Below are 279,669 nucleotides of genomic sequence, written 5' to 3'. Positions count from 1 at the left end.
TCATTAAAAGGGGTGAGAGGCAGGCACATATGCTGCTTGTTATTACTGAAAAGTAGAAGCTTGCTCTAAAATAGATAATTGTCACACATTGAAAGTACAATTACGTGCTCACATCAGTTTCCGGTGGTGGTGTTAGATGCAGGGAAACATGCAAATGATGATTTTGCACAAGTGGCATTAAATGAATCGTACGCTCAGATTCTGCAGCTGCTTTGTTTTCATGTTACATGATGTCACCTCCTGCAGTTTCTCCTTTGAGGTTAAAATGCATGCAGACAGTGCCAGCGGTATTCTTACTTTAAAAGTAAAGGATCAAGTGTAGCCTTCATGACCTTCTTAGCAGTAGGTGAAGCAGCTGTATTAGAATACAAATGCTAAAGCCCAGACATTTATGGATTGCATTGCCCATTTCCAAATGTAGTCATTCAGTCAGTCCAGAGGTTTGGTCAGGTCTTTTTGAATTAGCATTTAATTATTGTGTAAAAACCCAGATCCTTAAAGAAGAAAAAGATTTCCGTTGCTGTATTTCCTGCTGTGCATTTCCTGCTGTGTATTTTAAAGAGGTGGGGAGTCGACACACTAATCTTCCATTCCAGCAGTTCATTGACGAAATTACCACAGTGAATTAGCGCTGATGAATCTTAATTAACAAAGAGAATGATGGGAGAAATTATGTGTTTTGAACATTTTTCCGGATCTTGACATTAAGTCAGTTACGGAGACAAAAAATCTACAAGCTCTGCGAAGAGGGAATCAATCTGAAGCTAAAAACCTAAAGGCACTGAGGAGAGGTAAAGCTCAAAATACAACCTAAGTCAAGATGAAATTCTTACAGTTCAGCAAAATATGAAAAATAAATCAGCTAAAAATATATGTCGGACTCCCATTTCACAGTCTCACCAATAGACTGCAATTTCTTGGGCCATATGTGTCATGTTGAGCAAATACAAAGATAAAATATGTATTTTTTATATTTAAATACTAAAATGTACACCTTTTTAGAACCATGCTATCTGTGGACATTGCCAAAGTCATATCAATCTCTTAAATGGCAGAAATATCTGCATATTTGATCATACAGATACAACACAATGTCACCACAACAACACAAAGAAAGTAAAGGGCATTTCATGCTAGACTGCCTTTCCTTTGCCCTTTTATCTGCGACTTATTCAAAGATTAATTACTAAATTTACCTATGCAGCGGAGTCATTTACTGCTGTGTGTGTGAACAGTATTTTGCATTAATAAAAAACACACAAGAGAGACCACACCGCTAATTGTTGTGTGCACGAAGTAATAATCACAAAAGACAACCATCCCGGTGTTAATGGGGGAAAGCATGGAGAATGGATCCCTGATCATCTTCTGAAGCACTGCGATGCTGTTTTCTCCTTGAGATGGGCGATTTGATATGCAGAATGCAAATCATCCATGACAAGCACTCATCCACTAATGAAGCAGCTATAATTTAAACAGCGCTTCCAAGGCAGCATTAAAGTCTGCATTCGAAATGCAAAGTCAGGACCTTTGACCTTTGTATACCTAATTAAGTCACTTTAAAAACTGAACTATAAAAATCAGATTTTCTGTTTTGAAAGACATTTGACCTATCGCGCATACACAAGTGAGGTCTACACTGTGAAGCCTCGACATGAGCTATTTCAGACCCTTGACAGCTCAAGGCTTTTGTCTTTTATTCCCCAGCACAAGGCTCTGCAATCTGGTATGCCTGGCAGATAAGATCCAGTACGTGTGTCTCTGTCTGGACCACATTTTAAGACTTTAAACACTTGATTCTACAAGTCCCATAGTTTCCAATACTTTCCCTAAAAAGGAGCAAACATATTCATCTGGAATTTTTTGTGTGATTTGGCACTTCCACTGAGCAATTTACAGTTATTTGCCAGTGTAGGTTGCAGAGTTTCAGAGCACAGCAGGTCATCTGGACATGCAAAAATGTTTTATTTTTTCAGGGGGAAGTGTACAATTTGACATGTATGTGTCCAATTATGAATAATTAATGTACATATATTACATTGTGTATAACTAGCATTCCTCTGCAAATCCTCAGCTGCTTTTAAACTTGTTGCAACTACCTAACCTGTCGGATTCTGTGCTTCTGTTTGCCCTGTGCCTAGGACTAAAGTACAAATTTCTCTCCAAGAAATATCCTAGGTTGTAATTAGGAAATTACACACTTGTAAGATAAAGCTTCATCAATTTAATATGCAGCCATAATTATGCACATTATATCTACATAACACCACGTACAGATAAATAGTTTTTCCATACAATACAGGGTATCCACTCGTGCTGTATTACATGACGCACAGCAGGTGGCTGCAAAGAGCTTCAGTGTGTTCTACCCCGGCTGCTCTCAGGCCTGTGTGTTCTCTGTGTGTGGTGCATTGAGATGGTGGGATTGAGTGTGGCTGCTGCAGCTGGCAGCACTGTGGCACTCATCACGCAGGTATTACAGGTCCTGGGGGGGGAAGAAGAGGACTTTTCTTTGCCTGGATCAACGGGCCCAGAGGGACCGCATGCTCAAGCAAAGCAGAAAGCTGATTGGCTACACATACTTAGTGTGTTTGTGCCTGTTTGGGCCTCTTTTTTCCCCTTTCCTTCCATTGAGGGAAGAGCTTTTACGCTGAGCCTAATCTCTACAGTCGAGCATCACGGGGGTGGAGAATAAGATTGGAATGTGCAGAACACCTGGGGACAGTTACTTCCCCAAATAATCTGCTGGACATAATCTAACAATTGCCCTAAAAGGGCTCCGTGTGGCACAGACTTGGCTTATTTGACTGAAAATGTGCACAGCGAGTGACTCTTTTTGTAGGTTTATGCTTTTTGCTGCTGTATCTAGACCTATATAGATTGTGAACTAAACTACCATGAGATGCAGCATGTATCTAGGCCATTAATTCAGAAGAGGGTGCATCAAACTGACTTCAGATTTTTGCAAGATGCATAAGGCTAAACACGATTCTCTACCCAGAGAGCGGGAATACATTTCTGTGACAGAGGAAACACTGCAGCCGAAAGAGAGAGGGAGGTATTTTTGGTCAGCAAATGAATCCAGTTAAATTTCAACCTTGAACATGAATAGGAACATTTCTTGCCTATTTTGAGTCACACCTTTTCAAACAGAGCACCTCATGTCAAAACCGAGTAAGTAATTCCAGAGTTATTAAAGTTTCAGTTCTTAAAAGTCTCACAATTCCCCCCCTAGGAGGTACATTGTCACACAGTGACACGCTTACGTTTGATGTTTGTTTCCCTAGAAGCAAGCCTTTGACAGCACAATATTTCCTTTCCTTCCTATTTAAAATCCAAATGCACTCCCGTTCTCTCAGGCATGCGGGAACTCACGTGAGGCCTTTGCAACAGAAAAAACAGCAGTATTCTAATTTGGAGCTGCTTGTGCTTGTCCTGCACACTCTCTTGCTGCCTCTGTTTGTTGCTCTGCTCTGCTCTGACAGGTTGTTGATAGAATAATGGGGGTGTTGGGCATGCTACAACGTGGATACTACACAGATTGATGGGATTGCAGTGTAAATTACACACAGCAGCCCATATCCTAGGCTTTAACCCATGAAGTCATTAACCAGCAGCCTGGAAATAATAAAGTGATACACCATGGACAGATGAAGATATGTGGTTGTATATGAAGCTTTGCAAATTAACATGTCCTGCAATTTGATGTCAGAATGGAGGTGTGTATTGTAATGTGTTTGCACAAATGGACTGTAATGGAGCTACAGATAACACAGATATAATTATAGATAAGCATTGTTTATGTGAGGAGAACAGTTAATTATAATAACCCTTCACAATGACGACTAAAAAGGCCCATGCATCATTGATAAAAGGCAGGGGAAAATGTGTAATTGCAGAAATGATATATCGAATTGTATAACTCCTGCTCTCTGTGACTAATTATGCTCTGGCACGATAGTTGCAATGACCAGTGTGTTACAACAGAAAAGTACAAATGAGAAAGGAATGTGGAGACCTTGCCAGCATTAGCAAGAGTCATTCCTCACAACGGGCACCTTTTAAACCCAGTGATATTTTAAATTTGTCATTGTCCATTCTTTTAAGTTTTTGTCACAGAGTGGATCCATTTCATTTGCAGGGGAACATGTTGGTGGAGCTCAGGCAATGCAGTTATCTGTAATCAAATCACACAAACCAGAACTTGAATCAGCTCTGTGGTCTGCTAGTTGTTTGATGACCTGCCTTTGTACGTTATTAAAGTGAGTGCATTTTATTTGGTAACCTTGTGTGTGTGTGTGTGTGTGTGTGTGTGTCATTATTGTAATTACACATGTGACATGTCAAAATGTCACAGCGGGAAAATGTTTAAAAGTGTTTAATTCACTTCACTCTTCTTTTTCACATTATTGCTACATCTGCTACATTTTCCTTATTTAGCATGTCTAACTGTTTTCAGAGCAAAGTCTCAATCATGACATTGTGTGATCTGTACCTGTAACTGCAAAATTGGATTGGTTTGGTTTATAATATGACAATATGTAGGCCTACCTAACATACACACATAACACACACACTACAAGGAACATAGATACCAAAAACGTACTTCAACACCATTGCAGGTCTTATTCATCCTTGGCACCTTTCTGCACCATGCAGGAGCATGCACTGCATAAATCTATCACACCTTTGTGCAAACAGATGTTGCCAAGAACAAATGAGGATTTGGTGGTGGTTGAATTAGAAAATGGCTCAGCTTTTGTTTGTGCCTCTTGCATAATTTTACAACTTAGATTTTTACATTAATGACTACAGTTGAATTCCATAGATGTGTAGCAGTTGGCTATGCAATTGTTTTTCTTTGAGATACATGGCCAGTCTTGTAGAGATCTCAGACCTCTAGCTCGCTCAAAGACTTTCCTACCGTTCTGAAATTAAAATAATGTAATCCTTCAATTTCTTGTATGTCCAGTAATGTCAGCTGGAAGTAAGGATGTAGGTTTCCTCCAGGTTGGGAGTGGGTTACTCCCCCAAACAAAGGAGTTCAAGTATCTCAGGGTCTTGTTCATGAGTGAGGGTAGAATGGAGCATGAGATGGATTGGCGGTTTGGCGCAGCGTCTGCAGTGATGTGGGCGCTGTGCCGGACCACTGTGGTGAAGAGAGGGCTGAGCTGGTCCATCTACCTCCCAACCCTCACCTATGGTCATGAGCTCTGGGTAATGACTGTAAGAATGAGGTCGCGGATACAATTGGCCAGAATGAGTGGCCTCAGATTGGTGGCTGGGCTCAGCCTTAGAGATAGGGTGAGGAGCTCGGACATCTGGAGGGAGCTCAGAGTAGAGCCGCTGCGCCTTCGCGTTGAAAGGGGTCAGTTGAGGTGGTTTGGGCATCTGATCAGGATGCCTCCTGGGCGCCTCCCGCTGGAGGTGTTCCCACTGGTAGGAGGCCACGGGGCAGATCCAGAACACACTGGAGGGATTACATATCTTGTCTGGTCTGGGAACGCCTTGGGATGTCCCAGGAGGAGCTGGAAAGAGTCACTGGGGAGAGGGACGTCTAGAATGCTTTGCTCGGCCTGCTGCCCCCCCGACTTGATTTCAGATAAGTGGTTGAAAATAGATGGATGGATGGACATATGATAGGAGGGGTTGAAAGTTTTGAGCATTGAACATTTAATTTCCGGCACCTATTTGTGCATGTTCTGCATCAATGTATGGTCTAAATGTGTTTAATTTTGTCCAAATAAACATCCTCTGCTACGTCCATATTTTTACCGGGCGGAACAAATGCACGATGTAAGTACTGAGGGGCACGTGTCCCCTGCACGTCCCCCTGAAATCTACACCTATGGCCACCTTGCACATTTTGTAAAGCAAAAAAATATTTTAAGACATTATTTTACATGAAGTACTACAAGGAATAGATATGACAAAATTGATTCAGTTAGGTATAACAATAAAAAATGCTGCTTAGGTGATGCAGGAAGGTGAGCAGTCATCTCATAACTGGACTTCCTGCTGCCATCTTTGTTTGGAGAAACAGTAAACAAACGCTTTTACACATCCCAGGGGATACTGTTGCACCAAATCTATGGGGGCTTCTAGAAACGTCTTCCTAAAAAGCAGTAGGTGTTTTAAGTGTTGTCTTAAGGTTTTGAAATTTCGGGTTGTGCTTACCTGCATGTCTCGAGCTAATTACGCATGCAAGTATCACGTGCGACCTTAAAAGCGGTACTTAACGTCAGCTGCGTGAGCAAGAGGAGTTTAAATCGCAGCTACCGACTAAATATTACAACTTTTATTTTGTTAAGAGGACACCGGAAGCAAGGAGAGACACAACGGGACACCTGTTGTTAGTGAGGAGCAGCAGACCAGCTCCATGGGACAGAGTAGCAAAGAGACTTTCCTCTGGTTTTACTGCAAAGTCTGTCCTCCCCTGAGAGTAATGGACTGGATTGTTAGATAAACGCCACACTTTTATAGACATGCACTATGGAGAAGGCAATACTAATGCCTCTCAGAGAGGAAAAACAATCAGCACAAACAGAGGTGCTCGCAAAGCTGCACAGCACACAGGATGGACAATTTATATAATGGGACACTGAGGAAGATGTGCTACTGCATATGATGAGGTGAAGCACTTAGACCCTGCAGAATTCACAGGACAAAGTGAGTAATTATTTAAAACATACCTTGCATCACTGCGCTGTGTGCTGACTGTATTCTGTTTATTAGGTATTCAGTGTGTATGTATGTGAGGCTTGTGCAGCAGCTTGCTTTGGTTTGTTGATCAGCATCATACTTGTGGTTATTGATTGCAGAGCGAGGTCACATCTTGGGTTTAGTTCAGTTTGTCTGGGTTATGGATTTTTGTTTGTACTCTTGGTTGTTGTTAGTATACATCTGCCTTATACTAAAGCTGTGTGTGCTGTTGGTTGTTGTTTAGACTGGTATAAAATATGATTGCATGTGTAAAATTAAGCTCCCTCGCTATATTCAGAGCTGCACCACCATCCAAATATGCACACTGGTAGTGCAAAAAGAAAACCACACCTCTTTTGTGCCGTTAATGGAAGCTATGGTGCCTGTGTTAACTGTCTGCTTCCTCAGTGCCTGTGGTTGCTTTAGGCAAAGTTTTTACCTCAAAGTAGGCCCCATTCTGTTAGGCGTGAGACATGAGTGACACATGTTGGGGAGTGAGCTTGCAGGAGACTCCAGGGGAGAAAGAAGTGGGGGTCTTATAATGCATTTCTGCCTCAAAGCAGAAGGCCTGGCTTTAACCATACTGCTAGTAGCTGATACGTCTAGCATGTCAAGTTGTTTTCCTATTAGTGATTGATGTATTTTTGCAACGCACGTGTCACTCGGTGGATAGTTTTTTTTTACCCCTCTGTGTTCCAGTTAATATATTACCAAAGCTTACTCAATCAAACCTGGAAAAAAGCAGACAAACATCCCAGCCTGCTGAGTAAACTGATTTAGGAGAAAAATTTGCCGACTCAACTACTTTTAGTTTCAGTGAAGTGAAAAAGACTACAGATGCACAGGAAAGGTAATGGCTGTGGAAACTCTGTAGATAGACATTAGATGGTTCTGTAATAATACGCACATGGATTTCAAGGTTCAACAACTCTTTGTTTACAGACTACAGTAACACAGCAAAATGGGTCCTCTCCAAATCTGACAACATGGATATGTAGATCAGGGTACTTCCAATTAATTATATTCACTGGGCATAGCAGGTGTGAAATAGTCTCTAATTGTTTCTACAATGGAAACCAGCAGGAACCTGGCACTGGGGTCTCAAATCACTCATTCAGCATGACTGATTTTCTCATCTACTAAAGGTGAAGTTTTGCATCGGTGGATATTTATCAAAATGTAGTGTACATGCCACGGACAACAACGATGGGAAATCACTTAGCTGAGTAGTTAGAGCACAAATCTTTAATCTATAGTGGCAGGGTGTCACTCGGATGTCTCAGTCCTCTTATTACAAGAGCAGAAAGAGCCAAGATCCCACCCCACTTCTGTATTAGTTTGTGTTCTACTAGCCTCCATTGCACAAGTTTCTTTAATCCATCCTCCTGAAAAAAGCTAAGATGATTTTGGGGTTTTGAGTCCATAAAGGCCTCTTTCACTGAAGACATTTTTACACTTGGAAAAAACAGTATAAATGATAAAATTAATGATGGCTGAATTCCATTTAGTGGGATACCTGAAATGGACACGACTTCTTAACAACATAATATGTGGTGGTGGGCATGAAATGTGTTAAAATTAAGTGCCGGCAACATAGTTTTATTGTGAAATGGTCATGGTTTAGTTAGGTTCGGAGAACAAAAAACCCCCCACTTGGTTAAGTTTAAGATAAGATCGTGGTTTTGGTTAAAATAACTTTGTTCGGGATATAAGTAACAAACTTGCGTACTTCGTGATATTACGTTATATTCACATTGTCACGCAACTACAATCACCGGCCACTTTATAAGGTACACCTGTTCAACTGATAGCTTATCACGTGGCAGCAACTCAGTGCATTTAGGCATATGTAGACATGGTCAAGACAAGCTGCTGAAGTTCAAACCGAACATCAGAATGGGGAAGACAGGTGATTTAAGTGACTTTGAACATGGTATGGTTGTTGGTGCCAGACGGGCTGGTCTGAGTATTTCAGAAACTGCTGATCTACTGGGATTTTCACGTACAACCATCTCTAGGGTTTACAGAGGATGGTCCCAAAAAGAGAAAATATCCAGTGAGCAGCAGTTCTCTGGGTCAGAGGAGAATGGCCAGACTGGTTCAAGATGATAGAAAGGCAACAGTAACTCAAATAACCACTGGTTACAACCAAGGTCTGCAGAAGACCATCTCTGAACCAACAACACGTCGAACCTTGAAGCAGATGGGCTACAGCAGCAGAAGACCACACCAGGTGCCACTCCTGTCAGCTAACAACAGGAAACTGAGGCTACAGATTGCACAGGCTCACCAAAACTGAACAATAGAAGATTGGAGAAACTCTGCCTGGTCTGATGAGTCTGGATTTCTGCTGCAACATTCAGATAGTAGGGTCAGAATTTGGTGTAAACAACATGAAAGCATGGATCCATCCTGCCTTGTACCAACGGTTCAGGCTGGTGTAATGGTGTGGGGGATATTTTCTTGGCACACTTTGGGCCCCTTAGTACCAACTGAGCATGGTTTAAACAGCATAGTCTACCTGAGTATTGTTGCTGACTGTGTCCATCCTTTTATGACCACAGTGTACCCATCTTCTGATGGCTACTTCCATGTCACCATGTCACAAAGCTCAAATCATCTCAAACTGGTTTCTTGAACATAACAATGAATTCACTGTACTCCAATGGCCTCCATAGTCACCAGATCTCAATCCAACAGAGCACCTTTGGGATGTGGTAGAACAGGAAATTTGCCTCATGGATGTGCAGCTGACAAATCTGCAGCAACTGTGTGATGCTATCATGTCAATATGGACCAAAATCTCTGAGGAATGTTTCCAGCACCTTGTTGAATCTATGCCACGAAGAATTAAGGCAGTTCTGAAGACAAAATGGGGTCCAACCCAGTACTTGCAAGGTGTACCTAATAAAGTGACTGGTGAGTGTATGTTGACTTTTGATTTCACACGGGACATGTACAGCTGTCTCCTGGATAAAAGTCCATGTTTGCTTGACCCATCCATCTGCCCTGCGTGGACTTACTCGCTCTTTGTACCTTATTTATGTGTCTACCAAGACAAAAGATCCTCAGTGACTTTGCATTTGCATCATTTTTGTGTTGCCAGTACATCATTTTAACCTTTTGTGCCCACTACCGCTTAATGAGCTGTTAAGACTTCGTGTTCATGTCATGTATTTCTATGAGACCGGGCTGGAATGTAACAGAACCATTGTTAATTCTATTAATAGCACCGATGTTATGACAGGTGACAATGTCTGCTTGAAAAAAGCTGACTGTGAGGTGAAAGTCAAGCCATTACTAGCATGGAAAGTTGAAGCACATCATTCAAAGGTGCAGGTGTGTTCAGTTAACCTGGCTGATTAGACCTCCGGTCAGTTGGAAGTGGGGAATGGGTATGATGGGAATTCCATCATGTCACCTAATAATAATGATAATGGTGTAAGTTGTCTCACCCTATCGGGTTCAACAAACTCAATAGAAGAGTGAAGGACATTTCAATCAATCACAGCCTGTACACACCCACACAGTCCTGGGGAGAGGTTTAATTCTGTGTCAGAGTGGATGCTGTAAAATATTATCTTGGGTAATATTGCAAAGTGCTAACATTTCACAAGCAAGTGCATTTGTTACCTTTTTATCTCAAATAGACAGCTTTGCATGGCATATAGGTGCAAAGCAATGAAAAATGATCACTAAAAGAGAATGAAAAAAACAACCAGCTTTTCAATAAACTCAACTAAAGACTAATAGACTTAAACCGTCTTAATAGAGTAAATGAAAAACAACATAGTGCCCACACAAAACAAATGACATTGTGGTAATGGTTGTGAGTATGTGTGAGTGGTAGAAACTGGAGAATAGAATAAAAAAAAATTAAGGCTGTTAAAAAAAGGCTTCACACTGAACTGCGAAGATAGACTGTTTCACAAAAGGGAGCTCCGTGGGAGAAAGGTTCAGCATTAGTTTGTCTTAATCTTGGAATTACAAATGCATCAATAATATGGGACCTCAGCGTACATGCAGACTTGTAGGGGTGCATATCATTTACTGTATATATGCCTAGGCAAGGGCATGCTGTGATTTATATGTAAGGAGTATTTGCATTCTGTGCAATATTTAATTGGAAGCTGGTGCAGAGTCCGCGGGTTGCGGTTAATTTAATCAATTTGATCGTTTCTAGTCAGAGTCTGTCAGGCATGTTTTAACCAAATTGCATACTTTTGATGATTCACTGACACCAGCGAATATAGTAATAAAATCTAAATTAAGTTTAGAGTTGTTGGATTTTAGAGCAGTTCTCGTGGTTGTTATAGAGGTGAATTCTTTCCAATAACATTAACATGTGGGGTGAAAGGTCAGGTCAGCATCCAGGCTAGAGCTGGACATAATGGAAAAAATCAGGTATTACAATATTTTTGACCAGCTGCCTCAATATTGATATTGTGATGGTATTTTAGGGTTTTACAGAATATTTACACAAGATTTTGATAAATAATCATTAGTAATGTGGATATATTTCACTAAGTGGATAAAGGCAAATAACAAAACAGCTAGAACAGTCTGGTAAGTTCTAGTCTCTATACGGACTCTACATTCAGTGAATGTAGAGTCTGTAGGCAAACCCCGGAGATCTTGCCTCCGGAAGAAGAGTGTAAGAGCCCTGGTTTCCGGTGCGAGGCTATTTGTAGTCCACGTGATATTGACCAATCACTTTTGAGCAGGCTGCAGTTGTTGCCAGGTTAAACGGTCCGTGCGGTGAACTAACAAGGCGTAACATAATTGACGTCACTGCAAACTCTGAATCCATCGCAGTGGTTCAGCATATTTACTTATGTATAAACGGAAGTCGGAAACGGAAATTCGCCTCCTCCGCTCAAATCAATCCGGAATGCCAAAAAATCGGGGGTCTGCCCCCACAGGCTGGATCGTCGTCTGCTAGAAGTCAGACATCAAATACAGCTGATGGGTTCCAAGAATGCGTACGTTCAGACAATTACATCATTTCACTGCAATGCAACCTTTAAAACCAGGAAAAGACAACTCCTAAGATATTGAAAATCTAAGACAATACCTAGACTAATATCCTGGTATTGATAGAATACCGATAAATGCCCCAATCCAGGAACACATTTGGACAGAGTAAGGACAGAAGTCATGGACTGTATAAAAGAAGTGGACGTAACCATCGTGAAGTCACCCACTGGTTTGTGGAGTTTCGTTTTAAAGCCCAAGTTTTGCGTTTTGGCTAACGTTATCTATCTTCGTATCTTAGCATGGTGGTGCAGCGGTTGGCATTGTCACCTCTTAGCAAGAGGACACTTCGAATCCAAGGTGGGGGGTTCGAACCTTAGAGTAGGGGAGCCTTTCTGTGCGGAGTTTGCATGTGCTTTCCGTTGACAGGTTTTCTGCGAGTGCACCGGCTTCCACCAACAGTCCAAAAACATACAGGTTAGGTTAATTGGTGACTCTGAATTGGGCATAGGTGTGAATGGTTGTCTGTCTTTATGTGTTAGCCCTGCCTAGTCTGGTGACCTATCCAGGGTGTACCCCGCCTCTCGCCCAATGTCAGCTGGGATAGGCTCCAGGCCCACCGTGACCCCCAACAGGATAAGTGGTTAAAGAAAATAAATGAATGATTTGTTTTGGATGAAATGGCGGTGCTGTGGTGGTGCAGGAGGTGGGGACTTGTCAACCACAATGTAGCCTAAAAACAGGCAAGTCCAAAGTCTGGACTGGGGGCCTATTGTGGCCAGCAGATTTGTTCTTAAACAACCTGCGGCTTGTCTTTGAAAATACACCATATGTGGTCTGGTAATCGAGCAAGATCACTTCGCATTTTTCCGTTCACTGTATGATGGCAGGACTATCATACACTTTGTGGACATGCACCAAGTAGGAACCGCACAGGAACCAATGTGCTTTTTCATTAACAGATGGTAAACAGGCAAGTGATGGAATGCTGAATACTTTTGCATTGAGAAATGAAACTCTTGTGTTTGTCAAATCTACGTGGATTCTTTTTTTTTCTTTTTTATATGATACGAGATGGAGATGGCTCCCACCTATTTTCACATTGTCTAATCTGGCTCCCATTCAGAACCGTTTGGGCACCCCTGCTCTAAAGCATACCCTGCCTAAATGTCTATTTTACTCTAAATGGGACCATAATTTACAAAATGAACATCTTGCTGTATTGGAGGAGACTTGAAACTAGCGACTGAGACCATATATACTCATTAGAAAAATGTTTACTGAGGTAATAATTCAAGTGAGAAGTAGGGTCTTTTTTTGTATAGACTTGAAAATGATGTTTGATGTTTAACTAATGGAGTTTGCCCAAGGATTTGGAAAGAGGCTAAGATAATTCCAACACCAAAGGACAATAAATCTAACTTCACAGGTGCAAACAGCCATCCAATAAGCACTCTCTTGGATGATCAGTTATCTGTCTGAGAGATCGCAGAGAGTCTTTTTTAATGGTAGCCTTTCTGACTGTAAGCAGATCAGCTGTGGAGTTCCACAAGGGAGCTGCCTTGGCCCTTTACTTTATTCTATTTACACAAATGATCTACCTTTTGCAATACAAAATTCCACTGTCGTTATGTACGCGGATGACACAACACTGTACAGCACTGCCTCAACTATAAATGAACTAGAAACCATTGTGAATCAGGATCTAGAGAGGGTATCTAGCTGGGTGAAAAATAACAAAATGGTCCTGAATATCTCTAAAACAAAATGCTGTCATGGTCTGATCGCACTGATAGTACTGTGTCCAAAATGGGAAGAGGCTTAGCATTGATTAGAAAATGCTCTCCATATTTGTCATCCTCTATGATCAGTCAGGTAATACAGTCCTTGGTTTTCTGTTATCTGCAATACTGTTCCGTTATATGGTCTGCAGCAGCTAAGAAAGAAATACATAAATTGCAGCTGGTTCAAAACAGAGCGGCTAGACTGGCACTTCACTGCTCAACACGTACAAATATAGCTGATATGCACACCCAACTTTCCTGGCTCACAGTTGAAGTTAAACTCAGCTACAACATCCTGATGTTTTTTAGAAACATCATATTCAATCAGACACCTGAATATTTTTTTAACCAATTACTAAATACTAGAGACAGACATAACCATTACACCAGAAATGCCAGCTCTGGATATCTGATACCTCCAACTCCGAGAACTAATCTACTCAAACACTCAGTTATCTACCGTTCAATAATGTCCTGGAACTCGTTACCTCCTCACATATCTCGATCACAAAATAAATTAACTTTTAAAAAATGACTTAAGGCTCATCTAATGCAGCAGACTATATGACTGGGAATTTATTATTGATATTGAAATTGGTAGAATTATTATTATGATAGTAGTGACTGAAAATATGCTACTAATGTATGGTATTATTGGTGCTATTATAGTGTATTAGTATAATTATAGTGTTATTAATATATTATGATATTATGCATACATAATTGGTGTGTGTGTGTGTGTGTGTGTGTGTGTACATGCATGTGTATTATTGTTGTTGTTATTGTTGTAAGTGTAGTTATGCTAGGAATGTATGACTATATGTATTTATGTCTTGGATGTTATCATTTATGTTATATTTTATGTACTTTATGGACCCCAGGAAGATTAGTGGTCGCCAAGGCGGCAGCTAATGGGGATCCATCCAATAAACAATAAACAATACAATTGGACTTCCCCCTGCTGTCAGAAGTGTCGCCCCCTGCTGGCCATTAGAAAGAATGCAGATATAAGGCACTTCCGCATTGGCTTCATTTTCAGACCTGGAGATAACCCCTTGACAGAAATGTAGCCCTTCAGTTTAAATGCAAAATAATATTAACAGCCAGAATGTAATCGTAACCCGCTTTTAGAATAACCAAGTAGGTAACATTAATCTTTATGTCTGAACGACATAATTGAGGGCAGGAGAGCTGTGACACCCCAGCATCTTTCCCTCATATCTTTTCTACTAATTCATTGTATGGCTGCACTGAAATTGACAGCTAGTGTTAAGTTTCAGAGCAGGGGTTAAAGTACATTTTTGAATAGCTAAAGAGGCTGTTGGCTTGTAAACAGAGCCAATATTTTACTGCCTCTTTTGCTTCAGTTTTATTGGTATGCTTTGCCTCCAATTGAAAGCAATATGGTTCAGCTAAGACTTAGTGAATGCTGCATAATGGCTTGTTCAAATTCTGTTATAATACTGACCTTTTAAGTAATTAAAGTAACTACAGTGAATACTAAGCGTGTGTCGAAGAACCCAATTTTATTCGGTTATTACCAAAATGTAGAACAAGGACTTTCAACACACAAATTAAAAAGATCAATTTTGGAAAAACGCTGAATTGGACTAGTATTGGTTTTGTTGAGGAAACTGGATTTTTGGCAGGAATAAGATACTCCCAAAAGTAATAAATTGAATGCAATATAAGGAATTGGCCCTATACCCTTGTTATTTAATACATTTTTTCACAACAGATTGTGCTCTGCTTTGCACAAAATTGGTAAAAAGCTAATGATTTGTTTGTGAGGGACTGTGGCCGCAATGCAGCAGTTTGTGGTTGCTTGGCATACAAAACTTTGGAAACTGCACCAGGCAATGCCCAGATGGGTGGAGACCGATAAACTGTACAGTGGCTCTGTGGAGTAGGTGTGGCAAAGCAAAGAAAGGCAGATTTGATCACATTATGGTTTGGCTTGGTGGCATGTCTCTGGCACACACAAGTCCGATCCAGCTGCCAATTTCTAGCTCCTGTGGTCAGGCAGGACCAGTGGCAGCAAATGGTCCTGGCACAGAGGATGTATTGTGTTTTACCTATTAGATGAACAAAGAAGAGAATTGTGCAATGATGTGGGCTATTATGGGTTTTACTGGGTACGGTGTAGCGTGGCTGGCACAGCTCTGCTTTTCATCTGAACTTGTTCAGAAAATAGATGCAGCAGCAGAGTTATGGGTGCTTTTTGGTAAGGGCCAAGTTAAAAATTTTACACAGTGATCAATATATTTTATTTGTATACATTATTTCTAGCACCAGGACACACCACAATTGTGCAGTGATGAAGGCTTTTATGAGCCACTTTTTTTAGAGTTTGCTCAAGAAATTCTCCCCCCTCTACCAAATATCATTTATATAACAATTATTCAACCGTGTTACATTGAATTTGGAAAGAAAATGTTTTTCTTGCATGCCTCCACAATGAATGAAGGATTCGAAAACGGGGAATTGATGTAAAGTGGGACTCATTTAACAGCAGCAAATATACATCAAAACATCAATTTACAAACTCTCACACAACTCCTGCTGTGTAATCCAAGTCTCATTTATCCAGTTGTATGCTCAGCACTTCCCAGACATGCATTCTTGCTCAAACCCTTACTATTTAAAACACTTAAGCATAAATAGAGCAGGTGTGTGAGACTGTTTATGTATCTGCGTTTTGATTAGCATACTATAGCAAAATTGCATGTGTGAGAAGTACTAACGTATGACTGAATAAATGAGAGCTGGAAAATGCTGCGTGAGTTCTGTGAGAGTTTGTAAACAGATGTTTTGACATAGATTTTCTGTCGTTAAACATGGACCCCCATAACTTAAATTCATCAACAATTTTCTGTTTTTGGATTCGTCATTCACCATGGATGAATGCAAAAAAGACAAAACTTTCTTCACAAATTCAGCATAACACAGGGCGACTAATTGATATACAAATGATCATTTGGGGGGATAAAGTATTCCTTGAAAGTGTTATGTTTTAAGACTGGGAAGGGTTTTTTTTTTTTTAAACATGTAGAAAATATCAATTCCATCTCATCGTACAGGCCTCCACATCTGTCAGACTTTCATCTGGCTCCTGAATAAACTACAGGCTACCTTATTTAAAGCCTCAGTGTGTAAAAATGGTGAGCGGTTAAATTCTAGATTGCAGCACTCACCCGCGCTCACTCACTCACCCCTCCCGTCAGGTAAGCCTTGCGCAGACAGCAGAGTTTTTCAAGTTTTTCAGGAGTATCTAGTGACGAGGTGAATATTTATTTAGGAATCTAAACCATGTTACGATATGTTATAGCTTACCAGTGAGGTACAGGTTTGTTAGGAGTGTTTTATTTCTAATTGTTTTGGTAACACAAGCATTAGCACAGTAATGCTAAAATTACACGTTTTATGTGATAGTCACGGCACAGTGTGGCAAATATAGGTCGGTACGAATATGCGTTTCCAGAGTGTTCTTCCACAGGACACAGGGAGATGAGGAAGAGGAGGAAGACCAGGGAGAGGAAGGCGGCAAGGGGGTAGAAGCGGTGCAGGAACGGCCAGGCGAAGAGCTGTGTCTCGGCTACCCAGAGGGAAGAGGAGGAGGAGAGGGTGGCAGCCTTCGCAGCAGCGTGAGAGGAATCAACAGATTAGGCTGTAGGCTAGGCTAACCACTTAGCTGTAGCTCTGGGATAACGTTAGCCAAGGCTAGGATAACGTTAGCACGTAAACGTAGCCGTCACTCGAACTTAGATGAGAGGGAAAAGTAGCTGCAAACATGAAGCCAAAATGATTTTAAAATATCAGATTGAATTAACTGTCTAGCAGAAAGCAGGCAACATCCGCATCCTTTGTGAAACCCTTCTTCTTCAGGAGTTTTTTTCCACCTGGAATAAGCAACGCCGATATTCACACGCATTTTGTCATGTCCTCGCTTATCTGATCTTTTTCTTTTATTTGGTGGCGTGGTTTCCCTCTTACGGGGCAAAACATATGTGTGGTCCTCCATTTAAAGTGCGACAGAATCATAAAAGTACAAAGCAGGTTCACGCAGAAGCGCCCCGGATTGAGCTTCACCTTCTCCGTCTCCAGTGACAGCAAGTTGTTGTTAAACGTGAAAGGTGAAGCGCATATATCCCTTTCGGCCACTGTATTCAAATGTGGCGACGCAAGAAGGCAGCCTCCAGCATACCGCGCCCTGCCTGTGTATATATAGAGAAATCATTCTAAGCCTATGAGAAAGCTTCCATTTGTATGTGAATTGCATTACACTTTAGTAAATATACAGTACAGGCCAAAAGTTTGGACACACCTTCTCATTCAATGTGTTTTCTTTATTTTCATGACTATTTACATTGTAGATTCTCACTGAAGGCATCAAAACTATGAATGAACACATGTGGAGTTATGTACTTAACAAAAAAAGGTGAAATAACTGAAAACATGTTTTATATTCTAGTTTCTTCAAAATAGCCACCCTTTGCTCTGATTACTGCTTTGCACACTCTTGGCATTCTCTCCATGAGCTTCAAGAGGTAGTCACCTGAAATGGTTTCCACTTCACAGGTGTGCCTTATCAGAGTTAATTAGTAGAATATCTTGCTTTATCAATGGGGTTGGGACCATCAGTTGTGTTGTGCAGAAGTCAGGTTAATACACAGCCGACAGCCCTATTGGACAACTGTTAAAATTCATATTATGGCAAGAACCAATCAGCTAACTAAAGAAAAACCAGTGGCCATCATTACTTTAAGAAATGAAGGTCAGTCAGTCTGGAAAATTGCAAAAACTTTAAATGTGTCCCCAAGTGGAGTCGCAAAAACCATCAAGCGCTACAATGAAACTGGCACACATGGGGACCGACCCAGGAGAGGAAGACCAAGAGTCACCTCCGCTTCTGAGGATAAGTTCATCCGAGTCACCAGCCTCAGAAATCGCAAGTTCACTACCTCTTGAAGTGAGCTTCAAGAGGTAGTCACCTGAAATGGTTTTCCAACAGTCTTGAAGGAGTTCCCAGAGGTGTTTAGCACTTGTTGGCCCCTTTGCCTTCACTCTGCGGTCCAGCTCACCCCAGACCATCTCGATTGGGTTCAGGTCCGGTGACTGTGGAGGCCAGGTCATCTGCCGCAGCACTCCATCACTCTCCTTCTTGGTCAAATAGCCCTTACACAGCCTGGAGGTGTGTTTGGGGTCATTGTCCTGTTGAAAAATAAATGATCGTCCAACTAAACGCAAAGCGGATGGGATGGCATGTCACTGCAGGATGCTGTGGTAGCCATGCTGGTTCAGTGTGCCTTCAATTTTGAATAAATCCCCAACAGTGTCACCAGCAAAACACCCCCACACCATCACACCTCCTCCTCCATGCTTCACAGTGGGAACCAGGCATGTGGAATCCATGCGTTCACCTTTTCTGTGTCTCACAAAGACACGGCGGTTGGAACCAAAGATCTCAAATTTGGACTCATCAGACCAAAGCACAGATTTCCACTGGTCTAATGTCCATTCCTTGTGTTTCTTGGCCCAAACAAATCTCTTCTGCTTGTTGCCTCTCCTTAGCAGTGGTTTCCTAGCAGCTATTTGACCATGAAGGCCTGATTCGCGCAGTCTCCTCTTAACAGTTGTTCTAGAGATGGGTCTGCTGCTAGAACTCTGTGTGGCATTCATCTGGTCTCTGATCTGAGCTGCTGTTAACTTGCGATTTCTGAGGCTGGTGACTCGGATGAACTTATCCTCAGAAGCAGAGGTGACTCTTGGTCTTCCTTTCCTGGGTCGGTCCTCATGTGTGCCAGTTTCGTTGTAGCGCTTGATGGTTTTTGCGACTCCACTTGGGGACACATTTAAAGTTTTTGCAATTTTCCGGACTGACTGACCTTCATTTCTTAAAGTAATGATGGCCACTGGTTTTTCTTTAGTTAGCTGATTGGTTCTTGCCATAATATGAATTTTAACAGTTGTCCAATAGGGCTGTCGACTGTGTATTAACCTGACTTCTGCACAACACAACTGATGGTCCCAACCCCATTGATAAAGCAAGAAATTCCACTAATTAACCCTGATAAGGCACACCTGTGAAGTGGAAACCATTTCAGGTGACTACCTCTTGAAGCTCATCGAGAGAATGCCAAGAGTGTGCAAAGCAGTAATCAGAGCAAAGGGTGGCTATTTTGAAGAAACTAGAATATAAAACATGTTTTCAGTTATTTCACCTTTTTTTGTTAAGTACATAACTCCACGTGTGTTCATTCATAGTTTTGATGCCTTCAGTGAGAATCTACAATGTAAATAGTCATGAAAATAAAGAAAACGCATTGAATGAGAAGGTGTGTCCAAACTTTTGGCCTGTACTGTATATTTATGAAAGCAATAGTTGATATTTGCTAATAAACAACCACGTAAATTACACATTGTAACTTTAAGCACTACATTTAAATCATGCATGATCACTGAAAGGATAACATTATGTGCCTGGAAACTGTGGTTCATACTTGCACTTTTACATTTTCAGTGATAAATAGAAAATGTATTTTACCCTGCATGATACATTTGTGTTTTGTTGCATTTGATTTGATGCTTTATTGAACAATAATGAGTCCCACAGTGCACCTGTGCTGTAGCCTGTAGTGTTAGCCATTCTGTGTCTGTTGAACTAAAGGGAATACTTCTATAAAATGTTTGTATTAATAACATATCTCCTGACTAAGAGGTTTCACTGTTCAAAGAGAACTGAGTATTCATTTATGAACAGCAAATTGTCCCTAGAAACATCTTGCAGGAAAAGAAGTCATTCCTTATGTTCAGTAAACACGTGTATTTGACTACAGTATTGCTGAATAAACTACTTCCACAAAATCCTCCTTCAGCCTGCCACTGGCTCGGTTATTAGCCAGAAGTCCTGTTCAGTCGTAGCTCACATTGACCTGACACAATGTAGCTGAAGGGTAGCCAGTGACTGACTGTCCCACGTCGTATCAATGGGGGGATAGTGACAGGCTGTGTCCATTTAATGTCTAACGATATGTCCATGTGAGACGTACAAGCCAAATATAAGGCTAGTTTCATTTTGTGAACTTGCTTTGTTCTGATAAATGTTATAGGCGACCGTATTGAGTGTAAGACTCAGTAAATTGCCATTATTTTCTGCGTGTTTAATTTCCTTTCTTGTAAAATCAATACAACTGTGTCCAAGGATTTTTCCTTGCGGCAATCAGCTGTACCCAAATGTAGGACAGCATGCTTAGTAGTGTTTATTTCGGGGTCAAAGAAGTGAGAAATACAGAAAATGCTCTGAAATATAATGAATAATTACAAACTTGAGTTCATTCAAATGCAGTTCTTATGGAAATAAAGTGGAATTACAGGCAGGAAGAATGAACTGTCCCAGTCGTTCTTTTTTGCTTGTTCAGTGGCATCCTGAGAGAAAATGTGCCCACAGACTACTTATGAAAATCCCTATAGAAAGATATGATTTCAGAAACAAGCCGGTCTGAGAAATCCTCTACCTGCTAAGAGCACTGGAAACTCATTTGCATGTTCTACCCATAGTCTGTATTTAAAGATGGACGGCACGTCTCCACTTCCTTCCAGTCTTCAAAATTGAAGCCAAAATATCCCTGATACAAGTGCCTCTGTCTTGGGATTGTGATGTCATTACCGGCTGGAGTTTGCACAGTAGTGATAGGGGGATGGAGCCGTGGTATCAAGGTCTCACCCATACACCTGTCCGACTCAATCGTAAGTCCATCACAGCTGTCAGTCATGACATCACAGCCTCTTTTTATATCATCAAATAACTTATTAAAACCAGACTTATCAGAAAAACACTTGAACGTACATCAATGTGGTAAGAACTACCTAAAATGACAGAAACTATCTTTGGGAAAAAATACATTTGACATGTACTGTTATGTTTTTTTTTTTTATGGCCCATTCCCTAACATGGAGGAAGCAGGCTTTATGACCTCTGCAGCCAGCCAACAGGGGTTGATTTAGATGGTCTGGCTTCACTTTTGGGGAGCTGTCATTATACAGTCTATGGTTCTACCCAACCATGGCAAGACGCCATCCTGTAAGAGCTAAATAAATGGCCCTCTTTACACCTCCAATTAGCATGTGGCATTATTTACGGATCACAAGTGGACAGCTCTCTAAGTACAGGTACTAATGCACCCAATGCATCCTCAAAGCATTTTGAGATCCAATCACTAAGACCAGAGGTGGCTGGCCAATAGAGGGCGATAGGGCTCCGCCCCTCCTCGAGCCACAAAAGAAAAGAAAGATGATAATAAATGTATGATTATCATCATCATTATTAATTATTATGATAATTTTCACTTGAAACAGCTCGTCCTGCCTCTAAATATCCAATCAGATGCAGTGTGAAGTCACGTTCCGGCCCTTTGGGGCGATATCAGCCTGGCTGGAAATCGCCCCGACTCACTCTCATAGACTTCCATGTAAAATGCTTTTTTTTCCCTAAATGCAGGAACTCCAATGCAATCTCTGTGGGTTCTGGGAGGGCTTGCCCCAACGTGTTTTCGTCATACATAAACCACCAAGTATCATTCATGTGCTCCTCAGATGGTCCGATTTTCCATGTGGGGAAGTCGTTCTTACTTCATTGTGTGTTCATGAGCATGTAGGTGGTAATGTGGAGACGTCATGGACATTACAAAGAAGATGTGTTGTATTTTATCACTCAAAATATTTAAAAAACTCGTCGTCGACCGTTTCCACTGAAATATTACTTTACGGTCGGAAACTCATTTTTCCGATTATTCTGACATCACATGAGGCAGCGCCACTGCGCAGCGGTCACATTCAAGATCAACATGGCTAAAGTTTCCAGCTGATCCAAGAGGCTTTTTAACCATATAGGTTAACCATATAGGTTAAAAAGGAACAACACATAGTGCGCCCAAATTCACATCTGTTCATTCCTCTCTATGGATTTTCTCCGCGACCGTTAGCGAGAAGCCACTCATATCACATGAAACAGCGGAACTGCAGCTTTGTCGGATACTTGTCGGTAGTCCAGTGTTTTCACAGCGAAAAAAAATGCTAAAGTTACACTAAAATTATGTATAACAGAGCTTTCATACAGCTTTGCACACGCATTACTCTTGGATTGATTACTCACGAATGCAGGGTTGCACAGAAATGCCACGCATATCACATGAAAGCGCAGGAGCAGAGCTTTCATGTGATACCACACACATCGTTGTGCTGTCATCCCATCACGCTATGCATACAAATCAATTGTCTACAAAATAAAAAGCTGACGAATTTCTTTACAACCCATTATACAGATCTTGTTATCAGTCACTTCATATAGTGAGGAATATCGTAACTTACCACGTCCTAGGCTTGCGTGTGTTTCTCCCTGTCTATCCACATTTGTAGTCCGGCTTTCAAGATACAAATATCTCCATATTGTCCAGTTGACACTCCATCAAACTTTGTATGACAAGATCGGCCACTTCACCTTTGCGCATTATGCATGCTGACAGGGCCATAGTCACCATATACACTGAGGGGGACATGTCCCCCCCCAGTGCCCAAAATGTCCCCCCAATATATAACTGAAACTGAAAAACAACAACAAAAAGGTCAAAGAGCAGTGATACAATGTGATGTGCATTGTATTAAGTTGTAGGGTATGCCTGCATTTAATTCTTTAATCAGAACACAAAATGAATTTCCACTTAGCTATAATAAAATGTTTTCTGATTAAGACTGACAATGACTCAGTGAATACCTTACTCAGTTTTATTTGATTAATGGTAAAACAGGTCTCTGTTTACATTCAAAGGTATTTGTGTGGGCAAACCGATGAAAATTAATCTGTTGATGACCACAGTGGATTGTTCAGTCATTGCAGAGCCAAATTAATTCAAATTTACCCATTGAACGGGTCACCTCAGCCATCATCACAACAGTTGCCCCCCCCCTCCCTGAGAAATTTGGCAGGAGCCGCCACTGACTAAGACAACATTTGGAGGTGGTCTGGGCTGCATATGGCCATATTCTCTCAGTGGTGTGTACACTAATAGCCCTTTTTCCACCAACATTTCCAGGAACTTTTATTTCCAAGTTTTTATTTACGTGGGTAAAATAATTCCTGGTAATCTGTGTGGTTTGCGTTTCCACCGCACCTCAAAGTTCCGGAAAATGTATTCAAATCAGGCTGATGACATAGATGATTCGATGTGTGCCCTTTATTTAGCTCCGCTAAATGCTGGTAGAGAGAGGAGGGGCTGTTTGTCTCAGTCAGCAGCTAAGTTTAAAAATATTCTAAGGTAAGTGTCAAACTAAGTTAGGCTTCATACAGACAGTTGTCATTTGAGCTTATTAGTAACAATTCACTATGAGCTGAACTAGCGTGCTGTCTAAACTAGCGTGTAAGATATAACGTTGGTGTCAGTGGATGAGAGACTATGGACGGAGCATATTGAATATCACTGTCTGCATGTTCATGCTTGCTGAACATATGTATTGATAAAGTATTGGTTTCTTACTCGCTAAGGTTTAATTTCATTTACAGTAACGAGTGTAGCTGCCGTCAACTCGAGTAATTTTCGAGTTATCCTCACTTGGTTTCCACCGGGGCCGCTGGGCAGTTCACCAGTTACCGTGTCATGTAGGTGTGGAGGCTTGCTTATCTGACTCCCTCCTAGGTAGGCAAACTTTCTGTTGCTGCTGTTACACAGGTTAGACACAGTTGAAGGGACATTTTTGCAGCTGCTGTACCCCCTGGTGTATGGTTATTTTAATGTCTGCCCTGGTAGCAAAAGCTAACACAGTAGCAGCTGATAGCATTTCGACTCTGTCATTAAACCTGTTAATAATCATTAGGTAATGTTAGCAGTGTGATGCTAATGGTTAGCCCTGTCACTGTGTGCGCAGGTGGACTCTCACCAGCTGATGAATGAAATGTTTGCAGACAGAGCAGCTAAGTAAAATTAATTAATTCGATTACAAGTGGTCACTCAAGTAATAATGCCAGGTGCCCCTGAGCTAGGACCTAAAGCCAAGTCAGCACATTGAGTGTCTCACTAGTATCTACATACAACTGTCAAGAAATGAGGCACCAAACTTGTTCTTCTCGTGTTTAACAGGGAAACCAAAAGACCTACAATAGTGTTGTGTAATATCAATGCTGCGAGTAAGGACAGATATAATGGTTTGTGAGTTTACTAGAGCTTAAAATTAGGTGACGGAGTGAGTTCTCAATGCAGTCTTTAAATGAAGGGCAAAATGCAGACTCAGTAACACATGAAAGTACCAAGAACAGGGGGTCAAAGAGAGAGGCAGTGAATGAGCACAGCTTATGAAACAGTAAACAAAATCATAAGACCATGATTTTGACAAATATCAGATGATAGATCATAAGACCACATTATGTTATTGTTTAATAAATTAAATTGTCCAAGCAAAGTAATTTCCAGGAATATTTAATCTGTGATACAGTTGTGCAGTGTGTTGGTGTGTTGATGGAGACTGTGTGTATATACATAAGTGCAAGATATAGATGTGTCTGACAGAAAAAAGGAGAAAGAATAGAGTGAAGTTTTTCCCATTGTGATGCATTATAGTGGAACACTCTTTGACTGTAATGCGAAACATTGCATTGTTTCGAAAACAATAATAGTAACATTTTCATAAATTAAGCTTATTGTGACACCAGAAAAATATTCTTATTAACACTGTGATATTGATTCCATTTACATTATTACTGAGTCTCCCTCAACTCATTCGACAGCACTGGCAGAAAAATGCAGTTCAGCTGATGGACACTTCCACTATATTGGACTGTGTGTGTGTGTGTGTGTGTGTGTGTGTGTGTGTGTGTGAGTGTGTGTGTGTTAGAGAAAAAGATAGAGATAGAGAGAGGTTTTTGTTCACTTTGGTGTATCAAAGCTGAAAACCAGTTGTTGGCTGGATTAAACAAGTCATGGGGAATTATGTTGGATATTGGAGCCGGAGTTTATTCTTTGATCTAGATTCATGAGATGAGAGTGACAGATAATGTCTATCGAAAAAAGAGTAGCGGTCCTCATTTAATGATTCACCCAACTTGGACCGAGAGTGAAGACTTTGTTAAAAGCATGGTTGTATCCTCTTTAGTAGTAATCCACTGCTGAAATGTGGTGAATTTGAATTGAATCTTTGTTGTTTGCATCAATAAAGTATGATTGCAGGGCTTACTAAACATTTGTGTGTGTGTGTGTGTGTGTGTGTGTGTGTGTGTGTGTGTGCCTGTTTAAATGCTTAAGTGTGGTAACTGCCTTGATTTTTTTTCCTTGCTAAATGTTGCACTTTGTGGTTTTGTTTTCTGTGACTTTGACATTCTCCACAGGACAGAAAACATACAATTAGCTTGTCCGAGCTCCTGCTGTACCGCATAGTTTTACATAAGGCTGCATTATTATGGTTTTGTCTGTCCAGAAACCAAACCAGAATGCTTAAAGAGCCGCAAAGCTTTGTGTACACTGACTCAGTGGCCACTTTATTAGGCACACCTGTACGACAGCACTGCCAAAATAGGCCGTCACAAGGCTTAAAATGTTCAGTCTTTGGCATCGTTTTCAGAAATGTGTAAATTCCATTATATGTTTATTATTGAGCTTGAATTTTGTTTTGCTAACACTGGATGCTGTCTGAGCTCCAAACTACAGATAATTACAGGGGCAGGGTGTTTTTAGATAAAAGCTAACATTTAATGGGACAGTGGCAGTGTGACTCAATATTTAGCCGCCTCTGGGCAGGTTTGGTGCTTATCTCTGACCTCTTTTGTGTGGAATTTGCATGTTGTTGTGTCCCAACAACACTGTTATCTGGCAGATTGGATTAGAAGTGCTCCGTAGATAGAAATGTTTGAATGATTATCTGCTGTGTTTCAGCTTCACGGTGGACTGCTGTGTCTCGCAAGGTGTCTCTCTTTTATCCATCGTGGGTTTTTCATTGAAGAGGAAATAATTAGGCTGGAAGAGAAAATGAATGTTGATTGTAGTTGGCTGGAGTTTGTGCTCATTTGCTGAATTCCTCGACTGTTGCATAGCAGTTTCTACAGATTTTTGTGTAACTGCTTTATAAACTTCTATCACATATTTGATCTACTGAACATCAGTTAGCCATAGCTAACTGCTAATGTCTGTGTTGCATTAGTGTTTATTGCTGCTTGTGGAAACACACTAAGCTTTAAGTTCCCATGAAATGAAAAATACATTTTCCCAGTTTTAATCCTGTGGTTTTTCGTGTTAATTGATCGTATATTTCTCGCCATGTGCCAAATATATGTTTAAAAAATCTGTATCAGAGTATTTTTATATCAAATTCCTAATTTTCTGTTTCTGTAAAACCACGTAAAATGGTTTTAAATGTTTGATGTCACATCAAGCACTCTGGGGCGTTTACAAAATTTCATCCAATCAAATGAGACTTGGCTACAGCGGTCATATAAAACCGCACTTTAACACTTGCTGGTTGTATGAAGAGAGATAGGAAGAGATTTCTGTTGAGATATCAGTGAGGAAAACCTTTAGACTTTTTAGATAGGAATTGGCAAAATGCCACCTACCTACTTTTGTTTACAGAATGCGCCTTTTTTGGGGCAATGGGGGCGTGAGCAAGTAACAAAACGTGTAGCTCAGCGTGTGATGTAAACAGCGACGTACTGCGAGAGAAGCCACGGCTGGTCAGTCCTTCGGCGATTCTCTCGTAAGTCGGCCTGTCCTTCACCGTTCCTGTCATTTGACGGTTAATCAGGGCCGCCCCTCCCTAAACGCAGAACACGCGCTGTGCGTAGGGCCTCATCTTCCATGGGGGACCACATTTTGCGCGAGGGGACGCATTTGCGCAAATGCCCAATGGATGCGCACGTGCGCTACCGTGAGGCGTGCGTACAATCAGCTCGAGGAAGGAGAGAAGAGACCTGACCTCCCATGCGTCGGTGCAATGATTGACAGCACTCGACATCTGAACAATCAGAGGGGTGCGCTGGCAGGCACTTGCAGAGCTGCAGCAGGTGAAGAGTTGTCGACATGTTGTCCAAAAGAGCCTCAGGGGTATGTGCGGGGATGGGAGGGCGAGGGGGCTCCATGGAGGGGGAGACCCGAGCCTCGGGGGTATGTGCGGGCCGGGAGGTCGGATGCTCCCAGAGAGGGGAGAGGGAGAAATATAGCTAAATAAGATGAATATAACAAAATAAGATTAAATAGGAAAAACCTGTCTCCCTCTTTTATTTTATTTTCAGTGTTTAATCAAGGGTGGGGGATTGAGGTGGTGGAAGCTACTTTCTTTTGATGAGTAATTGATGGCTATTTGTGACTCAGATTTGTTTATTTATTTATTTCAGTTTGAAGTTATTTTTATTTAATATTTATTTATTTATTTCAGGTTGATTTTTTTATTTTATTTGACTCATACAGCCAAACTACTGTATCTACAGTACATTTGTTATTGCCAATAAAGGTTGTCAAGTTAAATGGCAAGTTGTTGTACGGTCATTTTGTACCTATGATACATTTGGGATGGGGACCTCCAAATAAAATTTCGCTTAGGGCCCCAATTTGGTCAGGGGCAGGCCTGCGGTTAATGGCCTCTTCGTTTGCGAGGACAAGGAGGGTGCTCAATTCTTTGTCTCCCCAGTTGCTCATCTTTACAGTGTCTGTCAGGTTTGCGTTTCCCTCTTGCTACTAGCTGCTCGCTAATTCCTGCTATCAGCTGTTTCCTGTTTATCCACCGCCAGTAGCTCGCACGTGCGGTGTCATCAACAGCTCCTCCCACAAGTCATCAACAGCCCTTCCCGTTGCGGAAGGCCGACTCGGTCTTTGTAAACCAATTCCACCAATATGTCTACCCTACGAGGCGGAAAATTGGGCACCTTGGATCAACTCGCCAATCCGGCTCTGTGTGTCGGAACGCTCGCAGCTTGCTGGCGAAACAGCCCAACATTCACAGAAAATCTGGCAGTGTAAAAGGGGCTTCAGTTTTCATTTCCAAAACAATGTGGCTGAAGCCTAATGTATTCATCTCCCCCATCCTCTGTATTGCGTTAACCTCTAAGATTGTTGGTATTTAGCAGTCCAATCAAATGCAAAGGATCTGATTTAAATCCCTCATGTAACTGTGCACTGCTCAATTTTTCTGTATTGTTGGGAAATACGTCACAGTACAGAAGCTATCTTCTGTTTCATGGGAACGATAACGAATGATAACGATAGTCATGCTGCATACATGTTTAAACCTTTTTTAATTATTGTTAAAGGGCTAAACAAACATGTAATTGAAGAACAGTTAAGAAACAGTTAAAATCAAAAAAGGAAATTGCCCTTGGTATACAGACACCCACTGCCACTAACTAATCTAAAACTAGATGACATATTAAATTACATCTTAAACATCTTGCCTGTGTGTGTGAGTGTCGTGTCAAAAAATCTGAAGAGTTACAAACTGATTACATCTCCTGACAAACTTTGTGATGCATGAACCTGACACTCAGTTTATCTGATAAGATTACATTTCAACACAGCAGTTTAATTTCTGTATCTGCAAGCTTTTGATTTGCATCTTCCTTTGAAATCCGTCTTTTAATAACAATTTTTGTCCTTTAGGGCAAGAAAATATATGAAGCTGACGTGTTCGGTCGCTTCGCTGTGATGCTGTGAAAATGCATTGTATGGGTGAAATATATAAAAACATTCTTTAAAACACATATATCTCATGTGTAACCCGCTGAACAGCTGTTGTTGTGTTACAATGTTAAAAATTGGTGGAGTAAATTAAAGTAAGAATTTACCAGCAATAAACGCCAACTCTGTGACATAGCAGAAATGTAATATTTCATCAGCTAACAGTTTCCAATGATAATGGTATGTAACTATTATGCAGTACATCATAGTGTAGGCTGTTAGCCAGGAGGCAGTGGCAGTCTCATTAAAATGGAGCTTTAATTAATGATCTTGTCTGTTTATTACAAATGTCACGATGTGCATGGGTGCAACCCCTGCACAGTTACACATTGTCAACATGACAGTACACCCTGATGGCTATCTTTGGTTATGATCTAGAAATCAAGACAGTGTTTAACTCATCAAGAAGGGGAGGCTAAACTTAGAAGCCGTCATGGAGCCTAATTCTTCCCACAGAAATACTGACAGAGTGCCTGAGGGTCTGGTCACTTTCATTATAATGGACAGCAGAGAAGATTTGGTTTCTGCTGCAGTCACCAGGCAGCTGCAATCAGGAGCGCCGCTCTCTCACGCTCTCACCCAGTAATTAGAAACAGGGAGGATGGAGGCAAGAGCTCGCATTTAACCTTCACATCCCCTTGTTTTATTAGAAGTGAATTTCCACATCCTATTCGTGTAATCCTCCTGCACAACTTATGTCTTGCTTTATGCAATTTTCCCTTACGGGGTCAGGGTCCTCCTTATAAGCGTTACAAAACATTTGGATTTGTGCACTTTCTCATTCCACTTATCAAAAGGACTTTGCAATTGAAGTTCAGGATAATGAGTTGTGAGGTGTTTGCTGCTTATCCATACCACAACTAATTTTGTATGCCAACTGGGATGCTTGGCTTGCTGCCCTTCACTGCGTGCACCGAGGGAATCCCAAATTCCTGTCGTAAAAAGCACAGGAAGCTGTGACCTCTTTTGAAAGACTATGAATCATCCTGTTATCTCCATCTCTTTGGCGGCAGGGACTCTCATTCGTATCACTGTCGAGTCAGGGCTCAGTAATGAAGTGGGAAGGCAGTAGTAATGACATTGCAATGGCATTCTCAGAATTGAATTAGGAAATGAAATTTGCATGTCATCAGATGTGCAAACAATATTATGCATCAAACTCAAGAGAGAGTCGATGCAGGGTTGAGATTGAGTCATACAAAAGGTTGCATGATAGAAAGATCTGTTCAGTAATGCTCTGTTCAGCAGTGCAGTCCCAGGCTGGGGTAATGAAGCGCAGACCATCATTAGCATGCCCTATGTGTGTCTAGTCAAATTACCTCTTGGCCTTGCTGCTGCGACTCAAAACAACCAGCCCTTCAAGTCAGCTGATTAAATGCAGCAAATCCCTGTGTCGGCTGATTTTGTCTTAATGGGTGTTGAAACCTCAAGCCAAGTTCACGCTAAAAATATAGTTCTTGGGATTCCCATCTGATATTAGCCATATCTCATCTCAGCAGGGAGCTTATTGATCTAGAAATTGTTGGAGTTAAATGCTAAAATTTGAAAGACAGTCGCAAATAAAGAAGGTAAACTGTTTTTTTAGGGCAGCAACAGCTCACTTAAATTCATTTGAGTTAGAATATCCACACTGCAGCCTCATGCAGGGATTTGACGGTTTCACTTTGATCGGTTTTAGTCTTTCTGGCATGCACATGAGGTCTGTATCTGTCCCCCACATTCCTCTGGATAGAATATGATTTAGACCACTGCATGTCCCCGAATAAACAAACAGTCAGACTCTGGTAGAAGGAGTTATTTTAGGCGCGTGAGAACGGGGTTGCAGAGTTTGCTTTTCCTATAGCATTTCATTACAGCATGAATCCTGTTGTTCAATTATTCAGGTGAGTGAGACCTCACAAACATGCAGGACATTTGATTGATAAATGGAGGAATTTGTGCTCCCTTTTCTAATCTGTGTGCAGGAACAGAATGAGTTTCAAAGGTCACTTCTCTGCCTCAGACAGACATAATGGATATGTCACTTTTGTCTATGTTTGTTGTGGCTAGGACTGGAATTTATACAAGTCTCACGCTACGCATTAGCTCTGAATCCTGTAGCATAAAATGATATTCCCTCTCCTTTAAGTAAGGCACTGTAACAAATTATATTTGATAGTTTTAGTGTAGAATAGTTGCAGCAGTGACAAGGGAAGTGTCTAAACTGCAATTTTACTACCCGGAGATAATAAATAGTGCTTCGCCTTTTTTTTTTTTTTTGGCTAGCGCAGAATTAGACAACAGCAACACAGCACAAATTCATGGTCAGAAATGTGTCACCAGCAAGCCATTTGCAGGTATAAATGATTGTGTTCATACGTGCTCCCAAGGGAAGGACGCAGTAAATCACGGGCATTGTTCACACGTGGCATAAAGCCAAATTGAATTCTTCAACAAAAAATAGGTTTAAGCTGGCTCTCTGCCAAAACACTAAGTAAATCTTGCTTGTGCCAAATTACAGTGTTATCCAAGCTGGATTTGTTATGGCTTATGCTGTGTAAAGATGGCTAATAATGGCTGTTATAGACAAATTAGAAGATTCTGGATTAAGAGGGTGATGAGTGCTGTACTGTAAAATCTACAATATCACTTCATGTGTGCTTGCCTCTCCCTCCCCACTCCCCCCCCCCCCCCCGAAGAGGGTACGTTAGGTCGGATTCTCGACTGTTAATGACTGTGACATTTCTAAATGTCTTGTAAAATAGGGCACATTGCCTGTCTTTGAAAGGGGAGATGGGACACCTGGTGGTCCAGAGCTGGCCAGAGGCCCAAGAGATGGAGAAAAGGCTAACCTTTGAAAATAAAATGAGATTAGGTCATTCATCCTTGTCTCAGCATTTCTATTGTACTGTTTGGTGCCGAGAAGAGATGAAATCACAGCAATCTGAGGGGCCTCTCGCACCAAACCTAAACACTAAAATGAGGTTTCATACAGCCCATCTGCAGCATATAGCACAAACATATAGTAAAGCAGTATACTGGAAAGACATGCATAACAGTTTCCCAGGCATGCATTCGGTCCAGTCATCTCCTACAGTGCAAGGTCAGTCCTTATCTCAGTTAGCATATTGATTCTGTCATTGTGGGGAGAAAAATATCTAGAAGGCATTTCAGACTTTCCTTTAGGTCCTCCGTCTGGATTAGAGCTATATACAGTACAGTGTGTTGCATTGCATGTATTCAACATTATCTTTCTACTGGCATGTTGTCGCCCCAGAAGTCACAGTATTAATGAAAATAATCCTGATTGCGCAGAATATATGCAGGTGATAATTAATTCGTATTCTCTATCTTACTGTAGAACCACCAGAACCATTTTAGTTTCTTTCTTCTGACTTTCTTCATGTTTCCTTACTTTGATCACAATGCTGTCAGTAGGAAATAACTCATGATGGGGTGCTGCTAATCCCCAGAATCAGTGTTTGCAGTGATTTGTATTCTCCAGAAGTGAATATTCATATTATTTAAATTCATAACTACAACTGTGCTCAAATAAAGCACCTGACACTGGAACAGGACTAGACTACAAATTTATGATATTTTAATTTTTTTACTCTGGGCTTGCATTTAATTCCCACATGTGTCACTAAGTGACTGCTACAATAATTATCACCTGACTAAATATCCCACAGGCAGTGAAGGCAGCGATGAGCTAATCCTGTGTCAGACTGAAAAATAAATAAATAAATATCAGAGCAGAAATGTCAACATGTAGCACAGATACTTCTGATGTGCTGTGATTTAAATTTGCAATAATTTTCTCACCGCACTTGGTGCTCACTAATAACATGTTGCTTATTATTGATATTGAGGTTACAGACTCTATATTTGTATATTAATAGGATACTTTGAAGATTTACTAATCAGCTTTGGATCACAGCAAAGTGGGTACTAGTATGTAAAAATAAACTGTGGTAAACTTTCCTCCATATTAGCATTCATTCATTCATTCATTCATTCATTTTCCGTAACTGCTTATCCTGTTGAGGGTTATGGGGGGCTATTGGGGTGAGAGGCGGGGTACATCCTGGACAGGTCACCAGACTATCACAAGGCTGACACATTGAGACAGACAACCATTCACACTCACATTCACACCTACGGCCAATTTAGAGTCACCAGTTAACCTGCATGTGTTTGGACTGTGGGAGGAAGCCGGAGTACCCAGAGAAAACCCACGCTGACATGGGGAGAACATGCAAACTCTGCACAGAAGGGCTCCCTCCACCCTGCGTTCAAACCAGGAACCCTAACCACTGTACCACTGTGCCGCCTCGATCTTTGCAGTGCACAGATTTCCCTGCTCATCTCTTAGCTCAGATCCACCAGATGACAAGTTTTGTGTCATCCGGTTGTTGCTCGATCTACATATTCTATTTCCACGTTATGTACGCCCACTACCATGGACGCAAAGAGTAAAGGAGCGGCTCTAGAGAGACCTGCCCCTTTCTTTCTCTCTCTCAAACGTAGACAGAACAGATTTATTGTCAGATCAAACTGTAGGACTAGGCAGTAATGACAAAAGATAAAACCAAGGTTCTGTTACTGTATCGCCCATTTCTAGCCTGCTGTTTCTCAAAACAATGAACAAGGATTTGTGAACAGGAAGTAGGCACCATACTGTTTCCTGTATCATAAAAGTTAATGTTATAGCCTTTTTTTCTGTTTAGTACCAATTTCAAAAGTAGTTGCATCTTTCTACTGCATGGACAGCCATGTTTTATTAAAGACCATCATACTATCTTAAAGGTCCAGTGTGTCAGATCTTGAGCAGGGTTGTCAAACTCATTGTAGTCCACGTGCCACATACATCCCAACTTGACCTCAAGTGGGCCAGACCAATAAAGCAACTGCAGAATAACCTTTAAATAACAACTGGTCCAATTCTTTCCATTTCTTTTCATGTAAACAAGCACAAGTACATTCTACAAATGTTCATCCTTTTATAAAATAGATGAACAACCTGAGATGTCCTCGGAGAAATAAGTGTAATTTCAATAACATGCCTCAGATGACTACATTCAGTCAGTAAAAAATGTGGAATGACTGAAAAGTAGACAAACAGGGTTCCACATATATTGTTTCAAGACAGATATTTGATACAGATTTTATACTGCAGCTGCTGATTGACAATATTTCACACAATGTTTAAGATCTGAGTATTTAGTGGGGTTTTTTTTTTTTCAGAGAAGTATATTCTGGTCAGGGTGGAAAGGCCTTTTGAAGCAGCTACTCACTGTTTAACTTGCTCCTAAAACCGTACACCTCTCAGCCTCGTCATCCAGCGGGCTGGATTGGATCCTTTGGCAGACCGGTTCCTTTTGTTTGACACCCCTGATTGAGGGGGATATATTTGCAGAAATGGACTGTAATTTAAAAGGCATGTTTTCTTTAGCATATAATCGCGTTAAAATAAGAATTGTCGTGTTTGTGTTACCTTAAAATGAGGTGTTTATGTCCACATACAGAGCAGGTCCCCGTCTACGGAGTCTGCCGTGTTGCACTGCCAGGTTTGTACAGTAGCCCAGAACAGACAAACCAAACACTGGCTATAGATAGGGCCATTCCTGTGTTTGCGTTTCCACATTGGCCAACGGGGTTCTTCTACATGCTTGGCACACAGGAGAAGTTTCAGTTGATTGCAATCTGCAACGTCACAGCTAGATGCCTCGAAATCCTACAAACTATACCTATAATTAATGCTAGACTGAATTGCCATTTTGTTTCATAACATTATTACTTAATTACAAAATAATCTGAGAGGTGGGCAGGAAGTCAGACTACCCAGGGTAAATTGTTGCATGAGTAGGAACCAAATGTAGCACGTATGTTATCCATAATTTAAGTCATAAACTAAACTAAAACTTTCTATGAACTCGCAATGTCAACTTTATTTTCTGAATTGCATTGAAAGGGTATATTCTGTAAATACTTTACTGAAATAGTCCAAATTTTAATGCTTAAAGATGCAAATGAAAACCTAAAGAGGAAAACAGCGTTTGATTCCCAAACTTTGTACTTTGACAGAACCAAAACAGCTGCAGGGAGTCAGAGCCCTGGTCTACATCGGTGAGTCAGAGGCATCAGAGCCTCCAGTTTTAGACCTCATGTCATTCCCATTTAATATTTTCATTAAAGTGATTACACACAGAACCCTTTTATAAAACTCGTGTCATTGTTGAAACAAATTTAAGTCTCTGCCCCGAGGAAATTAACTGGGTGATGTTAACCTTTGGTGTGATAAAGATAAACCCCCAACTTGGGAGATACTTCTTTTCATGAGGACACCACCATCCCGAAAATAGAATAAACCCTTTTATCATGCTTCAGTGGGGCTTAAATGGTAAAACAATATTGCAGTTAGTGCTCTGTGGTCCACATCCACTACCTCTTTATTCTCTCTATACTTTCACATCACAACCTACTGCTAATGCCCACGGCATGTCCCCAGCTGGAATATCAAATGCTGTGTTCTGATTTGGGACCAGTCGAGTCAGCAAGGAAGTTCTGAGACACTGCAAAACCCTGTAATATGATCTTTATAATCACTACTTTGCTCAGATTTCGGGGGCTATAATCACAGTGGTTCTGGCCTCAATCTCCCCCTTGCTTTGTGTGATGTCATGAGTGTTTGATTTTAAACTGAGGGACTTCTTTCTTTCACTTAGTGTTTGTGTGCTGATACCCTGAAAGAAAAGTTTAGCCCACAGTATTCAGAATTTTTTAACATTTAGTAATTGGGCGCCTCATGCAAAGAGGGGTTTTAATTAATAAGGGAACTAATTAAACAGCTTTCCACAGACTGGTGGCTTCGTAGCAACCAAATTTCCAATAGTTAAACCTGGTCATTAATGAGCAACAGCCATGTAGAATCAAAGGAGCAAAGAAAAGCAGTAAAAGATACCTAAGGGGGCTACTTTTCTTCAAACGTTAATGGCTTTATCCAGTTAATAAGCCAGAAATCACCAATGTCAAGTGTGTCGTAATAGCTTGTTGACAAACATGATGCCCTCATTCGCTTTGATGGCAACCACTTCAAAACAGGAGGTACCTATCTACCACGTAATCTTAGTTTTGCATTTTGGTGCACTGAAGGTCGGCATATGCTGAACGATTTGAGCCAGATTCTGACCCAACTTCTGAGCCACATGGGCCGAATTTCAGCTTTGTTGGGTGTCATTTGCTGTGTAGCATACAAGGTGGTGTAAAAACCAGTCATGGGCCTATTAGCCAAGCACCTGTCAGAGGTTCGGATGAATTTCTGACATGTCAGAAATTTTGGTTAGCCAATATAGCCTCTTGCACAGTTGAAGCAGAACCACAAGCCAATTCCCAAAATGTTTTTTTACTTACTCAATCAATCATTTGTACAGTGTAGCCTAGGCCAGTGTTTCTCAAATGGTGTGCCGCAACACACTGGTCTGCCATGTTGCCAATCCAGGTGTGCCGTGAGATTTTGTGATAACCACACATTTTTATTGCAGTATTGAACTGGGCCTAAACAAAAGTTATGAATGCATTTTAATTGACTGTATCAATATGTCGTGTGTATCCATTCCTAATAAAGAGGCAAACTCTAGCTAAAAAAATTTGATTTAATTTAATTTAACTTCTAATTTACAAAAAACCTTCACAGGGAACCTATTTGTTGCCATTTACGCGTGGGAATTATGAGTGTGTGACACATCAAAAGTCCTGATTGGCAGCCAGTGTGAGGGATTATAACAGTTAAGCAGAGAAGCCATGAGTGGGACAATGGATGGCTTTATTGTATGGAACAAATTACAACAAAGCACCAGTGAAGACAACTTACCACCAAAAGTCAGTAGACAGTATCACCAAAGCTACCTGTCTAGTTTTTCTTATTTTCATTGTCTCATGTTGTGATAAGATTGCTAACAAACGTTTTAGAAGCTGTTGTGCACAGATATAAATACAGGTATTCTTTGATATTTCAGCTTGCCCTTTGAAAACCACTGGCCTATACCCAGCTAGTTTGTTGGTGCTGCTAACATGCTAATTTGTTTGTGTGTGTGAGAGAGAGATAAGGAGAGAGAGACAGAGAAAGACAGTTTAAACTTGGACTGACCCGTTTTGCAGAAATTGACTTTTATGCTCTTTTTGAGACGTCTCTACCATAGTATGGATAAAATAATGGCCATAGCTACCGTGATGTCACCCATTGGTTTGTGGACTTTTGGAGCCTCAAGTATGGTATTTCACCCGTTACCATCTTGTTTTTTTGGAGCCACAGGTGACCGTATGTAGACAGACAGCCTGTCACTCAAGTGGCCCCGCCCTTAAATATTTGCAACTTTAAGCCATGGTAAAATGTAAACAGAAAATCTACATCCTGTACAGGTGTGATGAATGTTGAAATTAGCCATAGAGGGTAAAAAAGTTTTTGTAAATGTGTCAATTTCAGCTGTAAAGTTGGGCATTTTAACATGGAGGTCTATGGGGATTGACTCTATTTTGGAGCCAGCCTCAAGTGGCCATTCGAGGAACTGCAGTTTTTGGCACTGTGCATTGGCTTCATTTCTCAGCCTCTGAAGTTGCCACTCTACATTATTGTGAACTGTATCTCTGCTAGTAAATAAACTTGTATATTCCTGCAGCCTTGGAGCTTTCAAACAAATCTTTATTGACAATTGTTAATAGCCAGAACAGTCCGTAGGTGCCGATGGACTGTTTTATTATCTAGTTTACACGTGCAGTGTAAGCGCTGTGGCTTGAGGATAACACCGCACAGTGTGAGCACATAAATCTTGAGCTTTGGCTTTATATCAAAGAAAATTTACTTGTACAGTGTAGGTTGGAATTGAACAACAACATTTATAAAACAGGGTCAAATTGTGCAGTGTATGCCCAGCTTAATGTAGTGTTTTGTCCTGTTCCTGTAGAGCCACAACATAGTTTACAATAAATGATTACAGTAATTCCTGTGGAGACAACATGGTGGCCAAAGAACAACAAAGAACTGGACATTAATGGGCTCTAAGTGAATTCATGATGAAGAATGGCTTTTGGCTCTTGCATTACCAAAAATTATTCAAAGTAACAGGTTTATTATCTGAATTATGTTGCACCATAATCACTTTAAGTGTCTTTGTACCTTTGCCTCTGAACATTTTGCCAAAAAAAACAACTATTATTAATTCTTCAACATAAGTGCAGGAGGCCCATTACTGTGGATGTTGACATCACATTTTTTCAACACATGAATCCATTTCACCGAAATTGCTCTTGAAATATTAGCAGTGTAGACATGAGCAAATGGAATCGTGAATAACCATTAACCATCCACACAGTCTAAATCCATTGTGGAAAGTCATCTGAGAGGGTGATTTAGACAAATGGATGCATGCATTAGGAATTCTGTATTTAATTGTGCATTTTAGTCATAAGGATACGGTCGTGTCACATGCAGTTAATTGAATAATTACATCTATTATACACTGCATGCAGGTTGAATATAATTATGGATGTTACCATTTTTAAAAGTGTAATGTGTATAATCTATAATAATAATAGTTATTTGTTCTTTGAATGAACAATGCATAATTTAAAATCCAGTCCGGCTCCTACCCTGTCGGAATCACTGCGGGGGGCTTTGGCGATAAGTACCGTTTTGATAAAAACCAGTGTAACTTGGACTGTAAAATAAAACCTTTCCTGTCAAGTTTCTCATTACTACATCACCATTTTAAACCTGCTAAGGATACAGAACCAAAGGAAGAGTCATAGCCGTTGGTAGCAGCATCTGCAGAGCCAGATAAGCTTAGTCTAGGTGGTGTTAGTGAATCAAGACCCTTGACTATCTCCTGTTGCAGTGGCCGGTTCCTAGATGTGGTTCTGGATAAGCTGTGGCCCGCACATCATTTACAGCTTTCAGGAAGGGATAACCAAAAGGATAAAGAGAGAAAATCAGTTATGATACATGTTCCACAGGTCACCACACCTTGACAGTGAGACCACAGACCTCACCCCCCCTCATTCTACTGCTTTGTATCCTGCTTTAAAATGTGGCACACTGAGTCTCTCGCCTCTGCAGCTGCAACATGCCCTCCAGCAGGTGTGATGATAGGACAGTGTAAGACAGGATTTTCACAGACCTCAAATGCTAGTTTGTTGACAGCGTGACATGGTGTTGTGTAAGGGGGTTCAGGCACGGTCAGCCTTGGGCTCAAATATGTATAAACAGCTTCTGTTTGTGGCTAAAACTGACCCAGAACTTTTTTTGTGGCTAATATCTTTGCAAAGTGTGTGGCATTAAAAGGCAAAATTGACTTGATGGATTACATTTCAGTTCTGGGTTTGTTGCAGTGTTGTTTGTTTTCTTATTGTCTCAGTTTTTCTCCCTCAAGTACAACCCCTTATTAGACATCAATATACTAAATTTAACAAACTGAATTGTTTTCGTTTTCTTCAGTGGCAATACTTTTTCGAGTCTAGAAAGTGCTCTGTTCTTGGACCACACAGTTGTAGGAGGGAGGTTGGTCAACAGTGGGCATACAAAGCAGGGCCACGTACAGACCTTTAGAGTTGCAGGTCTTCATAGCAACCCGTATTCAAACAGATTATAACACGGAATTTTACAACAAATGTCATCATACTGCTGTCATTGGCCCCCACCTGATGAAATCAACTGGGAATTATTATAAATAAAAATGAGAAAATTATGAATGTTGTACTGTAATTTTAGCTGACTGTCCCTTTAAATGTCTTAAAAACTGTACAGTAAAATCACATGAAATTTGACATGATATAGTCAGGGCCTGCTGACCAGGAATCCTGATCTTGATTGAATTTTGCATAACTAATGAGGGATTTTTTTTAAAATAGAATTCCTAATGTAGGAAAATTATGAATGCATTATAATGACATTAAAGGTGACTTTTCCTTTATATTTCTCAAGAACTGTCACTGTCAGGGTTATCCCCTCAGGCAACCCGTGGAAGGATGGTCAAAGATGAGGAGGGTATCTGATGATACTGTAAAACTTCAATTAGTTGCCCAGCTATTATGTTCTTAAATCACATAATTTAACAGGCCTTTATTTTTTTTGGCCACTCCAAGCACCCGTACTGTAACAGACATGCATCAAAATCCCGAAAGTGTTCCCGAAAGACATCTTACTTAGTCTCAGTAAGAAGCAGTACTCAGAACCACTATTATACCGATGTTGCATAACTGATGCATGATTTGAAGGTGACACTGTGTTAACACTATAAATATAATGTGTTTATCAGTTACACAAATGAAACTCACCATCGCTGAGTTACTGTCTGCATGATGCATGGATGGCCTTTCACCTGTGGCAGGTGGTGGCGGCGCAGTTATTTTTTTTATGCCTTGGCGCCGGTGATAGCTGTAGACAGAGGTATTTTGTTTGCGGGTTGTCTGTCCATTCGACCCTCTGTTCTTCTTGTGAACGCAACATCTCAAGAATGCTGTGAGAGAATCTCTTCAAATTTGGCACAAACTTCCGATTGGACTCAATGATGAACTAAGTAGAGTTTTGGAGTTTTGAGGTCACAGGTCAGAGGTCAGAGGTCAAGGTCACTGTGACTTTGTCCACCTCATTCTTGTGAACATGATATTTTAAAAACACTGAGGGAAATTCATTGAATTTGGCACAAAAATACACTTGGACTCAACAGTGAATTGATTAGATCTTGGTGCTCAAAGGTCAAGGTCGCTGTGGCCTTGTGTTTGTTTCAGGCTTGTGAATATGATAACTCTTGAAGGCCTCAAGGGATTTTTTTCAGATTTGGCACAAATGTCCAGTCAGACTCAAAGATTAACTGGTTAGAATTTGGTGGTGAATGGTCAAGTTATTCTAATTTATAGCTAATTAATTGTCAAAGTTGACAAGGGCCACAAAAAAATAGAAAAATGAAATGCCTCAACAAAAGGGCACTTTGGACATCAATGGAAAAGTGGCAGGTGCTTGAGCTCCCTCAGCCTCCCTTTCTCTACATGCTTGATACAAAGCAAAGAACTTTAACAGAGGAAATCAGGGTTTGCATCCTGCATTACTCATAAGGTTAGATTAAGGCCACTAAAACACTTCAAAGGTAAGAGAAAGATCGTGGCTTATTTGAGGTTGTAGGTAAAGGAGATGGCTTGGTAAAAAATAGAAAAAGCAAACACATCCTGTCCATGAGATATGCATGTAAATGGCCTCTAAATATATATCCAACAATTCAAGAAAGCAATTTAAAAAGAATCTCTATTGCTTGCCACTTATCTCTTTGAATAGATGTACTGAATATGTCCCTGGTACATGTTTGTACATGCTTTGCTCTTTCTGCAGTGTCTTGCTCAGAGACTAGAAGTAAAAAAAATAGCAGGAGGCCAACACCGACATAGATAATTATATATAAAGTAGATTGGCTAAGGAGTGCTAGTACACTTATGCAGGAATCAAAAAACAGGTGCTCTTTGAATCCAAGGACATATGTGACCAACAAAAGAGGGAGAGGTGAGACTTACCTTGCTTTGTGCTCAATAAGTCATAACCAGAAAATACCAAGGCACACTGGTTTGCAAAAATTAAAGAGCCTTTAATAAATGGGCTTTGTGCCTGCGCGTTTCATCTCAGAGTCTTCATCAGGGTTTTTGCTCTGTCTGCAGTTTCTTGCTCGGGGACTACAGGTGAAAATTAGAAGGAAGCCAACACTGGCATAGATGATGTTGATCAGCGTGCAACTTCCTCATAAAAAAGATCATAACAAACCTAGAATTCAAACTTTGTACGCAAACTTAATCACAAGAACCCATCATTTATTCAAGATGAACCAGAGGCAAAGAAATACTCATTGTGTATGAGAAAAACAACGCTGCCAATGAATTCTTCTTTCACCGTGGCCTGCAGCATACACCTGACATTTGAAAAGGTTGAGTTGTATGTGACACCTCAGAACAAGTTAAGAGAAAGACCTGGAAGTCAAATACAGCCTTTTCTTCACACTTTAAAAAGTGAAAAACAGATAAATCTTTCTTCCACATTGTTTGTTGTTTTCCATCATGCCACATAGATTAAAGTGAGTTTTAAATTCTATCTTCATTGAGATGTTGTTTGGTGGTGGGAGATGGAAAAGTTTGTATCTGGAAGAAAAATAAGTCTGAGGCATAAGTGGAAATTGGAAAACAAAGCAGTAGCTCCGCTCCATATTGCAACTATACCAGCCATCACCACGTAGGTAAGGTTATCAGTTTACTGTTCATATTGCTGGTATGAATGTGGTTTCCTTTTATATAGGTATTTTTTTGAAGTCACGGAATATTTGATAGAGTTGTTTCATTTAGTGTCTGCAAAGAGTTGAATAACAATGCTATTACCTGCCATAAACGGCCGCGTTTACTGAGATCAAAAAGTATATGCTTTGTGCTGTGGGCAGGGCGCAATTTCTCCAGCAGTATAATGCTGAACAGTGGCTGTTTGTGTGCAGAGGCGTGGGTGTGTGCATATGTGTGCTAATGGGAAGCTAAATCACGGTGCCTTGTCTTCATCACTGCTCTGTGAATTACCTCAGAGGACGGTAGTTTTAGAGCAGCCTTTTTGCTGTCCGATGAGACTCGTCGGCCGCACATCATCTGGTGCAATCTCTGCTACTTTCTATAAGCTTTCCTAGTGCATGTCAGATAAACATTTGGCACATTTGTTTGTCTTTTTTTCTATTCTGAGGTGTGCTTTGTCAACAAAACTACTTGGGCATCTGCTCCAAAGATGAACAGAGCCTGACTGTAAAGACTTAACAGCTGTTATTAGTGTTTCATCACAAAGGCGTTAATGAATATTCATCTGCATATTTTTACAGTTATTAATAAATTACAGCAGCAGTCGCCATAAGAATTACTCTCAGTAATTAGGCTAATGTTGAACATCTTTTTTCTGCATCTTTGGCCTTGTTTTGTCAATGCAAGAGTGGATTTAATAAAACCTCTATGAATTCTGCCATTGGACTATTTGTTGTTGCAAAAAAATAATAATATTTAAAGTGGAAGAATATTGCTGTTCATCTTTCAGTGTCATTCAAACGGCAAAAGAATTTTTTTTAAAAATTGGTTTCAAGGTTTTTGTCTTGCACTTTAAAGGGTTAACAGTAAAGCCATCCATACATGTATTTAAGTGGACTCTGATTGGGTGCATCCACTGCGGCACACAGCTGCAGTGCATTGTCAGGTTTGTGCTACCTGGTCTCTTGGAAACAAAGTCCTCACTGCTTTTTGTTGTACCGCATTTCCCTTCTTCAAGGAATCAGGTTTGTCATGGTGAAGCTGTAATGAGCTCTTGTTAAAATGACACAGCAAGGCTGCAAGACTTGGCGCAGCATTTCAGCTCTCTCACAGGGAAAATAGGGCCAAAATTATATAACTGTTGTGTCATGTAATAATCAAGCTGACATGACTGCAGCTGCACAGAGATAGAACATATAACACGTATGGGACAGTGGCAACATGTTGGTCTGGATTAGGAATCGACTGTTACAGATTGTTCATAATCAAGAAGACCGATATCCATAACTAATAATTTGCAAAAACAAAAACGTAAAAATATGTCAAAATTTAGAACACCACAAACCCCACAACTCCGTCCCAAAGCTTGTTTAAATGCTTTTGAGCATATGTTCAATTAAATGTTACAAAAGAGAGAGCAAGAACCTTTCAGTGCTACCTTTAAAAGAAGAGCCATGTAATTGTCTGGTTTATCAGTGTGGTGTAAGAGCCACACTGCAGACTGAAGTCTGTACCAACAGTGACAGAGTGACAGCTAGGACTGCCCCCTGAAAGATGTTTCAGAGATTTAAATCATCAGTCAAAGACTCCTCAGTCGACTCAGTATGCTTGAAGTGGAGCAGACATTAATAGTGTGCAGTGAAGGCTACTTCTGGGGATGCTTTGTTCCCCCAGATTTTGCTGCAGAGCGAGCGCTCTTCACTTTCACACTGCTTTGCAGTACAGGCTCCTGCAGACACAGAGGCAGGTGCCTGGAGGAGTAGAGGCTTTGCACTGTAAGGCTCCGAGATAACGTCTTTGGCTTTGGTTTTATGTCTTGTGTCGGCAAAAAAAGTTGCACATTTTCCATCCGTCATCAGTGTAGTTGGCTTGTTTACTATATTATGTGAATGTCACTGTTACACTGAACGTCCCACCGAATCCCTTTCAAACTCTTAAACACTACGTGGAAAAAAAGGAACGAATAGTCGAGTATTGACTGACATAATTCTGAGTGAAGTACAGCCCTAGTGACAGCTGAGTCATAGGCATGCTGGTTTAATGCACATTGGCAGGTCTGCATTATACACAACTGGTGTCTAAAATGTCTGTGTAAGTGATCAGCTGTGTTCATTGACATTAAAACTATGATAAACTCGCCATATGCCGTGTCCAGGCGCCATCTCACTCCTTCTTACTCTCTTTGCAGTAGATCTGGCCCAAAATATCCAGCCCGACCCCACCCGAGCCCGTGCATGTTCTGTCTGAGCCCGGCCCGTCCCTTTAACTGTAATTATGAGCCCAAGCCCGGTTTAAACCCAACATTTTTTTAAGGATACGAATGTGGACATTGAAGGCTGACTCACGTCGTTCTTTCCATGGCAAGCCTTCATCATGTGCCTCTTAAGTGTCGAGGACTCGAGGTCCCCGACTTTTTGCTGTCATATGCCAGCATCGCACTTCACTTGGTACACCTGATGAAGCCGACACATATGTTGTCACTGTCAACAACTCACATGTGCGCAGCCAGTGGTGCCGTCAATGGGGGGGCGTGACCACCCCAGGTGTGATAAGTAGTTGGTTACATAGCCTAGGTCTATTATGAGGAGCCTGACACGTCCGAGCCCGAGAATAGTGGTGGGAAATTACGGCCGGGTCGGGTCGGGTTCGGGCTCGGGCAGAGAATCTAAGCTCTACTTTGCAGTTCCTCGTACTCATAGAACTGAAGTTACATCCAGTTACTACGGCTACCAATGGTAAAACATTACCAACAAAAAGACTCGCTGTATTTGCAACTTCATGGTATTGGATAGTAGTGTTTTCCAACTTCAGTAATATCTGCTGTCTTACATTTGCTCGCTGATCGGAGCAGCTCCAATCTGTGTTGGCTGTTATTTGTGACCAATCAGATTCTGAGTGAGACTACAGAGTTGTTATTGCAGGCAGTGAGGCTGGGTCACAGCTAAAGTAGTGGATTTTTAGATTCATTTATTTTATTGGCTATTGGATGAAAAAAATAATGTTTCCAAAAATAAAATTAAAAAAGTTGCATATTGCAGCCAGCAATCAGCCAGGCAGATAATCGGCTGATCCTCAATCAGGGTCACAGGATAAAACTGAGGGGCTCATGAGCTGATTAACATGACAGGAGAGGGGAAAAGTGTTCCTTGTGAAACACTGTTTTATCTCCTCTGGCTTCAAAAGAATATTTAACTCGACCTCACATACCTTCTTCAAATACTAAACAGCTCAAAGCTGATAGACACACACAACCTGTGACCATAAGAATTGTCATTTTAACGGTTCATGAGACAAAAAGGTTGGGAGCCACTGATAGAGAACATAGGGTAGCGTATAACGTGCAGCATCCAGTACTGCATGTAGTATCTGACATTAATTTTTTTAAATTTCCAAACCTATTTCAGATGTCACCGCGTGTTCTGAGTCATGTATTGTGTCTCACTGCAAACACCAATTAAGTGCCAGCATCCCTCAGTGTTCCATAAGCCACATTAGTTTGCAGTAGAAATTGAATAAGAGTCACACTGATTGGTAAATGTGCACCAAATCAAATGTTTGGAGTGGACATGCTCTTAACTAATAAGTAAAAGCTATTCATAATAACATTCTAATTTTCATATTGTGCAGCTGCTTAGATAAAACAAAAAAACGTTATAATGAATAGACCTTCAGGGATAATGCAAAACAAACTGGTCTATATTTAATGAGGTATACTAATTTGTGCACACTCCATTATATGTACTGTACATGTAACTCATCAGTGAAACACGAAGACAACAATTGATTTGAAAATGTTCTCTTCTTCCCTTTGATGATGTGTAATGCATTGGGTGTTGGCCTAAACTGATATTTAAGGCTTGACAGCCTTGTCCATAGGTGCACCGTGGATGAATATTTTTCAGTGTAAAGTGATGAAATCATTCGTACAACTCGGTAACACCTGAAAACGGTGCTCAGTCTGTCTTTTCCAGTTCCAGAGAGGAAAATAACATGTCACACTCTATTTTTCTGCTAATACAACCGGGTATGATCAGGAAAGATTGAGAGAACTCATTTGCCATGCTTGGTAAACACACAAATACGAGCAAATTTCCATCACTTCTCTGTAAAACTTTAAATTTTCAGTACACACACTGCAGGAAAGGATTCTGACTCTGGCGATTCACTGGGTGAATCAGGAAGCCTCTGTAAGGAGTCCTGTTGCAGATGTGATGAAACCAGAGATGGGAGCGAGGGGAGGGGTAGGACGAGGTTCTTTGATCTCCATCTACTTGAATGAGCGCTGGCATAAATTGCCGCATCCACTATCAGCAGTGAAAATCAAATGAGATCTACAAAGCATGGGCTCTAGTTCGGCTGATGTGTTCTAACCATTGACAGGGTCCAGTGAGATATCATTAACACCGTTGTAGTGGGGACAGACTGATAAGACTGACAGATAGGCTGCAGAAATAAGATAGCTGATTGTTTATGTCCGTCTTGTACTTCGTCCTTTTTATTTAGCCTCTTTCACCTTGCTCACACTCTGCATGGTGACAGTGGGAGGTGTGTGTGTATATTTTACACGACGATTAATAGCAAATTACAGATATCATGAACATAAAGGCAATGTGGTTTGTAGATCAGCAAGTTTCACAGTTAGCTCAACTACCTCACTGTCAGTCCATCACCATAAAACATCACGATGCGCTTTAAAGATTGTAGGCTGACACACTATAGCCCGGAGCAAATGTACACAGCCACAGATGTATTATTTTCAGAGCAAACAGTGATTTTTCCTATGAGAAATCCACAATGCGGGCTGCCAACTTTTTCTTTTTTTGTAAAAGACGCAGCACAATCAATCTCAGCCATCGCCTTTCCCTGATGATGAGATCACAATCCGTCTCGCTGAAATTTGGTTTGGGATTTTCCGCCTACCCATGTATATTCTGCACATCAATAAGACAATGTTGCGAGCTGCGAGTGTTTATTCAGTACAAACTTTATGATTGTAAGGGAGTAATGCTCTTTGCCAACGAGAAAAGTCTCTTAGGCATTCAAGGAATTTCTGGAAGATGAAAATGGTGATGCATGTTGGTTGTTATTTCAGTTCTTTGAAGCATGAATGCTAGAATGACAAAATGGTGCTGAATTTTCTCTCGATTGAATTACTTAGAAATCAGTGTCCTTAACCAGAAAATACCTTTTAATACATCAGGGTTGATTTTTTTTTCCTATTCATTCCTGCTGGGCTGAGTGCAATAGAGCTTTTTAATTGCACTGACTTTAACTACTGCTGACCTGTTGGTTTTTAAAGATACAGCATCGCTTTACCTCATCACAACAGCACCGCTGGGATTTCATCAATGTGAGCAGGTCCTTGATGTGGCTGAACAACATTTCAGCAACAAATGAACGACGTCTGTGTTCTGCCGGTTGTGCAGACAGTTTCACAGTGTCTGGTCCTGCATTGAAATTCCAGTCCTGTAATAGACACAAACGTGGAGTGGAAAGATAACAAGCTCACTCCTAATCTCCCTAAATGTGTTTGAGGCAGGTGTTTCCTGTAAAATGAGGACAACACAACAAGATCAAAGCACATTGCTTCATAAATTCTGTCATCTCATTCTGCATTCAGAGTGAAATGACCTAAAAGCTATTTGCTGTTTGGAAGTGTTAAAATAATACAAATACAGATGTGTTTGCAATTCACGGCTGGAGTAGGTATTGACACTGACAAGGCCGTTAGGTTTTATTTTAGGTTTAAAGACACACTTTGCCGATTGTCAACCAGCTTTGTATCATAACAATGTGGGTAGTGTGTTTAAATAAACTGTGGTAAGCTCCCATCCATCTTTGCTGGGCCCAGATCTCCATATTCATCTCTCAGCTCAAATTACGTCATCCACGACATGGGCTGGCTCAGGGGCTGCTGCGTGAACTACGGATTGTCCTTCCGCATTTTCGTTCACCTACCACCACTGACACAGAGAGTATAGAAGCGGATTAAGAGAAGGACCCGCCTCTCTAACTCTCGCTCTCGCAAACCCAGATCAAACGGTAAAGCTAGGAAGTGCTGCTCACATAAAAACAAAGATTCTGTTACTGTGTTGCCTGTCTCCCTGTTAAAATGTCTTCAGAAACATATTTTAGTGCACTGTTTGGCTGTAATAGAGTGCTGCAGGAATGAGTCGGAAAACAAGGAAATTAACCTGGAGTTAGCATTTTCACACTCCCGGTTCCCTTCTCTCAAATTCAAGGGATTTCTTTTAATGGGTTTTTGGTTAGATGCCTGAAATAAGGTAGGCTATGTGGTAAATGCAAGCTGAAGAGACTTTCACATTTTTTCTTATGACATATAATACGTCAGTCCTTCTGTGTGGAGTTTGCATGTTCTCCCTGTGTCAGTGTAGGTTTTCTCAGGGTACTCCAGCTTCCTCCCACTGTCCAAAGACAGGGAAGTTAGGTTAAGTGGTGGTTCTAAAATTACCCGCAGGTGTGAATGTGGGCATGAATGGTTGTCTGTCTCTATGTGTCAGCCCTGTGATAATCTGGCGACCTGTCCAGGGTGTACCCTGCCTCTCACCCAGTGTCAGCTGGGATAAGCTCCAGCCCCCAACAGGATAAGCAGTTACAGAGAAAATAAATGAATGTGTCTTAAAAATAATGGTTCCTAAGAAGTGGCTTAGTGCGACCACAATATCATCATGCTGAACAGAGCTTTACAGCCATGGTGGTGGTGACATTAAGTCAGGCGACCATGGTGTAGTTTGTTTATAACCTAATTACAACCGATTACATTTACGTTTCAAAAATCATAGGAGTAGTTTTCATTCGTGAAGATTAACTCGGTGAACCAAAATTTTTGGTATCATAACTTTTGAATGCAATAGAGCCTATTTTCTGCAGCCATCCAAAATCCAATGGAAAAATTCCATATCAAAGCGACGTTAAACCAAATACCAGATATAAACCAAGATTCTGTGACTGTGTTGCATATGTCTCACCTCAGATGTTTTCAGAAACATATTTTAGCCTACTGTCTAACTGTAATTTGAGCTTGTTTATTACCAGTTTACAACCATATTGTTTCCTGCTCCAAAATGGACAAGCTCACATTACGTCACCCACCAGTGTGAGCGTTTCTTGGTCCGATACAGCACAGTGTATTCTGGTAGTTGTAGGTTTTCTACCACAGCCCTTTTTCTCTATTTTCTCAGGTCATGTAAGACCAATTTCAAAAGTATTTGTGTCTTTCTACCGCATAGACTATTTATCCAGCAGTGAAATACTTCTTTAAGGCTGATAAGATGTCTGCACTGAGTATAAGCAGTTAATGGATAATGCAGTATAGCTTCCAGAAACAGCTGGAAGAGCAAAAGTTACTCTCAAGTCAAGTCCTTGCTAAAAGAAAGGTCAATGGATAAATAAATGTGATGTTAACAGAAGTGGCTCTAAATCGCTTTTATCAGAAGATACAGGGCCACCATGGAAACAAAATTGAGTGTGTCGTTTCTACTCGGTGACACCTTAAACTGCAGCAACCACAAATCTTGGGGTTGGAGGCTGGTTTTTGCACAGCTTTTCTTCTCACTGTTCAGCATGAGGCATTCAAGAGAGTCTCTCTTGTCTAGACTGGATGTAACGTCTTTGATCAAGAAAAGGGAAACGGGCACAATTCCAGTATTCCTCTGACCCATTTAAATCCTGAAATAATCTTACTAAGAATCAAGTCCACTCATTTCTTAGATCTTCAGTCTGATAACACTGAAGTTATGAAATAGATGTTTTTTTTTTTTTGCAGCAGCAGAGGAATCCAAGGATTTTATCTCATATTTGTTTGGTCGCATCATTTGACCCAAGACAAATGGGTTTCTTACACCGAGGCTGTGCAGCTTGGTATCCAAAGTTGGTCTCCACTGAAGTTTATTTTTCTTTATTTTAGGAAAGCAAATATCAGACAATGGCTTTTATTCAAAACAGTCCAACATTATCCCATGGATATGTAACACTGCCTTTCAAACACTGCCGGTGTAATGAGAAATAGATTTGATTTCACACGGCAAAAATTACTCTGGTGTCGAGAGAAAATGCGGGCACAACATGCAGCTTTTTCCCCGACAAACAAAATTAAATCAGTCCCTCTTTGCATTACACGATTGGTATCCCGAAAGCAAACAGTCATGTTGTTTTGTTTTGTTTCGGGGAGGCAATGCGTCGATGGCGATAGTTTTGAAATTCAGGTCATATCCCAGCAGACAGCATCCAAAATGGGTGACCATATGATCCTGTCTGCACTGATTACCTGCAGCATTGTTAAGTGATTACTTTGCCTAATATGTTGTGTAAAGAGAAGAGTGTCATATCTGCAGCGGAGTCATCTCTATCCCTCCTGATGGAGATATCAACACAGCTGTCGGTTTTTACAGCTCTTGTTGCTGGTATCAGTGCTTATTTGTGCCTTGTTTATGAAACTGTAAACGGATTTGACAGGAGGCAAGAGGTGTGTGTATCTACCTTATGTGTGTGTACAAGCAGGGTGCAGAATGATGTGTGAGTCTTGCAGTGTCTGGTCATGGGATCACAGAATTTAATACCCATTGTTGATCACATGTTTGACACCAGGTTTTTGTCCAATTAGGGACTGAGTTTCTGGAGTGTCTGCAGTATCTGCTAAATGATTTATATTAGTAAAGCATGTGGGCGACAACAAGAATAGAGCAGGTGAATAAATCATTTTTATTGACAATTTCTTTAATGAAAGACACTTTGACTATGAAGAATCACAGGGTAAAAGAAAAGTCTGGCATGATTAAAGCGATGGCCCAGAGTTTATGATTGTTCTGTATACACATCTAACCAGTTGTGCTGCAAAGCATCAATAAGACAGATGTTTTCATTAATGGCTAACAAGCATTTATAATTCAAAGGTTATTTTTTGAAAAAATTATTCACACAATTACAGAGACAAATTGCTGGCTGGAGTTGCATAAATAGTCCAATCACAGCTGACTCCCATCTCAGCTGGAAATCTATTCAGGTGTTGAATAACTTTCAATTTTATAATCATCTATTAAAACGGGAACAAAATAGTGCTGAGAAAATATGGTCACATAAATTAGACTAAATCTAGATGTAATGAACCTTTTGACTTGCGGTATTTGTGGTCCTGTGTGTTCATGTGTATGTGTGTGAACTAATTTGCTGGGCTCTGCTGGATGTTCTGCATAATAAGAAGGTGTATTGTTCTGTTTTTAAAGCTGACTTTTTTTTTTTTTTGTAAAAAAAAAAAAAAATACCCTGAAACATAAGTATGTGTCTTTTATTTGCAACAGTATAGGTTATCAGGTAGGAATATTAATAATTAACTGTTTAACCATGAACCAAACAATAAGAATTTAAACAGTTTAAAATATATATTAAACGTGATATAGTGGCTCAACTGGGGGTGATGATGAGGCAGCTGAGTCTGCTGCTGCCCAGGCTGGTGTCATACAATGCCATGATACAATGCCATGATGTTGCACCTGGGAGATGATTATAGTACCTCTCAACGAGCTAATGACCCAGAGGCAGAGGGTGGACACTTATCGAGGGCTGCAGAGATGACATTTATTTGTACGGTAGGCCAACACGGAATTTAACATTGCCCTGGTTCCCTCTTTAAAAAGCCAATGGGATTTTTTTCCATTGGACTTTAGATTATTGTAGAATATAAGCTCTGTACATTTAACATTTACAAATTAGTATAATTTTCACAACTGAACGCCACTTGTATTATTTTTGAAGCATAAATACAACTGCCAGAAGTAGAAAGATAATATTAGGTCATTAGCAAACTATACTATGGTCGCATGACTTCAGCAGTGCCACCACAACGTGTTTGGCATGATGATGCTCTGTAGTCTCATTTAGCACACATGAAAGACACAAAAAAGCTTCTAAATGTACTGATGTATCTTATGTTGTAGAATGAAACGTGAAAATCTCTGAAGCTTGTTTTAACTACAGACAATTTCAAGCATCTAAGTGAAAACCAAAGCCCAAGCATGCAGTTCAGCATCTGCCAGGTTAGCATGAGCTAACACAGCAGCAGTGGTTTACATCTGACACCTGGTTGTTCAATGGTATCAACAAAATCACACACTGAAACAGCTCCACTCTGTTAAAACGTGTGATGCTAATTGTTAGCCCAGCCACTGTGTGTGTGTGAGAGTGGAAGGGAGAGAAAACGGAAGTGGGGCAAGGAGGCGCTAAGTGAAGCAATACACTACAGATGATCAGCTCTACAATAAAATAACATTTCAACAATTTTAAATAAAAAACAAATAAATAAATAAAAAGGAACTGCTACACACACACACACACACACCTGTCAGTTAATGCTAGGGTTGTGCCATATCATATAGTTCACGATAATACCGGTATAATTTTTATTATGATACAAAAAATTCAGATTGTGATACTCACAATATTTTGACTTTTTGACATATTGACGTCATACTGTTACCCACGGCAACAACAAGCATGGCTGAAAGTGAAGTTACAGATTCCATAGTGGTTCCAAAAAGAAGAGCAGCTTCAGTAGTGTGGAATAAACTGTGCCGTCCTGAATATTTTATCAACAGCCCTGCACTTCTCAGACTCTTTTAGCGACTTACCACTCAGTGGGAACTCATTCAGTGGCTCCTCTGGCAGCAGCACTGTGTCTCTTCCTCTCCTGGCTCACCGTGTGCAAAATGGGAGTCAGTATCGTCAAGTGATTTTGTCGTAAACCTTCAGCAATGTAAACCTACGTGACGCTCACGGCTCGACAAAAAACTACATATAAGAGAATGTGCAAATCATAATAGCAGCATAACAGCCTGTCACAGATTACAGCGTGATGATAAGAGGAGAAAAGGCAGAGCATAAAGGTCCAGGTGGAAAAAAAACAACTCAGTCATTTAGGATTTTGCTTAAAGAGAAGGATATTGCCTGTTGATTTATATATATAGATCCCAGGGTACATTTTTTTGTATTTTAGAGCTGTTTAAATGTGTAATTTGTGGTAGATTTTATTTTGTTGAACTATTAAAACCGTATACAGAATCTAAATCTCACTCTAAGTTACTGTTGATGTTTACAAACTAAAGAAATTAGAGCTTATTTTTGTTTAGTATTTACTGAATATTGCTAGGTTGACATGTAAAACTATATCACTTTTTTCACTAATTTGTCATATCGTCAAGAAAATTGGTATTGCAAGTTATAGTTATGTCATGACATTAACTCATAAAGTCGAGAGCTGTTTGAGGAGTTAAGACACTTGAACTAAAATGAAGCTATCAATGATCAAAACCTGTAAACCTCACACCAAGTATTGTAATTTATATCATATTTCTTATAAAGCTCCTTAAGTTAATGCTAATCATATTGAACTCCTCCAGTCACCTCTTAATTCACAGACGAGCACCTTAGTCCATCAAAGGAAAGTCATTCAAAGCATTTAGATGTGCAGTAAACAAGCAACACAAAAAAGTCTGAGTTCGTCTTATGTTCGGAATTTTATATCTATCAAAGATGAAAGATTCCTGTTTCTATTCAAGCGAGATGAATGGTGTCTGCTCCTTTGCCAATACTGCCACTGCACTATGCTCCGTCCCATTATAAGGCACATATAAACACAGTGGCTGCTTTTCGACGAAATTAACACTAAAGCCTCATTTATGTGCAACATAAAGCATCTGAATCTCCTCATCTATGGGGAAATATCCAAAGTGGGTGAACTGAGGTGACAGCGTAGCCAGCTTGTTTACCAGACAGATGGAAATGCTGTTTTCTATTTATGCTGGGCATGACACACCAACCCCCTGAAGCAACGTGGAGAGTGGGAGCGGGAGGGGGCAGAGGAAATGCAGTTGTTTGACAGTGATTATTCTGTCTTAAGTAGAGGGGTGTTAGCATTAGAACAGTTTCACTGCCTCTCTCTCACAACTAGACTGTCCTTAGTTATGAGGGCAAGTCCTGACACACACAGAATCCCTTTTGACAAATTGAGGCCACTGGGAAATAAAATTGCAGTGGTGGGTACAGAGCTGTGACACACTGCAGCAAACCAAGTGCCTGGACTGTTAACAGTTTTTTGTGACCTCACACTGAAGTCCACTCTAGCATCCATTCAGCGTGTCCCCTCTCCCCGCTCCAACCCTGCCCTGCCTCCCTCCAGGCCCTGGGTTAGGATCGTTGTGAGTCAAGGAGCTCCTCCAGACCTGCCAGAGTTTTTTCACAAATTGACATCAGGACCCTGCCAGGGAGCATGAGGTCGAGGTGGCCAACTTTTAACTGATACACGGCACTGTGGTAATCGGCCCTGACAGCTCATTGTGAATCAGGCAAAACTCGCATTTGAAATCATGCCCGTGTACAGTAATTACAGCCGGTGCAGCCAGTGTGTGACACATGTGCCTCATGGGCAGCAGGGTATTACAGTGAGAAGACTGTCCTTCAATTTCAGGAAGCTGTTTAAGACCCTGGTGATGCTGGTGAGCATCTGCCTTGCTGAAGTCTCCTTGAGCAAGAAAATTAAGGTCTGATGCTGCAGCCAGACCTCGCTGTGGAGCAAGAAGAGAACATTAAAAATAATCTAGCCACAAATAAGTTTTGACCTCCTTGCCTTATGCCTACCATACACTAGGATACTTTCTAAAGTCTTAAATCTGATGGTACCTTCTCACATCTAAAGACAATGTGCGTTTTTTCATCATACACTTTAAGATTTTGCAAAAACAGAGGTACATGCAGGGACACTTTGAAGACAACAACTAGATTCCTTTTGAGATTATTTCCATCCTGCTATTACACCAAACTCCCATTGAGAAGTATGATATATTGACAATTCCTTACCAGTCCGCAAATACACATTACTCTAGACAAACAAGATAAAAGGCATCATATATACACAGTGGTGTTGTCAATTAACAAGAATAAGTTGCATTTGCGTACAGCCTCCGCTGGTTAGCTGTGCTATGTTAGTGTGAGGAGACCGCAGGAATGAGAGGGAAACTATTTAAAAAATAAAGAAAATAGGTGCTGGTAGGTAGATCAGATAAACAGAAAATCAAACACCAATTGGATTTCAATTCAATTCAATTTTATTTGTAATGCCCAATATCACAAATCACAATTTGCCTTATGCCTTCTATACACTGTGCGATTTTAGCAATCTTATAAGACCATTGCATGACACACTGTGAGACGTGGATCTAACAAACTTTGGTATGACGTCAAGTTTGATGTGTGCAGATTGTACGATGGCCGTTTACTACTGAATCGTTGCAGTTCCTCCGCAATTTCTTTCCATGCAACGTCTTTTTTCCCGCGGTCATGATAGCAGCTGGAGGAAACATCAAATAAACAAGGCTTCTGCTGCCACAGCTCCACCAAACTTTCCTCTTTCTGGGAGTTCCACAGACTTCTTTTTGTTCGTTTTACCTCCATGGCAAGCGACCATTTGTTTGGGTTTAGCGCCGGTGTCGCGGTGACCATTGTGTCATTTCGTGCTGCATTTCTATTGGTTAATTAGAAGACGTAAGTCGTAGCAGCTGTCACACTGTGAGATAGTCATCCTAAATTTCTAACACCATCAGAATTTTATCTCAGGTTATCTTTGGTCGCAAGACGTTGACAACGGCCGTCCTTGAACCTGTCTCACAGTGTGACGTAAGACCATCGTTTTAGAGCCACGACCAAAGATAAAGCCACGTTTCTCCCACGATGTTCATCTTTCGTCTGGGACAGCCCAAAATCGCACAGTGTATACCAGCCATTAGAGGGCTCTGCGTGTGTCTGTGAGAGAGAGAGAGTATTTGCTGTTTCTATTTATTCCAACCTTGTGGAGAAAAACAGTTGTAAAGAAAAGAAATCATAAATATATATATATATATATATATATATATATATATATATATATATATATATATATATATATATCCCTCTGTCCTTTGGACCCTTTGTCCCTGGACCCTCACAGCGGATAGGGAAAACTCCCCAAAAAATCCTTTAATAGGTAGAAACCTCAGAAAGAGCAACTGAGGAGGGATCCCTCTTCCAGGACGGACAGACGTGCAATAAATGTGATGTGTACAGAACAGATCAACATTATAAATTTACAGTACTCCATATGACAAAATATACATATGCAGAGCAGACACCAATGACAATAGCAAAGATAACACTGATTTTAGTAATAATATAATAATAACAGTAATAGTATTTTGGACAGTATATGTATGTGACAGTAATAATCATATGTGTACAGTAAGAGTAGAAGTATGGTAATAATAATAGCAGTAGTAATCGGCATCAGGCATGACCAGAACAGCAGCGTTACCACGACCCACGATCCAGGCAGGGCCGCCATTTGAGGGAACCTGTGAGACAGTAGAGTACAAAGGCTCCATATTCGTGTTCACGTTCTTTTCCATAGTGCAGCAGAACCAAGGTTTGTCCAAGTCGGCCAAGAGTTTATTTGTATGATAGTTGGCTGCCCAGTAGCTCACCTGGTAGTGTGGGCAACCCATGCACAGAGTATGTGTCCTTACTGCAAAGGCATGGGTTTGATTCCAACCTGTGGCCATTTGCTGCGTCTCTCTTCCCCTCTCCTGTCACTCCTAACCTGTTGGAACAGCAACATACAAAAAAGACTGACTCAACATAGCTCACACTGAGTTTTCTGACCACCTCACACCAAATGATGGAGATCACATGAGTGTAATACTCTCCTGATTTTGTTATGACATTGGAAATTTGTCTGCCACTGTGAAATCACTTGACAAGTCATTTGGTGCAAGCCCAGCATAAATGAAATCCCCTTGTTGAGTACAGCTGCAATATTCAATTAGAAACAGGTGCGGCCAACCTTGGGTGGTACCGCAGAAAAATCTACAGGCTTACCATGGCTTAATGTAATAGATGAATAAAAATGTATATTAGTAAGCACAGCTTGATTTAACTTTCAAATTGGTCTCTTTTATAAACACAATTACACAGCATTAACATTTTCAGGGAAAAAATTTTGTGTGCGTGGGAGCCGGTTGCATGTCGCTCCTGTGTGAGCTGTAGTAGGAGTGCTGGTCCTTCAGTTTTAAGTGGAAGGTTACAGTGAGGAAAAACTGGTGTGCAAATGTTGCATAGATTCACAGCGATAGCCTGTGGGGCCTGACAGTGTGGTGTTGCCTCTAGTAGGGTGAAAAGTTGTGATGGTTCTGGGGGCCGACAGCTGGGAATAGAAATTTTAAAAAAGAAAAAAGAGAGGGGTGTTGATGATAAAAAGAGCAGGGTTGGTGGAGCACTTTTGCTGGGGGCAGAATAGTCTTCTTTCAGGGGATTTGACACTGTGCACCCATCTGCTTATACAGACGTTCACCCTGCTACTCATGACGGGAAAAAAGAAACATCTAACCCAATAACAAAGCCTTTATTGTTTCCCCTCACTGACCGTGCTATCTACCACCGAACTCATAAGGCAGGCAAAAGAAATGAGTTATTTCATGGAGCACAAGAGGCTACATTGCTGTTAACGGAAAATAAATCCCTCCATTGACTGTCAGATTGAACACATGATGGACCGCTGTGAAATCCTCCCTTTCAAAAATGGACAACAACATTCTCCCAGTGCATTATTAAGAGATATAGTAAATAGCAGTGTTTTGTTTTATGCATTACTGGTGATACTGGTGATCACACAGCTGCTGTAGGCCAAGATTATTTTATGATGTTATGTTCTTGTGTCAAATTGCATTTTAGGCCTGTACTAAAGATTTTGTGTGGAGCTTAAGATTGCTGGCAGATGGCCATGTTCTCGTTATTCTCTCTGATACTGAGACAAAGATTGAGTCAGTGTGCGAGTGTCCATTATCTGTAATTTCATATGTGGAGTGAGGTTGTCAAAATGATCATAGCCCAGAAATCCAAGGCTAAACTTGTCCAATCACAGAGAGTGACATGATGTAGAGACAGTCATATACATACAATAATTGAAATTTTCACTGCTCAAAAGACTCATCTGTGTTGCAGGCAGAAGTTAAACAAGCTGCTGTTACTGCAGCGCCAACTTGCTTGTAAATCCACACAATCACACTGTAATGTATGGAGGATTTTACATTTAAGCCGTCTCTGGTCAGCTTTTGCCAAGAAATATGTTCAGGAGATCCCGTAGAACCTGTTATGTATTTATTGAAATGCCATTAAGAGACAGTTGCTAATCTAAAAAACCTTCCACAGAATTTTAGTCCATTTTTAACAGACTGCTGTGATGCAGATGATCGTCTAGCCGTGCACCCTCTGCATAGGATTCCGTGCCAAAACTCGACTTACAGTTTCATGGTTCAGATATTTATTAATCACAATGCAAGGAGTCATGGATTGTAAGTTTATTGACCTGGTTTACCACACAACACTTCCACATCCAGACTGCGGAGGTCAGACAAAAGTACTGATGTTATTTTTTCCCCAAAGAAAACTGATTCTGATTTTTTAGGGCCTCTTGAAAGTCGCAGTTTTTACTCATCAGTCGGAGACCCCTCCATCAACTGACATTACTTCAAGTGGAGCAGTTGTTTGTTTTTTGTGCTTGACAATGTGCTGTGCAGTGTACTTCTGGGGATGTTTTGGTCCCCAGATTTTACTGCAGAGGGAGAGCTCTTGAGTTTCACAATGCTCTTTGGTTTAGACAGCTGTTGACCTGCTGACACGATGCAGCGGCACGGAAGAGGAGTGCTCATGCACCATAAGGCTCTGAGATAACATTATCTTCTACATTCTGCTTAGAAGTGGTAAATTTACAGCTCGCAGCAACCAAATACCACACAAACTCTGCATTTTTTTTGATACCCAGTGCCAAAAAATGTTGTTGTACATTATTATATTATCTGTATGCCGCTGTCACATTGAACATCCCGCTGAACCTGTTCAAACTTCAAACTTCACATCATTCTGAGTACAGCCTTAATATTTCCTTTTACATTTTGGCCTCTCATCCACACTCGTCGCTAAAACAAGATTTTTCCAAAGCTGCAGTGACTTTATTGCCTGATACCAGACAGAGTCGTCAACTCCTTTCACTTTGTTTTGATCTTCAGGCTGTCATTATGCCCAGCTAGTTTCCATGAGGAAGGGGGGTTCCATTTTACCAAACCAATCAATAAAGACCAACGTATCCATCTGAATGTAATGTCATTGTAAGTCCACACTGATGCATAGCCATGCCAACATACATGTTCTGCCGGAGTTAAAGAGTAGAGCAGAGTAAAGTAAAAGAAACTACAATGTTGGCCGATATTGGGAAGACATGTCGACAACAGCATTAGTCCTGCTTTTGGTCTGTGATTGGCTAATTAAGTCCCCCTGCGACGCTAATAGGTCTTTTTTTTTTTTTTTTTTTTTTAACCAAAAAAACACTGTCTCATGTCACAATGGCAGACAAATCAGTCAACTCATATTCGGTGGAGTAAATGTAAAATAAAGAGTTTGGGATACGGTGACATCACCATCATTTGGCACACGCCCATAATGGCTTTGTTTGATAAGCATGTACCAGAAACAACAACAACAATGGTGGACTACCAGTTTGTTTACGTGTTATGTCATAACTATTATACATCTTAACTTAGTATTGCTGCACCACTTCATTGACGAATACAAGCCTCTGCTGCGTTAACTGTTGTTTGGTCCACCCTTTGAATCAGGCTCAGGCCAGTCTTCTTCTCTGGTATTAGACATGTCATTGACAGCCTTCATCGACACCTACTAGCCTAGCGAGCATTTGGAGCACAGTACACACAGTATCTCTTTTCATATATATCTGTATATGTGTAAACGGGGTGTTTAGAGTGTTTAGAGATTAAATAACTTTCACATTCACACTGATGTTTGTTGGAGGAGGCGGTTGCCGACGGTGATTAACCCAAACATCTGTGCTTCCACTGTCAGCATAAATGCACTAATTTCCACCAAACCACAGTAAGGGTGACATCCTGCAAGAGCAAAAACACACAAATTAGTCTGTAGTACAAAAGTAGCATAGTTTATCAATGACTATAATTAAAGTTATTTCTATATATATACATATATATATATATATATATATATATATATATATATATATATATATATATATATTTACGATTTCTTTTCTTTACAACTGTTTTTCTTCACAAGGTTGGAATAAATAGAAACAGCAAATACTCTCTCTCTCACAGACACACGCACACCTGCTGTGATTTCCAGCTGCTCAGTGATCTATCAGCAAGCCACAGGCATTGCAAGATATTGGGTTGTCAAGCCAAAAAAGCAAAAAAAAAACAAAAAAAAAACAGCATTATTATAGTATTTAGCATCATTATAGGTACTCTGTTACCTCCTCAGCTATGAGGCAGAGAAGTAACCTTGTTTCTGTAAATTACAGGCCACTGTCAGCTGCATTTAGACACCTGTTGATGTTGATGTTGATGTTGTTTTTATTCCTTTGTCGTGAACAAAACCATCAGTCCACAGTGAGGCACAAACCTGTCTCATACAGCAATGGGTGCTCTATCCAGAGAAGAATGCAACAAAGCCACTTGCCTTTCTTATCCTTAACTATCAGACACACCACTGGTAAACATGACTCTATGTGCAATTCCCTGATGTCACATTACATTGTTTCAGGCTGCTAACAGTTACATCACATTACAATTTGGGACAGCTAGTCTACGAATTTGCAACTCCAACCTATTTTCTGCCAGAAAACGTAGTGCATTGCTCAAAATCTTACTTTGCGTGGGTAGCCTACTGATCAAAACAGCAAAGGGGGTACTTTGCTGTCATAAGACTCCACAGAGGTTTACCCTCTGCACCTCAGTGCATGTGTCTTTGCTGATATCGGCTGTGAAAGATCTTGATGTGCAGACAGCGATGTGGATTGCCTACAGTAAGAAGAGTGCTAGCAAACGTTCCTCACATGCTTTAAAGCTGAGGTCATGATTGAAAGATGACATATGGAAAAAAATGAGCAGTTTATTCTCAGTTAGTTTGTAAATAATTGATTAGAAATGTAGTGCAGTGATTTCCAAGCCTTTTTCACCAGTTGTGGTCAGTTCCATAGCCGCAGTTTGAACTTCAAGGTCAGAGGTTCACAAAAAAAGATATAGAGGAATTGTAATGTAAACAATAGAAGCCTTGATCACATAAAATTTGCTAATCACAGTACAAGCAGGTGCATTTTCATATCCTGCCTAACATGCCCAATGAGTTAAGGATCATTGTGGGAATTACCAGAAACTGAACTCATACAAACCGCAAAACCTGACAGTAACCAGATACAGATCCCAGCTATTAGCATCAGAGCTTGACATTAACGTTTGCCCGGAGCAGGTAAACTCTGTGTTTGGACAAGTGAAAAATGAATGTGATGTCTAATGTTACATTATTGATGTTTGGTCATGGACTTTCCATGTCCAGATATGACATGCAAGGTACCCTGGGTGCGTTGGTTGTTGACGTTCTGGGATGTGGTGTCAACATGTGCCTGCTACATACATTGTCTTCTGTCAAAATACACTGAATACTGTAAATTCCTTTCTTTCCTTCAACAACAGATGCATTCGCTTGGGTTTAGGAAAAAAAACAAACAGGTTTTGGCTTTATAATCATACGGGATACGAACACTGCTCTCCCGGGTGAAAGGCAATGTTTGTTAGACCTATCCATCACCCCTTCCACCCACCTCACTCGGACTTTTATTACTTAACTTTCATTCTTGTCTCATCACATTCCCCCTGATGTCGTCAAGTGCCGTTAAACAGTAATGGTCACTGCCCGCATCTCATACAGATATGAAAGAATGTTTTTTATTTTGTTGCTGTCCGATGCCTCAAGTCACTGCCCAAGCGCCAGATTTCGACGACTTTGGAGTGGGACCCAGGTGTGCTCACTGAGCTATCTGCATGCGTCTGTCCCATCACCAAGCATTGAACAGGACTGATGAGAAAAATCTGAAATACAGACAACATAGAGGTTAACTCTGGGGTCAACAATGTCATGTACGACCTAACGTTAATAATGTTATACATCTCTGGAACGCTGCATGCAAGAAACATATTCCAATTCATATTCCTTTCAGAATCTTTGTAATCCTGCCTTGAACCAAAGAGACTTTGTTTAACAATTCCATAATGATAAATCTGACACTGACTCTCTGCATAATTATTAATCCATTTTCCCTTATTGAAAACAGTTATTGACATTGGTAGCCATCTATTAACCATTTGTGATGACTTGAGTTGAGTCCTTGACCAATCGGAGGCTGTGTTTCTGACTGTGTGGGTGATTTCTTAGTAAGCATTGTCCCAGCAATCCAAAGTGTGGGATCACTTTGAGAAGGTGAAGGATGAACCCAAGGTGATATGGAAACTCATCTTCATTGGTCGACTACAAACATGACATATCATCTGAAACATGTCAGTAGCTACATGACCATTAGCCACTTAGCACAATCATTACTGCTTTGTCGACAGTGTCGTTAACAGGCGGCTCGCTCAGTGTGTGACGTGCACTTGTAGATAAAATATAGGCCTATATTAATGAAGGTTCATTAGTACGGTTTTGTATTTCTCTGTAATGTAGCACAGTGTTAACAATGTTACTGATACTATTCTTTCTCACACCTTCAACTCAAACCATTGTGTTGCCCTGCCCAAAATATGTAATTAAATAATTATATTAATATCGTAAACATGCAGGCGACTAGTCAACTAATGGCCCTAAATGACGACTGGGAAAATTCTTAGTCAAGAGCAGCCCTAACTAATAAGTTGTATTAAAGGGCCAGTGTGTAAAATGGGTTGAAAACAGTGACATCAGTGGTCAAATTCTAGATTGCAGGGCTCACTCACTCACCCCTCCCGTCGGGTAATTGACGGTGGTCTCGTAGGGACAAAAAGCCTTGCGGACGAGTTTTTCAGGAGTAGGTCTATCTAGTGACGAGGTGAATATTTATTTAGAAATCTAAGCCATGTTACGATATTGTAATGAATCCCTCACGAGCAGGAGACCAGAGGAGCGTTCGGGAAAATGGCCCGTTTATTTGAGCACTCCAAAAACTCCAGTAACACTCCAGGGGGTAAAAGACTCCGTCCCAAACTCTGACTCTTCTAGCGTAACAGACACACTTCATACACACATACTCGTTTACCATACCGAGTGGGCACCCCCTCCCCTCTCTGCTCCACCAATCTCCAGCCCGCACACTGACTGACAGCGTAGCCTGTAAACAGAGCTCAGCTGTTTATTTAGCCTAGCAATATCTCCGGACTATAGTAGCTGCAATGGACGACTTTGAACGTGGTTTTGAAGAGTTTCTTGTAGCGGACACAGACCCAGAGCCATACCTGTTTGAGTCGGAGCATACAGATGAGGAACTCCATGTGTTTGATGCTGAGCGGGAGAGAAGAGAGGCTGAATGCACAGAATGGGATTCGGTGCTACTGCTACCATCGTTGGGGAGATATATCATCAGGAGGAAAAGCACTGCAGAGAGTGCATCACAAGGAGTGAAGTTGCGTCTTCTTTTCCTTGCAGATAACGGTTCAGGTTCATTCTCTCCTGTTGCGTGGTAAGTGTGGTCGATCGCAAACTTTATAACTAAAAAAACTTTTCACTACTCTCTGTCGATGAACTACTAACACTCTCTGCTGTTTCCTCCTCCTTCTTCCTTCCTTCCGCTGTCTTCGTTGGTTCATTTATACACGCGAAACGCGTTCTCTGGCTGGCTGGATTGTCCGCTCGGTCTGCCTTACATACATGGCGGCGCAAGATGGCGACCTCTCTAAAGCAAGGCCCTTGCTATATAGATATATATATGTATGTATATATATATATATATATATATATATATAAAAGCATAATTATAAGGCTACGAAAACCAAACAAATTTTATTTTATAGCGATTATACACTTGTATAAACATATTAATGGGTAGAATATTCAGATTCAGATTCAGATTGACAATAAACCATGTCAAATATTACACACTGGCCCTTTAAATATTGTCCACATCCCTGTATCCCTGCAAGGCATTACAATAAATTATTAGTTCTGTGTTATGAAAATTATACAGATATATTTAAATCCCTACATGTTCAGTGTGCCCCTTGAACTGATGCAAACTGCACCTGTGACCAGTTCAACCAAAAAGTGATATTCTTTCTCTATTTTATTGTCATTTCTGGAAAAATGAACATAATTTGTTGTGGCAGATAAAAGTATTTTTCTGGTTCCCTTTTTCTTAATAACCTTACAACTCCTCAGACTTATTTTGCGACCCTTTAAAGTAATCACGACCCCTAAATTGGAATCCATTGATTTATTCTACTATCCAATGTCAGAAAATTATAAAATGCAATTTACTAGAGCCCAATGTGACATTTTCACTTTGCTTGTTTTGTCCATTTGACAGTCAAGTACTGAAATATTTTCAATTTACATTTATATAAAATATAAAAGCAGCAAATCCTCACATTTAAGAACCAGAGAATATATTTTATATTTTAATTATATTTTTATCTTTAGGCTATAGCAGACCGACAGAGGAAGTTCAGGGGTCGCCCAGACAGAAAAAAACACAGACAACTACTTTTTCCAGTCAATTCAGGCCAACATTTGATTTTGTGGCGTTTAAATGGCAGCAAGGGAAGCGGGCCTCAGAGTGGAGCGTGATTCTCTTAGGACATCCTTATCATCTATTCTTCCATTTGTCCAAGGCGAGGTTTGAGACCCTGAAATTCAGGGGATTAATGTCTGCTGTGATAACAGACAGGATGTGCTGGTGGACTTGAAGCAGCAATCCACAGGACTGCTGAACCATGGCGCCCCTTGCAAAGTATTTCATTTATATTTTAGGAATGAAATAAAAGGAAATAACTAAATCAAATCAATGATAAATGAAAGTACAAGGATAAAAAAAACCATTCTGTGTAATTTTAAATGTCGGCTGTGTGGGTAAAGTAAAGAACTGGGAATGGAGGCACAAGGAATGCTAACCTCGTCCTCTGCACAAACCGAGGTGCTTGATTCATCAAAAAGGGGGTCAGCCTGCCCTCATCAGTGCCAGGTGGGTTTCATTAAGTTGTCATCCTCGGCTGCAGAGAGCTGTTTGTGTTGGTTGCTCTCCAGAGTCCTGAAAATTTTCTCATTGGCTGACTGTGTTTACTGGAGTCTATAGTGGAAATCCACCTTAGAAGTTTACAGCATGTTCTCTCACCATATGTCACCTATTTTAATGTGAGATTAAATGCATGTGTTGTTACTACACATTGGGTATTAGTTGGTGAAGCTTTAGGTATTAGGACTTATTGTCTCTTTTGAAAGAAACATTGCCTTGAGCATATTACATATACATAGCACCGATCACACATACAGATACAGGACTGAAAACAGGGATGAAGCTTGTGTGATCTCTCTTTGTGTATGTCATTTTACACTGCGGTATTTATAGACTTCTTTTGGTCTGAAGATGCAGCCGAGGAATTCTCGCTGAATGAAATTATCAAGCAATCAATTCATATAGCACCTTTCAAACACAGGCAATTCAGAGTACTTTACATACAAGACACTTCAAAACACAAAGCACATAACATGTGCAATTAAAATGAAATGAAGTGGGATATAAAAGAAAAAGATGAAATGAAAGATCAGAAATATACTGCAGTTACATTGAAGTTAAACGTTACTATGCCTCATACTCAATAAAGGAAATAAGAGTGAGGTCGAAAAATTCATCCTTCAAAGGCAGAGAGGAAGAGCACTGATTAATTTACATTTGGAAATGGCATAAGCTGGGGCTCATTCAAGATCAGTGTTTTTCTAGCTTATCCAGCGATTTAAGTACCTGACCAACAAAGCAATCCACCACTTTAGTGAAAAAACCATATAGATTCATATTGATGGTCATATTGGATTTTTATAAAAGACCCAACGATGTCAAAAAGAGCTACCACAGTCTCTACTTTCTCTAACCTCAAATTGTTTGCAGTGTTACAACCCTGGGTCAGTTTGTTGTGATGTGACAGATTTCTGTCTCCTCCCCTGCGGTATATACATGTGTTTGAGTGTGTAAAGGTATGGTCACACATGAACATATGAGTGATGAGGAACAGGGGTGTCCTGTGATTGGTCCTTTCGAATGGATTGCTGCCTCTGGATTAGACCAAGGATGACAGTAGTCTTTTTCCAGGGGCGCTATTTAAACAATCTATAACTTTCTACAGTCTATAGTGCAAGTGCATTCAGGTGTGTCCAACTCCACTTTTGTCACATATGTGTGTATAATCTGGGCACAAGGGGCGAAGGGGTTGTACATAGTCCCTTAATTAATCATAGGTATATTTTGGGTGTAACATGAACTCAACCAATCAGCATGTGATTTCCCATTCCTTTTAAAAGCCAGGTGTGCCTGCACCTGATAGAGGCGGAAGTTGTCCCCGCTTGGTAATGTAAATGTGTATGTGTGTGTGAAGTGTGTGTTACTCTAGAAGAGTCAGAGGACGGAGTCTTTTACGTGCTACCCCCTGGAGTGTTACCGGAGTTTTTGGAGTGCTCAAATAAACGGGCCTTTTTCCTGAACGCAAGATTCAAGATGCTATTTACAGAGATTGCACTGGTGATCTGAACCGGTCAGTGGCGAAAAAACACACACTTCACACACACATACTCATTTACAATACCAAGCGGGGACGCCCTCCGCCTTTCTGCTCCATCACTGACTGACAGCTGACTCCACTCATTCACACTCACCACTGCCCCAGGGCCACTACCATATGCTATTTAAAGAGATAGCACTGGCGATCTGAACCGGTCAGTGGCGAAAAAAGCACTTTTATACGGGACGCATTTGCCCCCATTACCGTTTTAGCTCGTTTCATGGTTCAATACTGAACCAATTTTAGAACGAGTGGTACCCATGAATCATACGCACACATACACATGGGGAAATAGAGCCCAGGTTGAAAAATACCAAAGTTGTCCTTTAAGTAAAACTGCTGTCTTTGAATTTTTAAATACTACTGTGTAGCTACCCTATCTGCGATCTGGTATAATGGTTGTTCATTTTGACCTCAAGTTAAGCTGTTAAATGTTTCTGCAGCTTAGATGGAAAGGTCTTACAGTATATAAAGTAACATACAGGTACGCTGATGCCTTCCAGATGTCAGTGATGGTTATCCGACCTTTTCAAATAACTCACAGAGATGAATGTGATAGCTACCTTGAGTGATGAATCAAATGGCAATGGTAAATGATGTGTAATGGCTTAAGAGCAGAGGTGGCGATGTGAGCAAACACAGTATATTCATCCAGTGCGGGTAGCAGGATTGTCTGTAGTGTCTTTCCCATGGTGGAGGCCAACTTGACTGAAGCAAAGACCACCTTGAATAATATCATAAAAATGAATAGCTTTTTCCAATTTAAAACATTCACCTCCAAGGAAAAACACCATTAGTGTTTAGGATGTCATCTTCTAATTAAATCTGGGTGGCATACCACCTCAGAGAAACAATGTCCTAAGAAGAACCCTGGATAATGTAGTGTAGATTGCATAATGGTATAGGTAAAAACCTTTTTAAATTATTTTTTTCAAAAATTATGTTTAAGTCCATCCTTCTAAACTTAATTATTTTTGTGGATGCTTTGATAGTGGCTCCTAGCATGAACAGGTCCTTCATATATCAGGCATAGGAAAAAGCAGGGAAGACTGCACATTAAAATAAAAGCAAAGACTCAGCTTTGCAAACACAGATTTTGTGGCTCAGAGATACTGCTAATGGAAATTTTATGCTGCCATTGGACCCTTAACAGAGGAGGAATAAATTCATAGCCATGGCGCTGTGTAAGAAATGAATGGTGAACTGATGATTCAAGCAATTAGTGCCATTTAATTTAATTGTTCACATATTCCTATATAATTGCCCCGCTCATGCATATCAGTCTATCGGGTCTAAGAAAAGGAATATGAATACAAACTGTGAATGTCACTTGAGCCTTGTATAAACTGATAATGGTGACACTGTAATGCATTTTCCATAATGAGGAATTAACTCTCCAACTAACAGGAAAAAATGATTTGAAAGGAACATACCTTGTATACATCACAGACTGTATGAAGCTGTATGGTCACGTACTGTTTTTTTTTTTACACTATTGTCACACAGAAATCTGCAGTTTTTGTTGTGTGTTTTCACCACTCTAGCAAAATACTTCAAAGGGGACTTATTGTGCTCGTTTTCAGATTCTTACTTGTCTTTTTGTTTCTGCTATAATTTGTTTACTGGGGCTGTCACTTCTGCCAAAAATCAACATCGTATGAATTTGAACATGCAATTTCCTTCATATGAACATTAACATTACATCAACTCTATATTTCCAGTTAGTCCATGCATATGGCGTTCACATATTTCAGAACATTGTCCATAACAACAGTTCCGCTTTACATAATTGTGAAGTTGAGTGTGGAATACAGTGAGCTGTGTCAGGCTCACAAGCATGTGTGGTCAGTGATGTCCTTACGTCTGTGCTAAGAGTGAGTGTCTTGTCCTTTGGTATAGTTTTGAGAGATAGTGGTGCAATTTGGAATTTTATATTGTGGCTGCAGCTCCATCATGAGATCCTGAAACCCCTCTCCTGAACCAATACCAATGAGCTGCATATCTTTGCATACAAATCTTGCTATCTTGGTGATGATGACAATTTTAGGTGCTTCAAAATGTACTGCTGGCTTATAAATGGTCTGTTGCGGTTATAGACCGTAAATTTGGTATTTGAACAGGTCACTACAGTTTGAAAATTAACTACATTCGAACTAACAGTTGAATTTCAAATAAAAAGTGAGAGTTGTAATGTTTAATGTTCAAAAAACATTTTATTTTCTTCATACTGTCTGCACTGAAACACCTGCACTCACCCTACTACTATTACTTTTGTGCCTTTTTGAGCCAGCTCTCAAGGGAGCATTGGCTGTGATTGGTTGTTCTTTGTCACATGACATGCGGTGCATGCTGCTGCAAAAAGTTGAACTATCTCGGGGTGTTGCTCTGGTGTTTCAACACGCCTTCAGCACGTCTACATTGAAAACAATGAATGTGAGGGCGCAAAAAACGCAGCATGTGTACAGCCCCTAAAGCCTACCACCCGAAAAAACCCAGTCAGCTTTTCCAGGTCTTTGGTATTTCGGTATTCTGCACCATCACTGCAGCCAGGGAATGACTGTAATGTAGTGTAGTGTCACTTTCTACCATGAAAAATCACCAATAAAAGCTTCTAAACCAAAGTCTTCCAGCAGGAATATGAACTGAAATCAGGGAGAAATTAACAATATCAGCAACCAAGATCACATGTTTGCCTGATGTTAGCATGTAGCTACAAGTAGCAGTGTAATTTAAGCACCTGCAGGGGCATGCCTGGAGCAGATAACCGTATAGATAAATCCTACAAGCTAACGTCGGCTTAACTCAAAGCAGAATAAACTGTTGGAAACAGAGTAGTCAGAACCATCTGAAGCATGAGGATCACTTTTACGTACATTCACCTCATTATTTGGCCACATGAGCATCCATCATAGCAATATTACATGATAAGCACGATAGGTCCTCTTTAAATAATACCTTATTTCCCCTTATTTGTATACCTCGTTTGCGTGGTGCAAAGTGCAGTCATTAAAAACAAACCTGTCAGAGTTTTCACACCTAAGTGTGTGTGTACAATATACCGTACTATGCTCCTGACTACACAAGAAATACGGCACAGTTCATGAAGAGGCATTTGGCAAGGAGCACTGGCGTATTTCTCGGATCCACCGGGGCTGTAACTGTGATAATACCACAGTGACATCATTTGATAAACTAAACCGCATCATTATAACAGCTCTATGCACAGACTTGTTTTGTTTATGGAATCTCCTCCACGGTACGCAGAAACAATGAAGACAGTGTTGGAGCAAAGCGTTGAGGTTTCTCTGTACTAATCACACCGCCAAGTCTGCTGATTACATCCACAATAATCAATGTGACATCCTTAATAGAGAAAGAGAAAATGAAATATGAAAATTCACACCATCCATGAGGGATTTTTAACCATAACACACTCACCAAACGATCCTGTGAGAGATTTTACTTGTGAAGACTTTTAATTACACTTCTAAGCAGCAGTAAATCAGGTGTGTCCATATCTGTGGTCGCGGCTACCTATTGGAAAGAGATCAGGATGAAATATTGGTATTGCTGCTCTGGGCTGAGAAGATGCTTGTTTCAGCATACTGTTGTCCATGTCACCCTTCCCGCCACAAACCCAATCAATGTTGCCCTGACAAATCTCCTCTAGAGCGGGAATCATATTTTTAAGCACTTGAAGGGCATTTGCTCATCTTGGTCCTCACGGTGACCCGGCTCCAGCTCCCATTTACAACCTTTTCACACCACATGACACATATAATCCACTCTGTATTCACAGGCTGACCAAGGATGTCATGCATCTCCATGCTGCACTCCCATCTGTCACAAGCCTTTTTACAAATCAGTGTGTATATATATATGTATGTATATGTATATATATATATATATATATACAGAGAGAGAGAAAGAGAGAGAGAGAGAGAGAGAGAGAGAGAGAGAGAGAGAGGTGATTGCTCTGAGACTGCAAGGGAAGCTCAGCTTCCCCTAAAATGTCAAGAAATAAGTGGTCAAATATGTACTGTTGTGTTTACATTTCATTGACTAAATATGCGCTAGAACACGTTCAACTTTTGTTCAGAATCAGCTACTTATCACAGGTCACTGACGCGACTTTCTTCTCATTCATTCCCGTAGCGTCACAGTGCATTAAACAGTGGAAGCTCAGCGTCCAAAGACGTCAGTGGGGAAGCATAGAGTGGGCTGTTCCACTGTAGCGAAACTAGACAGTCATTGGATAAATGCTCGGTTTTGTCCCGCCCATCGGACGCTCAGCGTCTCTGGGGGTCTATGGGGCAGTGGGCTGGCCTCGGCTGGCCTGGACGCTGGGCTTCTGCGTGATGATCGGATGATCTGTCTGAAGCTGAATCCCTTTTTGATTGACAGCAAAATGAGTGAATCAGCGATCTTGAAATATAAACCACCACTGGAGCACTTTTGAAGTTTCATGCTGTTGTTCTGAATTGATCTGGAGACTTTTCCAATCCTCTTAGTGACTTTTTCTTGGTTAAAAACGACTAGCGACAAATCTAGCATCTTTTTCTGGTGTTAATGGAGACTGTACTCATGTTTGGAGACTCTGACTTATGTCGCTCTGCAGTTACTGTCCCCAACGAGCAGCGAGTGTTGCTGTGAGCCACTCCTCCGTCCCAAAGCACTCACAGGTGGTCACACTAGCCTCGCGCAGCAACCCCAGAGGGTAGCATTTACGTATAAATAAATGGACACATTTTATGATGTATCTCTCTACATATATATATATATATATATATATTCTCATTTATACTTATTTGTGTCTGTCTGTCTGTCTGTATACTACGTATGTAGCTATTCAATAAATATGTAGCAAGTGTTGACAGTGGATTTTGTTCTTATTCTAGGAAAAATGGAGAGAACTAGTCCACTTCCAGTGAATTCATTTCAGCTAATTGCCACAGTAACATTGAATCTTTAAGTCAATATGTCACAGTTTGCTCAGAGAGATGTCAAATACAATACAATTAATAATGGGCTATATGTTGTGTAAAAATCTGCATATGAAGTTTTCAATAAATAAAGAAGGAATTAATGTTTACATGGGTTTAATTTCATCTTTATTTCTGCTTATAACCTCAACACAACCAACTTAATTCTATCCTGAAATAATTCAGTTCAATACACTGATGTGAGATGTGAATCATTTATATATGTCCACCATTTCCAAAGTCCAGTGTGTAGGATTTAGGTGAATATATTGGCAGACATGAAATATTATACAAAAAGCATGTTTTCTTTGTTGTACAATCACCTGAAAATGACAATCGCTGTATTTTCGGTACCTCAGAGTGAGCTGTTTATATCTATATAGGGAGCTGGTACTCGTCTGCCATGTTGCATCGCCATGTTCCTACAGTAGCCCAGAACAGACAACGGATGGTGTTTGGTGTTTGGTTTAGTGCTTTGGTGTCAGCCACCATAGTTAGCAGCCCCTCCGTGACGAGACAAGCAGCGTTAAACTCCATTTTGAAGAGAAAGAGACCTTTGCAAACAATTTGGCTCCCGGTTAAAACTTCTTGAACGTCCTGATATTAAGTGATCAGAGAAAAAAGGTGAGCGCACATTTGCAGGTGCTAGGCTAGCAGCCCATCCCCAACATGCCAAATAGCCTCAGAGAAACACTGATTTGTAAAGTGAAACTACTTTATTCAGTGTTTTTACTGGTTTAAATCACCAAGTCTGTTTTGGAAAGGAAGAGACCTCTGCTGATAACTCAGCTCCCGGTTAAAACAAAACTTAAGGAATCCTAACCGGGAGTTCACGCTTGCCACATGTGAGAAGTTTCAGCTGGTTGCAGTCTGCAGTACTGCTACGTGCCACTACATCCTAAACACTGCTCCTTTAAATGCTAGTGATAACCTGTGTGTTATATAATGATATTTTTCTCATTCATAAAGCAGTGCTGAGCAAAGTGCAAGTGATAATAATTATTTAGATAAAAGTCTTTCCTAATTAGACAGCTCAGCCAGCAACAATCCATCCATTTCTAAATGTGTATAACTTTATTTTGTTCTTCACTCCAAAGCAATCCAAATGTATTTGCACAACATTCATCTCCCAGTTAAATGATGAACTAACACCGGTCAGAAAATCAAAGCAATTCAAATTGGCTGTGTTGTTGAGGCTGAATAAAGTACATTTATTCAGAATAGCTTGCGATGAGGATGCGGTTATATTTATGGAGGGAGCTCTGGTAAATCAATGGACAGAGAATAAATATTTTCTTCCCTCTTGGCGCTGGATTTTCTTACAAAAGAACACAAACAGCCTGCTTTAGCCTGAGTCATTCTCAAAAGCCTATAGACCTTAAAACATTGCCGCATGTCTCCTTACATTTCTTATATTTTGACAGTTGCTACAAACTTTTCACTGCTCACTCTGTGCACATGAGTGAGCCTGGAGTGCGAGTGTATAAGTGAATGTTATAAAGCCTTTCACCCATGATGATTACCTGGCCATGAGAGCCAGTCTAGATGTTCAAATCTTCTTTCTGATGGCGAGTTTGCCTCGCCGTATAATATTTGGCACATGCTAATCTTTGACATGAGACAATGGCAGATGAAGCGACTTGGGGGCCGAGATAAGAAAATCATCCCTTGTGCTTCAAGCACTGTCAAATGCAGCACAGCAGTATGTTAACTAGCATAAAATATATGTTTACACACAGACTGTTTTGTGTTATTATTGCATCAAAGTGAAGCCCATGTACGAAATTACTCGTTTCACATCCTCAATTATCCAGTCTGCCAGAATGATTGACAGAAATGACACAATGAAACTCAATTCACACACATTCCTGAAATAGTGAGTAATGTCCTCCAGGTTCACGCTTCAAAAGACTTTTTGAATAAATCTAGCAAATCTAACTTCATAACACTTCTGAGAGACAGTGGCATGTTTTTATTTCTCTTTTGTTTGTGCTACAAGCTGTCTAATTATTTGTTCAACCAAAGTCAGATGTTACATACCAACACACCAATTGCAGTTTTTGATTTCTGATAGAGTTGACACAAAGTCGCCGGAAAGCTTTCCAGCAAAACAGATATTAGGCAATCAAAATTGAAACTTAACAAGCACATGCAAAGTAATATTTATTAGAAAATGTCACATATGATCGCCAGATAATCTTCTTTCACTTAGCTACGAATGAAGATGAATAAATTCTTTTCCAGACAGACAATAACCAGCAAATAATATATGCCTGAGAGGAGACACAGTGTGCTGCAGAACATAGAAATGAAATAATGCAGGAAACCAACACTGTGCTGATGAGGTGCTGCCAAAGTGAATATAACATTGTTCCATTTAATTCCGGGCTGATGCATGTCAGTGCCAGTCGGGGAGTTAATAGCATAATTTGAATTACATTGTGTGATCCCCTATCACAATCCCCAAAAGGTCAAAAAGGGGAAAAAAATGTCACTGAAATCAAACACACAGGCTGCTCGAGAGAGCCTTATCTCAAAGTCGCCTCAGTTCTATATATTATAAAATGTAAATTAAATTACAGTTACACTATAGCCTACACTTTTTGAGAGTAATTGAGATTGAGACCTCCATCTGAAAAAGACCAGATACGGCTCTACAGAAAAACCCTGTGCAGAGGCACTGCAGTGACCTATCAGAAGGGGTAAAGAGGAATATATAGAAGAATGTCATGACCCAAATGTAGGGCAGTGCGGGAAGGGGATGAAAATAAAAGCTTAAAACCTAAAAAGTAAACCCTGGTTTCCTCCTGAAAATGATGGCGCAGCTGCACGCAAATGAAAACACTGAGGCTGCCAACCACACTCTTAAACTTTCAAGGTGATACCTGATTCTTTGTATCAGCAGGAAACTGTTGCCAAGGGAACAGAATTACTTGACTGTTGATAAAGAATGTCAGGCAATCAAGAGGGGGCTGGAGGCGCTGAAGCACACTCTGATAGGGTGGCACCTCCACCTCGTCTCTGAACGAGGATGTGGGAAACCTGACAATCCATCAGCCACTCCATGGATACTGGTCAGATTCACTGCGATCAGCGTGGCACCGCTGTTGTGTAAATGTCTCTGTCCAAGCACGAGTGCTGCGGCAGAGGCAATGTAAAGCAAAAGGCATTAATAATGACAGTCATTAGCTGACAAAAATAGACCTTGGAAGGTCACCTGCAAGCCAGAGCCAGTTTTACAGAGAGAGGCAGCTCACAAATATCAGTGTGTCATTCTCTGAAGACTTCAGCTGAATAGCCCGTTAAACCAAAGATCTATAGCTTGACATTTTTCCTTTCCCTTTCTACAGCCGTGTTGGCTGCACTGTTTCAGGGGAGGGCTGTCAAATCTGCACACACACACACACACACGCGCACACACACACACACACACACACACACACACCCTCTTGTCTTTATGTAACATACCTAATTTAAAGCTACTCGTTTCAAGTAGGAACTCTCACATCCACTCTGTGGTCAAGTGAATCGAATCTGGCTGAGAAATATTTTGTTACAAGCTCTGTGTTTTAGGAGGCAGTTAGATTTTTTACTTGCTAGGTGGATTGCACTCCTGGGGCTAGACGTATAAACAATGCGTAAGCACAAAACCATGCATATACTGTTTCTCACTTAAAAACGGGTATTTCTAAAAGAAGAATGTGCAGTGCTAGGCAGTAACTACAATATATATTAGATATGTACACTGGAGGGAAACATCAACCCAAATATTAAACATGCCCAAAATGCCCCCCAACCTCCAAATATATTGATTTTTTTTTTCCTTTTTAACTAAGCTATGAGAGGCAACCCTGCAACCCAGCTATGTCACTGTCAACTGTGACAGTGTTATGAAAATGATAATTTTATGAATAGTTATCTTCTGATCAGTGGCTTTCATTAATTGCATGTTCATAAAATATACTGCAGGGGTTCCCAACTGGTGGGTCGTGGTCCAAAAGTGGGTTGTGGGTCCACTCTGAACGGACCGCAAAGGACTCTCAAATGTGTCAAGTTTGTAAAAGATACACTTTAATTTTGAGTACAGTGAATTTCCAGCAAAGAGCTTTTATTTTAAAGTGCCATATCCTGCTGTGGAGTGAGTGACTAACGGACAGCTACTTGAGAGAAACAGTGAACTAGCTCACAACATGGCCAAACACAAGTATGACGCTGAATGTATTAAACTGTGTGGACCTTGAACTAATGACTAAGGAGTAATCTGGACCCCATGGCTGAGCCAGGTGGGAGCCACTGATATACTGTATAGCTGTCCTTGCTTATGATAAGTTATATAATATCATAGGAAATGACTTTTCAAATTTTAAATTGTCTTTTGGGGACACCCTGCCAGATTTTGTCAACCCCTGTTGACTTAATGGTTACGGCCTCGGTGCAGTGAGATGAAATAAAATGTTGATCAAAGATGGATTTTTAATCTTGATTTTAAATGCATTACAAATGTGATCATCTTTTAAAATTTGCCTTCGAGCTATAATTTCCATTTGTCAGTGATCTTTTGATTTGATCCTCAATCGTGGAGCATTTTATGGAGTCTGTTTCGATGTGAGCCCAGAAATGAATCACTGTTCGTCTTTCTGATGTGTGATCATGATGATGGAGACATCACTGTTGATGGTGGTGTACTGGTGATGAATTAATGGTACAGGCGCTATAAATAGCCACAGTCTTGTGTAATTTCGCTGTCGGCAAGATCTCACCAGAGGGCACAATCACTTCTTCTCTGCTGTTCTTATCATTGATAGGTCTATTACGTGGTGGAGCAGACAGATGTATCAGCATGCAAACAGGTGATCGAGGGCGCTTCTAAATCCATTTGCTGTGGGAGTAGAAGTTGTGCACCCAATGACACAATGTCTGAGATGTGAAAACTTCACAGCTTTATAAATGTGACAATAAGAATGTGCACCCACAGTTTTAGTCGTGAATCGAGCTCTCTAGTCATTTTATGCATCTGGCCCCAGGTGTGCTGACATTTTTCGTGGCACCTAATGTCCAATTAAATGTCATGTAACTACTATAAAACAAAACTGTGTAAATTTACATATATGGCATTAAACTAATGAAGGTCACATCAAGACAGAAAGTGTAAATTGAAGTTTTAACATAAAGCCTTCATGGATGAACATGTGATAGTCTCAGTGATATATAAATATTTAGAGTTTCATCGATCCCTTATCTCTGGTGTAAGTGAAATCATAAGGGCTGTAATCATGTCAGTCGAATTGCATTTGGCTGTTCAATATAAATATTTGACTATTCATTCCCTTTTTTTCCATTTAGAGTTTAAGAGCTTGAACGGAGTTCGGTGGAGGGTTCAGACTGACAGTGATGTTCATGTATTATAGTAAACAAGCTACTAAACAAGAAAGCCCTCTGAGCCAATGCTTGATAGATCAGAAATGTGCGTTTTTTTGGACAACATTAGATATCAAACAAAAGTCAGAGACTGTATTTTGTTAAGTAACTCTGAGCTGTAAATTCACCACTTCAAAGCAGAAGGCAGAAGATAACGTCTTCTTGGATCCTGACTGCGAGGAGCCTCTCTTCTTCCGTGGCTGAAAAATGAGGCCAATGCAGAAGTGTCAAAAACTGCAGTTACTCAAAAGGCCGCTTGAGACTGGCTCCAAGAGTGAGCTCGTTTTTATGTAATTGCCCTTTTTATATATTATTATAGGTTAAAGTTATGCATAATGGTGTGGCTGCTTTTAGTGACAGGTGGGTGCCATCTGATGACAAGTGTCTACCACAGCGACAACATTGGTAAGGTTGTTTTCAGTCCATGAAAATTAATTCTAATCATTTCATATAGTCTAAAAAAGTCCTGTACAGTGTATGGCTGTATGACAAGACCCTCTAAGGAGTCAGATATTCGGTTTATTCAGGTAAACACATTTTATTTTAATAGTTTTAAGCCTGTTTTTTGTCAACAAAAATTGCATTACCATCAGCATTATCACAGATAACTAAAACTGTAAATGCACTGTGCTAACCAAGCTAGCAGCTAGTGTAGAGGAGTTATTGCCATGCTTTCGTCCAAATATGATCACATCTGGCTTGAAAAACCCAAGATGGCAAGATGGCAAGATGACGGCCAAACTGTCAAAACTTGAGGCTTCAAAACAGAGTTCACAAACTAACTGGTGATGTCATGGTGGTTACGTCCTATTATTTAATACAGACTATGCTCTGGGTCCACAGCTGCCTGTATGCAGTATTGCCAACTGAACGACTTTGTCGCCATATTTAGCGACTTTTCACACCCCTCAAGCGACTCTTTTTCAAAAAAGCGACAAAGCTGCTGGCGGATCCCGCTGCTGGCGGATCCCAACCTGGCTTACAGTCAGGGTGGGATGTAAATGTAAAATTTTCTTTGTCTAATATAAATCACTGAAAGAAGGTTGATTTGCAATGACGTCATTTAGCGACTTCTAGCGACTTTTAGGACAGCTAATAGCTACTTTTCTTACTGAGGAGTTGGCAATGGTGCCTGTATGGCGAGGAGTGCTCACTCCGCAGCAAAATTTTGGCGACAAAGATGTCCCCAGAAGTAAGGGGGATTTATACTTGTATGGCAGACCCTATGCCCTAGCCTACGCATGTGGCCTATGCCATTGTGAGCATTTATTCTTGTGTGGTGGTGTGTCTGTGTCACTCTGCAGTTACACCTCCAGAACACTGGTCGGTAGGGGAGGTTTCACACAAATCAGCTTTACTATAACTCGCAGCATTCACAGACAAAGCACTTGTCTTTTGCTGGACACATTATCCCCACAAATGCGAAACATGCTAATGTTTTCAGCACAAGCCTATGGCATTTTACATTGTATGAATTAGCCTAGCATTTAGCAGACTTGCCCTTTTCTCATATGAAGCCAGGGACAACAGCAACATTTAACATAGGTAACATTACAAAATTTGGCTCCATTACACCTCACAAGGTTCACTGACAAAACAACTGTTTTATACTTAATGCGTTTTCCAAACAAATATAAGATGCTAATGTTATTAGCACAAGCCTATAGCCTAGCAATGAGCAGAGATTTCCTCTGCTTATATGAAGCCAGGATAAATCACACACAAGACTTTTGTGGAGGCTTTATTGTCTTTCCTATCCTGAAATTAAACTAAATAAAAGCTCTGTTTCATCTGAGGGAAATGGTTTTCAGCTTACAAAAACAGATAGGAGGTCTCCGCCAACGCAACGTGTAGTTACTTCTGGGGAGGTGCATGTCAGGCTATGGTGTAGGGTACGGCGTCCATTCGACGCAGAAGTATAAATTCTGCTTTAGCCTACACTGCACACTGACTGACAAAAACAAAGCAAAAAAACATAAACCAAAAAAAAAAAAAAAATACTGCTTGACTTGAAGATTTTTTGTCGACTGAGGGGTCTATGAGAAATCATATTGTACATATTTTGATTGTATTGTATCAAAATATGTATTGTACTATACTGTATTCCTGTATTTGGATTTTTATTGTTGTTTGACATTTACATCCATTTTAAAAGTATTTTTCCCTTTAAAACTCACATTCTATTCAGGTAATGAGCTGAAGAGAGATCTTTACTGCAAAAAATATATTAAAAAATGACTTGCAGAGCAGCCTGTAAAAAGCAGCAAATAAATGAAGCAATATGCATATATGTGGCATATCATCAATTACTTAAAGTTAAAAGTAATGGTGCATTTATTTTAAGTCTTTGCTTGAATGAAATATCATTACATGGATCAAAAAGCCAAAGAGGTTAAACTTATTATGGATAAATTGGATTTACCATCATTACTCAACAACTTGGATGTCCTGATTTTGTAAAGCTCTCATTTTTTGTTTCTTTATTTTTTTTGGAGTTTTCTATTTTGAGATCTCTAAAGTGATGGAGGCAGAGAGCAGAGTGTGAGAGCTCGCTGCATGCTCCTCTGAATCACACTCAGTTCATAAAACTGTAAGCTGCAAATTGGAGGTAATTATGCTCCACTTACCACCGAATCACCTCTCTGAAGACTCTTACAAGCTAAAATGTTTGAATAACATCCGAAGACAGAACATTTTATTTTCCATATTTGTTTATATAATTGAAATAACTAGCCTAAATGATAACGTTATAGTCAGTGAATAGTCTGGGATACTCCCTGCTCTCATTCCGCAGTGTTTGGATGATGAAAGCAATAGTTAAGGTAATACTGGGGTGTAAAAAAAAAAAAAAAAAAAAAGAAAAAGAAAAAAAGAAAGCAAGAGGTTTTTTGGCTTGTAGCTGCATGAAATTCATTGACAGTGTGATTTGGAGCCATATTTCTAAGATTCTTGGCAGGGCCGATGCAGAAAAATTTCTGTGTAACAAAGGACACTGCCAATTAACCACCGAATGAGAATCCAAATTAATTACCTTGACAAAATTGCTCTTGCTCAGATTTTGATTCACACAGAGCTTAGTTGATCCAAATCAGGGTTCATAACTTTCTTAACTACACAGGTATTAAATGACTAGAACAAATAGATGCTTGTATATCTAATAGGAGATTTTTTGTTTGATGTAGCATTACATAGCATCTTGTTTTAGTAGCTTTGTGCAGCATTTTCAGGTTTATATTGTCTTATGAATATCAGGTAAAACCCTGCAGTTTATAAAGCTGTTCACGCAAAAGAATCAGACAACAAAATGGACATAATCACAACATACAATGCATGGATACATTGTGTCATACATAAACTGTATACAGACATGCTTTTCATTCTTCATATCTCATGCCAGACCCACGGTATGACAGCCGTCTCTCTAATGTGAAAGTTTATTTCTCAAGGTTTTGGAACCTGGCTGCATGCATTTGCTCCTTTTCAGCCACAAAAGTGTTAGCGAGGTCTGACGTGGATGTGAGGCGATAAGGCTTGGCTCGCATTTGCTGTTCCATTTCACACCCAAAGGTGCTGGATGGGGCTGAGGTCACGCTCAAGTTCCTTCACACCAAACTTGAAACACCCTCACTTTGTTGCTTTGTGCACAGGGGTGTTATGATGTTAAAATAGAAAAGGGCCTCCCCTTTAACAGTTGGCACGAAGCTGGAAGCACACTTTTGTCTTAAGCATCATTGTAACCTGTAGCATTAGGATTTCCTTTTAAATGAACTAAAACACTCTAATCCAAACTTTAGAGTGTTCAATTTGGAAACAGAATTTGGAGTAGCGGCAGGTGGTATAATGAGTGCTTAGCTATGTTAATGAGTCACTGAGCTAAGACTTTTCTGTACATAGTTTCGTCTCAGGTTGTGTGAAACTGACACCGCAATGCAGTGAATAAAAACACAATTCCTGATTTTTGGCTTTTTAGTAGTATTTTTTTTAAATTCATCATTATCATCACCATTATGGGCAACGTATCATGATTGTGAGTTACTCTGTAATTCCAATCCATAGTTTCTTCGAGTATTTAACAGTTAGCCTACTTTTCTAAATATTTATCAGTTACGCGAATCACACTTCACATCATGAATTAGATCCACTGCACAGCACTTACTAAGGTTCACCTGTTACCCCAGTTGTTTCTTTCTTCCAAAACAGTGGTGAAGAACACCAGGAGTTAATCCCCAGAGCTGAGTTTTCACTGACACGGAGAACAGTGAGGGAGAAACAGCATCACCAGTCTGTCTTAACCAAATATTCTCTGAACTAGCTTAGCTAAAAACACACAAACACAGAATCTGACAGCGCATTAGCATGCCGTTCCGACCCAGTCTCACTCTGAAGTTGTCGAAATCCAGTGTTTGGGCAAAAAAGCTGTCCTTTAATGTCAGCATGATTCGTGGCCGATTGCAGATATAGTTTAATTGCACTCGGCAGCATTAGGGGGAAATGCGGTGGGACAAGAAGGAAAGCTGAGGCGGCGTCCCGTAAGATTATAAAGCCAAACTTTGTTCTTTTTTCCTAAACCCAACCACGTATTTGTTGCTAAACTCAACCATGTGCATTAGTTGTTGGAGGAAAAAAGAACATCACACAATTTGCATTGTTGTACTGAGGTAGTGCGATTATTTTGCAAGAGACTGATATAAAATGGTAAATTTCCTGTGAAATCAGAAGTGTACTTTGAAAAATGACCATGCATGTACCAGAGGTAACTTGACACGGTGTCCCAGAACGTCAACAACCAATACACCCAGAGTACCTTTCATGTCATATCTGGACGTGGAAGGTCCATGACCAAACGTTGATATGTGACGAGGTTGAAATGAGAATGTGTTGGTCATTCAACACCGAGCCTGTTTGTAACCGCTAACCAACTGGTACTTACTTTGGCATGCAGCAGTTTGCATCATCAAGGGTCTTTCTCAGTGACTTTATTTGTCACATAGACTTCTTGCAAAATAGTAACAAAATGGCTCCTTGACCGGTGGTTACACCACCTCAACACGCAAGGTAACTTGACAACCATTATTCCCCATATTAAATATAATATTCAGAACAACGGTGTTCCATTACTTTTATTTTCTATTAAATAATTGTAATGAAAGATTATGCCAAACTAGTAATGGGGTGTCTTATTGAGAATTTTCCCATTTTTAAGCAGGTTTAATTATTTGGTGCAAAGTTTTATGGTTACACCACATTAACATTTTTGCCATGATCCCCCAGATAATCTCTTACAATTGATTTAAACCAGAAATTTGTGTTGTGTCACTGACCCTCCTACAGACATGTGAACTAACTACCCACAGACACTCGTTCATGGACTTCATGGTGGTATGCTGTTGCAGTTTACGGCACAAGGTACTCCACTGCAGAATGAATATAGGGGGATATTTGACATTATTTCTGACACTAAAAAGAAAAAGGTTTTTTTTGTTGCCTGGCAGGGGTTTCTATTGGTCAAGCAGGCCACCAGTGGGTGACTGTGCCTCTCTGATTTGTTCTTCCCGCTCTATTTGCCATTTTCCTCCTGTGAGCTTCTTCTCCACCGCAAATTCTGTTCACTTTACGTCCTTTCATTTGATAAGCGCCACAAACAAACAGTCATGAAGACGTGACTCTAGAAAGTAAAATTGGCAGGGGAATCCATTTGGAACGACTGCATATTTTAATGAATATATAGATATTTGGTGCCAGTGTATCGATAACGTATTGCAAGAGGAAGTAATATGATACATTCTACTGTCAATATTTTGTCCCACCCCAATGCAGCATTAAAAAGAGCCCCAAACCAAGGACACAAATATACAGCTGTCTACATACTTTCTGCCATAAAGGGCATTTGGTATTTATGTAGGAAAAGAGAAAAAAACAAGGTTGCAGGTGATCACCTTGTGCCCATTTAACAGTCTCTTTCTGGATAACCCAGTTTTCACTTGTTGTCATATACAACTTATGGCATGAGTAATTGTGCCAGAAAAATGTGTTACACCCGTACATAAAGTGAATTGTTTTTTATACAGCATTTCATGTTTCCACATTAAGCATTTGAATATGCAGTTATATTTACCCACATGTTGGCATTTGTTTCAGTTTCCTTGGCTGTCATTTACTTCCTACAAAGCAGGACTCATGAAGAGGCACATGAAGAATTGATTTTCTATCATCCTACCCAGCTAGAAGGTTCCCTTTGTGTTTAATTGGCCGCAATCACTTCCAACTGCCTTGACTCATTTCTTTGACAGCTGAAGTAAATATAGTTTCACTTACAAATTTCACCAAATTCGTCGACTAGGCCACATCACAAGCCAGAAATAAGCAGTATTATTCTGTTGTGACAGAAAATGTTAATTATTTTTGACTGTTTAAGATTAACTACTTGGTTAAAAATAATTTCCCCTTTGGTCAATATTTGTCATTGTCCTTTTTAAGGAGTGGGGAGGAATGAAAATTGATATTTTATTGCACTTTTACATCACTTAGTAATGTTAACCTTTGCTAATTGTTTGCATACCAAATATGTTCCTTTTATTACCTCCCTCTAGTCCCCTCACGTAAAATTTCCATCTTTCTATCTCATATTGATTTAGAGGAACAAGCTGTCAAAGCACCTGTCTCTGTCTGTAAGTTGAAACAGGCTCAGCTGCTCAGCATTATCTCACTGATTCTATTGTAGAAAAGCTCACATTAATTTCAGCTGGGGATGGCACTGGTAAACAAGAGACATCATTTTTTAAAATAAAACCTTTGCAAAGAAGGTCAGAAATTTGAATGTCGTGGTGAAAGACATTCTCAAACACATTTCAACCTCAATTACAAGTTGTTTGTCTCATTATCAGGCTGGTGCAGAGTGAAGGGCTCAAAGTGATGCTCTCAGGGGTAACTTAGAGCAAATTATGCTCTTTCGCTTTTTGCTGATTATTAGATGAGAAGATCAACACCACCACATGAAGCTATAGCAAGTCTATAGTTAGCTTAGCATAAAAGATGGGGTAAGCAGCTAGCCTAGCTCTGTCCAAAGGTATCTATAGCTAAGTATTTACAGCTTTTTCTGGTGGGCAGATTTTTTTTACCTTCAGAAGGAGCCAGTATAGCTGTTTCCCAGTGTCCAGCCTTTATATTAAGCTAAGCTAACCATTTTAGCTTTAGCCTTATATTGTATTTCAGTGGACAGATGATATGGGAGTGGTATCATTTTCTGCATCTAACTTGCTAAGAAAGCAAAAAGGTATTTTACTTTAATACAAAACATTATACTATTTCTCTATTGCATTGGGTTATCACTGAAAATGTACCTAATTTGTTGTTTCAGGCAGCTCATTAATACAGTATATGTGTATTAGGGCTGCACGATAATGGGTTTTTATAGATATCCAATATACTGATATTTTCAAACTCATTTTGGCCAATCCTGATACTGATATACCTTAAAACTTTAATTAATAGCTCGGGCTATTGTTTGTTTTATTCATTCACGTATTTGAAACAGGCCAGATGGGCCTTTAATTCCATTTGCACAAAACACTATTTAGGCTGTGGCTCAGAGGTAGAGCAGGTTGTCCACTCAGATCAGCGATTCAATCCCCAGCTTCGCCTTGGGCAAAATACTGAACCCCACATTGATCCTGATGGCTGTTCCATTGGTGTGTGAGAGCGTGTGAATGGTTACTGAGTAGCAGGTGGCAACTTGTATGGTAGCCTCAGCCACCAGTGTGTGAATGGGTGAATGTAGCTAATAAAAGTGATTCGAATCATTGGGAAATGCGCATTAAAAGAAATACGAATCCTGTGTGTTTCCATTAAATGTACGGACTTTGGTGAAAACTACGAACTCGCGCGAGTTTTCCGCAAAACCGAAAACAAAACAAGTCTCGCATTCTTCTTCTTCTACGTTTTCTGGCGGTTGGCAACCAGCTTGTAAATGCATTACCGCCTTCCCGACCCAGAGTGTGGATATCACCATGGAGAGAGGTGCGCTACGTCAGACTTAATTCGAACATAACTGTTTCCATCCCTTGTTTTGCAAATCAACATTCTTTCGAATCAACCAAAACACGGCTAAAGCGAGCATATTTTAGTTTGTGCGAATCAGGGGATTTTAATTCGAATTTTGGCGTTTCCATCATAATTTTCCAATTCAATTCTTCTAGATGCGCATCTGAACAGGCTGATGGAAACATGGCTTGTGACTCATAGTGATAAAAGCGCTTTGAGTGGTCAGATGACTAGGAAGGCGCTATACAAGTGCAGGACCTTTTACTATCAAATAATTTAGGCTGTTTAAACTGGTAATATTACTTGCATAAAAATTAAGCTATCAAATGACGTATTAATTATGTATCATTCATTTGATTTCTATTGATTTCTATTTGACTTCTGTGAAAATAAACTGCATTGCAGCGTCAATGGCGAGCAGACCTGGTGTCTAATTGACCTATGCCTGCCCTCAAACGCGATGAGCCAATCACAGTGCGTATAGCCATTCCCATACACTCGGACATTCTCTGCCTGGACGTTCACTGAAATGCATTACAGAAAATCAGTTTTGTTTGGTTTTATGAGCTTTTTCTGAGATTTGAAGTTTAAAAATGGTCAAATGGTGTGCATGGGGTACATGCAACTCACAAGGTATCCTGAGAGCCTGGGCGACGAGGTGTATTTTTTACCTTTTCCTAAACCACCTCTCAGCTGAGAAAGTCTCCTTTGGATAAAGTTGTGTGGTAACGTTAGACCTCAACATGAATAAGATTAACAAGGATGTCTACATCTGTCTGTCTAAGATAAGTCAACATCGTGTTTAAGGCAACATATTGTGCTAAAGTTAGCCTATCGTTAGCTTCTAGCTGCGTTGTTCATCATGTCACCTTGTTTGCTGGGAGTTCATTAGCCTATTTTGTTCTAGTTTTGTACTTTGGTGATCGTACATCATTGTTAGCTGTTGTCCAAAGGGCTCTAGTTAAGCTAACGTTAACTTCTGGAGCTTAGCTTCATTAACTTATCTGTAATGGCAGAGGTAACAAAGGTTGGCAAACGTTATGCTGAATGATTCAGTGTAAATGCTGTAGCACCAAACTAATGGAGAGACGCTCTTGGTAAAGATGGTAATAAGGCTGTTACCCTTTTCTCATATTCTGAGCCAAAAACCTTATCTTCAGTGGAATAATGCTGATCCTCTATCTTGTTGTCTTTGATGGCAACGGCAACTAGATGCGGTTTATCACGCTTACACTGTGACCTGTAAATTTTGGCTTGTAATTTAAGCTTTTCATTGACCCTCTCAACAATAAAATGATGAATACATTCCTCCAATGTGTAGTTTAGGCCCTTTTGGTTACTTCTCAATGACATCTGATCGTTATGTCTCCAAAAATCATCAATTGCCTCCTGCAAAATGCCGTGTACTGTGACACCTGCCATAGCGCCGGTCACTGAATGTTGATAGTTTGTCCGAGTGAGTGGAGGGGGGCGTGGCTTAGCCATAGGTCAGTTGAAAGGGGCATTTATTTGTTAAACTGTGTAGCTACACGTGGCTAGTAAAAAGGACTTGGTGTTTTAATTCAGTTCAGTTCAATTCAATAAAACTTTATTTATCCTGGAGGACATTCTTGTGTCAGAGAATGCTTCAAATTACAGTGACACTAAGTGCAGTAACCACAATTTTAAAGATTCACAACCAGTGGGTTGCTAGGGTCAGGGTGACTCACTGGGTCCAGTTTTAGAACAATAGAGTATTACATATTACATAATCTCTCAAGACAGATTCTGCAATTTACATTGTAGAATCTGTCGGCAGCCCTGTGTGAATGATGACTACAGAGGGGGGGGACGGCGGAGCTTTGAGTTTGAACGATGCTGCGCTTTAGCCAATCACAATGGAGGGGGCGTGGCAGAGACGTGCAGGTGTCCCCAGGAAATGTGTACCTACAGAAACAGCAAGCTCCATGTCCATAGCGACCGCTCCACCCAAAACGCTGTCTCATCAACGTGAAAAAAAATATTTTTTCCAGCAGATGTCTTAGTTACAACATGACTGAGCAAACTGGAGTAGTTTCATGTCGTATCCAACAATGGGAGGCTTTTAACAGATGACGTCCTGATGTTAGCTTTGCTAACTGTCCCTGTCAGCTGCAGCCACTGCTGCTTTCTAGACATCGTGATTTCCCATAACTGAATAAATACCACACATAGCAACACAAAACTGCTTTGCTAGCTCAATCATGTTGTAACTAAGATATCCACTGGAAAAAAATATTTTATTCACGGACCGTTTATTGAGTTATTACCTTATTTTTATACAGCTAATCTACGATAACCATGTTAATTACAAAACAGAAACAGTAACGTTTGTTCAATCATTGTGTTTATAGACTTAACAAACATCAGATTAGTCTACAGGGTGATATAGTGATGTGAAAAATGTGATATATAGCTAAACTCTGCTGGTTTTCTACCCAAAGTATTTGTAAACAACACGGCGATTCCTGGGGAGCACCGCCGGAAGTTAAGGGCGTGAGTGATCGCCGAGGCCCCTGCACTTCCGTTAGTCGAAAAACTCCAGGCTGTGCCTCCAGAGGTAAAGGAAGAAAATTTTTTTTTTTTTTTTTACCAATGAATTTCCAGATTGCATATTACATTACTGCAGTAATCTGTAGTTTATTTTCAAAAAGGCAGAATGCATGTAATGAGTGTAAATTGACATGCCATCCATGAGTGTCCAAAGCTGATGCTGGAGGGGTACTTTGAGTGTCGGTTTGATATGTAGGGCCACAGACGAGGCGTCAGTATTTGACAAATGGGGAGTGAGAAAGTGTTGATTCAACTGACAACTTTGGTTGAATGTGAGACATGCCATATTTTTTAATGGAAGATTTTCAACCAAAAATGTTAAATTCATCCTGCTTGGTGAAGCTGTCCCTGAAACCATGCTGACAATAGCCACAACCAGGGCAAATCTGATTTATTTCAAATAAATAAAGTCACATAATTAAGGCATCATCTTATCTGCCTGTCACATCACCAGAAATCTTCATTTTGGACAGATGCCCATGTTTCATTTTAAAGCCCTTATCTGCTGATACCGATGACGTGCCAGTATTATCATGAATTGTTAATATGTGTTTTGAAAAAAAAGAATTTAAAGTAGATTTATTCACAAAGATGGCTGCATTTAAATTTCAATTTACTGCAGAATAAGCATATACTGTCCCAGTCCTGGCCATAAATTATCTCAGCTTCTTGTGCTGTCAAACACTGCACAATTTTTGCTGAATAACCAAAGCACTGTGAGAACAGATTCGTCAGAGACTAAATGAGATAGCAATTCAGATCTTGTATTGGATCTGACATTGTTTCATTCACACTGCCTGTGGCTACTGAACAAATTGAAAAATCACTTAATTTGAGGGGTTGAGAATGATGAGTAGTCTGAATCGAACAAAGACAATTTATACCCTACCTGCCTTTCCAATGACTCCAACCCTGGCTGCTCTCCAGCAACTGGTCCTAATCACTCACTAACGCAGAAACCCTCTGACTCGTTCACTCCTGAACGCTTTGAGTTTCCAAGACTGTCTGGACAAATTGGCTAGCGAGAGCCTGAGGATGAGTTTGTAATTGATGCAGGATCAGATAAAAAGTTGCTTGACTCGGACACCCCTATATAACTGAATTCCTCAGAGTGAAATAAAACAGTAAAGTCACAATGGGTAATTTGTAGTCATACATTACTGTAATAATTCCCCTTTGTTAATAGAATGGCTCTTATAAAAATGAGCAAAACATATCTGAAAGGTTGAATAAGCTGCCGTCTGTTTGCCTGACTGAAAGTCATTAACGATCACACAGTGCTTTGTACTTAAATGAAGCAACATAACACCGCATTAATGTGGCAAAAACATTGCCAAAATTAGATTTAATTTCAACATGTCAGGATGGCGTTGGGTTGTTTTATATTTGGAGTGTATGCAAGGTCGTGCAGAGCTGTTAAAACTCTTTCATTTCTCTCTCTTCCTGTCACTCACACACATACTCTGCTGGCATATTTGACAGCCTGAATCTTCTGTTTCCTCTTCAGATTTTCCCATTTCAGCCTACGAGCTCTCTCTTTTGTTACTTGAAGTAAACACCTTTTGTGCCAGCAATATTCCACCCATGGTCAGAGTTCAGAAAGAATCCCTTAGTTCCTCAAGATAAGATGTGGAATTGATGATCGCACTGCATGAGCCAGACCTTGAGCTAGTAATTTTGCCTCATATGAAGCTCTCCCCCTGCAGATCTGTGGTCTGTGAGTAACATCAATAGGCTCACTGCACAAAAAGAACAAAGTGCAGCAGTGTGTAGTTTTACTGTGATGTAAACCTAATGCTCCTCTGATGAATTTTCTCATTAAATAAACCTGCGTTTGACGCTGAGGCACCACTATGGATAAATGTCGGGTAAAACATCTGAAGCTCCTTAAGCAGATACAACGCTGTGACTAGACTTTAAACTGCTCAATTCAAAGAGTATTATAGTGCTGTGTGTTATGTTTAAAACAACTAGAAGATATAGTATAATACTTTTTGATCTTTTTCCTCTGTTCAACCCTGTCTCCTAGGAACTGTTTATGCACTAATTTACAACAGCAAATATAGAAAGAAACATAGTGCCACCCAGATTACATTTTTCATTGACAAAAAGGTACATTGTTTTAACCTTCTTTAGTCTGCATAGACAAAGAAATGCCTGGATATAGTGTTATATTTTTGTCAATGCTTTTGCTAGTCTTTCAGCCTGTATCAAGTGTCATGCTTCATATAATTCTGGGGAGCCTATCATTTCTTTCTGGTGCAGTGTAAGGTCACCATCATTCATTACCTTTCTGTGGGCATTCCATATCTGACATTAAAAAAATATTTCAGTACAGTTTCTGCTTGTTAAATGTAATCCATCTCTTTTCAAAATAAACTTCGAACGCAGGTAAAAATCTTAGTTTTTTGCTTTACTTCCTGAGGTTTCGGCAACAGAAGTATGTGGTTAGGTTTAGAAAAAACAACATAGTTTGGCTTAAAATGATTTGTTACTTGTTACTAACGTCATACAATGTCATGTGACATATATCACTAGCATAGTTTGCTAAACATACTAGCACACTACGTCATAAAAATGTATTGACTTTTTTTACACTGGACATTGAACAGCGGGTAAAAGTAGGGACATTGTTTTACACATCCACCCCTCCTCCCGCCCTCCCAGTGTGGACTTTATCACTCTTTATACTACAGTAGTTACCCAAATGATCAACAAATGCCGCCAGATGAGTCACCTCCTACTCAGGGTTTATGCTAGGCTCTTTTTTTGAAGGCCAGTATGCCCATTAATATTCCAGAATTCCAGCCACATAGAGCAACTGCCATCCATATGTTGTAAATATATAACCGCTATAACAGCCCACATTTAAATGGCAATAAAACACTTTGAAAATAAGCTAAATTAAGAAGCAACCTATTAAACAGAGAGACAATAAGTTTATTGGCAGAGGCAATGGAGGAAAAGGACTCAATGCGCCAAGTGTCACCGCCATGTTCACACTTGGTGCCAGAGCATCCTGATATGTAAATTGTTGCACAGCCGCCTGTAAGAAGTCGCCTGGCCGACTCCACACTGGTCCTCTGCTCTGTTCTAATCACATGCAGAGCTCTGTCTCTGTCTCCTTGTGTGTCAGGGTGCAAGTATTTGTGTGTTTGAGTGTGTCTGCTTGTCTCGCCCTCTGTTTTAAACACAACTGACAAGCACTGGAAGCATGGGATGCACGTTTTATTATTGATCATAATCAGATTGCTTATATTCAATCTAATATAGCCTTTATATTGTTCATAATAGATCATCTGTGTGAATTCCTGATGGATTCGCTCGCAGCTCGCGGAAGAAAATAGACCAGATGCCAAAACTGTTGCTGCAGATCGCAAGCTGGCTGTGGCGGTTGGGACTGGGACTCGGGACCCCTGAGCTCGGGGTCAGCATGGTGAACCACCAAGCCCGCTATCCACCATCTGGCTCGCCGTGGTAGGATGAAGTGTATCTCCGGTCTGTTCTACCAGGAAATCCACAGGGTGTTGAAGGTCTTCCTGGAGAACTTAATTCGTGATGCAGTCACCTATACAGAGCACGCCAAGAGGAAGTCTGTGACCGCTGTGGACGTGGTGTACACTTATTAGAGGCAGAGACGTACTCTGTATGGCTTTGGTAGATAAATAGATCCGTCTGTAATAAATATCTGAAAATCTAGTCTGCATAATATACATTTTGTTTAAGTTGTTTTGGTAACATATGTTTTAGGTTATACAGTACTAGGTTATTTAATATGCTATTAATGAATTTATTTATTTGTTTTATTTATTTATTTCCCACAGGACATTTTGCCCGTTGATATTTTCATCCACCTTGAAAACAACGCGATAAACTCTGCTCACACTGCCACTAAAGTGTGCCTCTGTTCGTCCGTGTGTGATGCCAATAGGCCACCGACCAAGGGCTAGTATATGACTAGTAGGGAGTGAGACCGGGTTGGAAAAGTTGTATTTGGATGTTTTGGAGCTCCATCTGAAGTTGGATATTGTCCTGTTTTTATAGTAGATAATGTGACAGTAATACATTTTGGTGCTTTTGGGGCCAAATGATGTAGATAATGTATTTTGGGGTGTGGAGGGTAGAAAAAGTCTCCAAAAGTAGATCAGGAGCCAGAGCCTTCAGCTATCAGGCTCCTCTCCTGTGGAATCATCTTCCTGTTACGGTCCGGGAGGCAGACACCATCTCCACATTTAAGACTAGACTTAAGACTTTCCTCTTTGATAAAGCTTATAGTTAGGGCTGGCTCAGGCTTGCCCTGTACCAGCCCCTAGTTAGGCTGACTTAGGCCTAGTCTGCCGGAGGACCCCCTATAATACACTGGGCACCTTCTCTCCTTCTCTCTCTCTCTCTCTCTCTCTCTCTCTCGTATTCTATTACTGCATCTTGCTAACTCGGCCATTCTGGATGTCACTAACTCGGCTTCTTCTCCGGAGCCTTTGTGCTCCACTGTCTCTCAGGTTAACTCATATCGCAGTGGTGCCTGGATAATGTGATGTGTGTGGTTGTGCTGCTGCCGTGGTCCTGCCAGATGCCTCCTGCTGCTGCTGCTGTCATCATTAGTCATTAGTCATACTTCTACTGTTATTATACACCTATGATTATTATCACACATGTATACTGCCAGATATTAATATATACTTTCAACATATTGTACCACAGTAGCCAGAACTATAACAATAATATTATTACTTTCAATAATGTTGTTGTAAGCTACTGTCATTACGGTCTGTCCTGCATCTCTCTCTGTCTCTGTCTCTGTCTCTGTCTCTCTCTCTCTCTCTCTCTCTCTCTCTTTCTGTCTCATTGTGTCATACGGATTACCGTTAATTTATTATGCTGATCTGTTCTGTACGACATCTACTGCACGTAGTTATGTTTTTAACTGAAACATGGCTTGACAAAAACACAGGTAATGCTGTTCTAACAGAATCAGCTCCACCCAACTACAAATTTGAATCTGAAACACGAGAAAACAAAAAGGGTGGAGGTGTCTGTGCAATATTTAGAGATCATATGGTTATGCACAGGTTGTCATTTGGGGTGTTTTCATCATTTGAGTATTTATCCTTTAAAATGGAGCTAAAACAATCTCCGTCCATACTCTATGTAGTCATATACAAGCCTCCCCAGCACCGTCAAAGTTTTATTGATGATTTTACCAGGATGCTTTCAATTGTATGCACAGACTTTGATGGTTTGGTCATTACAGGTGATGTTAATGTACATGTGGATAATGTCTGTGACAGAAATGCTAAAGGGCTCAGTGCTGTCCTTGAAACCTTTGGCCTGACTCAGCATGTGTGTGAGCCCACACACAGCAGAGCGCAGCACACTCTGGACCTGCTCATTACAAAGGGGGTTAATATTTCAAACATCAGTGTGGTTGATGTTGCTCTGTCTGATCATTTCTGTGTCTTCTTTGACCTGTCTGTTTCTTCCAAACCACCGGCTGGTCCTGCAGTTGTTCGGAGGAGACACATAAATAACAGTACAGGTGCTCTGTTCATGGAAATGATAAGCTTTGAAAATGCCTCATGTTCTAATGTTGATGATTTGTTGAATTCTGTTACTTTGAGTGTTTTGAATGTTCTGGACACCATTGCCCCTGTGAAGGTTAAAATGGTTAAAAATAAGCAGAAGGCGCCATGGAGGAATGACGACTCGGTCAGGGCACAGAAAAGGGAGTGCCGGAGGGCCGAGCGGAAATGGCGCAAGTCGAAGCTTCATGTTTATTATGAAATTTATAAAGAAAAGTTGTATGTGTTCAACCGGATGTTACGTAGAACAAGGGAGAGGTACTTTTCGGAAATTATTGGAAACTGCAGTAACAACTCACGTGTCTTATTTGCAACAGTGAACAGATTAACAAACCCTCCAGCTCAACTGCCGTTGGAACTGATCTCCACATCTAAGTGTAATGAGTTTGCAGTATTCTTTTGCGACAAGGTTCAGACCATTAAAAATGCCATCAATTCCACAACACCAATAACAACCCTGCAGCCACCTAGACACTTAGAGCTGACTCATTTTGCACCTGTAACTGACAAAACTGTCCAAGAGATCATCACCAGTCTGAGTTCGTCTACATGCTGCCTCGATGTGTTACCCACTAGATTTCTAAAGTCTGTGCTGAGCAGTTTGTTACCACCACTTGCTCACATAGTTAACATGTCACTACAATCTGGAACATTCCCAAAGGCCTTGAAAACTGCGGTCATAAAGCTTCTCCTAAAGAAGAGCAGTCTTGATGCCACAGTACTGAACAACTACCATTTCAAATCTGCCGTTTTTAGGCAAAGTCCTTGAGAAAGTTGTTTACCAACAGCTTACTGACATTCTCCTAAAGAACAACTCCTTTGATGTTTTCCAGTCAGGTTTTAGACCCCATCACAGCACTGAGACCGCTCTTATTAAGGTGACAAATGACATCCGCCTCAACACTGACGCAGGCAAAGTCTCAGTTTTAGTCCTGCTAGATCTGAGTGCTGCTTTTGACACTGTCGATCATGAGATCCTTTCACAGAGACTAGAGGACTGGGTGGGCATCTCTGGCACTGCCCTAAATTGGTTGAAGTCCTATCTAGAAGACAGGAAGTACTTTGTTGAAATTGATAACTGTGTCTCAGACCACATGGCCTTGACCTGTGGGGTGCCAGTCTCTCTCTCTAAAACCTACAAATCAGGTTAGAAATCTCGGGGTAATAATGGACTCAGACTTGAACTTTAACAGCCACATCAAATCAATAACATCAGCAGCTTTTTACCATCTAAAAAACATTGCCAAAATCAAAGGTATAGTGTCTAAGCCTGACTTGGAGAGACTTATCCATGCATTTGTCTCTAGTAGGTTAGACTACTGTAACGGCCTGCTCACTGGCCTCTCCAAACGGGCCGTAAGACAGTTGCAGTACATCCAGAATGCTGCTGCTCGGGTCCTGACCAAAACCAGGAAGTACAAGCAGATTAGTCCTGTGCTCAGGTCTCTACACTGGCTTCCTGTGGCTCAGAGAATAGACTTTAAAGCAGCTCTGCTTGTGTACAAGTCTCTCCACGGCCTAGCACCAAAGTACATCTCTGACATGTTAGTGCCATATGAACCATCTTGGACTCTGAGGACCTCAGGGACTGGCCTCCTGCTGGTGCCCAGAGTCAGGACTAAACATGGGGAATCAGGATTCCAGTTTTATGCAGCTAAAATCTGGAACAGTCTTTCTGAAGATGTGAGACAGGCCTCTACTCTGACAATGTTCAAATCTAGGCTCAAAACAGCTCTATTTCACTGTGCATATGACTGAAAGGATCTTATCTTATCTGCACTCTTCTCTTTTAAAGTTCATTTTATAATGATTATTTATGTTTTTATTTTGTATTGTGATTTTAATGCATTTTCTTGTTCTGTAAAGCACTTTGAATTACTTTGTGTACGAATTGTGCTCTACAAATAAACTTGCCTTGCCTTGCCTTGCCACGTCTGTCCGTCCTGGAAGAGGGATCCCTCCTCAGTTGCTCTTCCTGAGGTTTCTACCTTTTTTTTTCCCCGTTAAAGGGGTTTTTTGGGGAGTTTTTCCTTATCCGCTGCGAGGGTCATAAGGACAGAGGGATGTTGTATGCTGTAAAGCCCTGTGAGGCAAATTGTGATTTGTGATATTGGGCTTTATAAATAAAATTGATTGATTGAAGGGCAGATGAAGCAGTTTCGTCGTCTTAGCTTAAAACAAAAAAAACCCCCTAGAGATTGTCTTGCTATGGGATCACTCCAGCCGCCAAAGAGTGGTCCACCACTGAAAATGAATTTGGGCCGAGGCGTAAAATGGAGTCTTCAGTGGCCCATCTCCTACTTCCTACTCATAAGTACTGTGAATCATCTCTGATTGTTGTAAAGACACCATTCAGATTGCCCCCAAAAGCTGGGAATGTCGCGGATAAGATCCAGGCTCGTTTCTATCATTAACGGTTTCTACGTTATTTAATGTGTTTGATATGACTGATATGACTCTCATATCGGAGAGACAGCATTATTTGTCAAGTGCTTTCAAAACTGTGAAAATCACAGTTTCAAAAATAAAATTTCTCATCTAACACAGCTGTGGTTGAGGTTCAGTTGGTTTTAGGCACAAAAAGTACTTGGTTGTGGGCTGGGTTATACTAGAAAAGAACTGGTTCGTGCAACATGTCTGAAAATCAATCTGTAGTCGTTCTGAACAGCCACAATCAAACACGAGTTAAAAAGACACCTTTGGTAAAAATAAGGGGTTGGAAGCAATATTGTTGAAACATGGAGATAATGGTGTACATTTCTTTTCACAGTCTCTTCCGAAAGGGATTCATATTGTTGCACTGATGTTCACATGAAAAGAAATGTGTGTAACAAATGATAGAAAGAGGGCTATACAGAGAAAAATTCAAACCCTGGTTCCTTTCTCACCTTCTTACAGCTGGAGAGTCACAGCGTGAAGTGAGTGTGAATGTGGCATTATGCAGCTTCAGAGTACAGTGGTGCCTTAAGGGTTAGGGAAAAGATTATGCTTTGGGTTAAATAACTACCTGATGAAGGCTAGGGAAACGGTGTGGGGTAAAATGTCTTTTTTATTGGGAACTGCCCATTGATCTGACAGCCCATTGTTCCGACCATATTAAACCCATTGTTCCGAAGTCCCGTTGTTCCGAAATCATCATGATGCCCTGTGGTTAAGGTCTGGTTAGGTTTAGGCACAAAAACCACTTGGTTAGGGTTAGGAAAATATCATGGTGTGTATTAAAATGAAAAAGTGGCAAACACATAAGCCGTGAGCCTGCTTCGCCTCAAACCTTTCCCAGCTGACCCAGAGCTGGCTGTGGCGCACCATCAAGGCAGAAATACGCCCGCCGGGAGCCGTTCAGCACCGCGGAGAGCTCCCCACACAACCCCGACCCCAGAGTTAATAACAGGAGGTTATGGTGTTTCACTCTCTTCTCGCTATGGCACTTGTATCTTGACCAGTAGCCTACTTTTGTTGCGTTTGCTGATGCCTATGGTACACAATACAGTATAGCCTAGTATAATCACATATCGGAACAACTGGACGTCAGACTAATGGGATGTCGGACCAATGACATGGACCCTTTTTATAAATGATTTTGTTGTAATGGTTGTGATAATAACTATGTGATGTTAGGGAATGATTACAGCCATGGTTAAAAGACACAAACTCTGACTGTCAGTAGAGAAACGACTCCCTCATTTGCTTCTTTACCTCTATAGCAGACACACAGTTTACTCTACATACAGTGAACGTCAAAACAGACTTTTGCAACTACTCAAAACTTAATTGTGAATTGTTGAGAGCTCTATACAGTGGACAAATTTCACACCCAGAATTTGGATACTCATATAAATTGGCAGCGAGTAAATACTAGACCCAGCCTGCTGTGACCGCCGCGCTGGGGTTTGCACTGGCTGAATTCGAATAGCTACAGCCACTGACTTCAGGTCGGTCTCCAGAACTTGTTCCCACCCTCCTCTTGGCAAATAGTCTCCTAGTGGTGGGGAGCGAGGTGAAGGGTAGAGTCCTGCACCGGGTAACCCACGAAAAGGTTGATGGGTGGGTGGCATTTAGTCTTGATTTTATTTCTGGGTTCATTTCTGGGTGAAAAAAAGAGATGTGAGTTAGATTGCAGATGTTGGATGACAAATATGATCAAATAAAATGAGAATAACAATCATTGACTTTATTGACATTGGCTAATATTTTAACATTTTAATCCTCTGACTGCTGACTTTGTGCATCAGCTCTGTGTTCTGCACCAGCTGGAATATGTAAACTGCTTCAGTCAGGTGCGTTACTAACAGGCACGTTAACTGTGGAGATGTGCTGCTCAATATTATGAGAATAAGCAAAAAATATGAATTGAAACTGTATTCCTGCGCTACTTTCATTGTAGTTAGTTTCACACGAATGAAATGTCCAAGAAAGGTCACTTGAAACATACTGCCTGAGGGAATTTTTTGAAAAGTGCATACTTATTATAGGATTTGCAGTTTCAGGTCGTGGTGCGGATCTTTTGTTTGCAGGTTGGGTCAAGTTGCAGAACTAATTGGTTATATGAACAGGTAGCAGGGTGGTTGTGGTAGCCTATTGCACATTGCAATGCAGGTCTGGGTGCAGTTGCTGAAAACCAGACCTGTGTGGCAATCTGGTGGAGGGACCGCAGGGTGCGCTCACTATTTTACCGATTTTCACATAGTAAAATAAATATCCAGCGGTCAATGTTGATATTGTGGCGGCCACCACAAATAAATCAGTGTATGGGAAACACTCTAACCTAGATGAGCAGGGACAGCTAAATGCAGTTTACATCAGAAGTATGTTTATTTTTAGTCGTCCTTTTCATTTTTCATCTTTTTGCAGCATATAATGCCACTTGAACAAAAGCCAGAATGACTGACTGACATTGTAAATGGACTGCACTTGTATAGCGCCTTTCTAGTCTTCTGACCACTCAAGGCGCTTTTACACAACACATTCACCCATTCACACTGGTGGCTAAAGCTACCATACAAGGTGTCACCTGCTACTCATTAACCATTCACATGCTCTCACACACTAATGGAACAGCCATCAGGAGCAATTTGGGTGTTCAGTATTTTTGCTCAAGGATACTTCAGTCGAACCCCTTATCTTTGATTGGTGGATGACCTGTTCTACCTCTGACCCACAGCCATTCCATGAGATGTGCATTGTTTTCAGAAACATGTCTCTTGATATTCAGTGTCTAGAAGTGTATGATTCAACTTTTTCCCATGGGTAAATGTAAAGAAAGTAAACAAAAATCGAAATAAACTGTAATATCAAACCGCAAGTATTGTGATAGTATTGGATCAGGATTAAGTGTATTGTCCCAGGCTTAGTAAATAGAGTGTGACTTCAGACACAGGCCAACTTTTCCTGACCCATCCAACCACCCTGACCTCTCCTTCTGCCAGCTTTGTCCATCTATAGCCCCTTTTACACTGCCAGATTTTCTGCGAATGTTGGGCCGTTTTGCCGGCAAGCTGCGAGCGTTTATACACACAGAGCCGGATTGGCGAGTTGATCCGAGGTGCCCAATTTTCCGCCTTGTCGGATAGTCATGTTGGCAGAACCCTTTTGGTTTAAACAGACCGAGGCGCCCCTCCGCAACGGGAGGGGCTGTTGATGACTTGTGGGAGGAGCTGTTGATGACGCCGCACGTGCGAGCCACTGGCGGTGGATAAACAGGAAACAGCTGATAGCAGGAATGAGCAACTAGTAGCAAGAGGGAAACGCAAACCTGGCAGACACTGTAAAGATGAGCAACTGGGGAGACAGAGAATTGCGTGCCCTCCTTGTCCTTGCAAATGAAGAGGCCATTAACCGGCAGATGACGGGGACGGTGAAGGACGAGCCAACTTATGAAAGAATCGCCGAAGGACTGACCAGCTGCGGCTTCCCTCCCACGTCACTGTTTACATCACACACTGAGCTACACGTTTTGTTACTTGCTCACGCCCGCCATTGCCTGGAAAAGGCACATTCTGTATAAACAAAAGTAGGCAGGCAGCATTTTGCCGCACTCCCCGATTTTGCTTTTGTACTGCCAATGCTGAAAAAAGACTGATTGGGCTTTCCTGCAAATTTGCACAATTCCTGTCTAAAAAGGGCTTATAATACCGTCAAACTATTTCCCCCTTTGCTTCAGATAGACAATAGTCATAATACCTATGGCCACGAAAGGGCTTCATCATGTGCTTTGTTTTACAACTGTGCTCCGTTCGTGCACCCACCATCATGAACAAGTCAACAAGACTTTGTCGACTGTAAAAAAACTTGCCACAAAGCGATCACATTTTCATCAAAACACGTGAGGCAAAAGCACATAGTGTACAGAGATGTGATGTTTAGCCTCTGAGACATGATTTGCTTCTGGTATATAGCACTTTCTCCCTTTAAGACGTCATTTGAATGTTAAGAGCTATCAAATCACACGTAGCTTCCTTTTTTCATATCTGTGCATGTTTGGACATATACAACAGTTACAGCGCTGTCATGGTGTGTAAAGACGTTTCACACTGTCTCAAAACATCATTGCCAGAGTTAATTGCTCAAAAGAGTCCCTATGCAGTTACACCAAAACAGGATTTAACACCAATTGATCTTCCCCCTCATGCTTTACACTGGCATCCTTTACCAGTGAATGTATACTGTAAAGGCACTAACAAGCATGAGTCCTTATCAGTATTCACACTCTTCTTTTACAGAGCTGCGGAGTTTGGCGAGTGTTTCTTCTGAACACGGCCCAATAAGGCATTAATCTTTCAGGAGTAACTGAAACTCAGCATCTTCTCTTTAAAAAAGTGGTAACAGTGGCAACTGTGCATGGTCTTCCTCAGACTATTTTAATACCTGTTTTTTATAACACTTTTTAAAAATATGGGCTTGGCTGAAGAAATGGAATTTAAATGATGTCTGCCTGTGTTTCCTGTGGCATAAGGAGCGTTTTTAGAAGAACATTTTGTACATCATAAAGATGTCTCACTGTTTAACATATGCACTGAGAAAGATCAGCTCATTAAAATGTGTCACAACCTGTCTCTATTTTACCCAGCAGTGCAGTCGCTTTAAATTAGTTTCTCCATGTAAATTAAAGCAGAACAAACATATTTCGCATGTAACGCCATGCTTGAGCCAAACTGACAACTGGAAGAGAAACAGGGTTATTTTTCATGTCTCAGTTTGATCCTGTGATCCCCTCACAGAGATTGTTTTGAGCTCTGATGATATTGGTCAGGGAGAGGAGTCTCAGTGGCTTGATCCACAGTTGGTGCTGCATAACAGTAGCTATTGAATATTGAATGATCAGCCCCAGGGGAAATTAATCGCGTATCACAGCACACGGGCTCTATCACAAGTCTGGTTAAAATGACAGTGGCAGGAAAGAGGGGAAAAAATGGGGCTGTGGGCCAAAACACTGAGCATACTTAGTGTTATCTATTGAAGTTGCAGAGCTGCGGGTGCCCAAGGCTCGACTCCTCCTCCCTCTCTCTCTTCCTGTGTACACACTTGACTCCTGTGTGGAAAGAGCAACAACAGCTGTTTAACCTGAAGCAGTATTGTCCAACTGAGGGATTTATGGATAAAGGACTGTCAGTGTAGAGCAGAGACACAGAGTCGTCACAGTCAGCCTGTGACTACACCACATTCGCTCTTCCAATATAAAGTGACGAGTATGGAGCCTGAACAGCTGCTCTCAGACGTACATTTTGCATAACTTGCAAGATCTCCAACAAAAGCATGCCCTGTGAGAAAGAAGAGTGAAACCAATAATATTAAACAAGGTTTCCTGGGATGAATGCTTTTTTAATGGCAGATACAGTACACACAGAGAAGCCCGGGCAGGCTGGCTCCCTGTTGGACAGCTGTACTAATGGAATCCTGCATAGTCTCAATTATAGCCAAGTCCCAGATCTACTCTAAGTGCCAGGTGGAAACAAGACATTGTGTATTTACAATTTTATTTCTCTACTGAGACCTAACAAGAAAACACAGAAGGAGGAATGAGGGTGGAGCCTAAAGGCAAATAGTGTGCCATAGGAGACTATATTATTAGAAAACTACATTAGAATCAAGTCAAATGTTTGTCGAGTTTTTTACGTTGTGTTCACGACTTTATCCAGGATATAATCAGCTCACAACCTGCACAGATTTAGTGACATGGGTATGGATAACACCACTCATATCATCAAAGCCTTGTCCCTCTACAGGTATATTTGAAAAAATGTGTTTTGTATGGTTTTCGGCCCTTTGTCCACACACAAAGCATTGTAGGTCACTGAAAATGGATCTTTTGCAAAATTCCATCCAGGGCTTTGGCTTTAGACATCAAAGTGTGTGCTGTTATCTCCCTTGAGGGGCAGAAAAATGAGGCAACATTTTGTGAAATGGCGGACGTGGCCAAAAAAATGCTGGCTCTAACCTCTCACTTGACGCATTACATGTTTACACATAAATGTACAGTTATTTTCCCATGATACTGAGAAACAGAGGCATCAGAATGCGCTACGGAGGCCACTGCTTTAGGTAGCCTTCCGGTAAATTTTTCAGGCTTCTGATTGGCCATTGTTTTCTTTTCTCTTCTTCTTCGTTTGTTGCAGCGGTTATATCACTGCCTGTTGGTCTGGCATGCCCTTAACGGACTTTTAGTTGTGTTTTGCATTTTCATTTGAATGGAGATTTTTTTTTTATAAAAGTACTTGTGGGGAGGACGAAGGAGGGAAAAACTCTGTTTACAAGAATACCTGTGTCTGTGTGGGCAAGGCCTAAAACGCCATGGGGACATGAGTAAATTCTATTCTATGACATTCTACAAGACATGAGTAAATTGATACCTAAAGCATTATGGGATAGCAGGAAACACAAGACTGACCAACCATGCAAAAGAGGGTCGGGTTGAAAGCTGATATTTTTAGGTCAAAGGTCAAGGACACTGTGACCTCGTCTGTCTCATTCTGTAAACGATATATCTCAAGAACACCTTGAGGAATTTCCATTCACTTGGACTCAACAATGAACTGAAGATTTTGTTGGTCAAGGTCACTGTGACCTTGCGTTTGTCTCATACTCATGAATGCACTATCTCTAGAATACCTTAAGGGAATTTCTTTAAATTTGGCACAAACATCCACTTTCACTCAAGAATGAACTGATTAGAGTTTAGTGGCCAAAGGTTCAGGTCACTGTGACCTTGTCTGTTGCATTCTCGTAACCGCAGTATCTCAATAACACAATGACCAAAATATGTCATTGGCCATAACTCAAGAATTCATATGCTAATTATGACAAAATGTCACAGAAAAGTCTAATAGGATAAAATGAAGTGATTACATTTTATATCTAAAAAGTCAAAGGTCAACATCACTGTGACATCATAAAATTCTGCAAAACCACTTTTCTGGCCATTATTTAATGTCATATGTCGGGAACAGATACTGGTCAGATACTGAATTGGTGACACTAATCGTGGGTACCCACCTTGAATCTGTGCTGATTGTATAGATTTGTGTTGTGGGTGGGAAGATGTGTGTCAACCATTCATGTTTTCACAGTCATGGACTGTAACTGCAACTTGACAGGTTTACAAAGGCATACAACTGCAAGGTAGTAATTCTAGTTGGAGTCTGCTTTTTGTGTGTCGCCATTGCCTCTGAGATCACAGATAGTGCAGAGACCAGAGAAGTTGGCACAGAGTCAAGGAAATTGATGGATATCAATGGTTTATTTAACCAGGACCACAAACAATGTTCTATACAAATAAGCAACAGATGTTATGTATATAGGGTGTCTACCTAAGGGCAGTTTGCAGCCACCCATCCCTGGTTGGGCTCATTTTCACAATATTTGCTAACCGGGAAGCTACTAGCCAGCTTGACAGGTTCACAGCAATGACCGAGAAGTGCTAAAGAGGATTTATTTGCAATTTGTTTGCCTCCAGTGGGTCTCTGGCTACTTTTCTTCCACTACTTCTTTGGGCTATATTGCGTGTTGGGTGTGTGCTACGGCTATAAGTGCTCTGCAATGCACTTAACCACTAAATGAAACATAAAGCTTGAAAAACAAGGCCTCTGCTAGAGCAACTTCAACCATATCTACTATAATCAAAGGCCACCCGGTGATCTCTGTTGATTTCATATTGCTCATCAATGAACTGCTCAGTTTAATATGTTCTTGCACCATTAAACACAAGTAATGCATAAATCCGCACTTGCCCGGAGGGTTGACTCACCCTTGGCCCTGGAGCGTTCCCCTGTGATTCAGGCTGCTTTGACATTCACCTGCCTGCCCTCGCGGGTGAAGTAACAGACCAGTAGCTCTAGCCTTTACTCAACCAGTGATTTAGCCTGCCTGTCTGCACTGATAACACACTCTATCAGAGTCGGCGTGAGAAGAGGAGATGAGGGTTGCTCTGTGGTGGTGCTGCTGTGTTCAGGTAGGGCCTTTAGTCACTGCCACCCATCCACTGTGTGTTAGCCAGCATCCTCCTTTTATCACAGCCTTGGTAGCCTCTATTCCATACACCCACTGAACCCTAACACTCATCTATTCTACAGCACAAAACCATGGCGTGGAGCCTTGAAACTCACCTACATGAACTCACACAATGGCAGCCTCCAGATCCATCTCGTCAGATGTCCTTTCACTGACTCTTAAGCTCAATTCACTTCATCTGTGGGGGGGACTCGAGCTTCACTGCGATTGCTGTCATTTTGATGAGATTACTTCATGACTTATAGAAGAAATGCTTCAGTACTTCAGACATATACAAGACCTTACATTTACAACAGCAATAACTTGAGCAAAAAGGCACATTGATAAGCTGCATGACTAATACCTTCAGTAATTACTTTCTACAGTGGAGAACAATTATAGGGAAAAAAAAAAAGTTTTATATTACAGACCTTGATGTACACTGCATGAGATGGAACGGTGGTGGACCACTTGTTAGCAGCAATTACTGTGCCATAGTTGAGTTTGATAATTTGATAATATCTTACATAACCTAATTAAAATGTCATACATTATTAAAGCTTTTTGGCAATATGTTTGTTTTTAAAATGCCAACAAATGTTTCCTTTGCATTATTTTTAAAGGTCCAGTGTGTAGCAGTTAGGAGGGTGTATTGATAGAAAGGGAATATGTATGTTTTCTTTAATGTAAAATAAGAATTGTTGTGTTTTTGTTACCTTTGAATGTCTGCCATGTTGCACCGCCGTGTTTTTACTGTAGCCCAGAACGGACAAACCAAACACTGGCTCTAGATAGGACCATTCATGTTTTCACATCACACACTACAGTGTAGATGACCTGGCAAAAACTCTTATTGTCTGAATATATGTTGTACATGACCTGACTTAAAATATTACTATTCTGATGTGACTTCAGCTTAATGATCTGGCATGATTCTGGCCAAATTTGGTTATGTGAGGAGAAGCAATTGTTCTTAGAGCTGATTGTCTGAATGGCAGGAAATTTCACTACCTACAATGCTTGTTTGTCACACACTATAAATTTTCATGATGTGCCAATTCTTGGTCTTTCTCTTGAGATTAAAAGACTCTTAAATGCGCAATTCTATGTCTGGGCCTCTCTTAAGTCTTGTTTATGCGACAATATATTTGGTGTTGTCGGCAGGATGAGGCCAACAGCGATTGTTTAATGCGACACTGCTTTATTCAGTATTTTAACCAGTACAAATCACCTGTTGCATTTGTTTCTCAGATGAAGAGACATCTGAGACCTCCTGAACATCTGGATCTTAAGTTACAGAGAAAAAAGGTGAGCACACATTAGCAGGTGCTCAACTCGCGGCCTGTGTCAGACATGCCAAACAGTGTCAGAGCACTCACTGACTTTTGACATGAACTTTATTTATTCAGTGTTTTTATTGTTTTTAATCATCTGGTTTGTTTGTTCTGGAGATGAAGAAACCTCTGCAGTTAATCCAGCACCTGGTAAAAACCTCTTGAATAATAACACTGACAGAATTGTACCCAGGAGAAGTTTCATCTGGTTGCAATCTGCAATCCTCACCAGTAGATGTCGCTAAATCCCCATAAAGATTTTAAACTGGGCCTTTAACAGAGAAAACACAGTTGAACTGGGACATTTGGAAATAGCAGTATTACTGTAATGATTTTCAGTGAACAGTCAAAATTTATGTGACATAAGACAAGTTTTAATTTATCATGTAAAGCATCAGATATAAATATTCATTCACCCCATTTGGCATCAGTGATTCTCTTTGAGTTTCCTGCTGTGTAAATGAACGTTGGCTACTTAGTGCTCTCCGTCATAATTTGTGATGACAGGGATTTTTACAGAACCATCATCACCTTATAATGTGCCGTTGAAAGTTGTGTGTTCAGCGCAAAAAGGTGTTTAACTGAGTGTGTATGCAGCACTTTTTCCTGCTTTTTGCCCACCGACAGATGCTCTCTGAATCTGTGCTGTGAGTGATTATGTTTGTCAGGACGGTGGTGTGTTTGCCGAGCACTGGAGAGTGAGATTGGGACGTGAGAATAGCCACCCAAGATAGACAGCTGCAGTGCTGTGTTGATTGCCACTTCCTCTTGTGTGATTTGAAATTGAGTTTCTCAGGGTAAAAAAGGAAAAAAAAAAGTCTGTGCCCACTGCATGTCTGGTGCTCATCCTGCTGCACTGCCAATCAAAGCTGTATCCACCTCGCATCACTATGCCAACGCTTTTAGCTGTTAAACTAGCCTTGTTGCATCAACAGCCCAGCCCGAGCCCTTCATCTTCACAACCGCTCTCACTCATCCTCTGACTGAAGGGCCATGATTGGACAGAAGAGAACGGCATTTACACAGTGGTCCAGATAAAGAAGACAACACAATGCTTGTGTGCATGCAATCAGACTCTGTTGCTCTTGCAATTGGTGTAACAAATTGTCTCCCTTGTAATCAGCGTCTCTTTGCCTGCTGTTCTCATCAAAATTCTTTTGAATACTCTGTTGCCATGGTACCTTGAAAAATCTGCTGCTGAGATTTTTTTTTTTATTCCTGAGATAGCAATTCTCTTTTTTTTTTCTTCTTTCTGCTTACCTCACAGACAAAAACACTTTGGATCAATTTCAGACAAAATTAGTACGTAATGTAAAAATAGATTGTTTGGGGGAAAAAAGCAAAACATACACTGAGAGAATAAAAGAAGTGAAGTTCTGCCATGCACCTTTTGCTGGATTTTGTTGAATTAAATCTGTTTGAATGCATACACAAACACTCTAAGAAATATGAGGTTTGAAATTGCTCTCGGCAGGACTGTAGAGATTCCCATCAGGGGCAGTGGTTGAAACCACTTCACCCACAGCGTGCACAGTTCTTAGGGTGTAATATCTATATACAGAACAAACATTACAGGTTTTAGATAGAGATGCTCCGGCAAACTTTCTGATGTTTCTCGTAGAGTACTTTCCTCAGAAGTGCAGGTAGGGTCATATGTACTGTATATGCCCGACTCTCTGAATACAGTTCACATATAAGATATCCGGACTCCATTAGTTTTGACCAAAGTGATACCTGGAATCAAAATACTTATTTATTTATGTTTATAATGGATCAAATGACTGTATAATGTGAATGTTTTGGCTTTTTGGGAAAACCCCACAGGGAATCACCACTTTTAGTGTCTTTGAGCTCATTGGACCTCATTCACTAATATATGCATCGAAAAAATGTTATTCTGTGCATAAAATATGTGAGCATTCAAAATTACTATTGGCTTCATGATACATGTGCACAGGCCAAATTTGTTCATACCACTGTGCATATGTTAGTGAATTTAGATTAATTCTAAATGGACCGGTGTGTGCTCGCTACTTGCAATCAGCACACTGCAACGCCCCCAATTCTCTGTGTAATGGAATACGTTTGCTGAGAGGTGTATCATGGAGAAGGCAATGAGGTTGTTTCCACGCATATATTAAGGCCCTGACACACCAGTGTCAGGCCGTCGGTGACATCTGTGAATGTCTTGGCAGTCAGAAACAGTTGATAAGCTGTTCATCACTCTCTTCAACATGTTATGTAGATCTCTGAAGATGCGCTCTCTCCTGAAGGAGAGGGCTGCAGTATCTCCCAGGAAGGCAAGATATCTCAACGCCTGCTTGGAAGTAAATCAGAGTCTTTTATGCACCCTAGATGCCTGTTAATAGAAGAATAGTAGAGGAAGGGGCATCGAATAAGTGCATGCATTAGTAAATTAAGGTTTTTAAATATTGTTGTCTATTAGAACCCTTTTGAAGCGAGTTTTTACACACATTTAGTTAAAAGATCATTCTTTACATTTTCTAAGATAGCCTGGCCTTCATGATTTGTTCGTACACATGGTCTGAGGCAGTGCAAAAACTTTTTGCAGATTACAAACAGATTCAGGTTTGTATGCATGGTTTAATCACAGATTTATGCACTGTTAGTGAATAAAGCCCACTGATATGGTTTTACAGACTCTTACCACTCTCATCAACCTTACCTCCAGCCACAGTTGGCAGCTGTTTTTATCAAAAAAGGCTGTAAAAACCTACTATACGCTACCTGCCCAGCACCAAACAGCAGACAGATAAAGTTAGCAACTAGAGCATAGTGGAGCATGCAGCTGCAAAAAAGTTAGATATTTCCCTTAAGTTTAAGCTTTGCAGCGCACAAAACAGAAAAAAGGATAACGTGCATTTGTCAAATAATGAATGCTAATGTGTCAGTTCAATGTGTAAATAAACAGCTCCATTCTAACACATACATCAACAGCTTTATAAGGTGATAGTTTGTCATTGTTGTGTTGTCAGCTTGTTCTGCCTTCCAAGTTCCAAGCTAAAAATCAATCATACAATCAAATCAAATCGATAAATACAGCTTAAAAAATACTGTCATGACAATGTGTTGGGATTATTATCCAAAATGAATGTAAGGAAATTTAGCACTTGAATAAATCCTGCCATTCACAAAGTACTCACACTGCAAACCAAGTGTGGATTTCATTTTCTGTGGCCTGGTATTTACATTAACTTTCACAAATTCTTGCTCGCTGCCACCAGTTAGAGCTGAATATATCTTTATGTTCAAAGGGTAAAAAACATCTTTCACAACCTCGCAGCTCCTCCAAAGTTTAAGATCAAAATCCAAGCTGCTCTTGAAGAACAGACGAAGCTCTAATTTAAAAAACGGGTTACATGGTCATTTGCAGCCAACAATACAGATATTCAGCAGCATCCAAGAGGCCTATAGCCTTAATTTACCATATACAAGGAATACAGAAAAGGCTTTCCAAGGCTGCAGGCATGCAGAGATTCATTAACTGTAAAACAACAGATGTGATGGATTATTTCATGCCTCTGCGGAAAGTGAAACAGAGTGCTCTTTGAAATACTGAATTACTAAGTGCGGGAGCGCCATTAAGAGAGAGGGTGTCAAAAAATCGTGTAGAAAGCCACTTTAAAGAGGGCAGACATCCCATGTCTGCTTTTTCTTTTATTGCCATTGAGAAGGTGTCTCTTGGTCCAGGAGGAGGTCATTTAAATTTCATTAAAAAGGAAAGAGAGAGACCTTTTGGATCTTTCCTTTTTTAAAAGTCTTGACCCAATATGAATAAATGGGGGGCCTGATTTTTAAACATATCCTCTAGCTGTTTTAATATCATGTTGGATCCTTAATTAAACCTGGAGATATTGTTCTGAATGTTTTAAAATCCAGGCATCTCAGTGGCTATTTTAGACATCACTGAGAATTAACTATACATGTTACTTTATAACAGTGCCTGTGTTTCATGTACAAAATATTCAGTTTTTTGCCCTTATTCCAAACAAAACAATATTCCCACAGAGCTGTTTACCTGGCTAATGAAGATGAATATTCCACTAATATTCCTGTTTACATGTAGCGGTGCATTCTCTGGTTAACGTGCCCAAACATGTCGTTTATCACGTCAAACTATAGAAAAGTGGAACGCCTGGAGCTGTGTGCGCCATTTTGCTTCTTTGTATCAAAATATGATATGATAGGAGTTTTCCACCAGTGGTGGACTATTCGACCTTGCAAACACAGCCTCCCTCTTTCATTCCTTTAATTATTATCTTGAAAAGGTTGTGGTTGCGATATTTGCCCATATCCAAAAACTGCCCATGTCGAAAGAATGCTCATAAAACTTCAGTAATACCAGCATGCCCCATGTCTTACTCGGAAAGTGCTGCATTCAGGAAAACGTCTAACTCGGAATATCTAAATGGAATATGCTATATCGTCATATTCTGAATAATAGTGGAATATTAGTGTGCATGTAAATGTAGCCGATGATGAAAGCTTTTGCAGCTGAAACATACTGGTCTTCACTCTTTGTCTTTTGTTCTTCAAGAGCAGCAGGATCCTTTTAATAACTTCAGGCATGAAGACAAACTCAGAGGATCACTTGTGAGTGAGCTGCACCTCACACTTCCCCAGATGGCCCCTGTCTATCTTTAAGATTTATCAGACAAAGACACATTGAGGAGCCCTTAAAGCTAAGCAGCACTTGTTTTATTGAGTGTAAAACAGGCCAACGCTGAGATACAGTACATATGAAACATAAAAGCATGATGGTGCCCACTGTGAGTAGAATAATGCATAACATGTAAGGTACTGCGAAAATGACTCCATCACTCATGCTGAGCCAACAGCAATTGCCGGAGACTGCTGTGGTTTGCCGCTCTTACTCCATTAGCCCACTGGAGGAACGCTCTTTTCTTAGTTTCACACCATTTTCTTTTGATTCTACAGAGAACAGCGTAAAAACCTGCTTGAATACATTGAAGTTACAATGTGTAATTTACGTGGTTGTTTATTAGCAAATATCAACTATTGCTTTCATAAATATATATTTACTAAAGTGTAATGCAGTTCACATACAAATGGAAGCTTTCTCATAGGCTTAGAATGATTTCTCTATATATACACAGGCAGGGCGCGGTATGCTGGAGGCTGCCTTCTTGCGTTGCCATATTTGAATACAGTGGCCAAAAGGGATATACGCGGTTCGCCTTTCGCGTTTACCTACAACTTGCCGTCACTGGAGACAGAGAATGTGAAGCTCAACCTGGGATGCTTCTGCGTGAACCTGCTTTGTACTTTTATGATTCGGTCGCACTTTAAATGGGGGACCACACATATGCTTTGCCCCGTAAGAGGGAAACCACGCCACCAAATAAAAGAAAAAGATCAGATAAGCGAGGACATGACAAAACGCGAGTGAATATCGGCGTTGCTTATTCCAGTGGTGGAAAGAAATCCTGAAGAAGAAGGGTTTCACAAAGGATGCGGAGGTTGCCTGCTTTCTGCTAGACAGTTAATTCAATCTGATATTTTAAAATCATTTTGGCTTCATGTTTGCAGCTACTTTTCCCTCTCGTCTAAGTTCGAGAGACGGCTACGTTTACGTGCTAACATTATCCTAGCCTTGGCTAACGTTATCCCAGAGCTACAGCTAAGTGGTTAGCCTAGCCTACAGCCTAATCTGTTGATTCCTCTCGCGCTGCTGCGAAGGCTGCCACCCTCTCCTCCTCCTCTTCCCTCTGGGTAGCCGGTCTTCCTCCTCTCCCTCTCCCTCTTCCTCATCTCCCTGTGTCCTATGGAAGAACACTCTGGAAACGCATGTATTATAATCGTACCAACCTATATTTGCCACACTGTGCCGTGACTATCACATAAAACGTGTTATTGTAGCATTACTGTGCTAATGTTTGCTCGTGTTACCAAAACAATTAGAAATAAACACTCCTAACATTAACCTATATCTCACTGGTAAGCTATAACATATCATAACATGGTTTAGATTTCTAAATAAATATTCACCTCGTCGCTAGATACTTCTGAAAAACTCGAAAAACTCTGCTGTCTGCGCAAGGCTTTTTGTCCTACGAGGCCACCATCACTTACCTGACGGGAGGGGTGAGTGAGCGTGAGTGAGCGCAAGTAAGCGCTGCAATCTAGAATTTGACCGCTGATGTCACTGTTACTCACCATTTTTACACACTGAGGCTTTAAAGACTGAGAGCTGCACATACATACTGCATGCACCCCATACAGGCTGACCTGTGGTGGCTTCCCACATGTGCCTGTTATTTTCCCATGTTAAAAAAGCACCGTTGATAAGCCAATTAGAGACCCTACAGTGGAAATCACATCTCTGCTGCTTCCGCATTTGATGGTAAGCTGGAGAGTTTAAAGCACATTAAGAGGAACTTTTGCACTGAGAGGGAGAGAGAGCGCTAATGCACAGGGTGATTCAACTGTATAAACAAGACTGCTGTAATCCACTATAGCGCGCTGTATACACTGTAATGATGTTGCCGTTCCCGAAGACAGCATTTTTATTGTCTCAGTCACTTCACTAATACTAATCCCAATCTAAAGTACACACGCACACAAGTGAGACCTTTCACTGACACGTTGAACTGATGGAGCATCACATTATGGGTGCTTTGGGCTCAGTCAGGGAGAAGAAACTGGAAATTTCACCGGTGGTAATGGAAATTGATCTGAGCAATTTGTTAAAACAGCGACGGGGGCAACTGTGTTATGTCAAAAATGACATTTTGAGGTGGACACATACAAAGGCTACGCATACCTGAACCTAAATTGAGCAACCTCAGTATGTAATAGGTTCCAGGTCATTAAGCACAGCATCTGAGGGTATTAGTGGCTGGCTGGTGTGTGTACTGGATCTGAGTGCAGACGCCCCTCTTATGTTTTGCACTTTGGGGAATGGCAAGTTTCCTTATTAGAGAGGATAGATCACACTGACCTAATCTGCTATTATGCTTTCAAAGACTAGTGTGTGGTAATTTCATCACTTTGGCGAGTGAAGACAGTTAAGACGGACAATTTCTCAATATCACACTAATCAATCACTTTTACAGTGCATTACTGTGAGAGGGAGCTTCGCCCCATGGAGTGCTGCCTGATATAAATAGCAGATTGGCTTCCTTCATGGCTCTTTCTCAATTTCCATCAGTATTCTCTGCATGCGTCCTATGCACTCGCCCACCTCATGAACACACATGCTCATTCAGATCGGCCTCAGAGCAGTCTCATAATGAAACAAACTCTTCGGCATGTTCTGCGGCACAATTAAATTTTGTGGGATTGGCATCTGTTCAAAAGGGACTGAGTTTGCGTGTGAATCTAAATTGGTCCGGTTTCACCCCTTTTAAAGACAACCATGTGGTGAATATTGGTTGACTTGCTGCTAAGTATGCAGGTTTAGCCAGGAAACATGCTCTGCAAGTGCAAAATGAGTTTGTGTCACATCTCATGGATTAATTTTAAATGCCCTAGAGGTGCCCCACCCATTATGGACTGCCCTTTAATTACAACAGGCTGCTGCTCTTGTACTAAGAGTTGCACCTCAGATAATTGTGACACCTGTCGTGTTGCAGCAGCAAAACAAAGATGATGTGAACTTACAGCTACAGTAGTAGGAGGTTCAGTCCCAATGTCCGGCCCCCTCCCATGGCTTTCATTTGCGAAATGCCTCTCAAATTACCACCAGGAAGAGACTCAAAATTACCACAAAGAGAAGCAAAGGGACTGCCAAGAGACACAAAATAACTACAAAAACAGGCAAAGCAACCACAAAGAGACACAAAACTACCACGAAAAGACCCAAAACTACCTCGGAGAGACACAAAACTTCAAAAGGTGCTTAACAAATGAAGCAAGGTGAAAAACAAGTTTAAAAAAAGCAAACCCACCACAAAGTCTTGCTAGTATTTAGGAGAGGTGGTGGGGCCTTTTGCATATCTGTGCCCAGGGCCCCGTTGTCTCATAATCCGCCCATTGTAGGAGGATGTATCTATTGTAAAACAATGCCAAATAAAAATTAAAATTCACATTAAGATGCACTATTCATACACTTTTCCTTTAAAGACATACAGTGTGCCTGTGGTAATGAGCAGTAACCTTGTTATTTATGGTACTTTTATCACTTAACATTCCAACATTATTATAGTCTTACATTCGGGACTTGTTACGGGTGATATTTTTATTGCATCCTAAATTTCGGTGTATGATAAGGCACTCTTTATGCCAAACGAAGTCGGCTCACAGCAGGGCATATTGCCTTTAAATCAACAGTTCTTTAAAGGTGATGTCAAACTTTACTTTCCTGCCTCTGCAAAGCTTTAATACCTGCCATTTCCCATTCAAGTTCAATGCAAGTGTGTGCATTAGGTGTGATGCTCCTGCAGTCAAATCAGTCGGATTTGACAGGATTTGTCAAGTCTCGTCACATGTCCTGTGGCCTCCGTGCAGCCAGACAATACACTTGGGGATGAATATGCACAACAAAAAAACATTATCCTCTTCTTAGAGGCATGTTGCGGATGTGCACATTATAATGAAGGATGGACTGTCTCTGGCTTTCTTCTGCAACTGTGAGAGGATTACCCCCTCTTTTTTTATGGTGGGAGGATATTCATGTTTAGCTTATTTGTCTACATGCTGGATATCCCATTTCCATTGATCTGGGCCAAGAGGAGCCCATGTCCCAAAGCAAAGTAAAGCACGAGGTGCTGCCTGTCTGAATAAGATGTGTGGGTGGTCAAGTTATTTGTGCCTGTGCTCACAAAGATGGGCATCCAAGATTGAGAAGGATAAGAAAATAAAAGGGCATTCATTACAGCCTGAATACAAAGTAGTAAACCCGCCTATAGGGGAGTGAATGTGTTTTTTTTTTAAGTGCAGCAATGACCCAACACCTCCCCTCCATCCACCCCCTCCTCTTCCCCCTCCTCTTCTTCCTCCTCCCTCCACCGTTGCAGTATCTTGTTGTGCTGGACCATGAGCTACCAGCCCAGCCCGGAGTATCGCAAACACCTCATAGCGCCTCCTCTAAATACGAACACGCCGTCATGTGAAAACATTTCCTCCTCATCCTCACCACAGGGAACACAAACCCCTCAGTTTCTCGTGTATGTATGCTTTAAACGCAGCCCAAATGACATCACATTGCTGCAGTGCTGCACTGTCCATGAAGGGTGTCAGTCGTTTCCTCTGATACCAAGAAAATTTGTCCACTGGCCACTTGGCTCTGCTCTGCTCCAGACATCATGGCGTGACAACGTGTATTCATTTATATCGGGGCTCTTATTACGCAGGTGGACGCCTGCATGAGGAGCAGAGGCGCATTTTCAAAGGCTGCCTGTTCTCTAGGACGCAGCAAGATTTCCTGCCACATCCCGCCCGGAGAAATCGACCGCATCGCTTTGTTGAAGGAGCGGACAGACCAAGTCATGTATGAAAACTAATTGCTTGCATGGGTACGCATAGTATAGAGAAGAAAGAGGAGGAAAAGCAGGGTATCAGTGTAGGGGTGGGATTCCTTCATTGCGCTTCAGACGGAGGAAGTTATGACAACAAATGGCTACAGTAATGGCAAACAGCTGCCAGTAAAGCAGGCGTGATAACTGCGCTTGTAGTGCTGTAATTACCAGAAAAGCGGTGTTAACGGAGAGTTTTCGACCTTCCAGATATTTTTGGAGCCTGAATTTGACGCCAACCTTCAATTGTCAGAGGCTTTTTTTTCAAGAGCGCAATCCAAAAGAGCCCCGGACTGCAGTTTTCTGTCCTGACTCCATCCGTGCTGCAATTCATAACAAGCGTGAGATTTATTGGGAATTTAATCCACCGTATCCCTGCGTTACAAACCCGTTACGCGGGGGACTTGATACAACCACGTACTGACGCTTTAACCCCTTTTGAACAGGGCTCGGACGCAAGCCTCGGACTCTCCTGAGCTTTTGGATTTTTTTTAGGGGGGGGAGGATTTCGGCTTTTCATTTTCTGCCTTTAAGCCTCAATCGGATCGTACTGGGATTTAAGGTGGGGTTTTATCGCGACGCAGGTAACTGGAAGATATCCCACTGTCTCTTGTTGATGACACTCCAGCGGCACATTGTCGCTCATCACGTCCGTTGGATTCTTTTCAGCGCAAGCCCCCCTTTGCCAGATCCTAATGAGAAGGTTTTTACGCGTGAATTTGGAATAAATGAACTCCCGTTGCCATCTGAGAGTCGCTGTGAATTTATCCAGCGAGACAAGTGTGTGGACGGCGGAAATCATGTGCAATAGGATCAACCCTTCGGCATCTGCTTTATTAGTGCCACTTTTGGTAAGTCACTTAGTAGACTTGGTGAGAAATGTGCGATGGACTCTTGGCACTCGGGATGCATGTGTGGATGGATTTCTGCCTCTCTGACGAGCTGAGCAGTCTCCAAATCTGTGGTGTGCCGCATTGATTGTGCAAACAACTAAATGTAGAATAATAGGCCTGCAATTTGATCTCTATCTATCTATCTATCTATCTATCTATCTATCTAAGCATCATCTATTCTATTTCTCTGTCTTGCATAATGTGCAAATCTTTGCTCCACTTTAAAGGCAGCCATTCACAGGAGTCTAGCTGGATAATATGATGTCTGTCTTGCTGAGATGTGCTCAGGCTACTTGAGATAGTCAGTCCTCACGTGGTGGAGCAGTTACTGATAGTATTAGTGCTCTTATACAGTCTGTGAGATGCCCCCCCCCCCCCCCCAAAAAAAACAGCCCCGTCATACTGGACGCTGTGCTGTGGCTCCAAACTGTGCAGCAGAAGATGGTTAAACAGTGACACATGAGTTGAATTCCCAGAGACTGGAGTGACTGTGGAAATGGCCCGGGCGTGTCTGCATCAGCACGACGCAGAGACGAAGACTTTTCATAAATTAGCAGCAGTACTGAAATCCTCCCCATCAGGGCTCTGATTGCTGAGAGAGTGGGACACTTTGACTGTGTTGCCACGGAGCTTGAATGATTTGGAAAACTTGCTAATGTCCCCCTTTGAGTTGAGTTTAAATATAGATTATTCTTTTATTTCATGGTGAGTGGAGGCCTCATCAAGATGTGTGCACTGTGTGTATGTGTGTGTGTGACTTAGAGGGCTGCACATCGCCTTTGTTTTTGACTATCAGCTAAGCAGGTTTAGAGATGATAAAGAGTTACAGAAGCACTGATGCAGCATGATAATAATCTCATGGGCGCTGTGAGTGAATGCTGGCAATTACGTTTGTACAGTAGTTGGAATTTTTAGCCCTTCTCATCATTTTTTTTTTCCAGTCACCCAATAAGCTTGGCCTCCTTAGATTCAACTCAGCATTTGTACCAAGTTTGTTACACTCTGGCACTATTCTAATTTTGGCACGCAGGGCCGGTGAGGTCAGTGAAATATCTGTTTATCACTCAGAGGACACTGGCAACAACAGATGGGAGAAGTGAGGGTCCAGGATGCCTGCGTGGAGGTAGCGAGGTTGTAAATCCGTTAGATTGAGGAGGGGTTAGATGTCAATATGCTTACACTAAAGTCGAGTGAACATCGCTCATATAGCTCTGCTTTATCCGCATAATACCTCCCAAGACATCCCCTGGGGAAGATGTAGGCATTGGCCAGCCGTGTTGCTACATCAGGGCGTGCAGTGAGTGTTGCTGCAGCTTGCAGTGCTATTGGAAAACAGTGACTACCAGCTGCATCTACTGTACGGTATACACCCTCCTTTACCCTTAGCGAGCCTCAACACTGTATATATGTTCCTACATGGCAGACTACCACCTCTTCACAGCTGTCGACTGAAATTACACAGTAAGATGAAAAATGAAAGTTGTCACATGATCTTGGCGTTGTTCCATAGTCTGACAGATGCCTTTTATGTCTAAGAGCAATAAAAGATCATACTGTACACATCATATAAGGCTATTAGGGTAAAGCACAAGCAGCAGTTCAGGGGTTTGGCTCATTGTTATTGTGAAGTGCTTCAGTAAAGGTTGAACCCTGTTTTGGACTGAGTGAACAGAGCAAATTGAAATAATGTTTTGTTAAAGCTGTGCAGCATACAGGTTTTAACATAAGGGACTTGAAAAGAATCCTAAAAACAGAGGTTAATGAGGTTTCTTCTTAGGAGGGTTGATACCCTTGAGCCTTTATTGGATTTGTAATTTGAATTAGCAGCGCATGCAGCAGGGCTCTTATGTATTTAGATGTCATTTTGACTAGCTGTGTGTTGCGAGTGAGTGGTGATGATCATGTCTCTGGCTTGTCAATGTGTTGCGGGATGTTACAGCAGAAGCTCAGAGCACTTGCTGTCATGCGTTCGCCTAATGAAATCAGGCAGGGTGGTCATTATCAACATCATGCATTATTGCCAACACTTCCATGTTTAGCACCGCCGGTGCAGGCAGGAAACCGACTGCCGAACAAATTCATATCTCAGCAGGTAATGCATAAAAAGAAAGTGACAATGCCATGTGTGCAAGGGTTTCTGCTTTCTAGGTTGCTGTATACGGACCATGGGGTGAGATTAATGGGGTCTGTTTGCCTTGCCATTCTGTTGCATTGTGTTACAGCAGCTGCTCATGGTGCCGGTGTCATGTGTTAGCATTATGAAATCGGGAGTAGCACAGGGTTATCAGCCACTGCAGGAATGAGAGAATAACAGCAAGCACAAGCTATTGATCTGTATTCTGGAGTATAAAGGACTTCATAACAGATTGTATAAACCTGTTTTTGTTCTCTGTATAAGGCATATTAAAATAGCCATTTACTGTGAGTCATGGTTGCAGACTGAGAATTGCAAAATACAGACATTTACTCCAAAGATGACTTTTGAAGCTAATCAAAGCTGTAATTCAGAAACTTAAAACGGCATACAGTCGGTGACTTTTAGCAGGCATTCAGCCCTGTACACAATTATGTACAGTATCACAGCACCACACGGTAATGTGTGTTGGTTTGGAGGTGCAGAGATAAGAGTCTGAACCCAGCGTTAAGTATAAGTAGTTTGTTGAAACTGAGAGGGGTCAGTGTTCTTGTTATGTGAAGGAATTTTAATTTCCACTTTTAAATCCAGGCTGCCTTTGCATTCATGCATTGTCCGGAAATAAACAACAAAGGATCAAAGGATGCCATGATGCAAACTGTGAGATTTAAAAGAAGTGATGTTAGTGAATAAAAAAAAAAAAAACTGTTCTCTCGTTAATGTTTTGAATTCTGGACTCTGCATGCAGAAGAGACCCAGTGAAGAAAGGAGGAAAATAAGTACCAATTAAGTTGTTATCAGTCGACAGAATGAGATAGACGTTTCTCCCAAGGCAAGTCAAGTTATTTAGTGCTCGAGAAGCATGAAAAAAAGTTGAAGAGATGGCGTAATTGCAACTAGCCAAAAAGATCAAAGGAGTAGCCACCAAAGCACTGAAGCAATTAAACTAGAGCTAGCCTTGGAATTTCTTTTTTTAAGGTTAGTGAGTAACGAAGTGACAGGAAAAAGCTGTGATGCACTCTGAGCTCTCAACACTGGAGGAAACGTAGGTAAATAACATACAGGCCTCAAGAGGCATAAAACACATTCCACTTTTCAACTTTGCTGCATCAGGAATTTAAATAAGAGCAAACGGCAAGAGCACTAAAATATTACACCGAGAGGTTACTGCAGGGATATTTTACAAGTCGTAAACAGCTATTGATCACTTATGTGATGCATTTGATACAGTATTTACAGATAACCCTCTCACCTGACTGTTTCTTCCTACCCGTCAGTAAAGAATGAATTATTTGACAATGTTTGAGGATACAAAACATATTTCTGTTGTAATTTGTTCGGCATAATGCTGCCTCACAGTAAGAGGGTCCTGGGTCTCAATGCAGTAATTAGTTTTAATTGTTTGTGTGTACATGTGAGAGAAAACCAGAGTAAAATGCACAGTCCAAAGGCATGCAGTTGGATAGGAGACTTTATTTTTCCAGTTTAAAGGTGACTCTATTAGCCCTGTGTTAGACTTGTGACCTATTGAGAGTGTACTAGCGTTTCGCCCACTGCATGCTGGGATAGGCTGCCGTCCCCTGCGACATCCGTTTTCAACATTGGACAAGCAGTGTGGAAAATGGAACTACCCTCACTACAAATACATTGCAATCAATCAAACATACTGGCAAAAGCGTGTTTGCAAATGTTCTGTGAATAAATTGAGATGAAACAAAATGTCCTCAACTGAAGTAAAAGCAAAGCAGCAGAAAACTCTCCAACGCCTTCCAGAAATATCACTGAAAAGTGGATAAACCAGAATAGATGGACTTAATAATTTTTGGCTCTTGGTCATGGTTTTGTAAGTCTTGAGAACATTGGCATTCTGACGTGGTAACCTTTGGAAATAATGACTGCTGCGTGGCTCGTTTCATCTTGGAGGCTTTTAGCCTCTCACATCTGAGCAGTACATCTGAATAAGGAAAAGTGTTGTTTGTTGTCACAGAGCATGAACGTGTGCATGAAGCATGCTTGTTAACCATGGCTAAGTCGCTGCTGTTTGTTTCTGACAATGACTGATAAAACAGGTGTGCACAAGGTGCACTGGTGCTTCAAGACTGACCTGCTCGGAGCCACATGATGAGCATCACATGTAAAATGGAGCAATAGCGTGTGACCAGAATGTACAATGGGGGCTTGCTGTAGGGGGGTATTGAAGGAAACAGTGGAGAGTCTTTTTCAGAGACTAGCTGTGTGAAGTGAGGGATACAGACTCACATAAAGACCTATATGGAGGTAAACAGTACTAATTCTTTCAGGAATGCTGTGCAGGATGTGGTTATGATATTGAACGCCTGACTGAGACTCGTTGTAAGCAACCGTCATAATCCAGACATCCCGTAATCAACCTGTCTCGAGCAGCTTGAATCCTGACACAAATATTTAAATGAGAAAAACATGTCACCTGCTGTATAGCATATGGCATTTAAATTGCAGGAGAGCCGTCACGTTTTATGCCCGTGAGATGTGCCTCATGGTACCAGCCAGTCGCCCTCGGATAAAAAAAATTATTAGTGGCATCTGTCTCCCTCATGAACCTCTGTTGTGCAGTCATCCTGCCACTGTGGCAGCCTTTGACTGTTGCTCCTGACACTGTGTGTCAGAGCCTTTATATGGTCATTTAGATAAAGTGATATGATATTGTTATGTAAACAAGAAACAATGGCTGAGTCAAAGATACTCTATAGCAGAAGATGACGCATTACAAGCTGTGCCACTGATATGAAATGGTATACGCTGCCAGTCTCCTAAGGGCTCATTTATGCTCAAGTTAGATACGGTATACCGACACAGATGGCACATTTTAAATGTAATCTGCATTAATTTTGTTGTATTTGTGCACATTTTCTGAAGGTTTACAGATATGGATGAAATGGAGTACTACCACCGGAGATTGTGGGCGTAGGGTAGCGTAGTTCAAGCGAGATTCTACCATAGGAGCTAACAAAGACGTGAAGACATAAAAATGGTGGAACGGAATCAATCAGTGACATAGTGAAAAGAATTCTCTATCCACATGTCCTGTGTTGTGCACATCATTTGGATAGATGAAAGCAGATTCAGAACAATACAACACCATATGCAGAAAATGTAATGTTGGGGCGTCGGTAGCGTAGTGGATAGTGCCGACGTCCCATGTATAGCGGTGATGCCTCGCTGCAGCGGTCGCAAGTTCGACTCTGGCTTGCAGCCCTTTGCTGCATGTCGTCTCCCCCACTCTCTCTCTCTCCCTAATTCACACTGTCCTGTCTATTAAAGGCAAAAAATAGTCTTAAAAAAGAAAAGAAAATGTCATGTTTTATCTGCTAGCTTTATATCTTATATCAGCCCAGTACAAGGTCATGTCAGTTGTTGCTAGATCTTGCAACAGACTGACGCTAAAACAGAGACAGGTCTCAAACAAAGTTAATTTTCTCCTGATTTGCTCGTTTGGAAAATGTCATTTAAGTGTCACAATTTTTACAAGGGGGCCGGCACGGTGGTGTGGTGGTTAGCACTGTTGCCTCACATAGGGATGCACCGAAATGAAAATTTGTGGCCAAAGCCGAATAATATTAAGCACTTGGCCGAATACCGTGTACCGAATACTGAATATCGTTGTTAAGTTTTTTATTTGTTTTTGCAGATGAACCCCCTCCAGATTAGTGTTGTCACGGTACCAAAATTGTATCCCACTGTACAATACCAATGAAAATATATCATGGTTCTGAGTAGTATCACGATACCACAGTGAAAATGAGGCAGATGTGCATTTTGTCATTTATAAAAAGATAAATCACTTTTCCATAATACATCAATGATATTTCAATGGAATAAATTACTTATTGACTTATTCATACTTCAAAAACAGCATCAATGAGTGATGAACATAGGGGGGATCAAAATAAAATAAATAAATGAAATGAAAATCAAACAGCCACCCTCCTCCCCTGGCAAGTCCCTTCATAAGTAAAGAACAGTCCCTAAAGTGCAGTGAGGTTTGTGGGCCGTGAACGGCTCGTTTCTCCTCTGACACGTCACAAACCTGTGTTCGGCTGACTCAGCCGTTCAGGTACTTCTGGGCAGTCTACACGCCAAGAAGAGGATATTATTGGAGCGGACTCCTCCGTCGCCAGTAAGCCGATGGCCGCCTTATTTGACAGGAATACATTACTGTCTGTGTCTGTGACCCCTGTTTAACCCACAATCGGTGGGATTCGCCTTTCGTTTCTGCTGGTGGTTGAAATCTGTAGGCTGCTCGCACAGCGTGTTGAATGATTTAAGGCTATTTTGCTCGCTCAAAACTATTTTTAGTTGCAAATGCGTGTGGTGACGAGCGGATCGCCACACTGCCGACATTTTAATCTGCGCGTCAAGGCACGCTGTTTGATTGCGTTATCAAAACATGCCGCTATTATCTGGCCTTGCTTTTAACTTATTCCACCGAATACCGAATGTGTGTTTTTTTGCAATATTCGGCCAAATATATTCGGTTACCGAATATTCGGTGCATCCCCTGCCTCTCGCCCAATGTCATCGGGGATAGGCTGCACCCCCCGCAACCCCCAAGAGGATAAGTGGTTACGAAAATGGATGGATGGATGTTTACAAGGGTTAGGGTTTGTAAAGCATTGAAAGAATCGGTCAAAATCTTTGCTCATGTACTTCTCCTGTCGGAATGAATAGACACAGGATGGCCGCTAGTTTCCTAAAGGAGCTGGGGAGTAACCCACGTGACCCAAACCCACATGGCAGTAACCCACGTGACACAGATACAGGAAGTGACTCTAAAGTGAGCAGTCTGGGTTTATCAACGGTCTCTGACTGAGTGCAGCACCATAGCAAGCACCTAGTGATACCCTTAACTGGAGCTTGTAGCCTTCAACTGTTTACCTGAAGGTGACACTGATTTAGATCATGCTTTCAGGAGCTGCATCTGGTCATATTGATCAATATCTACTGCCAGAACAGCATTTCCCTTTGGCTCTCTTGAGAAAGCCAATTAAGGGAGCTACATGCTCTCATACAGAATTTGAAATGCACACAAACACTATCTTCCCCACAGTCCCATTAAATAATGCATAAGAACAATATATTATTGTGCAGCGCTTATTACCACAGGTCTTACTAGTCCTATTAGGACTTTCTTTTGAGAAGTAAGAAGCATTGGACAAAATGCAGTGCATTTAATCCACTATTCATTCTTGACGGAGACATTAGGAAAAAGATAATGCCCCCATGAATTACTCCTACTGAATATGCCACTGTGATGAGAGATCATTCTGTCCTTACATATTGATTTGTTTGTCAGAAAGTCGTGCAGTGTGCTCTTCATCAGACTGCAGCAGCCTCATTGGAGATGTCTAAGTCTGCTGCCTATTAAAGGCTGGAAGACTGCAGAAGCATTTACTATTCCAGTGAAGTGAACGGTTAAGAGCCTCAACCTTCACGTTCTGTTTTCTCTGTTTGGTTGAACGTCTGGCTTTAATAGAGAGACACATGCATAATCAAGCATCCCAGTGCAAAAACAAAAAGTCTGTGAATAATAATAAATGTGAATAATAGCTGACCATATTTCTATCTGGTTGTTGTTTCAAAGTGTCTGTGCAGGGTGTTACAGTGAAGTTGTGGGAGCCAGATATGTTTCAGTTTGTGTTTTTTGATGTTTTGCAACCACAGCATGGTATTTATTTATTTATTTTTTACATATAGGGAAGATAAATCAGAGAATATCGTTAGAGCAGTTTCTGCCTGTGCTTTAGTATTTCCACAAAGTCCTACTAGTCCTTCAGTTTTACTTATAAAGTCCAATATCACAAACATAATTTGCCTCAGAGGGCTTTACAGCATACGACATCCCTCTGACCTTTGGACCCTCACATATAAGGAAAAACTCCCCCCAAAAAAACCTCAGGAGGAGGGATTCCTCTTCCAGGACGGACAGACGTGCAACAGATGTCGTATATAACAGATCAACATAATGAATTTGTAGTAATCCATATGACAAAATGATACATAAAGAGAGACAGAGAGAGAAGCAGGGCAGACAGTAATGATAATAGCAACAATAACATTAACTTAATAATACTGGTAATTTTGGTAGCATATGTTGTAAGTATATATTAATATATGATAGTATGTGTATGTGACAATAATAATCACATGTGTATAATAACAGAAGTATGACTAATAACAGCAGTAGTAGGGGGCATCAGGCAGGACCGCGGTAGCAGCGTGACCGCAACACACGATCCAGGCATAGCTGTGATACGAAGGAACCTGCAATACCACTTTTACCTCTAGAGGCGATAGTAAGTCACTGAGTGTGGTTACATGGACATTGATAACTTGTTTATGAGGCTTATCCCGGTTATCATATTCAGGATATGATATTTACATGAGCACAGAGGTTGTTTGTTTTCCCTGTGTACCAATGGGAAATGACAGTGACAGGAAATATTAAACACTACATTGTATATTTATCAATTGAAGCTGCTGCTTAGCTGCTAGTTTCTTTTCTGCTCCGATCACCAGCAGCTGTCTGCTCTGACCGCATCTGCAACTTTCTCTTTGTCTCTGAAAGCAGCTTCACTACTCTTATATCACCGTTGTCTCTTTGACCGGCATCAGCCAGTCACTGTAACAGTGTAGAACATGGGGAGCAATGGATGAAGATACGATGCCTCTTTGATTACAGACAGACAAAATTCTTTCTCACAGATGCAGCCACCATTTTTTGTATTTCTCTTTACATCACTTGGCTGAAACGGCACCTGCTCGGGTAATTGATGGCACTCAATAACCAGGCTAAGGTATATACATGCAGCAGTATCCCAGTTTCTTTTGGAGCACTCCAGGTAGCATTTTTGGGTTTCTCATAAAAGGGATAAGGTCTTATAACAGTTTCTGGAAAAAAGAAAAGTAAAAAAATAAACTCGTAAATTGGATACTCCAAAAACCCAAATAGGTTATTCACGTCCATGTAAACACACTCACTGTAGCATCCACTCTACCCAGTCCAACATGAGAGGACAAAGAAGTGTAGTCTGAGCCCCTTGTTAGGGGCACAGTAAACACAACAATCTGCAGCAAAGAAAAAAGACGTAATACAAAAAGGAGCAAAACAGGAGTAAACATTGGCATTGGCTTCCGCTGCTCGAGACAGCTCTTGGTTAGAGAGATGAGGTTTGATGCTCGACTCGCAACACTCTTTTAAGTAACATCTAAGGTTGGCTATTTAGCAAAACACATCTTCAGTGCAACTAATGACACCACAAACCATACTGAAATACATGGTTTTGATGTAGCTGCTTTCTTGATACGAAGGTCTCGCTAAAACTGAGCAAAGCAAGCCATAACCTAAACTATAGGCTGACACCACATGGGAGGATTATAGGATAGCTGTGTTACTTTGATCGACTGTCAGAGTTTCAGCAGTTCGGTCAAATGTTGCATATTCTTGCCCTGCTGCTTTTTTAAGTAACTGATTGTAAATTTAGATTGTGTGGACTCAGGAGAAGACCGGTGAAATGCTGCCCTCTACTTCCTGCTGTAAAATGCCAGGTGTTTCACGTTGCACCTTTAATCAAAGAGCATATTTAATTCTCAGAGATCCACAGTCAGCCATTTTGATTTCTTCCTGTCGCAGCTGACAAACAATAGTTGAAAAATCCACCTCGCCTTGATTAAAGCTCTCCCTTTAGTCTACACGTCTGTGAGGAGAATTTCATTGTAGCCTTACAGAGGACCGTTGCTGCATTGATAATAGTCTAACTAGGCTGGACCATCACAAAAAAAGCACAGCTTAAGGGAGATGAAAAATGTATTACCTCAAAGAAACAGCAGCAGCAGAGTATCCATGCATTTGGCCCGAATCCATGAAATAAGTTCTTCTTCGGTGCACGCTTTGATGCATGTGTTATTTGATATTTATCTAATATGCACACACGATTCCCAAACTGATAATTTACCGCCTTTGGCTTTTTTTGAAACAATAATAACCTAGCAGGCTTATCTCAAGGTGTGGTGCACTATATTGGTGTAAAGCTGCAGATTATTGCTGTGTAAATCTTTGACACCTTTGAGAGCTTTATAACTCTGAAATACTGAACACATTCTCCTCAGAATAGATTTAAGGTACAGCTGAGGACAGTCTCTGAAGAAATGCAGCACAAATAATTATTGATCAATGTTTTCTAAAAGTAATGGATGTAGAATATCCTTATCATGGCCACTGCAGAGGAAATACATGCGCTATAAACAGTGTTTGATTTTATGTTTGATTTTCTTCCCACAAATGTTAAAAAGAAGCTAAAAAACAACCTACTGAATGAAGAGGTTGTGCAGTGTGGCCTGTTTATTTGGCTGCACTTCACTTAAGTAAGCAGTATAACTCATCGATCTGCACATTATTACACATACATGAGTAGAAGGACACTTAAGCAGGGTGGATTTCTTGCTGACACCGAGCTTGAAGCCTGGCTCAGAAAAAATCTATCCCTGAGATCAACATCTATTGGATGTTTCTATCCTTGTTTCTAAATAGTTCATTGAAGTTTAGCTATTAATTACAAGAGCTGTTGCAGATGTACTGTTTTCAGCAGTGAGTTAATTTCAGTAATACTTCATTTTGGTGATATTTATGGGCTTGTTTCTGCGGATTGATTTTTGCGCCCCTGGAATGTGTCCAGTGACTCCCATGTGTCCACACACTGTCTTGCTGTTTAGTAGACCGTATAAATCCTGCAGAGCATGAAATTTTCATATGTTGGATGCATTCACTGGGTGACCATGCTGAGTATAGCATAGATTACCATAACATAATTTACATGATATAGCTATAACTTCTTTTCAGGGTGAGTCAGCACCCATTCTCAGTCCCTATAAAGTTCATCTATGTATCCATCCATCCATCCAAGTAACCTGAGGCGATTTAGGACCTCTTATGCTGTGTCCCAATTTTCATACTTCATGCTATTTATATGCCGTACATAGTGTATAGAAATCTTTATGTTAGTATACAAGAAACAACACTACCCTTTTTAAGTGCGATATTGTATGCAACTAGACTTGCTTGAGTTTCTTGAGGACATTTCACCTCTCATCCAAGAGGCCTCTTCAGTTCAGTACCCTTTTTAAACTAACAGGAAAATATACAATACACGCATCACTGGACATCAATGAAACAGAGACTGTAGATGAGACATTTCCAAAACTTTAAACTTTACAAAGAGAAGAATAAAATACTTATCATTTTTGTTGTTGTTGGCATATTTTGGATATTTCTGGAGCTGTTTCATCACCTTTCACACCTCATTTTAATTTTGTGCAACTCTGAGCAGCTCCTCCATTTCCTCTGTGCATTGCAATGTAGAATAATATTGTACATGTATGGCACACTCAAAAAAGTGGTGTTAGTGGCCTTTTTGAGTTTCCTTTTTTCCTCTCATTGCGTACTCTGAACCTGCTTAGAATTAGCATGTAGTATAATTTGAAAAGATTTGTGTACAGCATTAAATAGGGATGCACTTATCAGCTGAACATAGGTATCGGCCGATATTCGCCTGGTTGACTGCCACTGGTGAATGTCCTCTTATTTGGCGACAGGCCGATGGCAGTGGCCAATGTTAATCTGTTGTGTGAAATCAATTTTCCGCAGGCTTCAAAGCCGGGCTCAAGACTAACAGCATCCAGTTGTCCTTTGGACAATAGATCACGTGTTTAGGACGAATTGGGATCTTCCCCGGGGCCCCTTCATGACAAAAGTACTGTCCCTGCCGACACGCCAGAGGATGAACTCTATTGTTTCATGCATAATGCAACACTGATCAACAAATCTGTGTTGACATCAACAGGAGGAGAGCTAGTTAATTTTAGCTGTTAGCAGCCAGTGGCTAGAACTAACTGCTGGCAGAGGTTGCACTGAGTTGCATTTTGATGCGTTCAAGCTCTGTTCGGTAAAAATGAGTATTTGGTGAAGGTATATTATAGCTTTCTTGTGATGTGTTAATATGCAGTCTTGTCAAATGTAGTTTTTGGCGAGAAATTTGAATAAATACAGCTGTTAGAAGGAGAAATTTGTTCAAATGAAATAGATATCAAAGAGAAATTGTGATCTGTTACATGTAGTAAAAAGGCTTTTATTTTTTAAAGATGTTTTTAATGTCAAAAATTATAACAAAGCTTGGTTTTTAAATTTGTATGTTCGACTTTGTGCTCATTTACTTTACAACAGTTAAGTCACTTTTTCATAATGAAGATGTATTTGTTTCCCTGGAAAAAAGGGGGGAATAAATGACAAAAACAAAATAAACCAACAAAAACACTGATATCTGCTATCGGCCACATTATTTTAAACATCTGTTTTGGCCCAGAATTTTCCAGTCTGTGCATCCCTAGAATTGAATAGTTTTTATTGTCTCTAATATTGCCAGCAAAATGCCCCACAATGTGTGCCTGTCCTTGGTGTCACTGTCTCTAAGACCTACTCTTTATGGTTTAGCTTATTTTCTGGGCTATTTGGCTAATTTGTACATTAACAGACCCAGCTTTAGCCAGCAATGGGATGAGCCAAGGAGAAACTTGACATAAAAACATCTATAAAACTGTTAAATGGCAATACATTTGGTGCGTAATTGTGTTCAGCACTACAATGTGCTGTGATTAAAACCCAGTCATTACACCATTTTCCAGACAGTCAACAGTGACATTGTTGAAAACAAGAGTCAGAAAAAAACACACAAAAAACCCAGCTTGGTGCCTTAAGGAGGATTTCAGTCAAAACCTCTTTGAGGATGCTTCTGTCCCTTAGTGGGGCAGTGGCAATATCCAAAAACTATCTTTATTTCTCTTGGAACAGAGCCTCATGTGAAGTGCATCAAGTACACGCTATACTTTGTGCAGCCACTGCCAAGTCACAGTGCAGCTCCAGCCAAATATAGCCTATGAAAGACTATAATGATACAATCTCTGTACCTTACTTGTGCCTTAAGCTTGTGAAAAACCTTTTTCCAATAAGGATACCAAGCAGTGAAAAGTACATTTACACAACTCAGTGCAAAAAAAAAAAAATAAAATGTCCACGCTGACAATGTGAGCGCTTTGTCTAGCATTCTCTACAATAAAGACAGTGTCCTATATTGCAGTAAGTGAAGTGTGGCTGCCCATTGTGTCCCACATAAAGAGAAATCTGTTCAAGGGAATGAGTTGAAGCTTGTTAGTCCAGCACACTCTGTAGGACACTTACGGTCAGTTGAATGCTGGGATGGTCAGGCCGCTGCCAAATGTCTTCTGTTGATCCGATGCTGTTGTCTTAATTATGAGTACTGAGCAGCGCTGTAAGTCACTCTGGATAAGCCTGTCTGCCAAATGCTATAAATATAAATGCTAATGTGAGGGTTGTGAATTTTTTAAAAAGAAATTAGGATTTTTCTCTAACAAACATGTGCAAGCACTGGCCATTGCAAAGGTAATACTACGCTCAATAGACTGCTATCTTAAAAGTGGAAATCTCTCTCTGGAGTCCAATTAACCCACAGCACTGGCTTCTAAACTGCCCATTTCTGAACTGGCATGCTTATATAAGAGAAATCAGCTGACGGATGAGCGGTTTAGCATGCCATGTTCTCGATTGAATCTTTTGTGATGTGGGGAATCGTCTGTAAGGGCCTGCACTGAGGGGCAGGTGGGTGACGTTGACTCGCATGAGACATGAACTGGCAAAAAAAACCAACAGCTCCACCAACTCTAACCCCACCGTTGAAAAGAAAAACAGCAGTGGCATCACAGTCTCAGCCCTCAGCGTACCTGTCTGTCAAAACGCATTGAGACATGCCAACCAAACTCGTGTCAGAGAAAACAGTGCCCGGTAGAAGGTCAGCTGTATATCACGCTCATATGAGTGGTGCTGAGATGTGAAACAATATGAAAGCTTTATGGTTTGTTGCCAACATCAATAACACTATGTAGCAAACTAGCAAACAAACCAGCCCGGCAATGTAAAGTGATAATCTCGTTAAAGTGTGATTATCTTCCAACAGGCAATAGCTGTGTGCTTTTGGCCTTTCGGAGCCATCCGTGCTTACAGTTATTGATGATGCACTTTGACGTGCCTCAGAAAGATCAGTTCATTACATCGGGCTGACAAACTACTTTCTCTATCGAGAGACGTGATAGATGATGACTGGATGTAGTCATTGTGGGCTGGGTGTCTATTGACTAAAAGGGCCTCGTTTATGGTGGCCAGGATTAGTGAGGTGGGACATTTATAAAGCGTGTCAGTCTCCTCCTGAATGTTGGGACGGGCGGATGGTTGAAGACTGCAGAACTCCTTGTTGTTCTCTTGTATGTTTCATGTTTAACTGTGAAGATATTTGAACTTGACCTCAAGTTTACAATATGTGTGTGTACTTCACTACAATTTAAAGGGAAGTAGCCTTTTTTGCAGCACTGCATTTGTCTGATAGCTGTTATTACAAGCCTTTAAAATGGACATCCTTACGTTGCCAAATTTCACCCAGCTTTGTATCATACAGTGTGGGTAGTGTGTGTAAATGAATTGATGTAAACTTCCCTCCATCTTACCTGCGAATGTCTCAGCTCAAATTTGGATTTTCCCTGGATTTAAGACTGGTGTTTCGAATGACAGATTGTACTTCTGCACTTTCATAGACCCCCCCCCCCCCCCCCCCCACCACCACGGACACAAAGAGTATAGAAGCGAAGAGGCCCACCCCCCTCTGTCTCTCAATCTCAGACCAAACTTAGTTCAAACTGTAAAACAAGGCAGTGCTGATTAAATATGAACCAAGATCCTGTTACTGTATTGCCTATTTCTAAAATGTCTTCAGAGGCATATTTTAGTGCACTGTTTGGCTGTAACATGAGAATTTGTGAACAGGAAGTGGCACCATACTGTTTCCTGTATTGTAAAAATGAAGGCTATTTAAGCTTACTGTTTAACTTTAATTTTAGCTTGTTTGTAACAAGTCGGCTGCCATATTTTTTCATGTGTCAAAACAGACAGGTTTGCATTACATCACCCACCAACGATAGCATTTATTGGTCTGATGCGGCGTACTGCATTCTGGTAGTTTTCTACCTCTTGAGCCAAAGCAAATGCCCCTGCCCTTTTCCTCTGTTTTCTCTGGTCATATAGCACCAATGTTAAAAGTATTTGTATCTTTCTACTGCATAGACAGCCCAGTCTTACAAAAACACAGTCTTTCCAGCAGTGATATACTTTGTTAAATCAACACTCTTGAGTCCAAAGGTTCCATTCTCCAGAGTGAGAGCTTCTACTTATGATGCTTCAGTACATTTTACTGCGTTATTTAACATCCACTTTCACTGAGGTAAATTAATTACAGTTTTTTCTGAATGCTTAAACACCTAACAGTGATTCTTGAAACACCATCTCTGAAACCATTAACACTTGTACCCAATGCATTTGCCAAGTGGGCCAGACTGTACAGTATGCACGTTCTTTGCTTTACACCTAGTTTGTAATTTGACAACACACTTTTTCTGAAACTGTAAACACTTGTCTCTACATTGCTCTATTATTTCACCAGTTGCCTTTCCACATTTACCAGTGCTCTCCAGCTCAAGATGAAGTCCTATAGCCAGACCCACAAAGAGGATGCAATTTAGCCTAATATGTCATAATGTTTTTGTTTTCCTCTGCTGCGCTTTTGTTGTTTGAGGAGTGTTAGAGCATTTTGAGAAGAACAAGTGCTCCACTTTATTCGTATTGACAGTGTATTCATTATGTGTGGAATACTCATCTATACTTTTGTGGATACCTGTGTGTATGTGTGTTCGCTACATGTATAACCAAACAATATTGCAATCTAACATGCCCTGCACACAGAAAAAGCAGAAGCCAGAAGTGTTTACCTACTACCAGCGCTTAGTTGGTGCTTTGTGTGCTTATTCAAATAGTTGCTTGTGTTTACTGCGATGACACAAAAACACAGTTTTTAAGAGAATGAAGTGTTTTGCAAGAATTGTTTGCTTTTGCAAGAGATGTCTCGTGTAGAGTTTTGCAAAAATAGCCCTTGGTTTCAAAGGTAGTGATTAAGCAGTCAGAAAAAAACTGTATCACAGGGAAGTTTTCTCCTGATGGGATACTCTTACATCACTTCTAGGGCTGCAAGCAGCTGATGATTGTCTCATTATCGACCAGTCTGCCGACTACTTGATTAATTGTTTTATCTAAAAAAGGTGAGTGTCATGCTGTGTCTCAAATCGGATACTTATGCATTAATAGTTGCTATTTTTAGTGCATAAATGTGTTCACATTGAGAAGTATTGCAAAATGCAGTGCAGTACCTGGATGGTGCACTCATATTGGTCAAAAAGTTGGAACACTGGACACTTCCTACATAGTGCAAGGGGGTGGGACCACAAACACATTTCAAACTTGTGAAATGGCGGCCAAAGAGGAGACTACTATGCTTAACATCAAAGCATTGTACAAATCTAATTTAGGTCATACATGTGTGTGTACTTCTCACTGTCACTTCACTGTTGTTGGGTGTTTATTGGGTAAATTCTGTAATAATTTGATACCGCCAACATTAACATGAATGCTTACGTTAGCATGCTAGATAGCTAACAGTGTCACCTTTTATCATTTGGCATGGAGGTTTCATGTGTGGTGGCGTAGGTTATCTTTGGTGTTCATGTATTTTTGTTGCAATTTGCCAAACAAAAGAAGAAAAGTTGTCAAATCTTGCAATATATGTTTCCAGTTAGTGCTCAACATATTTGATTTGAGACAACATTGCACTGTCAAAATTTGCACATTACACAAGTAGAAGTAAGTACACAGTGGTCTCAATGTACTACATATAGGTATACAACGGGAGGTATCTGATTTCAGACACAGCAATAGCCTATAAACCAGAAAAAAAGTTAATTATCGCTGGAACCAGGGAGTGATGGGATTTTGGCCAAAAAATGGTTTAAGGAAACTGATTATTCAAATAGTTGCTGATTAATTTTGTAATCAACTAATCGTGACAAGCTCTGATCACTTATATTACATAGATTAAGTGAAGGATGTGAAAAAGTTTTGTACCATTACATCTCAGTTTGTTTGAGTGCCTTCTTGCATAAATCTAACACTAAGGTTGGGTTGTAACTATCTTTTTTTACTCCCAAAAGACAAAATTCTTTGTCAAGCAAGGCAGCATAAAAACTTGAAAACAAATGATTAAGACATTTAATACACAATATTACAATTGAAGATTGATCGTTCAGTCCATGAAATGTCAAAAACTTGGGTGAAAAAAGCCTATTACAAATTACTAGAGCCTTAGATGACATCTTTTAATGTCTTATTTTGTCCAAGCAAAAGTTTTAATAAGTGACTGAAATAATACATTTTATTATCAAAAAGATTTTCTTTTGATCAACTAAAAGTATTTGATCTCTATACTTAAACATCAATAACAGTGGAAGAGAACAGTATTCGATAGACTTTTTTAATAGGTATAAAGAAACTACTCATATATTTGTATCTATTCAGTGAGTCCTGTGTCTCATTCTTCACAAAATTTGTTGTCACAGAAACAACTTAAGAAAGTGTCACTTCAAAGATTAGTAAACTGCCTCTCTAGTTTTCATAGCTTTAGGAAAATCTTATTCATGCACACAAATCTCACCGAAAGTGTCCAAGATCATTCTGCAGAGCTGATGTGATGTTAATTTAGGGAGCATTTTGCTGTCAGTGTTTCTAATTATTAATCCTCCTAACCAAAGGCAACTTAGATTTGTCAGGATTTCCATGCTTCAGCTCAGCGCCGAGGCAAGATTTGAATCTCAACAACAACAATTATTGACTCAGCTTGGCATCCATTACCTTCCGTTTTCTTAATAAAGCATCCATAAATGACACAAATACATTATCTAATTGGTAAAATGTTGACTGTTAATATGACAGACCGTGAAATCTAAAACTTAAAACAACTGCCCTTTGCTCTTGTCTCATACTTTGTTTTGCTAGATGATTGGGTGCTGCTTTGTGAGTGCATGTCTCAGAGGAAATAAAGCTCTGGTTCAGGATGAAAAGAAGATAACGTCTGAGAAATCCTCTAACTGAAAGAGCGTATGGCATTTGCTCGGTAATAGCAGATGGATACCCCTTTGATCCACGGTTGGGGAGGAGAAGTCGATTGAGTGACTGTGATAAGACATTCAGCAGCTAAGCGCTTCCATTGTATCTTGACTTGACTGTATTTAGACTACACAGACATTCTGATAACACTATTATTTAAACAGGGGATTGAAACTGAATTACAATTTATTTCTGCAACATCATGGCAACCATCGTGACAGTATTTTGAATTGTGTAAAAGTGATTTGAAGTCTGACTCACATGCTATCAACAAAAAGAAGACACAGGAGAATATGTCTAGAATATCGAGTATATGATAGCCTTAAGTGTCAAACTCAGTCATGAAATTCAGTGAATGTCTTTCTTAGGGGTGTGACGTTAGGTGTATTTGTCCCGAACTTTAAGGTACGGGACGATTGGTTCTGTATTCAACTTCCTTGAGTTGGTATGCCCAAACAATTACTGTCAAAATAGTAAATTAACGTCTACTCACTCACACGTGCAGCAATTCAGAGTGTTTCTGATAAACCTGGTCAGCCAGGTTAGCCAAACTCATGTAGTGCTGCTGCCATCTGAATGGCACACACAAATGAGAGACCGGAGCTGGAGTATCCTCTTAAGATCCACTGCATGGGAGCATTATGGTTTCCCAGTTAGCAACAACAAAAATAGACAAAGATCAGTGGATCAGACGAAAAGGTCAGGTATGTCTGTGGAAACATTTTGACCATGCCAAGGGCCAAATAAAGGTTTCCATGTCCGCCTGCCTGTGAGGGTCCATGTGGGTCCACTTTGGTCTGAATGATGTAAATGTCATCATCTGCCCATGTCTTTGAGGGTCCACACGGACCCCAATGCAGATGTCCACATGCAGCTTATTTTTTGTGAGCATACGGACTGTACACATAGCAAACACCAATGTCTTGTTCCACATTCCTGTCCAGTCCAAAACACAGTGGTCAAGCCAGTCGCAGCCCCTGCACCCTGGTTGAGTTAGTATTAAGTTGGATATTTGACAGACATTCACTCTGGACCCAGCGGTGTCTTCTTACTTTCAGTTTTACGCTATGTAGGCAGTAGGAGGACAGTAATCATACCTTCCAGCCATCTGGTTTACTGCTTGGGGCTGACGCAGACCCTCAGTTGTACTATGAATAGAACTGCGTCAGAGTGACCACAGCTGTCCGTGGACGTTCACTACAGAAAGTATGTCCAAGCCTTAAGTCACATACAATGCCTTCGCCGGAATGTGTTATCAAAAACAGATTGTAAGGCAAGTCCTTGTCGCCAGGCAGCCTCTCACTTCAAATCGGACCGTGGCGAAACAGTAACTACTGCTAATGTCCCCACCCGCTACCACTCCAGTCATGACATGATGGAGCGTTACTTAGAACTGCAAGCTGCTATTTACTAGGGATGTCCCGATCCAGCTTTTTCACTTCCGATCCGATACCGATATTACAGCCTTGAGTTTTGGCCAATACCGATACCAATCCGATCCAAGCGTGTATTATGCATATTCACTTATTTTGTTGTCTGTCATGTTAGAAAAGGTTTGATCAAGCAATATTACTCTAACAAGAACAACTACTTAATTGGGTTAGTTAGAATGATCCACAACCGTTGGTATGAGAAACTGACCCGTTTATTGTTAACAGGGTTAAATAAACAAACTTTAACTTGAACATTAACATTAAATAAAAAATATAGCTGGTTTGCTTTGGCTGCTTTGGCCCCTTAATAAACAGAAAATAAATCAACACAAGAAATCTTTAAAATGTCTAACAATGAAATTAAAATAGCAGCAAGACTCCACACACTTGTGCTTTGGCCCCCTAATAAATAAAAAATAGATTAACACCACAAGACATTGTTGGCATTTAACAAACAATGCAGCCTTTCCTTTTCAGTTATTTTAGTAGTGTTTTTGTAGTCCATCCATGGCTCCAATTTCACTAATTGTGCCCAAAACAATGCCATCAGTGCTCTTTGCTTAAACAGTAAGAGTGTAAACCAAATAAAAATATCACTTTCAGAAAACTAGAGCAGAAAGCAAATAGTCAGTTAACTAAGTTGACCGCTACTCTTCCTACCCTCCTGTGTCTGCCGTCTGCATGCTGGCCTGTTGGATTGATAGTAAGAGCTGAAGCGGATCACTGGAATGGACTGCTTGACTCGTGGAGCGCTGGGCTGGCCAGAAAACCTGGAGCAGATTCCGTGAAAAATTGGATCAGCATTTTTCCATGCAGTACAATCCGATGCCGATGCCCGTTTTTTGCTAGTATCGGCGGCTGATACCAATCCGAACATCGGATCGGGACATCCCTACTATTTACTCACTATTGACAGAGAAAGCACTCAAGAAATAAAAACGATGTTCAGTTGTCCGACCAGGATATGAAAATGGCAGAGGATGTGATGGAAGTCCTTAAATCACTGAAAACTCTCCCAACAATAAAGAGTTTTAAAACTGCACCTTCAACTTCAGTGATTGTAACGCTTGCAACCATGAACCTGGAGACACTCCCACCATAAGAGAAGTTAAGGATACTTTCAGAGAAAACCTGCAGAACTCATACTGTGACCCTGAACTTCAAGACTCCCAAGACAAATGCACAAGCCAAGGTTGAGGACTCCCCCTCACATGTATAGTGGCTGCCGAAAGAGATTCTTTACTTCAGAGATTGTATCCTGCATAGAGCAGGTGTTTCATTTATTTTATATCAAGGTTATTATTTTTTAAACTAGTAAAAGGCTCTGTTAAAATATATTTGAAATAAATATTGCTGCTACTATAGTGTTTGTACTCAGGTAAGAATTTTCCTCCATTTGTATTTCAGCACAGTATTTCATACTGCAGCATGGAGCCACAGAGATTGCAGAGGCCACCTCTGCTGCAGGGTAGCAGACTCAGACCTCATCATCATCTCTACCGCTGAAGAAGTCAGCCATGGCCAAACTGTCTGTCCTCGGCAAGTTGTTCTGTTCTGGAGACATTGTTAGTGTCGACAGATGTGTCCTCTTCTTAGCCAATGTGGACAACATTTCTGAGAACAAACCTGAAAATAGAAGAGTAAAACTTGAGAATGTTGACTTTGATAGAGCTTGCACTGGATGTTGCTTCTAATGGTTAAGTTTTTCAAAATCAATGACAAATTTCATTTGCTGGGGTTTTTCTATTTCCTCTGCTGTACCAAAAATGTACCAAACCGTGACCCCGAAATCAAGGTACATACCGAATAGTGAATTTTGTGTGCCGCTACACTCCTAGTCTTTATAGCTGTGAAAGTCTGTGAATTTTGACAAGTCAGTAATTTTTAGATTAGACAGCTGAGCAAGCAAGACGCTTGGCAACTGGCTGTCAGCTGAGTAGCTTTGGGGAAGAGACTTCATCGTATTAGACAGCGAAATCCGTTGTGCATTTTACGGTCTTCAATTATGTCTCCTGTGATCATTACACGTAGCCGCAAGAGAATTCAATTTCAAATCATACATTTGAAGAAATGACTAGGATTAAAATGCTAATGTTAACGTTTGTCTGCTAAAGCTTTGTGAAATGCACGGAGACCAAATTCACTTGCAATATTTAGGGAAAAGAAATACAGATATTTTGCCTCAGTACTTTCTAACTTGGCAGAAAATACAATGCTGCGTTAATGGAATAATGAGCAATGGTAGAGGTATGAGCAGATTCCTTCCTGAGTCTCTGATCACTTTTGAGTCTATTGAAAAAGGACTTAGTTTGATTTCACTGGTTTGGCTTTTTGTGGCTCAAGCTCTTTGGATTTCTTTCCTTTGTAGGCATGTTGATAAAACACATCAGTGTTATTTCCCGCGTTGCCATGGCAGCAAACATCCCTCAAACCTGTTAGGTGTTTGTGGTGTCCTGGTGGCTCAGCTGGATAAAGTGTGTGCGCCATGTAATCATGATATGCTGTGTGTGAATCATGCAGCGACACTTTGTTACACATCACATCTTTCTCCCCTGTATTTTACCATAATAAATAACCCTTCAAGCTGTTACAAAGTGAAACTCTTATCAGACAAAACATGAAAGGAAAGGCATTTTTAGCAACATGCTCTCATTGGTTACGCTTCATCTAAACCTATGACAAAAAGTCACGAATGTTTGTTTAGTAATATGTTGATGGAAGCTGATTCATAAAGGCACTGCACTGCTTTTTAAATCAGGTTATGTGTTGGCATGCAATACAACTTTAAATCAACTGTCCCTTTCAATTAGATATGCAGTAAAGAGACTCGAAGATGCAGAACAGGCCTTATCCAAAACAGATGCACCTCTGTGTTTGACTTGAGGGGTTGTGTTTCTCACAGCACGGCTCCAGTTTTAATCGGTGGCCTAACATATGGCTGATGAGCCTACAGCTCTATCATTTTGGTCCAGGCACACTGAAAAGACTTCACATGATTTGGCTTGAGGTGAAATGATTCTTGTGTGGCCTGCAACCATGTAGTTTACCTGATACAAACAAACAAAACAACACAGTAGCTGTCATAATGATGTCCTCAGCCTAGTATTTCTGCATAATTTTTATTGCCAAGAATCCTATCAAGTATTGCAGTGAAAAATTAAAGATTGAATGGCTTACCTAACATTTTTTCACTTCAATTACTTCAGGATTTAGTGAGCATAAGACATAGCCCGGTCGCCAGAAGAAATTGTTGGGATTGGATGTTTATGCCCCAGATATGTTACATTCGTTTGTTTCATAGCTATCAAATAAACTAAAGTGACGTAGTTCTACTGATTTTGTTGAATCATAAAGAAATGTAAAGTTCCAACACATCCAAGGCCATGGGAAGGAGGGTGCTGAGGGTGCTGCAGCACTCCTTGTTGATAAGAGGTGGAACAACACAGTCTGTAAATAACTGGAGATTTTACCAGAAGTCATGAGCTATCTGCACTTTATTAACATTTTAAACAGCATATGATAAGGTGCCTGAAAGAAAACACAAGACTGAATGAATTCCTTCGATCTGATATGACAAAGTCATCACATCAGGTCAAAGGGCGAGTGTTGGGGTCAGCTCATGGGGCAGGTAAAGCTAAACTTGGAGAGAGATTTGTGGTACCAGGAGGTACTCAGTAGTACAGACAGGCTGAGAAAGACAAGAAATATGCCAAAACAGTTTTGGATCCATAAAATAGCTTGAATGCAAGGGACTTTGACCATGGGGGCATATCGAGTTTTAGAGCAGCTAATAATGGAACGGATGATGAGAGAATGAAACATTATGAGTTGTCTAGGGGATGTGAACAGACAACTGGATGCCCGCCACCAATCAAAAGGAAATATTAGAAGTTTTGGGACATGCTGTCCATAGACAAATTGTGTCTGAGGCAAGAGAACGCACATTCTTTGGACTAATAGAATCATCGATTTAAGTGCGTCTGAGTAGTTTTCCTTCTCAACCCAATCGTCAGAATAAATCTTCGAATTTCATGTTTCTGTAAATCACAAATGTTTACATTTTTACCTTATTATGTAGTAGATATAATGAAACTTTACATCTCAATAATGCTGTGATTAACATGGCTAGGTTATGGCACAAAACCACTTGGTTATGGATAAGAAAAGATCATGTTTTGCTTCATATACGTGCTTACATGGGACAATCATGTCTGGAAATGCCGCCAGTGTCTCGCTAAAAAGCATCTGGTTTTGGTGGCACAATTGCCACTAGATATTCTGCTGAGGCCGTGCTAAAAAACAACTAGTTGTGTTTTTAATTGGTTTTGAACAGTGGTCTGCGGCTGGCAACTGCCTCACCTAAGCGTATGCACATACATAGTCATGCACGCACATTTATACTTTGCAGTACCCTTCAGCAAAATTGAGTCCCTGCACATGTGAACACCTCCGCTACATAATATTGTACAAATGTTACATATCTGTGGCTTACAGAAATGTACATTGTTGACATTTATCCTGGCAATTGGGTTGTTAGCTTATGTTGTTTATCAAGATTATTTGATATTTTGATACATCCTCTCAGACTGCAGTGGGAATTTAAAAGTAGTGAATAGTTAAATGAAGGCTCAGGAACACTGGAAACGAATATGTATTCACCAGACAGACACACATATGTCTTCTTTTTGTCATTTTTGTCTTCTTCACTCATTTTAAAGTTGTATTTAAAACCTACAGAATATGCTTGTTTTGTCATTATCTGAGGGCAGGTGCATGTGCTATTTCAGTAAACTAAATGACTCATAAGTAAGAGAGTACAGTCATGTTAGCAGCTCTTTGAGGCTGCACTAAGGCACGGTGGTGCTTTGAGCTAACTGCTAATGCTGTTGTGACGCATGTATAATGTTTACCACTGTCATGAGGGTTATTAGGATTCATCCCCTGTGAACCATGTACCTAATATCACAGCAATCAGTTAATAGGTTCTCGAGACGTTTCACTAAAACCCTACAGCAGTTGCACTAGAAGAAAAGTGAGGGGGATAACCAAGGTCATAAGGATTTAAATAGGTCACTTTTTTAAGTGGGTTGTATGGAGTAATTATCCATAGTCTGTGTATTATATAGAGTAGATGTCAGTCAGCACGCCCCCAGTTTGTAGAAGTAGGCTAAAGTGTGACACAGAAGCTATGGATGGCAGAGATGGGGACTCGAGTCATTGTGACTTGGACTCGAGTCGACTCGAGTTACTGTTTTGATGACTTGTGACTTGACTTGACAAAAAATAAAAGACTTGAGACTTGACTCGGACTTGGAAGTTAAAGACTCGGGACTTGACTTGAGACACGATGACTTGAATGACTTCAGTGTTATTCACATCATGTTTTCAGTTTGAATATAAAATTACTAAATTAATTTAAAAAATAATGTTGATTACCCGGTAGGAGCGCAGGCTGAGAATGGCGTTGTCATGATTGGATCGCTACCCTGTCAATCAGTCATGCCCTCTCTACGTACCTTACGTGTTTATTGGAGAAACAGGCCCTCTTATATCAGATAGGCATCAACATGTCAGCGGGAGGGGTACCAAGAGTCATTGTCTTCGGCTTTCGGAATTGCCATTATTACGGCAAAAGACGAACAGCACAGTGCAAGACGTGGCATAAACATCTCGGACAGCCAGGCAACAACTTCAAATTTTGTTCGTCATTGGAAGAGCCATTCTGCCCAGTAAGTGCTTGTCAATTAGCTAATATTATCTGGTTAGTTGGTAGTTAGCTAACGTTAGCTTGATACGATATGGGGGTGGGGGGGTCGGTTTGGTGGAACTTGTTTTTTAATTTATTTGCTAACATTAACCCCGGAAAACATGAGCGAAAATTCCGACCGGTTCATCACAAGACCGGCTGTACATTTTATGAATGAGCAACACAGGGTTAATTGAGCTAAATGGGTGATTTTGGCTGCTGCCTTGGTTAGTGTGTGTGTGTGTGTGTGTGTGTGTGTGTGTGTGTGTGTTTGCGCACGCACACATGCATGGGGGCCATCCCTGCAAAGTAAACATTGCAGCGATGAAGTCAGTGCTTACTGGCAGTTACTTATATCTTGTGTTTTCACTTTATTAAGATCAGATTCTGCAGGTAAAATTACAATAATAAGGTGACTTGACTTGGACTTGACTTGACCTGTTACAGGACTTGACTTGACTTGACTTGACATAACCTGCGACTTGACTTGACTTGCCCAAGAAAAAATGACTTGGGACTTACTTGAGACTTGAAGGTTAAGACTCGAGACTTACTTGAGACTGGCACATGTGTGACTTGGTCCCGTCTCTGATGGATGAAGGTCAGCAACAAAACACATTTTTAACCACCTAAAAAAAGCTCCACTTAAAGAAATCTTTATCAGTTTAAGTGTGCGATATATTTAGAGTCTTTTCACTGCTTTACCTTTCCATCAGACAGCCCGTTCCAACGGGAAAGCTGTTAACAGCTTCAGTTCCCCATCTATACTCTCCTCAAAGCCACCAGACTCCATTGACAAAAACAGTGATTTTAGCTCACTGAACACAGGCAATGCTGGTCCACCACTGCCTCGATCAGTTAATGAGTTTGTGTTATTGTGTGACTTCGGTGAATCCGAACTAACCCTAATAAATGCCAGTCACACTATAACACAAACAAAATAACCGATAGAGGCAGCAGTACACCAGCAGTGTTAAAACACTGCTAAAACATTAAAACGCTCTCAGTGGAGTCTGGCTTTGAAGAGAGCGATATAACGGCTTCATTTTCCTGTTGGAAATTACTGTCTGATAGTATAGTAAAGAAGTGAAAATTCAATACTCTCAGTATACTGTACACTTAAAATTATGTTTTTTTGGGGGGGTGGGACATTTTTGGTGGCTAAACTACGTTTTATTGCTGACCCCTCCAGAGCAGTACATTGCTTAGCGTCTGTGTTGGACAGCAGCCAGCTTCTCCAAACAAGGGGTAAGTCACTACCATCTACTGTGTGCAATATCCTGTCTATGGATAACCACCACATACGACCTCACTTCAAAAAAACTGAGCTATCCCCTTAACATCTGGGAACCATGAATGTCTGCACCAAATGTTGTGCCAGTGAATGTAGTGATCTGTATGTAGATGTTGTGCTACCCAAGTCATTTATGTCTGTATAAAATTTCATTGCAAACATACCAGTTGTTGCTGCAAAGTATACCAAGAGTGGTATACTGACCAACTGGCCGACTTCAGCGTGGCTTAAAATGAGCAGAAACATATCAGATGGAGTTGACAGTCCATTCGAAGTTGTAAAAAGTGAATGTTATTTTTCATTTTGTATCAAGCAGTAAAATGGTTACTAAATGCACCATAATGGACCTAATTTCACTGCCTACAATGCATCCTTTGTGATGTGACCATGGCACATCTTCTTGCATGTACATCCTGTGAAAGGTGTAAATGTTTCAGTATTGTGTTTGGAGTTTTTCTATCTTGAGTCATGCATCATTTAAGTCAGTTTATACGTCATTACCTTCAGGTGCTTTCAGGAGTTGACTGTAGCTCTTCCACATTATGTGTGCCCTGTTCTGACACACAGACAGGCTACATAGAAAGATGTTTTTTCTCTCTTTAGTATTTTGCATACCATTTGCATTTAATTTGGCTGATAGCATCACAATTTAGCATTACATGTACTCATGAAAACTGGTACCTTAATTTAGTCATAGCTTATGTAAAATCACCTAATGCACAGTTTTCACTATTTTCCCACCATGCAAGTGGAATTAAAGTTCATTGTGGTTCCCATACAAAAGCCTCTCACATTACTATTCAAATAAGTAATTATTTTCAGAGTAATATGTTTGACTGGGAGTTTGTCATTGTTAGGAACTCCCTGTTAATCATGTTGGATCAGATTACTGTACAATCTTACATAGACAATTATGTTTACCTTGCGCAACAGTGATCCTCACAGGTGATCCGATTGTCTGTCATAATTGAGTTTTAGGTAATATGCTGATAACCACAAGGATGAAGTTATGAAGTTGTCGGTGCGGTGATGAAGTGCCTCTGCAAGCAATTTACATACATGGGAAAATCAACGTAGACGTGCCAAAAAAGGAAGAAAAAAAGATTAAGTGGGATTTGGAATGTAAATGTAATGAAGTATCCTTGCTAATGGTATGAAATTAAAATGCAGCTGGTATTTCGGGATCTCGTATGAAGCTGTAAATGAATTTCAGCAGATGCACGCAATTTGGGTTTATGTTCCTGAGCATGTAAACATGAAATGCTAATATGAAAATATGAGGGAAAATGAGAGTGACGTCATGTTTTGCATGAAAAATGTTCACATATATCACATACAGCAGTGTTTGCTCTTTATCGTGGACTACTAATTCAATACTAGTAGTCAGTAAATGGGTAATTAGCTTTTAATCTTGACACATTCGAGATTCTTCCCCTATTCCACTGACAAAAAATGTCCCCATTTCTGATGACAGTGAGCAACGTAACAGAAAGCAGCATGAAAGAGACTTCTGACTTTGAAGTAGCTACATTAAAATGACAAAGGCACATGGGAAAGCCATATGAAGATGAATAACAATTAACAGCAAGAGTCAGCTTTTAAATCTGTTGGGAACAAAAGTTTGCCTTGTATTAGAAAACATGAGAGAAATTACATCCCCAGCTGACTTATAGATTTAATTTAAAACATCAAGATATCATAGCCGCGACACAGTTTAAGCTTAACAAGCCAGAAGCGAGTGATTGCGGATGACAAAAGTCTGATGTAAGACTGCCTTTCAGAACAATAAGCATAAGCAATAAGCAGAGAGCAGTGTTAGTTTTATGGTGTACAAAGCCATGATAGATGTTCCTGCATGGTTTATGAAATACAGTGGGTAATTAAACAGTTTCCATATGTTACAGTCCAAAATACATGATTTTAGGTACTCATCCCTGGCTGTGTTCCCTGAGACGTAGGCTGTCCATGAATAATTAGCTCAGTTTGAGCTTACTCGTTAAGGAGCTTAGAAGTGCTATGAGCTAAAGTATAAGCCGGCTTAGCGAGGTAAGTCTTGTACACCAACTATTGACCACATGTTCTCGTGGTGCACAGTTATATTTCCAGCACCTTTAATAGGTGGTTCGCTGGAGACTGATCACGTATCGGATTAAGGTGATTTTTTTTAAACCTGAAATCATGAAGATGTAAAAGGTACCGCTGGAAATGCTGCAGCACATAAGACACTGAGCTGTCACCCCCCCCTCGACTCGTAATTCCACATCCTGTAAATGCTTGAAATGATTATGATGGGAGCGACGGCTGGAATTGACATTGAATCAATCTGCCATGTGCGGGTTACACACTTAAACCATCACTAAATGAAGTCTCTATGATAGCTTTCCTTTGGTTTGGACTGTACCACTTATGAGAGAGTAATAAGCTAGTGACCCTCTATGTCAGCCTGTCTATGCTGTGATGGCAGTGTCACTGGGATAAGAAATGTATAATGGCCTTGTAGTCCCTGTTGCCTTTTAAAGACATTCAGATTTTCCGAGCCATTACCTTTGAGAGATGAGTACAAGTAAAGAGCGAAATATCCTGTTTGAGCAGTGTTTCACACCAGCATTGACTCACACAGAAGGGGACCTTGTTTTTGTCAGTAAATCAACATGGCCTATGAGTCTCGTGGCTGCACACAAGGGGGAATCATTGGCAGGTCCCATCCTTCAGGTTTGCCTTTGTCCTCTGCACAGTAGACCGTTTCCAATGGTTACCAGGACTGTCACAGTCCTAGAAGGTGCTGCAGAGGAGGCTCAGTTTCTCTCCATAAAACACCTTCTGTAGCGTCATATTTTGAATTTCGAGCACGATTGCAAAACTAATTCAACAACAATTTCCTGTTAAACAGGACAAGAATAGTAAACATTTCTATTTCCAGGAGATAGAGGATTAAGACTTTACAACCATTAGAGCAAATGGTGCATGCTACTACAGTGTACTGCATATAGTAACCAGCTAAGTGCCAATAAATACCCTTTTGTAATTCAGGCAGAGATTTCTTCATCCACCATTTCCCCTTGGGATCTTTTTTTAGAATTACAATAAAGCTCCATCTGTCCATCCATTTTGAAAGTGGCTCACACGGCACAAAAAAACTCTCAAGCCTACTTTTTAATGACAGGACTGGATGAGATTTGACAAAAAAAAATATAAAGGAGGGATCTTGTGCGCTTAGGACACCTCACAAAAGCTGACAGTGTAGCAGAGAAGAGTATCTCTGGGTCATTTCACAAAGGACTGAACTCAGAGAAGGCAATGGACCACTCGTTTTAATTTAACACTAACTTTATTAAGCAGCTAAGATTTTAATGCGCAGTGCGTGTCCATCAACGCTAAGATGTTGGTTAACAAGAGTGCTCTGGTGTCTCATTTGGCCCAGATACATTATCTTCTCTGCTGGATTTTAAGAAAATGTTTCAGTTTTGTTTAATTATGGATGTTTAACTTGTTTGCTTTCTGTTTTAACTTTGTTAAGAGATGTAGAAATGGCCCCTAGCAAATGAGTCTGCAGCCTGCTAATGTATTTGCTCTACATGCAGAGCGCACAGTATACAATATTTACATGTTAACTAACATTGGTCTGCAGGCTTGGCTTCTCTCAGATCACACTCAGGATAAAATAAAATGTCAGGCTTTTCACCTGATAATAAAGATGCACCTTAAATGGGATGATGCAGATGTTGTTGTCAGTACATCTTTCTGCATGTGTCTAAATCAGGAGCAGGGCCATGTAATATCAGTTTAGAAACATGCACTACAGATAGATTCACAGAGAAGAACGAGGGTTTTCGACTGAATTTCTCATCTTAGATACTAATTTGACAGCTGTTTTGTTTTGTGAATTTCACTATAAAAGGATGACAATAATGTGAGCAATCTTTTGTGCTGAGCTTTGACACTCTCAGAAATCTTTTGTGGTGTTAATCCGCTGTATTCCTGCTGGATATTTGCCAGTATAATACCCCAAACAATCAGGAGAATGCCATTCATTTATAGCAGATAGTTCTGACTGCATTTTCATAAACATCCCATGTGGATGTCATGCATATTCTGTAGGTAGAAAGCAGTGTTAGAAATGCTGCAGACAGTTGTGATGCAGGTGTGTAGCTATAGGGCACGCTCTGACTACAAGATCAGATTTCACTGATTTTCTGCACCCCATTGCTGCAAAACCACAAGAGAGGATCAATTTAACGGTGCAGAATTTAACTCTTAATTGTCTTGGTTGATTTAAACACTCTACATTTGAAAAGTGGAGATGGAAGGAGGCACATTTTCAAGCACAGCGTTGCTTGAAACGCTATTGGCATATAGTCACACTGTATCCATTATTAATCGCATGGCTCTCAAGGACGTCGTCTGTGCAAATTAGTATGCAGAGAGCGCGAAGATCACTTACCAGCAGTGACTTCAAAATTAAGTATTAAAAACAGAATTCCGGCCTTTCTTTCTGTATGCCGAGGTCGTATCTTTCTGCTGCACCAAAATGGCCATGGGGATTTAACTGGAAAATTTCAGGCTTTACAGTGTTTGCAGTGAAATACTCTGAGTATGACAGATAAAGATATTGCTGTAACATTAATATTTTTACCTTCATCTTCATATCTTGTTTTCTGAAAAGGGCTCTGCAAAAAAAGGGGAGTTTCAGTGAATCCTTGGCTGAACTCCTTCTGTGCAATATGTGCGCAGCTGTGTTGCAGTCACTCTCTAACAGAGTAAATCACCTTTAGAATGTATTTAAATTTGCACTGAGACGGAAAAAAAAAACATAATTTAATAATCTAGGTGATGTGCTTGAAAGCCCCAGAGCAGCTATTAAATGCATCTTGAGGTTACACTGTCAACAGACAGAAGTAATTTTGGTTGTTTCAGTGTATTTTCTGTTGTTTGCTGTGCTGCTGTGCAACACACAAAATATTTCTTTGGTTGCAATATACACTAGTTGGCAATGATAATTTTTGGGATGTTTGTGGTGTCTAGGGTTGGGCCCATGTGAAAATGTTTAAACTAGTTTGCTATTAAGCCAAACACCAGACCGGACCAGTGTACCAAATTTTACCAGTGTTATATTTGACTCAACAGCCACCCCAGAATGGAACATAATGATACTGTGTCCTAACAGTAAACAAATGTTCGACTATTACATTGCAATCCATAACATCAGAGCTCTGTGTTCACACTTCGGGTGCTTTCAGACCTAGAGTTTGCTTGCTTTGGTCCGAATCAGGAACTCATTTTGTTACAAAGTTGCATAATTGCTGGTTCGTGTTCTCACGGCAGCATTTACAGGCGGACCAGATCAAATGCCTTGTGCAAGAAAGCTGCTCTTGATTGGTCAGAATTTCCATGAGGGAAAAATCCAGGAAGTAAACAAAATGTTGAAGAAGAGTACACTTACAAGATAAACTTAACACTTTCTAATGCCACAATGGAGGGACAACTACGCAGGTTGATTTTAGCGCAGCTCATCGTGGACTATATTGCTGTCATTTTTCATTTTAGGCAAACCATACAGTTTGAAAACGAGGCGCGGCTCCAACTAGAAAACAATGTTTTGATACATTGGATGCACCAAATGCGCACATTAAGGCAGTACAGGAGGAGGTGCACATTGATAATGCTTCGGGACTGTAACATGTGACTGCAGTTGGTTCGGATTGCGGTCGAAACACATTCTCACACCAGCAAACCGCACCAGAGTTTGTTTGTAACCAGACTGAGACCATCTCTTCAGGAGGGTCTCTCCGGTTGTTTTGGTGCGCACCTAAGTGCAATTGCTATGTTCACATCTGCCCAAACGTATCACACTTAGGGGGCAAACGAACTTGAATTTGATTGAACCGAATCAAACAGGGCAGGTGTGAAAGCACCCTGAGTCTATTAAATATGCACCTCTGATACATCATGTAAACAAACCAGGTAGCCATTAGCTGTGCACTCAAGATCAGACTGAAGACATAACCACTTAAAATATGGATATGAAGCCTCCGTGCTATCTTCCTGTGTTTGTAACCTTACTTTTTAAAACAGAAAACGTGTTTTATTTCGTGAAATTTACTGGAAATGACATAGGCCGCAATATAACCAACAGCAAATATGCTAGCTTGTTATTAGCAAGGGTCATTTAGCTCATAGAAACTTTAGGCTCTCTGACGATCTCCCTCCAGCTAGCTGCAAGCTTATTTTAATTTTTGTATTGAAATAAGGAGGTACTGTACAGATAATTCCTCAATTCAACTTAATGAATCGACCGTTCCTCGTCCATTGCAACGCTTACAAAGACAGCGACAGGAATAAATAGAAACAGAGTCAAACGAAAGTTAAGCTCAAAATGGCGCACTGCATCACTTGTGGTTATAGAAGACACCTCTTTCGTCGGCTTCACATCTAAAATGTTGTCACATCGGCACAGTTTTCTTTGAGACTATCTTGTCTTCTCATCTTGTCATCCCAAAGAACACACTTTCTATTAAACAAACACAACTTGCCCCGCTCTTCCCCCTCCCACCTCTACTAAAGTCTCTACTAAGATCTCCTTAATGTTGCCTGTGCTCAACTCACAGCCTGTCAGTCACATTGTCATATTGCTTATTACTAATGAAATACAAGTTGGATTAAGTGCCAGGATGCCGCCAGCACAGGTTGCTGATGTAGGCTATTTTTTCATCATCAGCCCATGTGGCAAACACCAGTTCAGCCCATTTGCATAGAGTTAAACTGGTTTAACTCTATGCAAACCAGACCAGATGAGCACACCCAGAAATGGACCCAGCTCTTGTGGTGTCTGTGGATTCTTGGATCAGCTATTATGAGAGGGTGACTGTTCATAAACCCATATTCACTCCTATTCAAAGTGGAAATTGAAAGCTTCTATCGCAGCAGAAAATCACTTTATAGAGGGCAAAGGTTCGCAGATGAAGTTTCAGTGAAAATCACTTATTAAAATACAGAAAGCTATTATGGTAAGTATTAAATTATTGTGTGGATGACTCAAGTCTAACTAAAGGTCTTCTTTCATGTAGTGAACTGGTTGAAAGGCAAGGCCTTGTCAGTGCACACTTAGTGGCTGACATTCAGCTAATGAATCGTTAGGCTGTAATATATTCATCCCCCTGCTGTTTCTGAGAACAGGTTGGATTTGGATACGCAGGGATTCATCACTTTCCTGCCGTCTGCACGCTCTCAGCGTGACAGTGGGTGAACAACACAAGCGAGAAGGGACCGGTCATGCGACTGCTCAGAGGCATCGTGCTTAAAACGGTGCCACTTTTCCATCAACAGCGCCGTGACATAGCCGCCTCTCTGAGTGAAAACGAGGAGTCAATTGACCGTTGGGTTGAAAGGGATTTGAGGAGTTCAAGGAAGTGAAAGTAGCAGTCTGAAGTTCCCTTTCTAGTGAAACTTCAACTTCCTCAAAATCTATCCTGGCACTTAAAGGTAGCAATGGACCCTCAAGGAATTGCACAAGAACAACAGCATCTAATGGTGAAAGCATCCCTTTCACTGCCTGGAATTACTCTGCCAAACCCTAACTGTGCCTTCACAGGATGAAAAGGGACTCTGGCAGCACTGTGACCTCTCACCCGTAAATGCAGCGCACTCCTCAGACTTTAAAGACTTTCAGGAACTCAATGTGCCAATAGGAGATTATCTTTTTTTGGCATTCCTGCAGGTTAGGAAGGGAAAAGTCAAAAATAGAGCTCATTACACCTCATTAGTCTAAAGATAATCTAACAAACACTGCGTGGTAGCTAGAGGAAACCACCATCTGTCACCTGATGTGTGTGTTGGGTGCCTCAAAGAGTCATAAAGAAGAATGTGCAATACAAAAAGAGAAATCCCCAGTGCCAGCTCACAGTCAACCACTGACTGAAATGTCTTTGAACTTGAGATTCAAAATAGATTTTCTTTAAGTTGCATTTATGTGCTTGGGCTGCCACCCTGTTATTACCCCTAGAACTTTCTCTCAACATGCTGTCATCACATCTGAATGTGAGATGGGTGTGTTTCGATCCAGAAGGAATCATCACAACTTCCCTCAGTCACTCTGTTGTGACACATCTCTCCCTTCCTCTCTCCTCCCCATGACGTTGGCTCGTGTCCTCATTGTTTCTCACGCTCAGTCGTGCGACCACAAACAAAAGCCACCTAATACGTATGATGTGTCACTCACCAACACCGGAGCTAGCACCCTGCTGCTGCACTGATTTTGGAGATAACATGATTTGCCGTTCAGGCGTCTTCATCCCTAAAGGAGGATAGTGTCGTTAGGTGCTCAAGTGCAAGACGCTTAACCTGGCCAGTTAATCACCCATGCTAATGATATCTGCTGCGAGTCCATATGCTGTGCATCAGGGGCCAACAATGAACAGCTTTCATCTAAGTCACAGTTTCATGTGTACTGTATAACCATGGTATGTGTGCTGTCACTTCAGGTATTTTACTGTTAGCTGACAGGCTAGATAAGATGTCCAGAAAGTAATTATTCTCTTAAATTCCTGAATATAATATGCTGAGAATATCTGCTAAATGGATGGTGAGGTGGGATTATGTTGTCAGCTGCTACTAAAGGTAAAGAATGAGCTTTTAAGATTGATTATATTCTTTAAGGTCCTGGAACAGGCTGTAGAATCATTTTGATTTTGTAATGTTTTCTTAAGATATTGGATTATACTGTATTTTAAAGATAAAAACGCTTTGATATTTTCTATGTTTATTTGTTTTAGAGAAAGATAAAATATTAAAGGGCAATTTTGTATGCACTTCCAGTAAACTGGGGGGAATAATAACAGTCAAATTCAGTGCAGCAGAAACTAAGAAACCCAAACTCTCAGGCTGCAGCCACACCGGTACGTTTTCAACTTAAAAATGCATAATTATTGCAACGTTTACACTAAGCCTCCAGGCTACATCAGCACTTTAAACCCCTAAAACAAAGACCTTTAAAATGCTGCTGACCCCGTTTTAGTTCAAAAACTCCAGGGTTGCGCTTAAATCTGGACAGGTGAGACTTTTGGAAACAATACACAGACACCAGTGTTCGCTTCTTGATTGGGTCTTATCAGTCACAACATGTCAAGCCAAAACATTGTAGCTAGGGCTACAACTTCATCCCTGTTTGTGGGCACTTACTTTCCATTGCCATGGCTTCCTCCGGCTATGGCTAATGCTCCCAGTGCTGCTCTAATATGTGGCTGTATTTTGCTTTGCAACAACTCCCAATCTGTTCTTCACCACCTTGATCACCTTATTCTCATCAGTACCTGTTCCACTATATCATCAGTCCAAGCAAAGATATCTCCGGTCTTACTTTTCACCATCTCTGTAGTATTTTCTGTAACTAAGCAACTAAACCAATCCCTAGTCTGGGTCAAGCTCTAAAAACACTGGATCCTAAGCTTCTGGTCAGTCTGGTCAGTGCATACATCTTTAAAACACCACACCTTTTGGTTTGTATCACAGGTTTGTAGTTTCCAAACTCAAGGTGAGGTGATCAAATATACGCTTCGCAAGAATTGCTGGCAAAACCGTTAGCGGAAGTGAAAGTAAAAGTCAAACCGGGCTGTGTCTGTAATCATGGGTGGTTCCTCTTGGATACCTTCTGCTTACAGTCTGGCACCTGGTTACTACCTTTAAAAAAAGTCCCAACCTTACGTGTGCACTGTGCCCAGGTACGTCCCCAAAACAGCAAAATAAGAAAATACAGATAAATACACCGCCATACACTTCTAGTGGGTCATAAATGATGATTAGGAGGGATTACTTTTGAATGAGTCTATACATTGTTCATAAGGAAAATCCTACAAATGATACTTTAAACAAGTATAAAAATGGTTCTCTTGGATTCTTCTCTGCATGTTATTTCTCCAAGAAAAATACATTACATAAAATTAGATCATGTACTTTAAAGTTTCTAACATTTATTCTAACATTTAAAAACTGCTGGATACAACTTTTTTTGCTGAAACGGCCAACATGTTACAGATTGTTATTGATTCCAGATGACTAAGATTTTCTCTAAAGATGAGGACCCCCTTTACTTTCTATTGGATTTCTACAAAGTCATTTTAGAGAACAGTCCGTCTCTATAAGATATAAAAACTCTGCATTGTTCACCGTGTTCTTTTGAGCCTGCACGCCAAGTCTCGTTTGAATTTCTTTTAACTATCTGATCAAGTCATACAATTACCATTAATCATCTCTCAAGGCCTGCCACTACAGGGGTCATATCTACACTAATTTAATCGTTTTCTTTGTCTGCTCTTTTTATGTGATCGGCTGAGGTTTTTCCACTGAATCAAGACTTAAAATGAGAGCATACTTAAGACATTGTAGTGACATGTAATCATGTCTAACTTTAATGCAGATTTTGACCCATAATACAAAATGGACATTAGCATATTTTCCTTGGCTGTCTTTTCACTCTATGTTGTTTTTCTTGTGAGAACCAAACATATATAAATACAGCTTGTGCAGTTTTCTTCTACCGTACTCTGCTTTGAGGCACAGCACGTTTGTAGCCATCATGTTTAATTCTCCTGGTTGACATTATTTACACAGGTCCTTGGTTGCGCTCAGATCTTCTGTGGCATTTGTGTGGCAGTTGGTGATTTTTATAAATGGCTTGTGACAAATTACTCATAGTGTAAATGCACTTGTAACATATACTTTGTTTCTTTAAGCCCCTCCCACTCTGTGAGACACCTTTTAGTGGTAACATCTCTATGACTCTAACTGCTTTTCCTTTTAACAGTGCTCACAAAAACCACTTAGAAAGACCGCAGTTGTCTCGTGCCATACTGCTCACAGTTAATAGAAGATTTCCAGCAGTGTAATATGATGCCGGCAGGCCCTTACTGCGGAGGACTGGCTCAGCCCCATCCAGCAGCGTAGGCTTATATGCCAGTGCCGTTCAAATTACCATTAAAGACAAAAACAGGAGTGTGCAACCCAGTGCTTACGCAATGTCAGACAGTCATTATGGAGCACTGCAGTTCAATGCAAAAAATATAATCAGAAAATGAGTCCAATTTCCCACTGCATTTGTTCAATCATTATCTTATTTGGCCTGCCTGTTAAAGCTGCTGAATGCCTGATTGGCTGCTACAATAATAGAGGAGTGGACAATTTATAAGGTTTTATATGTGAAATGGACTACAAGCACCACAGCCTATGAGGTATGATGCTATATAGGGTAACAGTCCTTTGCCTTTTTCGGCTGCAGGAGAATATGATGGCGGGAAGCTAAAGGTTAGACCACCAGAGGTTCAAATCCCCACACTGTCTGCGAACGTGTGAGTGAATGAGAAGCCCTTTCCTCTCCTTCAGCAGATACTGAATGAGCAGGAATGGCGGCCGGGTGGCATAGTGCAAAGAGAAACCACTGACACTGAATATGTATCAGCTGCAAGGGCGCTTTTGTGTCGCCGTCCTTTGTTCTGCCCTTCCTAAAGAGAACAGCAAGAAAAAATAGAATATCACCATAGAGCTATGTAGAGATGAAACAATTTGTTGATTAATCTATTAGTCAGTGGAGCTAAAATATGATCTGAGAACTATTTTGTGTATTGATTAATTTGTAAAGTCCCCCTCCATTCAGAAGTGCTTTTTTTTCTCTTCTGTTCATGTCCTCTAAAATGTGTGACCTTGATTATACTGACTTGGATCAGTGCAAAGTTGGGCACTAGAGAGGTCCTTTCATATTCCTCTATGTAGGGGGAGATGTCTGTGCACTTCCCTAAAATCTGATAGTGAACGTCTGCCAGGCAAGTCAGATTAGATACACCACTAATAAGAAGGACAATTGCTGTTTAATACAGGAAACATGTATGGATGGAGGAACGGACTTACACTAGCACTAGCAAAGAAAGCTGAAACCTCTCAGAGAGCAGTCAGCATTTGTGTATTGAAAATTTTGACAGCACACGTATGCAGTTTTTGGATATAAACTAGACCCTGGAGCTTCCCTTCACTATTTACCAACAAGCCCGTTATATCAGATATTACTGTATGTTTCACAAACACTTATACAGTGTCAACCACAGCCAGTTAGCATTCTTAAACGTCTGCTTAGTTATCGATTTTGGTGCACAGCAGACCTGTCAACTGAGACCAGGTCTGACTGAGTCCTCAAACATGTTTGGCTGAAATTCTTTGATAATTCCTCCGATGCTAACACGAGCCATCTCACTGCTCTTTTACTGGTCAGCCAATGAGAGCAATGCTGGAGGAATATGTGACACTAAACAGAATATCTTTGGCTTTTGAGCTGTTGTTCTGGCGATAAGAGGAATTTCGAAACTTCACCTTAGACTTGAAAAATTGTGGCATTATATACTGTGTAAAGCTTCCAGACCCACTTCCTAGGTAGCAGCTCATTAGGAGTGATGGTTGACACCTGCAGTGGTGTGACAACTCACACATATGTAGGCTATTGTTTTCTTACACCTGTACCTGTTCACACATTTAGACATGGTACACATTACTGATGAGGTGACTGCATACTTAATTTAGCTTTACTGAATACATTTATTTTACTTTAAAGAGTCGTATGTCATCCCCACATATATTACAATATAACCATCTGACATTTTATGTGACCAAATCATTAGAGAAAATAAACTGCAGATTAATGGATATTGGGGATATGATGTAAGCTGCAGCCCCAATTATTTGACCTTATTCCCATTAGAATAGGTTTTTGTGACATTCTTACTTAAACTCAGACTCACTCTTGACTCAGAGTATTTTTATTTATTGTTCTAAAAGAATTGTTATTATTTATCTGATTAATTAATTAACTAATTGATTAATTGATTAATTAATTGTTGCAGTTCTCCTCTCCAGAGGTTGAAATCAGTAATAGACTCACCTCATGTATTGATTCTTTGGGTGAATATTATTTACAGTCAGTAATTATTGTGTGTTGGCAACATGGCATTGTAAAGAGAAATAGTCCATATCTCTAAGCAAGGCAAACAGGGAACAATAAGTCCTGAAAAGGCCCTGAAATGTGTAATACTACACATTCATCACTGTGTGTATATAAAATGGAGGCCTTACTGTAATACACAATGTCGCCATTGTTCTCCGAAATACCAGACGTTTGTCGCTTTTGAAGATTTATCATGGAAAATGTATTCAGCAGTCCCTCATTTGTCTCCTCTGATTGCCTTTTAGAAATGTTTTTATTATATCTGCTGACTACAAAAGTTCTTTTTGTATCGAAAGCCCTTACTGATATGATTTCCCTGTAAACGCTGATTGTAGCCCAACTGCAAGCCACAAAATTGGATTGTAGCAGCAGTAATTCCTGTGAAGTGCGAGGACTTTAGAGATCAGTTGTGACTTGTTGGTTTGATAGATGTGGGAGCCTGTAGATCTTGAGGGTGCCCAGAGCCCAAATGTAGCTGTCGCTCAGTGTATGATAGTGTTGCATCATTTATTGCAGCCGCTCCTATACAAACCTCACATGCAAGAGGTCTCAGATTACATCTACTGTTTTGGCTGGCTGTGTCACTGTAAAGTTAATCAGTACAAATGACTGTGTGAAATCATGTACGTTTGGTGTATTATCACATTAAAGACATTTGTGGGAACAATGGGTGTTGTTAAAATGGGTGATAATGATATAGAGGCTGTATTATGAGCAGTAGATTAAGGCCTGGCTGCAGTATAATGCACTGCTCCTGATGTGTTTGGACACTATAATGATGTCCCAGTGGACCTAAGAGCACTGTAAAATGAGTTAACATGGTGAAATGCCTGGACATCATGGGGGCCTATAGAGCAGGAACATATGGAAAGCTTACAGATAACAACTGAGCTTTCTGATATTTGACTTGTGGCTCTTGACACAGAAGGGTATTCCTCCTAAAGATGACATCATTTATGAGGCTGTTTTGAATTTAATGTGATCTGTGTCTGAAATTTTAAAGAGAGATGGGCAGTGTTGTCTTTAAAACAATGCTTTTTTTGATGCAGTGCAGCACCTTGCATTATATAGCTTACTAATAGCAGCAGTGCTACACTACTCCTAAAAAAACAAAAAAAAAATCAGTGTCGCATCGTCCTTTATCTTAGGAAAGGTGTCAGCAGAAGTGGGACTTGATATATTTCAAATGCGATCATGTGCTGTCCAGTCCAGTTTAGCTATGGCCAGCCTTACAGCGGTACTCGATTTTGTTGTCACTGTAAATTCACTCTGCCTGAAGCGCCTTTGGCATCATTGCCCATGTGCACGTTTTTACCTCTCATTCTTCTTCACACCTCTGCATCTGTCCTTTTTGTTTCCTCAAGAAAGCACCTGTTTTTTTTTTTGTTTTTGTTTTTGTTGCTTATTTCTCATTCATGGTGTAGCTCTTTGTTCCTGCCTGTTATATCATCTATACTCTGAAAAGTTTGACTGGGAAGAAACTAAACATCAACCTCCCAGTGTTTTTCTGGGTCAAGTGCAAAATGAAATACAGTAGGACTAGTCAGGGATGCACCAGCGCTGGTTTCTATGGTAACTGCAGGGCTGTATTTAGTGCAGTTGTTTCACTGCGCCTGGCTCTCTGTTTTCAACCACGCGAGGAGGGAAGAGTGAGGACTGCTCCCATGGGGGTTAAGCAGAAAGTGGGGCAACATCTCCCATCACCGTCAAACAAAATCCTTCAGCTTGAGAGGGGATCATGTCATGAATTCCTTACCTTGTTTCAGATGGGGTTGGTGCTGAGAGAAGGCACATACAATCAAACGTATAACAGTCACACTCAAAGACGTAACAGACATCAGAAATGTGCTGACACAAACACAAACTTCTGTCCTTTCAAGTTGCGTCTTTCCTACTGTGTTCTCAACTCATGACTGAAATCTTTAATGTTGCAGTATGAATAAACAAAAACTGCTCCCGCGGCTAATAAAGATTATCTAGATGTAAAATAAATCCAAATGATAAAAAGGTTATTGAAAGTAAGTTGATGGGCAAGCCTTTTAAAAATGGAAAAACACATAAATGAAGGTTAAAACAGTCTTACAGTAAGTTTAGACTGCACTGATGTTGTGCATTTGGCACAGTATACAGACTCATTAGGGACAGACATTTAGGGCAGGGACACATGCTAGAGTATTTTACCACTGAGAAAACGTGAGGTCGGGTTCTGGGTATTCCTCTTGTGCCTTTTCAGTGCCAACCTTCAAGGGCACGGAGACATATTGTGCCTGATTATGCTAAATGACAATAACCAGCAGCTAGCATAGCCTACTTACCAGAAATCCTGAGGTGGGAGCTGATGCTGTTTCTTAAGCCTGTATTAGGCCTAAAATATTGTCCATGGGCTGGATGTAAAGCTCTGGGAATCCCTGCACATCAGCCTGTCATATTTATCAGGCTGATATTTACGGACGAAAGGAAAGGTATTTGTCAGGTGTGATTGGTTGTCCCTCATCACATAATACGCGACGACATGCTTTGTTTATGTCAGGGTACAGCCATCACACCCTAAAAAACAAGCACTTGGCGATGCTTGCGCCCCACAACGGAATAGCTCTCACTTTTAAGTGTGTCTTGCACATGTCTACATTGACAACAATAGATTTGTGTGTGTATAAAACGCAGTGTGAGAACAGCCCCTGAAGGTGCAAGTGCCTTGTATCCACTTTAAAAGCAGTTCCTAAATTGAATAAATCATAAGTCATAAACCTTTTAATGATGGCCTTACATTACAATCATTTGTATAATTTGATTCATATTAATTGCATTGGCTTTATTATATTTTGACTAAAATTTTAGCCTGATTTGTCTGAAAATTCATCTTCATACAAATTAAAGTGTGAAAGTCTTTTTATCTCTGTGTGTGTGTGACAGTGTGTGGACCTTGGGGACTCAACAAGGGCTGTTTTTGCATAAAAACAAGTAAAACAGTGGTCTATTATTGAACAAAGTAATTTATTAACCAAAAAACTCAATTGTACTTTTTAACAGGAGCTTAACCCTCCCAAACTGCAAATAAAACGGCATAATTATGGCAGCCATTTTGTAATTATTTACAACAACAAAAAATAGAGAGTCATGCTGTTGTTAAAAGAAATGGGTCTTCCACAGCTGTGGGAGTCTGGTGGAAATCTATTGTTGCCTTAGAGGTACAGTGCATAATTACAGTACATGTTTACTGTCCCTGTATAGTGTCTGTTTGTTTTTTCAACATGTTGTTGAGTTACTAACACATAATTATCACAAACCTGACCTGAATTTAGTGTAATTACCCTTTAATCAAGTCTGGCATTATTCTTAGGATATTTATAAGGAAAACAATTAAAACATTTACTGTAAACACGAGTCTCTTACTGAAGAATAACGCTCAGTTGTGGATAAAGAAGGTTATTAAAGACAGGAACAGAAGACATTTTTCAGTTACACACTGTGTTTTTAGGTTCACTGATCCAAGACCTGTCATTGCATCAAGCACAAAAAAAATGCTTCTGCAATAAAGAGGGCTGCCCCCTCTGCAATAACAGCCTCCAACATATCCTGTCAGGGTGCAAGACCGCGCTGACCCAAGGGCACTACAGATGGCATGACCAGTTCCAGAGGGGAAATGGTTGAAATATTTGAAGCCTGCAGGCACGTTGCCAACAGCAACCATCCCACCAGTGACGAGAACACCTCATCCAGTTTGTCAGGCCTGGAGAGAGCACAGAAGACCAGTTCACAAGGCTCATCGAGACTTTAGGGGCTGCGGTTCCCTTCGGCGATCACCACGAAATCACTCTGGCCAGAGCTGCAGTGGTCTGCTGCTGCCAGCACACGGTCTTCACATCCAGCTCACCGTCTCTTGGGAGGAGGAAGTGCAGCCTACCCGCGAGCGCAAGATGATGAAATATTCAGAGCTGGCAGCTGAGTCCAGGGAGGCAGACTTGACCGTCACCTGCATAAGTAGGCATCATCCGCACGTCAACACCGTGGCTACTTCAGGACATAGGTGTAACTGGGGCAAAGCTCCACAGAGCAACTAAAGACCTCGCCAGGGAGGCATTGGCTGTGGCGCAGGAGGAAGGAATTGGGGTCCAATAGACAAGATGGGCAGCTGCAGGGGGTGGTAGGGGGATGTCCTATACTGCTCTGCCACCAGGACATGTAGCAGGGTTAAGGAGTGAAACATCTGTGAATGGTGGACCCTGGCCGATGACCCTGTGGCAGAATCCATGTCTACATGTCCAGCAGATAGTAACACCCAGCTGCAGAGTCCAACCCAGGCAAGCAGTTGGGTTGCTCTCTCTCAAACATGATTTAGTCCTACATTAATGAATGATGTATAATACATCTGGCCAGATGTTTCACATGATTTTCTAAAGCCCGTACTGCTGGCATACACACAGCATTTCCCATTTAATATTGTATAGACCTGCTGCTCATGAGAATCATGTGACTTTGAACAAAATTCATTTGTTTCAAAACACAGAGACGCATTTCAGTGCCAGGTGACAGGAAGATATGAGGAAAAAAACAAGTAGAGAAAGTTCAAAGCAGCAGCTCTCTGGGATGTAGTATTTAAATTAGGCTGGAGTGAAAATACGACGAGGGAAGGTCTACTGCTGTTTGAAGTGTGACAGCGTTTCACTGCCTACACTTTGCTTCTAGCAACTCATTTCAGGTTCAAGAGGACCACTACAGGCCTGCACCTGTCATAGACACACAGGAGCGAGCTCTCACCTTTATGTTGTGAAATACTTCTGTTGTTTATCAGTTTTCTTTTGGGATTTCTTCATAACATCTGAGCCTTTCTGAACACTCTGTTGCATGTTAAATGCAGCTGCAAAGCACTGTGGTTAAATACTGGTATTTATTTTGTTCTTTAATTTGAGCAGCAAATGAATTATGTGAATTAATGGTTGAATTGAGGGTTCTGCTCCATAAATGTAAAAAACAAACATAATCACAAAATGTGAAATGTTCTATGAATAATGCAAAATGGAGGTATGAGAAGGGAAATGAGGCAAAAAGGAGCTAATGCACGGACACATGGAACAACGTGTTAATGAAGAGGAAATGTTCCAGACACAGTTGTTTAGCTTTGGGAAAAACAACCATTCAAAATGCTTCATCCTCTTCCCAATAAACATAAACTGAAAGTTTTGTGACTTAAAAGGAGCAAATAGAATTGTCAGTGCCTCTGAGAGCGATGTTAAAGACGGGGCTGTGAGCACAGCATGTGTCACAAATAAAAATATATTCCCCACCCCCCTTGACTTTTTGTTCTTTATTTTGCGCTTCAGTTGGGATTTTTTTTCTGTCAAGAGATCAACATCAAATAGCATTAAATTAAAAAGGGAAAATGTTGAATCCTATAAAAGATTAAACACACTGGAAGTTGTGGAGAATTATTATGTTGCTTCCTGCTGGTATGATGATGGTAATGTAGCCTCTCTGCTACATTCATGGCGGAGTGCCACGCCTGGATTTTCAATGATCCACCAGCCCTCTGTGTATAATGTTGCTGCATTTATCATTATATGCCAGAAGTCATTCTGTCACACAAATGGCATTGTCGATGGCATTGTTTCCTGTTTTCTGCTCTCTTGATTTGCTGCAGTGAGCTAATGTTCATTCACAAAGCTGTCGTTGATACCAGCTTAACATTTCCTGCATGTGCTTCACAATAAATTTTGTTAGAAGGCGCAGCGGGAGGCCTTTATTGTGAAGCCACCTCGCAACAATGCCACTGAGGTTCGCTGATGTTGAATTGAGACAATTACATCTCTGACAAAGCAGAGAGGATCAGAGGACAACAAGGACTGATCTTATCTTGAGAGCAATAATGAGGTTTTAGCAGCTGGAGTAAAAAAAAAAAAAATAAATAAAATACACCCTGCAGGAGTTTTGATTTGTTGGCAAAAAAGAAGACAGATCAGTGCACAGGTGAAGCGGTTAGATGAAACGCTGCAGAAGCTTTGCACAAACCTCCGGCATGTAATACACACCTGTCCCGTGGACATACAGAGGGCGAAGTGTCAGCTCGGTTCACTGCTGCTCAGCGCCGTTTGTAAGATCTCTATCTGCACATAATACCAATAATCCAGCATGAGGAATCTGTCTGTTACAAAATGTAAAACTTTAACTGAAGCTGAAGCGAAGATCCTCAGCAGGTGTTTACATGCGACAAATCACTTTTCAGTTATCAGCATGCTTTGCAGAGCGGATGTATGCGTCACAGTAATTGTTAAATTAAATAGATTTTTTAAACAAATCAAAATCCTGTTGTTACACGGTTAATATTCGTGTTGTACAGTTAACACTCACTCCCATAACTGAATTAATTTCACATCAACCATAACTCAAAAAACTCAACTACAACCTGCATGAGTGAGCTACTTTCCACAGTGTTTGTATTTACTCCGCAAAATCAGAGCACATTTTTCAGCATGAAAGACAAAACAGTTTCATAGGAAATATTATTATAACCACAGCCAAAGGACAAAGTGTGAAAAACGATAACAAATGAAAAATCTTTGCCAACATGAGGCAGGAATACATTTATAAAGTGTTTATTCATTGTCTTTTCTTTTAGTGCATCACAACCAAATTTCAGCCCATCCTTCCAAATCTAATCACAAACACTAGTATCAACACAGACAGCTGCGAAACAAATGATAGTGACGAGAATGTCATCTCACACTGACATATAGCTCACAGAGTGGTCATTTAACAGTCTTTACAATTTCAGCATTCATGTGAGATTAATATTACAACAGTTCCAAGATTAAAAATGTAGCCCGTCGCCTAAGACTCTGTCACAGCAGCCATTTCAATCTTGTGCAATTTGTTGTCTCTGGACGTGTGTGTCATTTCAGGGTGCATGACAGACTGCTCTTTCACATATTTGACTTCTTTTTTTTATTCTTATGAATAGATTGATGAAAGTTCATTTATACATACTGTACATTCTGCTGTCTGTGTGACTATTATTTATGGCTTTAATTCTTATCTCATCTCTGTGATTCTGTGTATACTCCTCATCCAAGGTCTTTGCATTCAAATCCTGAGTCAGGTCCCAAGTCTTAATCTTTGAGATTCAAGTCTTACTCAAGTCATTATGCACTCTTCACCTAATGTGATACTATATTAAATTTACAAAATGCAAACAATGCTCTTATTTGTTAAGATAAGATTATTTAAACAAATATTACTCAACTTTTTCATAAAAAAAAGTAGTGCTGACATTGCCCTTTCATAGCATATAGCACTGTTAACCAATGACCTACCACAACAGAATGATTTTTGATATCTTTCTGTCCTGTCTCGTTGTATCAAACTCATCTCAGATTGGAAAAATGTCTACACCAGGGGTGTCAAACATACGGCCCGGGGCCAGAACCGGCCCTCCAATGGCTCCAATCTGACCATCTAGGTGACTTTGCATGCCTAATGTTAATGTTGATGCACCTGTGAAGGCTGAGAGGTTTCTGGAGCAATTTAAAAAGTGAGCAGATACTTCATGTAAAATACAACCACAGAGGCTTTTCACCCTGACCAGAACACATCTCCCTGAAATATGATGAATACTTACTGTGGTCAGATTCAAAGATATTGAACATTGTGCAAAATATTGTCAACCAGCAGCTTCAGTACACAAGAATCAATATGAATGTAACCCTGCTGCTGAGGCACTGACAAAACTACAGATTATAAGGCAGTGGATGACTTAACCTGTTTCTTCAGCAGCTTCCATTTTTGTTGAAAATTATGGAAAAAAAAGTCACATGTAATGAAAGTGAGTAGCAGGACATACTGTTGAATTTACACATATTTTTTCTTTCTTCTTTGTTTGGTAAATGGATGAACATTTACATAATGAAAGAAAATTTAAAGAGGTTGATATTTATAGGTTGTTATGCAGTGGTTTCAGTGGTCCGGCCAACTTGAGATCAAATTGGGCTGTATGTGGCCCCTGAACTATAATTAGTTTGATACTCTTTCTCTTCCCAGCGTGGCTTGGGGGAAGTATTTTCAGGTCAAAAGGCTCAAGTCCAAGTGACGTCAAGAGTCATTGGTGTTAAAGTCCAAGTCTGGTTGCAAGTCTTGTTTGATTTTGTCAATAAGAGTCTAAAGGCATCAACCGTGTGACTTGATTCTGACCCCAGTCCAAGTCATGTGACTCAAGTCCACACCTTTGCAATGTACACAGTATAGACTAGCTCTAATTTATGCTACTTCATACTTGTACTCAACTACGTTCAGAAGCATTTTTCAGTCCACTACATTAATTGGACATTTGCTACTTATTTTGAAGCTCAAGCCATGTTATTCATTTTTAGAATAATGATTAATCATTATAGAATAAACCAGCCAACAGTATGTAAATTGTTCAAATTTGCAAGTACAACATAAAAGTGATGCCTACATGTTGATGCATCAGAAATATTAACCTATTGTATTATTATTATACAGTGGTTCTCAAACTTTTTTCAACAGTGTATCAGACTTTGAAATATTTTTCCAGCCAAGCACCTTCTGACGAGCACAAACCATTTTTGGTAGAAAAAAAAAATAAATCTTTCGAAGAGGTACAATAAAATGAGGTAAATGCCTTTAAAACATATTCTGCCTGATACTGACAGTATTTTGTAATAGGAATAACACTGGCTTCTTGGTTCAGTTCAATTCAGTTTTATTCATAAAGCCCAATATCACAAATCACAATTTGCCTCACAGGGCTTTACAGCATACAACATCCCTCTGTCCTTTGGACCCTCGCAGCGGATAAGGAAAGACTCCCCCAAATAAACCCTTTAACAAATATGGTAGAAACCTCGGGAAGAGCAACTGAGGAGGGATCCTTCTTCCAGGACAGACAGACGTGCAATAGATGTCGTACAGAACAGATCAACATAATACATTTGCAGTAATCCATATGACAAAATGAGACATAAACAGAGACAGAGAGAGAAGCAGGGCAGACAGTAATGACAAAAGCTAAAATAACATTAATTTTAGTAACAATATTATAATACTGGTGGTATTTTGGTAGCATATATGCATATATAGTATATAATAAAATATGACAGTATAGGGCATTAACAGAAAAGTTGATTTGTCAACGTGTCGACGTCAGTGGCACAAGTCGACACCCCCCGGGAGGTCGACAAGTCATGTGTTTTTCCCTCCCTCTCTCTCTGTGTGCTTGTGTATGGAATGCAATCGCTGCCTCTGATTGGCTTACGCTGATACTTTATCCTTGACTTAACCAATAGTCATAGTCACTTCATAAAAAGGGTGGTAACGTTACTTGGCGTGTAGAGGGGAAATTAACACAAGACCACAACAAGACAAGAGACATGGCTGCAGAGAACGTAGAAGGTGATAGGCCTGAGAAAACGCCTAGTGACAGACACACATCACATGTGTGGAGATACTTCACTTTCCTCCGCCGTGTCACTGTGATGATGTCATCAAATGACTTGTCGACTCGACTTAGACTTTATCGACAGATAAGTCGACCTGAAAAAAATCAAAGTCGTTAATGCCCTAATATGTATACAGATAACAGCAGTAGTAGGAGGCATCAGGCAGGACCACGACAGCAGAATAATATCGACCCATGATCCAGCCATAGCTGCAATTTGAGGGAACCTGCAAGACAAGGGAGCACAAAGGCTCTGGAGAAGAAGCAGAGTTAGTGACATGCAACAATAGGACACACCTGGTACGTCATCTTAAACAAACAAAAAACGTGACTGCATTCATTGCAGCAGGTGTCAGTTTGCAGCAGCTAATAACTGCATTAAAAGAGGAATATTGGATGTAGTATACTTATTTTAAGAATTAAACATGACTGATATTTTTAAATGAACATTTTTAATGAATTTCAGATACCCTAGGGGTCCTTGTACACCCGTTTGAGCAGCACAGATGTAATGTTTGATAATAGAACTCTGAGGGGAGCTATTTTTCTAGATCACAAGTATTTTCACATATGATGAGTACATTTTGCTGATAACACCTTTGTATTTGTACTTAATTTTGATCCTGAATGCAGGACAGCATAACAAGGTATTTGCACATTGTGGTATTGCAAAGTACCTGAATATTTAGTCAAGCAGAGAGGCACACTAACCAATCAAATTTGTCTGTCACACAGTTGAACATATTTCTCACAGAACCGTTTCTGTTTGTTTTAGATAAAGCAAAGATATTCCTGGAGATAACGTTTCCCGTTTGATTTATAATGAGTGAATGTGTAGAGGAGTAATCTACTTTTGAGGCGCTCTGAGCCGCAGGGAGAGGCTGCTTGACTGCGAATAAAACCACCTCCAGACTACAGAGCTGTCATTAATCAGACCCTTGGCTGGCAGTCCAATGCCTGCTGCTACGTTCCCTTCAGACCCCGTTGTAGGATATTTATGTTGATTGTCTGTAGTTGCTCTTCCCACATCCTCTCCCATCCACTTCCACCCTGTCATTAATTAAAAGCATGTAGCGAATTTCATCTCACAGCTCTCTTAGAGAAATGCAGACACATTTTCCCATCAGGCTGTTTTTTTTTTTCGGCTCGTCTGTTTTTGTTCAGGAAACTGCCTCTCTCTGTCAGCGACGGCGACCAACATGCCACAACATACTTCAGTTCTTTCAGTGTGACTGTGGACAACATGTCTACTTCTGCAGGATAAAAAAATGGGCCTATTTAGTGATGATTAAGGGAGTAATTTGCCTTGTTGTGGTCCTTGTTTAAGCTGCATTCAACACACATAGTCATCGCTGGGGTAGCAGCCACTAAGCTTATGGGAAGTGTGAGTTACTATGCTGAAATGAGCAGTATCTGACTGTGACAGTGTGTGGTGTTAGACAAGGGATGGTTAAGTGTCATTTTCAAAATAACACTGTCACAAGAAAGCGGTAAAGTGGCAACTGCTGAAGTATGTAGATTACTCCAACATTTAAGTGTGCAGGAGCTACAACAGAGACCAGACACATTGTACTGTATGTGGGCAACCTTAAGGCAAACCGAAGTGATTCTTGGATTGAAATGTTTCATGTTTCTGCAAACACACCACTGTATTCACCTCTGCCGCAGATGCATCTTGCTTTCATAAGACAAGTGAAAGAGCTGCCTGTCAGAAGAGTGCTCCATTAGTGCTACACCCACACTGCTCTTTTCTCAGACACACGAGGTGTATCATTTATGGATCCCGCCATTGTTTGCATATGCAGCAGGTCCTCTGGAATCTGCTGCAGAAATTGTCAAAGATGGTGATCGTTTCATTCCTTGTCGTCCCGGGCGCTTTAACACCACTGTCGGAGTGCAGCGGAGAATCTTGATTCCATGGCAGACAGATGCCAACTTTCATCCCTTTTTAGTTTCCTTCAGTGAGGCAGCACGTTGGCTGAGAACATAAATTCAAAGTGAGCCTGAAAGTCAATCTCAAAGGGATTTGAACCAAGCCACATATACAGCTTTTGATCAAGTCTATGGGTTTATACCAGGATTGACATTTTCTTAAACTTAATGAGGCTTCACTTGTAATTTAATGAAAAGTGAGCTGTCTGGGTATTCTTGAGTGTTTTAATTGATTTTAATAAGCTGAAGGATTTCTTATATTTTAAGCTACATTTCACACAGAAGCTGTGTTGAGAGAGTTCGGCATTCTTCCTGGCTCTGTAGGTGCAGTATTGTTGTGGGATGTGTGCCCTCAGGTTGAGCATTAAAATCATCAAACAAAACACACAATATACTCAAAGCTGGCTTTTCTCCAGAAGTTTGGAGGGCATTGTGTGAAAAGATGTTTATGGTCTGATGAAACCACCGCGATTTCAAGGGAATGGTTAAGATTTATTAAGTATTGAGTCCATTCAAACTACACAGTCATTTATCAGGCATGCAAACTTACTGCAGCAGTAGCAGCAGAGGCAGCAGCAGAAGCTCAGCTATGGAGTGAATAAAACAACAAAATTTACTCTGCATGCTGTTCAGGTCATCTCACAGGTCACACGACAGTATGGTTTCTAAGCTTTGCATTGCTGGCAAATTATATTGAACTTTACCTACTCATCTGATTCTCTCTCCCTCAGCACATGTGGTAGTTTAATGTAAAAAGTTTTCTAATTTCATGGCAAATTCTCTGCCTGAGATACTCTAGAGATAGATAGAGATAGAGATCCAATAATGTTCCCTACAGGCGGCCGTCATCATTTATAAATTGAACTCTAAAGAAGAGAGTCTTTTTTGGCGTTGGGTCTGTTTTTTCCTTGAGCATACTGAGCTGAGCTGCGAGTGTCACTCAGGCAGATTTAGTGAGTTAAGCAAACATTGAGAAAAGCCTTAATTTTAAGTTTTACTAAAGCTTAAATCCTGGATTCTTAGGAAGACCATTATTATGCAAAATAGTATTCTAGGACTGTAACCGTTTGTGTTGTGTTGTGCTGTCACAGTAAAGGGGTCACCTTCCGGTGCACGCAGCCACATGCAGAATACATGGTACATAGATTGATGTATGTAATGTGAAACCAAAGTTCACAAGCATGAGTTCCACCCTGAAACTTTTAACCATATGTCATTAGCCACATGTGCTGAAGTTAGTACAAGTTGATTGCCGTTTAAGTCAGTCATGCTGCAGGGAGCACAAATGAAATGGCCGAGCCGGAAGGACCCTCCTGCGTGTTCCCAGTCAGCTATAACAGCAGCAGACAAAGAGTTGTGTGTAAGACAAGGAAGACATGTCTGCATTGTGCTGCTGTTGAAGGGATGCAAATAGAAACACATTAAACATGCTAATGCACATTTGATGGCATCATCCAGATGTGCCAGTCACCAGGATGATTAATGTTTGGGTGCCTGTAATGTTTGAATATAGCCAAGGTGGAACTAATTGTAACACTCCTCCTGAGGAATGAGTTTATCTATTATTAATCTATGCATTTTGTTTTTTTTTAATGAGAGATGGTTTTTGGTTTTATAGCTTATTGTGATCTGTTGTCTTTTGGAAAAGTGTTTGTTTAAAGTTATTCAGTATGATATAGAAGTGTGTGAAATGTTCTTAAGTTTTCCACAGTCACAGTAGGCAAACCAGTTCTGTCTGTGTTTGACACTTGTCTAGGGCTGAGTATGAGTACTGGATATCTCAAAGCACCAACCGAAATAACTCAATACCAAGTAATATCTAAACGTCTCTCGTCAAAAATAGCAGAATTTGATGCTTTTTGTGACTTTCTCTTGCTGTCACTCTTCTCTGGCAAAATGCCAGTTAAACATCTACCCAGTTAGTGCAAGCTAACAGCAGCAGGAGCTAACTTTGAACATCGAGCCGTTAAAGATCTCCAACAAACATTAGCCGTGTGATGCTAACAGTTAACCTTGTCACTGGGTGTGTGCAGATGGGAAGACTCACCAACTTTCCCCGGCGCTGAGCTCACACTAATGCAACAGCAGCAGCAGGTACAACCCGTACAGTCGATGCCACCAAATTATGGCTACACTACACGCCCCTCCATTCATGTAATAGGTATGAATGAAGATTTCTTTTGGTATCGATATCATTTTTAGGGAAATGATATTGGTACTGTTATCATAATTTATTAAAGTATACCCAGCCCTACTACTGTCTGTTCAAAGTTATTAAAAAAAACTATGCATTTCGGGTTTTTCCCCCTGTACAAATCTCACACCGAACCATGTCTCCTAAACCAAGGAATGAACTGAGCTGTGACTTTTGTGATATGTTTCACCCCCAAATTATTCTAAAAATCACTGGTGACTTTATCATTATATCAATATGTTCGCCAGATGTGTGCAGTAAAGCACTGAAAAATATTTGCACATAATAATTTGAAACAGTCACTCGTGTCAGTGAGATGTCTTTTGATATCGGATTCAGACTCTCTGATGTTTTAAGAGCAGACTGCTCATGTCTTAATCTGAAGATGAAAAGTGCTGCTGTGCTTCTACAGTGGCAGCGTTTGAATTCGTGTCGACATTTTCTCAGGCTGACTTGTTTGTACACGGGTTACTGAGGTTCTTGATTTGATTATTAATGATCTGACGCAAGCCTTTCAGTAACTCAAAGCTGGCTTAAGTCCAGGCTCGTCTAAGAGTTATCCCATCTAGAAACTAATTTTACTGACGGGACGGATCATTGTGTTGCTATTTTAAAAAAAAACAAAATATGTATTAAGATATTGCCAAGAATCTCGCAATCAAAACATCATTTTTAGAATCCTTGGCAGCATTTCCAGTATTTTTAGATAAAATGCAGTCCTGGTAGCTTTAAATTAATTCCTCCTCAGCCACACCAATGATCTTTGAGCATTAAACACCATCTGCAGACTTTAAAAGTAGCTCTAACTCTGTATTTTGCCTCCTCACAGAGACAGAAGGCTGAGGTTTACACTCCCATACAAAGTTTTAAATTCGAAAAAAGTTGCAAAATGTTTAAGAAAATTTCTCAAACCACTCCTGCAGCATAATCCACATTACCTATTTTCACAGACATATGGCTAAAGACAGCCTCTGTGTTATTTCATGTTTGTAAGTGGGCACATTAAAGGGTTTATGTATGTTAAAGTGCTGCTCACCTCCTGATCCTCACCACTCTGTCACATTATCATATAATGCCAAATGAGCTTGAAAACATATGACTGAGGAACGGAGCCCTGATCCTCATTTTCTCTTGACATCATCGGGAGTCCAGAGAAGACGTACAGCAATGTACACTGTGATTATTTTAAACCTTGATTCATATGTCTCCTTTCACTTGTGCTTACTGTAGGGCAGTCGCTGACACAATGATAAAATGTCCTTTGCTGCTGCTCTGCCTGGTTTAAAGGATACAGTAATGTGAGTAAGTCCAACGTGTGTGCTCTAAAACCTGCCTCACTGTTGTATTCTTGCACAACTACAGAAGATAATACGATTGTAGTAGTAGAGGGCATTGTTTAATCCTAATTAATTACTATTTTGAGTGGCCAAGCATTCAGAGAGTGCCCCCTGTTGCTTTCTGTAAATTTGCCGAGGCATATACAACATTCTTAATGCTATTTGGCTGTGTTCACAAGCAGCTAAGTGGATATCAGTGATGTTGCTGTAGGACGATCAAGCCATTGCTGAACTCCACATGTTCATGTTAACTGTAGGTTGTAAGCTTCAGGGCTTAGCTGAAGTCTCTGGTAATTATTTTAACTCTTGTACTCAGGTCAGGTAGCCTAAGGCCTGTTAAGACATCTCCTACTGGCCTGCTCATACTGTAGTAGCAAATGATTAATTAAGCAGTTAAAGGGCCACATTGCTGTTTCTACATTTCCAGTTGCAATTGCGTTTAATTTCTTTTAAAATAGCGGATAAAACAGTTTACTTGAAACTTTCACGAGGTTGGTAATCACTTGAAATTCATATTCTTTGTTAATTTTTGTCAATCACAGTATCACTGTTTGCTTAATACATATAAAAGACTGTGTTGGAAAAAAGCAACAATTTGCATGTGCTATGCGTTAATATGTTTGTAGTCAATTCTGCATTCTGATGTGAGAGTTGGCTGCCAAGTATCCTTTAGATGCAAAAAATTACCATCATTATGCTTCACTTCAAGACAGTCATTCTCATTTGTTATTTATCCTCCCAGTTACATCTTCTGGTAGCGTGTGAAGAGGAACACTGTTTCAATTTATCAAGTCTCAGATGTCACAACATGGTGTCGAGAATTTAAGAAATACTCCCCACAAATCAAATATGTGTTTAGAAAAATGAATAAATTCAACCCACAGGTAAAATATTCTGTTGTCTAGAAGTCATATAACGCATCAACTATTGTCAATCACAATGTAATATCAGACCATATTAAAAATATATCTATACACACAGACAGGGGTTTCCCTGGCTCAGAATGAGGCGGAGGTGTAATTTGCATAACACACATAATATCTAATTGTATGCACACACATGCATGTGAATCATGCCTTCAGCTGGCTCAAGCAAACCTTTTTTTTAAAGGCAGTGCATTTTAGGAGCTGTAATAATTATATGGTTGAAGAAAATGACAATTATTGCGTTAAACATTTTATTAATTATAATGTTATTGTAGAGGTCCCTGTAATATCTGTCCCTAAAGTGTATTGAAATAGCTTATCATATGACCTGGTTAAGCTAAGTGTGAGACGGAGAATATGAAAATACTAATTAAGGAAATATATTGTAAGACATTTTGATTCTACTGGCAAAGTATTATTCACACATATGTAGATATTCTCCTGATTTTGAAGCATTTAAAAATGTAGGAAGAGCTGGAAAGTGTTGCCATGGAGAGGGACATCTGGAATGCTTCGCTCGGTCTGCCGCACCTGCGACCCAGCTTTGGATAAGAGGTTGAAAATGGATGGATGGAAAAATGTATTTTAATCAGTAATTATATGTTAAGTAATCCCCTCTTGCACACGTTTACAAGACACATCTATAAGACAGCGTATACTTTTCTTAATATATTTTGATTATGTTACTTCTTTATTTATATCATTTGCTTTTATCAGTTTATGTGCAGTCATGCCCTTTTAGAAGTATTGAAATGACCTAAATTATGTTTTACAGATGTCTGTTTGCACTTTAGTATTTGATAAAAATGGAGAAAAAGTTGTTTAAAAAAATAATTTCCTTACATTTTACCAGTGTAAACAGACGCACACTGGTGTTGTAGGTGCAGCACAAGATACCATTCAGGCACACATGACACATGTACAGGTGCATGGAGCAGCGTTCATCAGCGAAATGTTTACTTTAGTGTTTTGGGGTTTGGGGGATTTTTTCTGTGGTGGCAAAGACGTTAGTAGCAGAGACACTGTCACACCTTCATTTCATCATTCACTCACTCAGTCGGTGCTGACCCCCGCTTTGCTGCATCCCAGCCAAAAACAGATGGCTCTTTTCATCCTCTTTGGTACTTCTGGCAGAACCTTTCCCAAATGCACTGATCATGATACAGCGCCACCACATCCATGTATCGTTGCAATGGCAGTTACAAATGACAAAAATCCACCAGGTGCAACTCCTGTTAGAAGATAGTGGTTTCCATAAAGACACCCATCAGAGTTTTATCGAGAGCTGCGGCACCAAATTTGACAGAGGAAGCTGCCTCATAATTCTCTATGCAGGGAAAAACCCTGCACTCAAGCTTATTTACAGAGCACAATGTTGAGCTATCCGGGACCCGGCTCTTTGTTTGTAGTGATCAGACTGATAATATAAAGGTTTTACCTGTCTATTCCCATGAGCAGTGTGCAGACGGAGCATTGTTGGAGTTGACTGAAAGCATTGAAGCGTTGTGGGTTTTTTTTTTTTTACTTGACTGTAAGTGCAAGATTGCTCTGGAGGAGTAAGTCAGTGAAGCTCTTTCTCCTGCATTGAGAGAGAAACAGTAGAGGACACTGACCTGAACAAAGTCACATCCAAGATGCAAAGATGAAACATGACCGTCATTGTAATGTTTGTTGCTTTTGTGTAGCTAGAAATGCAGGACTGTGAACTAATGCTATGCATAGTAACTTGAGTATTTCTACATCTCGTAGCTTGTGAGCTTGTAACATTCTCTTCTTTACGTTGGTCACATTTTAAATATAGATAACTTAGCTGTTAGCTGTGGAATGGATTGTTGATAAGAGAAGAATGTTGCAGGACACAGGAAACAAATATGGTCTTCCTACATCTGTGCAGATGTCTGGATGGAAGAGATTGACAGATTAGATTAGAACCGTTTTCTCTCCAATTACCATCACTGGTCATGGTAGAATGAGAGTTTGTAGCACTACAACTCATTTCATCCAAAACAAAGTCCATCTGTTTAGACTCTGCCATATTTTGCCTCATAAATTCTAAACTGAAGGTGGAAATAAGGTATAATCACTCGAATTGCTTGAGGAGTGCTAGCTGCAACACTGATTTGCTTGTTTGTGATATTTGCGCAGATAGTGGAAGCCGAAATGCGGAGCAGCAGCTGGCGTAGACAGAGAGAGAGAGAGAGAGAGAGAGAGAGAGTAAACAAAATGCTAGTACAGTACATTTGAATTTAAAGGAAGAGAGGCTGTAACCCTGCAGGAACTGAATTGCTTTCAATTAACTTTAAGTATCCACACTTTACTCACATCTACAGTTGTCATGTGTTGAACGTACAACCTGTGGTGCCTGTGCTTTATTTTAGCTCTAGTCCTTCAGTCTGCGCTAACAAAAAAATCCCTAAAGCCAGTCTGATACTCCAGTGTACATTTAGAAGGCCATGTATCGAGGGGGTTTTGAACTCTGTGGATTAGGCCCAGTGACAGGGGTCATGGTAAACTCCTCCTGTCTTGGTTATCGGTCCCTGACAGCCCACTGCTCTCTGATGGCTGCTGTCGTCACAGGAGCATGCATCACACACTTGTCAAAGCGCCTCTCCTCCACCCACCCCCTTTCCGCTGAAAGTCAACACCACAGTCCCACCACACATATATTTACGTGCTCACAGACACCCTCACAAGACGTGCATACACACGAGCACATGCAGCACACACATACAGACACCGTTCCCATTATGGTGACAAATCCTGCCTGAGCTGGCTCCCATCTGTGAGTCATGTCGTGGTGTGTTGTACGAGTCAAACTCCCCCGTCATCTGCCTTTCACAGATGGATCTGCAGGGTGTCCAGCGGCCTTGTCTGGTGGCCGCTATTGCAGGACAGTTTGGATTCAAACCTCACATGATCCGAGAGCAGACACATATTTTCCAGAGCTTTTAGGTGTAAGGGGGCGACTCTCCAACAAGGGGGTCAGGTTAATCATCACGGCTTGACTGGGTTTAATCCATTAAACCATGAGTTCACCCCTACATAGCTTGGTTGGCTGAATCTCTGCACTGATCCTATTTTCTCTGTATACATATCCGTTCTTTCACCCTGGCTCCTATTTGCCCCTATAATGGGATTAACTCCAGTGACACCAATCTGAAATCTAGCTTTAAACTCGGCGGGGTGAGTCTTATTTCACTGGTTATTCCCATAAGGGGTGAAACATGGCTTCGGTTACATAATTAGATTCCCCTACCCAACCTAAATGTAAATGATGACAAATTAATGATGAATAGCACGGAGTATGCGCTTCTTGTTTTCGGCTGGCCCGGTCAAGATGCCTCCACTAACATAAAAAACAACTGACAAACCATATTAATTAACGTGTCTGTTAGAATAAGACAATAGATGCTGTCAAATTTGGTGAAACCTAACACTGCCTCAAAGACTTTGGATCTCTGCAGCAAACAAAGCTTTGTCCAGCCATTACTTATACTGGATATAAAGATAAGATAGGCTGACACCACGCCAACACTTAAAACACAATATGCTCTCAGTTATTAGTGTTGTACCCACCCATAACTTTTGAAACACAGCTATTAAGCAAGCTTATTATCAAGCTCTTTTCCACTTCATAATAAAATCAACGCGGAACAATTGACCTTGGTGGAACAAAAAACCCTTTCACCCCTCTCTGCTTCATTCTCATGGTGCAACAAGGCATTAGAACGCAGTTTCATTGCTCTGTCTCTCATTGCTCCCACAGCCATTTACAATCAACAATCTTCTTTTTTTTCCGCTCCTCTTGTTATCGGTGAGCAAAAGCAGTGTCATGCTTGGCCTTCTAGTTTGGTTTTATACAACTAGAATGTGCAGAAAAGCATATGGTTGTTGGTGATTAATGTGGGGATGCAATGAACTGTTACTAACCACGTTTGACCTCATTTATGTGAATGTGCCGGAAGGTTTTTCACGAGGCTTAGAAGAAAATGTTTTTTTTTTCTTTTTTTTGTAGAAGGAGCTGTGATTTGTAATTTGTCTTTCCACTGTGATTTAAAATGGTTCATACACTGTGCGTCATATGTTCATGGATTTTAAAAGCTCTGCATTGTTGCTTGATAGTTTTAAACATTTCACACATATTTTGCTGCAATAAATTTGACTAGTTGACTGATAAAATATATTCATTTTAACATCGCAGTCACCATTCCCTTGTGCTGACATCAAATATGTGTATGGGTAATGAAATGGTTCAAGAACCAGCACTAAAGTTGTCAGCAGTGTTGCTAAACTGATCACAGTCAGATTATAGTCAGTCTACATTGCGACCCATATATGTATGTGTTACAGGTGGCACAGTGGTGCAGTGGTTAGCATTGTTGCCTCACAACAAGAGGATTTCTGGTTTGAACCAAAGATGTGGGGTTTGAACCCTGGGGTGTGGGAGACCTTCTGTGTGGAGTTTGCATGTTCTCCCCATGTCAGTGTGGGTTTTCCCTGGGTACTCCGGCTTCCTCCCACAGTCCAAAGACATGCAGGTTAATTGGTGACTCTAAATTGGCCGTAGGCGTGAATGGTTGTCTGTCTCTATGTGTCAGTCCTGCGATAGTCTGGTGACCTGTACTAGGTGTACCCTGCCTCTTGCTCAGTGTCAGCTGGGATAGGCTCCAGCCCCCTGCGACCTGTAACAGAATAACTGATAACAGAAAATGAATGAATATATGTTACAGTGTCAGATGTCCATTTTAAACATCACCAGGTTTTCAAATAATGAAGTAAATGAATGTAGAAGTAATCCCTGTGAGCAAAAACTTGTCTGTTCTTAACACTGTTTCCAACATTTTTTGTCCGCTGGAGACAAGCTGATGTCAGCTTGTGACAGATTTCTTTATATAATCATCTGCTCCCGGCACGCAAATGCAAGGCTTTACATATATAGCCTCCACTGCTTTATGTTAGCTCATGCTAACATCAGGGAAACATGTAGTCTTAGTTGTTGTGAATTTTTACTCATGGATCTTCCAGTTGTGAAGATTTCGGTTTAGAAGCTTTTATTGGTGATTTTTCACGGAAGAAAGAGCCACTATACTCTGTTGCGGTCATTTCCCTGTCTGCAGTGATGGTGCAGAAATGCCGAGATACAAAAGATCCGGTATCGTTGATCAGTCAGAGCAGACTAGGCTTTTTCAGGAGGGGTGCTTAAAGAGACAGGTGCTTTAACAGAGCATTTCACACACAAGGTGAATACAGGTGTTCCAGCACAGACAGTATGAGGAAAATAAAGTGTTTCACAACATTTTTATGCATGTAATCAAGTTAATCAGTACCAAGTCATATCCAAACTCCTCCATCTTTGATTTTTGCATCCAGATCTAGAAAAAAAAAAAAAAATCGTGCCTATTTGTCTGGTTTTGCTCGCAGCTAATTGCCGCAAGTGTTCTTTGATGTAATGCGATGTGATTGACCCACTGCCGCAGCGGCTACAACCCATACAGTCTGCGGTGTGGTGAAGTAGAGCATGGTATATTTGACAGAGCTGGCAGTCAGCGTGCGGAGAGCCACCAAACGTTCCAAAGTATGGCGATACCACACGCCTGTGGCATCTGGTGGCATTTTATACAACTGAATGCTTCTATTCACATGATGGGTATCGAATGACGTAGATTTTTTTAAAAAAAAAAAGGTAAAACAGGTATCAAATAAAGTACTGTCATTGGTATCACTTCAAGTTTCCTAGTATCAGCACTGGTATTGTAATTTGTTGAACAAAACCCAGCCATATGGACAGGGTAGAAAACCAAGGAAAGGGCACAGCATGTACAGCACAGTATATGGTAATGCGAAATATGCATTTAACATAGCAGCTGCTTTCAAAAGGGTACAAAGTACAGCACTCTAAAGGCATTGTTAAGATTCCTTTATTATTCAAAATGCAGATGGGAGTATCTTTTGGTTAAGCATAAAGAATACATAGTTCAATCATGGCTTACTATAAGCCTTTCAGCACAGGACTGTATGGAATACATTATGTAGATGTGATGCAGTCAAGTGTTCACATGTTAAGAGGTCAGTTTGGATTTGAAATCAAACCAACTTTTAACGTCATTTTAAAAATGTACACCTGATTTAACAGGTAATATCCTGCATTTAAAGGAAGACTCCTTATTGTTTTATGTCTTTACATGATCTTACACCCTTTGTGAGATATTTAAAAATATATATAATATATTGCTAGTGTTTTACTATTTCTGTTGTGGTTGTCTGTTCATTTTTTTGCACTTGCATTCACTAATTTACAGCGCTTACTGTTCCTGAGCATGAAAATACCCTTTGATGTAATTAAATAAGTGACCACCTTCTCATAAAGTACCATTTATTATAAAGGTTTTGTAAAGTTGTACTTAATGGCTCTGTTGGTGGTTAATAAATCACTTACTCATGCTTGATGGATCAATTATCAACCATCAATAAGAGCAACTTTAGGGTTGCCAGGGTGATTAATGTAAGTCATTAATAAAAAAGGTAATAAAAGATCAATTCTGTTACTCATGTTAAAGAAGTTGTTGATACAGGGGCATGGGTGTTTCTCACTTTGTAATATGACATCAGCAACAGTTTATAATGTAAGGAAAATTGCTCAACTTCAGCAAACACTGAAATGAGGAGACTCGGAGAACCACGGAGAGAAGTTACAGCCAGCAGGATTACTTTAATTGCAGAATATAACTCAACAACACAAGGACATAGCAGAAACAGTGAAGACAGCCCCGCTTATCTAACTTCCAAATGCCTTTATACTATTTGAGTGTGCATGTGTGTGTATGTGCATCCATGTGCAAACAGGTCTGGGCATATGACCTAACTGTCCCACCAGTCACGTTATCCAAACCGAAATGTTCTGTTCTCTTGTTTGATTTCCAAAGTTCACCAACTCAAAAACAACTCCTTATACAGAGTTCTTCCTATTGCAGAAACTGACATCTGATCAGCAGTTTCTAAGACCTTTTGCAACTGACATTATTTTCACATTTGATATAGACCAATACATTATCTGCCTCTACAATAACTCACCATAAATGTTAACAAGTTTTTGATGAAGGTGTTTTACATTATTCCATCTCCTCTGCAGTTTTGAATGTTAATAATGGTAATAAAGGAATTGTGACAACCTGTTATGCCAGTAAAGGCTTATACCGATCTATAAAGCATCAGTAAATGATTCATTATCCTTTAAAAAACCCATTAATTGCCACTTTATAAAAGGGGATTAATTACAAAGTGGTATGAAGGCACTGTATATAATTTACACTGTCTCTTCCCCTGTTTAAGTGAGCCCTCTGTGCAGATGAGCAGACATCACCTGCACTCGAGGGCGTAACGCTTTGATTGACATTTTTTTAGCAGTTTCTTTGCAAATAGTCTGTGTGACTGCAGTCCCATTTCATTGTGGCCTCTCTGCCTTTTCTCTGCACCCCTTCAGAATCTGCTGGATGGTGCTGACAGCATTTGGCCAGTAATGTCATTTACTCATGCAGATGCATGCTCGTGTTTCTTTTCCTCTCCTTCAGCAGCCTCTTTATCAGGCACAGATGCTCTGAACTGGACCCAGCTTTACATTTTATGGAGGACTTAAGATATAATAGGGACGTGTGATTTTTGCTCACCACAAAATCCTGTTGCAACATTGGAGAATTTGAAAGGGTTAAAATCTGTTAAAAATTCACAAAGACAGATCGACATACGTGTGGCAGGAGGTTTGTTTATACACGCAGTGCCAAAGAAACAGGATTACTGTCAAAAAACAAATCAGTTATTATCTTTTTATGAATCCCTGCAGTCAACAGTGAGCTCTCGTGGCCTTTCTACCAGAGCATTTTCCAATTTATCTTAATGGAAATCTGCAGCTTTTTTTTGCGGTGAAGACCAAGAGAGGCTTGAGCTGCATCTGTATTGAATCCAACATGAATGAATCGATGAATAGCAAATAAATTAGATTGCATAACACACCTATACAGTAGAGAGGAGAGAATTTTAGATGTTTTAATTTGGTAACAGCAACAAACAGGGCCTCGGTGTGCCTTGTACTGTATGCCCATCGTATTCACCAACACATCCCTTATCAGTGATGTGTTTTTATCCCAATTACTTTGAACCTGATTCATGTTCATGGCACATCTTCAGTGACATGTGGAAAAGGTCCACGGTGAGGCACAAAATGGATTGGGCGTCTATGGTGGCTAATTCTGATTCATGGAATTGAGAGAGCTGCGTTAAGGATGTTAGGCATTAAAGAGTTGTCTTTTTCATGGGATTATCTGCGAAGGAGGAAGTCAGTATTCAGACAGAGCTGACTGGCACGGCAAGATCAGCCTTCATCCAAGTAGAACACTTCTTCAGGCATGCAAAACATGCAGACTTAAGTCACATAATCCCTTTCAATATTAGCGAGGATATCAATACGCTGACATAAATGGATAGGATACAACAGTTTTGCAGGCTTACTGCTGTTTCCAATCACAGCGTTTGCAGTGGTAGCTGGCAGGTTGCTATTATTAGCCACTGCAGTGATATAAATGTTACTGTAGATCCACTGACAGTATGATGACAAAACATATTTAAACCGTTGGTGAAATGCTGTCCTGTCTAATAAAATATCATCAAGAGGATTCCTGGCAGCGTTTTATTCTTTGCACCCCAACGTTGTGGCATTTATGGAGCCTGCAGATATTGAAGTAAATAACTGGACACACAAAGCTAACACTCGAGCACATCTCTGGGGCTAAACAAACAATGGCGCTGTGCACATTTGGAGTTCAAATGAGACTGTAACTGTGGATCATAACAGGGCTTTTCTGGTGTTTTGTGGAAGCACCGCTTTGTCAGTGTGACTAAGCATGGCTGTCCAAGTCCAGCTAACCATGACTGTCTGAGGGAGCTATGAACACAATGCTTTTCAAAGCAAGTGTCTTCAGGCACAGTGTTGACGTTACACATTCAGATGTTGCTAAATGTTGAAAATGGCATTGTCTTCACTTCCTTTTTGCACTGCCAAGCATTTGAAATCCTGCTCTTAACATATTGGACATGGCATTTAGTGTTGAATGCAACATATTTCAGGATGCTCTCATTACATCCCAGCAATATTTGCTGCGGCAGCAGCCCAGTTTCTTCATGGAACTCATTAAAGTTTCATCGAATCTCATCTTACCTTATCTTACCTTGTTATAGACTAGAATCTGGACATTTCTATAGATTTCATTGATCAGTTGAAGGTTTTAAATTCTTGGATGTGATACGAGTAGATCATGGATTGTTTGAATGTGGGCTCCGTGTATGTTTACCCATCCTTTTTTAATGCTTAATCCCTTACCAGTATATCTGGGGTAAAAACTGATCAGTGGAGTGGTGCTCAATTCAAAAATCATGAATTCAACTTACATTATTGAGTTTTAAATGACTCTTAACTAATCTTGTCATGATACTGTAATTTCAAACTGTGTTACAGTACTTTGAAAAGTATAGATATTCAATACCATTTTCATTACTACAGGGAATTAACATTAAGGGCATAACATTTTAATTAAAAGATAAATATCACTAGGAACTGAACATGGTGGCACGGTGTGGTGGTTAGCATTGTCACCTCACAGCAAGGCGGTTTAAACCCCAGGGTGAGGGGGCCCTTCTGTGTGGAGTTTGCATGTTCTCCCTGTGTCAGTGTGGGTTTTCTGTGGGTACTCCAGCTTCCTCCCACTGTCCAAACACATGCAAGGGTTACTTGGTGTCAGATTTCTCTATGTGTCAGTCCTATGATAGTCTGGCGACCTGTCCAGGATGTACCCCGCCTCTCGCCCAATGTCAGCTTGGATAGGCTCCAGCCCCTGCGTGTCCCCAAACAGGATACTGGGTTACGGAATATTAATGAATGAATGAATGAATGCCTTAACGTGAAAATGGTGTCTTTCCTTGGTTAGTATCAGAGAAGAGTGATTTTTGTAAACATTAACAGTAAGAGAGAGCGAGAAAGCACAGCTGGAGCCAGTGTATCATTACTGCAGAAAATTAAAGTATTGAAGCCATTTCAAAAATCCAGAATTGATATGTATGGATAAGTCAATATTTTTGCCAACACTCATTTAAACTGAAGCAGTAAACATACAAACAGTCATTTCAGTTTCAGTTTGAATCAAATGAGCTGCTGTAGATTTAAATAATTTTTCCTATGATTTTATGGCCTGCAATTAAAATGTGGTTGTTATATGCTCCACCATGTTGGCCCAAATTGGCATTGACAGAGAAATTAAAATCAAGTTATAATACAGGAAACCTACCTCGTATGCCCTCATGCTTCAGTATGAAGGGATCAGTTACTGTTTCAGTCCGTCTTTTCGATAATAATTTTTTTTTTTTAAGATATTTTTTGGGGCTGTTTAGCCTTTAATGGATAGGACAGACAAGCGTGAAGGGGGGAGAGAGAGAGGGAGTGACATGCAGCAAAGGGCCACAGGCTGGAGTTGAACCCAGGCCGCTGCAGCAACAGCCTTGTACATGGGGCGCCTGCTCTACCACTAAGCCACCGGTGCCCTGCTTTTTGATAATAATTTGCTATTTGAACATGTTTTGCTATGTTTGGTCAATTTTGAAAACTGTATTACATCATCATTCACATCATTAGGTAGGCTGGAATAAGCTGTCGGCCCACAAATGACACATTTGGGTTTACAATGATCCTCAAAATGCCTTTAACTCTGCCTCTGTAGTGCACTTAAAAGCAAATCTTTTCACTTCCCATTTTCAACCCTGACAGTGCTGTAAGTATCTCTTATCAGACTTCTTTACTTATGTAGTCTTTTTTTTTTTTTTTTAAACTCAATGGGTACGTCTAACATTAAATGGTGAGTTTGATCAGTGCAATGACTGGCTGTGCCTATGTAGCAGGGTTTAATATGTGAATTTTCTTTATCATGTCTGCCTGGCAGCTACCTGCTTGGGGAAGCCATAGCCTTGGCCTCCTTTTTTGTTTCTTTATGCATTGAAATCTTGTCAGTAACAAAAGACATGCTGCTGTTTCATTGCAGGTGTAAATGCTAACAGCGCAGTGCCAGGTAAACCTTTGTGCTTTGCGGTACTTTTGTGGCTCAGCTCAGGCTCGATTGCGCCGAAGTAGATGAAAGCACGATGATTTCCCCAAGCAGCTGTTTTGACTCAGTGGTGCCAAGTAGACTTGATGAAAAAACTCTTTTAAAAGGTGCCCCGTGAAGGCTGAGGTTGTGTTTATGCAGATTATAGGTTGCAGCATTTTGTTACCCATGTTGGCATAAAATTGATGATGCATTTCCTCAGACCACCTCAAAATTCAAAAGCAAGAGCCAGGGGAATTTTTCATGGATTTAGTTGGCAAAGGCACCGACTCATCTCCAAAATCACACACACAAAAACCTTCATGAATTTTTACTTTACCCTCCTTTTGCATCTATATATATTTGTCATCAAGTACATTAAAATTAACATCTAAAATTAATTTAAGATGTTCATCTGAAGTTTGATGTAATCATATTACATATATGCCGTAGGGCTGGATCAAATACTTCAAAGCTTCGACCCCCCCTTTTTTTTTTTTTTTGTATGTCTGTTCATTCAGTTTAAACCTGGTTTTTCTGCACAGTTGCAGATAAAGACACACTTATGTTATCATACTGTTTATAGAGTTAGATTCCAGTGTTGGCTGCGTAGAATTGATGTGATAGAAACATTTCCAATAACTCAAGAGCATCGTAAGGTCAAAAAGTCTAACTTTATTGAAAGAAAGATCAGTTGAATCATTTCAAAAATTCACAACATTTTTTAAAATGATGAAATATTCTCCTTCAATCCATATTTGTTGGCGTTAAGCCTTTCAAAAACAACATTTCTACTGCAGTCAAAAAAAAAAAAACCCGGTCACGCAGCTTTGATAAGGAGGCAGCTTCTATAAAATATATTTATTAATCAAAGAAACTTAGTTTAATTAAAGAAGACTAACTCATTTTAAAAACTCACTTTATGTAAACTGAGGATTTTGTTTGAGGATTTTTTGAAGCTTCGCTCAAAAACCTTAATAGGAGCTTCAAATTTGAGCGGATGATATTCTATACAGCTCTAATATGTTGTATTAATAGGTTTAATTAATGGTTTACTTTTGCCATAATGTCATGCAAAATTACATGTAGGATGACTTTCCCTTTCAGCTCAATAAATAAGCCATAAGCCATTGGCAGGAACGTTACTTATGTTCCAAGTGGAGTCACTAACTTAAAGGCTGTGCTGCATTTTTTAGAATTAAAAGAAATCAGTTATTTAAATCAGTGTGGGTTAGGGTTAGGGGGTTAGGGTTAGTTAATGGGTTAATGGGTTAATGGACTGAATCACAGCTCTACCAAAAAGTACACACATTTCTGTGCTTTTCTGAACACAGGGCGCCAGATCTATGAATGGAGCGCCACAATCCACAGTAATTCAGATCTATAAAACAGCACCACATGTACACACAGCTCTATACATCTGGCAAAAGTAATGCGTCTGCATATTTCTGTTATTGTGTGTACACAGAGTTTTTGTTGTGATCCAGTTGGTAAGCTAACACACGGACTCCAAATATGATGTTCTGATCTCCAGTGGCAACGTATGTAATCATATCCATGTGTGATGTGTGCGTGATTAATTGAATACCTTATTAAGTCGGGCAACAAACAAAATAATGGAGACACATTTTATTGTCATTACTGTATTTATAACCTAATAGCACAGATTTTGTTGTTTGATAATTAACTATATGCACATATTCATGGAAAGAATGGAGAATTTTAGTGCCTCCTAAAACACAAATTAAATTTAAACAGGGACATGATGTACCCTTGGAAGAATATTTGGAGTGCTGTATAATCGTATTTGGGTTGCTGTATATTTTTGCTTTGGGCCTTGGCACCTCCTGCACAGAAACAGTTTACTCAAAGGAGAAGCCAGACTGGATTCTCCTCGCAGCCCATTAGGAAACAGTCTGCTGCTTTTAAAGGGGATGAACGCAGCTGACATGATCTGCCATTACAGGAGCTTATTCCAACCCTGCGTGCTGATGATACTGTATATTTCTTCATCCTTTTTTTGTGGAACTGAGTGTAAACATGATCAAAAACCTAAACAAGGAAAGGGATTATGCAGTTTTTAGGGACCTGAAGCTCAATCTAATTCTGGTGCAAGAAAATGTGTAAAGTGGGTCTGTATACCAGAATTGGAAATTTCTCTTTGAAGGCCAACATTGCATGAGATTTGTTGGACATTTGTTTGCAGTTGAGCTTAAATTTGCAACCAGTTTCACCTTACTAAAGCCCTACAGTACATCATTTCCAGTATTGAGCAAGTATCAATGCTACCAGTACAAAGGATTGTTTTTAGTATCAGTAATGTCAGTAGATCATTTTCAGGTTGCGATGACACTCTGGGAAAATGAACACATTATTAGGGCACACTCTATTTACTTCTCTGTGAACGATTCCTGGTTTAATGATAAACTGTTGTAAACTCCCTGATGGTTAGTATTACCATCTTAAATTTGAATTATCACAAAACCATGTTTGATTACCACGCTTTGAAAAACCTACAGTTAAGTAAGTGAACAGTTAACCGTTAAATGGTGCCGCCAAGAGTATTTTGGATCCGTTAATTTTGCTATTCTTTGGTTTACTGCACTGCCTACCACACAGGTCTGCTGGGAGCTATCGTTAGTTAGTGGTATATTCAGCAGTGGCCACTTGTAACGCCATCCTGACCCAACAGTGTTGCTGCAGAAACATTGTGCACACATGGCTCAAAATGACCCTACCTGCACGCCGGAGTTACCTGGGGGGAGATCCATGTGTGGCTATCATGTTTCTGCAGCTACACTGTCTTGCCACAAGGACAGCGTTATGAGCGGTAATCACCAAATCTAGCAGTAGTTGCCAAGTGAGTGGTGCACTAGCTAGCTCCCACCTGACCTGGGTAGTTTGCAGTGCAGAGCAGCCAGGGCTAACGTTTTCTAACTATGTTTCTGCATGTTAACACAGCTAGTCAGCTGTCTGTCAGCAAGACATCAGAAAATAAAATGAAAGGCAAAACATTTACATAACAAAACATTTTAATTTCACCATCTCTAAATAGATAGTGCTTCGAAATGCCATGCAAAAGCTCACTGAGTCAGTGGCCCTCCTCCAGTGTTGGGAGGCAACAGTTACCCCAAAACCAAATAACTTGTCACAATGTTATTTTGTCATCACCCCGCTACTGACTTCAAGTACAACAATCAAATTGATGGATTCATTTTAGTAATCGTCACACTGTGCTTGCACGTCTCAATGCAGCACGCTAGTTTGGTGGATGGAAAATATTCCCATTACTTTTATTTTGTTGGAAGTAAAGATGACAAGAACACTGTTGCTGCAGGTAGTGGTGCTAAAACTCTTTCCACTTTGAAAAACGTCTTCAAACCTCCAGTCTGAAACACCTCAGCTACTACGACCGACAGCACCAGGAAATACACCCCACCAAAGATTAGCCCTCCTCAGTCACGGAGGATGGCTGTAGCCCTACAGTGGCTAAACAACCAAACTGGATTTTAATGGCGGGCAGCTGCAGGCTGCAAAGTCTCCAATGAAGCTTGTGACTGGCTATGTAGTGGGTGAAATGTTGCTCCGTGAGTGACACTCCATCTTTCAGACAGAGCCTTGGGAAAATAGCAGTCACAGGTATCAGAAGACAGAAAAACAAAAAAAACAAAAACATTTGCAAGCTATCTCATCTTAGCTACACTTCCTGTCTGTTACCCTGACATACACACAGAGCTGCACATAACACGACTGAATTTTGAGGAGGTACGCTATTACCACTATTGTCAGGTGTAATTGAAAAGCAATGTAACAAGTAGTGTCACAAATTACTTTTGGCAGGGAGTAATATGTGAAGAAAAACATTACTTGTGAAAAAGTAATGAGTAATGCATTATATTTTTAGAATAACCAGCCCAACACTGGCCTCTTGTATTTCATGTCATTTTGTGTTTTTGTCTTTAAAAACATACCAGTTAATGGTAGTCAGGCTGTCGAAAGCAAAATTAACCAAAACTGACATCCCTACTGGCAATAAATGCTGTCCAGCACCAACCAAAGTCAGCAACAGTCTCCAAGATGCAGGCACACAAGTGCAATGTGGGTTTGTTGGGCTATAACCTTGTTTACAGAGTGGGCGGTCTGCAGGCAAGCCCCAGTGATGTTACTGGTCCCTTGTCCTGTCTACAATTACACACTCGAGCAAGCATTTCAAAGACAAGCTATCTTTAATGTAAATGCTCTTTTGATATGGTTTTCAATTTCTCTAACTTACTGGTTATGTTGTGACTTTAGGGTGCATAGTGCTGCTTATTCTCTTGATACCATTGACTTCTAGTTGTGTGCAGGCACGTATGTATGTATCATGTATGTATTCAGAATTTACACCATAAATATTTTTATTTGCCATTACCAGCCACTACTGTACCCTGCATGTGGAAACACTTTATTTTTAGTAATCAGCCGAGAGCAGCAAAAAGAAATGCACCTTTTTTTTTTTTAGTGGTAAATATATTCAGTAGCAGCCTGTTAATGATGTATTTACCTCAGAAATCATGACAGGTGACAATGGAGATGGAGTCAGAACTGTGACACTGAGAAAACTCTACATTGCTTTGTGAAAGTAGAAAGCCTAGACATTGCTGTGTTAAAGCAAACCCAGCCCTCCTGCACACTATCTCTCATACCTACTGATTATTTATGTGGTACTGGTAAATGTGCTGAGCATGGCTAAGTGTATAAATAGCAGTACGGACATCATCAGAGGCTTCGGCTCACAAGGGGGAAAGGGGAGGGGAAAGAGCTTACTACCAGAGCATCAGATCATGAGCAGCAGAGACGATCCTCCCTGACTCATCAAGAACGGAGGGAAACTCTGATCCTTTGCATGCTGGTAGTCTGCATGTTGAAGGCCCTAGTAACCCTGCTGACCTCTGTGGCCAGTGGTGCACAACTTTGCGTTGTGCTTATTGCATAATTATTCATATGAGATGACTAAGTGCATTATTCAATTAACATATCCCCTTGGTTCACTGACTTATATATGTGGGACATGGTTTAGGATGACACAGACTTGCAAATGTAGCTGTTTTTTTTTAAATTCTTTTTATTAAAGATAGAGAGAGTGTATATTATTTGATGTGATTCTCTCTCAGGCACCTTATATTATTGCTCAGTGTCAGCATGGCCACTGTCTGCACTACGACAAGATTTCCCTCCTAACAAAGGAGTCACAACATCCCAGTCATGGTAAATATTATGGTAAAACATCAGCACAATTTTTTCCTCATCGTTTTCACACCGCCGCCACCGCCATTATCTCTGTGTATTCATGTGTTCCAGCTCTCTGCAGTGCAGCCCACAGTACAGGCCTCCACTTTGCCTTGGGTTGTTGCCTTTGTCTGGAGCTCTCTCATCTCTGGAGGTCACATTGGCCGCCCTGGAGGTACTGGTAATGGTCAGTGTGCCAACTGTGTGGGCAGTCTAAAAGAACCATATGCTGTCTGTTAAATCACACTCAGCAGAGGCAGCAGTGCAACATGGCTCGGATGAAAATCACAACATGCTTAAAAAGCCATCAGTTAAGCACGCAGTGTATTAGAGCAGGTATTTCTCGCATCCTTTCTTTCCTGAACATGTCACTCCTCGTTTTGTATTCCACACTAATTCCTTCAGGAGAGGAGAAGAATCACCAGACCTTACTCACACTCCATTCCCCTTTCACCACTATTTATCAGATATAATTCAACTGGTTAAGTTCACCATGGCCTCAGATCAAATATGTTTTTCTTTATTTGCTTTTTATTGAGGGTTTTATAGTAGTAATGTGGGTCCTGGCCTCAAAATGTTTATTTTAGCCTTGTGGCAAGTCAGACAGAGTATTAGAGGAGTGAATGTGCCGTGTGCCGAGCATTTTCACACATGGCTTAGACACTGCAATAGAAAGGCCCTGTAGCAGGTTCTTTTTCACTCTTCATTAACAATTCTAGAGGGTGTTTCGAGTGAGAGGCGATAATGTTTCTATGGACACCACTGGCCTCTAGTCACACGCCAAAGACTAACAGGTACTGCAAAATAGAGGGAATAGCATGTTCCACTCTGAAGCCGTTTTTGTTTTTCTGTTCAATGGCCACCTGCAAAAGCGCTGCGAAGTCAGTCGGAAAAAAAAAACTGTCAACTGAAACATCCATTTTGTCATGTGGAGACATAACCCAAGTTTGCAGTTATCCAAACGCCTGCCTCGCCTTGCGTGCTGAAGCTCTGAGGTCCTGAAACACTGAGCAAATAGCTATTTGTCCTTGAGGGTGGCTGCAAATGAGAAGGCTGGGTTGCTACACTGGGTTTAGAAAAACAGGGGAAAGGAAACCACAACCCTGACAGCTGCAGTTCTAGTATCTAACGAATCATCAATCATGTATAAATCATCAGTCTAAGATATCAGACTGAATGAGTACAGATGTGTGACTCTAAAGCTGTGATATTGTTTTACAGCTACATCTATTAGTTGGTTAATTGATTATTCATAAATTGTTAAAGGTTCAATGTGTAGCACTTAAGGGGAAATATTGGCAGAAATGAAATATGATAAGCATGTTTTCTTCAGTGTAATAAGAATCATTGTGGTTTTTTGTTACCTTAGAATGAGCTGTTTATACATACATACTAGATACATACTACATAGGGAGCAGGTCCTTGTTTATGGAGATCACTATGTCCCCCTTTGTTTCTACCATAGCCCTGAATGGACAAACCAAACATTGACTCCAGATAGGGACATTTGCATTTTAACGTTTTCCTGTCATCCACCATAGTTAGAAGCCCATCTGCGATGAGCAGTATTGGAGAATCACTGATTCATAACGTGAAACTGCTTTATTCAGTGTTTTAGCTGGTATAAATCACTGGGTCCATTTGTTTTTTGAGAGGAAGACACCTCTGTGGATAATTCAGCTCTCGATAAAAACCTCCTGAACATGAACCAGGAATTCTAACCGGGAGAAGTTTCAGCTGGTTGTAATCTGCAATCCTCACCACTAGATGCCACTAAATCCCCCCTAACTTATTAACCTTTAAAGTCAATTTTCCAAGCAAAAATATTAAGTTGTTTTCTGGTTTTCACATGTGAGGATTTAATGGTTTTCTTAATCATCTATTTTCCACATTTGATAATAAACTGAATATATGTGGATTTTGGAGTGATGGTCAGATATAACAAATAATGTGAACATATAACCGTAGGCTCTGGGAGATAATATTGGACATTTTCTAGCTAAACCAATTAGCTTATTAATCAGGAAATAACAGGCTGATTCTTTGATAATGAAAATAATCATTAGTTGCAGCCCTGTATGTTTTTAATTATACCAGTTATGCTTTAAAAGCTGCAAGTCATCTGTTTTAATAATGCTGTAGCATTAGCACAAATGCAGATACAGCTGGAGGCAGTATATGAGCCTAATGACATTTGATCATTGAAGGATGTTTTGGAGCAAAAATGATTTTGTTTTTCACTCTGCAACCTTTCCCTTTTCCGCCGCAAATCACAGTACCTTTGTTTTTAATTAGACAACAACAACAACAGTAACTAAAATGTGGAGGAGAAAAATCCTCTCACAAACCTATCGGCTGTGTCACTCAGTTGAATTCCACGTGCGTGCAGCGGACGTGTTTGATGTGCCTGCGTGGGAGTTTGATGAATAGATGGAAGGGCAGTTAGCATGCAGTCGACAATATGTAAGATTACAGCTCAAGCGACAGGAAAAGCTTCGGAGATATTTGCTGTGTGAATGTGTGTGTGTGCAGCTGTGTTTTAATCAATCCCTCAGTGTTGGACGCTTCAGGGAACATGAACATAAGATGGACGTCTCAGTGAAGTGCGACATGCGTGAAATTGTACTTCTCACATCACTGTCTTAGGTCAGTCGGAAAGCTGGCCGCTGGACTTTACGTAATGGCATTTTGAAATAAAGGATTTCAGTTGTATTAAAATTTTGACAAAATACTCACACTGAATGATATATCACTGATTCCTTAATAACACCAGAAAAATCTTAGATTAAGCTAAATGTCTGGGATGTCACCTGCATGTTAAGGGAGCTCTTGTAGCAAGTGAGTTGCCAAGAAGACAGCAAAGAAGAAAAAGAGGCATGTCTCTTCTGGATGTAATGGATGTGCGACTGAACAACCTTTGAAGGTTGCTCTCAATGTCAGGGTCTTTTGTGAAAGGCCCACCCTGTTTACACTTAGTAGAAGTGAGAGTTGGGGTTGGTAAATATGTCTTGCTCGGACAAACACCCTGTGCTGCTTTGGCTGGGCTGGCTGATAAAAAAAGGGGCTGTTGAGATCCTAATCAAGATTGTTGCTTTGGCAATTAAATCTGACAGAGGAGAATCAGAGCTATGCCTCTGTTGTCATTATTCCTGGAAAAAAAGGGTGGGAAGTGGTCCCTTTTTCTTCATCTACAAAAGCTTCAGTTAACTGTGATAGCTCCATGTACGCCTTTAGTTGTGCACTTGGGAGAGAGGAACACATTGTGGCTCCCCTGAATTGTTTTTAGCCTATATACAGTACTGCAGCGGTTTAAATGAGAAACCTAAGTTTATTTGTGTACTCTGAAACCTATTTACTCATAACCTGTTTTGTTTGGTTCATCCTGCAGATTTTGGTTTAGTGTGCATGTGAGACTGATGCCACTCAGACGTAGCTGCAACACTCCACTGGAGACGTTTAAAAGTTGGTCTTTATGCAACTGATGCTCATATTCATGTACAGTATTTATGTGCTGTCGGCTGGTAAAATCACCAGATAAGACAAGTAAAACTTATAAATGCAGTTAAGTGCAGCATGATTTTCAGAGGTCGGTCACTGGAATACTCTTAGTGGGGAAAAAAAAAAGTGTTTTTAAAGGATGAATGATACTTCACATTTAAATACTTTGGATGGTGTGTTTTAATGTCTTTCCAGAACAAAAAAAAAAAACACAAGAGCAAAAGTAAAATGAATAAATGTGTTTATCTGGTCTAATATACTGACTAATGAACCTAGTACCTACAATAGTACCTAAGTGTTGCTTAAGGGAACGGTGTGTAAGATTTAGGGGGATTTAGCAGTCAGGACTGCAGATTGACACCAGCTGAAACTTCTTGCATGTGCTAAGCGTGAACTGCCAGTTAGAATTTCCTCAGTGTTCATTGTTCAGGAGGTTTTACTATGAGCTGAATTATCCCCAGAGGTATGTCTCTCTCCAAAACCCAAGTACCAGGTGATTAAAACTGCTAAGACACTGAACAAAGCAGCTTGACATTACAAATCAGTGTTTCTTCAGTGTTTTTCGGCACATCAGAGATGGGCCACTAACCCAGCACCAGCTAGTCTGTACTCCAAATTATCCACAGATGTCTCTCTCTCTAAAACAAATGGAGTCTGTGATTTAAACCTGTAAAAATATTGAATAGAACAGTTTTACAATAAAAAAAAAAATCAGTGTTTTCCCAGTGCTTTCATCGCAGTGCTGCTAACTAGGGTGGCCAAAGTGAAAATGCAAATAGCTCTATCTAGAACAAGTGTTTTGACTAGTCTGTCTTGGGCAACTGTATAAACATGGTGGTGCAACATAGCCAGCCTCGAGACAAGGACCTGCTCCCTATGTAGATATAAACAGCTCATTCTAAGGTAATGAAAACACAATGATTTTTATTTTCAGGTAATTATACATTGAAGAATACATACTTGTTATATTGTATACCTTTTCTGCCAGTATATCTCCATAAATCCTACACACTGGACCTTTAAGGTCAAGGATCACATCATTACCTTACTTAGCTTACATAAGATTGTAGTGTTACATGTTAACATAAAAAAGCCATGTTTATGTGTAGCACATCAACTGTCTTTCCCACTGTGACAATTGGAATATGGATATTTATTATTGTGTCCGCATCAGTTGGTGAGGATATAGACTTGTTGTTTTAGATTTGAATTTATGGGGAACCTGAAGTGAAAAAGTATTACGGGTCTAAAGGGAGCAGGGAAGAGCAGTTCTCCTTTACCCAGATAACAATCACAACAATCACTAAAATGCTCAGGGACTTGGATACTAACAAAGCCACCAGCTTGGATGCCATCCCAGCTAAGTTCCTGAGAGATGCTGCAGAGGTTATTGCTCCCTATGTCACTCACATAATAAATCTTTCAATTTCCCAATCAAAAGTCCCCCAGGAATTTAAAAAGGCCAGAGTTACTGTTTTATGTAAAACTGGCAGCAAGGTTAAACAGAGTAATTATAGGCCTGGTTCTACAAGTCAAATCCTGGAAAAAAGGTTTTTTATGAACAGTTTTTTTAAATATGTAAACCTGTTTAACATTTTATATGATTTTCAGTTAGGTTTTAGACAGCCCTACTCAATTGAGACTTGCATGATTTATTTAACTGACTTCATTAAAAAGGAAAATGACAATGGCAAATACTGTGGAATGACAATGCTCAACCCACAAAAAGCATTTGACACAGTGAATAATTACATATTGATGTAAAAAATGAAATGTGGTAGGTTTTAATAGTGAGGCCTTAAAACAAATACTGTCATTTTTTTCTGGTTGAGCCCAAATGCTTGATGCAGACGATATGCTCTCAGAGCCCAGAAACCACCCGTGGTGTCCCTCAGGGAAGCATTATTGGTCCTTTATTGTTTTTTTTATCTTACATAGATGGCATGGCGGCAGCTTGTTCATATACTTTATTTTTATTTGTGGATAATTCAGGGTTGTTGTTTTTTTTAGTAACTGAGTAGGGCTTAAAAACAGAATATTGTTTAGTGAAAAGCTCCAAAGAGTAAGCAGTTGGTTATATGAAAAACAAGTTATCCTTGCCTTTTTTTTTTTAAATTTTGAACAAGATATGAATTAATAGACCTATGTAACGGACCAAAGATACTGGGAAAGTGTTGTGATACTAATCTTGGATATACTGGAACTCTGTATGGCTAGTGAGGCTATGACCCTCTCTGTCATTGGAAAGGTCTATTCAAGAGCAAAATATACTGCAAAAATATCCAAGTTCCTTCATAAGAAAACCACAAGTTTATCAGTTACATTATTAGTTCAATGCCACTATGACTATATCTGTATAACCTGATACAGTGGTATAACTAAAAGAAGTAAAGATGAGCTTTGAAAAGCTCAGAACAAACTATCAAGGCTCGTCCTTCATCTCAGTCCAAGAACGCATATTCGCCCTTGAAACAATTTGAAAGAGTTGAATTGGCTCCCTGTAGAAAACAGGTAAAACATATTATGGTCTACAAGATTTTACAAGGTCAATGTCCAAATTATTTTATTGGATATTTTTCAGTATATCTGGGACTCTCATGGCCTGAATACAAGGGCTCAGGTTATGGCAAATATAAAAAGCAAAATACGAAGAAGCACGTTTCTTTACACAGGGGAAGGAGTGGACTAACATTCCATACAACATTAGACCTGCTGATTCTCTGAATAGTTTTAAATAACTGAATGCTAAGTCAGTAACTATAGTGAGGATTGCTTTCTGAATTATTATTATTTTTATTGTTTTTCATTGCTGTATAATATTGATGTTTTCTAATTTATACAGCATCTTTTACCGCAATTTGACGTTTTAATCTCTATCTCTCCAACAGGCAGAGTGAATGTCTGTCCTTATGAGAAATGGCTTAACAACTAAACATTTCCTGCAATTAAACTGGTAAACTGGTTTATAAACAGTGTGCTGTGAGATCTGCCATTGCGCACCTCACAACCGTGCGTAATAGTCGCGTGTAATGACCGCTCCTCGTCAGTTAGAACACGTCTCTCATGTTTGTCTAACTGACAGGTGGAGAGCCTACAGACAGGTACCCATAGCTACAAGCCGCCACAACCATGCGTAATAGCCACGCATAATGACCGCGGTTAGACTGCACGTCTCTCATGTTTGTCTCACTGTCAGGTGGAGAGCCTACAGACAGGTACCCATAGCTACGAGCTGCCACAACCGTGCGTAATAGCCGCGCGTAATGACCGCGGTTAGACTGCACGTCTCTCATGTTTGTCTCACTGTCAGGTGGAGAGCCTACAGAGAGGTACCCATAGCCATGAGCCGCCACAACCATGCGTAATAGCTGCGCGTAATGACCACGGTTAGACTGCACGTCTCTCATGTTTGTCTCACTGACAGGTGGAGAGCCTACAGACAGATACCCATTAGCTACGAGCCGCTCCATCACTGACTGCTCTTGTCCTGACCTCTACCTCTTCTTTCTCTCCTGTCCTTTCTGACTATCACTAAACTCTGAGCTTAATCATTAGCTTTTAGCTTAGCAGCACTCGTAATTGAGTAGGCTTTTGAACAATGCAGGAGAAATGTTGCAGACAGTTTATATTATCAGCCTGGGCCTGGGGCTTGTTGTAACAGTAAATGGGATGTGTTGTAACTTGTGTAAGTTAAACTGTGTCTGTGTGAGTGAACATCTTATCCTGCGATGCACGATGTGGGCATCGGTTCCAGTCACACGCTGCTGCTGCCAAGCAGCCCCGCCCGTTGGAAAGAGTGTGGAATATACCACTACTAGGAATGGGAGGGGGGGACTAAATCTTTTAAGATTTAAATAGCACATTATTGCGCGATTATAATGAGCACCGCTTACATTGTGCTTTTAATAAATACTACTGCATTGTTCAAAATTTATTAATTGTGTCTCAAATGATTCTAGGGGGGTACAGCTTTACTGAAGGGGCAGTCATGTCCCCCCTGTCCCCCCCGGGATTTCCGCCCCTGTTAATGTGCATTTGTGCACTGTATTTTACATTTATCAAATAAAATCAGTCAGTCAAGAAATTAATCAATCAAGCTTTAATCTTTTATTAGATCATAAATGAAGCCTTTAAGTAGATATTCCAGATCCCCTTCTTATTTTGAAACGAGTCAGCTGAAAACATCATAAAGTCAGCCAGAGAATGTGGCGTTTTCAACCAACTCATAGAGCTTAATTATCTAGCTAGTAATAAAATCTCCTGACAGTTGGCATTTAATTGGGCAAAATTAATTGTTATTGCTAGAAAAAAGAGCTGTTTTCTAGAATCAAGGACCCATTGTTCTAAAAGTTACTAACAGTTTTGAGTGGTTAATCTGCACCATTATCACAGCGAGCTAAACTACAATGCAGGATGACTAATCAAACATATTTTAATCAAAGAAAATCAAAAAAGGAATTTTAATACAGACTAGAAATGCTCAAAAAATGATTAACCTTTTTAGATAAATTTCAAGGGATAGACATTTCAAGAAATGACAAGAACATGGACAGTGTATCTGTATTTGATTTGACTAAACATCTATATAAACTGAATGTAAATACAGCAATGTATATTTTCCTGCCCTGATGTTGACCTGTGACAAATAAGCCTGTTGGTCTCGCCCCACTTCGAGTCATCCACTTGTAAAAACCTGTTAAACACCTTGACCTTTTAGCTTCAAAGCAGTAAATGTTAATATTTATCCGCAGACATTGGTTCTTACTTAGACTTAGAGCTGCAGGATCAGTGCAGCTGTCTCTAATGAACTAAAAAGTTGGGGCTAATTAAACATAATGAGCTGTGGTGGCTTGTCTGTCTATTGGCTTTATTTACCTTGGTATAGTAAATGCATACGATTTTTTATTAGTGTCAGTCTAATAATCCACTTTATAATGACACAGCGTTACACAAGGGTCCATTACTTATTAGACAGCACAAGGAAAGAGTACAAACCTTACAGATGGTACATGTTCCTGACTCAGCAGTCAGTATTCATTGAATTCATTAGTTGCATTTAATAGCTGCACAAAAAAAAAAAAAAAAAAAAAAAACACATATGAAAGCAAGAACTAACCAAAAGGTAATGGAAAAGCTCCAGTGTATAATCCAAGGTTAATTATTATGCAGGCTAAAGACAAATATTAGTTATGCGTGTAAAGCAGGAAATCATCTTTAAAGAAGGAGGCAGGTAAAATGATATTTCTGCTTCAATTTCTCCCCCTTTAAATTCCCTCTGGCAGAGAGGCTCTGGGCACAAAATGATTGTTCCACTGCTTCAGAAATATCAAATCATTTGTATTGAGTCTGGGATGAAATCAAAGATTGAACTATAAATTGAACCTTTTTATGATTCTGACACTATTACAACTGGTGCCGTATGGCCCCCAATGTTATTTGTGCTTGCACATTAAGGTGTGACCGTTTATTTCTCTCTGCAGACTGCTTTGAAGTGAACCCTGTGAGGAGCATCCAAAGCGACACAATATTCTGGTGAGTTCCCAAATTGAAATTAAAACCCTCTTCACATTTACATAATATAGGCCTACTACCACACATAAGCCATCCAGACTGAACATGAGCAGAAAGTGACGAGGCGAAGGCATAGAGGGTAGAGAAGCTCGGAGTCTATCGATCACTGTTTTTTCTCTCCACAGGGTCAGTAGGTTTGACTCACCATGCATGCATATTCTCACTCCATTAAACACAAAGGCAAACCCTACAGTTTTACCAATTTTCTTCCCTCTTCCTCCCACATATTCAGCATCTCATTCTCTTCCTCCCCTCTCTGTCACATGCAGATTTAACCACATGTTCACATGCAGAGAGAGAGAGAGAGTGAGAGAGGGAGCTTCTACAGAGTGACACTGTTAGCTATCCCCGCGCATAGGCAGGGTTGGGCTGGCGCCACGGCTGTTTGCCTCATAGCCTGCGCAATGGGAGTCGGCTCCATTATCAGAGCTACTGCTTCGCCACCCTGCAGCAAACCCAGCATCCTCGGCTCCTGCAGATTTAATTTCTTATCTCAATAGGGAAAACAGCCCCTCTGATGAACAGCAGAAAACACCCTGGGCTGCTGTGAACACGGATTGAGAATACATACAATAGATGGTTTGATGAACTTATGAACGGGCATAGCATTGATATTCCTCACAGGAATTTGTGGTTGGTCATAGATATTCAAGGGAATTTGCTTTATACTGTAAATAATTATTCAGGGAAGGGACGCTCTGCACCACTAATCCAGTGGTGAAGCAATTATTTATGGAGCAACCATCAAGGACATATCAAGCATTAAACAGGATCCCTCGCAGGTGAATGTCTACAATGTGCTGTTGCTGTTGTGCACTTCAAATTCTAGGTCTCTTCCTTTGCAGACGGATAAAGGCAGCTGTTCAACTGCTGTACTTTCATATAAAAGTCTTATGAGAGCAAATTATCACCTCTCGGAGAACAGCTTAGCATATTCTTAATGACATGTTTTCATAACTGTCTCTGGGGAAAAAAAGACATCCAAGCATTGTACTGTTATGTTACCTGTATTTTTCACTTATGTTTTCCTATTCATTTTATTTTTGACTATCTGAAAAACTTCTTTCGTGCTCCATTCGGTAAGAAGTCCAGAGTCTGTGATGGAAGTGAAAGATTTGACTTGTTGTGGCTTTCCCAGCCCTTTACTAACAGCTTCATCAATGTCATGAAAAGCCACTACAGCGGTAATTGTGTGTCAACTTTCCCAGGCTCCAAAACAAAACTTATTATGTGAACACAAAGGAGTTATATAACTTGATATACCCTGGCTGAATTAGTTTTCTCATGTTTTACAGTAATCACCAGGTAGGGCTGCGCTTGCTGATAGCAGTTCTATCTTATCTGTGGTCCAACGCATCAAGAGTAATTTATTACAATCATTAAAGTTTCAAGATCTTCTCTGCTTTACAGTTCCCTTAAGATGTTCCTTTAAACATCCTTTTCAGTAAAGCACTTTAAAGATCCAGTGTGGGGGACTTAGGGGGATAAATTGGCAGAAATTAAATACATTATATGAGGTATGTTTTCATTAGTATACAATCACTTGAAAAGAAGAATTGTTGTGTTTTTGTTACCTTAGAATGAGCCTTTTACATCTATAAAGGGAGATGGTCCTCTTCCGCTGAGTCTGCCACACTGCGCTGCCATGTTTCTCCAGTAGCTAAGAGCAGACAAACGAAACACTGGCTCTAGATAAGGCCGTTTGTGTTTTTGTGTCTGCCACTGTAGTAAGCAGCCCCTCTGCGACAAACCAAACAGCATAGGAAAAACACTGATTTAACATGAAACTACTTTATTCAGCATTTTTACCAGTTTTAATCATTTGGTTCATTCATTTTGGAGAGGAAGAGACCTCTGAGGATAATTCGGCTCCTGGTAATAACCTCCTAAACAAACAATCAACACTGAAGGAATCCTAACCGCGAGTTCACACTTAGCACATAGGAGAAGTTTCAGCTGGTTGCAATTTGGAATCCTCAACACTAGATGACACAAAATCCCACACATTGCTCCTTAAAGCTTCAACATTTTTATTGTCATATAATAAACACTGCTTTGTAATAGTAAGTTTGTGAATTAATTTTGTTAATGCAACATTACGTGTATGTGCCTGTGCAGGAGTAGAAACAAGTAAAAGAAAATCACAGGACTGTACAGATACCATATTAAAGTATGTATGAAAGACATCACCACACGCCAGGCATGACCACTAAATGTTGCAGTTATTGATTCTGATCGTTTTCAGATGGCTGGGGTTTACATAATGTGGCACCGTGAGAGGACATTGATTTTTTCTTGCTTTGAACTGACGGTCCTGCAGGAGGCTTTTCTGCACAAGGGGAGTGTCAGGCTTCAGCATTGCTTGGGGAAGCAAAAATCGGCTAGATCAGCTACAGTAATTTGGCAGTTGGGTAGAAATATAAAGTTAATAATCCGGAGCATGAGCAATCACAAAACCTTATGTTTTTTTCACCTAGAACTACGCGAAGAGTGCGTAAACCTTTTTATTCCCTAATGAAATGAGGAGATCTTTATGAGTGAGGGTGGGTCAGGTTAGTTCTTAAGATTCTTTGAAACAGATTAAATTAGTTTCTTTTTTAAAGCTTTTAGCACATTAGCCACTCAGAGGATTTTAATGCGTGATGTGAAATTAAACACTTGTTGATGATGTGGTCGTGAGATTATTAATTATCCTCATATTCTTTGAGAAGGTGATTGTGGTTTCTTTTGGTTGGGAACTGAGTGCAGGAAATGAATGTGACACCTCTGACATCCCATTACATGTGAGGTCCAAGTGACAATACTTTAATTAGTTTACCTCCTAAAAAGCTGTTTTATGTGGAGAGACTGCACAGAGCAGAACGCAGCACAATTCTTATACAGTCTCTATAGTCTGGTTCGTGCATTTGTTATTGTCTTGGTGAATCCTTGTTTGTGCAAATGTGTCCGCTTTATGGAGTTTTTTAATGAGGAAAACCAGTTGTGAACATAATGACACTTTGTGACCACAAACATACACCGCAGGTTTTTGAAAACTGCATGTGAGAGTTCAAAAAAAAGTCTAAGTAATAATGCAATTAGACCTATGGAGGACAGGGATAGAAAACAGTAAGAGTAAATTTGTTAAATTGTGACATTGCTGCTGTTTATTTGGGGGAAAAAAGTGCACAGGGAGAAAAAAAGTGAGTCTTCAAAGATGCACTGATAATCATGTTGACAAGCGTTGTGATTAGATTCCTTCCTGCTCAAACTGCAGAGATGTAAAATGAACAGATTGTTGTTTTTTTTTACAGAATCAAAGTTGTCAATTCAGTAGTCAAAATAAATTAAACTTTTATCGGATTTAATCGCAGACACTGTCTCAGACCGCCTGCTGACAGCATCGGTATGGACGCGGTAAACAAAAAGTTCAAATGCATTTGATGGGGAGCTAAGATTGCAGCCAAAATAAACAAGCGAGGAAATAAATAAATATCATGTAATTTAATTAGTGCTGATACTTTGGGATGCTGTTAAAATGCTTATTTAACAGTTCTTTTTCCCTTAAGTTTGGCAAAGGCTTCATAAAGCATTACCTCAGGTTATTAAACGACCTAGTGTTTTCTATATAGAATTAAATCAATACCATAATGTTTAATAATAATTAACCAGCCTTAAGCAACATATTTAATAAATGATTGATTATGAGCTGCAATGCAGAGGTAACGTTATTGTATCAAAGTGTGAAATAGAGAGAGTATCAGGTTTCTTACTCTTTATTAACTGTGTATGATTTCAGTGCCTGCAGCCTTTTGTGTGTTGCAAAGTTAACTATGTTTTTCTCATGTTATCATACAGCAGGAGGAAGCATAACCAACTGATATGAGTCGAATATCTTGTAAAAAATTCTTGGATTTACCACATCCAACACGCCAAAAATATCAGCACACCAAAGTATAGATTTTCGACTCATTTTGAAATTAGACTCTCTTCATGCAAATAGCTGTTTTGATGTCTTTTGTTGGCATCTGCTGCTTTTCTCAGGGCACTATAATTAAACAGGAGTAGGCCGCAACCCTTCTTTATTCTGTGTCAGTTTGAGAAATGGCTGTTGCAAAACGCAGTGTGTCAAAGCAATGCAAGCTGAACAACAGCTAGATTTCGCACACAATGGAAGCCATTTTTAGGAGTGTGTGTATCTGAGGATTCGGGAATTAATCTTCATTACTGCAGCCGCGTAGATGTCTGAAAATGCACCAAAAATCAGTTTGTGGAAAATTTGCTCTACGGCATCCCACTGCATTTTGGATTTATCACAGATATTTATCATATACAACTGCCTGAAAGTCCAAACTTATGAGGACACATTGCTTGTTACTAAACGGCTGAACAGTTTATTGAACTGTTTTTATACCTTCTGCTGGTAATGGCTTAAGTCGCGACACCTCCAATTATAGGTAAACACATAAGAAAACATGGTTAATACTCAATGTTAAGTTCAATTTAGCAGAGTTAAAGCACCTTGAGATTTTTTTTCTGCTGTTTTCCAGCATTTTGAGAGCAGCGCTCCATCACAGGATAAAAAATCTATTCGGATTACAGAAAAATACCATATTTTTTATTTACTCTCCGCGTGTCACCACCCAGGTTTACACCCACAGCACATCCCCTGATCTGACAACATCCTCAGGATAACTCTCGTATATCATCATTAAAGAGCACGGACTCGGGCACTTTGTCAGAGTTTGCAGTCCAGTGAAAAGGCACAAAAGGGGCAGAAAATAGATCTCTTTGATGAAGAACAGATTATGATGGAGAGGTGAGTAAACTTTCCTCTCATACACTGCCCACATGTGCAGTGCAGCAAGACTTGCCATCTCACACAGCAGCAAATTGCTGTCTGATCCCAAAGACAAGCTGCAAATGGGATGTAATCCTCTTGGATTTTTGTTAAAAGCTAGAGTGAAATCTAAATCTCTCTCCCCCCAATTTAAATTAGTACAAAAAGTGGAAACTGTGTTTACATAAAAGATCAAATAAATATGCTAATTTATCACCACTCTTTATATTTACATAGCATCATTATATAGAGTATTTATAGGCTATCCACACACATTTACATTCCAAAGACGAGCTTTCTTTAACAATCTGTATTATCAGAGGATCAACTGCCTCTCTCTCTCTTGCCTGACTTCTTTTGTTGTAATGTGACATGTGAAAATCTGACACAGAAATTCCCGCTGAGTTTTGTAACTAGAGAGCTCACCCTGGCAGATTCTGCTTCTGTTACAGTCTGCCTTTCCTCAATTTTAGTTGGCCTACCTCTGAGGGAGGTGTTCTCTAAAATTAGAAACCTTACTGACAACATGGTAGCTCTCTCTCAGGCAAGACGACATGCAGTGGGTTATTGTAATAAACCTGAACATGTTATAAAAGAGAGATTGTTAGAATGGTATATACAGGGCTTCCTGACAGCTTGGGGGGTTTGGAAATGTCAGTCAGAACAATGAACATCAACACATACAGGCTCCATTTAAAGGATCTATAGCACACAGTGTAAAGTGCATAGCACAAGTGCATGTAGGGCGTGTGCAACCAAGTTTACCAGTTAAACAGTGCATAATCTGGGTGCACAGTAATGTGCAAAGGAGTTGTATTTAGTCCCTTCATTAATCATGCATGTGTTATGAGCATAAAATGACTTCAACCAATCAGAGGGTCATGTCCCAACCAGGAGAAATCCAGATGTGCCTGCACCTCGCGCACTGCTATTTACATGGCAGATATGGCAAATAGCACAACGCATATTGTGAACCTGCCTAAGGAGCATCTTACTATCCTAATTATGTGCCCTCTAATTAGCAGAAAGATACTGCAGCACTGACTTAACACCCCGTTTCCACTTACGTATGTGTATGGAGACATCCAGAAGTCCATTCATTCCTATGGGAATCTCTGTGTCACCCGATGTTCCTGCGAAACTCCTCCCCTCCATAATATTTCAAGTGGGAATTTGCCTCGAGTAGGTTTAAAAAAATTGAACTTTTGCAGTGCATTTTGGAGAGATCATATGACAGTGTGCTAGCTTAGCAACAGGCTGCTAACTTGCTAATAGGCTAACTGTATTAGCTAACTAGCTAATAGTTGCCTAAATTTATTGTCAAGTGAGTTTGTATAATTAAAAAGAACTTGTTTATTGAGTTTAAACACACTTTGAATCTGAGTAATGTTATTCTGCTAAAATATGGTTGTACATTATATACAGTTAGATCGTCATTATGACTCATTCAGCTGTTCATACCTCTTACATTAAATATTTCACAAAACATGCTGCATACCTGGCAGGCCAACATATTCATTTATTTGTTCCCAAGCAATATTGGTCCTGTTTTTGACCCAGTAATGTTCCAAGCACATATTCCAAACTACTAGATGGTGAAAAACTGACAGAATTAGCAGCTCTCCCATAGTTTCTCTCAGGTTTATAGGTTCCATGTGTAAAGAAACGCACTTCCTTGCGTTGGACACTAGAGGCATCATCCGTATATTTACGGATCTACAGACACCAGTCACATACGTAAGTGGAAATGAGGCGTTAGATCTGTTTTTTTTGGTTGTTGTTGTTTTGGGTTTTTTGTTTTTTGGTCAATGGCGTAATCACTTTTTACTACCTCAAAATAACAACGTGTCTAACCACACCTCACCAAGAGAGCTATACACCCATGGATGCACAAATGGGCACAAGTACATGTGCTGCTTATACAACATGGGCACTGGCCTCCAAAATGACTTTTGACACTGATATCTGCTAATATCAGCAGATATATCGACCTGGAGGATTTATCAGCCCAGCTTTGGATCTAAGCTCATTCTCTGCTCATATCTGAATAATGTACTCAGTAACATAACGGTAACATATTCAGTTACATGTCCAGTACTTCATGTTTCAACACACTTAAATCCACTGCGGACTATATAATATTACTTTTTTTGTCATTGTTTGTAAAAAACATAGTAAGAATTTGTAGTGTTGTGAAATTCTGTCTGGCACTGGTTGTTTCTTTTGCCATGCTCAAGACTAGTTCAGCGACTGTTTCTACATGCAGTCTCTTAAATGGCAACTAATTAGCAAATTAATTATGGGGATGTTCATTATTTGTGCTGACCTTTACCATTTTTCAGCTGTTGTGAAAATGTATTTGCACATTTGTCACATACTTTACACTAAAATATTCAGTGTGTTTTCCCGGCAAATGGGGCATGCCGTGTGAGAGGTCATATTTTGCAGTGAATTCTGGGTAGAAAGATGTTGATATAACAAAGTGTGTTTTTATAGCTGATTTTGTATGCATCTAACATATTTATTATTTATTGTTTAAATACACATAACATTTAAGAAGTACTTGTACTTATTTATTTATGGCAGACAGTACTGTTTGATCAACATCAATACAATGTAAAAGATTTAGGCAACAGGCTAATTATCATCTGCAGTCCCAGGGCAGGTTGGTGTTTTACATTAAAAGAAACAAACTAGATGTACAACAAGCAAACATCAAAGCTGAAAGAGAACAGGCCATATTGTACAAGCACATGCAACAATAAGAGGGCTTGTCTAGGGCGCCGAATGTGCCAGGTCCAGCACTGATAATTTCAGTTGGAATTAAATGTTTTGTTGGAGCCACTGCAGAAGAGATAATAAATGTGTTGTTGGAGTTTCAGTGAGAAAAGGCAAACAGCCTCTCAGTATGATGTCTCAGAAAAGTGCCATGTTTAACGGTTCACGCTGTGAGTTTCTCTGAAGAATTGTGTCAGCAAGACCTGGCATCTCTGGAGACAGACGTAGTGGGACGTCCCAGGATGCTGCAGGAGGATGAGAGTTGCCAGATTAAGAGCATGCCGAAATGCAGATTTCTGCTCTCTGATCCACGCACAAAAAAAAAAATTTTTATTTTGTAAACGGCTCGAGAAGCACGCACAGCTGCATCAATTACAACTGCATGTCAGTGGTTTGATACATCAAATAAAACAAATTTAAAACAGATGAAAATGTGGAGCAGAAACATGACAGGGTGAGACAAAGCAAAACAGGAATTCATAACAGACATCATGTTCCCTTTGTTTGAAATAAACCTCCCCTGATTGTGCAGCACAACAAGAGGAGCTATAAATTATTCAGGTGCTCCCCGATGGCTGCCCATTTACAGCCGCTCACTTGCGTCTGACTGGACGTGTTCTCTTGCCGTATCCCTCTGCGATCTGCCTGTTTTAAAATGGCAGCAAAATACATCTGACCTCTGAGTAGGACTCTGCCTTCCCTCTGATGCTTAATTTATTCATTACACTCCTGTATTGTGTATGCGCCGCAAAGCCCGTAATCGTAAATACTGTAGAATATCAAAATGAATGTGAGGGGGAAGGAGCACAAAGGATTATTACAGCTATATGTAAATAACAAGGTGAAATATGGCTCCTTCCTCATCACGGTGCTGGCACAACAAAGACGAGAGGCGAGAGAGGAATAACAGAATGCAGTGGTCATAGATAATAACACCATTTGCTGTATTGTAGCCCATGAAGGACATCTCTCTCTCCAGACAGCACAGCATGTCATTTTTCTACACTGCTGTTCCTTCATTCATGCTGATGTGGGGTTTGCTGTAGTGACTGCCGGGAAGAGGGAAGATGGTTGAATGCCCTCTCTGTAAAGCATGTCTTTGGGTTTTAATGCTCACATCTCCACGACTAGCTGTCTATACCGTTTGAGGGCTCAGTCAATTTTTGCAGATGTATGGTCATGACATTGGAAAATGGCATATGACAATAAATCCTTGCAGGATGTCAGGTTGTCACTGCAGACTGGGACACTCCCTGCAGATTTTAAGATGGTAAATTTTGTCTTTACTCAGGCTATACTCCTTGAGATTTTTATGAAGCCTAACCCCGTTTCTGATACTATTTATGGTGGGTATTTTTGTCAGAAACAGTCACTCATTGTGTTCACATGCAGTAATTACCTCTCTGTGTAGTAGAATTTATTATTAGCGTCTCAGTCTGCCATTCATATGCTGGGAATTGTCTCCACATGCACGAATGATTCACCGGCAAACAATGCATGCATGTAATCCAGCCAGACTGTCCTCCCAGGAAGGACGACAGCATCACTCGCTTCAGCAAGTGACCCAAAACGACATCTGTTTATGTTCAAGTGACAAGGCCCACTAGCAGCTGTAGTAATTATGGCGGGGGTCAAAGGAGGAGGTACGTGAAGTTGTCATAGAGCAAGAAAGTCCATGTAGGGGCGAGGTCGGGGGCGGGTGGATGGGTCAAAAAACATCAGACTTTGAAGGGATAGTTTTGATCTTTTCAAGTGGGGGTGAATGAGGTACTTATCCATAGTCAGTGTATTACAGACAGTAGATGTTAGTCGGTTCACCACCAGTTTGGAGAAGCAGACAGTAGTCTTGACACAGAAGCTAGGCAATGTACTTCTGTGGAGGGGGCAGCAACAAAATGTGTTTTAGCAACCTAAAAAAAGACCCAAGTTAAGTGTACGCTATATTTAGAATATTTTCACCGCTTTATCTTGCCGTCAGACAGTGTTTTTTGGCAGGGAACTGAAGCTGTTGTACTGCTCTCTTCTAAGCCAGACTTCATTGAGAAAAAATGTGATTTAACATCACTAAACCCAGGAGCTGCTGGTCCACCACCTGCCTCGATCAGTAAGTTTGTTTGTGGTATTGTGTGACTTTGACATTTAAAAGGGTTAATTCGGACTCACCAAAGTCACAGAATAGCACAGGCTAACTAACTGATCGAGGCAGCAGTAGACCAACAACTCCCGTGTTAAGCGAGCCAAAATGACTGTTTTTCTCAATGGAGTCTGGCAGCTTTGACGAGAGCATAGATGGGGAACTTAAACCTTTAACAGCTTCCCCTTCTGACGTGGGGTGCACACAGGATGCAGAGGCACCTTGATTTGTTAATTGTGGCACAGTCGCCTGGCTTTTCACACCAGAAGTACATTCTCCATAGCAGTCAGCAAGCGATTCTGCTCCTCTTCTCTATTCTAATTATGTAGAACTTTGTCTTTGTGGGTGTGATTGCGCGTGTGTGTGTGTGTGTGTGTGTGTGTGTGTGTGGCTCTGCTTGTCTCTTGCTCTTTTTATAGACACAACTGAAAAATATGTGGAAGTATGGGATGCATATGCTGTCATTTATCATAGTCAGATCTTTTATATTGAATTTAATATACACCTTATATCATTGACACTAGATTATTGGTGTGTTTTAGACCAAGCAGAGAAACTATCACTGTAGAAAGCAAAATGGCCTGGGCACTTGGCATGGCGCCATGTCCAGTGTGGACAGCCCAATCCATGGGCCATGGGCTCCAAAAGCAAGCAGGCAGCGCTTCATAAAAAATCAGCATGCTTTGCAGTGCCTCACGCTCAGTGTGAACCCAGCATGACGCAAAAGTAAAGCCTCAACGTCCGCTGCAAACAGAGCATCTTACTGATGCTGCTTCACATTAGAAATTAATTGGTGAAATAATGATGGCTTTTATGACAAAGAAGCCACAGGTCAGGTAATATATTTGTCATCGATCTTTCATCAAAATGCATCTTTTAAACAAGACATTGATCATTTCAACATTTTTGACAGCAGATCAGTTTTAAATATTGCAGAGAGTAATTGAACAAGAAGGTAACCAGACTGCTATCTGCTGCTGAGTTAAAAACAACTCGCACTGAGCAGCATGAAATGAAATTACAGTAGCTTAAGGCCTGATGGAAAAATTCCAATTATTGACCGACTTCTTTATTAAAACAATGAGAGAGTTTGTTTGGCTGCACTGTACACCAGTTCTCTTGTACTTCTGACAAAATTACCACTCAGTGAGTGTTTGCTGTAGTGTTGTACCACCCTTACTGTTACTACGGTAACCATTGGAGTCACAAGATCAACCAGGAGTGAAATCTTAGGGATTACAACTTTAAAGTTTAAACAAAAACTTCTACAGTTTTTAAGCTTCTAAAGCTTAAAAATGTTGTACAGTGCACGGAGTGAAATGCAATGGAATTGACTTCATTTAAATTAAACCATTTTTATCAGAACTGGAACATTATAGCAGCTCAGTGAGAGAGAGAGAGAGAGAGAGAGACTCAGGAATATGATGTCTAATGGAACAAAAAAATAAATCCCCCTCCTACTATAAACCTAATGTGTCGCAGTATAAGTCATTTAGTCAGTCACATATTTTGCATTTGACAGTTACAGCCGCTAAGTATACCGTTATACCGGCAGACTGCGAGCAGGGGAATAGTTTTTTAATGTCGGTTGTCGGTTTAATCGTTCTCTGAGCGCATGCAGTCATCAAAGGACTTACAGACACAAATTGAGGTCAAGTCTAGTCGCTTCTAAGGGAGAAGCTTCCCAAATAAATGGATCAATAACTCTTCTAATCACTTTCCCACTTTGATTCTGCCTGACTGTGAAATTCTTTTTCTTGAATCCAATATGAGAAATGGTCTTCTCTCTTTTTAAATACCATCTCATAGTTACCATGCCTTAGTACTGCATACTGAAATTGAACTGACTTCCAGTCTTTATATGAATTGGCATCGTCTTTACTAACTTAATATTTGTCTACAAAAGTTGTCACCACGTTATGATTGGAGTCACAGTCATTAATCATTAGTCACACACTGTTGCCCACATTCAGGTATGCATGCCATCGTGACTCAGGCAGCTTACAGAGCAGAACCAGGTTTCAGCATCAGGGTGAGCCTCCGCTTGTTCCCCTGTGTCTTCTCCTTTTGGCAAATAAATTGGAGGGAGCTGACCTTTCATCAGATATGCACAGCAAACTCGAGTGTTTAAGCTTCAAGAATCAGACATGTTAACTTCAATTAATCAAGTGAATACCATTACAGCAGGTGACACCTACGAGATGGTTCACTGCACCATCCACATATTTTTTTCATCATCACTCCAAGGCATTACTTTCTGACTATTTCCCAGTGGACGGGTTTGATCACTGGGCTCCGTCTCACAGTCACTCACTGTCTGTAACACTCAGCGTCTACTTCTCTGCTAGCCTGGCGTTATGTCAATCAATTCAATCAATGTTATTTATAAAGCCCAATATCACAAATCACAATTTGCCTCACAGGACTTTACAGCATATGACGTCCCTCTGTCCTTTGGACCCTCACAGCGGATAAGGAAAAACTCCCCAAAAGCACCCCTTTAACGAGGAAAAAAACGGTAGAAACCTCAGGAAGAGCAACTGAGGAGGGATCCCTCTTCCAGGACGGACAGACGTGCAATAGATGTCGTACAGAACAGATCAGCATAATAAATTAACAGTAATCCGCATGACACAATGAGAGAGAGAGAGAGAGAGAGAGAGAGAGAGATGCAGGTAATGACAGTAGCTTACAACAACATTATTGAAAGTAATAATATTATTGTTATAGTTCTGGCTACTGTGGTACAATATGTTGAAAGTATGTATTAATATCTGGCAGTATACATGTGTGATAATAATCATATGTGTATAATAACAGTAGAAGTATGACTAATGACTAATGATGGCAGCAGCAGCAGGAGGCATCTGGCAGGACCACGACAGCAGCACAACCACAAACGTCACGCTGTCCAGGCACCGCTGCGATATGAGTTAATCTGAGAGACAGTGGAGCACAAAGGCTCCGGAGAAGAAGCTGAGTTAGTGACATCCAGAATGGCCGAGTTAGCAAGATGCAGTAATAGAATACGAGAGAGAGAGAGAGAGAGAGAGAGAGAGAGAGAAGGAGAGAAGGTGCCCTGTGTATTATAGGGGGTCCTCCGGCAGACTGGGCCTAAGTCAGCCTAACTAAGGGCTGGTACAGGGCAAGCCTGAGCCAGCCCTAACTATAAGCTTTATCAAAGAGGAAAGTCTTAAGTCTAGTCTTAAATGTGGAGACGGTGTCTGCCTCCCGGACCGTAACAGGAAGATGATTCCACAGGAGAGGAGCCTGATAGCTGAAGGCTCTGGCTCCTGATCTACTTTTGGAGACTTTAGGGACCACGAGCAACCCTGCGTTCTCAGAACGCAGTGTTCTGGTGGGATAATATGGCACTATGAGCTCTCTAAGATATGACAGAGCTTGACCATTTAGAGCTTTATAAGTTAACAGTAGGATTTTAAATTCAATTCTGGATTTTACAGGGAGCCAGTGCAGAGAAGCTAAAACAGGACAAATATGATCTCGTTTCTTAGTTCCTGTTAGTACATGTGCTGCTGCATTCTGAATTAGCTGGAGAGTTTTTAAGGACTTACTAGAGCTACCTGATAATAGAGAGTTACAGTAATCCAGCCTTGAGGTAACAAAAGCGTGGACCAATTTTTCTGCATCTTTTCGGGTCAGGATAGGCCTAATTTTCGCAATATTACGCAGATGAAAAAATGCAGTCCGTGAAGTTTGTTTTAAATGAGAATTAAAAGACAAATCTTGATCAAGTATTACTCCGAGGTTTCTTACGGTAGTGCTAGAGGCCAGAGCAATGCCATCTAGAGAAACTATGTCATCAGATAAAGAGTCTCTGAGTTGTTTGGGGCCAAGAACAATAACTTCAGTTTTGTCTGAATTTAACATCAGGAAATTGGTGCTCATCCAAGTTTTTATGTCTTTAAGGCAGTTATGGAGTTTAGTTAATTGATTACTTTCTTCTGGCTTCATCGATAAATACAACTGAGTATCATCCGCATAACAATGGAAATTTATAGAGTGATTTCTAATGTTACCTAAAGGAAGCATATATAGAGTAAATAGGATTGGTCCGAGCACAGAACCTTGCGGAACTCCAAAACAAACTTTGGTACATAAGGATGATTCATTATGAACGGCAACAAACTGAAAACAATCAGATAAATAAGATTTAAACCAGCTCAGTGCAGAACCTTTTAGGCCAATTAAGTGATCCAGTCTCTGCAATAGAATTTGATGGTCAATTGTGTCAAACGCCGCACTAAGATCTAATAAAACAAGCGCAGAGACAAGTCCTTTGTCTGAAGCAATCAGAAGGTCATTTGTAATTTTAACTAGTGCTGTCTCAGTGCTATGATGCACTCTAAATCCTGACTGAAATTCCTCAAATAAATTATTATCATGGAGAAAAACACACAGCTGGTCTGCGACTACTTTCTCAAGGATCTTTGACATAAAGGGAAGATTAGATATTGGTCTATAGTTGGCTAACACCTCTGGATCCAGGGTGGGCTTTTTTAGTAGAGGCTTAATTACAGCTACCTTAAAAGACTGTGGTACATAGCCTGTTAATAAGGATATATTGATCATATCTAATATATGAGTGTTAACTAAAGGAAAGAAATGTAGGCCTAGTAGCCTCATGATTAGTAAGGTAACTATATCCAGCCAGTATTTACTTGCAAGACACCGCAAACTCATATAACCCAGATCCAGACAGATTTCAAACCATACTTTAATAAAGTCCAAAAATAAGGTTTTCAAACTGTCCTTGTCTACGTCACTGACAAAAACATTTACGCTATAACAGGGCTGGCATGGTACCCAATTTTCACTACACAATTATCATGGCCAAAAAAGTTAAAGGTAAAAATATTATCATGATATCTATAGAAATTTTGGGGAAACAAAGCAAAACTCTACGTTGAGCCTTATCTTTTTTTTTTTTTTGTAATTGAATTTGACTCAAGTGTAGTGGAGTTGGAGAGTGAGTCTGTAACCATAGCTGTACAAAAACTCACAGAAAGAGCAGTTCCACTTAATGGATAGTGATTTTGGTGGTCAAAGGTCAAGGTCACTGTGACCTTGCATCCATCTTATTCTCGTGAACGGTATACCTTATGAAGGCCTTGAGGGAATTTCTTCAAACTTGGCACAAACATCCACTTGGAGTCAAGTATGAACTGATTAGAATTTGGTAGTTGAAGTTCAAGGGTTAAGGTCTCTGTGACCTTGTCCGTCGCTTTCTTGGAGATGTGGTATCTCAAGAACAGCTTGAGGGTATTTCTTCAAATTTGGCAGAAGGATGAACTGATTAGAATTCGGCGATGAAAGGTCAAGGTCACTGTGACCTCACAGAACACATTTTTGGCCATAACTTAAGAATTCATGTGGTTATTATGACAAAATTACACACAGATGTCAAATTGGATAAAATGATGACATGATGATATTTTGTATCCAAAAGGTTAAAGGTCAACTTCACTGTGACCTCATAATGTTGTGGAAAAACACTTTTCTGGCCATTACTAAACACCATAACTAAAACAGCAGCATGTCAAACATTCATGTTTTAGAATTTGTAGCTTCTTTCCAGCAACATCCATATGTGAGGCATCATCAGCTGTCTGTTTCATATGACTCTGGACAGACATGGATGTAAACTGTAAGTGTAACATCATGAAATATCATAGTTATCATCAATACTGGTGTATCATGACACGCCTAAAGGAAAAATAAGACTTTATAAATAGTCCATCTTGCCTTGTTCTTCAAGGTTTTGAGAAAAAGTCAGCACACTCAAAATTGAATAAATACTCCTAGTTTTGATAATCTGAACATCAGAATATTTCAGGATTTGATTGAGCTATTCCCTGAAAAATAAACATTTCTTAAGTAATTATAATTTGCACAGTACAAAATAAAATGGGACTTTACTTCTCTGAAATTGCACAACTCACACAATCTGTTTTCCTTCTGAATATCTGCCAACTCCAGAGGAAGAATACCAGCTCTCAGCTGTGACATCTCCTCGAGATAAGCAACATATGATTCAGGGCCAAACTTCTGTTTAATATGCATAAATTTCATTAACTTTGCTTTTAACATCACTTTAACAATTTTCTTTAAACCTAGAAAAAGCTACAATTTAACTGAGGCTGTTTAAAAGCAAGGTGATACATAATAATGTTCTGCACTTGTGCCGAAATGTGTATTGAAGTAAGTGAGTCATCAACAGTTTTGATAATATAATCAAAAATCATTTATCAAGAAAGAAAATCAGCTTTTCAAATGTCAGGGCATACTGCTTTTCTCTGTTTGTATTATTGTGATTGAATTTCTGGGTTTGAGGCTGCTGGACAAAAAAAGACATTTAAAGAAGTCAGCAATGGCTCTGTGAAACTGTGGCTTGTGGACATTTTATAGACTAAGCAAATAATGTGCAGTTTAAATAACAGAAAGTTAATTTAAGGGAAATTTCGGTTTATTTCAACCCGTCTCCTATCGTCCTAAATTTGTTTCAAGTCACTAGTGACATACAAATAATAGTTAGCATGTTAGCCGTTAGCCTAGATACAGCCGTAGCGTCAGACCTGTTAAAACCCTTCAAGTGCAAAGTTAGTCCACTAAACAAGCTTTTTCTCCACAAAGACCGCCTCATATCGTTAGGATAAATGTCAGAGAACATATAGAAAACAACATGTAAACATGGTGTCTTACCTTACTGGTGTGGTGCCATGTTTGTTGTTTACCATTTAGCTAAGGCTGCAACCGGTCCCATTCCTTGCAACAGAGATATTCCTCTTCTGTGGGCACTGGGGTACAGCAATTACAGGTAACGTTACACCACCGATCTCCAGAGCTACGCAGCCTTCCAGCAGCCATTCCTCCTCTGTTGTCCTCTACCTGTTGCGCCTCTCTCTCTCCTCCTCCATTCTTCAATTTCACGAAGCTCTTTGTCAGTGTATTCTGGCTCAAATAAATAAGGGCGGCCATCGACTCTCGATGTGGAAAGCCTATATACTGACATCCCACATTTAGGTGGTCTTCAGAGTTGTCGTCTTACCTTACGGTGTGTTTACCATTTACCTCTGCTTCCCAAAGCACGGCCGAAATATCGCGAGAACAAGCTGCAGCAGCTGCAAGGCAGAACCGGACAGTAGCCTGAAAGGTTCATTCATTTATTTTATGAAAGATTTATAGAATAATGGCTGACTTTTTGCCAGACTTCGACTTTGTGGAGGAGGAATTTGATTTTGCAGAGTTTGATGGCCGCCCTTATTTATTTGAGCCAGAATACACTGATGAAGAGCTTCGTGAAATTGAAGAACGGAGGAGGAGAGAGAGAGAGGCGCAACAGGTGGAGGACGACAGAGGAGGAATGGCTGCTGGAAGGCTGCGTAGCTCTGGAGATCGGTGGTGTAACGTTACCTGTGAATGCTGCACCCCAGTGCCCACAGAAGAGGAATATCTCTGTTGCAAGGAATGGGACCGGTTGCAGCCTTAGCTAAATGGTAAACAACAAACATGGCACCACACCAGTAAGGTAAGACACCATGTTTACATGTCGTTTTCTATATGTTCTCTGACATTTATCCTAACGATATGAGGTGGTCGTTTTGGAGAAAAAGCTTGTTTAGTGGACTAACTTTGCACTGGAAAGGATGCCCGTTCAATTAAGTTTTAACAGGTCTGACGCTACGGCTGTATCTAGGCTAACGGCTAACATGCTAACTATTATTTGTATGTCACTAGTGACTTGAAACAAATTTAGGACGATAGGAGACGGGTCGAAATAAACCGAAATTTCCTTTTAATAATGAATACCATTGTTTCCAAAAAAAGTCTACCTCCTGAGCCACAGCTGAGCCCTAATATGGCATGATGAATACAAAAGAATCATTAAGAAAATCAAGTCATTAAAATCGTCAAAATTAGTCAGTGATGAAGAAGTTATTAGTTAATCAATAAAAAGGCAGGGTTTTTTTTTTAAAGGTTACAAAAGACAAAGCCTAATTGTGTACATCAGCCTGTGTTAAAAAAGGGCATTTTTAGAGGTATTTTAAAATCTGTTGATAGTTTTTACAAGACAAACTCTTCACTGAGTTTCACAGTCGAAGAGCATTGATCGGAAAGGTCAGATTTTGGTATCAGTAGCAAAACTAAGTGTTAGAGTCATTTCTAGCAAGTCCTAGTTTCCTATTATTTCTTGAGTCAGTCTAATGTGCCACCTCTCCTGATATCTCGGGAACCTTTAATTAAAGGCAGGTGTGCTGAATTGAGTGTGGAGCGTAGAAGACGCCACAGGATTCTGTAACCACCGTGTTTTTTGTGAATCTTAGTTTTTATCGTTTGATGAATTCGTTTGATACTGATGAACTTTGTATGTCTCTCCATACATCCAGCAAATCAGTCAACTCTAAAACCAACCGAAGCACCTGGATCATCAAACAGTGAGTAAAACTAAACCAAAGACAGTGAGTGCATCATATCTCCCATCATACCGTCTATTTTTTAACTTATTTGGAAGCCGCAATACTAAGAGAGCTTTACAACAAAAACACCTAATCAAGGGTAAAATGATTCTGGCTGGCCAGACTTCACATATCCAACTGGTGTTAAGAGTCATGGTGATGAAACTGAGATGAAATAAGAGCATGGGTAACTTTCTCAAGGTTAGTAGAGACTGTATTTTATCGGTACTTCTCACTGGAGGAAGTGAGACGAAACAGTTCTTGCATCTTGATCTCAGGAAAAAGATCTGAGTAAAAAAAAAAAAAGGATTCTGATGTACAGAGCTAACAAGAATTTCCAGAAAGGCTGCAGATGCTTTTTTAAATGAGATTAATAGAGTAGAGTGGGTGGAATTCAGCTATCCTAGATTCATTATCATTAACTTGCAGAAAGTTTGGCAATATCACTTTATATCTGCAAGCCAATCATTAAGGTGAGTCTGCTGGTGTAATTTGACAGAGGATTCAGACCTAATAATTTCATTATGGGCTGGATATGAACCTCTTTTTTCATTGCAGATGTTTTTAAGCATGTTATCAGTGATTTTAAAGGCTTTAACTCCAGTAGTGGGTGTTTGCTGGAGAAATAGATATCCTGTTTGCAAATGCTGTGACCGCATTGGATCATCCAATATTATTACCATGCAGAGATAAGTGAGCTGCAGAGCAGAGATTTAAATACAGTGGATATCAGTGTGGCCTCAAAAATAGAAGATATAGTCAGGGGTTGGAGGCAGCTCACTTTTATTCATTTGCTGTAGTTCAACAGATTAATCCTACTGTTCCACAGTTATTGAACATTTGGTGCTGGCTTTCAGCGTGTATTGACACAACACCTCCTCTGAATAATTAAATTGCAGTCAGAAGTTTATTGCAAAGATTGATTGAAAGCTCTTGTGCTTATAAAAAGTTATTCACTCAAGGAAGGAGCTAAGATCAACTCACGGGAAACACCAAATGTCAAATACAGTCGAGATGATGCACTACACCTCCAGCAGCAGGAGAATGATCCATCAGCAAGTTATGGTCTGAGCCGTTTGAAGGGCAGTAACTGTGACATAAACCCTTTTTCCGAGCCTTTCAAGCAGGATGACCTGGTACATGGTGTCAACTGCCTCAGTGAGATCAAAACGGGTTCAAACAGAGCAATCACAAGCACAAACAGCAACAAGGGGAGCTCAAGGAAAACCGTCTTATGTGCTGTGGAACGTCTTAAAACCCAATTTAAACTTCTCAGCGCATTATTATTCATAGAAGGCAGAAGTTTCAGGAAACTGCTCTTTCCCAAACCTTGGAGAAATATACAGCTCGTATGAAATATATAAATGGTATCAATGTTGTATTCTAATCAATGGCACACTGTACCTCTCGAAGTTTTGGGGAAGATTTAGTCCAGGTTATTAAATACTGACTGACTGCAGCACACCAAAATGGAGAAGAGCTCCAAAGTGACATACATTTAAGAAAGACATATTTTCTCATTGCACTCTAAAATCTCTAAAGGCCTGACAGAGAGCGATTGACATTTTCATACTCTAAGCTCTGGATATTATTCATAGAAATGCTGAGCATATTTGAAGAGGCCTATTTTAACATTTTATAGAGTCCCAGCATCTCACCAGAGGTGACTTGTTCCACCCCACACGACTCCATATCCATTATAGATGGCCGGCTCAGGCAAGCCAGCAGTATACATATGTTTACAACTGTCAATGCACCAAGAGGAGTTCCGAAAAAACAGCTATCCATCTGAGCTGGATGGATCCTGAAGACCTTGTTGTAACATTATCTCCAAAGTATATCAATAATACATGCAGAGATAAATGTGCCAGAGTGCATGGAACTAAAACCCTGGCAGCCAGTGTAGCTTCAGGAAAAAACAAAAAAAACTAGGTAAATTCACTTTCAATTCAGTCATTTCCATGTCCCGTAAATTTTAAAGTTGAAGCATTCATCTTAATTTATCTATTAACAGAGCTTTCATTCACAGTAATTATTTCCTAATCAGTTTGAATGTAAAAAGCCTTGGGAATGAAAAATCCACATTCTGAATTCAATGTACTGACAGTGAGTTAACAGTAATATAAGGGCAGAGATGATAAGGTTGTCTTTTATTTGCAAGTAAAGGACAGGAAATGCTCAGTTCCTTATCTGCTCAGAAGGTTGAATGAAAGGCTTTAGTCTAAAATGTCATTTTTCTCAGGAAAAAATGTTGTTGGAGTGTGGGGGAGAAACAGAATTTAAGATTACCGTCAAGCACTTGAAAGTTGTCCCCCAGTTAACTCTGTTTTGGTGTAAAAGCTCCCTTTGATTGTGTAGTTCAAGACCACGCAGGGCAGTGAGGTGTTATGGGTATTTCACTTTTAAGTACATACCTTCAAATATGTTTAATAGTTGATGTTTTGAGGCTGGTGGTTCTCCGTATTTGTTTTAAGGGGCTGGCGAGGGTTTTTTCTCCTCCAAGACGTTTAGAGAGACTTTGTAGAAACCTCCAAGAAGTTTTTCATCTGAAGCACCGTGTCATTTATTGAACAACTCAGAATATGTGCTCGTGTGTTTGTCAGGGTTCAAGCAAGCACAAGAGACATATTGCAAATAAAGAGTTTATATAACTAAATTTTTAATGTCCATGAGAGACGAACCAGTTGGTACTTGGAAACCTAATTTCTAGGAGACAAGAGTTGTACAAGGAGACAGGAAGACACATTTATACCTATCCAGCACAAAAAGGGCACAGGGGATTAGATGCTACATTAAAGAAATACTTCACCCTCAACATTGTCATTTGTTTATCAACTACGTAGTTTTCCTTTAAACTTGAGTGAAAAGATAACTTTTTAACATTATGTAACCCACAGTAAAATATGAATGAATACAAACAATTCATTAAATGCATAAATAAGTTAAAACAGTTAAAATGTCACATTTGATTGAATAAGAGTCATTAAAAAACGGTGTGATAATAATTTCATGGGAATGCTTAAAAATAGGCCTGTATAAAATGCTTTAATGGTACTGTCCCTTTAAGAGATTCATGGTCCTTTGCCTTAAGACAAGACCCTGGTATGACACAGCATACATGCAGAACCAAAAACGGTGGATAAGTAAATAATCCAGTATCTTTGGCAGAACGGACCTGAGAGCAGATGAGAATAGCGGAAAAACGAACTAATGAATATTTTTCCAGAGAGTGATTTAAGACCTGAAAAACAATAACTACGTGGTTGGTGATTCACAAGAGCCATATCTAAGTTAATCAAACCACAATGGTTTTGGTGAGTTTCAACTTATTTTATTGTAATACCATTTCACGTTGCAACTGTGTGGAGAAAGCTATTAACACAAGCTGTTAAGCTGCTAATATTTTCGGTTTATTAAGGGAACCATTTGCATGTTGTGTTGTTAATTGAAAACAGTTGTTTTTTTCTTTTTTTTCATTAACATTTTTTATTGTTTTCCAATGCCACTACAACAACTTATTCATTGTTGACTTCATTACAGTTCTCTTTAAATAGATACATGAATGTGAGGGTTTTGTATTTCATGTAAAGAGGGACACTTATAGAGTCCGATGGCAGTCGTTAGGAGGAGACGTGAAGTTTTATTATACAACAGTTAGTTCCGGCCCTGCAATCTGATTGGTCGAGAGACAGTAAAACCGTGATGATATTGGAGTACAACATCACGGTTATTTCACTGTGTATGTATCACTCCACCTCACAGCTGATTGCAATCAACAATCAAATCAAAACTGACAGTTAGTGTCAGTTAGCTCAGCAGTTGCGTTGTAGGCTAATTAATTCATCCACTGTCAAACAGCCAAAAATATGGATTTATTTCCTAAAATAAGTTTTGAACTGAACTATGAATGGTCATCAGAGGAAGATGAGGGAGAGGAGAAGCTGAATCCATCTGAGCACACATCCAGGTTTGTCAGTGTTTCATCAGCGGAGCTCAATGACTTGGAGAAAAGCAACATACTGTCAGATCAGAAGGCAGAGTCGGCTGTGCCTGTGAAGCGACAGTCCACCATGCAGTCACCACAGACTTATTTCACCGGCTGCACAATTAATGGAAACGTGCAGATAAATGTGTATAAAAAGTAAGTGCCTGGCGCACCATGTCTGCGTTACATAGCAACAGTGACAGCGGAGTCCTGAGGGAACTATTTTTGTTGGCGGAAGACAAATAAAATGCTTAAATTATTTATTTTGTCCTAATTTTTCAACATTTCTTAATCAGCCTTGCTTATTTAACTGTTGAACTGTTGTATAAAAGCAATATCACACTCGAGCTCGTGATGTTGTACTGTGATATCATCACGGCTGTGATTGTCTTCGGCCTATGACCGAATCACAGCCGTGACGATATCACAGTACAACATCACTCCCTCTCGTGTGATATTGCTTAATTATGTTTAAAAGATGGAGATGCGAGATGAAAGATGCCGCCCCCGTCGTTGCCACGTTACGATGCACAGTCATTGTAAAACTTTATTGATTCGAATTATATTAGAGGTCAGGTTTTTTTGTGTGTTATTGTTCCTGTTTGAAGTTTGAACTTGAAGAGAAGTTTCTTCTGTGGAGTGTGTGTGTGCGCGGATACTACACACACGCCCAGGACACAAGATGGCGAGCCAGACACGCAGACTTTGTTTCTAAACACAAGAGTTCATCTTCATCGTGCTAGTCAGAGGATCCGCTGCTCGAGGATGGACTTTTGGTAAACTCACTGCCAGAGCGGTAGGAGTATTGGGGTCTGTTCGAAACCGCATACTTACCTACTGCTCATACTAACTCTTTGAGTATGTAGTGTGTTTACACTGCGCAGTATGCGATTTTGAGTATGCGAGAAGTTCCCGGATGCATACTAGATTCGCCAGAAATGTTGAGTATACATCATCAGCTTACTACTCACACTCAAATTACCCAAGATGCAATGTAACGTGACGTCATCAATCATCACTTCCTTGCCGCGAACAGGACAAAAGAAAAAAGAAGAAGAAGTTATTTATTTATTTATATTTATTACTACTGTATATTATAACTTATGAAACTTTATGAAATCATTCAATTCACAATGACTTTGTTGTTCAATGATGTACATTTTTCCCTCCAATTTTCAGGCTGTGAGGTATGTTATATTGCATTGTATATTATGATTAGATTTATAGTTGATTAAAAAGGAAACTTACATCTGAGAACAATCCCAAGTCGATTGCGAGCATGATGTACCGAAGACGGCGGGCCGATCTTCGTCTCAGAGCTGACAAGACTCTCCGGTGAGGCATTTTGAACGGTCAAATTCCATTAACGGGATGAGATTGGTCAAAACGGTGGTTTCAAGCTAGCTACATCAAGGGTAGGTTCGCCTCCCGTTTTCAAAGTAAAAGCACAAATTTTATCGTTATGGTTTTCTGTATAAGAAAGGGCAACGGGTGTTTTATTTTGTGAAAATAACCGGAAGTGCGTTGCTCACTATGGCTAGCTTGAGTAGCGCCGAAATCTCTGAAATCGTCTGAACAAAATTGTAAACAGTTGGTATTTGGTCAGATTTTCAATACGTTGTGGATCTAAACAGCTACTTTCTCACCTAAAAATGTTTCAAATGTTGCTAAAGTTATATATTTACAGAGTTTAGAGCTTATGCGAAATCAGCTCAAGGCCGGCTGATTTCGGCTCGGGCAGGAGCGAAATGCATTGTGGGTTATCATGTAGTATGCTACAGTGTAAACGGTCTGCATACTGTCTGTTGATTGAGTATGTAGTATGGCAGTATATATTATGTAGTATGTAGTATGTAGTATGCGGTTTCGAACACAGCTTTGGATTACGTTTCTTCTTTTGAAACTGAACTGATCTGGAGCACATAGAAACTGAACTCTGAATTGAGGTACACAGAAACTGAACTTTGAACTCTGAATTGAAGTGTTGCATTTTGTATTTTGTTTTTCATAATTGTCTTTGTTGTATAAGCATTACACTTCATTTTGATTTAGAAAGGTGTAATTATTCTCTTAACTGTGAGAAGAGAAAAAAAAGAGTTAACTCAGGAGGATAATTGAACCAAAATAAATTAACCTTAAATAAGATAGTTACAGACCGGTCTAACATAACTAAACTATCTAAACTAAATAAACCATCTAACCAGGGTGGGTTGCCTGAACTAAATTATTTCTAACCAAGGAAAAAACTGAGGTGAGGAAAAAGAGGTGAAAGTGACAGAAACTTATTTTTGGTACCTGCAGGTTATTGACTGATTCAAATGTTATCTGTGAATGTTTTTAGTTTTATTTACTTCCAGCAAAGTGCTGGCTTTTGCATTTAAATCATCTGGTCTCTGGCTCAATTGTATTTGTTACCAGGGGCGACTGGCCAATAGAGGGCGATAGGGCTCCGCCCCTCCTCGAGCCACAAAATAAAAGAAAGATGATAATAAATGTATGATTATCATCATCATTATTAATTATTCTGATAATTTTCACTTGAAACAGCTCGTCCTGCCTCTAAATATCCAATCAGATGCAGTATGAAGTCACGTTCCGGCCCTTTGGGGCGATATCAGCCTGGCTGGAAATCGCCCCGATTCACTCTCATAGACTTCCATGTAAAATGCTTTTTTTTCCTAAATGCAGGAACTCCAATGCAATCTCTGTGGGTTCTGGGAGGGCTTGCCCCAATGTGTTTTCGTCATACATAAACCACCAAGTATCATTCATGTGCTCCTCAGATGGTCCGATTTTCCATGTGGGGAAGTCGTTCTTACTTCATTGTGTGTTCATGAGCATTTAGGTGGTAATGTGGAGACGTCATGGACATTACAAAGAAGATGTGTTGTATTTTATCACTCAAAATATTTAAAAAACTCGTCGTCAACCGTTTCCACTGAAATATTACTTGACGGTCGGAAACTCATTTTTCCGATTTAACCATATAGGTTAAAAAGAAACGACACATAGTGCGCCCAAATTCACACCTGTTCGTTCCTCTCTATGGATTTTCTCTGCGACCGTTGGTGAGAAGCCACTCATCACATGAAACAGTGGAACTGCAGCTATGTCGGATACTTGTCGGTAGTCAAGACCAGGTATGACAAGACCAGCCACTTCACCTTTGCGCACCCAGACAACTGTAGCCTAATTATGCATGCTGACAGGGCCATAGTCACCATATACATTGAGGGGAACATGCCCCCCCCCCCCCCCCAAAGAGCAGTGATACAATGTGATGTGCATTGTAGGGTATGCCTGCATTTATTTCTTTAATCAGAACACAAAATGAATTTCCACTTAGCTATAATAAAATGTTTTCTGATTAAGACTGACAATGACTCAGTGAATACCTCACTCAGTTTTATTTGATTAATGGTAAAACAGGTCTCTGTTCACATTCAAAGGTATTTGTGTGGGCAAACTGATGAAAATTAGTCTGTTGATGATCACATTGGATTGTTCAGTCATTGTAGAGCCAAATTAATTCAAATTTACCCATTGAACGGGTCACCTCAGCCATCATCACAACAATTCCCCCCCTGAGAAATTTGGCAGGAGCCGCCACTGTTTGTTACCCCACTCCATTAGAACCTAGACCTGGTCCAGTAGTGTAAATAGTGTTTATCGGTGATATATACGCTACAATTAGCTGTAGTGTAGCCCTGTGATAGTCTGGCAGCTTGTGCAGGGTGTACCCTGCCTCTCGCCTAAAGTCAGCTGGGATAGGCACCAACACCACCCCTGACCCTGTACCAGGATAAGTTATGGAAAGTGAATGAATTAATGATTGAATGAATGTAAATAGTGTCTCAGTTTTGTCCACAATATTACTTTGCTCCATATCATTTCACAAGATTAAATGTCCACAGCAGACTAAGCATTAGCACAGTGGTTCCCAACTGGTCCAGCCACGGGGTCCAGATTTCTCCTTAGTCATTAGTTCAAGGTCCCACAGTTTAATACATTCAGTGTCACACTTGCATTTGGCCATGTTGTTGAGCTAGTTTGCCATCTCTGTGAAGTGTCTGTTAGTCACTCACTATACAGTAGAAAACGGCACTTCAGAATAAAAGCTCCCGACTGTAAATTTACTGTATTTAAAGATAAAGATAGAGATACTTGACCTGATTGCGAGTCACTTGCGGTCCATTCAGAATGGGCCCAAGAACCACTTTTGGACCATGACCCACCAGTTGGGAACCACTGCTTTAGTGGGTCAGGTTCAGAGTGGCTGGGTCGCCATTATGTCGTAACAGGTTGTTTATTCATCAGGCTCCACCCACTGTACCCAAAGAGTCCAGCAGAGGGCTCTGCCTGTGTGAAATAGAATGAAGGTTATTTTATTGTAACCCTAGTTCTATAAGCACAGGTGGAGCCTTCTACCAAGGGGCCCTGTCGCTCTTATGCTGCTTGCTAAAGAGGGTGTAGATTGATGGATGGCACTATGGTACTCCCCTGTAAACTGTGGGCTCTGCACATATTTGGGTAGGCACGACCTGTTTGGCTGGCTACGTTCATACAAATTTAAATGGGTGAATGCGTTGTTGTGATAGGAAGAGAGTATTACCCGTAGAACCCAGTAGAATGATCTGATTGTGCCAATAGAACTCAGGTTACATTATCGTAACCTTTGTTATATCAGGCTAACATTTGCTAATTAGCACAAAGTACAGCTGAGGCTGATGGGAATGTCATCACTTTTGTGGGTACTTAATCATAAACCAAAGTACTGTGCAAATAAAATTTGGACCGGATATTGGCCTTCGAGGAAAAGGGTTACCAAAGTTATAACAAATGGCAGGAACATGATCATCTTTACCAAATTTCATAGCAATCCATCTGCCAGTTATTGAGATATTTCAGTCTGGACCAAAGTGGTGGACACACTTGAAGTAATGACTAAAGTTTTGAGCTCCGTTATGAATCCAGATGAGTTGGTTCTGACCAAATACTCTGCTTTTAGCATAACAATAAGTCAGTGCCTATCTTTCTGTGTTGCTGCTGTGATGCCATTTCAGGACACAGGTAACAAACAAGACAGAAATGATAAATGTAGTCAGTATGAAATATGAAACATGTCACTGTTAAACACACACACTCACAAATAAACAAACAACCCTCTTATAATCAAAGGAGGCCTGAGAGCCGATCCCTCACTGCTGAAACCCCAGCTGGAGTCTTGGGAGGAGGGACAGTCAAAAAAAGAAAGAATAGTGGAGGGTGATGAATAATGAGCAAACCCAAGTTGCCTTGTTTTAATTTGATTGACTACTGTGAAACTAATGACAAAGAAAGGGTGAAATTAAATGTTTTTATAAACACAACTCAGCCTCTGCAGCTAATGTGATTGAGCCTTCACAGTAGTCTTGTAGTGCTTAGTAGATTTCATTTGTGTTACAGGAGAGCCAATAAGACAAATGAAAGAAATGAATTTTTTGGATTCAGCGCCAGTGAAATGAGAGCCTGCTGAGGAAATCAGATAAGCGCCCTGTATTCCTCCTTTGACATATTGGAAACGATCTTATCAAACCTCTCCTCTCCTGTTTGGTCTCTTCATCCTGACTCTTGTCTTGACAGACAAATCCTGTTACAGTTGGCAATAAATTCGAGAACGAAACACAAATTACAGAAGCCTGAGTATTTACCAGCCTGGAGAGAATTGGGACGTTTTCATGAGGGGAAGGAAAATGAAGAGCAGTTGTTTTTTAACCTGTTTTGTTGGTGACTGCTGCACCACCACCTCCACAACCTGTCAAAGTGACAGCTCTGGCAGCGCCTGGGCACAACTCTGACATTATTTGCAGATGGTAAATAAGGAAAAATATCTGGCTAGCCAGCATGATTCATAGTTAGTCCCAGCTCTTGTTTACAGACAAGTTGTCACATTCATTTAGCAAATTACACTCATGCTTGGGGCTCTATAAAATGGTTTTGCCCTTCCACTTTATTGGGGAAGAGGGGATAGTAAAAAATAATAAAAGCTTTTTTCTCTCCGCAGCCTTCAAATCTGTTGACTCACAATCCCTCAGAATCATTGATCTCTACAAAGGGATTATACAGCAAAGGTGCCGATATCTTATTTTTCAGTATTCAATTAATTGTTCAAAAAAATCAACCAGCTAAAGGCAGCTCCATTACTCTTTCATAACCCTGCTTAGAGGCTTGTATGTAACAGGATATGCTAATACTTGTCGTACTAAGCCCTTGTAATCTTCATGCTTGAATTTGTGAACAGAGGACCATGTCTTCTCCACATACTGTAAATACTGATGGCATAATATAGCCGTGTGGAGAAAGTAGCTTGAATTCCCCTGTGTTTTTAAATGATCCCAAAGAGTACAATGCAGCAAACTGTGATGCTGCAGCACAGATGCAAAAGCACACTAAATATGAGTGAACGATAACAACATGAACAGTTACGGATTAAGGTAAGATGCATGTGTATACCTCGTCCTCTATGATACATTTTCATGGAGACTGCAGACCATATGCTTATATAGCAGTCAGTGAACCATGAAATCACTTGGTTTTCATGAAGCTGATTTGCATTCTCAGGTTAAAGCTCAATGGGCCAGGAGAGGTAGTTGTAAAACCTTCATTTAGTATATCAGACCTGTCTTTGCTTATTACGGCGGCACAAAATGATCAAAGTGTCACTATTACTAAAATGATGCCGGATGCTAATGGCATGAGACGTGCAGACAGCAACACCACCTTGCACTGTTTTTAAACAATCACGGGGTGATCTATATTTGCACCGTTCTTCATCATGAGCTGCTTGCAACATTTTGCTGAGCTAATGAAGTTAGATATGCATATTCACCCGAGCAAGTCTAACGCACAGCACAGCAAAAATAACCCGTGGATGAGTTATTGTTTTAGGTTTTAATAAGAGCTTCTCCAAAAGTAGGAGTCTGATGCCATTCATATTAATCCTGTTCCCTCATGTGCGCTCACAGCCACATGTAGACTGCCACTGTTCAGCTGCCTATGGCCTCGTAATATTTTGTCCTGTTGATGTGACATGAATATGTCAAACCCCTGCAAATTTCCATAAACGCCACCATGCAGTCTGGTGATGGTGCCAAAACCTGCAGTGTGTTAAGATTTAGAGACCTGCCTGTGGAAGGATTATGCAAGTAATTGGTGGAACCACACTGCAAAACCATCCCTTGGGAATAAGGGAAATGTGAAATCTAATCCTAGCAAGCAGTTTGTTCTTATGGGAAAGTATAGCTTGATTATTTAATTTAAAACACTGACTTATTTTTAACACAGGAAGGGCAGGATGTAAAAGCATCTCTAGGTATAACATACTATAGCGTAAAATATAGGTCCATTTACTAGCTTTTTCATGAGTTTTGTCACGGAGGTGGATCCACTGGCATGCAAGCTTGTACTAAAGAAGAACTCGTTTAACATTGCACTCCTGTAATGACACATTTTTTTAAAGTTTAAAAAACAATGCAGCAGAGCCAGAGACACCATCATTTTTATTCCACACATTCTTCTACCTGGTGCCTACATTATCCACAATGCAGCTCTACAGCTCATAGCTAACAGGAATCGGGTGTTGTTCTGTCAAAATAAATTTACATGATCAACATTTAACTTTATGTTTTATTATATAATTTGTTTCCTTAGGCAGCAAAAAAAGACCTACTCTTGCACTTTATACTCTTAATGATGCTATTTACTTTGTAGTATGAAAATTTCAACACTCTTAAAAGCAAGAGTTACTTTATTATTTATATCGGCTGCAGATTAAATGATTCATCACTTGCCAGTTGCTTTGGATTAATACCATATTAAGATGTTTGATGTTTAGTAAGCTATGACCTGCATGATGTTTTACAAGGTTTTTGGCTGATCATATCTCTAAAACATGTCCAGTCCTCACTCAAAGTAATGTAACCGCAGCCAAAATGATCTCAAAGACATTTCACAGAGCGGTGTGTGCAAAACAACAACACAATTAAGAGAATGCTGCACTGTACGTGACCTAAATATTCCTGTTTTATCTCATGTTGCTGTAACTTTTATCTTGGATGGCAGTGCTTTTTTTTTAAACCTTCCTCTGTTGCACAGCTGGAAAGATCAATCCATCAGTCAGTCAACGGGAAAATTGATCTGCGGCTTTGGTGCAGACTGAAATATCTAACTATTGGTTGGATTGACATTAAATTCTGCATGAACATTCACACCGCCCAGATAATCAATCCCTTGTTGTGTTGATCCCCCATCTTTTCATTTCACTGCATCAATGATTCAAGTTGTTCACTTATTCAGTTAAATATCTCAACAACTGTTAGATGGATTGCCATGACATTTATTTTATATTCATGGTACCCACAGAATGTAAAATAATAACTTTGATGAGCTCCTGACATTACCTCTAGCGCCATCTTAAGGTCAAAAATTCATTTTATAACCAAATACCTGCAAAACTAATCACACTCCCATCAGCCTTGGATGTGTTTTATGTTTCATGTTAGTTAGCAAGTTAGTTCATCTTCATTAGTGTTAGCATGCTAACTAGTGATGGGCAAAGCAGTTCTTTAGATGTTACTGAATCACTAGAATCAGTTCATTAAAAAAAAAGGTTCGTTCGAAAGATTCGTTCATCGAATCGTTCAGTGCTTGGCGGGAGGAGACCTCACTGTGTACTGCGTAGTCCGACTCACTGAACTGATACACGGCTAAGCTGCTGCTGCGTCTGCCCTGCACTGGTGAGTCTCATTACTGGCCAGCCTAACACTTTAAGTTTGTTTATCTGGAAAATAAGTCTGTTAAAACAATGGGGAGGTGTGTGATTGTGTTCATGTGGCTTGACTCCTGGCTACATTAGCTGTTAGCTTGGAGAAATGGTCCCTATGAAAGTGTATAGCTGAGGAGAAATGATTTGAATCACTCAGGGATCAGGGTTATGTTGTTCACAGAGTGATTCGTTCACCGAGTGATTCGTCACATGGTAGGCAGTCCCTCCCTGCACCCTGGCTGCCTCGCGACTCGTGAGTGATTCATCATTCGCACAGACCAAATCGGCAGTTCCACTCCCAGCCTGCACGCTCGCTGCTGAGCTCAACTGAACTGAGAAATGAATGAATCAGTTCCGGAAGTGATTCAGTTCAGTACATTCACTCAACAGATTCGTTCTTTTGAACGATTCGTTCGCGAACGGCACAACACTAATGCTGACACGGTAAACTAAAGCCTCTTACAGACTGTGAGATTTTAGCAATCTTCTGAGTTAAGTGCAAGCTACCCTGTGTGAAATGGATCTGATAAACTTGTATACAACATCTACATCATACAGGCAAGGCTCAACTCCACAAGGTTTTCCTCTTTACTGGTTTCCCGCACATTTCGTTTAGCGTGTTTTGCCTCCATGACAAGCCGCTATCTGTCTGTGTGTTGGGTTTAGTACCAGTGCGTTATTTCATGCTACATTTCTACTGGTTGGTTTGAAGATGTAGATGGTAACAGTAGTCACACAGTGAGATGGTCATCCCAAATATTTGACACTCTCAGAATTTCTGGCTTTCAGGCTGTCTTTAATCGTAAGACTATGACAGCTAGGGTGACCATATTTTGATTTCCAAAAAAGAGGACACTCGGCCCGGCCACGAGATAGCCTACTTAAATGATACTCGCAGTTTACTCAAAGATGCCTTATAATTTTAATATATTTAAAGTTTATATGTATGGATAGAGAATTCAGTTATATTACAAAATAATATCTCTCAAAAACAGAAATTCAGATAGGTCCCTATAGGGGATACATACACACACTAGAGTGTGGCTACCCGATCCAAGCCCGATGGGTCCCAACAGGTCGGGCCGGGTTTGGTCAAAAATGTATAAATTGTATTCGGGCTCGGGTCGGATTCGGTCAGCTTTCAGTGAAAATTTAGCGTAAAAATAAATAAAATCCTATTGTCTGTCCTGTTTATTGCTTGGGGACTGTTATTTACGTGACAACACCTGAACATAACACACACACACATCGGCTGTTTGTTTCTACCTCTCCCCTCGCTGGAAGTCTCCCGCCGCCCGCCTCTGCCTTGATTAAACTCTGAAAATAAAATAAAAGAGAGAGACAGGTTATTCCTATTTTATCTTATTTTGTTATATTTCTCCCTCTCCCCTCGCTGGAAGCGTCGGACATCCCGCCTCCCGCTCCCGTCTCAAACACGGAGGTCTCCCTCTCCGCTGAGCACCCATGGCGCACTCCCGGCCTGTTAAATAGCCTGTAACCGTAACAACTGTGTGACACAAACTCAGTGCTTTAGTAATTAAATAATGTCGGTCTCGGTTCAGGTTCGGACAGAGATATGCAGCCCGTGCCGCACTCTGACACACACACACACACACACACACACACACACACACACACACACGGAAAACCGGACATTATCATCAATTTATAAAAAACCCCAGACGCCCCGGACGGGATGTGAAAAGTGGACATGTCCGGGCAAAAGAGGATGTTTGGTCAGCCTAGTGACAGCCATCCTTGAACCTCTGTCACTGTTGGACGTGGGACCATCATTTTAGAGCCACAGCCAAAGATATCGCCACGTTTCTTTCACGTCGGTCATCTTTTGTCTGGGACAGCACAAAATTGCACAGTGAATACTGGGCTTAAGATGGTGTATGTGCTGAACACTACTTAGCACCAGCATATGCGCATGTTAGCATGCTGACATTAGCGTTTCACTGAAAGCACCACTGTGTCTAGCTATACTCTCAGCTGCTTTCATGGCGGTGGATTCTTAATCTTGTTCATTCAAAGATGTTTTGTTTCATAACATCCCATGTTTAGCTTCTCAAATGTAATGATTTCCTCCATAGCCAACAATGCTTTTTGCACCAAAGTGGAATAGCCATGTAGCTATTTACAACCAGATACCATCGTGACAGAGGCAAACACCCCCAACAATGCTATAATGCTAGTTATACCGGGGGTGACTATGGTGTGTGTATTCCTGGGCATCCATGCAACATCAAAATATGACGTTGACATGAGCGGGTCTCAGCTATTCTGCTAAAGTTTATGTACACAGTGTGCATTCAGCAGCTTTATACTGTACATCTTAAAAAACTGAAGACTACGATGAGCCCACACTGACTCATGTGGGATTCAATTTTCAGTCCCGCTGTGTAAAAATTCTGCACTTGACCTATTCATCCACCATGTCTTACTCCCTCCATGGACTGTATTGCTCTTTATATTACATCGCCTGACTGTCTGGCAGTACATCTATGAGATATTTATCAGAATATTCAAGACTGACTAGTACTAGCCTTAACTGTGACCCCTTTGCCCTAATGCTAGACACTTCAGATCTTGATGCATCAACATGACAAGCACTAGTCAGTCACAGTATGCAGTAATCCATAATAAGGTGTTGCATGGATATGTGCAAATAGCTTAATAGCTGCAGTGTGATCTGTAACTGTTTAATGTACAACTCTAATATACCTGTAATCATATAACATGACATATCTTATGTGAATATGACATGAAGTACTTATCAATGAACAATCATCACTTGAATGAACCCCATTCACTGGTGAAGGCCACAAGATGTGGCTGAAAGCAAGTTATTATTCCCATACTTAGGAGCGAACCCTAAAGCTCAACATGTCTTCATGAGTTTTCAACACATTTATAGACCGCTGGAAGCTGCCAGTGAATAATTAGTACATATGTATATTTCAATAGTTAGGCTAAGGCTAATAAATATTTTATAGCAAGAAAATATGATTATGTTATACTGTTTGGTCATTCATATATTAACTGTTGGTACAAAAGAATGTCCTTATAACTGCTTACAATTACAATAAAGCAAAATAAAAGCAGTGTTTTAAATGTTAATGTGCTGCTTATAAATGTTACATTGGAAATAAAGCGTTTTATGTGCTTATATTTTTAATAGGCCTATATTTTGGACAGCTGGCTGTGAGAAACTGTGATGAGTATTTTCCTCTATTTTCTGACTGTTTAAAGACCTGAAAATCTATTAATGAATTTAGTGGAAAACAATTGGCAGATTAATCAATAATGAGAGTAATCATTAGTTGCAGCCTCAGTTGGATTGTGGTTTAACTGCATTGCAGAATTCCAATCACAGTGCAGAGAGGCTGCTTCCATAGGTGGAACTGACAGTAACGTGAGCGAAATCCGATTGCTTGTTCAGATCTGTAACTTAATCCATGTTGACGTGACTGTATGTAGTCTCATTGAAAAGCAGGTGCGCCTTCAGCTAATGCATTACAGCAGACCTCCACATGTGATGCACCGGCCCCGTCTGATGGAGTCTAACCATAATACAACCAGCCTTAATTATCGCTGAGAATGGGTTTTCTTGATCCCAACTGGCTCCTTTAGTTCCGGGCCTTTTCTTGGTAACCTTGCCCTGAAGCAGCACCAGATTCATGAGTATTGATTGGCTGGGACACACACATACACACACCATTCATCTTTTCTTGACCTCTAATGCCAAAGGTTTGTAGAAGCTAATAAAAAGCTAATTATTCAATCAAACTGCTCCTACAAGCAATTTTCCTTGAAACTGTTTTTTGCCTCATTTCAAGTAAAGAGCTCAGCTCAGTTCGAGTCAGGCCAGTGCGATGGGAGCGTTCATTAGAGTCTGGAGAAGTTTTAGATTAGCAGAAGCGGCTCAGACAAAAACAGCTGCTCGTCTTTAATAATCACCTCACTTTTGTGGTTTTGTCCCCAGTTGACTCTGAGAATTTTGCACCCACTGATTAAACTGGATATATTCAATGTATTTAAACACATTAGGTCTACACTTAGTGACATATTTTCAATATGTTCACAGTTTCGGGGCATTGCTGTTCATGCACCCCTATTAGGTAGATGTAATTAGGCTTTGACTGTGGCAACACAGCTGCTGAAAACCCATGAATACGCACTATGAATCCAGCAGCATGATTGATACCTTGCCATGTAGCGTATATGATCCTGTGCGTAAATCAAGTCATTAATCAAAGTGCTGACATGAGGAGTAAATTACTGTAAAGCCAGTGGGGAAAGAGGAATGGTCTGATGGCGTTCAGTTTCGTGGATCTGCTGAGGATGAGTTTGACCTCACAGTTATGACAACTATCGGGCTACTCTACACCTCCGAACAGCAGCACTGTTTCCTGAACAAGTGGCTCTGTCAGTCCACTGCTGAGTCATGATGACATTGAGAATGTCCTTCAATAAGTGTGTTTCAGCCGCGGCTGCTTTATTGCTTGTCTTCATCTCGGGCACTGTGATTCATTCAGTTAGGGAGAGGGGGGCACTTGCTGAAAAATTGAATTCTAACCAAAATCTTAACTCCAGTCAGGCAATTTGAAAACAATTAGTCTATAATAAATACACAAAAACCTCCTCACATGCAGTGGAATTAATTTCCCACACTGATGCGGTCTATTAAATGATTTGGGTCCTTGCTTTCCTTGTCGGTAAGCTCAGAAGTGACACCATTTCTGTTGACATCTGGGGAAAGGAGGAACACAAAGAAAGCAGCTATCTTATGAATGCATTCACTCAAATCTATAATTGATTGTAGCTGCAAGGCTTGCTTTTGTCTCCCCTGATGGTCAGCAGGATCTGATGTAATGAGATGCCTCAAGGTTTTTTGCAGAGCTTTCTTTTGCAGCTTTTGCCGAGCTGATATCTAAGAACTAGAAAAAAAAAGAAAAAAAATACCCCCCTCTCTTTAAGCCGGAAGAAAGATAATTCTGACACTGTCTTCTAAATTTGTAATTTGTAATCTTGTGTGCTGAGACAAAAAGTATGAAATGGCAATTCTATTTTATTCCAATCTTTAAATAAATCAATGTAGCTCTGATCCACTTTTCCTGATACTTGCTGTAGGCAGAGTTTTCCAAGGAAATCTGCAAGCAAATCGTGATGTAGAGGAAAGCTTGCTTCAGATATCTCACTTTCACTTTCTAATACAATAATAACCCCCTGCCTCTACTATTCTCTCAGCAAGCTAATTTTTATAAACGGGCAGATAATGCTCTCACTGCACTACATTGAAGACCATTTGCAATCAAAGTTTACTTTTAAGCCCATTAAATACATACTTATGCCAGTGCGGCTCATATCTCCGACAATATGTTGATTAAGAAGGGGAATTTTAGGGTTATGGTTGTTTCCATCCTTCCTGTACAGTAACCTGACTGGCCTTTCGTTTGTTTTTCATGCCACACGCATTAAGTTGTCTCTCTGTGGAGTGACAGACACGATATAACCGCAGTGAGGTAAAAGGGCAAAGTCTCACCCCTGTTGTCATACCAGAGTATTTTAAGTAACAAAGCTGGCAGTGCAGGAGGATGACTGTCTCCCTAACAACCGTCTTTGTCTTGCAAAGATAGGAAGGAATCACCCTGATGGATAATGACTTGACGGAAGTATGTCCTTTGGCCAAAGTTGCCTGGCACTGTGGAATTTTTTCTTTTTTTTTTTTTTTTTTTGTCTTCTCTTTTCACTTTATATAAGGGCCTGGAGAGAAATGGAAAGAGAAATGGAGAGGTGAAATGTTGTGGAGAGGAGAGAGGAAAGTGGAGCAGGGAAGTAGAGTGTTTGATACAGTGAAGGGGAGCCATGTTGGAGATTAAGTGAGACTGGCTTGTCCTGGGCTGACACTGGACTTATCGCACTGGGCCAGGTGATGATTTGATGCTTGGAAACGAAGACAGAACCGAAAAATCAGTTGTTAGACCATTGTGGATGGGTGAAGGACTTCTCGCTCGATACAAATGTACAACTTTATGCACCTCCCAGTGGTTGCTCACTGTCACATTGCAGTCACACCACTCACTGTCACATTGACTGTCGGAGTGGGCCGCAGCGACGCCACACACACACACGAGCAGGAGCAGTTAATATGCATGGCATGATAGACTGTGAAATGATAGACTGTGAAATTTCTGACACCTACACTCTTACTTTATTTCTCTCCTTCATTTCTTAAACTCTGACATGACAGCGCTGACTCCAGCCTGCGATGAACTGAAGAGGATCGAAGTGACGTATCAAAAAGCAAAAGCTTGCGTCATAAATACTTCATTGGCTGGATGAATAGCTGAAGGTGACAAGCCTAAAGTCCCTCTCTGAATACAAATTGATGTACAGTAGAGCCCGGAAGAAGAACCTGAGTGGAGAATTCTGTCTTTTTAATGCACGAAGACTCTCTGCAGACAAATGCGAGCGATATGGTAATCTCTCTTGGGTTGCGTGCTGCTGAACTGCAGGCAGAGCTGTGACATGTCATGCAGCTTGTTTTGAATTTTAGGGACAAGTGAGAAACTGGAGGCCTGTGACCTTGGCAGTCACCTCCATCCTGTTTGAGAAAAAAAAAAAGAAGCATAAATGAAAGAAAAATTCAGCAGCAGAAATAGCCTCCTAAGTGAGTTACAAAACCTCATCCTCATTCATCTTCATCATGTGCATGGCAAGGGCCTTATGTTAAAGCACAGAGTAATTATTTGGATCCATTAATCACCTCATTTTCTCAGCCACAAAATCTCATCATGAGCGCAAGATTCGCCTGTTCTTTGTTTTGCACAGATAAATTCCAAAGCTGTGTCAAAATATGATGAATTTTTCATTATGCTCCCCTTTACACTTTGTTCTCTTTTAGCTACAATGATGCAGTGAAATATTAATGACAGGACACACATTCATAGCCATGGTATCTCCAACTCTGTTTTTCTAATGCCGCTCCTGCTGCTTATGCTTCTTTCCTGTTGTTTCATAATCAGATCAGTGTTCATATCACACCCAAAGCTGCCAAGTGTAAAAAAAGAGCAAGCTCAGTCAATGAGATTATGAATGTATGACTGCTTCTCTTGTGTGTTGAGGAATGTCGGCTCTTTCACTAGAATGCTGTCGAGAAGTAGATAATAAACATCCCAAAGTGTGTTAGAACAACGATACGTCTGGCGGGGGTTTCGCAGTGTAGTTAGCGTGCTCACCTAAGCTGCCCTTACTCTAACAAAAAGACTAAATGTGTTTCCTGTCCTCTAGGTGGTGTTTTCCTGTGACGCCAGAGAGAGTCGCCTGCCTCAGCTCTGACTCTCTGACCGCCAGCTGATCGGCATGCTGATGTGAAACCTGCGATGGAGACTGGGGCTTGATATCTGGTGAGTTTGTCATGTTTTCCAAGTCACTGCATATTGACTGAGCTGTCGCAGCCCCACCTTTTGCCGGGGCAGCTCTAACTATGCTGAAAATGTTGCGTTAGCAGTGGTGCATCAGCAGATTGAGGATGCAGTACTATGTGGATCACCGGTGGGAATTTGTTACAGAAAAGACAGTGAAACTACAGGTGCAGAGCAGAACTGGGTCAAATTTGCAATTGCCTTTTTTCCCCTTAGTTTGACACAATTTAAATAGCCATATGGGTGGAGTCTGTCAAAGCAGAGTCAGCTTAATTGCATGGGTACACTACATTTAGACATAGTGTGCATCTGTGCAATGACTAATGCAAACATAAACACATGGCCGCTATATTTCCAGGGAAGTAGGCATGAGAAATAGATACATACAGTACACTGTAGATAAACAACAAATGGACACCAACATACAATGTCTGCGAGGTCACAAATAGTACCAGAGTGTGTGGGAGTGTGCTGGATAAACCGTTTGTGTAGTGAACAACTTTATATGCATACAGTAGGTGGTTTATGGACAGTGTATACAACCTGCTTAGCTTTACGTTTGACAATAATGGATAATATGTACATTTTATAGCACAATTTATATAGCGCACTGTCGTATATATGATTTGTAAGTGCATTAGATGTTTCGGTATTACAGGGCTGTTGTACTGGGATTGTATCCTGGCAGCAAATGTCTGATTTAACTGTGCAAGAGGCTGATGGCATGTGGTAGGAAATGGCCTGCATTTGGTTTGAGACACGCGGCGACACAATAAAGACAGAGGTTTTTCTGACACATAAATATAGTTGTATATTTTATATCAATACAACTAATTATGTTGAAACAGGTCATCATTCCTTCTATAATAATAGTAGTTTAACACAAGGAAATACTATTTAAATCTCTGCATTGTTAATGCTCTAACCTTCTTTAAAACATGATTTATAATAGATAATTGATTTGAAAAGACTGATGCTCAATTAGAGGAAATATAAACACAAATAAACAACAGATTAATGTTGATAGGTTTTGTGGCCTCCTTATGTTTGCTCACTACAGTCTGTCTGAATAATATACTCTTACTGTCCAGTTGTCAGAATCAAGAAAAACAAACAATAAAAACATGCTACTGCAAATATGTATCCCCAGAACATGCAGAGGTAGTATTTTTATCATCTGTTCTATTCTTTCATCTTAAAAACTGGGGAGTAAGAGCCAGTGAGACTACAGCAATACTCTCCTGTGAATAATTACTTTCCTATCTAAACATAGACTCAAAGGCAAACCTCACCCATCTAGCACCTCCTGACTTCACTAACTTCGCCAAGTATGTCAAATTATTTGACCCATGTGTGGAACAAAAAGGTTCTACCTGGAGTCGTAGTGTAATTGACTGCATCTCTAACTAACCCGAAATGGGCCATAAAAACACCCTTCAAAATGCTGCAGCAGTACATAAATGCAGTTTCATGTTTCAATCGTACATTATATAGCATGAAACTATTAATTAAAACCCTGATACACGAGAGGATAGAGTTAATGATCTGTGCTGCGTCTTCAGAGAGCAGTCAGCCGAGAATAATTGTGTGCATCTGAAGTGCAGTAGGTACCTGCATCCCCCTTAACATCTGTCTGGTGTACTCGGAGTAGGTTTGCATTCTGAAAATGTCATCGCACCACATCTAGGCACTGAATCTGATGCAGCGTGCCGCCAGTGGCAGTGCTTTGCTGAGGGTGTAGTTTTAGGAAAAGGTCTGGGTTATTCCCCCGGGGCAGTTCAGTAAGTGGAGGCGGGGGTGTTGCGAGGTGAGGTTATTTTACCTACCTCTGACCCTCTGCGGTCAGAACCCCTGTGGTTTTCTGCGGTCAGGAGGGAATCACACAGTGCTGAGAACAAAGAAATATGATGGCTCCCACTTGTCCTCCTCTGGTTCAAAGGGAATGGCAGGGCAATGCTAATTAGCCAGCTTGTGTTACTGAATTGAACATAACTGCTGTTCCCTTCAGTGTTCCCCCTCCCTCTCGTCGTGCGCCTAACAAGCAGCGTCTACAACAGTTATGCACCCTGCATAACTCTGCATATTTTTGTGCACCGTGAGACATCCTGTTCTGTTGCTGTCCTGAAAAAGGAAATAATTCCCATCGTTAGATTAATCCTTTTCAAGAGAATTGAATTCACCCTTTCCTGTTTAATAATAGCAATTTGTTTTGTGAAAGTACAGCAGTTCTGGCCCATATGTATTCTTTCGACATCTTCGCCCAGCTGTTCTTTGGAGTGTAGTTTAATCCTGGCTGTCAAGTTTGAGGGCGATAAGAGGCGTAACAACAGGATTCCCCACCAGTTCATCCCAGCTCGTTCAAAATTATGGTACTACAACTGAGAAAATGGTGCTCTGTAAGTAGGTAGTGAATTCATGTTTTTAATCAGGGATCGAGGGGAGAGTGAGGAGGAGGTCAAGTTATTATCCTCACATATTCAACATTCCAGTGGCGGCGCTGTGCATATACGCCTCCCCTCCCTCGTCTTGTGTTCTGTGTTCTGTGGTCTGCGTCTCTTGTCAAAGTAATCTGAGTCTTGCAGTCAGTGTTTCCTGGAATACCAAGTATCGAAAGGCGGTGACAGGCAGTGTCGAGTAGCAGCTCAGAGTATCCTTGAGGTTTACGGAACATGTTACCATGTCAAGATATCATCTCTTCACCCGATTCCTGTTTCTGCAGCTGTAATCATACAAAGAAATTAAGCTGTACGCTCCGTGTCATCCACATCTCCAAGTAACAAGGGCTTTGTGAATTTGTAATGGTGTAGCAGAAGCTATTTCAAATGATAGTGGAGGAAAATATGGTAAAATCAAACATCACCTGCATGCGTGCGAGCACAAGTCAGATACAATAGATGCGTAGCTCCAGGGGGGTTGTGCTCAGCGTCTTGGTGCTTTCTCTCTCTCTTTCTCTCTCTCAGTCAAATATCTTTTTGTTAGTGCAGATGCACTCAGGGTTGGCAAACACATTGAAGGCTGAGTCACTTAAACAGCCTCATCTTGACACGCAGCTGACTCACAGTCTATTGATTTCTTCATACATCATATTCTTTTGTATTGTTCGTTGTTATGTATGTATACGGGGAGGGAGGGAGGCTGTTGTTTGAACTCCTCCGAGGCACATGTGTTTGTCTCGGAGCTACATCACATGATTAAATATTCCATGTTTAATGGCACATAGAGGTGCAACCTTGTTGCGTAATCCTTCATTAGTTACTAGGACTACAATTGAGTTTAAGAATTCATTTTCATTAATAGCCGAGAATAGCACCATCGGTGTTGCCTGAACAAGCCTCTCTCCCGGAGCAGCAAAACAGAGATCCTCTCATCTTGGTTGTCATGCAAGTGTAAAGCCTGGAGCTCATTCATTCAAAATAAAAGGTGCATTACATTTTTGATGCAACTTTTACTGCAGTGCTTGAATCCAAAGAGGCAAGCTCTTAACCTAAAAAGTTATCTGTAATCACTGGGACTGTTTCTACTCACAGTTCTCCTTTAGAAATACATCGTTTCATTCAGTGTTGCAGAAACCAGCAGGGCGTCACAAAGTACAGAGCAGGAGGAAATCTATCTTCTTCCTGCATGGAGACAAAAGTCAGTGAACTCATACCCCATTGATTCAGAGCCCAAAAACTTGGTTTTCAGCTGGAACCAAAAATAGTACAGTTTCTTTGACCTACAGTGCCAAACATGACATCACTGGGCTTGTCATATTGTACAGGGTTGGACAAATGTCGAAGTCAAGCAAGAAATTGACAAAAAGAGCGTGCAGTGGTCTCATTAATTGTTGCTTCATGCTTGTTTTTGGGGTAAAAACAAATGTTGTGCACTGTTGTGCATTGCGAAATGTCCTCCGTCCATGATACATCCTTGATACAATGGTTTTGCAGAAAACTGGTAGAAATGTGGGCTGGTTTGCTAGATAGCAACAAAGTTCCAAGAATCAGACTCAAGAACAGTCACTTTGGCCGAAAAGGAGTATTCAAGATAAAAGTCAATGATACAGACAGAAGGGAAACCAATTTGAATATCAAAGTTAATTTTGTCCCTGAGGCACCCCAGACCCACAACATGTCTGAGCTAAGTATGCCTGTATGAATATTGTATGTGTGATGCATGTTTAGACACATACAGTCTTAGAAGTTGTGGTGTCCTCACTGGAATTGTATTCTACATTTTTTTTTTAAATAGGAGAATCAAAGCTTTTCTCTTAAAGTGCTAAAATGAATGTTCCCTTAATTGAGATATGATCAAAAAATGTTGTTTATTATAAGAGCTATTTTTAGGTATCTACCATAGCTCAAAGGAAAAGTCTGTACCACCTGCTGTGCGGGGACATGTACAGAAACGCACCTACAGTATAGTGATCTTCTTTCATCGTAAATGTGAATGCCTGAGCATCCGCCTCCGTATCTCTACTCCCGTCCCTGTGAGTGGCTCATGCTTTAAAGTGGCCAGTTTCACTGTCCATCTGTGCATTGGTCTAAACAAGGCCATGACAGGAGCTCGCTTCCTTTCATATCGTTTACCAAAAACAGCGTTTGGGAGTAGTGATAGTGGCAGACGAGGAGCTGGTTATGAGCCACAGCTCCTCCATTGTCTAGCATGCTGGAGAAAGAGTGGGAGCCCCTAAAGAGGCCTGGCAGAGTCTCTGCTTCCATCTGCCTGCATGCCTCGCCATGGAGCCCAGCTCGCACCACTTGAGATTATACTCACGTCCAAGCTGTTACTGTAATTTGCATTGGCTCATAGGCAGAGGAGAGTGAGGAGGAGGAGGAGCTGCACATGAGGCAGGGATGTTATAAGTGGTCCTGGCAGCACAATGAGCTTGCCTGGGCGTAGTATTATGTACAAGTGGCATGCGCAGAGCTATATTAAAGTGCAATAATGGCACCGAGCAGGTTGCCCTGCTGTCCAAGATTATTGTCTGTGTTAGTGTATGAAGTAAATTATAGAAATGTTGTGTTTGAAACTGTCCCAGTCACATTCAGTATTGGGGTTATGTGCATTATAGCTGCATCATTCACAGTTCATTCCCAGCTCCTGTCTGCAGCAGCAAATGGAAACGATCAGAATACTTGAAACCAATACAACATCTGTCATTCTGAAACATCATATCCTTTGTTATGTATCCCTACTAATTAGCAAGTGATGTGTTCATTTCCCTGTAATTCATTTAGATGAAAGGTCACACACCTGGAGGAAACCCACGCAAACACTGAGAAAATAAGCAACGCGAGCGAGGGCTGTGGCCGAGGATCAAACTGGAAAACAAAAACACATGAGCTGCTGAGCTGCCCTCTCTGTTCAGATCATACATCAAACCTGGGAAGCAATCATAATATCTTCTTTCAAATCCAAGGCAGCGGCTTTATTTACAAACCATTTTCTGTGCTGAATGTGTCTGCATTGAATATGGCAGGAGAACTCATCTGGGAGGTGTTGAATATGTAGAAACTGCTTGATATAGGATTTTTGAATTAAATTCACGTTTTCCCTCAATAACAGGGAACAAAACCAAAAAAGCACTTTCCTGCTCAATCCCACTGAATGTTCTCTGATGTCCTCGTTTTTCAGGCTTAATTTGTTCCTGACTTGATAGCTTTTGGACTGCAATTTGGTTCAGCGGCTAATTTATCAAATTTACTAATTAACAAGAGACGGAAAATAAAGAGCAATTTCTGATAATGCCACCTTCATCAAATAGGTTGTGAACTAATTATTTATGGTACAGCCACAAGTACAATGACCCATAATGAACTTCCTGTAGCTGGTGGTGAAGTCACTACATGTGCAGTATTTAATGCTTTTTATCCATTAACTTTCTCCAGCACAATTATTCTAGTCAATAGACCTCAACCTTTTCTTATATTGTCGTTAAAGGAAATGTATTTCCGAGGTAAAAAAAAAAAAAAGCTTTACAAGTTAAATTGAAACTAGGGCAGTAGCTTAAGTATTGTGGAGACAGGGATGGAGGTTCAAATGTCAGGACAGTTTTAATCCATTTTATTTCCTTTGGCAAGTTTGAAAGACATCAACATTTCTTACACAGCAGTTAATCCTTTTTCTGTAACACTGACTTTCCATTATAGAGAAAGTAAAATGGACTTTTTCCGTGAGGCTTCAGCTTTATTAACTTTGTGCAGAGCTCTAAAAACAAAAATATAGATAAAAAAAATAATAATTATGCGACCGATAAGACAGAACTAAATATGCCTTTCAGTCTCAAATAGCCGGCCTGACAGGTTTGTGACTGGGGATTGACAAAGTGTGGGATGAACTTGTCTGCACATTAATTACTAATTATACCGATATGTCATGGATTTAATGCATTGACCTGATTTCCCTAAAAAAAGCTGTAATTGAAGGCAGAAATAGCAAATAAGGATCTAATTTACTCAGAAAATCATGCACATCAGACTTTTTTAGCATGACCTGTGTTTGAACTTGGGAGGCATGGCTTGTAGATTGGGTTTTTATTTTTTAACACATTGAAAATATAAACAGTTTATTATTATCATACATGCTGTATGGAGCCATTTGTTTATTCATTTTCCATGACCGCTTATCCTGTTGGGGGTTTTGGGTGTGCTGGAGCCTATCCCAGCTGACACTGGGCGAGAGGCAGGGTGCACCCTGGACAGGTCACCAGACTATTGCAGGGCTGACACATGGAGACAGACAACGATTCACACTCACATTCACACCCGCGGCCAATTTAGAGTCACCAATTAACCTGTATGTCTTTGGACTGTGGGAGGAAGCTGGAGTGCCTGGAGAAAACCCACGCTGACACGGGGAGAACATGCAAACTCCGCACAGAAGGGCTCCCCCACCCAGAGGTTCGAACCAGGAACCTTCTTGCTCAGTGCCTTAAGTGGGCCGGTATGCACCGCCACTTCTAGATTTTTAGCCCCTGGGGTACCGGGACTTTTTACAGAGTACTGGGACTTCTCATGAGCTCATAGTAGCCTGTCCTGTTTTATTTCTATGGCTATACTACATTACCCAGTGTGGACCACATTGTGTACAAGTATGCGCCACATGCCTGTCCCTTCTCGCGAGACGTTTGTTGCGAAGTCGAGTCTGCCGAAGAATAAGAAGAGTTCTCGTGTTAGTACAGTTGTTGTTGTTGTTAGTTGCACGCGAGGCGCTACATCCCATGGCTAGTTGCAGCCAAAAGTTTCGTTTCATACAACAGGGGATTTCAATCTGTTGTAAATGTTGGCGTGGCTCCAAAAGGGCACAAAAAGAACCCGGACCGGGCCGGAATCGTATGATGACAGTGAAGATGCCACAGAAAATGCAAGTCAAGAGCAGCCTGCAGCAGCAGTTAGCAGTAGTGCATCTGCTAGCAGCCAGGCTAGCAGCGAGGTGGCATCAGCAACACCTGTTGCCATTGACATCAACAATAACCCCGTCACAGGACAAGAATGGCAAGCCAAAGGGATGCTATAAGGCAATCTAATATTAAATATAGTTTCCACAACTGCAGTGGCCTGGGAGACATCTAAGTTCAAGAAAAAGATTTTTGTTAAATCAGCATCAATAAAAAGATTTTTTTAAATCAGCATCATGTTCTAGTATTTGAATGTATCACTTAATGATCTGCTGGTACCGACCGCCCACTGCCTAATTTACCTGCTAACAGTTGAATAAGGGGAGTACTGGCACTTATTTTTTTCCACTTAAAGCACTGCTCTTGCTGTGAATGCCAACCACTGCACCACCGTGCCATCAGATATTTGTTGAGTTAAGGTTATTATTGGCAGATACCCTGTGGAGTTTTTAACCACTAATGGTGCTACAGACAGGATTTGGGTATAGCGGAATACAACAGCATTACATATTCATGATTTTAAGATAAGAGTAATTGTATTCAGTTACAGTTTAAATTGGTGGTAATCTGAATACAGTTATTGTCTTTTAATAATAGATTACTTGAAGGGATTACTTAATTTGTGTTTGTTTTATTTGCTCAAACACCACGTTCTAACTGAATGTGATCCCAGCAAGCATCGGCGACAAAATCAGTTTCATTGTTTATTTTCAACTGGAATATTTTGACTGGCTACAGCGTGATGCCATTTAGAGCTGAACTTTTGCTGGACGCCATGTTTCTATTTAATCCTGTCACTTGCTTTGAAAGGACGGCAATACATGAGGAACGACTGATTTGTGAAGTTAAAATGAGGAGTCATCGGCATAAGTTTCTGGTAAATTACCATCGCTAATAACAACCTACTTGCTGTTGGCGCTCAGGCACAAACTGGACTGTTTGTAAATTTGGAGCGCTATCGGTGCCATTGTGACATCGGCTCTAAAAGGGTCTATATTTCCGATAAACAGATTTTTAAAAAGTTTATGCAGTGCACCAGCCACACAACAACAGGCAGAGGAGATGCAAAGCCAGGACACTGTCAGCAAGTGTTTTTGGCATTGAAATATCAGCAAGACCATTTTGAAGTATTCCAAAAATTGTGTTATTTAGTCTGAGCAATCTAATACATTACAGGACATGTATTCAGTGGTCTGTGGTGAAATACATTTTAAAATTACTTGTATTTTTTAGGTAAATTTGAGTTTGTGCTCAAGGATAGAAAAAAAATTGGCTGTGTAAATCTTTAAATAGGAATAAACAAAACATTTGTCAGGTTTAAGGCCTCAAGGATATACTCAAACCAATGTGTTTACACTCCACAGGGTAACTTTAACTTGAATTTAGTTGAAGGAGCATTGTGGTTTATTTCAACTTTATGTGGCCATTGTGATTCTATGGATTGTGCTAACTTTGCCCTTGCCACCTCCTTTTGGTGAGATTTGGGGAAACGAGGACTTGTGCAAAATAACGTGCTGTCTTTCTTTATATGAATCATTTCACTGATTTTTTTTTTTCTACCTGGGGCTAAATTATCTGACAAAGTTGTGACATTTCCTCTCAGCTACCATTGTCAGTCAGATCATAGGGGGTTCAGAAAAATGTATATCCAGATGCTACTGTTCACTGCTGGTTTATTGCCATTTTACATGTTGCAGTTGTTTTTCTCTCACCGTATGGAGAGCTGAGTGTTTGGTCAAGTCATCCTCGACCTTTATCTCCAGTTGATTTTGGGGAGATGCAAAATAGTCTGATGGCAATGTTGATAAGCTTTGCAAATTTTAGCTGTCTGACTTACACAGCTGAGATCCTTCTTATCTTTGGACACATCTATTTTACAAGTCTGGCATCTTTGCAACAAATGTTTTCCTCCGCAGTGAGCACAGAAGAGCAGTGACCGAAAGAACACCACCAGTTTCCTTTGGCACGATGTCTTTTGGGATTGTCCTGTTGCCTCTGCCTCCATTTTTCATCGTTCCTCCTCCATTTCCTTTAACTGCTGGTCTGTGTTCTCCTGTTCAAATAAATACAGTTGACTATCACATTGAAAGGACCTGTAATGAGCCTCATAATACTCCAGAGATAATCCTCCATTGTATTTAGTTTAGAGTTTCCTTCGAAGAAAGTAAACCTCAGTTAAAGTCTGCCTCACACATGTAAACAAACTGGATTGCACAGATTAATATGCAGGGTTATTAGGCCAGCCAGCAAGTTGCCCCAGATGTAGATCCCTACGCAGTTAGCCATAAAGGCAGCTCCAGGCGTCTGCTTTCTGTGTTTAATTCCAGTCGGACTCAGCGGCAAGTGTTTAAAGTGATTCATGTAAAAAACAGGTTTATTTAAAGAACTGTAGGAGGCTCCCACAGCTTGCACCAAAATATGCGCGAGTCCTTGTTTTCCTAAATCTCTACAAAGGAGGTGGCGATTGCAAAGGTAACAAAGCCCATTGAGCCACAATAGCCACATTTATGAGAAACACGCCATGTTGAAATACATCGGAATTATCCTTTAAGGATTACATTTAAAATATATGTAAGAAAAGAGCAACATGACACCTCTTCTTTATGGTGCACCTCAAACAAAAATAAAACAAGATCAGGATGCTACAAAACACTCAAATACACAAATGTGCATTATGCAAATGCTGACAAAAGCAACCATTTGACAAAAGCAACTGGTGCACAGAGTAACGTGCTTTTTGTCTTAGTGGAGTCACAGTAAACCAATAAAGGCACTGGTACATAATGACTGGTTCTTGGTGATAAAATTATGTTGTTGGAAGCAGTCAGTATTCACTTTAATTCACTTCATTCTTTTGGTACAAAGCCAAGTGTAGATAAATCCACACCTTATGTGTATTTACTGCCCCACTGCCACTGTGTACGTATTGACGTTGCAAGGTGCTTTATTTGGCACAGAGACGGGATTAGTGAAGCTCAGATGCCCTGTAGTGTATATACGAATATAATACCCACAATATATGTTTGACAAAAATTCTGCCTAAACCTGCTTTGCGTAAGCTTTCCTATGAAGTGTGTCAAATTAAAACTGTGCAGTCTATTATTTGTGTGCACTGAGTGAATCTCATGCAGCCGTAGCTGCCTCATTCTGAGGTTGTGACACACACTCATAAGCATTACAGCCTTGAGTGAATTTGGGCCACTGTCTTCTATATCAATTAGAGCTGTATGAGTTTTTCATTATGGCGTCCAGTTCTTGGTGTAGATTTATTCATGTGGTTCCCATTGGTAATAAATCTCAATTGTTTTTGTTAATTAAATGATATTGTAGTCATAAAGGAGAAGGTACAGATTTGGTATTAACTTTGTATTTGACTAAAGAAACAAAATGATGAATGGGGTTATCTATATTTATTGGGGTCTGGATGGAAAGAAACACAATGCCCTAGTACAGTATAACAAGCTCAGGAGTCTGCGGCTAAGCTAGCAGCTCTGTGAGGCTGCACAGTGGTGCTATTAGCAAAGTGCTAACATACTGATTTATCTGGTATAATATTTACCATGTTCACAATTTTAGTTTAGTATGTTTGCACGCTAATCTTAAATGCTATATCGTAGGCAACTGGACTTGCTTGCGTTTCTTGAAGATGTTTCGCCTCTCATCCAAGAAGCTTCTTAAGTTTTGATGTGTGGCTTAAAGAAACGCAAGCAAGTCCAGTTGCCTACAGTATAGCACTTAAGATTACCATGACTTGGATGACTGAGAATCTTCACCGACATTTGCAAGCTAATGTTTACCAATTAGTTCTAAGTACAATGTAAAGCTGAGGCTGAATGTCATTGTTTTTCAGGTATTCAGACAGGTATAAACCAAAGTACTGGACAAATTCAACCTAGTTCACTCTTACAACCATATTCCTACAGAAAACCTACCTCTTTACAGGACTATATATGCTTTATACTACTTACCTACAATACTTGGTTAAGTCAAAGATTATTTGTCCAAACATCAGTCTTAAATCTAGTTATAAATTCAAGAAGTATTCAACTGAAGTGTCTGATACCTGTAGACGCCCTGGTTGGGACACCACAGTTTTAACTATTCATCCTTACGTCTGTACCAAATTAGTGGAAAGCCATCCACTAAAGCAAAAGTCATGAGGACACATTGACTGGAAAACATGGATGTCTGTACCAAAGTTTGTCCCAATTCATGTTTCACTGGATGAGTGAAAACTTTGACTTGCTGGTGGCACTAAATAAAAAGTCAGAGTCATTAAGATTACTCCTCAGGACACAATGGACATCTGTACGATTTCATGGCAAGCCATCCAGTAGATGATGAGACTGACTCAAGCCTGATTTTTGGTGGGGCGCTCGACACTTTCGATCAGTGTCGCTCAACAGAAATTAAACACTTGTGTGTCATTTTCAATTTATGCCTCTGCGAAAGGTCTTAAGTCGTCTCCATGGTAACTAGAGACCCCTGAGGGTTTTTTTTTTACAATCCGAATCTTTTTCTGTTGAGTTTAGTGAAGCACTATCTGCACAGACAGCTGTTTAAGCAGAATATTCTACTGTATATGTGTGTTTTAAGTTATCAATCGCATCTACATTGATTGATCAGCTACCAGTCTGGCAATGAGTGGCAGACTCTCCTTGCTCACTACAGTGGGCTGGAAAAAAAACTCAGTGAATCAATAAGTAGAAACACTGTTGATTACTTCACGTGAAGCTGACATGGTGAAGGCAGTTTGACCAGTCACTGTGCTCTCAACTCCCGGGGAGCTGCTGCTGACAGACAGACAGAGCCATTGAATGCAGGTCAGAGTTAGTGTGGATTGAAACCTACAATCTCCAGTAACAAACTGTGCAACAACATATGTTAACAACATGACAGAATTCACTCATCAGAGGTGTCAAGCACCCTACTATAAATAGGCTTAAAACCCCAAGAATTTCAAATCGATGTTGCCAGAGGAAATGTTAGACAATCCCTGAAGTCTTTATGGTTCATCCTATGGGGACTATGAATGTTTGAACAAATGTTACTGCAGTACATCCATCCATTTTCATCCACTTATCCGGGGTCGGTTCGCAGGGGCAGCAGGCCAAGCAGAGCACCCCAGACATCCCTCTCCACATCAGCGCTTTCCAGCTCCTCCTGTGGGACCCCAAGGCGTTCCCAGGCCGGATGAGATATGTAATCCCTCTAGCGTGTCCTGGGTCTACCCCAGGGCCTTCTTCAATACATCCAGTATTTTTTTGTTTTGTTTTATTTTTGTTTTTTTTTTAGATATTTCAGTGTGGACTAAAGTCATAGACTGGCAGACTTACCTTTTAACGTGACTGAAAACTCAAGATAGATACTGGAAATTTCAGTATCTTTGTCCTTAAAAAAACCCACAATTGGTCTTTGACAGTCTGTGTTTGTTTATGTGTTTGAATAAAATCCAAATCTTTGCCTTATTATAGCTGATATAATTGATTTGAAGGAATTCATTATTTGCAATTCCACTGTGTGATTAACAGATGGTCTTTATTGTTTGTTTCAGACACGGTTCCTTTATAGTGAAACAAGCTGGTCAGAAATCCAGCTTCAGTGCGTGAAACAGCTTACATTAATGAATGCTCTGTGCATGCCTGTCTTGTTGTAAAATGAATGCAGTGTATCTCAACCAGGAAGGGTTTTAAGTTCAGCCATTTGATACATTTTCTCTCTTCTGTAAATCGGCTCTTTGCTGGAGTCGGCTGTGGCAGTAAGGCACGTAACAGGCATACATATTACCTCGCAAGGGTACATACAAAGCAGGATCAATGCAGTATAGGAGCCTTGGGAGGAGGATTTGAAATCAAGTGTGGATTCCTCAGCATCACTGTAGCACAAAGTGGCACCACAAGACACCAATTCAGAGGGTCTATTCAGCTTGTCTGCACAGATCGAGGAGGGCATAGAGCCGCTATGCTTAGGAACAAGAAGACAGGAATAAAATAAAATGGCAAGTCTGAGGATAAAATGATAAATGTAGAAGACAAACAATGAGAAAAAGCCGCCGCCACATGGGAACACATGCAGGAACTACATATAGAGGAGACCATCATGCTGCGGTGTTTGTAAATCATCAATTCTTGTCACTGCGTTACAAAATAGTCTAGAAATAGAAATCCCATAAGCTAGATGTCATTCAGAATCACCATCTGTCCTCAGATTGTTTGCTAGCAGCTCCTGCTTTTATCATGGCTTGTTTGTTTGTGTTTCTTTCCTCTCTTTTTTTTGACAAATACGTCGACTGTACTTTAGCAGTCTCTTGGAAGGTGTCAGTGAAATAGCTACATGGAGAAAAGAGTAACAGCCACACTGTTTATTGTCAAGGTATTTGCTGATGTTGCGGCAGTCCTATCTCCTAAAAATGACTCCAAAAATAAAGATACAGATTCAGTGTTTTGGAGTCAGTAAAGAGAATATGTACTGGTGTGTTATACTTCATTAGCAGGATATTCAAATCATTCAGTGGTGATACATGCATTAAATATACTAAAAATCTGAGTAATTTGTAGTTTACTTGAGTATTTAACATTGTATGCCAAGTTATACCTTTACTCCACTACATTTCACATCTAAATATTGTACTTTTTATGTCACTAAAATTCTTTGGCAGCTGTCATACTTGTTACTTTGCAAATGAAGATGGTATAAACCTATAATGAGCCTGTGTATGTAACACTTGCAACACTGCATAATGAGTGCTTTAATTTTTTAACCTTTAAGTATATTATTTTTCCAGTAATACCTTTACTTAAAGGTAGATTTTTTTAGGATTTAGTGGCATCAGCAGTGAGGATTCCAGCTTGCAACAGGCTGAAACTTCTCCCAAGTTAGAGGTCCTTTAGTTTCAGTTTTTTACCAGTATTATTCACAGAGGTCTTCTCTTCTCCACAGAATAAAGAACCACCACAGAATAAAGCAGTGTTTTTCCGGCGCTGTTCAGCTTGTTGCAAACAGTCCACGAGCCCAACACCTGCTGATGTGTGCTCACTTTTTTCTCTAATAACCTAAGATCCAGATGTTCAGGAGGTTTTTAACAGGAGCCGAATTATTTGCAGAAGTCCCTTCCTCTGCAAAGCAAACAAACTAGCTAATAAAAATGGTAAAAAGACTGAATAAAGCGGTTTCAATATGTTTTTTTCTAACACTGTTCATCACAAAGGGGTTGCCAACTACAGTTGCCGATGCAAAAACGCAAATGGCCCTATCTAGAGACAGTGTTTGGTTTGTTCTTTCTGGGCTACTGCAGAAACATGGCAGTGCAACATGGAGATCTCCATGGACGAGGACCCGCTCCCTATTTAAATAACATTCAATAAACATTCTAAGGTAATGAAAACACAATGATTCTTGTTTTCAGTTGATATACAACAAGAAAAACATACTTATTTCCATTTTTGCCAATAAATGCCTTGTAATCCTACACACTGGACTTCTCAGTGAGATTTTTAATCCCAGACTTGTATTTTTTGAATCGTGGCCTGTCTACTTTGTAGTCTAAGATCTGAACACTTTCTTCCACCTATGATATCATAAAACATGCAGCAGTGCAGCTCATCTTTATCATAATTGCCACAGTGTCCTCAATCCAAAGTGTGAACTTCAAAAAGGCGGGCTTCTTCTCTGAGTGTGAGGCTCTGCGAAATCTCTCACAGCAAACCCTAAAATGGGCAAATGGCCATTGTGAACCAAAGGGCAGTGCATTGTCCTATGCTTTCTATTAATTGTGACAGCCAACAGATGGACTGCAGTCAGAGGTTCAGTTTTTCTTGGGCTCAGTTGTGGAAGCAATTTGTGTATAAAGTGGATTGACTGGAACGACACCACATCCAATAATTGTATTTTGCATCGTATGGTGTTTGTGATTAGTGAGACTATTTCAGTAAGGAATGCAGTGGATGTACAGTAATCGGGATTCTGTGAGACTTAAAAAGCAGGAAATAATCACTTCACATGGGAAAGTGCTCGTATGTTATCCATGTAAATCAAGATAATGTCCCCTGTTGATTATTTGAGTGGTTTGACATATTTACGGAGCACTGCATAGCATGATTATGTGTGGAGATTGTCTGATATAGAGAAATTCTTAAACAAATGTTCATCAGTTGTTTGATGCGCACAAATATTCACTGCTTTCAGCTTTTTAAATGTGAATATTTAAGATAAGATATACTTCACTGATCCCCCAGGGGGGAAATTCAAGTATCACAGCAGTGCAAGAGAAAATCAAAGGACATTAAATAGAATAAGATTAAAGAGAAAAAATAAAAAAGATAATAATAGATAAATAAAAGATAAAATAAAATTGATACATTTATATATGATATATGTTTTCTACCTAGTCCTTGTTAGTAAATTTAATATTTTGGGTTTAGACACTGTTACTTAGACAAAAAATATATATACAAATATGTCAAATTAAGGCTCTGAGAAATTATGATGGACATGTTTCATTATTTTCTGATATTTTATAGACCAAACAATTAATTGATAAATCAAGAAAATAATCTGCAGATTAATTGCAGTAACTTTGCCCACATTTTTTGAGATTTCGTTCTCTTAGTCTGTACGCAGGTTGTCAAAATACATGCACTCGCCACTTTATTAGGTACGCCTGTTCAACTGCTCATTAACGCACATCAGCCAATCAATGGTTCAGGCTGGTGGTGGTGGTGTAATGGTGTGGGGGATATTTTCTTGGCACACTTTGGGCCCCTTAGTACCAACTGAGCATGGTTTAAACACCACAGCCTACCCGAGTATTGTTGCTGACTGTGTCCATCCCTTTATGACCACAGTGTACCCATCTTCTGATGGCTACTTCCAGCAGGATAACGCACCATGTCACAAAGCTCAAATCATCTCAAACTGGTTTCTTGAACATGACAGTGAGTTCACTGTACTCCAATGGCCTCCACAGTCACCAGATCTCAGTCCAATAGAGCACCTTTGGGATGTGGTGGAACAGGAAATTTGCTTCATGGATGTGCAGCTGACAAATCTGCAGCAACTGTGTGATGCTATCATGTCAATATGGACCAAAATCTCTGAGGAATGTTTCCAGCACCTTGTTGAATCTATGCCACGAAGAGTTAAAGCAGTTCTGAAGGCAAAAGAGGGTCTAATTAGGTACTAGCGAGGTGTACCTAATAAAGTGGCTGGTGAGTGTAGATATAGGTGGAGCTGACATTAATCACAGGAATGTCCTCCATCCCCTCCAATGTTATTTCTTTTTTATGTGTGAATACTTGTTATTCGTCCTTCAGCAGGCGATATTCAAGCACACACAAAATTGATTTACTAAACCTAAACAGTTAGCGGCATTTTTTATTTCAACTTTAAACGCCTAATTTTTTGAAAACATATATTAAGTAATTTCTAGCTGTAGCAGCGGTTATTGAGGTGTGATTTTATCTGTGAGGGAAGGTATTCAAATTAAAAATAACAGGTAGCAGGTAAAGAATAACTATCAATCACCAAAGTGTCCCATCAACAAGTGACGTGCACGTACACAGCGCCAGTGTAACTCTAATGTTCTCTATCTTGTTTAGGGAAGCTCTTACAATTAAAGTTTATGGAGCTGCAATAGTTTGCGCTTCTCAATTCTTCCTCATTGAAAGTTTTAAATGGGATGTAATTGAGAAGACCGTCTTTGCATGCAGACATAATTATAATATGCAAATGTTCCTCCTGTTTACGACGATACCCCACATCCCCCCTTGATGAGATGCGACCAGAAATCCCTGGGGCTATGGAGCCTCTGTTTAGGCGTCCACTGGTGGAGAAGGAGCCGACTCCAATGAACTCAGGCTGTCAATAATTATGCCTGCATCCTGACAAGAGTCACACAAGGGCAGCTAGCAGTCCACTGCCTGTGCTGTCTAATTGGCGTTTACGGTTTCCTGACAAAGTCATGTCCTGAAAATATCCTTACAATGCAGCGGCTGTGGGCAGATGTTTTTCCGAGGTAAGGACAGACTCTGTCATTGTTTGTGTTCAGTCACTGTTTTCAATGTCACATTCAAAATAAGATTCAACTAACTTGTACTGGAACTTGAATCCAGGTCTGCCACTAAATATTATTTTCAGTTTCAGTTAAACTACTTATTATTTTTGATAAATCAGTCTATATAATGTCATATGAAAGTGGAAATGTCCACATACATCGTATGTTTCTGCAATCAATATGTTACATTTGTACATTTCATATGTTGCAGATATGTTGAAACTTAACATTCCTTCTCCTTACAATTTTCTATTTTGTGACTAATGTGTGGTTATGTTTAGGCACAAAATCCATTTGGTTATGTTTAGGAAAAGATCACGTTGTGCCTCACTTGGTTTGGTCGCTACAGACACGACTGGACATATCCCCAAATTCTCTTTAATTCTATTGTTGGTCTCAGACATTGGACTTCTGCCGTCTGCTGCTTAGCAGCTGTCTCGCCTAGCTTTCACACTCTCCACCATCCCTGTCTCCTCCTGATGAGAAGCTCATTTACATGTTATTTGAACAACATCATACATATGGAACAAAAACACATATTCGTGGTTTGCAGAAATGTACAATGCCAACATTTTATTCTGGCAACTGGGCTGTCTGGAAATAAATATTATAGTCATTCCCCCTCTCTTCCTCCTGTCATTACCTGTCACCTTCTACTGGCCATCTTAGAATCATGGCAAAATGCCCAAAAAATAATACAGTAATAAATATTTATAAATGAAAATTTTTAAAAGATCTGATTAAAAAACATGAGCTAAAAACTCAGGTAAAATCAGGAAATGCTCTCAGATAAAAGTATGTTTTAAGAAGGGACTTAAAAGAAGTCACTGATTCGGCCGACCTGATTTCCTCAGGCAGACTGTTCCAGTCATAATCCTCTATCCCCTTTAGTTTTCAGCTGGGCCTATGGAACAGACAAAAGTCCTCTGCCTGAGGACCTCGAACCTGCCTGGTGTACTTCGGTGTATGATGTCGGAGATACAGCTGGGATGGAGACTGTAAAATTAATCAGTGAAATCTTAAAATCTGTTCTAAAACATACTCGGAGCCAGTGTAATGAGGCTAAAAGTGTAGTGATGTGATCATGTCTCTTGGTTCTGGTTAAAAGCCTGGCAGCTGAATTCTGGATATCCTGGAGTCAATTAACAGATTTTTGATTCAGGCAAGGAAAGAGGCTGTTGCAGTGATCCAGGCGTGAAGAGATGAAGACATGTAAAATTGTCTCTTGTGTCTTTAAAAGTTCAAATTGATTGTATTTTTTAAATATTTTTAAGATTATGAAAACATGATTGCATGAGCTTTGTGGCATGCTGCTCAAATCTTAAATTAGTCTGACCAACAGTATATACTAAAACAGTGACTCATAGGATTATTAAGTTATTAAAAATAATTGCTGATTGCTTTTCTGTTGATTGACCAATAACATCAACTCTACTGTAACCTCATATGAATTAAAATTTTAATGGCCAGTGGTGGGTTTGCCTGCCCTCCTAAAGGAAGCTATTGTCACCACGTTATTATGACAAGATTACATTAAGCAGGCCATATTTTATGCAGAGTGAATGTAAGATGACGGCTAATAGCACATTCCTGTACAGTTTAATGACGGTAGTTAACACTCATATACATTATTCACACAGGACAATTATTTAAGAGACACTATTTGATTGGTGTGTATATATTTTTTAAATTAGGCCGCCTCGTGTGACAGTTCTATCATTTATGTGTCATTCTGAGTTGTCTGAATTAATCTATCTATCTATCTATCTATCTATCTATCTATCTATCTATCTATCGGAGAAGGTGAAACACTATAACCAAGTATTTCATGCCTTTCTCAGATGTTGCAAGGATGCATAATCATCCTCGCAGCTGCTTGCCCTGTTTAATGTGTAAACTGGATGCTATGTGTTAAGAATGCAACAGCGGGAAGGTGTTCTACAGTCAGAAATAGGACAGACTGTTAGAGACGGCATCTTTCAGCTTTCATTTGAATCTTGTTTATGACGCCCTCTAAGTGAGTAGCTGATTATTTTAGAAATAGCACATCTACCTGCTTCTCTTTTTTTAACACAGCTCTATTGTGAATTTGTGAACCATAAGAGCATTTTTAAGAAGCAACCGATCTGATCTTTTGTTCATGTTTTCCGTCGGTATGTTCCAGAACACGAGTACAAACACACTAAAAGTGTTGTGTCTGAGCCTGGAAACTGAATTAATGTATTCCTCCCTTTGTTTTCTCCTCTTGGGCTCTTTCTGCTTTCTATCTTTGTTTCATTTTGTTTGTTTGTGCAGTAATATGTAGATGTACATGGATATGTTTCCTCCTGTGTCTTTGTGTGGGCGGTTGTGTGTTACAGTGTGTTCATATGCCTTTATGAAGAATTGACACGAGTATTGCCTCTTATGTTTCGCAACACGTTATATTTAATAGCAGTATCAGTGTTCAGGATCGGGATCAGAATGAATCAGCAAATTTAATGATGGGCTGTGGATATCTCGAACTTCTAGAGAAGTACAGTGATGCCTTCAGGGGAGCAATTAACAGCATCAATAGATTATTTTGTCAATTAATGATGTTGGTCACACGTGAGCTCTGAATTTCAATGTCGTTGAGGTCACATTTGAGTCGTTGACCCAACCGGCCATCACGTGTGTCGTCAGGGTTAGATGGGTGCAGGTGTGAGTGGGTTTGAAGCTGTCTGGGGAGGGATCCAAGGACTGCATTGAATAGGTGATAAGTGGTGTCGTAGGCCACCACTTCTGTTTAACAATGCTCGTTCCAGTTTGACATAGATGGCTTCTTTCATGCCACTTTCAAACCATCTGTCTCTCTGGCCAAGATGTGAACATTGCTGTCCTCAAAGGATTTTCCCTTCTCCTTTAGATGTAAATGGACAGCTGAGTCTTGACCTTAGGAGCTTCCTCTCCTATGTGCTTGTGCCAATGTACAAATCTGTGCATTCCTGCCTGCATTTAACTGTATACGTTACTCTGCTTTTGCCTTGGTGTTTTGTCCTTGGCCAAGATTCTGTCTCAGTGCGTTCCTAGGTTTGAAATGCAAAGGGATGTGGCGTTTGTTGTTTGTTGTCAAGCAAGTCCAGTCGCCTACGATATATCGCATAGAATTTTTTAATTAAAATATCAGAACATAGTGAAGAAGGTCTTTCACAATCTCCCTGAGCATAAATGAGCAGTATGCAGGATCAAGAGTCTGAATGGAATGTTTTATAACTACGTTTTCATCAGTGTAAATCTCCTGAAACTAATAATGGTTTTATTTAAGTTACTACAGTATGTTTCTGCAGTACCCTTGAACCAACAAACAGTGTTGCCAACCCTTTTCCAGTCAAAATAGTTAGCATTATCTCTATATCTCTATAATAATGCTATAAGTTGCCAGATGACTTTGCACGTTTGCATAATGGTGATGTCGTTGTGCATTACTTGTACATAGGATAATGGAGGCATTACAGCTTCACTGTATTTAATACAAACTCCTCAACAAAACATGACTGGTATAAAAGCTATGGCACTTTTACAAGTATGAAGGATATATATCCAGGATGTCGAACTCAATCAGCAGCAAGGGAAGTCCAGAGAGGCTGTTCCTCTACACTAAAGCCAAACTATAGGCTACAGATCACAGTTTAAAAGTGAACCACCACATCACTGCTGATTGCGACATAAGACAATGAATATAAAGGGAGACTTTGCCGATATTGAACTAGCTGTGTGGCATCACAGTGTGTGCAGATGAACGATGTTTGGCTTTGCCCCCATGCCATTGCTACCTCCACCACCAGACAGGCAGGGATCTTCGGGAGAAATCAATGTTCATCTGTGCGCGCGTGATGACATACAGCTGGTTGAATATCAGCAAAGTTTCCCTGCTTCCCCTCACTGGTTTCTGTACAGCAGGGTCGGTCTTTTTCTCAGTGTTATAATCATTAAAAAGCAAAAGCAGCATGTGTATATATTCAGTAGGCTATATCTTCAGTAGCTAGCTAGCTAACCCTACACTTTTCAGAGTTTGATTTTGGTTTTGGATAGGGCTGACCCAAAAAATTCGAAACTTCGTTCGATGGCACGGGATTTGTTTGTGATTTTTTTTTTTTTTTTTTTTTTAATATTTAGACTTTTTTTCTCCCGTTTTTTTGGGGGGGACCTTGAACGCAACCCCATCTCCAACAAGGAAATAGGAAGCCCGACGTGCAATGAATGGAGACCTATTATCCTGCTTGAACACAGACAACTAAATTCTTTCAACAATGTGACTCAAAATAATGATAAAATAGATTTTATTGATGTAAAATAATATGCTGATGGTGACATTTTCCACCAGTCCGCTGCGCTCTGAGTCTGGTGTCAGTGACACGTGCTGCTCTGAGTCGCGCATCTGTCTGCTTGAGCTGCAGTGTGTGCCAAGGGTTTTAATCTTTAGTGTTAAATCAAAAGTTAAACACTACTTATCAGCAACCAGAAGTTTTTTTTTCATTTGTGAATATTTTTATCTTAATGCTAGAGTTGCAAGAAACTACCTTTTCACCATAATTTGTAAGTTATTAACTTACAAATTATGTAATTTGTAAGTTGTCGATCGTCGAAGGCTTCGATTTAAAATCGATCTGAGCTCCGAAGCTTCGATTTTCAAAAATGAAGTCGAAGGTCAGCCCTAGTTTTGGAACGGGGAAGAAACATATATCTTTTTCCAACCTCTCCAGGTAACGAGTATCATTAATGCACAACGTTTAAATCTGATAACTGATTTACATGATTCATTAATTTCAGATCTAGTCGTCTGTAGTCCTTTTGTTACAGGTTGGTCCGCTGTCAGAGGCAGGAGGACAATCACCACAAAGCCAGATGTTAAGTAGAAAAAAATTTACAAGCTTCATTGAAGATAAACAATTCATTCAAGGTCTGAATGGGCGCCATGGGACAGGGAACCTCCACACACATGGTTGGTTAAAGGATGACTCCCACTGGTACAGTATTTAACCACCCTCGAAACCATGAATGATATGTCTGCACACAACCACTGGTCACACTATAGCTCATTTAAAATGCACAGTAATCAATATGTAATCGCTCCAAACTGAAAGATAATCACTCCCTCCAGTAGGAGAGCAGACAACCAGCTGATAGCATAGCCTCTGAATATCTCTTTCCCCGGATCAAAGGCTCACACACACTGAAATCTCAACCAAAACAAAAAGTGTAAAGACATTGCACAAACAACACGAAATTAAAATCTCTCACCTCTTTGCCTAAAGTAGGTATCTGATGTGCTGGCATAAGAGTACCTCCCCCATAGTTAGCTGTCTTCACTAACGGCAACACCATAAGCTGCAAACAGCACATCGTCCCTCACCCCCGAGTGCCACTGCCATGAAAATAGCAGCTTGTTATCTCACGCAACCTTTCAGCATTTAAATGAAGTCTTTTTTATTCATGCTTGTTTTCCCACCCACTCAAATACACCTCTAATACAGATGAGAGAATTCTGATATGCATTTTTAAGCTGTGTGATGGAGGCTAAACTAAATAAAAACATGACTAAAACAAATCTTGTGTAGGACATGGTATTGGCAAATGCTCAATATTAAATGTATTAATCTTTTTTCGGACAGACACAATGCTTCAACTCTGAATAGATTATTAATAAAAATGTTTTTACAGAGTGCTTGCAGGTCCTTAAAAGGTCTTAAATTTAATTTTATGAATATTAGATCCTTAAAGTCATTGAATAGTATTAATTTTGAATTTGTGAGGTCTTCATCGGCACAATCATTTTATCTAATTTCATCTATCCATCTATTAATTTCTTTTTGTCAAAGGAATCAGGCTCTTCTGGGTGCTAGTCCACATTTCTGATAATATGAATCCTTAACCCAACCACTGAACCTTATACTGTCTTTTTACTTTAAAATACAGATTAACCTAACCCACTCTAATAACCTAACTCTGCATGGGACCATATATACTACTTACCTTTAATGCTTAAATTAGAAAAAGATGATTTGTCCAGTCTTAAATTTGTTTTAAACTATGTTGAAAAGCTGTTAAAAAGCATGTAAGTGTTTGATACCTGCGGACACCCCAACTTAGTTTAGACTTTGTAGTAAAAAAAATGGAAAGTGTCATTTTATCAGTGCTCACCGGCTCAAAATTTGATTCAAATTCCATATCTTATGCAGCTCAGATCTCATATTCAGGTTGTTTCTGGCAGTCCGCAGGGCTTTTTTTTTTTTTTTTTTTCCTTTTGTAGCCAACGGCAACAGATGTCAAAGGAAGCTCTATGGATTTCAGGCTGTAGAATGATCCACATTTAGAAAACTTGAGCGTAGTGTTTAATGTCAGGTCCACTCTGGGGTGGCCCAGGAGGTGCAAATATTCAAATTTTAATCATAACGCAGCGTAATGGTCACCTTAAGTAAATAGGGATAAGCTTTAATTGGATTTTGCAAATAAAGTTGAAATGTGACTAAATTATAAAACTACTTTCTGAAGCTCAGACTGAAGGAGAATGCAAATGTTTAGGTCTCCTTCTATCTGTGGGTGTACACAGTACAGTATGTGCATGTATGGGTATAAATGTGTGCATGGGTGTATATTATTGTGTGTCCATTTTTGTTTGTTAATTTAGTTCCTGAGTATGTCAGAATGTGAATACAAGCTATTCTCAATTAAATTGTAGTAATCCATCAGAGGAATCCCCTGTGAGAGGCTGTGCTCCCGCATGACTGGATATTAAAAAAAAACAAAAAACAACTAAACTCCCATTCACCCTGTGTTATCGATTGGGTGGCCGCTGCTAATATTAAGCAATAAAACAGAAATAGAAATGTGAGGCGGAGCTGCCCTTTTCTTTTAATTTACTCGGCCATTCATACATCCGTTCACGTCCCTCCTCACCTTCTCAGCACCCATTAAGATTGAGGCCCTGCGTTTTCGGGCAGCTCAACATCGTCTTAATGCAATTCAAAGACCTACATTCTACACCAGAGTTGCCGTGGCAACAAAGTCCCCCCCTCCCTCCGCGAGATGCTGAAAGATCAATAGAGTATCCTCGACGGTGTGGCAGGAAATGCTCGGGTACAGATGGTCCTCGGAGAAACCATGAGCTTTGTGGCCTAGTTACCATCTGAAAACTAACACAATCGAGGGAGATCACTCCTCTAATGGAGCTACACAAACTTGGGCAACAGTATTGCACTTAATCTGAACCAAAGATCATAACACTGTTGAAATGATCTAACAGTACTGTGGTCTCTTATATAGGAGTCTGTTCAATAGGAAGTATGATCTGCACTAACCTACTTTTTTGTTTTAGCTTCCCCAGCATCTTTAAAAAAGGAAGTTTGGGGAATTAATTTAGACAAGGCAGGCACACTGTGCTGCCAACAATAAAGGAGCATCACTAAATAAATAAATTCTCTCAGGGGGGTTTTGAGTTTTCTCACACAGTGTACCACCTAGTGCGTGTTTCTGCACATGGAAATGGTTTAACTATGTGTGCATGTTGTGTTTTTCTCTTGCATGCGTATTCTTTGTTAAATAAATTGCACAGGAGAGATTTTTTTTTTTTCAATTTCAAACAGTTAAGGTGGTTGTATTTCAGAGATGGAGGTTGCAGCGTAGCCTGCAGAGTCATAACAGGAAGGGAAAGAAGTGTAAACACAAACAAGGGAAGGTCCAGTATCTTTTATTAAATACAGTCTAATGGTCTGCGGAGTCAACGTAATACAACTGTCAGTGCTGAGTAAATTCACTAAACGAGCTTTCAGAAACTGTACCACTGGTTTGAACTTGTGCTTCAAACTGTCCTAGAAAATGACATCATGCAAACCCAGATTTTAATGAGAGCTCTGATTGGACAGCGGTAGTCCATAGTTAACGAGGTGCCCTGTTGTCTGTCAGACAGTAGCCAGACAGCAGCGTGAGTGTGTGTCTGTGCAAGAGAGCGAAAGGGAAAAAGCATTTGTGAATTCTCATCGTTGGCTTGCAAATGCAGCGCAGGTTGATGTAAAATGGCAGAAATGCACTCGCAATTTCACACTTCTCTCGCTATCTCGAACATGCATAACAGCTCTCATCAGAACAAGTTTGTTGAAGTTAAGACACGTGAAAACAGAGTCTTTGTGCAAAGCAAGAGCACGAGAGACTGAGGGGAAGAGAGCTTGGCTTGTGCTTTATTTCTGCTATGAAATTTGACATGTGGCATTTAAAATATTCCATGAATCTCACCCCAAGCGATTTTAAATCAAATTTAATTTAGGGTTATCAGTACTGTGAGCATTAGATGCTTTTGCTTTGGGCACAACGGGGGACAAAATCAGTGGTGTTAAGGACGTCAGCACCACCTCAACATGGTGGAAGATAGATAGAGTCTCTAAAATTAGTCATGACAAACTGGATGAGGCATCAAAAACGGGGAAAAAACAGACACCATGAAAATCATCAGCCAGCTCTTCCTGAGTGAAGTCAAATAATTATGCTGGACCTCTAAAATAAGGGGATCCAAAGTGTCACCCTGTGGGGCTGGGTGGAGTGGTGGGCTGTAGCAACCCAAATGTCACTCTCTAAACCAGGAAACCAAAAGTCAGTTGTCATCTCTTTACTTTAACGCCATTAACAGGCTCTCTCATCAACTGTGAAGCTTTAGGCGTTAGCGATCAAGATGGATGCCAAAGAGGGTAAAACCACTGACAATGTGGCATCAGCACATCACCGTTTGTGTTCCACTGGGGTCTCTTATGGTTATTGCAGCCAAGGATCACTTCTTACTCCTGTCACCACAGGCGTGTTCTCTCCAAGACTGAAATCAATACTTCTAAATGGGAATCAGAGAATCAGAACATTCTCGGTGCCGCCGTCCGACGGACTCGAAAACAAGCCGCCGTTTTCACCTTTTACTTTTTGTTGCCGTGATTTACATGACAGGTTTCTGTCTAATTTTGCAGTACATCTCAGAAGCATGGGGAGAGCAGAGAGCATGAAAAGGTCATGAAAATCCTTGAGCGCTGCTGACAAGCGCCCTTTTCTACCTTTAATTCTCCATCCTGATGTGGAACTCAGAGCAAGGAAAACACACAGGCCGTGTTTTATGATGGAAATGTACATGGCATATAGTTACCTAATATAGGAAAACTGCCCTGTGATCATTCAAGAAATTATATGGTTCAGTGGTGATGCAGCCTGGTGGCACAAAAAAACATTCTGTTATTTCCATTAAAAGGCTACAGAGACATGGGCTTCTGACAGTGTTGGTGCAGCCTTTCATCATCCCAGGTGCCATTATTTCAGAAAAGCTCCATTTCATTTTGTGATTGATACCTTGCTGGCAGTCTCAACAATCTTGGTCAGACTCTTGATTTTTGCAGCAGGCTTTCATAAAAGCTGCGATGCTATTTATTAATTCAAAGATCTCTATTTTTCGACTCAGTGCCTCTCCTATTTTTCTTTCTCTGTCTCACACACAGGACCTGGAAACTGATTAACAATGGACCGGCTGGTTCTGTGCGTGCTGCTGTGTGCAGCTCTGGTGAAGGGATACAACTGCCCCGGCCGCTGCATCTGTCAGCACCTCTCCCCCACCCTGACTCTGCTCTGCGCTAAGACTGGTCTGTTGTTCGTGCCCCCCACCATCGACCGCAAGACGGTGGAGCTGCGACTCACAGACAACTTCATCACGATCATCCGCAGGAAAGACTTTTTCAACATGACCAGTTTGGTCCACCTCACTCTGTCTCGGAACACCATCAGCCAGATCACCCCTCATGCCTTTCTCGGACTGCGGGCGCTGCGGGCGCTCCACATGGATGGAAACCGCCTCAGCGTGATAAAGACCGACCACTTTAAAGGCCTCGTCAACCTGCGACACCTCATCCTTGGAAACAACCAGATCCACCAGGTGGCTCCCACCTCGTTTGATGAGTTTGTTTCCACCATAGAGGACTTGGATCTTTCCAATAACAACCTGCGCAGCCTTCCCTGGGAAGCCATAGCCAGAATGACCAATATTAACACGCTCACACTAGACCACAACCTGATTGACCACATTGGAGCAGGGACTTTTACACTGCTCACCAAGCTGGTCCGCCTGGACATGACCTCTAACAGGCTGCAGAAGCTGCCGCCAGACAGCTTGTTCCAGCACGCTCAGGTCCTGTCTGATGCCAAGGGATCCAGCTCCTCCACTCTGGCTGTGAGCTTTGGTGGCAACCCTCTTCACTGTAACTGTGAGCTGCTGTGGCTCCGCAGACTGACAAGGGAGGATGATCTGGAGACCTGTGCCTCGCCGGAGCACCTCATGGACAAGTATTTCTGGTCCATCCAAGAGGAGGAGTTTATCTGTGAGCCTCCTCTGATCACAAAGCATCTTTCCACTAAGCCCTATGTGATGGAAGGGCAGGGTGTGACTCTTAAATGCAAAGCAGTGGGTGATCCAGATCCTGATATACACTGGCGGTCGCCAGACGGCAAGCTGGTGCATAATAACTCCCGCACTATTCTGTATGATAATGGCACCCTTGATATTCTCATCACCACGCTGAAGGACAGCGGGGCATTTAATTGTGTTGCGTCCAATGCCGCAGGCATCGCCACAGCTGCTGTTGAGATCAACATGATCCCCTTACCCTTGTTTGTTAACAACACAGGCCACATGCGTGAGGACCCTGGCCTCTCAGACATCACCACCTCCTCCAAATCTGGCAATGACACCAAGGGCTACGACAAGCAGGACAGGAGGGTGATGGTCACCGAGCTGACCTCCTCCTCCGCTGTGATCCGTTGGCCATCTGAACGCCATATCCCCGGCATCAGGATGTACCAGATTCAGTACAACAGCACGGCAGATGATACTTTGGTGTACAGGTAAGCCACGGTGGAGGGGGTGGTTGGATGCAGAGAGGGGAGGGTGGTAGAGCAGGGACACGAGGAAAGGTGAGACATCTGGAGTTACCATCTGCTGAATGACACAACGGTCCGTTATGGCAGATTGACAGATCCCAAAGATGCAAAATGATTAAGTATGTCCAAAAATACGCAGAACCCCTATAGTGTAGTCCGGGGGATAAACCGAGGAGGAATATTTTTCCATTAATTATAATGCCTTCAAATGCGCAGTCATAACAATACGCATAACATGTACAGTTCAATTAAGACATTTACAGATCCAGTAAACAATTTTTGATCTCTGATATCTGAGTAGGTTGTTGCAATCAGCTGAAGAAATTGTGGAGTCCAGCACTCCAAAGAACTAAAGGGCCCTTTCAGCATCATTAAAACATAATATGACAATAAACAATAACATGAGGCCCGACTATTTCACTGCATGTAACTGTTTGTATCATTAGCAATTGCCGGCATTAATTGGTTGAAACACAGAGTGTGATTAGATGTGGTTGTCTAATGATAGGCTTGGTTGCAGTGGTGGGAGAAGTTTTTTAATCAGTTACTTACTGAAGGTAAAGTAGCAAAACCACACTATAAAAATACTGCAGTCTCCAGTCTTGTATTTAAAATGTCTAGGCAGCATTTTACTGTTGTAGCTGGTGGAGGTGGAGCTAGCTTTAACTAGTTTATATACAGTTCGCTTGATTGGTCCAGTGGTTCCTGATCAGTTCTGCAGACTTTCTGGGCCTCATCATCATCGTCATTTAAATTAAACCATTTGAGAAGTTTAAAGGGGAAATATTTTGTTGGTGAACTGCTAATAACTCATAGATGTCCAAAATGTTGCAAAAGCCTCAACTATACACTCATTTGATGTAAGGGATCAAAAGCCAGAAAGCTTGAAGAGTACTGGTTGTCTTTTTAAATTATTATATTTTAAATGTAAAATATTGCCCTGAATAAGGATGGGAATTGAGAAGATTCTATGATAAACAATGGCTTTGTCAATTCTGCTCATCGGTCTGATTCTTTATTGAGTTCCTCATTGATTCCTGATCAGTTTTCTGTGCAAGAAAAGACTTTTCTTTACAGGTTTTTCAGTGTCAGTGCAACTGTTTTATCATGTTTGAGTCTAAACAGTGTAGATGATATGAGAGAATATTTTTACAGAATTATTTTTTTTTTAGATTTTCTTAGTCAAAGAAAATATCTGCTTTTACCCCTGGTAACGTATGTGTTGCTCTGTTGGGAAGCATGATGACACTCGTGCAAGTACAAGTGTCAAATACACGGCATTTCTGTAATTTAAGCCCAAGTTGCATAGAGAGATGTTTTATCATGTTGCTAGTGTTCCAAGTTTTAAATTAATAATCATTTTACAAACATTACAAGCAGCACTGCTGTGGTCTTTCTTTGTGAAACGAAGCCACCCTTTGGACCTGTTCTTCCTCTCTGCCATGACCCCTTTTTGCTGCAAGTTTTGCACTGCGCAGCTGTTAGAACAAGCATGCAGGCATCGATAGGACGAGTAAATAAACTAGGAGCCATATGATTCTGATGGATCAGGCAAATTGGAACCAATTCCCAACTGGAAACGGTTCTCGATTCCCATCCTTACCTCTTAGAAGTAACCACAGCTGTTACGTTAATTAGCACAACATTTCCATTTAATATGTAGTTAAGTAGATGAATAAGGTAAAATGGAAACTGTCATGAAAAGCACAGCACTTGGGTAAATGTACCTAGTTACTTTCAATCACAGAGTATAAGCAACATTTAGTATAGCATCTTATCCATAATGGCCCCTTTAGAGTGTTTTATTATTATATTTAATGATCTCCATTGTAGCATTACCATGTTAGCAGTGTTTTAGTGTTGTAATCAAGATGGAGCTCATATTTCAGGAGCTGACTATATGTTTTGTATATTAAATATTAATCTGAAAAGTGCACAGTAACCATTTCTGCAAAACAAATGTACTGTATTGGTGTAAAAAGCACAATATTTCTCTCCAAAATGTGACGGAGGAGGAGTATGAGGTATCATACAAGGAAAGTACTTGAGTCACTTTCCACCTCTGCAACAAATACAGACATACTGTACAAGAAAAAGGTCAATATACAGTAGGCATTTTTTTAGAGTAAGTTGCAATATATAAGTTAAGTTGCAGTGTGTAATATTTAAAGTGAGAAATATCCATGAACCTGAGCAAAATTAAAAGTGTTTTTGGTTTTCAAAATGAGCTAACCCTCTTCTCAACAGTGAGTATAAACATCTGCAGACCACCTTGAAATACTGTTTTAAATATGAGAATAAGTTTGATGCGTTCCTTATGCAATATGTGACGCACATGAACTGAATCTGGTACACCAAGAAGCACTTCAGGATTTATGTATTCATGGAGCGAGTTAATAATAGTCGTCGACTTTTTTTTTTTTTTTTTTTTCCCAGGTTTTATCAGATATAATGAGTCGCTCTCCTGTATAATTTTCTCATCCAGTTTAGGCATGGAGCTGAGTGTTGTTTTGTCTTTAGGAGGTACATTATTACCTACAAATGATAACCATCAAAATCCCCCTTTAGGGAAAAGGAACACGCTTCTAATTATATTAGCGCCAATGTTGACCTGAAGACAATGCCTTTCTCCATCATATTTAGAGTCGTGTAATTTCGCAGTTGCCGACAAAATGTGACCTTAGGTATTCACACATCAAAACTGCCTTCACATCATGCGTCACTTGTCCTGCAACCTGCAGCTGTTGTGGCATATTCTTTAGACAGCGAGCCTCCTCTGCTTTGTTTATCACCTTGTGGTTTACCCTTGCTGTCATTTCATACACAAACCCAACAGAGCAACTTTTCACTGCTATTTTATGATATAACATATTCTCGCATAAGTCAACTTTAATGAAGCGCTGTGCTTTTTATGTTTGTCTACCAGAATGCAAGAGCTGCATCGGCCCTGTTGTCTTTTTGTTGTGTGGAACTGACACCTTTGTGTGATTTAATACACCTTATGCAAATCAGTATATGTGGGCGTTGTAATTCCGATGATTAATCGTCAACATCTTCACCACCACACTATGTTTCTTCTCTCTGCAGAATGATCCCATCTACCAGCAAGAACTTCTTAATCAATGATCTGGCCGCAGGGCGGGAGTATGACCTTTGTGTGCTGGCGGTTTACGACGACGGCATCACATCATTAACAGCCACACGTGTGGTTGGATGTGTGCAGTTCCACACTGCCAGTGAGGTCAGCCAGTGCCGCTTCATGCACAGCCAGTTCCTGGGAGGCACTATGATCATCATTATTGGTGGTATAATTGTTGCTTCGGTACTGGTGTTCATTATCATCCTGATGATCCGTTACAAGGCCTACAGCGGCCCAGAGGACAGTAAGACCAAGGTCAGTTCCAGCATGCACTCGCAGACCAATGGCAGCCAGCAGCGGCTCCAGCGCTCCGCCTCCAAGCAACCGTCTGATGAGGGCCAGCGGGAAGCTCATGCACCCAAAGAGTGCATGGCGCTGGTACTAAGGGTGGACAATGAGAAGAAGGAGGATCCAGCATCCACTACTGCCATCTTGGAGGTGGAGCTGCCTCCGCTAAATGCAGACAAGATGAAGAGAAGAACCAGCCTGGATGCACAGTGCTCTGGCCCCCCATCTGAGGACACGCAGACGGACAGTAGCCTGACGGGCTCCACCATGTCCCTGTGTCTCATAGGCCCCAACGCTGGCACCAAGGAGGCTCCCAGGCTCAAGGACAAGAAAAGTGCCCTGGCCAACATGGGATTGCTCCCTAATGAGCTGGCACGAACTAGGCACAGATTCTCTTTTGATGGAGGGGATTACTCCATTTTTCAGAGTCATAGTTACCCACGCAGAGCGAGGACGAGGTGGCACAAGTCCACCAACCAGCTCAACATGGAGTCATCGCCGCTCGCCAATAGGAGAGTTACATTCAGCAGCACTGAGTGGATGCTGGAGAGCACAGTCTGAGGAGAGCAGTGTAGCCGAAAATAAAACCGGCTCGGCCACACGTGGGACACACATGTAAAAACACAAATATGTCTACATGCCATATAACACATACTTTCCCTGCACACAGCAGATGATGAACATAAGCACATTTATGTACACATGCAAACTTTCTGTGAGTTGCTGGAGAAGAACACAGTCTCCCTTCATCCTGCCTCCCCATCATACTCCCAGAGAGGTTTGTTGGCCATGTCCTTTCTTTATGCAGCAGTGCCTTATTCTAAAAAAAAAATGTACGAATGGAGGATGCTGCTCACTGTAGTCATAAACCGTCCTCTCTGTCATTGCCTCCCGCCCATTCTGATGATGGGAGCCGTTTCTTTGGATTTTTTAATTTTCTCCTTTTGTTTTTTTCTCTGTGACATGCCAAGGGGGTGTGGCGTTTGGATGTGACTGTTTAATTGTTTAAAAAAAAAAACAAGAAAAAAAAATTCCATCATAACTGTAAAGTGAACAGCCAGGTATCCTGTTATGTCAATCATGTTTTGGGTTCTTTCAGAAAAAAAAACAAAAAAAAAACTTTTGCACAGAAGACACGAGATACAAGGACAAGTATCACCACCAGTCTATACAATAATAATAATTTAAAAAAAAAAAGAAAAGAACAGGATTTTACACATGCCGATTTCTAATGTTACCATAGAGAGGATGGACCTGGGAGCCAACCGCGGATTCCTCTTTGACAGTCGGACTGTATGATGTTAAATAGATATTGTTCCAGATGTGACTGTATATTAATCGGTACTGTATCTGGCTGGTCTAGATAAAAAGACAACAAACAAAAAAGACATATATAAGTATATTAAAACATTGGTGTATGTGTACTAACTATGTAAGTAAGTAAGTCATATGTCACATGACTTTTTACAAAGCATTTGGGTGTTGGCTGCAAGTTTTTACATTAAAAACCTGTGTCATCACACCTCTCCCTATTTAGTATGTCAAAGTTTGGACCATTTATCCCCTCACGAAGGGTATTAAATTTTTTGTGTGGGTTAACTGTATCGGTGGCGTTTCCTTCTTGTGCTTCAGGAGCAGCAGCAGTGTGTGTGTCGGCTGCAGGGAGGTACACAGGCGAATTGAGATGATAAATATTTGATTCCCAAGTACTATTTATAAGGCTTCTGTGAAAGCTGCACAACGACCGCGGAAGCAGAGTGGGGTGTGGGACGACGAGGGACATGATCACTCGACGTGAGGCTGAATTCAAATGCAGCCCGTTGTTATTAACAAGGGTGTAAGATCTGTTGCATCCCACTAGGGGGAGACAAGGCTCTGTAAGGTTCCCCAATGGGGAAGATGCTATAATAACTTTTATCAGCAGAAAGCCTATGTAGGTTTTAAGATTCAGTTTCCTCTCATTTTGGGGCAAAGCTTGGATCTTGAAAAGAGGATGGCAGTATTTTTACACCCCACATATTCAGTACTTATAAGCAGAACTGTATGTAAACAGTCAGTTAGTGGCCTTAAACACATCATAATGTAGCAGAGATAAGGAAATTTTTTATCAATAATTGTCTAAAACTCTTTGTGAAGCATCTGTAACTGGTGTATCAACAGATAATGGATCAATATAATAGCTGTGATCATATTTAATGATATGTGATCACACACAAACAAATCTTCACAGTGTGTAAGAAACAGTATGCTCAAAACATAAGAAGACATTTTGAGCTTTTTTGAAGCATCTCATGACTTTCACAGTGTTTGTTTAAAAATGAATAGATACTTAATGTATCTTTGCAGCTGTGCTTTGATACACCGATCAGCCAAAACATTCAAACCAATGACAGGTGAAGTGAATAACATTGATCATCTTGGTAAAGTGCAATGTTCTGTTGGGAAACCATGGGCTCTGACATTAACGTGGATGCCACTTGACGTGGTCCACCCACCAGAACACAGTTGCAGACCAAGTAAACTCCCTCACATGGCAACAGCACTGGTCGATGGCAGTTGCCCCCCAGCAGGGCAGTGTATCCTGCCACACCACAAAAACTGCTCAGGACTGACCAGAGGAATGGAACAAAGAGCTCAAGGCATTAATCTGGCCTTGAAATACAGCAGATCCCAATCTGATCAAACATCTGTAAGATGTGCTGGTACCCCATCTCACAGCCCACGGGACTCAAAAGATCTGAAAGTAAAAGAGGTCCTGCGTCCATGCCTTGACAGGTCAGAGCCAAGTCCGGTCTAAGGAGGACCCACCATGGATCAGAGGTACCTCTGGGGTAACAGCACATTCCTTAGATGTTGTGCTGTTACCCTAGAGGTACCTCTGGGGATGCCACCTAAACACCAGTGCAGACCAAATACCCCCCTTACGGCAATGGTACTTCTCAGTAAAAGTGGCCCACCTAACAGGACAATGTGCCATGCCACACCACAAAAACTGCTAAGGAATGGTCTGAGGAACGAGACAAAGAGTTCATGGACCCACCATGGATCATCGAGTTTCATGGACCTCTGGGGTAACAGTACAACATCTGAGGAATGTGCTGTTACCCCAGAGGGAACTTCGATCCATGGTGGGTCCTCTCCTTGGACTGAACTTGGATGGCTCAGATGGTTCACAAGAGGAGTTATAGTTGAAAAATCAACTCATAAACACTTAAAATGTATTTAATTCTGCTGACGGCTACATGACAATGCTTTATAAACCATCTTTAATTGTCTGTGCTACATATAATAACCTTATTTCACTGCCTGCACATACTGTACTGCAGGCAGAGAAATAAGGTGTTACAGAAAAAGGCATGCCAGCGGGAACAGATACTATCGCAGTGCATGTGGGATATTTGTTTGCTGCCACCCTCTCCCTCTGATTACAGCTACTTAGCACAGGCTGAGATGAAACCGAGCTGCGTGGACAGCAAAGAGATAAAACGTGGAGCAGAGAGATAAGTCACACTGGAGGTTTTCAATCCTCTTGAATCTCTTATTTGCATCCTCAGTGACAGAGAGGATTGGGTCTCAAAACGGGGCCATCCCTTTATTTTCTTCATCATTCTTAACCAGTTTTCAGTTTTTTGTGTGTGCGTGTGGGGGGGGGGGACAGGACACACACCAACCAGAAGACTTGAAGGGACAGTGCACACAAAAATTAAAAATGCATACAGTACATATTTCTCTTATAAGCCGAGGGCCATGTAGTTTGATTACAAACAGCTGAGAGAAGGCAGACTTCTCCAACATTCAGCAGCTCACATTAAGGCAATCTAGACTGAAGATGCTGCAAGTTAGAGGAAAAATGTGTTTTTGATTTGCGGGTGAACTGTCCCTTTAACGTAAGGGCTAAATGCTCAGCTGTCAATTTATGGCACACACATTTTTCAGCCCCTGCCTGTCTCCTCATTAACGGCTGATGGTTTCCAGTGGGAGAATATGCTGCTGACCGTTTCTCACAGCGGGAGAAGTGTCTCTCTCTCCCTCTCTGCTCCTATATGTAACCATTATTCAACACAAAATCTGCTTAGGCAGGAGGAGGCTGAGACTTCACCATGTCTTCAGAATTGGCCAGAGCAGCCAAACTAGCAAACACTGAGGGTACAGCAGAGCGTTTTGTGTCTCATCAGCACTTCTGAGTGGCTGCAAGAAAAAAAAAAAGTGTCTCGACTTGGTGAGGGTGAGTTTTTTTTTTTTTTTTTTTTTTTTTACTGAAGATTTCATTTTATGTTTAATGCATAGTAATGTATGTTTGAAAAGTCCAATCTGAACATGGTTTAGTCGGTCTAGCCTTTAAAGTCTTATCCAGGATGACCATGCTGTCTGCTCTACAATATCACTGCAACAAACCGTATTCCAACTGTGCTGAAACTCAAACGCTGATGCAAAATTTCTCTCATTTTTTTTTACTTAAATATGATACCTGCCAAAACTAACACCCACAAAGTGTCTCCAAACTGCAGTGTTTCAATTCCTACGGGATCCTTGTGCTGCTGGTTTTACAGAAGCCTCCACCATGCTTGTGATGTTTCCTATAATTTCTGGTGTCCGTTGTTTTCAGCAAATATTCTGTGTCTTCTGAAAATGGAGTAAATCAAGACACTTTATACATAGTTTCTGTGGAGAGACTGTAATTGAAGAGGTAAATTACTAACACACTCACAGTTTGGGTTTTTCCAGGACCATGCAATGAACTGCACAGCACAGCAAGGTAAAGTTGTTTACCTTGCTGTGCTGGTCACAAACCACAGTAAGAGCCTGTCGCCTGCAGCCATTCACAGCCTCGCTGTAGCTGTTACTGTTTGTTCTACTCCCCCATACTGATCTGCTGACCAAATAGTGCAGAATCACAATAAAAACGTTCCGCCGGTTTGACAGCGAAAACCTTTGAATGTGAAGCGGCGAATGCAGGTTTGCATCAGCAGTAACTTAATACGCTCTCCTATACGGCTGAAATCGGTCACTCAACAGTAAAATAAGGCTGATATCTTAAACCACGAACTGGAACACAGGAGTGAAACTAAACTCCAAACCACAGATATTCAGCTAGGAGCTGTGACAGTAGCAAGAGCCGAGCACAGGGAGGCTTTTAAGAATAGCACAGAAACATGAGTGTAGCTGCTGAGGGGAGGAGATGCTGGTGTTTTGCAGATAATGTGTACCATGTTAACCACCTTAGCCTGGGTGTTAGCCTGCCAGCATGTGCTTATTAGCACTTAAGTCAGAGGAACACTTCAGTAAATACAATTAATCAGTAAAGTGATGCAGAAAAGGCACAAACTGGTGCATGAAAATTCCCCACACTGAAAGAAATTAAGTGTTTGAACATGAATGCCTGGACAATTTTTTTCATTGCAGTCCATAGTTGTTGAGACTTGTCACTCAAAACTACATACCAGGTGGTAAAGAGGGTACATCCTCTGGGAACCAAGAATGTCTGTGTAAAATATAGTGCCAATCCATCCAGTAAATGAAGGGATATTTAAGTCTGGACCAAAGTATTAGACTGAACCTTCTGTTAGTACATCTAAAACCTCTGAATACATTTTTTTAAATCAGAGGAAACAACACCATTACTTCTGTGTAGACTTGCAGCAAAAAGTTGCACTCATTCTTGAGGACTATAGTATTAAGTCCACATATATTTGTCATTTTTTAGTGTAGCATGAATAAAAAATTCCATTTATTGGTTATTTTTTCTAGATAATTATTTTATAAATACGTCGTCTTAACATGCAGCCGTAAAACATACTCAATTTAAGATTTTGCCCTCGTGCCAAATGCTTATTAACCTTGACAACATGTTCTATAAACCTCAGTCAACACTGATTTGACCAGTCGAATTTCGTTTGCTTTTTTCTTTTTCCAAGATTCGGGCAGTTGCAGCCAAGCTCAACACAACCCACACTGCTGCTTAGAGAAAACACTTAGCCTATTGACACAGACTCAGTAAAGTGCTTCAGGCTTCTCCAGTACACACACACACACTTTCAAAACGGTTTACCAACACTTCCTTCAGCATCAGATTATCTAAAAATATCTGGATGGCACAGGCCTACTACTCTTTACCAGGCTTATTTAGACTTTGTTAAAGAAAAAAAACGAGGGAAAAAAAAACCAAAGTACAAATGTAGTCTGACAAGTGTGGTAGAAAGAAACTGACCAACAGCACAGAACATGACGTGAATATGGTTTGAATAGTGCAGTTTATGATAGTGTTGTGTTTTATTTTTATGCACAGGGCTGTTTTTTGTGATTTAATATTTTTCTCAGGCATTAAATTCAGTATTACATTACCTGGGCAATAAGGTCTTGCTGCTCTTCAGCACAGAGCTGAACCACTGGGCGCTCTTTCACCAGAAGCAGAGAGAAATTGTGCAAATCACTACATTTATTCACTTTGATCATGAATAGCAGCTTATTAAGGTATATCTCCTGCATCATAAAAAGATGTTCAAACTGGGACAAAACTGCGGAGAGGTCTTTGATCAACGATGGCCAATGGAGAGGAAGCCGCCCTCTGTGTATTTCTTCACAAACAGCCAGACTAATGAAAAAAAATATCACAAGAACTCAAATTGGGAATGTAATGTTTCTGATGCTGGAGGTAGTTTTTAAGTATAAAAATATGAATAAACTCACCTATCTAGATTTTAACTTCCACCTCATTATATTGCTGTATTTGGCCCCAAACACATGAATGTTCTGTTAACAGACGGGAGGAAACTGGTTCTTACATTTATATCACAGTGAGTTTATGGATCAATGTCAGGTCTGTGACATGCTGTTTAACACATATTAGCATCTTTGTTAAAGTGTCTGGTGATATTTTGTATTCTTCTGATATTTTACTATCAACAAAGGGGTCAAACGGAGGGAGTAATAAGAGACTGTGTGAAAATTGTGTTTCACTTGTTTTTAAAAGGAAAAGTTATATTAATATTTCCTTTTAATCCTAGAAAAAACCCTCTTATACCAGATCTTGAAGACAGAAGAACTCAGATCAGATTTGTGTGTCCATACATCACCAACCCCTCTGCATGCATTTCTGTGGTACTGACAAAGGTTTCAGTAACTTTGCAGTAATACTGGTGACACAGATTTCCAGCACTTAAGTATAAGAAATGGAGGTCCATCATTTCACCCTGCAAACGCTTTATTTTGGTGTCTGTCCGCTGACTGTTGCTCCTCATGTTGTCCTCTTCAGTGCTCCGGTAGTAGCAGCATGGATCTGCTCAGCACTTCCCTTCCATCACTCTGAATTTGTTGTTGTTGTGTGTTGTGTTCAAAGACACTTTGAAATCCAATGTGAGCAGACTGTGACATGTCTGTAGAAATCTGATTGGAATTGTATTTCAAACCACCTCCAAATGTAGTTTGGATCAAGTGTGCAAAAATTTCATGTGTCTTTTTGCTGTCCAGACAATTTGCATATGCCCAAAAACCCAATTCTGATTGGCAGTGTGAACAACAAATGACGACGACTATAAATATACAGTTATAAAAATCATGCTAACTCAAGCAGATGGCTGAGTCCACACCTCAACGACCATGGCAAACGATATTGTTGGGATCATTGTCAGAGCGATTCGATGATGGAAACACTGACCTTAGATCAAAATCCATCTAACTTCACAAGGCGACAGCTGGAGTGTGCAGCGCATGCTTGTCACCACTACCCACAGAATGCAGCGTGGATGCTCACATTTTCATTGTCATAGCTATAATCCTTGGTGTGGACGGCCCTTTATGTCTTAATGGAACATCTAATGTTTGTCACCAATGTACACATTGATTAAATGCTACCACAAAGGGAGAACTGCTCTCCTCTCCATGTGGCAAACTGCACATTTATGAAGCCTGGCACAAGTGAAAATTAGTTAAAACAAGTATTTACTATATTGCAAAGTTAGAAAAAATGAAATATAGATTTGTTAAAAGAAAAAAGACTCTCCCCTGCTCTCCAGAAAAGAAAAAAATCAAAATACCTCAAGCAAAATACAATAACAATACCTTACCCTTTTTGACCCCCCAATGTTTCTGTGCAGTCCCTTAACTATATCATCCTTTGGCTACACAGATGATACTTGTTGGCCAGATAAATTCACGGTTGGTTTTATACTCTGAGTGGGATTTGTTGACAAAAGAAAAACATAGTATATCACCAGACCTGTGTATAGTCAACTATTTTTAAATAACAAGAAAACTTGTTAAAAAAAAAAACACAGCAAAATAGACATTTATTTTTCACTATGACAATGTGCTTCATACAAATATCAAAAAATTACAAAACTAAAAAATAATAACAATAAAAGCACATTCTATCATAACCGATGAGGAAATTTGCATAATTTCTCTTTGTTCTTAAATAATGTGCTATAAAAAAAAAACACTGGTCAATTCAGGACAGGTCTCCATGTGAGGCAGACAGTGTGTGGCATGTGTCAATGATCAATCAATGAGCCTGAACCTGACAGAATTTCTAATGAGGCAGGTGGTGGATAACCCACCTTCCCCCTTCATGCTGTACTGCCGTACAGTATGCTTCAAACCACTGCAGCGGCGGATGAGGTATTGCTACACAGAACGCCCACAGAGAGCGCCGACAGCACAGGTTTGTTGATGTCTAACAAAGTACAATACAGAACGTCCCTGCAGAGAAAAGCCCTCTGTGAAGTTAAGGCGAACAAAGGAGCCAGCAGTAGTTTTCCTGGTCGTTAGCTGAGCTCTGTGTCTGTTCATGTCTTTGAATCTCAGTCTCTAGAACTATCATCTGAGCCCCCCTCACCTGCTGCTTTCCAGTTTTTCCTGCTCCTCTTTTTGGAATCTGGACCTGAGTCACAGTCTTTGTGGGAGTCCTGTTTTCGCTTTTTGCGTTTCTGAGTCCGTCTCTCCCTCTCTCCTTCATCATCACTGTCACCTGAGCTGCTGTCCTCATCTCTCCCTCTACTTTTTGCAATTTTCTTGTTTTTATGTCGACTTTTGGTCCTTTTCCTGCGTTGCTTGTCTTTGGTGGCACTGCTGTCATCGCTGCTGCTGCTGTCACTGCTTGAGTACTCAGCTTTCTTGCGCTTTTCCTCCTCATCTTTTTTCTTCTTTTTCTTTTTCTTCTTTCGAGAGGATTTTTTTGATCGTTTTGATAAGCTCGCTTCTGTGTCAGACTTGGACTTTTTCATCTTGTGGCGGCCGATCTTCTTTGTGCCACTGTTTCTTTCACTAAAGAACAGACAAATTGAACAAAATAAATTTAGGTTTGACAGGTATAGTAAGTGTGACAAAAAATATTTATAGAGACATCCACCGATTTTATGCATCAAGATCAGTTTACGTGTCATAGGCGGTGCTACTTGGCTAATGAAAACAATTGTGTAATCTCTTCTCGGGCTCTGAAGTTCTCTAAACTCTAAGACTTAACAGACAGCCTGCTTAAAAAAATATTACATGGTATTCATCCATCAAGGAGGAGCCACAGTAATGCCATGTTCACATCATATGGCATGAATGGTGGAGGTGCAAAAGATTCCCATGTTAACAACCTGTGAGAGTTTATGTCATCACAATGTCTACAGAATTGGTTGTGCAGAGACTAATATTTGTTATATTTGGGTTTAATTACATTAAATGACAGTTGTTGGTTGATGTGAGATAATGACAGTTATTTTTTAAACCTTTTTTTATGCAGGAGCCACAACTCTGTGCAAGTACGGTGCCAGATCTCTGGAGTGCCGCTTTAAAAATCTGAGTTGTGACTCACTTCTTATCTCCTCTTATTTGCTGCATTGCTGCATTTTTGCTTACCTGTCACTCTCAAACTCCTCTGGATAAAGCTCCTTGAAGCCACTATGTCCCCACCTGTATTGTGAACACACAGGATGAAGATTTGTCAAGCTTGTCTGACTCCCCATCAGTTAAATTACATACATGTGCACTGTCCAGGATACAAATGAGAAAACCATTTCATTTTCTTCTTTCAGAAATGAGCAATTTTGAGATTTTCCCAAGTAATTTCACAATAAGTGCTTAAAAAACAAAATCATAATTACAGTAGATGAAGACTGAGTCATGCACTCTACCTGTCAGGATCACCGGCCTCAAATTCATACAGCTTGCGACTCCAGTATCTGGCCTCTCTGTCATCATGTTGTGAGACTCGCTCTCTGCTTCGGCTCAGGTCTCTAGGTTGATCTGGAACTCGATCACAGTGCATTTGCCCCCTGGAAAACAACCACCGTCAATAAATCAAACGGCAACATACAGTCGCAGTTCTCTACACTAACTGCTGCTTTATGAAACATACTCCCAAATGAGCTTTGGTATCACTTGTGTTGGGCTGGCGCAAATTAAATTGGGACATTTGCTGTTCCTACCTCAGACTCTTTGTATCTGACAAATGTTTGTGAGCCCGGTGGACCTCCCAGTTCCGCATTTTCCACATCTCCATCTCCTCCTGGATCTGCGGTGGGTCAACAAGCGTAAGTACATTAAAGACTGCCCAGACACAAACACTAACACTTACACACACAATGTGAGTGCTTCATTTGGATTCATTGTGTGCACAGGACTCAGATATTTACAACAGTTATAGACATTCCTCAGCCTATGGGTAAAGGGGAACAAAAACTTGCAAATGAGTCTGTGAAACATTCAGTTTGTGAATGTGCAAAGGCTGCCAAATATCAGTAAACACTCATCTGAGCTCAATGATATATGTAGCTAGGGCTTCAAACTGGATCAATGTATCAGAAAAAGCTTCAGTTAAAAAAACACAACACAACTTTTCTTTTAAAACAACGTACATGCCAAACGTTATCTAGTTCCAGCCTCTCAAATGTAAGGATTTGCAGCATTTCTTTATCCTGTGCTACAAGCAATCTGCAGACATCACTTTAGGCTTAAGAGATTTTCACACTATCTGTGCATTTCATAGAACAAACACTGTATTAATCTAGAAAATATTTCGCAATAACTCAGTGATGAAGACAACAGGCAGCCCTACAACTGATTATAGAGGTTGTGTATTAGAGAGCTGCAGACAATGTGAATGATTGTTTTCATAAACTGAGGTTGATTTTTCCTACATTCTTAGTCGAGTCTTTACACTCAATTGCCTACTATTATTTATATCAATGAGGGTAGACAAAAAGCAAGAAAACATTACTGTAACACAACACCATTCAATAGCAATACAAACTACAGCCTCCTATACAATCATTATATTAAAACAATGGATATCTTTAGCAGTTTCAATGCAGGATTTTTTTTTCTGCAAGGCTGTTGTATTGAGCTGCATTAGTTTTAACAAAGTGTGTACTGAATAGACCCAGTATGTTCCCCAGTTGTCCCATAAAAACGTGAACTCAAACGCACCTTGTTGTGGGCATCTGTGTGGCGGATTACATTCCTCAACAGCGTCTTTCCCAGCGGCTGCTTTGACATGATGACACCTGACACGAGGCAAATGTAAGTCATACATATACTTAACCCATCACTGGTAAATAAACCTAAAGATAACAGTGTAAACCGACTATCTTCTTACACATTGCCGCTGTAATTACACTGTTACACGAACACTCAACATCACTTGTTAGCATAGCTCGCTAGCTATCACTGTTAGATATTCAGAAACAGTAATATAATTCAAGCAGCAAGAATGAACCTGTTTAAATCTGTATAAACTACTACTACTTCACGTCTATCTTTCTTTCGTAAATGTGTACAAAATGTACCTTTTCAAAATGAGTAGCATTCAAGAGGAAGAAAACACAAGGTACAGCCTGTACCGGTACTTCCGCTTTACTGACATACGTAACGTTGTTGCGCACTTGCGTCACTGCACGTCGGAAAGACTGAACTGTGATTGGTCCAATGGTCCGTCAATCATCGTGGGGGACGGTGTATACATTTCGAGCTGATTATTAAATACCAAGGATATTATAAATTCTGTATTACATTCATATTATATGTTTTTAGACTTTATGAATTCCTTGTTCAACACAAGACAAAATAATATATTTTCCTTTTCAACACCGGAAATGCAAAAGTATTGATACCGGTTTTTGAATGAAATTAGAAAATGCATTTCCTGCAGTATGGGTGACTGAATGCTGATAGCACTGCCAAGAAAGAAAGTTGAAACCGAACTGTGAATTTGCCCGAACTGGAGGCTGAACTGCATCACCTAAAGAAGCTAAGAGTTGAAATACATTGCAATCAAAGTTGGAAGGTAAACTTTAATAGCCTGCTATCAAAGTTGGAAGTTAAACTGACTTGCCTAAAAGGGCTGATATAAGAAGTGCTTCGTCTTAATTTTACTGCCATTATAAGAAATGATGCACATTGTTCTAAAAAAGCAGGAAAGGACAAAAAAGGTTTAATATAAAAACAATGTCCTATTTTTTTTATATATATTTTAATGGCTCTGAAGCTGAATGCATGCAGAATGCTCCTGAATCAGCATTCACCTTA

The 279,669-nt window shown here is 40.4% G+C and overlaps 2 protein-coding genes across 4 annotated transcripts; one reads left to right on the top strand and one right to left on the bottom strand.

Annotated features, from left to right (window-relative positions):
* The first annotated feature begins 114,671 nt into the window (after window positions 1–114,671).
* Window positions 114,672–268,725, top strand: lrfn1 (leucine rich repeat and fibronectin type III domain containing 1). Of its 3 annotated transcripts, none has more exons than XM_049577236.1 (5): window positions 114,672–115,900; window positions 196,870–196,921; window positions 235,253–235,368; window positions 262,301–263,696; window positions 266,820–268,725. In XM_049577236.1, the coding sequence occupies exons 4-5, from the start codon at window positions 262,321–262,323 to the stop codon at window positions 267,718–267,720; spliced, it is 2,277 nt and encodes a 758-aa protein (XP_049433193.1). In that variant the 5' UTR covers window positions 114,672–115,900; window positions 196,870–196,921; window positions 235,253–235,368; window positions 262,301–262,320; the 3' UTR covers window positions 267,721–268,725. The 3 variants fall into 3 exon arrangements, with proteins under 3 accessions (XP_049433193.1, XP_049433196.1, XP_049433195.1); XM_049577238.1 differs by lacking the exons at window positions 114,672–115,900; window positions 196,870–196,921 and adding exons at window positions 214,109–214,240; window positions 215,100–215,147; XM_049577239.1 differs by lacking the exon at window positions 196,870–196,921 and having other exon boundaries at window positions 114,672–115,024.
* A 6,700-nt stretch (window positions 268,726–275,425) lies between these two features.
* nkapd1 (NKAP domain containing 1) lies at window positions 275,426–279,010 on the bottom strand. The gene is made up of 6 exons (XM_049576394.1): window positions 278,931–279,010; window positions 278,572–278,648; window positions 277,572–277,657; window positions 277,278–277,418; window positions 277,003–277,056; window positions 275,426–276,420 (listed from the first exon to the last, which is right to left on the bottom strand). Exons 2-6 carry the CDS (start codon window positions 278,638–278,640, stop codon window positions 275,958–275,960), a joined length of 813 nt encoding a protein of 270 aa, XP_049432351.1. The 5' UTR covers window positions 278,641–278,648; window positions 278,931–279,010; the 3' UTR covers window positions 275,426–275,957.
* Window positions 279,011–279,669: the final 659 nt, after the last annotated feature.

This window comes from Epinephelus fuscoguttatus, linkage group LG5 (genome assembly GCF_011397635.1).
Source record: "Epinephelus fuscoguttatus linkage group LG5, E.fuscoguttatus.final_Chr_v1".
Taxonomy (NCBI): Eukaryota; Metazoa; Chordata; class Actinopteri; order Perciformes; family Serranidae; genus Epinephelus; species Epinephelus fuscoguttatus.
Note: the sequence above shows the minus strand (reverse complement) of the source record. Positions and strands in the feature narration are given on the sequence as shown.

What these genes read in the sequence shown, in the direction of transcription:
- lrfn1 (XM_049577239.1), top strand. Translation starts at nt 262,321, where the DNA reads ATGGACCGGCTGGTTCTGTGCGTGCTGCTGTGTGCAGCTCTGGTGAAG. An exon ending in GATGATACTTTGGTGTACAG is followed by an intron (nt 263,697 to 266,819) that starts GTAAGCCACGGT and finishes TTCTCTCTGCAG; the next exon opens with AATGATCCCATCTACCAGCA.
- nkapd1 (XM_049576394.1), bottom strand. Translation starts at nt 278,640, where the DNA reads ATGTCAAAGCAGCCGCTGGGAAAGACGCTGTTGAGGAATGTAATCCGC. An exon ending in GAGGCCGGTGATCCTGACAG is followed by an intron (nt 277,057 to 277,277) that starts GTAGAGTGCATG and finishes TTCACAATACAG; the next exon opens with GTGGGGACATAGTGGCTTCA. An exon ending in GAGGAGTTTGAGAGTGACAG is followed by an intron (nt 276,421 to 277,002) that starts GTAAGCAAAAAT and finishes TCTGTTCTTTAG; the next exon opens with TGAAAGAAACAGTGGCACAA.